We start from the raw sequence: 288,358 nt of genomic DNA on the forward strand, positions 1-288,358 counted from the left end.
CCAATTAAGTATAAACTTGGTATCTGCATTTCCCAACTCTGTAAACTGATTTCTTCTGGAACAGGGTGGAGGGTAATAAAAAATGTGGGCTTTGGAGTTGGATAGACTTGAATTTCAGGTTTAGCACGTACTAGTAAAGTGATCATGGGCTTAATTTACCAAACTTTTCCAAGCCTCAATTTCATCAGTCACAAAACAGTGAAAAAATTTAGCTTGAAGCATTGTTATGACAATTTAAAAAAAGATTGTATATTACAATGCATTGATGAGATAATCTATAATAAAACTTGAAATGAGATAAAGGATATATTAAAATATGTGCCAAGCACATATTAAGCACTCAACAAAGTTAGCTGTTATAATCATTAACCCTCAGGTCGCTATCTTTGGGGTATATAGTTGGCAATTCAACAATAAAATCCAAGGTAATAAGAGCATTGTATTGCTAGGCAACTACAATAGAGACAGTTACTAATCGGGTATCTTTTGTGCCTCCTGGGGCAGTGAGTCTCAAATTCAATACGCATAGGAATCACCTGGGGTTCTGGTTATAAGGGCACATTCTGATTCAGTGCATCTGCGATGAGGTCCAAGGACCTGCATCGCTAACGAGCTCTCACGGGATGTCAGCACTGTGTTCCAGGGACCACACTCTGAGTGGCAAGGCCCTAGATGATGGAATGGGCTGGCAAAGGTATCTACAGATGTTCATATTACAAATCTATAAGGCTGAATTTTTTCTTCTTTAAACAAGATAACAATGAATAGATGTATCTTGCTCTTTTATGTTCAGAAACTACGTTAGATGATAAATGCATACAGAGTAGAGGGATCTTCTATAAAAGGTCAGTGTGTCCACCAGCTCTTGTCACTCTGTACTCCCCATGGATCTGCCCTTGGATTGGCTGATGCAGTCACCATGTGAATGGATTGACACTGCTTGACCACCTGTGAGAGGTCACATGCCAGCGATGGAACAATCTCTCGTGCTAATTTATTCTGGACCTCTGCTGCCTCGGAAAATTGCGCGTTAGAGTATTTTCACAAGTGTTATTACGGTAAATCATTTGGGCTGACATTTTAAGTATTTCATGTTTACAACCCCTTTGCAAAGGGATTTAGCAACGTCCAAAAAGTAGATATGCACTTGCCCTTTGAACCATTTCCAGGTTCTCATTTCTAGGACTCTACCCTGAGGCTACCCTTTTGTGGGAGACAGAATAATGGTGCCCCAAAGATGTCCATGTCCTAATCCCCATAGCCTGTGAATATGTTAACCCTACTTGGCAGAAGGGACTTCACCGATGTGAGTAAATTAAGGATCTTGAGATAGGGAGATTATCCTGAATTAATTAGGTGGGTTCAATGTCATCCAAGGACCCTTAAAGTAGAAGAGAGAGATCAGAATAATGCGATGTTCTCCATCCACCATTGCTGGCTGTGAAGATGGAGGAAGGGAGACAGGAACAAAGGAATGTAGGTGGTCTCTAGAAGCTAGAGAAGCCAAGGAAGGGCATACCCCCTAGAGCCTCCAGAAGGAACACAGCCCTGCTAACACCTTGCTTCCAGCCAAGTGTGACCGACTGCAGACTTCCGACCTCCAGAGCTATAAGATAACAAATGTGTGTTGTTTTAAGCCATTAGGTTTGCTGTAATTTGTTACAGCAGTAATAGGAGACTAATACACCTTCCACAAATATGAAATAGCATAGGCATAGGACATCACTGTGGTTCTATTTGTAACAGCTAAAGATTGGAAACGACCCAAATATCCATAATTAGAGACTAGTTGAACAAATACAGTGGCATGCTCTGCACCTGTAAACAAGAATGAGGAAGCTCTCTATACCTAATATGAGCTGACCTTTAGGACATATTTTCAAGTAGGAAAAAACAAGATACAGAACACTATGGATTTTACCTTTCAAGTAGGAAAGAAAGAGAAATAAAAATATAGATATGTTCCTTTTTCATAAAGAGAAACACTACAGGGTAGGCCAGAAATAAATTAATAAAAATAATTACTTATGGGGTATGTGATGAAGAAGCTAGGGAAGGAAGCAAGATATCCCTGAGAATATATCTTTTAATATATCACTTTGACTTTTGGGCCAGGTACACGTTTTACATATTCAAAATATAAAATTATATTTAAAAATAATTTAAAATAAAATTAAAATATTCATATTTAATTTTAATAGTTTTCTGCCTACGATTTACATTCTAAAACCTTCCCTAGACTTACTCCGCTGCTAATGGAATTCTATCCCAATGCAAAATAAATACTCTAATCGAGAAACTGTTTCCTGACACAACTGGCAAAATCACAGATTGCTGGTGGGTTAAGATTGACCATTTCTGCTGATTTTGCTGTTTGTTAAACCATATTCTGACATTACGGACCTAACTGACAGGCTATGGGACACACGGTACACCACTTGCAAAGCAAATAGAGAAAACCAATTTCATAGAGCTAGCAACGGCGCCATCTGGTGGCAAAACCTAAAGCTATAACTTAAAATTGAAGTACAGATTCTTTTTGAAGTGGTATGCTCTTTTATACTGAAATTATACTATATGTGGGGAAAAAAAGCAACCAGAAATGGCTGGTAGTAAGACCTTATTAACTCCTGTGTGAAACTGAGGTGACTCTTAGTACACGATACTGATATATTACATTTAAAAATGCATTTAGCTTGCACAAAATCCTTATTGAAACTCAAGCAACAAGAAGCAATTTTGAAAAAAATTATTTTAGTGTCAATTATAGACATGCCAAATCTATTTTCATAGTTTTTAAGATCCATGTTATAAAAATGCAGCCAGTTTCAGTTTAAAAAACAAATAGCCAGGATGATTTACACAACGATTTCTGATTATCCAGGTTCCTAAAAGGGAGAGATAGAAACCAGTACCACATCCCAGAAGGGTCTAAAGTACTGAATAAAACACACCTCATTTGTTTTTCATTCTTCCTTTCCCAGTACTGGCCAATAATAAAATTATTTCCATGTTCAATTCTTATCAAAAATAGGAGATTTTCTCTTTCTTTTAAGATGACTGTTTACATATAAAATTACACTATAGAAGTGAGGCAATTAAGCAATTTGGAGTAAACATAACTTTGCTTTAAAAATCTTAAAATAATTGTCATAAAAACACTATTTGGATAATTGCTTCAATCGCGCCAACAACCAAGTTGCTGTGAGACGAATCAATTCGATTCAAAAGAAATTTGTGGAGCACCTACTGTGTGCCCTGCCTGACCCTGATTCAGGTACTGGAAGGGCTAGCGGAGGTGCCTAAGAGCCAGGGAAGCTTCTGTAAAGTTCACTGGAGAGTTGGCAGTTAGTGGTGTGAAGGGCGGGGCTTGCGGTTGAAGAGGGCAGAAACAGACAGACGTGTAAGACTGCGAGAACACAGAAAGGATGCTAATAAAAAGGGAGGAAGAATCGTTGGGATTGGGATTGACATATATACACCAATATGTATAAAATAGATAACCAATAGGAACCTGCTGTATAAAAAAATAAAATTCAAAGATTCAAAATAAAAAAGAAAGAAAAGTTGTGGAAATTCATGGGCAACTTTCTGATAAGCAAAAGCAGGGGTTGGCGTTATTTTACCTTACTCTTCAGCTAACAGTACTAGTTGTAAGCGAGGCTACAGTTCGGGAATTACCATCCCTCCTGGCATCTGCTATCACCCTTGCTGCGGACTTGCTCATCACGTGCACGACGCACAGAGGGCAGTTCACGGCGCCAGCTATGGTGACGGCTCTCAGCGTGGCCTCTGCCTCCACCGCTTCTGGGCGGCTCAGCTCATGGCCCTCGGGACCCGTTAGCCCCAAAGCCAACATCTTCTTCGCTCCCTAAAAAAGGCAGCAGGAACATGCACACCGGTGAGAAAGGTTTACTAACGACAACTCCCATAATTTTGTTGTGAAACGAATGCACTGCCAGGCTTTTATTTTAGATCTAATAGGTATAGGTGTGTGTGACTGTGGCATAGACAGTGTGTGTTTTGGGTAAAAATAATCTACTACTCTCAAAGCATGTGTTAATTTTTCATATACATATTTCACAATCAAAATATTTTGATTGAAAAGGTGACAAAGATAATGAGGTCTGTTCTAATTACAGTCTTTGAAAAGTAGTGTCCATATTTAAGACTTTTTATTGGTTCAGAACAAAATATAATAAAACAAAGTATTCTAGTCCCCCATATTATATCCTTGATGAAGCGACTCATGCTATTATGTAATTAGTTCTACGTTTTACTGATTCATTCTCTTCACTGCCTCCTCCCCCAATCCACGGAGTGATATTAGACCAGTATTTCCTCTCTCCAAAAGTGTTATTCCTTCCTTACAAAAAAGGCAGGAAGTCAAGACTCAGAGTGTCAAAATCACTCGCCTGGTGTCACACAGCTAGGACGCGGAGGAGTCCAGTTTAAACCTGGTGTGTTTGAGCTTACAGCTCATGCTTTCCTCTTATCAGCCCCCCTGCCCACCACACCCCCCCCATCCTGGCCATGGGGCCTCCATCTCACTGACTTTAATGGGAAGTGAGCCCAGGGAGAGAGAAAGATCAGCTAACATAAAGGGTAAGAGACAGCTCTTTAAATCTTGCAGATGGTGTACCCTTCGGGCATTAATAATGGAACTAACATGAGAAATATCATCTAGATTCCTCCACAGCACATTTTAATACCCAGTTTCTGAAAAGAATGGGGCTTTAAACAGCTACCTAATGCACTGCTTTAGTCATCAGATTTCACCGATGTCCACACTTTGGCATTCTGAACCAGCAGCTTGAGCTACCTAAAAAAAAAAAAATGCTAGGGACTCAAAGAAAAATATTTGTGTTTTTAGAATAAACCTTGTCTGAGATCTAATAACTGATTTGAAAAAGGGAACTCCTCATTCCAATACATATACCACCTGCAAAAAACTCAGAGCCAGGCAGCAAGTAATTCAAGTCACGTGTTTCCAAGCCACATAAAATTAGTTTCTGAATTTCCTTTCTTCCAATCCATTAAAAGAATTTACCTACATGGGGCCAGTCATCCTCACCTTAAGTTATGGCCATTTTCATTTCTGTGGAAGTTCTGGAAGGCAGTTACTTACCTCTGCAATTAGGTCTCCATTTTCTGCATGAACTTGAGCAATTGCTCCAATTTCCTTGCACCGAGAGAAGACCTTGTACAGCTCCCCATCTCTCAGCATGTACAGATCTTTATAGGCCATAAACATCTTGAAGGAGTTCACACCTTTATCTTGGGTAAGGATTTTCATTTCTTCTTTAACCTAAAAGGGCACAAAAACCACAACAAAATGTCACTCTTTAATTTAAAGATAATATCAGCATTCTCCAAAATCTTGCATTCAGAAGAAAATGAAGTAAAATAAGGACATCAGTTGAACTCCAGAAAAATGTAATTAAGGTCTTGATCTTTCCCCTAGGTTAGACCTCATTTCATGTGATGAATTGCTGTTGCTACGATACTTTTATTTTTTTATTTTTTTAAAATTATTTATTTATTTTGGCTGCACTGGGTCTTAGTTGCAGCAGGCGGGATCTTTAGTTGCGGCATGTGGGATCTAGTTCCCTGACCAGGGATCGAACCCAGGCCCCCTGCATTGGGAGTGCAGAGTCTTAGCCACTGGACCACCAGGGAAGTCCCTACGATACTTTTAAATCATGAAAGAGTTAATAGTATTTCCCCCAAATACTTCATTGTTATACTTGATGAAATTCTCAGCATCTATCTCCTGATGAGAAGAAATTATTCTAGAACATGAAAACAAAGCCACTGGCAGCAACAGAAGCAATTGTGTCTCTAGAAGGAATCAGAGCTAATGCGAAGTAAGGGTTTGGGGTCAAATCTGAAACCTACAGGATGAGTTCAGAGATGAAGGTAGTGGAAGATGCAGACTGAGCCACTGGCAGCTCCTGGGAGTTGAGCGACTCTGGACCTGTCAGAAGCCTCAGGAGCCTTCTGGGTTGCCAACTAAAAGGTTCTGATCACCGATTCCAATGTGTGGAGGTGGGGAGGTTCCCCACCCTCACCAAGCAGCTCTCCAGACACCAGCAGGGGGGTATCCTACAATTAAACTCAATTTTCACACTATCTACCTGCACCAGGTAGACTGCACTGGATTCCACAAGTTAAGCGTTCAGTGCTATGGGGTGTCCAGGTTGTTACCTGCACTTCTGACCAACTGGCTATAAGTCAGAGCTTCCCACAACCCCCTCCATGGGTTCGATTAATTTGCTAAAGCGGTTCACAGAACTCAGAGAAACATTTTACTTACTGGATCACCAGTTTATGATACAAGGAAACGATAAAGGATATAGATGAACATCTGGATGGAAGAGGTACGTCACAGGGCAAGGAATGGCGAAAGGGCACGGGGCTTGAATGCCCTCTCTGAGAGCGCCACTCTCCCCAAATCTCCATTTGCTCACCATCCTGGAAGCTCTCCAAATCCTATCCTTTTAGGTTGTTGCGGAGGCTCAATTACACAGGCATGATTGATTAAAGCATTGGCCATTGGCAACTGATCCAGACTCCAGCCCCTCTGCCCTCCCCGGAGGTCAGCTGGCTGGGACTGACATTTTCAACCCTCTAATAATACAGTTGGCTCCTGGGTCAATCAGCCCCCATCTTTAGGTGCGGTCTAAAAATCACCTCTTTAACATAATAAAAGACACTTTTGTTGTTCTCATCACTTAGGAAATTCCAGGGGTTTTAGGAGCTCTGTGCAGGAAATGGGAACGAAGACCAGACATGCATTTCTTATTATAAATCGTAACATCACACCAACGGTAAGGGACAAGTTCAGATCAAAACTAGCTTAGTAATTGCCCTTGCAGGTCCAATTCTAGTCTCATCAAAGACTAAAAACTTCAAAGGAAAAGTCAGAAGACTTGATCAAATAAAATTGCTTGAATTTCTACATGTTAAAACAAAAACCCACACACACATACAAATAAATATATATATATAACATAAAATATAAAACAAAAATATACAACAAAACATAAAAATGTATAACAGACATAGGATTATAGCTTTTAGTTAATAAAAAATTTAAAAAGAGTTATTGCTGTTTCTACTTGATAAGAAAAACCCTAACATTCTAGGTAAAAAATGTTACAGTTCAAACAGTATATACAAATGACTAATAAACATGGAAAAAATGTTAACCTTCCTACTGATTAAAAAGTACAAAATAGGGACTTCCCTGGTGGCACAGTGGTTAGGAATCCGCCTGCCAATGCAGGGGACATGGGTTCGATCCGGGAAGATCCCACGTGCCGCGGAGCAACTAAGCAGGTGCACCACAACTGCTGAGCCTGTGCTCTAGAGCTCGTGAGCCACAACTACTGAGCCTGCGTGCCACAACTACCGAAGCCCGCGTGCCTAGAGTCCGTGCTCCACAACAGGAGAAGCCACTGCAATGAGAAGCCCACAGACAGCAATGAAGAGTAGCCCCTGCTCGCCAGAAGTAGAGAAAGCCCGCGTGCAGCAACGAAGACCCGACGCAGCCATAAATAAATAAATTAATTTATTTTTTAAAACAACGCAACTTTTCCCTACTGAATCAGTAACGTTTTAAAAATGACAATATCACATATTAAGTTACTCACTTCCATCACTATTTATTCCTTTACTAATTTTCCTTACTTTCCTCCATGGCGCTTTATCACCTGGCATATAATATAGTTACTTGTTGATGGCCTGCCTCCTCCTCTAGAATTTCCACCCCATAAGAGCAGGGCCTTTGTACAGTTTGTCCCTTGCTATATCCTAGAAGAGTGCCTGGTCCATAGTGGCCACTCAATAGCTTTTTGTTGGATGAATAAATGCATGAAAAGGAACGGCAAACACCAAAATGTTGAGAGTGGTCATCACTGAAATGATGGAATGGGTTCCAAGGTACATTAAGTGACAACAGCAAAGGTAGGACTTGGGATAGTGTGCCTCATTTTTTTAAGCTTCAAGTTCATATTTTCTACCATGAGTCTATTATTTTTTATAGTCAGAAAAAAAATGCTTTAAACATTGTTGGAATATTCACACGATGGGGTTCCCAAAGGGAATTATAATCTGCATTGCTCAGATGAAATACCTATTACTCCCTGAGTAGAAGAGCCTTTCTGAAGGTGACCTCGTTAAACGTCCCTGTCATCCACATCCATACCCATGGGTAAGTCTCACTATACTGTATTGCTCTCGCACCATCAGCACCACCTGGGAGCTTGTTAGAAATGCAGAATCTCAGGCCCTGCCCCAGACCTACTGCTATGGGTTGACTGTGTCCCCCCAGATTCATATGTTGAAGTCCTAACCCCCAGTACCAAATGTGACCTCACTTGTGTAAAAAATTAATAAATAGAAACCTCAATTAAGCGGATGTCGGGAGACCAGAAGGGGGAGCTCTCACACCTGCATATCAACACAGGGGAAAAAAAAAAAAAAAAGACTCCTTTCTTAGCAAGGGCTCAGCCAATGAAAAGTCACGGGCTCTTTGTTTACTACAGCCCTCCCAGCTTCCTTTCCCCCTCTATGAAAGCCTGCTCCTTCCCTTGCCCTGCGGGGACTTGCACGTGGCTGGCCAAGCTTGCAGACCCTGAACTGCAATTCTCTGCTGATCCCAAATAAACCCATCTTTGCTGGAGAAATACCCAGCAGTCTATTTGTTTCAGGTCAACATTTGGAAATAGGGGCATTGCAGATGTAATTAATTAAGATGAGGTCAGGGCTTCTCTGGTGGCACAGTGGTTGAGAATCTGCCTGCCAATGCAGGGGACACGGGTTCGTGCCCTGGTCTGGGAAGATCCCACATGCCACGGAGCAACTGGGCCCGTGAGCCACAATTACTGAGCCTGTGCGTCTGGAGCCTGTGCCCCGCAACAAGAGAGGCCGCGACAGTGAGAGGCCCGCGCACCGCGATGAAGAGTGGCCCCCACTCGCCGCAACTAGAGAAAGTCCTCGCACAGAAACGGAGACCCAACACACCCAAAAATAAATAAAAATAAATAAATTAAAAAAAAAAAAAAAAAAAAGATGAGGTCAGCAGGGTGGACCACAATCCAATAAGATTGGTGTCTTTAGTAAAAGGGGAAATTTAGACACACACACACACACACACACACACACAACATCATGTAAAGATGATGGCAGAAATTCAGGTGATGCTCCTACAAATCAAACAATACCAGAGATTGTCAGGAAACCACCAGAAGCTGGTGAGAGGCATGAAAGAGATTCTTCCTCACAGCCCTCAGAAGGAACCAACACGGCCAACACCTTGATCTCAGACTTTTAGCCTCCGGAACTGTGAGACAGTACACTTCTGTTGTTTCAGCCACCCAATTTGTAGTTCTTTGTTACAGCGGCCCTAGCAAACTAATACACTTACTGAACATAATCTGTGCTTTAACAATATTCACCAGGTAATCATTTGCATATTAAAGTGTGAGAAACGCTGGTAAGGGCAAACATCTTCACCTTTGCTCTATCTTATAAAACAAGAGAGGGAGGAAAGGAGGAAGCGAGAAGGGAAAGAAGGAAGGGAGATAGAGAGGAAGGATGGGAGGGAGGGAGGGAAGAAGGAAGGTAGGAAGGTAGGAAGACCCTAAAAGCACGAAAGAGATAAGATGCCTCAGTTAGAATGGCGTTTCTGGGGAAAAATTAACTTTTTCTCTGGACTATAAACCTTGCTAGTATGTTTGCTGAACTATCTGTTAAAGACTGATTACTTGTTTTATATTAACTTGGTGTCTACAGTCCAAATTTGGGAAGGAAGGAGGGACATAAGTTACATGGTAACTTCAAATAAAGTCATCCCGTGAGCCCTTTCTGGCAAAACGAGTTCTGAATTAAGTTCAATGTGGAAAAACATGTTATTGATTTAAACCACAAGTAAAAGTTTCTTCCAAAGTACACATACATGTTTTCACGGGAAAAAAAATAAACATATTTTAACATCTCTCAAAACTGTCTTTTCTGTCTGAATCATGTTATCATTTCTGCCATGACCTAAATAATTAGCAGATACGGAAGGTTGTGTAAGCTCTGTTTTGAAATGCTTTGACCAGGTGTTGATGTTCGCAGAGCACCAGGTTAGTGCACAGCTGGGAGAAGGCCTTGAACACATTCCCAGTCTGTCGCTTCCTTGGTTTTTTCCCAGATATTAAAAACATTTCTAACTAAAGTTCTGATCTGTGGGAAAAGACTGCTTAAAAGCGTCCTGTATTGTTGAAGTTGAGAAGTCCAGTACTTTTAAAAATTACATTTAAAGTATTTACAATTCATGAGTTAAATATTAGGAAAGTCTTTTGTGAATGAGTATAAGGGATTTATCCTACCACCTTCATATGCTTTAAAATTTTTTTTAGTTTTCTAAATTGATAATACCTCACATGATTCAAAATTCAAACAGTACAAAAGAGTATGCAATGAAAAGTCTTCCCTCCAATTCTGACCTCCAGGAAGCAACCAACATCACCAGCTTCTTATGTTTTGACATTGCCTGTTCCTTGATCTTTGCACAGAGCAAGGACTAAAGGGCTAAATGGAAGAAACTGGACCCCCCAGTGGTTCACCTGCTCACTCCACCATGTCACCGCCACATGAAGGCTGTAGTCACAGCAGACTTTGGGATCAGCCCAGCTTCGCCAGGTCTCGAAGGCCTCGATGAGGGAGTGAGTGGCCTTTGTGAGGAATGGCGAAATCAAGGATCATGGTGGTGCCTCCTGCCAGGGCAGCCTGGAATCACAAGAGAGTTTCAACAGGTTAGCCAACAGTTTTCTAGTTGAGTCATTTATCTCCTTGAACAACATGCATTTGCAAGCACTCGGGCAAACTTGATGGGTCCAGGAAATTGCACAAAGATGCTGCCTGTTTAAAAGATCTAGAGAGACATGAATAGATGTCCCATAAATTAAAGTTTGAAGTATTCAAAGAGCTGGAATTGCTTCTGCAAAAAGAATGACACGTCTGATGAAATGAAAATGGCTTTGACCAAAGAAAATAGTGAAGGCTGTAAAGAAAAACCAAAATGGAAAAACAGAGACGATTCAAACATTTTTCTTCTCAAGAAAACATCATTGTACAATCCATTTCATTAGAATCAATCTTGGTGAACTGTATCTCTAACTACACTGTGTTCCACACAGAATCCTGGGAGACTCACGTGATTCCCACCTCGCCTTCATTCCCCACAACCAACTGGTGACTCCTTAATTCTCAGCTGTCCCCTCTAATCCATCTCCAATGCTCTGGTCTTAGTGTCACCCCTCAGCTTGATCTTTATGTCCCCAATTTTGCTCTTACTTCCTCCAATGCAAACCCCTTTTTGCAATTAGGGGGAAATTCCAAAGCACAGATGGGGCCCCTTGACTCCAAGACTTAAAACTGAATGCTTCTCACTGCCTCTGGAATAGCGTTTAATCTTTTTTTTTTTTTTTTTTTTTTTTTTTTTTTTTTTAATTTTTATTTATTTATTTATTATTTTTGGCTGTGTTGGGTCTTCGTTTCTGTGCAAGGGCTTTCTCTATTTGCGGCGAGTGGGGGCCACTCTTCATCGCGGTGCGCGGGCCTCTCACCGTCGCGGCCTCTCTTGTTGCGGAGCACAGGCTCCAGACACGCAGGCTCAGTAGGTGTGGCACACGGGTCTAGTTGCTCCGCGGCATGTGGGATCTTCCCAGACCAGGGCTCGAACCCGTGTCCCCTGCATTGGCAGGCAGACTCTCAACCACTGCACCACCAGGGAAGGCCGCGTTTAATCTTTTTAACATGATCTACAAGGCCCTGCGCGATCTGCCTCGAAGCTTCTATTTTCCCTGGCATGTTACACTATGTTACATTACAACTGGATTAAAAACTATTAAGTTATTAAATCACGTCTTTGACTAATTACTGGCTTTGATTTTATTTAAACTAAGATTAAAAGATGGTTAAATGTGGTTTTAACTGCTGTGTTCAGACAATGTAGGTGAAAAAAAAAAACATAGGCAGGGATATACTAGTGCACTGGTTAAGGGCACCGACCAAAGAGGCTTATTGGTTCCAGGGCACAGCTCAGATTCAGCACTTATCAGCTATGGTACTCTGAGCAATTCCTTAACCACTTCCTTCCCTCCTTCCTTCCTTCCTTCCTTCCGTCCTTCCTCCTTCCCTTCCTTCCTTAATTCGTTCCTTCCTTCTTTCCTTGTACAGTATTGTTCTGTACATTCTGCACATTTGATCCCCAGAACTTATTCACCTTATAACTGGAAGTCTGTGTCCTTTGATCAACAGCTCCCCATTCCCCCCATGCGCCCCGTCCCCAGCCCCTGGCAACCACCATTCTACTCTTGGTTTCTCTGAGTTTGGTTTTTTTAGATTTCACATATAAGTGAGATCATGTAATATTTGGGTTTCTCTGTCTGCCTTATTTCACTTAGCACAATGTCCTCAAGGTCCATCCACTTTGTCACAAATGGCAGGATTTCCCTCTTTCTGGATAATATTCCATTGTACACATACACCATATTTCCTTTATCCACTCATTCACAGATGGACACGTTAATTTATTTATATCTTGACTATTGTGAATAATCCTGCAATGAACGTGGGAGTGTAGACAGCAATTTCTTAACCTCTGTGTGCCTTTGATTCCTAACCTGTAAAGTGAGGACAATAATTGTACCTGAACCATAGGGTTGTTGGGAGGATTAAACTGGGGTGACGTATATAAAGTGCTTAATACCGTGTTTGACTCACGGTAAGTGCTTCATAAGCTTCAGCCCACAATGAGTGATGAGCCTTTGCACCACTGCTTTAGAATCAGGCATTTCCCCACTTTTCATACATTGACTCATCTCACCACCAGAAACATGGTCATGTTACAACAAAGAAGGGAGTGCCACCAGCTTCCCTCCCAGGTCTGCACCCCTGTCACCTTCCCCCCCACTCACAGGCCCCCAGACATGCCGAGTGCTCCCAAGGTCCCAGCTGCTACATGAGCTCTATTTTCTAGCTCCTTGTTCTTGCTTACTTCAATGGATTTTTATTTGTCCTTAAGTCACTTGGTCCCACTCCAACTCTTTTTGCTCTCAGAAATCTCACTATTTATACAGGATCCTGTACTTTATCTTTCGATAACAATTGCCTTATGCATGGCAAAACAATGCATATTTGCATTTCTTAAGAAATCCCTATTGGTATAATGACAATACCAGAAAAAATCCCTTAGGCTCTATATTTTTATTCGAATGCAGATTAACCTTCTCACCTTCTTCCTTCTAAAATGTCTTCTGACAGATATCCCTTGAGGCTGAAGGGCATTTTTCTAATAGAAAGTGCTGTTAATTAAAGTGTTGGAAGAAAGTACTTTTTTAGTGTCTACTGAACTAGAAAATCAAGCTTAAAGAGCAATTCTTTCCATATTAAATGTCTATCACATGCAGGATGTGGGGAAACTAGATACAGTGCTGGTAGAAATATAAATAAAATGATGCAGCCACTTTGGAAAAGAGTTTGGCAGTTCCTCAGAGAGTTACCATATGACCCATCAATTCCACTCCTAAGTATATACCCAAAAGAAATGAAAACATGTCCACACAAAAACTTGTACACAAATATTCAGAGCAGCATTATCCATAATAATCAAAAAGTGGAAACAACCCAAATGCCCATCTACTGATGAATGGATAAACAAAATGTGGTATATTCATACAATGGAATATTATTTGGCCATAAAAAGGAATGAGGTTCTGATTCACTTGCTACAACTTGAATGAACCTTGAAAATATGATGCTAAGTGAAAGAATCTAGTCACAAAAGATCACATATCATATGATTCCATTTATATGAAATGTCCAGAAGAGATAAATCCATAGACAGTAAGTAGAATAGTGGTTGCCTGGAGCCAGGGGGGTTGGGGAAAGTTGGGGTGATAGCTAAAGGGTATGGGCTTCTTTCTGGGGAGATAAAAATGTTCTAAAATTGATTGTGGTGATGGTTGCACAGCTCTGTGAATATACTAAAGAACATTAAACTGTACACTCTAAATGGCTAACTGGTATTGTATATCAATTACATCTTCATAAAATTATTACCAAAAAAATGTCTACCCAAGTAAGCCATTACAGGGAGTGAGTGGGCTGTTACACACAATGCAATGAAAAGTCTTCCCTCCAATTCTGACTTCCAGGAAGCAACCAACATCACCAGTTTCTTGTGTTTTGACACTGTCCATTTCTTGATCTGCCCATTTCTTGATCTTGTACAGAGCAAGGACTAAGGGACTAAATGGAAGAAACTGGACCCCCCAGTGGTTCACCTGGTCACTGCACCATGTGACACACTAATAATCAGACACACACAAATAATCAGACCGTCTAGAGGGGGAGACAGAAACATGCACAAACAATTATAATCAAATAATCAGATGGTAATAATAGGTAGCAAGTACACTTCCATAGTAAATGTGGTATAGGAATTGCTAAAGGGAAGTTAAAATTGCTAAGCTCCCTAGAAGAGGAAAAGACTCCTGGGAATTCAGAGGAAGGAAACAGATCAGAGGAAGCTGGGATTTGAATTAGCATTAGGACATAAATGTGCAGTTGCCGATAAGGATAATAGTATCTAACTTGTAGTGAGTGCTTATTATGTGCCAGGAACTATTCTGATGTCCTAAGTGTTTTAACCATCTCATCAGCTCTGCAGCAGGTCGTATTGTTAACCCCTTTTCAGGGTTGAGGAAACTGAGAACAGCACCATGAAATAACTCCCCACATCTCACAGCTAGAGAGTAACAAAGGCAAGATTGGACGCAGGTCATTGGGCTCCAGAGCCAGTGCTTTCAGTAACAGTTGACAGCAGGGGAGAAACTCTGAGAAAAGGGTCCGTGAGGAAGCATCAGCAGAAAAGTGGTAAAGGGCAGAATCTACATGCAAAAGAGAAACAGACTCACAGATAGAGAACACAAACTTGTGGTTATCAAAGGAGAGAAGGAAGATGGGGAGGGACAAATAAGAAGTATGGGATTAAGAGATACAAACAACTATGTATAGAACAGATAAGCAACAAGGATATACTGTACAGGACAGGGAATTATACCCATTATCTTGTAATAGCCTATAATGGCGTATAATCTGCAAAAACACTGACTCACTATGCTGTACACCTGAAACCAACATACTACTCTAAACCAACTGTACTTTAAAAAAAGATGACTGGGATGTGTGAAGCAATGGTTCCCAGAGGGCAAGGCAGTGGCTGGCTGGCTGCGGGGGTGACGGGAGTCCAGGAGCTGATTTTGGCTGGAGTGACTGAGAGGTGGCAGATGAGGGGACAGAGGAGGGCAGCCGATCTGGTCTTTGGAGGGAGCATGAATTCTGCGGAGAGCACCCTGAGCATGAGGTGCTCAGGCACATGTCCACTCTGTGTGTTTGCAGACAGAGAAACGCAGCCCCGAGCACAAGAGCACTCAAACGCAGGAGAAAGATGTGGCAGTCACCTTGCAGAGGAGGCCAGAGGGGTCCCAAGGTCAGGGGAAATAACCAGAGAGACAGAGACACCATGGCAACATGCTCCAGAACATACCAACCCTTAGCAAGAAAACAAAACAGGTCTGAGCCAGTGGCTGTTTCTGGGTGGAGTGACTACAGATCCTTTTAATTTTCCTCTAGTTCAATTTTATTTTCAGTAGTTGCTACATTTTCTATAACAAAGCCTAACTTTCAAAAGAAGAAAAAAATAAAGATTTTACATATATGTGATACAAATCCAGGTATGCATGCATATGCCATATAAATTAAGTAGTTCAACTTCGATGGGCCTCTTATGAGACTGAAGATGTGATGGTCAAATGGCCACTTTTTTTTTTTCTTTTTAAACTACAGCAAATTGAAATTCCTGGGGCTATCATTTAAAAGCCCATAAATAAGGATTTATCACAAATGCTCTATCTCCCTAATGAACAGTAAAGGAGCAACCACTTGTCTTCTTTGGTTTCTTCTTGTTCTGTTTCTCCTCCCTAATTTCCTCCTTCTCCTCACCCTCAAAATGGGAACAGATCTAGAAAAACTATAGTGCCTGGGACAGGACAGCCTGGGCCAATCCTAGGCAATGGATTGAAAACGGAACCTGTCTTTTTCCAAACCCCTGGGGCTTTATCCATCCACCTGCCGCAGGGATCCTGGCTGCTACCCTGGGACCTGGCAAACAGTGGCCGGACAGTCAGCGCCCCAGCCTCCTTGGAACCTCTTTCTTCCTCCTGCCTCTTCCGTTCTCTCTGGTTATCCAGGGTCCCTTGGCTGCCCAAAGTTATCTCAAATCCCTATTATTTCAAGATCTGAAACGTTGCCTTCTTTCCACTGGATCCAGGGAGCCACGTGCCAGAGCTGCAGTTCTATAATCCCAATTAGAGGGGACACCAGGAGCTGTGAAGGAGACCTGCCCCTCCCGGGAAGTATCTGCCTCTTGAAAGAAGAGCTTGTTCAAATGCCCAGTCCTGGGTTAAGCATCTTACACACGTTAGCTCATTGAACGAAGCCTTGCTACAGTCCTGAGAGGTAGAAATTGCTTTTCTTATTCTACAGTTGACGATAATGAGGCTCAGAGAGGTCAAATGACTCTCCAGGGTCTCACAGCTGGTAAATCCTCATTGGGAACATGGAGGAGGATACAGCTTTGAGCAGGAGGTCTTACATTCAGCCTACTCTGGGCCTCAACCCTATGCAGGCCATTCCCCCTTATCCCATCTTCCATTTAGTGTGATCTGACTTCCAGCCTGTTGCCCCAGGTCATCAGTGAATCATTACTTGGAGAAAGGCATAGGTTGGTAAAATGAATCAAGCATTTAGGAAACCCAAAGCCATACCAAAACAAAACAAGTCCCATCAAATTATAAATTGTAAATTCACAAATGAGACGCAACTTCATTAAGCTCATGTGATGTTCATCACTGCGACACCTGCCATTGAAATAATGCGCCCCTAGAAGAGTTACAAGGAAAGGCCCATATCAGTGCTTCTTGGCCTCCACACACTTGTTAGCCATGGGATAATTAACTTTATCCAGCAAACCAACTCAGCAGAACATCTCATTCCTAGCTCACCTTGGATATTTTCAGTATTCATTGAATTGCTTTTAACATCAGATGCGTCTAGATTCACTTCACAAAATGTTCACCAGGATCAACATTTGAAGAATGAAGAGAGTTTAGGGGAGGGAGAACCAGTAAAGGGTGAAAATTTCTTTCATATTTTTATATAAAACCTAATTGTTTCCTTTGTATTTATTGCTGATTGACTTCTCCTTTATTTGTCAGGTAGCCAAACAAAATGCCTTTGCCTTTTCTAATCTTGGCTCATAAATCAGTTCTTTCAGCTCCTAATTACTTTGGCTGTTCTCCCTTGAAAACCTTCCAATTTGTCTAAAACCTTGTCTTGAGGGGAAAAGAGCATGTGCTGTCTTACGTGAAAACGTGATAGAACATAAATTGGGATAAACTCTTAACCAACAGTGGGGTCATAATATGACAGAACACAAGACTTTATTTAAGACTGTATTAGGTTGTAAATCATTATTGAAAGCATCCCAAGGATTTTCTTTCCTTTTATGGGGTCACTGAATTTTCATTTCTAAGCTCATCCTAGAACAAGTGACTTTGTTTCCCTAAAATTTATCAGAGGACCTGCTCGACCCAAATAAAACAAAAAGAAATCCAACAGTACATTTGAGCCTTAGGGAGAAAAACACGTGGCTGAATTTTCAGACTTCTCATAGTCACTAAGACTTATGAGAACAAACTTCATGATCCCAGTTTACGTTCCAACTCTAGAAGCATATCCAGCTTTGTAAAGATGTCCTCCACAGTGCCTCTCCACACTCCTTGCCTCCCCAAATGTGAAATATTCATCACACCATCACCCATCCCACTGTGCAAACCACAGACTCAAGAGGCACCCTTGACGTCTACCTGTTCCCTTCCTTACATCCCCAAATCCAATCCATCAGCAACCTATCCCTTCCCCTACATACTCCATGAGTCTCCATACTTCCTGCGTCTGCACCTCCGTTGCCCTGTGCCACCCTCATCTTCTGACTAGACTAGACCAGTTAGTCTGGGCCACTTCCAATCTGTTATTGACTTCCCTCTGCTCTCACGATGAAGAAAACAATTATTACACAGCCCATAAAGCCCTGCATGATCTGAGTTCCTTTCCACCTCGGAGAGACAAGTCACCCATACTCTTCTCTCCCTGTCCCCTCTCTACCTAGTCCAGCGACTCTTAACCCTGGCTGCACACTGGCATGGTCTAGGGAACTTTTATCCTGCCCCCCAGAGATTCTGATTTAGCTGATGTAGTTTCATCTCCATAGGCCCTGTGCCTGTTACAGTGCCTAGTACATAAATACTCTTTAAATGTTTAAGGAAGAAAGGAAGAGAGGCCAATGAATGTCTCCCAGAAATTATGAGATGGAAGAATTAAGATGGTTCACTTTTCCAACAGCAAAGTGGGAAAGCTGCGCAAGTTGCATATTCATGTGAAATTTTGTTTCTCAAAAATATTGCTAGCCCTGGCTGTGCGGTTTCTGAAATCCTTCTATGAAAATGTTACTGTAGAATGTAGACTCTGAGCACACTTGAAAGCTGAATGCTCAGTTTTGTCCCAAGCCCATTACCTCATCAGCGTTAACGAGGACTTTTAACAAAACAGAATTATAGCCTATTTCTATATCTATGCCTCCAATAATTTCCTGTTTTTATAAAAAGATTATGGTTTGTTTTATTTTAAGCTTTTACGTGTGAACAGATCCTCAGGGCTCAGGAACGCATGACTCTCACTATAACATGAAATTCCTCTATTAGATGCAATGAAGCATAACAGAAAAATTGCAGTGTCCTCCCTCAACTGTCACTTGACATCTGAGAAAAAGCACAGAACGGTGTTGAGGAGAAGGCTCTGGGGAGTTGCTGAGGCTCACCTATTGGAAATGCAGCCCAGCGATGCCAGCAATTATAAATGGTTACTAAGCACAAGGGGAAATGCCAGATCAAAAATTGTTCACTCAAAAATAGTCACAAATTGTCCAAGTTAAGTCTACAAGTCCAAAAGTCCACTGTATATAATTTATTATTAAAGCCAATATAAATTAGAACCCCATATACCTCCAGTCTGTCTGCCATTGCAAGCAAAGACCACAGTTTTCATCTCTATAACCCCAACCATAATGCCTGGCTCGTAGTGGGTTCCCAAGAACTATTTGTTGACTGAATTCACGGAACATAACTATCAACTTGAAAATTCCTTAGCTTAAGGTTATTCCATATTAGACGGCAGTGACAAGGTCCAGAATGTGCCACCGCGGCATAAAAATCATTTTGAGCTGAAGGCATTTGAGAATAGGCTTTTTTTCCTGAACTCCCTTAGCTGCCTAAAAGCAGAGCTTTTCAAAAGAACTGAATTGTCATAAATGCCTTTCCAGGAAGATGACTCTTACCACCTGAGACTAGAAGCCTGCACTGCACCTAAATAGACCTCGTCATGAACTATCGTATCTCCATCTATTCCCCTAAGAACCCACTGGTCTTTCCTAAAAGTCATTTGCTTTTCCATAAGTGCCCTTCTTCCCCTCCCCTTCCCTTGTTAAGGTGATATAGAAGCACCAAATTCTAACTGCCTCCTTGAAGCACATTTTTCTGTGAACTTGCACTGCATGTACATGAATTTTAAAAATCTGTCTTTTCTCTTGTGAATCTGTCTTTTGTCAGTTTAATTTGTGGGCCCCCAAAAACTGAACATAAGAGGTTAGAGGAAAAATGTTTCTTTCCCGACAGCAACGTCAAGGAAACCTTGAATCCTGACTACCCCTGTCAGACACTGAAGGCATGCAGTCCAGATAAATGAGGGAGAAAACAAGCAGTGGAAGTGAAAAGCCTGCAAAACTCAAGTATGAAAACTGAAAGAAGGCAAGTCCCAGATTCTGTAAAATTCAGTGAAAGGATTCCTAACACACAATACCTTCAATAGGCCGAAAGCCCTATTTAATGTCAAGTGGTTGCAAATTAATCTTTGAGGTGGTTTTATTTTCTTCCTCTGATTAGTGCAAAGATTAACTTTGTAATCAGTAAATAGCCACTGAAGGAAATGACAGAATTATACACTCTTACAGCTGGAACATGGAAGTTATTAACACAAGAATGTTCAAAGCTCAGCCTTGCAAGCAATTAAAGAAATGCTTGTTTAAAAACATTACGAAATTCTATGTTTTTCCTATTAAATTAGCATAGATTTTTAAAAAGTCAATATCCACAATTAGCTAGGATGCAGTGAGATGGGAATTAGGATGTACTGCTGTGAGGGGGGCATAAATTGAAAGGCAATTTGGATGTATGTTAGACTCCTTTAGGATGGATCTAACACTCACTGGCCCAGGCATTTCACCCTGAGGGGTGATTTCTCCGTCAATCATCAGGAATCTGAGTGATGAATTACGTCACAACATTGTTATGCACAAGCCAAAAAAAGCTGGAAACCACCAAAATGTCCAACACGAACAAGATGAGAGTGGAGCTGTTAACAGTTGGGGAAACAGAGGATGAAAAATGGGTCGAGCACTTGAAGTTTGAGGCGCCTGTGGGACATTCATTGTCGATGGGCAGAAATGGAAGCCTGATGCGGAAGAGATACAAGACCAGAGAGAAAGATCTGGGACTTAGCCTCGGAGATGTCAACAGGCCACAGAAATCACGTTCTCTGACAACAGTGAAGGCCGTGGGGGAAAGGTTTAACGAACAAGGTTGATTCCAAAGTGTACGCACCAGTTAGTAGAAGGAAAAATGTTTATATGTGCCCCCAAAAAGAAAAATCTGAAAGGAAAATGTTAAAAGCAAAATGCTGAAATTATAGATGATTTATATATTATTTTTCTTTATACTCTTCTGTATTTTCCTTTTTTAAAAAAAAAAAAGCAGTGTCTTCATTCAACTATGTATGATCAGCGAATATAATGCTCCAGCATTTTCCTGAATGATAAATATATGTATTTTTCATTACTTAGAAAAAAAATTTAATCCGAGATGTTCTAACTATTGCCTTGTTTTACAGATTCGGAAATGCTGACAACACCAGTAGAGGAAGTGACTTGCCCAAGGTCATGCAGTCAGCATGCACAGCTTCTGAAAACCATCCTGGAGCGCCAGCAAGAAACAAAATAAGGGATTTGGTTTGTAACCAAGCTCTCTGAATCACAGCTCTTCTACCAGGTGAGGAAGCTCTATAAATACAACCATAAATATGTGCTTAATCATGTACCTTCCACTGCCTTATTATAAGTAATCACCTCCATGGCATTTTACCAAAATGTTCCAGAGCAAAGTATAATTTTCTCTCTTGATAATTTTGAGGACTTTTTGTCCTTTACAAAAAAAAGTGTTCTGCATTTTCTCAATTAAAAAAAAAAAAAAAAAAAAAAGATCCTTTTGCCAGCTACTGATGCTGCCAGGTTTTCAATGTGAGTCCACCCACGCCAAGCTGTATCTATGTCTGAATACAAATACGTATATTTGAAGACTGGCCAAGTCCTTTTAATTCATTCTCTTATCACAGGATGTAGTAAAAGCAAAGTCGTATTTCCTTCAAGTTTATCTAATTTTCAATACCCATTTGAATAAAAAAGTCCCACTGTCTTTCACGATGGATACTGAATTACTGCAAGACCACTGTACATCCAGTCTAGACCAACAAAATGAAATATGATTTCTTTAAAGCAGAACGCTATTTCCATTACTTATATCAGATGGAAAGCTTTTACCTGTAATTAACTAAATCAATTATAAGCTTTAAACCTACCTCTGACACGAATTAGATTTCCAAAATATGTAACCTTTGGTTGACCTATATTTCATTTTTAAAACTGGGGTCCATCACAATCTAGTGATCAATACATAGACCACCACAAATAGTATCCCTTCTGTTTGTCAGATATTATAAATGATTAGCATTATGCTTGCAGGAAGCACACAGCTATTGGTCTAACCTTTGGGGGCCCATCTCCTGAAAGCATGATATATCGTTCTTACTTTATGGCTTTCTGTACTTAAGGTACCCATTTCTGTAGCCTTAGGGATGATGTGGCTATAAATGCACGTATAAATGTCTCACAAACCCACACCATGACATGTGTATTTATTTTGACAACCTTAACTGCCTCCAGTGTCGGGAAGGTAAAGAAGGGCTAGTGTATTTCTGAAAGATGACTTTGCTCTGTCTTTGACAAAAGACTTCTCACAGTAACACACACCTTACATTTACAGCTTTTTCATCTACCTACTGCCATTCTGACGAATCTAAACATTAGACTTTTTTTCAATCATCATTTCAGAAAGGAAGAGAACCTAGTAGGTAAGAGCTCTAGGGATGGCAGGCAGTCCTGAATTTGAAGAGCCACTCTACCACTTACCAGGTGTGCGACCTTGGGCAAGTGACTTAAGTTTCAGTTTCTTCAATTGCGAAGAGTAGACAATGGCACCTGGGATTGTTGGAAGACAATGCACAGTTTAGCACAGTGTCTAGTACATAGCACGGACTTGATAAAGTAAATGTTACTTAACAGTATTCATAAGATGTTTTTCAAGTTTGGTATATAGTATGATGAGCATTTACAAAAGACTTCTTTGTCCCTGTTTCCCCAAACCAGAAACTCCATCAACATTGCCTTGGGAATTATCGTGAAGACTCTAGAAAAGAGGACAAAATAACTCCACAATGCCCTTCTTTCAGAACTCAGGCCAGTACTTTAATGCTCATGTTTATCTGTATTTACCTGGCTGGTTCCATTTTACGGAGCCTCATCTGTTTGGGGGATGGGGATGTCCTGGGATTCAACCAACCAATTTTGCAGTAGACTTTTGCAACTTGGCCCTTTTGTGAGTACTGTTTAATGTTCCACGTGAATTTAGTCTTTGCTAAATCTTTGACCTTATCTCGGACCATATCATTTTCCGCTTGTGATCCTAAGCTCATGAAAAACATGTTTTCCTTTAATGTTTTGACAACCTTTAAGTACAGAAACGCCTACAGAATCAACTGGTGAGTAAGTTCTTTCAAATGGTGAGAACAGACTATATATATATATATATATATATATATATATATATGCTACAAAAACCTGCCTTCTAAGTATGGAACCGTAAATCTCTCCACACTGGAATCCCAGAATGGCCAAGAACAGATAGAAAACTAAGAACCACCTCCCAGGGTCTTGGGGCATGCACAGATAAACTTGAGAATGAGAAGGAATGTCCTGCCCTGGCAACATTCTAACCCCTCTTCTTGGCTGCTTCATCTGGAACCCTGATCAGAGAAAGGGAAATAATGAGGGGGAATAACGCTAGTGGGTCTGGTGACTGATGGTCAGCCATAGCAGCAGGTCCCCACTTGGCAAACGGGGGTGTCAATGGAATGCCCTGCCATCAGCAATGCACTTAGTGAATGACGAGTCTGTGATAACAGAAAGTGCCTGTACTATAATTGAATACAACAGGTTACAAAACTTTTGTAATACAGGTACACACATTCATACACACATGCACAATACAACCTCAATTATGTAAAATAAAGCATATGAAAACCATAAAGACAATACACCAAAACATGGGTTGTCACTGACTGGGAGATTATGGGTAATACTTTTCCTCTTTCTACTTTCCTATTATTTTTTTCCAATTGTCTATAATCGTGTATTGCTTGGATATCTAAAAAAACGTATTTTAAATGTCAACATAAATTCAATGAAATTTAGCAAATTTCACGTTTTAGCAAGAGAGAAAAATAAATACTCTTCAAAACAGATAACGATCCTTCCTACAAACGACTTTGACCATTGGCCTAATGATAAAGGTTGATAATTAGTAAATAGGAGGACGCTTTGCAAATGTTGGCGTCAGCAGCCTGCCCCAGACCCCTCTCTCTGGGTCAGAGGGTTCTTTTTTCTGTGAAACATTCTGGTCTATCCTAGAGGGCTGGGGAACGTGGAGGGAGAGAGGTGTAAGGAGAGTAAAACGGTTAGAAATCGGTTGGGTAACGGATATATCCTCAAAACTGCTCTGAAAGTGTTTGCAGCCTGTACCTGCACTAAACAGCCCGATCTGTTTCACACACACCAGGGCGTGGCCCACGAGGAAAAACCCGCGCATCCGTGAGTGACATTTTAGACCTTAAGGGTATCGATACTTCCACTTTGCAAGGAGCCGTTGCTCCTTTGGCTTGGCCAAAGCCGGGCTGATGCCAACGAGGAGGGCCACCTAGAAGAAGGAAGCTCAGCGTGGGCGCCTTGACCCCGCTCGGGTCTCCGCGGCTCGCTCCCGCCCCCTCAGGCCCCCGCGGCTCGCTCCCGCCCCCTCAGGCCCCCGCGCCTCGCTCCCGCCCCCTCAGGCCCCCGCGCCTCGCTCCCGCCCCCTCAGGCCGCCGCGCCACGCTCCCGCCCCCTCAGGCCGCCGCGGCTCGCTCCCGCCCCCTCAGGCCTCCGCGCCTCGCTCCCGCCCCCTCAGGCCGCCGCGCCTCGCTCCCGCCGCCTCAGGCCGCCGCGGCTCGCTCCCGCCCCCTCAGGCCCCCGCGCCTCGCTCCCGCCCCCTCAGGCCGCCGCGCCTCGCTCCCGCCCCCTCAGGCCCCCGCGCCTCGCTCCCGCCCCCTCAGGCCGCCGCGGCTCGCTCCCGCCGCCTCAGGCCCCCGCGCCCCGCTCCCGCCGCCTCAGGCCGCCGCGCCCCGCTCCCGCCGCCTCAGGCCGCCGCGCCCCGCTCCCGCCCCCTCAGGCCGCCGCGCCCCGCTCCCGCCCCCTCAGGCCGCCGCGCCCCGCTCCCGCCCCCTCAGGCCGCCGCGCCCCGCTCCCGGCCCCTCAGGCCCCAGCGCCCCGCTCCCGCCCCCTCAGGCGCCCGCGCCCCGCTCCCGCCCCCTCAGGCCGCCGCGCCTCGCTCCCGCCCCTTCAGGCCGCCGCGCCTCGCTCCCGCCCCCTCAGGCCGCCGCGCCTCGCTCCCGCCCCTTCAGGCCGCCGCGCCTCGCTCCCGCCGCCTCAGGCCGCCGCGGCTCGCTCCCGCCCCCTCAGGCCGCCGGGCTCGCTCCCGCCCCCTCAGGCCCCCGCGCCTCGCTCCCGCCGCCTCAGGCCGCCGCGCCTCGCTCCCGCCGCCTCAGGCCGCCGCGGCTCGCTCCCGCCCCCTCAGGCCCCCGCGCCTCGCTCCCGCCCCCTCAGGCCGCCGCGCCTCGCTCCCGCCCCCTCAGGCCCCGGCGCCTCGCTCCCGCCCCCTCAGGCCGCCGCGCCTCGCTCCCGCCCCCTCAGGCCGCCGCGCAACGCCGGCGCGAGCCGGCCCGGCCAGACCCCGGGGGGCAGCCTCAGAGGCGGCTGAGGACTCGGCGGGCATCCCGGGGTGCAGGGCGCGGCGAGGCGGGTACCTTGGTGCCCTGGTAGAAGTCGTCCACGGACCGCGAGCCCATGAAGGGGAACTCCATGTGCGTGTCGATGCCGCCGGGCAAGACCAGCTTGCCGGCGGCGTCTAGGACCCGCAGCCCGGCCGGCGCGTCCCCGGGCGGCAGCAGGTCGCGCCCCAGCGCCCGCACCAGACCGTCCTCCACCAGCACGTCGGCCACCTGCGAGGAGTCGTCGTTGACCACGCGCCCACCGCGTATCAGGAGCCGCGACGGCGCCGCCATGGCGAGGGGCGCACACGCTGCGGAGCCGCCCTCCTTCCGGCGGCACGGGGCGGGCGCTCTGGCGGGGCTCCGGGTTTATCAAGGACCCGCTGCGAGGGGGTGGGGGAGGAGCGGCTCCACCCCCGGGGGGCTGGGCCTGCGCGAAAGGCTGGGGCGGGCGCAGAGGTCAGCGGGGGTCTGACCTGAAAGTTCCGCCGACCTGAATCCAGGTGTACGTCCAGACCCTGGATGTACACCGAGATTTTTTCCCTTCCAGTCATTGGAAGGGAAAAATCTTGGAGGCACTTTTAAAGACGAGGGACGTTTGTTTTCCTTTCTAAGAAAAGGCACTTTGGGGAAAGAAATCCACCTCATTTCTTCCCTTTATGAAGAGTGTGTCTGTACCAAAATGCAGAGAGACAGGCAGAGAGAGAGAGGAAGGGAGGGAGACAGACAGACACCACCAGCAGCAATGAAAATACCCACGCCCCGAAGAACCACTTGATCTGGATTTCCTTTTAAATATTCTTAACTATGTGAGGAACAAAGATAAATGACATTCTCGTCGTCAAGGAGCTAAGAGCCAACAGTGACACACATACATATTTCAATGGATAACAATAAAGAAACCAGAAAATTCTACCTTCGAGAGAGGCTAAAGATACGAGTTTAGAGGAAAGGGGGAGTTTATTTCTGCCTTGAAGGAAATTAGATATGGAAGATTCACAAAGAGGTATCTGAAGCAGGACGCAGAGGACGTGGACATGGAGAGAGGAGGGGTGAGAAGAGGGACGATGCTCTGGGTGAGGGAACAGCTGGATAAAGGCACCAAGAAGGTGATGGCAAGTTGAGTGTGACCTCCACGTGGTCAAGCTGAGGGGATAGGGTTGGACAGCTGTGGACCACCCCCTTCCTCCCAGGTGAGAAGGATGAAGAGAAGACAGAGGAGGAGCCGTGAGAGAGAAGGGAGCTCGGGGAGCCCTGCGTGGGGGAAGACGGCAGTGCGGGATTTCAAGAGCACCGAGATCGAATGCCGCAGGAAGCGTGGGGAGCGTGGTGGACGCATGCTGCTGCATCGTCTATTCTCTTCCTCGTTCTGCCAACAGTCACTGGAGTTTCTTTAGCAGGAAATCCTCCCCGTGCATTCTCAGAACACTCGCCTGGGTGGAACTGATGGGACCTCCGGCTCTGGGACTGATCTGCTTATCTAAGCACTTCCAATCACAGCAGGAAGTCCTCACGGCCACGGTGATGTGTTCGGGGATGACACGGGTCCCAAGAAGACTACCTGTGCTCAGTGAGAGCTGATCCTAACTTGTGTTAGGTTGAGCAGATGAGGGGCTTTCTCTTTCCTGCTGGACTTGAATCCTGGAGGGAGTAAAAGACAACAAGGGACTAGTCCTGTGAACAGAGCCAACACAGAGAACAGGAAGGAGAGATGGAGAGGAACTGGGTTCTCATGACACCGTTGGTGCTCCTGGAACCAGCCATGCCTGATGTCCCCTCTTTCAGACTCTCCAGTGTTTGCTTCAGCTGGTTTACTTTGGTTCTTTTGTCCTTTTCAACCATCAACTGACAGAGGATGGGAAGGTACTTTGAGTTTGGGGAGTAGGTGGTCGGTCACATGTGACCTCGGAGATGGCATTTTTAATAGTGGAATGCAAGGTGTTATTATTATCAAATTTCCTCAAGTCTCAGATCACACAAACCGCAAAATGATTAAAAATTAGGAAACATCAATAAAGTGCCATAGATTTGGCTGTCAAGCCAGGAATAAGAAGCCCAAGAAGGTTATGCAATTATTGTCCAAAGACCATTGTGTAAAGATGAAAAGAATAATAATAAATATGCAACTCTGCCAAGCTACACACATAACAGCACTCTAGGAAAGTAAGATTGGGTGTCAGGGTGGTTGTGACATCCTTTCTGAAGCTCAGATGATGATTTCAAAGGTTTCTTTATCTCAGACACTTTATATCACAAAATGCCCTGTAACACAATGCAGCATAAACTCTCCACATTTAATTAACTCAAACTTGATCAGAAGAGGGGATTTGTAGAATGTCACTGAGGCAGAAGGAAATAGCTCATTGAGATTCACTGACCGCACAGAAGAGAGTGTTGGGTAAGTTTAAGGAGAAAAGCCAGCTCGCAGAAAGAAGGTGTCTTCCCCCTTTCTGGCCACCACTGTCCAGACGCTGGGCATGTCTAGATGCCGGATGTCGTCCACCAGCTTGCCGGGTGGGAGGCGAGCAAACGTGCTCAGAGGGGAAGCTTGTCCTCAGAAACCCCTCACCTCCCTTTTCTCTGCCCTACTCAGCCACCTCTGCACCCAGACACACGGGCCCTCAGTGGGCATGAAACAAGTAATCCCAGACACGATGATCTTGGCACTGGAGGAAGGCGGGAAGCAAGCCTCCTGCTGTTTTGCCTTCTTCTTGCTGGAGAAAGAATCAGTTTGATTAACTAACACACCAAAGTGTGTCTGAGGACCCATGACTCCTTAGAGGACTCATTTTAAAGGAGGGTTACAAAGGCTGTGAAAGCTTAACCCACAGAAACATGTCTACTTTGAAGTGTAGGTGAGAGCAATTGGAAAGGAAGGCCTTCCCAGCCCTGACTGATGGTCTAAAGGGACAGAAAGGCAGAGCAGAAAAGGGTGACTTCCTTCACTGAGCAGCTCAGGGTTTTGGGGAAACAAAGCCACCAGGCCCAGGTGTATTTAAGTCCTCTGAAGCCCTGGAGTCACTGAGTTTGCTTTCCCTACTCTCCTAACCCACCCCCACTCCTACTCCAGGCCCCTGTGGCTCTGAGGGGATTTCAGGGTATTGTTTCCTCTGGAGGAAAAGCTGTCCGTGGGGCAGAAAGAGCAGACAACGAGGGTGTGTGAGCCAGAGTGAGCAAGGAGAGAGGGGGCAGAGCCGGGCGTCTCCAGTGCGCCCCAGCTGGGGGCTCTGGGCAGCCCCAGTCCCCTGACCCTCGCTGGGATCAAGGTCCCTGGCAGGGTGATGAGGTTATACCTGAATCAGCGATAGGAGAGGCAGGTAGGCAGCATGGATGGGAATTAGGCGTCTAATCCTGGCTCTGATGCAAGCTTCTGGTGTGAGTCTGGGCAACCCACTTACTCTTAGGGCCTCTCTCTCCTCAACTGAAAAATGAGGAGCTAAGTTGACAAGAGCTCGTAAGACCCAGCCTTTGCACTTTTAAAAGTCTTGTGATTCTGTGAACAGGGACAAGACGCCCATCCACGGAGTGCCTGGCATAGTCCTAGAGCTAAACTCTTCTCAGGTCTAGATAAGGGAAATGGAGACCAAGAAGGACTTGCCTTCTAGATTTGGGGCTCTTTTATTTCTGGTCCCTCCACTGAAGCAGAGGGGATGTGCTAGGAAAGGGTGCCAAGCACAGAGTGTAAATCCAGATGTAGGTCATGGGGGGACGATGCTTGGTGGGACCTTTCGGTCATGAGCAGGGACAACATCTTTCTCTCTGGCAGCCGGCAGTGGTCTCTGTAGGACCAGAGAGAGAAAGCTGGCCACTGCACAACTCCAGAGGGCACTCTTCCCTGAACCTCCCAGGCAGAAAGAGGAAATAATAGCCCTGAATAACAATACCAGCATCGGGAGCTAAGGTTTATTGAGTACCTGAATCAAGTCAGTACTGGGCCAAATGCTTCACATGCCTTATTTTACTTCGTCCTCCGCAACACCTCTTTGAGCTAAATACTATTTCCCTGTTTAACAGATGAGCCTTTTGAGGTAAAAGGACCTGCTCAAGGTTACCTAACAGTAAATGCTGGAGGTAAGCCTTTCATTCCGGAACCTGTCATTTACTCATTATGTGAGTCCAAACTCTAAAGCCAGGTTCAAATCCTGGCTGCATTTGGGCCTCAGGTTACGTACATGGATGAGCGTAATCCCGGAATGAACTCCTACATCCATCACTCTTTATACCTCGAGCACTTGTGACATGGGGCTGCAAAGCTGCTTCAGATTGTTATCTAAATATTGGGGAGCTGGTCTATGTTTTTGCTCAGATAACTAATGTCATGAGGGTTTAAAAAAAGTGCTCCATCCTGTAACAAACAAATTTAGTGAGTCCAGATCTAATATACCAATACTGACCTGCCTTGGGGGAAAATTTTCAGGACATGCCACCTAGATAATCCAGGATGATCTCTTCATTTCAATAAATCCTTAACTTTGCCACATCTGCAAAGTCCCTTTTGCCATGTAAGGTAACTTTCCCAGGTTCCAGGGACTAGAAAGATATCTGGGTATCTTCGCGCCCCGTAATTCAGCCTATGACAGTGCCTATCAGTGTCCCCCCTTGAACAAAAAGACGCTGCTTTCTCAAGGGATGGCCTAGGAGCACCAAGCTCGGCTCAAAGGTTTCTTCTGCCCTTTCTGCCAGCAGCACTAATGTATGCTTCCAGAAACTCTCTTGCCCCTTGACCTCATGCGTACTGTGCCACGGTTTCCAAGTTACTTTGAGCTTTCCTAGCAAACTATATTTCAGCAGTGAAATAATACTCAAGGAAATAGAGGAAGCGCCCCCTTGATTAGAAAAAATGTAATAAAGTAAAATTAAAAAGCTTGTACTTTGGAGCCAAATTGATCTAGATTTGAGTTCTGGTTTTATCACCTATCATCTGTGGATTCTTTGGGTTTTTTTTTTGGCTGTGTTAGGTCTTCGCTGCTGCGCACAGGCTTTCTCTAGTTGCGGCGAGTCGGGGCTACTCTTCGTTGCAGTGCACGGGCTTCTCATTGCAGTGGCTTCTCTTGTTGTGGAGCACGGGCTCTAGGTGCGTGGGCTTCAGTAGTTGCAGCATGCGGGCTCAGAAGTTGCGGCACGCAGGCCCTAGAGCACGCAGGCTTCAGTAGTTGTGGTGCACGGGCTCAGCAGTTGTGGCTTGTGGGCTTAGTTGCTCTGCGGCATGTGGGATCTTCCTGGCCCAGGGATTGAACCCATGTCCCCTGCATTGGCAGGCGGATTCTTAATCACTGCACCACCAGGGAAGTCCACATCTGTGGATTCTTGGTTGAGTTTCTTAATGGTCCTAAGCCTCTTGGTTTTTTTTTTTTTTTTGGGTTTGTTGTTTTCTTTTGTCTGTTTGTTTTGTTTTGTTTTGTTTGTTTTGTTCGTTTTTTGAATAGTGGTAGCAACCCATTAAGGGCTGTACACTTTAAATGAGATAATTCATGTAAAGCCCATAGCATAGTGCTTGTTAGATATTATTTTTAGCAAAACCAACTGTTTCATTTCTCTATTCTAGCATTTTCTTCTTATTAATAGTTTCACTTTTTAAAATGTGAGATCCACAAGCTTATGAAATTATTTTACTGATCTTGAGAAGAACTTTTTCCAGCTTTATGGAGATGTAATTGACACATAACACTGTGTAAGTGTAAGGGGTACATGTAATAATTTGATATATGCATATATTGTGAAACGTTTACCACAATAAGGTGAGTTAACACATCCATCACCTCACATAGTTACAACTTTGTGTACGTGTGTGTGGTGAGAATATTTAAAATTTACTCTTCCAGCAACTTTCAAGTACGCAACACAGTACTGTTAACTCTAGTCACCAAGCTGTATATTAAGTCCCCAGAACTTATTCATCTTATAATTGGAAGTTTGCACCTTTTGACCACCTTCACTCATTTACAGCCCTGCCCATGACAATCACTAATCTGTTCTCTGTTTCTATGAGTCTGGTTTTGTTAGATTCCACATATGAGTGAGATCATATGTGATCATATGTGGTATTTGTCTTTCTCTGATCTGTTTCACTATGAGCATAATATCCTCACCGTCCATCCACGTTGTTGCAAATGGCAGGATTTCCTTCTTTTTTTTCTGAATAATATTCCATTTGTTGACCTGAAACAAATAGACTGCCAGATATTTCTCCAGCAAAGATGGGTTTATTTGGGATCAGCAAAGGATTGCAATTTGGGGTCTCCAGCCATGGCAAGCCACTGGGCAAAGGAAGGAACAGGCTTTAAGAGAGGGAAAAAGAAGCAGGGAGGGCTACAGTGAACAAGGAGTGCATGGCTTTTCCTTGGCTGAGTCCTTGCCAGGAATGAGGAGGAGTCATTATTCCTGCGGGGCTCTGCTATAGGTGCAGGAGGTGAGAGCGCCCCCTCTGGTCTCCCAGCTGTATTTGATTGAGGTTTCTGTTTATTAATTTTACACACACACACACACAAAATATATATATATATATATATATATATATATATATATATATATATATATATATATATGCCACATTTTTATCCATTCATGTGTTAATGGACACTTTTATGTTTTGGCTATTGGAAACAATGCTGCAATGAACATGAGAGTGCAGAAACCACCATCTCTGAGATTTCATTTTGAGAAAGTTTTATTTTTTTAAGAGTCAAGAGTAAATCATTAAAAAAATTACTTGGACTTTGCTACACAGACCAAAGAGGGTTTGAATATGCATTTTATATATTTAATTTCTTAACAAAAATTAAAGTAAAGCACATAGAGCAAAATCCATCTTTTCAAGTGTACAGTACTATGAATTCTGACAGAAACACGCTGTCATGTAACCACCACCACAATCAAGATAGAAGATATTTCCATCACTCAGAAAAGTTTCCGGGTGCCCCTTTGCAGTCAATCCTCTTCCCCCAGCCCTGGCCCCTGGCAACCCCTGATCTACTTTCAGTCTTTTGTATTTTGTTGACTTGAGACATGGAAACAAAGTAAGTTGCTGGGTATCTTCTGGAGAGTTCAACTTCGGTTCTGCCACTTAGTAAAACTCTTCCTATGCCCTGCTGTTGATGCTGTCAAGGTCTAAAGCTGAAAAGATTCAAAGGCGGACCTTACTAGGATTTACCTCAACTTTTCCAGGAATCCTGGGAGGTCCTGAGCGTGACCACAGTTGGGGCTGAAGCAGGGACAGCAGGTGCCGTTCTGGAGCCCTCATGACACTGTTTACAGTTATGTAGACAGGACAGTGTCGAGACTGATGCCCCAGATGTTGGAGGCATCAGTGTAAAAGGAAGACCATAAGATAGAGAGAGACAGTAGTCAAGGTGCTGCCCCTTTTACCTGCACTTGTCCCACCGGGGCCCACACCCTCTGAATTAGAACCTTTCTGTCTCTGCACTGGCTGTGCCATCTCATTTTATACTTCATTTCTCTAATATAACTGGAAGGGACTAGATTTGTATATCTTCCTTCTTTATTAAAACTTTTGTTCATCTTAAACAAATACGTCTTGGGAGAAACTTACTGTTCTGCTTGCTGTGAGAGGTATTTAGTATTAGACAAGGCAAGCACAGTGAAAATGTGATTTAAGGTCAAGGATAATACCAACTACCCGTCTGTTGTGTAACTGTACTTAAGGGCACTAATCTGTGAGCTTCTGGAAAATGAAAACTGCATGGTATTTGTTTTTGTATTCAAAGACCTATCACAGACCATGGTGACGTCTAAGAAGAGTTCACTGTGTACCTGATGTACTTCATTTCTAATCCTCAGAACAAATCTGTGGGGTAGGGCTTATCCTCTCAAACATCAGCAGAAGCTTCAGGAAGTGCCTTTCTCATTGGGATTGGAAGCAATATGACTCTTTGCTGTATTATATTTTCACATTGCAAGGATGTGGAGAAATTGAAACCCTCATACATTGCTGGTAGGAATGAAATGTACAGTTACAGTGGGAAGTGGTTTGGCAGTGCCTCAAAAGTTAAAGAGAGTTACCCTATGACCCAGAAATTCTACTCCTAGGTATATACCCAAAAACTTGTACATGAATGTTTATAGTAGCATTATTCTTAATAGTCAGAAAGGAGAAATAACTCAAAAAAACATCATTTGATAAATGGGTAAACAAAGTGTGATATATCTAGTACTGTGGTTGGTTCTCAGGAAGTACTCTAAACATGGATGCTTATTTTCATTCCAAATCTAGGAAAAGGTTACGAAGAATTGCTTTGTGCACTTGGCTAACATCTCTAATGGCAACTCATGAGCTAGAGAAATGGAAATTATGTTGTATGGTGAAATCTCCATCGAAAACAGCAATAATGTAAGTTCCAACCCAAGGAAAGTAATAAGAACCCAGTGAAGTTGAAATTTACACAATGCACAATAACAAAGTCTATATTTAAGGTAAGTAAAAACTAAATCTAAAAGCCAAATTAGATAAGGAATTTCTATGCTCCTTGAAATCAGAGCTCAGCAGATGAGAGAAGTATAAATATTCAAGTGAAATTTGATACTGTAGTGAAATTGAGAAAAGTTTTTTTAATATTGTTTGTTACTATAATTTTTTAATAGAAATCACTTCTCTGTATGTCTTTTATTTATACTCGCTCAACATATGTTACGAAGTCCATAGCTTGTAGCCACATCTTTCTTGGTCTGGGGCTCTATGGAAGATCACCATTTTGGCCTTTTTATAATAAAATAAAGACGTCTGTGCCAAGATGCCACTCTACCTTTGTTTAGTGAATCTACTTTTCATTGAGATACAGCCATAAGTTGCCCTATAATCAAGAAAACAGGAGAATGATTACTGTAAGAAATATGCTCTTAAAGAAAGCTCTACTAATATACAAAATGCATAACACTCAGTGGAGGGGAGCTCGAAAAAAAGGTCCTTTTTATTTGAAAATGAGTCTGTAATAATCACAATTAAAATTTATTTCAACCTCTTATTTCTTTCTTTAGTTTAATCCTTACAGTAACCCTCAAGCCTGGATGTTAGCCCATTTTTCAGATGACACAACAAGGCTTACTGAGATCAAGTGATTTATTCGGTTATAAAACTCCTAAAGTAGCAGAGCCAGGAGTCAAACTGTTATGTGTCTGACTTCAGAGTCCATGCTTTCCCACCACACTCTATTATTTCTCCTTAGTAAAGCTTACATATCCCTTTTTTGGAGGATATTAAGCTTCCTTGGGCTTTAGCCTCCCTCCAGCACGTGGGAAAATCCACTCCAATTGACATCTCAGTATCGTTACTTGAAATCACTCTGTAAATTCTTTTCAAGGCACTTCATGATCAGTAAACCATATGTGCCCTAGATTAGCATACGGCAACTTAGTCTTGTCATGTTCTAGCACTGGTTTCTAAATTTTATTAACTCTCAAAACCCTTTGTTCAAATGAAATCTTATAGGAAAGCCCAAGACATAAACAGAGTTGCTTCTGGAAGAGAGCAGGGTGAGCAGTGCATTGATAACCTGACCATCATCAACTGTAGCCACATTTATCGTTTACCGAGCACTCACCTGACACTATTTTAACTCACTAATCCTCATTAACTCTCATTTAATCCTCCCAACCACTGTTGTTATTCCCAACTTAAGAACCCGCCCATGAGTTAGGCATGTCTTACTCCGTGGGTGACGGAGAAGCCTACCACCCTTGCTTCATGGAACCGGGAAGTTGAGGGAGCCAGGCCAAGCCTGGTGCAGTTGCTCAGAGACATCAGGCTTCTTTTATCCTTTCCCCAAACCCTTAAAATGAGGCTTCTCTCCCTCTGGATGTTGAGGATGCACATTTGCTACAATGGAAGAACTAAGTGGTCTAAAAATTAGCAGGTTCTAGGAGACCTGTGAAGACTTTTCTCCAGATTCAGTCACTGTGGTAATTTCCTCAGGCCCCAAGCGCAGCACGATCCTGTTTCCTGGGTCTTGGAGCTCCCTTCAACTCATCACAAGCGGGCTGCTACTGCTTTCTTCCCCCCCTTTTCTTGCTCCCCTTTTGACTTTGAGCTGCCGGTTCACTTCCACGATGATCCCAGGGGAAGCGGCTGCATTCAGAAGCACCTGGGAAGCACATCTTCACGACCTTTGGAAACCATGAATCATTTCGGACTTTTCACATACAAGATCTGATTTAATTCAAGCTTCAGAGATGTTCTCTGTTTAACATTCAGACAATGACAAAAATAGCAAAGATGTAGTCCTTACAATGAGCCAGGCACTGCTCCAAGAGCTTTACATACATTAATTGAATCTTCCAACAGCCCTATTATCCCCATTTACAGATGAAGAACTTAAGTACAGAGTGATTAAGGGACTTGTTGAAGATTGCACGATAGGAAGGAGCGGGACAGGCAATGTGGCTCCATTGTTTTCATCCACGATGTTGCCTCTAATAAATTTAAAAATATTTTACAGGTTATGATAACATGTTGAAATAAACTTAGCTGAAAAATAACTAATTGTTAACATTCATCAAATGCCTAAACATGCTTATCTAAATTTGCATCAATGCTATGATTTCTCATTCGAACATGCTAAAGCAAATTGTTACACTACTGTATTTCTAATCAACTAAGATATGCACAATTCATGTACGTGACGTGACAGAGGAGCTCATTTGATAACCTTTTGGCAAATGAGCTTCTTACTGGGACTGTAGCACTGTTTTTCTGCTTAAAATATTAATTCTGGCAACTTGGTGTTTCTTACGTATCAGGCACTGTCCTGGGGTCGATTACAGACGTCACAAATTCTTTGTTACATCTGCTATGGAGAGTGGAGTCTCTCTTTCTATGGAAGCTGGGTTGGCCTTAGTGATTCGTTTGACCAACAGAATGTGGCGTAAGTGACATTTTGGGCCTTCGGAGACTAGCTCATAAGAAGTTTCTGCAGAGATGTCTATCAATTTTTAAACAAGGGCCCACTTGAGTAAAATGAGTCCGATCAAGTTGCTGTCATCTTCTGCCTGGAATTCAGCAGGGTGAGAGGGAATGGCCAAGCAGCTTGAATGGAGAGCAGCAGCAGGCAGGTCACCGCTGTCAGCATTACTGGGTCTGTGGTAGGGACTCGACAAACACCTTTTGAAGTCAATCTGCTCGTTCTTCCTTTATTCTTTTAACCTGTCGTATGCATTTATTTCCAGCTTAACGGTGGATGCCGGTGGTAAGCAGTAGTAGCAGCCAAACCCCCAAGAGCTTGTTGGAAGACTGCCCTCATCACGTGCTTATGTTCTCAGTCCTAGTAAGTGACATGACCTGAGGCGGGGATCTTGCCCCGGGAGCTCGTCTGACACAGCCCCTTGGTTCCCCCTCTCTTCCTTTATACCAACACTGGAGCTCTGACAGACAGATGGATAAGACAAGACAAAGTACAGGAGGGAAGATCTAACTGATACATGATAAACCTGAGTAATATCTATTAAAATCTATATCCTGTAAACCGGGAATATACTTTTTTAAAGTGATCCTGGAATATTTTAAAATTAAGAAAAGACAATAAACTCTCCACAGTAAATAGAATACACATAACATTCTCTGATCCTGATGCCAAAACATGACAACTAATAAAAGAGTCAGAAAACAAAACCACTACCCACACCAAACTGCCATTATCTGGGGGAAAAAAACAGCAAAGAAAAAGGGAAAAAGCCTTCTTTTATACAACTTGTCGGTTAAGGAGGAAATAAAAACTGAAACTGCAGAACACCTAGAATATAATAGTAATGACAACACTAGTTCACCTAAGTGATTCAGCTTAAGCAGTACTCAAGTCCACACCTTAAATCTCATATTAATAATTAAGAAAAAATAAAAATGATTAAACTGAATGCTAACTCAAGGAGTTAGAAAAAAAAAAAACAACAAAATAAACTAAGGAAAGCAAAAAGTAGGACATTTAAGGAAATCAATTAATTGGAAAACAGAAAAATAACAGAAGAGACGTTCAAAGCATACCACTTGGGGGAAACAAGCAAACAAAAACAACAACAAAATAGGTCAACCATTAGCCATCTCAATTAAGACAACAAGGGAGCAAGCATAATACATAGTAAGGGGGACAGAGCCATATGCAGAAAAGAGGAGGGTAACTTTGCTCACCTCTAGGCAAATGAACTTGAAAACATGGACAAAATGGATGGTTGATGATCCTAGCTAAGACAGAAAAACTACACAGACCAATTACTGTAACAGATACTAAAAGAGCTGTCAAAGAGCTATTGCCGAACATCCACCAGCACCAGATAAATTCACTGAAATTTTAAGGAAGAGAAAATTCCAATGCTGTGCAAACTGTTCCAGAACTCAGGAAAAGGAAAAACATTTCCAATTTACCAGCATAAAATTAAAAACAAAACTTATTAAAGATAGCGTGCAACACACACACACACACACACACACACACACACACACAGGACTAACTGCACTGATGAATACAGATGCAAATATATTAAATAAAATATGAAACATAATCTGGAAATATATTAAAAGAATAATACATATGGTCAAGTAGTTTATTTCAGGAACGCAAGGATGGTCCAAAATGACAAAATATATTAAAAAGTCAAAGGAGAAAAATCGTATGATCATCTCCATAGAAAATGAAAAGGCATGTGATAAAATTCAACATGCATTCCTGACTAATTTATTTTAAAATAGGGATCAATGGATACTCCTTAACATGATTAAATGTATATATCTCAACCCAGTTCATTATAGCCAATATATTTTAACATTATTCTAGAAGTACTAGACAATGCAATCAAGACATAAAGAGGTATGCAAACTGGAAGACATGACTGTATAACTGGAAAACACAAAAGAATTAACTGAAGTACTATTACAAACCATAAGAAAATGAGAGTCTGGTAGCTGGGCAGAAAATTAACATAAATAAGTCATTAGCTTTCATATATACTAAAATCAGACTAAATTATAAACAGAAAGGACTTCCTTAATAATGGTAACAAAAATAATAAAATTTCTAAGAACTCTTGAAAAACATGTACAAGATCTCTGTAAAGTAAAATGCGAAGCATCTGTGAAGGAAACAACAAAAAAGACTTGAACAAATTGGGAACCATTTTTGGATAGAGCACCATGGTTTAGATAGAAGCTTTAACATGATAATGATGTCAAATTTCCCCAAGTTGACCTATAAAAGTAAAACTGTCCAAAAAAATAAATGTACAATGGATTTGTTTTGTGGAACACAAAGGGTTGATTCTAAAGTTCAAATGGAGAAATAAGCAAGAATATTTGAACATTTAAAAATTACTGTTATTAAAACAGTGTAGGACTGGTACAAAAAAAAAAAGGCAAGTCAATTGAAGAGAATGGAATTAGAGTCTAGAAATACATCCACATAATATGAAAATCTGCAATACGATAAAAGGGCCATTTCCAACAGCAAGGAAAGGACAGATTTAATAAACAGCCTTGCAGTAACTAGGTAGTTACCTAGGAAGAAAAACTGGAGCCTTAAATTCAGGATAGATCAAATTTTTAAATGTGAAAAGTCAAATAACAGAAATACCCAACTGTACTTTTAACATTCAACCAGTAGCAGATACACTTTTTCCCTTGAAAAAAGGTGCAGAAAAAGAATGCATAGTATGTTACAATTTGTATTACATCATATAGCATTTATACATATAGATACATTTATGTATCTATATGGTATTTCTGGAGGGTATACAAGAATTTGGTCTTGGTACCTATTTCTTTGAAAGGGAACTAGAAGATGGCTGTCAGGGATAGGAGAGAGACTTAATTTTTTTATTGTTTGAATCAAGAAGATGTATTAGTTAATTAAACAAAGAAATTAAAATATATGTCAGAAAACAAAAACAAAAAACTTATACATAATAGTATATAATTAGTAGGACCTAAACAAGGTTAATTTGGTAACCCAAATTCTGCCAGTAAAATATTGTATAGGGGTCTAAAATGTATCTGAAAATAATATAAAAAGAGAACTGATATAGTTACTGACTCTTATAAGACACATCAATTAAAGGCAAAATAATGTCCAGGTCCTTAGGGATTTTTTTACCCTTGAGAACTGGAGTAAGCTACTACTTTACTATAAGGGAGTTAAGAAAGACATCCCCTCTTTAATTTTTCTTCTAGACACACTGCATATTTCATGGCCTGAAATTGTATATGCACCAAATGAACAAAAATAAATAGAAACTTTGATTTAAAAAGTACCTCAAGGCAATACAAAAAAAAGAAGTCATTTTAATTTTTGATACATATTAAAACATTTCAGTCAGTTCTTCCTGACAGCATAACACGACAAATACACAAGACCTCAAACATGCTTTAAAATGACATTCAGCAAAGTATTTAAAATTTAATAAATAGCAATAATCATACACAAATACATTTTTCATACTCAAACATTAAGCTACTAAAACAGACAGCTAAAGAATAAATAAATGGGAATTGACAATAAAAAAATATGTGGGGTTTTGCAATTCATTTTACTTAAAAAAGGGAGGTGATCTGAATGATTTCTTAATTTGCTTTTCAACATGTAGCATGATCCTCCCCTTATGAATAAAATATATTGAAAAAATCACTTTCTTACTATAATGCAGTTTTTAAATACAACAAATAAATATGAAACTAGCAAAGCAACCTCAAGTTGTCATAAAAATGCCCCCTCACGCCCCCCCCCATAAGCTATGGAAATATATAGTCATTATGATAGCAAATAATAGTATTTAAAGTGATAGTGCTTCTGCACTAAACTCATCTGAGACCTTGATATGATTTTAGTGCAAATCCCTAGGGTCCAATACAAGCATAACCCTGTATCAGGGAAAGACATTACCAGTTGGAACTTATCTTGTACAATTTTTGTACATATTTTATAAAGTTCAAGATTTAATGCATAGTAGAATATCTTCATCCGCTTAATTCTGTCCTTAAATAGAGATAAAAAAAGAAATGATTTGGGCTTTTTACCATTTGGTTTGTACCATATTAGAGTATTAAAGTCAACATTAGAAAATTTATAAAAGAGTTTTGTTTTTGCCATTAATTTATCTAACTCTATCTAAATTTCACATCATTGCATGTTAAACATGAGAAAAAATTTTAGACAGTTTTTTTCCCTTTGACAAGCTCATATTATGAAATCTAATAATGTTTAGACAGATGTTATACAAATAAAAACAGGTGAGAATAAGGACTTTTTCTCTTTTTATATTAACCACCTTAACATCTAGTATATTAAGTTACAAGATGTATTGGCAAAAGCATAAAGGGTTCAATTAAAAGAAGGTATTATTTTGAACAAAGAAACGTTTTAACATAGGATAGATAGAAACTGACAGTCAAATGAGTTTCTGCAGCCATATCTCTACTGCGAACTACAGTACCAGGATGAAAACAATTAGAAACAAATGGAAGAACATTATTGAACAATCTGAATACATAATGCATTTTTAGCTGCTACAATAGTAAACTCTAAAGTTTATAGAGTTACAGGTGTTTAATTTAACCATGCAGGCTAACATATGATAGTGAGAAATCACCCTGCATCTTTTTTCTTTTTAAATTAAAACTAGTTTAATTGTAAAGTTCCAAAACAATGAATGGATATTGCTCCAACTTGTATCCAATCTCCCTGATGGGATTCGTGTACCTAACAAAGTAACAAAGCTTCATCATCACTCGTTTCATTTTTCAGCGTTGCTTCTAAGCAAGAGTCTGATATCTGCGCAGTGTGGACAATACCGCAGCGCTCACAGGGGCCATCGCGATTACTTGGTCTTACTCCAGGGTCTGCTGCACTATATGGTTGTCTGAACCTTTGCCCTTGATCGGAGGCAAGATCAAGAAGAGGTCTGGAACAGTCATTCGCGTCAAAGTCTGAAGCTCCTTCAGAAACTGGACTCAGCATTTCGACATCATCATCTTCTTCTCTTCCATTTACCCCATTATCAAGTTGTCTCAAAGGGCTCTGGTTCTGACTTATGGAGCTTGATCGCCCTAATGTAAAACGTACCCAACGTAGCCCCTGAGTCATACGACTTAGCGCACTTGTGAGCTGGTGACGCGCCGGACTCACACTTGGGGGTTCCGCACTTGTCACATCCCGTCCGGTTTCTGTGTGACCACCTCGGGTATTCTGAGTGGAGGAACTTCCACTTGCTCCCACTGTTGCTTCTACCGCTGTTGTGGGAGGGATTTTTTGAGGCAAAGGAGCTGCAACCCCGCCAGATGCTCCTACCGTATCTCTTCTCTCATTTTCTGTGTCTGTGTCGTCAGATTCCACAGAAAACAAACTTCTGTGAGTATGATTTCTTTCAGGTTCTCTGTTGGTACTCTGACTAGGGGCAACCTCATCCCCATCTGCTGAGACCAGAGCCAATGACCCTGAATGGAGTGATCTTGCAAAATTAAAAATACGATTCCAGATGTTGCTGGATCTGCCTGCCATAGGAAGTCTGATTGAAGTAAATCCAAGCTGAGACCATACAGCTAGCCTCAGGTTTTCCAAAACAGAAGCCTGCGGAAAGAAAGAAAAGAAAGAAAGAAAGAAAGAAAGAACGAAAGGAAGAAAGAAAGAAAGAAAGAAAGAAAGGAAGGAAGGAAGGAAGGAAGGAAGGAAGGAAGGAAGGAAGAAAGAAAAGATCTTAAAACAGCTAACAACGAGGTATTAAGATGGAAAACACCCTTCTATTCAGCATGTGTTGTGGATGAAAGTTCTATTACTCATTTTACGGTCTATGGAGGATGAATTAAATTCTCTCATCGATACAGGTTCACCTCACTCCAGAATCTAACCTATAACTTGAACCACTGTTCACTGTGTTTAAGATTTTCTCGATACTTCATTTTATATATGAACTTTAAAATGATGTTTAATGCCAATTACAACAGCAATTTTATTTCAAAACTTCACATAGTAATCCAATCCTAGAAATGCACCAAAGATGGAAAATAAAAGTATTTGATACTTCTTTAGCTACGAAGATAGAAGAGTCTCTACAATAATTCTCTAAATGACCTAAAGAAGTGTGAAAACTAGGCTGTTTGTTTTTTTGTTTTAACACAGCACAAGTTAGACTTGATTTACAAGGATGAAACCTTCCAAAACATGTAAAAATTATATCTCACAGTTGGTTCTCAAGGATTTGTTGAATGAGTGGATATTGAGGATATCCATAAATTGAGGATATCCATAAATATTTATTATAAATAAATACAAATTTATTTATATTGTCATAAACAAAGGAATTACTGTATTTGTAATGCAGCACAGGAAACAAAAAGCCAAAGAAATTAACTTGTTTATAGCCCTATTCAATGGTATCTGAGACATTTGGGTTCCTTCTCAATCTTAAAGATTTAAGTCTTGGGCTTCCCTGGTGACGCAGTGGTTGAGAATCTGCCTGCTAATGCAGGGGACACGGGTTCGAGCCCTGGTCTGGGAAGATCCCACATGCCAAGGAGCAACTGGGCCCGTGAGCCACAACTACTGAGCCTGCGCATCTGGAGCTTGTGCTCCGCAACAAGAGAGGCCGCAATAGTGAGAGGCCCGCGCACCGCGATGAAGAGTGGCCCCCGCTTGCCGCAACTAGAGAAAGCCCTCGCACAGAAACGAAGACCCAACACAGCCAAAAATGAATAAATAAATAAGTAAATAAATAATAAAAATAAAGGAATTCCTTTAAAAAAAAAGTCTTTAAAAAAAAAAGATTTATGTCTTATTTTCTACAGCTTCATGTTAAACATAAATTATAACCTTATTCTTTGAAAATTGGTGATTTTTAATTAGTGCATATGGGAGGTGACCATATTGCCCAACTGAAAGAAAAATCATCTAGATTTTCTTTTTTCTAGATGAATGACTATCGGAATTAAAAAAAAAAAAAAAAAAAACTACAGTATTTACAAAAACAGTCTTTAAGCTCCATCTAGTGGTTACAAAAAGGAGTAATCAAACTTGGAACAAACACAGCTTTCATCAATCTGGCATTTAGTATTTAAAATACAGTATTTCCAAGAAACAATGGTGAATTGATATACTCCCTTTCAAAAGGTGATACAGTTTCCCTCCGCCAAAATGAATGGCTCTTGCCTGTCCCCCCACAGAAAAAAGGAAGGGAAGAGAATAAGAAGATGTGATAACGTATGTTTTCCATCTCTGTTTGTGACTGGTATTGAAGTAAATCCAAGCTGATACCGTACAGCTAGCCTCAGGTTTTCCATATAGATTTGTGATTTCCATATACACCCTTTGAACATAATCCCTGGAATATAATTCACAGAAAGCTAAGAAGCTACTATCACAGGAATATTTCATAGTCTAGCCTTAGTAAATAACAGATTGCCAATAAGAAATCTGAATATCAGCACATAAAATTTACTATATAAATGAGTAAGAGTTTTCACCAATTGGGAATGTAACTATAAACTAACTGAAAAAAAAAAAAAAAGTGGCTCACATCCCTATGAACTCCATAGATTTGGTCCTCTTCATTTGGCATTCACGTTCTAAGGCTTTGTGTGAGCACTGTCATTAAATCCAGCAATGAATACAAGGCTCTTCAGATATCCTCCACTTTTATGCAGCTGCCACCCACAATGCCTTCAGCACACTTCAAAGCCGACTTTAACAGTATAGTCTGTCAGTGAGATGAAGCTCTCTACTGGCTTCAAAGTCTGTTTAATTAAATGATTGCCAATTTAACATTAGATTCTACAAGGGGATCTCATGATTGTTTTAGGAATAATTTTATATACTTCTTCCATTTATGAAGCAGAAGAAAAGGATTCTTCAGAAAGGATCGCTATTTTGAATGAGTTGGTAATCAGAAGATTATTTTTCTTTTTAAAAACAAATAAGGAAATTTGATAATTTATTACCAAAAGTTTCAAACATAAGAGTGTAATCTCATTAACTGAATAAAATCGAGTTTACCATTTGCAAACATATTTTATTTTAAAACTTTGTTGAAGCAGAATTCCCTCACAAGGGTAAATTATAACCCTACAAAAATGCTGTAGTAGGTAGTAAAGAATTGAAACCTTACCCAAAGTGAGGTCTGACCTTTGCCCTTTACTTCTGGGATGAGACCTCAGACCTTGGAATGTCAGCTTTGACAGGAGTGTCATTGCATGGAGACTTGGGCCAGCCAGAGAGTAGCATCGCGTTTTCGGTGGAGGCTCTGAGCCACACCAATGTGATGTAGCGTGGGAGAGTTGAGTCAGCAGAATCAGTCAACCTCTGGAGAGGCTAGAGACTGGGATCAGCCACGTGTGCAATTAATCATGCCTATGTGATGGAGCTCCAGTAAAAACCCTGGACACCGAGTTTGGGTGAGCTCCCCTAGTTGGCAATGTTTCGTGCATACTGTCACACACCTGTGTCGAGAGAATAACACTGTCCTGACTTTATGGGGAAAAGACAATTGGAAGGGTCGTGTTTGGTACCCTCCTGAACCCTGTCCTACGTGTCTCTTCCTTTGGCTGATTTAATCTGGATCCTTTCCCAGCAATAATAGTTACACCAGCTTACACTATTAAGTAAAACAGCTTTCAATGAGTTCTCAGTCCTTCTAGTGAATTATCAAACCTGAGGATGGTTTGGGAGCCCCGGAACTTAAAATTGGTTTTAGAAGTAAGGGCTGTCTTGTGTGGACTGTGCCCCCTCTAACTTCACAGTTGACTAACCTCTTGAAGGTAGCCTCAGGATATAGGGGTGGGGTGATACATGGTGGAGTGGGTGGATGGAATTAACCATCCTCTGAATTCCTACCTAAAAAGAACCCTTCCCCATGGCAGGGACAACAATATATAAAAGCCACAATGTAGGTTTTTCCTATGTTGCACACAAAATTCCAACCAGTGGAAGTTCTGAATTACTTACTTAGCAAATTACATCAAATTCTCACAAAGATTTCCTAAAAGACTCAAATAAGATGACCCACTGTAATTGGAAACCTATTTAACAAAAAGGAAACGGTCTTTCATTTTGAACAGAATTCAATTACTGGGAAAACAATGTTCATCAATTTTTCTTAATTCTGATACTGGGAACAACTTTTAGAAATGATTCTGGATGAATTTACATTTTAAATGTAGAAACCTTAATGCCCTTAAGAACCCTGGGCACAATTGTAAGCATTGAAAAAGAAATTAAAAAATAAATTGCAGGGAACTATATTTGATATCTTATAATAATCTATTATGGAAAAGAATCTGAAAAAGAATATATATATATATGTATAACTGGATCACTTTAATGTACACCCGAAGTAAAAAATCACTCACAAAAATTTAAAGAATTCAGAAACATTAATAAAGAATGAGTTACTATTTAAAGAAAATGATATGAATTTTTAAGCACTGTAAAATCCAGCTGTGAAGAAGTTTCCTCTCAAGTCAGGTAGAAATGTTAACTTAATTTCAACAACTTTTATTTTAATCTAGCATATTACTAATCTATTACTAAGCATATCAACTTTAGTATTTCTTTTTAAATCTTTGAAATAGTTCAAGTAGAAAATAAGCTGTCAAACTTTACTTTTGAATTTTAACGCACTAAATTATCCTAAACAGTAAAATGCTTAAGAATCACCTAACCAAATCAGAAGTAAAGAATGAAAAGTATACTTCTGAATTTGTTAAAATACAATGAAACAATTAGAGTTGACCCTTGAACAACATGGGCTTGAAATGCACGGGTCCACTTATATGTGGATTTTTTTCAATGGCAAATACTAGAGTACTACATGATACATGGTTGGTTGAATTTATGGATGTTGAGCCCCAGACACAGAGGTCTGACTATAAAGTTACATGTGAATTTTCACCTGCACGGAGGGTGGGTGTCCCTAGCCCCCTCGTTGTTCAGGGGTCAACTGTATTATCTCAAATCCTCCATATATTTAATTCTTAACTTGACTGCAAAAATTCTGACACAGTCAAGGATACTTTACCATTATATACAAGTATAGATTTCATTTTAAGAGGTACGGAAAGAGAAATAATAAGTTGCAACATACCTGATTAGGTGGACAAACAGGAAAATCTTCAACTGGTGGAATTAAACCCTGAGCAATCAATTGTCCATAAGAGGGAGGAGCTTCTCTTCTTAACAATTCTGCTTCCACTCTGGACAACTGTGTTTCAAATGATCTTTGAGAGAAACAGGGGGATGAAAAGGATTTAAAAAAAAGGCAAGCCAAAACAGTAATTTTTAAATTATCAACAATTAAAACAATCTGAATTTTAATATACTTGTTCATTTGTAAAGCTTACTTAGCCAACATTTGATGAGTATCTATACTACCCTACACTGAGAACACAAAGATGAAGCAGACAGTTTAGTCTCATGCGGTTTTACACTAGGGGTCTGGATCACTAAGTTTTAATAAATTAGATATCCCCGTAAAAGATAAAAGTACTAGATCTTTAAACCCCTAAGAACATAGGGGCTTGAGACTTGAGGTGAAAGTATTTGAAAATTCTTAGAAGACACTTTATTCATCAAGTCCAACACATTTACTTTTCAGATAAGGAAAAGAGTGAAATGAGTCACCAAAACCCTTTCTGGAATAACTTGTTCTTAAACTCAAGACCTCTGGTCTTCATTGTACTCTTATGTTGCAATGTAGTAAAACATTTTCTGGCCATTTATACTGAACCAAAGATAAGATGCACTTGGTTATTGTGATACTGTGCATCTATTCTTAGCTGTCTGGTATGTGACTTCTTTGTTGTATCTATCATTTGTAATTCTCCTGGGACTGACGGTCATGGTCTCCACAGGAGCTTTCTAGAAGGCCTCTCTGCCATCAACTTCTCCCAGGTCCAGTCTCTCCTCTACCACACAAAAGACAGCTCTCCCTGAAGGCCACCCTTTAACGCCGAACCACTTCTTAACTGAGATCTTCGACTTTTATACCACTTTATTTTATAGCTCTTACAACATTTATATTTTTTGTCATCTAATTCTACCCAACAGTTCCTTCCTTCTAACTGTAAACTGCCCATGAGATTACTCCTACGCATTTCTCTATTCACCTGTATAATGCTTTCAACACAGAAGGTTCTCAAATATCTGGAATTGTTGAATTAATATTTATAAAAACCGAGGTTAAAGAGCAACCACCGAGAATTACAGCTTGCAAAATTCCTGTAAGACAGATTAACCTGAAAACAGGAACTGATAAATACTGATTGGCTTTTCTCACCTCATAACTCTTAGTATTTATTTGTTTTTTAATGTTCTTATTAGGTTTTTGAGTCATAGGCTTTTCATAGTCATTTTATAAATCATAAGAAGTATTTATTTCTCAACAATATAACAAAAATATATTGCTAATCTCATTAAAAAAAATGTGTTGTAAATATTTGGGCCACGCTTTTACTGTAGAGAGCATAAGCACTATAGTTTTGTCTTGATACTGACCTTCGTTCAAACATTCTCAGAGAATAAAGCTTACAAGTACATCCCAAGGCAATGAGCAGTAACAGGCCACAGATATGGCTCCCTATGACGGCTGCAGTTATGACTCGGGTAGGCACGATTACCGGGCAATTCTCCTCGTCGCTGCCATCGCCACAGTCGTCCTGAGAGTCACACACCCAGCTTTCAAACACACAACGATTGTTTTTACAATGAAAATTTCCTGGCTGGCAAAAAAAGCAGTGTTTTTCATCGGAGCCATTTGGGCAATGATTCTGGTAGTTGCAGCGATCAGAACGAGGGTAACAGACGCCGTTCCGGGAACATGGGAACTCTTCCTTTTGGCACATGGTACAATTGATTTCATCCCTTCCGTTTGGGCAATGCCAATACCCATCACAGCGCTGCTGCGCCGTATAACACCCCCAGTTCCCTCCGCAGGGTATTTCCCATGGCAAACAGAAGCCGTCTACTTGGTAAGTAGCATTAAATCCCCTGGCAGCGTTGACTTTATCGGCACAGAAATGTACCCTTATCTGTCCAGAAGAAGACACGACAGTGAGAGGCGCATGAGAATCAAAAGCAGTTAACACACGCAAAAGCTTGTGTGGAGTCTCCTCTAATCCATCGTATATTTTGACATAATCACCATCACCAGTACCATCAAGTTTAAAGTCAGTGAAGCGTAAGATGACTTTGCAATGATCACCAGTGTCTATTAACCAGGTGCAATTGCTTCCAGGAGGATAAAAGTCTGGATAATTGGGAGAATTAAAAGTACCATAAAAATATTTTAACCACTGCCCGCAAGTTGGCACATCACACTCTATCTCATCTCCAAGGTCAAGGCAGTCAATGTTCCCATCACATTTTAAAGATTCGGGGAGGCAAGTGTAAACTTTGGTAAACCGAGATAGACACTGGAACTGGTTGTAAGCACAGGGTTGGAAAGCGGCCGATGTTGGAGGATTCACTTCTTTGGCACAGATCTCTTCATCAGAACTATCTCCACATTCGTCCATGTTATTGCATTTCCAGGCTGCTGGTATACACTTTCCATTACCACAACGAATCTGGTCACAGTTTGGTTCCTCAGATTTCCCTGGGAGGACATTGGGAGGAGGGAGATGGAGAGATAAGGAGGGAAAAACATACTCTTTAAAGGGTATGTAACAGCAAGTGGCATTTTTATCATAAATGTTGATTAGCCCAAATGATAGTTGGGCTTGATCAAAAATAGGTTAAACTCTAATGACAAATTAATATTGGCTTACTGATTACTCAACAATTTATTAAACACTTATGATTTGTTCCATGAAGATCTCTACAGCTGATCTAAAGAGAAAAGACCAATCCTGTTTTTGCAGAAGCTATTTTACTGCAGAACATTTAGTAAAGTGATGTAAGATATATAAGTTAGTAGGATGTATTGCCTAAGAATTTCAAATACTCTATTGTATAAACATTTTGCAATGAAGAAAAACTCCTCTATAATAATCACCTTTTCAAATCCAGTTTTAATATTCTTTTTGAGTTGTTTATATATATTATATATATATATATATATATATACACATACACACAATATTTTGCTTTGTGTATCATAGCATATTTTGCAAGCCCATTATTTAGACTCAAATTTTTGCTAAGATTATCATAAGTTAACTTTATTCTATTTCTAACATTTCATGTAACCACAACATGGTACTTCCATTTTATAATTTCTATTGTTTTAATACAACTGCAAAATATTTTATGAATCTGAGCTAAAGGTATAAATTTACTCAACAAAACAGTAGGGGGAAGAAGAGAGAAAAGAATTGAAATGTTTATAGAATTCTGATTATCTTAGTGGACTACCTTAAATATATAACAATAATGAGGTAGGGAAAGAAAACCAAACATTAGATTCCTACAGTCCACACTGATGATGTCGGCCAATGCTTACCTCTCCATTAACAACTTTTATTTACTGGCAAATAGGTGACAGAAAATGTGCTTCAGCACCTAAGTAAATATTACAAAGACTGTGCTTTTAATAAAAAAGAGAAAAAGCAGCATATGTTGCTAAAGGAGACCATGTAATTTCAGAAAGTGTAAAATGATTTTCAGCAAAAATTTACATAACTCTAATGCTCTGAGTTCTTCATATTTGTATGATCTGCTCACTCTTTTTGGATAAAGTTTAAGAATTAGCATAAGAAGACTTCTGATACTACAAACTACGAAAGTGAAATTGATTGTCTTTTCTTTGAAGGTGTAAAGACAAGGGTAATGCACACACAAAAATACATTCTGAAGTAACTTGCAGGATACTGGTAAACACTTGAGGGGAAAAAGTTCCTTTTAAAATAAACGTATTCAAAATATTTAAAAAGAAAACTGACCTTAGTTTGTAAAATTAATCATTTTATTAGGATTATACAAAATGCCTTTTGGAGACCCGGATCTACGGCACCTGAACCTTTAGCCTCTAATTTCTCAATCTCAGCTGCCTTGAGGATTGAGTCACAATTAAATGGACCTTGTTTAGAAGGCGAGTCCCAAAGTGACTGAGCAGTAAATACTATAGAATTCTGTTCCATATCTTTCTTCTTATTTAAAAACACACCTGAAAAGTATGCCAGTCTGAAACCCTTCCTAGAGATACTGTCATCGGAATGGAACCTGATCCAGACGTGGTCTTGTGAAGAAATATATGGTGGTGGGATTGTAGAACCACAGGCTCTGTAGCTTTCAATATTCTTGTATGTTTCTATCGTCAACCAGTCCAAACTGCATCTTCTGGACCCTTGAATATCAAAATCCTGAAAACTACAAATAAAAAGTCAGAAAAGGCTACTGAAAAGGAAATTTTGGAAAAAAATTTCATTAATAATACAAAGTAACTGAGGACTTTATTATAAGCCTCCATATATTCACTGATTATCCTGGCTCTTCTAGGCCCACGACTATATCATCAGCAAATAATAATACTGCTTCTGTGTTCCTAACATTTACATCTCTTTCCCAGATTCCAGAACAATACCTCTTCATAAGTAACACGAAATTCCAAAAAAACGCTAAAAAACAGGAGACAGTTGGCACGATGTTTCTTTGTCTTCTCCCTGTGTGTGTTTAGGAAGGACCACTTCTAATTCTTAGCACCCTAAATTGTTCTCTGTTTGAACCACTCCATAATTCGATGAACTGAAAGACACAGAGGAAGTCTGCCTTCTCTAGATTAGACTGGTTCATCTGCTTGCTTAACGAGTTTACAGCTTACATTTTCAGGACAGCAAATAGCAAACCTGAGCCAAGTAAAAAAGTTAAAAATGAACAAACAAAAAACTTCTTCAGTGAAAAGTCCCTGAGTTTGGGAATACTTTTCTACATAAATGATTTATAACCAAACGTTATCTTGTAGTTCATAAAATATGGGCATGAATAAAGGGCAGAAGAGTCAAATAAGGAGCACATACAAAATTAGCCAGTGCTATGAAAAAAGAAAAAACAAAATAGCATTTTCTACTAACATGTCTCACCGAAAAGTGAGATTCCTGCCTTAAGCCAAGTGATGATAAAGTTAATTATCCAAGGATTATTGTACCAGGATAGTTCCTCTTTAAATATTCTGGGGGCTTCCCTGGTGGCGCAGTGGTTGAGAATCTGCCTGCCAATGCAGGGGACACGGGTTCGAGCCCTGGTCTGGGAGGATCCCACATGCCGCGGAGCAACTAGGCCCGTGAGCCACAATTACTGAGCCTGCGCGTCTGGAGCCTGTGCTCCGCAACAAGAGAGGCCGCGATAGTGAGAGGCCCACGCACCGCGATGAAGAGTGGCCCCCGCTTGCCACAACTAGAGAAAGCCCTCGCGCAGAAATGAAGACCCAACACAGTCATAAATAAATAAATAAACAAATCCTTTAAATATTCTGAGTAACTATAACAAAGGCTGACAATTTGACTGCTTCCAGTTTTTCACTATTATGAACAATGCTGGAATCCTTATACATGTTCTCTCCACACACACATAAGCAAGTATTTCTCTAGGACAAATTTTTCTAGAAGTAGAATTGCTAGGTCAAAAGACACAATTCCACTTTAAATTTGATAGCAACACTGAGAAAAATGTTTATACCAACTCACAATTCCACCAAGTGCGTATGAAAAAGCACCTTATACCCCACAACTCTGGCAAAATGCAACATTTTATTTCTAAAGATTTGTTGCCAGTTAGGTGGATAAAAGAGATTTATCATTGTTCTAGTTTGCATTTCCTTATTTACTGAAATTGAAACACTTTTTCCTATGTTTATTAGCTATTTCTATTTCTTTTTCTGTGAATCACCTTGTTATATCCTTCGTACCTTACAATTTGTTCTTATTTAAGAGCTCTTTATATAGTATAAACGTGTATCTATTTGGGGCATGTATGTTATGCAAGATATATGTAGATCCACTCAAACCCTCATTCTCTCCAAAAGTTGGTGCTGTCAGTCTTTCTTAATGGTATCTTTTACTGAGAAGTTTTTTTTTTTTTTTTAAGTATAGTTGACTTACAATATTATATTAGTTTCAGGTGTACAACACACTGATTCGATGTTTTTATAGCTTATACACCATATAAAGTTATTATTGCATATTGGCTATATTCCCCTGTGCTGCACATTACATCCTTGTAACTTATTTATTTTATACATAGTAGTCTGTACCTCTTAATACCCCTCACCTATCTTGTCCCTCTCCTTGATCTCTGTATCTGTGAGTCTGTTTCTGTTTTGTTATGTTCGTTAATGTGTTTTATTTTTCAGATTCCATATAAACTGAAAACATACAGTATTTGTCTTTCTCTGTCTGACTTATTTCACTAAGCGTAACACCCTGTAGGGCCATCCATGTTGTTGCAAATGGCAAAGTTTCACTCTTCTTTTATAGCTGAGAAATATTCCATTATATCACATCTTCTTTATCCACTTATCTGTTGATGGATACTTAGGTTGCTTCCATGTCTTGGCTACTATAAGTAATGCTGCTATGAACACTGGGATGCATATATCTTTTCAAATTTTTTTTTTCATTTTCTTTGGATATGAAGAGTGGAACTGCTGGATCATCTGGTAATTCTATTTTTAATTTTTTGAGGAACCTGCGTACTGCTTTCCATAGTGGCTGTGCTGAATGGGAGAAGATATTTACAAATGATATGTCCAATAAGGGGTTAATAATCCAAAATATACAAAGAACTCATACAACTCAATATCAAAAAAAACAAACATCCCAATTAAAATATGCACAGAGGATCTGAACACACATTTTTCCAAAGAAGACACACAGATGCCAATAGGCACATGAAAAGATGCTCAACATTGCTAATCATCAGGGAAATACAACTCAAAACCACAATGAGATATCACCTCACATCTGTCAGAATGGTTACTATCAAAGCCATGTTGGCAAGGATGTGGAGAAAAGGGAACCTTTGTGCACTGTTGGTGGAGACGTAAACTGGTGTAGCCACTATGGAAAACAGTACAGAGATTCCTCAAAAAATTAAAAATAGAACTACCATATGATCCAGCAATTCCACTCCTAGGTATTTACTGGAAGAAAAAAACACTAATTAGAAAACATATATGCACCCCAATTTTCATTGCAGCATTATTTACAACAGACAAAATATGGAAGTAATCAAAGTGTCCTTTAATATACTTTTTTTTCACACACACACACTGTATTTTATTTTTACAAGAGATAAATAGACTGACACCAAGCATTGTACATGGATGACCACAACAAAAGCAACAATGATTGCAATTACCAAACATGAAACACACTCATACTATGTCATAATATTGACATTCAGTCCAGTAATCCTCCACTGTAACAGCTCCTTTGCTTTGCAGTGAAAATTGATTTGTATATTCTTTGCCTCTGAGTCCTTGTGGGATTTTTTTTTTTTAATTCAGACAGAAAGTCACAAAAATTATACTCATCCTCATCAGTTCACTCAGTCCCATGTAATTAATTTTTTTTTTCATCTTGATCTTTTGTTAGCACTTTTATGAGTTCATCAGTTTTTCATTAGAGTTCTGAAAATGCTTATTCATTCAGTTCAGCAGTACAGTCAGTTACCAGAAACCTGTACCTGTCAGAGTCTTTTCCATGAATTTCTTGAAGATGAAACCCTTTTATAGGAACATATTTGCAAAATCATCTGAGTACACCCAGAACTGTCTGTAAATGACAAAAGACTTAAAAATGACCACGGTTAAAGATTTGATGAGAGTTCATAATAATGCAGTTGACAAGAAAATTAGTTATTTCTGAGATATACATTTTAAAGTAATAACTAGGATTATTACTTATAACATTATACCAGAACATATAAGATTTTTAGAAATTTCATGTAATGTCTGAAACATTTATATTAACATATTTCCATACATATTTCCATACAAATACAAATATAAGATTTTTAGAAATTTCATGTAATGTCTGAAACATTTATATTAACATATTTCCATACATATTTCCATACAAATACAAATATAAGATTTTTAGACATTTCATGTAATGTCTGAAACATTTATATTAACATATTTCTATACAAATTACCCAATGAAAGTTTAGTATTAGTTGTTTTGTTTGTTTTTTTATACTGCAGGTTCTTATTAGGCATCAATTTTATACACATCAGTGGATACATGTCAATCCCAATCGCCCAATTCAGCACACCACCATCCCCACCTCACCGCAGTTTCCCCCCCTTGGCGTCCATATGTCCATTCTCTACATCTGTGTCTCAACTTCTGCCCTGCAAACTGGCTCATCTGTACCATTTTTCTAGGTTCCACATACATGCATTAATATACGATATTTGTTTTTCTCTTTCTGACTTACTTCACTCTGTATGACAGTCTCTAGATCCATCCACGTCTCAACAAATGACCCAATTTCGTTCCTTTTTATGGCTGAGTAATATTCCATTGTATATATGTACCACAACTTCTTTATCCATTCGTCTGTTGATGGGCATTTAGGTTGCTTCCATGACCTGGCTATTGTAAATAGTGCTGCAATGAACATTCGGGTGCATGTGTCTTTTTGAATTACGGTTTTCTCTGGGTATATGCCCAGTAGTGGGATTGCTGGGTCATATGGTAATTCTATTTTTAGTTTTTTAAGGAACCTCCATATTGTTCTCCATAGTGGCTGTATCAATTTACATTCCCATCAACAGTGCAAGAGGGTTCCCTTTTCTCCACACCCTCTCCAGCATTTGTTGTTTGTAGATTTTCTGATGATGCCCATTCTAACAGGAGTGAGGTGATACCTCATTGTAGTTTTGATTTGCATTTCTCTAATAATTAGTGATGTTGAGCATCTTTTCATATGCTTCGTGGCCATCTGTATGTCTTCTTTGGAGAAATGTCTATTTAGGTCTTCTGCTCATTTTTGGATTGGGGTGTTTGTTTCTTTGATATTGAGCTGAATGAGCTGTTTATATATTTTGGAGATTAATCCTTTGTCCGTTGATTCCTTTGCAAATATTTTCTCCCATTCTGAGGGTTGTCTTTTCGTCTTGTTTATGGTTTCCTTTGCTGTGCAAAAGCTTTGAAGTTTCATTAGGTCCCACTTGTTTATTTTTGTTTTTATTTCCAATACTCTAGGAGGTGGATCAAAAAGGATCTTGCTGTGATTTATGTCAAAGAGTGTTCTTCCTATGTTTTCCTCTAAGAGTTTTATAGTGTCCGGTCTTATATTTAGGTCTCTAATCCATTTTGAGTTTATTTTTGTGTATGGTGTTAGGGAGTATTCTAATTTCATTCTTTTACATGTAGCTGTCCAGTTTTCCCAGCACCACTTATTGAAGAGACTGTCTTTTCTCCATTGTCTATCTTTGCCTCCTTTGTCATAGATTAGTTGACCATAGGTGTGTGGGTTAATCTCTGGGCTTTCTATCTTGTTCCATTGATCTATGTTTCTGTTTTTGTGCCAGTACCATATTGTCTTGATTACTGTAGCTTTGTAGTATAGTTTGAAGTCAGGGAGTCTGATTCCTCCAGCTCCATTTTTTTGCCTCAAGTCTGCTTTGGCTATTCGGGGTCTTTTGTGTCTCCATACAAATTTTAAGATGATTTGTTCTAGCTCCGTAAAAAATGCCATTGGTAATTTGATAGGGATTGCATTGAATCTGTAGATTGCTTTGGGTAGTATACTCATTTTCACAATGTTGATTCTTCCAATCCAAGAACATGGTATATCTCTCCATCTGTTGGTATCATCTTTAATTTCTTTCATCAGTGTCTTATAGTTTTCTGCATACAGGTCTTTTGTCTCCCTAGGTAGGTTTATTCCTAGGTATTTTATTATTTTTGTTGCAATGGTAAATGGGAGTGTTTCCATAATTTCTCTTTCAGATTTTTCATCATTAGTGTATAGGAATGCAAGAGATTTCTGTGCATTAATTTTGTATCCTGCAACTTTACCATATTCATTAATTAGCTCTAGCAGTTTTCTGGTGGCAGTTTTAGGATTCTCTATGTATAGTATCATGTCATCCGCAAACAGTGACAGTTTTACTTCTTCTTTTCCAATTTGTATTCCTTTTATTTCTTTTTCTTCTCTGATTGCCGTGGCTAGGACTTCCAGAACTATGTTGAATAATAGTGGTGAGAGTGGACATCCTTGTCTCGTTCCTGATCTTAGAGGAAATGCTTTCAGTTTTTCACCATTGAGAATGATGTTTGCTGTGGGTTTGTCATATATGGCCTTTATTATGTTGAGGTAGGTTCCCTCTATGCCCACTTTCTGGAGAGTTTTTATCAGAAATGGGTGTTGAATTTTGTCAAAAGCTTTTTCTGCATCTATTGAGATGATCATATGGTTTTTATTCTTCAGTTTGTTAATATGGTGTATCACATTGATTGATTTGCGTATATTGAAGAATCCTTGCATCCCTGGGATAAATCCCACTTGATCGTGGTGTATGATCCTTTTAATGTGTTGTTGGATTCTGTTTGCTAGTATTTTGTTGAGGATTTTTGCATCTATATTCATCAGTGATATTGGTCTGTAATTTTCTTTTTTTGTAGTGTCTTTGTCTGGTTTTGGTATCAGGGTGATGGTGGCCTCATAGAATGAGTTTGGGAGTCTTCCTTCCTCTGCGATTTTTTGGAAGAGTTTGAGAAGGATAGGTGTTAGCTCTTCTCTAAATGTTTGATAGAATTCACCTGTGAAGCCATCTGGTCCTGGACTTTTGTTTCTTGGAAGATTTTTAATCACAGTTTCAATTTCATTACTTGTGATTGGTCTGTTCATATTTTCTGTTTCTTCCTGGTTCAGTCTTGGAAGGTTATACCTTTCTAAAAATGTGTCCATTTCTTCCAGGTTGTCCATTTTATTGGCATAAAGTTGCTTGTAGTAGTCTCTTAGGATGCTTTGTATTTCTGCGGTGTCTGTTGTAACTTCTCCTTTTTCATTTCTGATTTTATTGATTTGAGTCCTCTCCCTCTTTTTCTTGATGAGTCTGGTTAATGGCTTATCAATTTTGTTTATCTTCTCAAAGAACCAACTTTTAGTTTTATTGATCTTTTCTATTGTTTTCTTTGTTTCTATTTCATTTATTTCTGCTCTGATCTTTATGATTTCTTTCCTTCTGCTAACTTTGGGTTTTGTTTGTTCTTCTTTCTCTAGTTTCTTTAGGTGTAAGGTTAGATTGTTTACTTGAGATTTTTCTTGTTTCTTGAGATAGGCTTGTATAGCTATAAACTTCCCTCTTAGAACTGCTTTTGCTGCATCCCATAGGTTTTGGGTCGTCGTGTTTTCATTGTCGTTTGTCTCTAGGTATTTTTTGATTTCCTCTCTGATTTCTTCAGTAATCTCTTGGTTATTTAGTAACGTATTGTTTAGCCTCCATGTGTTTGTGCCTTTTACGTTTTTTTCCCTGTAATTCATTTCTAATCTCATAGCGTTGTGATCCAAAAAGATGCTTGATATGATTTCAATTTTCTTAATTTACTGAGGCTTGATTTGTGACCCAAGATGCGATCTATCCTGGAGAATGTTCCGTGCGCACTTGAGAAGAACGTGTAATCTGCTGTTTTTGGATGGAATGTCCTATATATATCAATTAAATCTAACTGGTCTATTGTGTCATTTAAAGCTTCTGTTTCCTTATTCATTTTCATTTTGGATGATCTGTCCATTGGTGTAAGTGAGGTGTTAAAGTCCCCCACTATTATTGTGTTACTGTCGATTTCCTCTTTTATAGCTGTTAGCAGTTGCCTTATGTATTGAGGTGTTCCTATGTTGGGTGCATATATATTTATAATTTTTATATCTTCTTCTTGGATTGATCCCTTGATCATTATGTAGTGTCCTTCCTTGTCTCTTGTAACATTCTTTATTTTAAAGTCTATTTTATCTGATATGAGTATAGCTACTCCAGCTTTCTTTTGATTTCCATTTGCATGGAATATCTTTTTCCATCCCCTCACTTTCAGTCTGTATGTGTCCCTAGGTCTAAAGTGGGTCTCTTGTAGACAGCATATATATGGGTCTTGTTTTTGTATCCATTCAGCCAGTCTATGTCTTTTGGTTGGGGCATTTAATCCATTCACGTTTAAGGTAATTATCGATATGTATGTTCCTATGACCATTTTCTTAATTGTTTTGGGTTTGTTTTTGTAGGTCCTTTTCTTCTCTTGTGTTTCCCACTTAGAGAAGTTCCTTTAGCATTTGTTGTAGAGCTGGTTTGGTGGTGCTGAATTCTCGTAGCTTTTGCTTGTCTGTAAAGCTTTTGATTTCTCCATCAAATCTAAGTGAGACCCTTGCCGGGTAGAGTAATCTTGGTTGTAGGTTCTTCCCTTTCATCACTTTAAGTATATCATGCCACTCCCTTCTGGCTTGTAGAGTTTCTGCTGAGAAATCAGCTGTTAACCTTATGGGAGTTCCCTTGTATGTTATTTGTCGTTTTTCCCTTGCTGCTTTCAATAATTTTTCTTTGTCTTTAATTTTTGCCACTTTGATTACTATGTGTCTCGGCGTGTTTCTCCTTGGGTTTATCCTGTAAGGGACTCTCTGCGCTTCCTGGACTTGGGTGGCTATTTCCTTTCCCATGTTAGGGAAGTTTTCGACTATAATCTCTGCAAATATTTTCTCTGGTCCTTTCTCTCTCTCTTCTCCTTCTGGGACCCCTATAATGCAAATGTTGTTGCGTTTAATGTTGTCCCAGAGGACTCTTAGGCTGTCTTCATTTCTTTTCATTCTTTTTTCTTTATTCTGTTCCGCAGCAGTGAATTCCACCATTCTGTCTTCCAGGTCACTTATCCGTTCTTCTGCCTCAGTTATTCTGCTATTGATTCCTTCTAGTGTAGTTTTCATTTCAGTTATTGTATTGGTCATCTCTGTTTGTTTGTTCTTTAATTCTTCTAGGTCTTTGTTAATCATTTCTTGCATCTTCTCAATCTTTGCCTCCATTCTTATTCCGAGGTCCTGGATCATCTTCACTATCGTTATTCGGAATTCTTTTTCTGGAAGGTTGCCTATCTCCACTTCATTTAGTTGTTTTTCTGGGGTTTTTTCTTGTTCCTTCATCTGGTACATAGCCCTCTGCCTTTTCATCTTGTCTATCTTTCTGTAACTGTGGTTTTTGGTCCACAGGCTGCAGGATTGTAGTTTTTCTTGCTTCTCCTGTCTGCCCTCTGGTGGTTGAGCCCCAATTCCTCTCTCTTTAAACATAAAGTGATTGGACTTAAAGCAGTGCTTAACGTTTACTGGTACTATAATCCTTGTTCAAAATTGCTCTGTGGCATAAGCCACAATGCAGTGAATTGTTGACACCTCCAAATCCCAGGGAGGCCCCTGAGTGCTCTCTCAGGAGGAAATTGAGGTCAGGTGTATCTGATGGCCTGTGTGCTCTCTGTGCTCCTGGTGATATGTGGGGGCTTTCAGGTGAGTGCAGTGGGTAGACTCATGGACTCTTAGTCTTGGCTGGGGGAGACAGCACTGTCGGGTTTATGTTTCCACATTTGCCTCCTTTTCTGTTGCCTTTCTCCCAGTTGCATTTAGCCTGATGAGAGGGAAGGAGGAGATGTCGGTAGCTGGGCAGGTGGTTCTCCAGGAGCAAATGTCAGGGATGGTTGTGTGGGCAAGATCCCTAGGCCCCGTCCTGGCAATCTTGCTGTGCACTGAGCAGTCCAGATGAATCGGGTCCTTGACCAGAAGTCCATGAAACTTTTGGCAATCTGGGCAAAATTTGGGATCTGAGGATGGGCTCAGAAATTTCAGCAAGGATTTGGCGGTATCTTACCCTCGGGCTGTTTAAGAGCCCCTGGTTTTGAATGGCATGAAGCACCAGAGAGCCTTTGATCACATTCTATACAGCTGTACTGTGTGTGGCCCTCCAGCAGCAAACCTTCTCTGCTGTTACCTCAGGGCAGGCCCCATTCCCCCGCCCCGAGGCTCCTGCCCTGTGCAACATGAGGGTGTAATGCAGACTGCTTGTCAGTGCTTGGCTCCTGGCTTGCCTGACGCAAAGGATGGAGCATCTGTTCACCTTGTGCTGGTGCCCTTCCCAGAATCAATGGGCTCACAGCCCAGACACTTATGCTGAGTCTGGGGGCAGCTGTGCCCTGAGAAGCCATGTCTTGTCACTTGGCCCAGGGAGCACCTACTCAACGGACCACACTTATCATACGGGCCTCCTGCTCTTGTGCCCTCTTGTTTTGTTCTGAGGCAGGTGGTTGTGATGGCCAATACTGTGGGGTCTTGTGATCTCAGAGCAGACACTGGAGGCTGACTGACCCCACAGAGGTGGACAAGGATGTGGGCTCAGGCGATGGGTCCTTTCTTGGGTTTCTGCCTCTCCTCCCTGACTCCTGACCCTTGCTCTCAAAAGCTCACCTTTCTGTTGTAGTTGCCTCACCAGGGGGCAGTGACGGGCTTTGCCCTGCTGAACTATACCCTCGAGGTAGGTGGCCACAGCCTGGCTTGTCACACACTGGGGAAATCCTACACTGGGGAAGTCAGGATTGTGCCTTGCTGGGCTTGGAACCCAGGTAGAAAGGTAGATGGTGTGGGTCTGAGGGACTGATGCCCCAGCCCCAGGGCAGGTGACTTCTCCTGGGAGAGGTTGCCCATGGCCCCCTTTGGCCCCTCGACCCTGCAGAGGTGCTGATACACGCCCCCTGCAGGCCACACCCTCTGTGCATAGGATCTGCCCCTGTATCACATGAGAAGCTGAGGGCAGGAGCCTCACTCTCTCTGAGAGCAGCTGGTCATCCCACACTGAGGGGCGTCTTCTCGGACACAGGGCACATAGCTGACCTGTAACTGACATATGGACTCTTCCCTGGGCTTTACCCCTGAATTTACCTCCATTCTTGTCTCCTGTCTCACAGCCCCTGCCTTTTCCCCCAGACACCGGAGATCTCCAGGCTTGGGTGGAGTATGGCATGTTGTCAAGCTCAGTGGTGTCCACCTCACCAGCCCACTGGAATCAAGCCCCAGGGAGCCTTTGAGAGAGCAAGACCAAGGACTTTAAGAAGACTACGGTTAATGTTAAGGAGCAGAGATTGTAAGATGAGGAATTTCACTAGTGTTTTTCAATCCGTAAGAAGAAGGAAATAGAAATTGCAGAATTGAAACTTGCACAGACATCAAGAAATAATAGTTTACAGGCCTCAAGAAATAATAGTTTAACAAATGCCCCATTCACAGAATCAAGGAAATGAGCACCATCCACAGGGTGTGCAAAGGAGGTGCCTAATCCCAGGAGCAGCATGGCCACGGCTCGGCTGAGAGCGAGGCATGTGCTGGGCAAGCTTTTGTATGTAATGTTCACCAAAGGGAACCTTGGCCAGTGATACCAGGGAAAGGCTATCATGGTGAAGGCCCACTCATCTCCACCACCCTCAACTTGAATCAAAGTATTGGCTGAAGAAACAGACTTGACAGAGACTTTGGCCACCTGGCCTGGGTTCTCCCTACAAAATGTCATGTTCCTCCAAGAACAGGGCAAGGAGTCACAGTTGTCCGAATCACAGACGGCATATCTTAACGGTACAGCTATTACAAATTTGCACCTTTGTTTGAAGGGAATTGTTAAGTGGTGGGTAGGGAGTGATGTGTTCCAGGGAGGATTTGGGCCCTCTGGCTTGCAGGTGACCCTCTTATCAGACAGGGCAATTCTGCCAATAACTCATCACTGCCTTCATTCCTCAGGTGGTAGGGATACAAAGGGATTAAAAGGGGTGCGGGCAGAGGACAGCCCTCACTGACAGCACAGAGCCATCACCTACTGTCTCCTCAACTCCTCTGCCCATATAGCCACCGAGGGTGCCAGCTGCTTGCATTCACAGCAGCTGTTGATAGCACACCATCATCCAAGGAGTTCTTGAGCACCAACTTTGCACTACTCAGCAGCATAATGGAGAAATCAAGGATGGTCCATGGAAATAGCTAAGGGTCTTGTTTTAGGGCAAACGAGCTTATTCTGCAATATGTGCTTCTTAGTTAATTGGGGTTCGAATGTCCTTTCTTGTATGAAATGATGTTGATAATGTTTGAAAAATAAAAGGTTGGCCACCCCATGAGAAACTATGCTTTTATCTGAGTGGGGTTGGGGAGCAAGAGGGAGTAATGAAAATTTTGGTTGTTGAAGTAGTGACAGGGCAGGGCTAACTTGTTCAAGACTGCCTCCCTGCAGGAGGAAGGCCGGCCTTCCTCAAGACTTCATGGACACTACCGATAGCCAGGGCTTACGGCTGTCATAGCTGGTGACTCAGCCATGGGCCTACTGAGCAATACAGCTGCAACCGCAGCTTGGCTCAGCCCTGACCAGCAGGAGAGAGGCTGGGCCTCCCTCAGCCTGACTGCTCGTTCCATGGAGAGGGACTGGACCTGGGTCCTGTGTGTCCCAGTGCTGGTCCTAGTTCCTGCCCACACGGGACCTGGGCTTCCCTGATTCTGCAATATAAACACCAGAACCCAAAGTTTGGGTCCCTCTCCTGGACCCTGGATCCCTACTGGATCCCTGTGTGCTGGCCCAGAACAAAGTGTGCAGTGGGGACCCACAAACTCCCCACTATTCCTGTGACTGTGAACTGCCCCTGATAAACATGGCTCCAGCAGCCAGGGTTACATATTTTTAGGGAACTCTCTTATGGTTACAAGTGCAAAAGACTGAGAACTACTATGTAAAACTAATATTTGAAAACTTCACTCCAGTGATATTTGAAGAACCTCTATAAAATAACTAAACAAACATAATTGCATTTTATTCCACTGTGTCCAAAGTCTAAGCTTTAAATTGTATAAAAATGAGAACGAGAAGTAGAATGCCTCCAAACATTTGGAAATTAAGATGCACACTTCTAAATAATCCATGGTTAAAGAGGAATTTCAACGAAAATTTTTAGGAGAAATAGAACTGAGTGAAAATGAAAATACAACACATAAAATGTGGAAGGATCCAGAGAAAACATTCTTAAGAGGGAAACGAATGGCACTAAATGCTTATAATAGAAAAGAGGGAAGGTCTCAGATCAATAATCTAAGCTTTCACACACGGAAACGGGAAAACAATTGCACAATAAAATCAACACATGAAGAAGGAAGCAAATAACAATACACTCTGATCAACTGGAGTCTATTCTCGCAACACAAGCTTGGTTTACTATTCAAAAATCATCAGCGTAATTTGCCATATTAATAGATTGAAGAAGAAAATCTACATGGCCACATCAATTAATGAAGAAAAAGCATTTGATGAACTTCAACACACATTCATGTCAGAAACTCTCAGGAATAGAAGGGCTCTACTTCAACCCAGTAAAGAATATCTACAAAAAACCGACAGTGAACATCATACTTAATGGTGAGAGAATGAATGTTTTCCTCCTAAATTCAAAAGAAGGCCAGAATGGCCTCTTTCATCTCTCCTTTTCAACTTAGTACTGTAGGTACTAGCCAGTGCAGCACGGCAAGAAAAAGAAAGAAAGACACACAGATTAGAAAGGAAGAAATACTACTGTCCATACTCATGGATAGCATGACTGTCTGCATAGAAAATCCCAGGAAATCTCTAAGAAGCAATTAATAAGTGGCAATTACTTTAACAAAGTCTCAGGATACAAGATCAACACAAAAACATTAGTCATATTTCCAAATATTAACAATGAACAACTGGAAACCAAAACTAAAAACACAATGCCGGGGCTTCCCTGGTGGCGCAGTGGTTGAGAATCTGCCTGCCAATGCAGGGGACACGGGTTTGAGCCCTGGTCTGGGAAGATCCCACATGCCGTGGAGCGACTAGGCCCGTGAGCCACAACTACTGAGCCTGCGCGTCTGGAGCCTGTGCTCCGCAACAAGAGAGGCCGCGATAGTGAGAGGCCCACGCACCGCGATGAAGAGTGGCCCCCGCTTGCCACAACTAGAGAAAGCCGTCGCGCAGAAATGAAGACCCAACACAGTCATAAATAAATAAATAAACAAATACTCTAAATATTCTGAGTAACTATAACAAAGGCTGACAATTTGACTGCTTCCAGTTTTTCATTATTATGAACAATGCTGGAATCCTTATACATGTTCTCTCCACACACACATAAGCAAGTATTTCTCTAGGACAAATTTTTCTAGAAGTAGAATTGCTGGGTCAAAAGACACAATTCCACTTTAAATTTGATAGCAACACTGAGAAAAATGTTTATACCAACTCACAATTCCACCAAGTGCGTATGAAAAAGCACCTTATACCCCACAACTCTGGCAAAATGCAACATTTTATTTCTAAAGATTTGTTGCCAGTTAGGTGGATAAAAGAGATTTATCATTGTTCTAGTTTGCATTTCCTTATTTACTGAAATTGAAACACTTTTTCCTATGTTTATTAGCTATTTCTATTTCTTTTTCTGTGAATCACCTTGTTATATCCTTCGTACCTTACAATTTGTTCTTATTTAAGAGCTCTTTATATAGTATAAACGTGTATCTATTTGGGGCATGTATGTTATGCAAGATATATATAGATCCACTCAAACCCTCATTCTCTCCAATAGTTGGTGCTGTCAGTCTTTCTTAATGGTATCTTTTACTGAGAAGTTTTTTTTTTTTTTTAAGTATAGTTGACTTACAATATTATATTAGTTTCAGGTGTACAACACACTGATTCGATGTTTTTACAGCTTATACACCATATACAGTTATTATTGCATATTGGCTATATTCCCCTGTGCTGCACATTACATCCTTGTAACTTATTTATTTTATACATAGTAGTCTGTACCTCTTAATACCCCTCACCTATCTTGTCCCTCTCCTTGATCTCTGTATCTGTGAGTCTGTTTCTGTTTTGTTATGTTCGTTAATGTGTTTTATTTTTCAGATTCCATATAAACTGAAAACATACAGTATTTGTCTTTCTCTGTCTGACTTATTTCACTAAGCGTAACACCCTGTAGGGCCATCCATGTTGTTGCAAATGGCAAAGTTTCACTCTTCTTTTATAGCTGAGAAATATTCCATTATATCACATCTTCTTTATCCACTTATCTGTTGATGGATACTTAGGTTGCTTCCATGTCTTGGCTACTATAAGTAATGCTGCTATGAACACTGGGATGCATATATCTTTTCAAATTTTTTTTTTCATTTTCTTTGGATATGAAGAGTGGAACTGCTGGATCATCTGGTAATTCTATTTTTAATTTTTTGAGGAACCTGCGTACTGCTTTCCATAGTGGCTGTGCTGAATGGGAGAAGATATTTACAAATGATATGTCCAATAAGGGGTTAATAATCCAAAATATACAAAGAACTCATACAACTCAATATCAAAAAAAACAAACATCCCAATTAAAATATGCACAGAGGATCTGAACACACATTTTTCCAAAGAAGACACACAGATGCCAATAGGCACATGAAAAGATGCTTAACATTGCTAATCATCAGGGAAATACAACTCAAAACCACAATGAGATATCACCTCACATCTGTCAGAATGGTTACTGTCAAAGCCATGTTGGCAAGGATGTGGAGAAAAGGGAACCTTTGTGCACTGTTGGTGGAGACGTAAACTGGTGTAGCCACTATGGAAAACAGTACAGAGATTCCTCAAAAAATTAAAAATAGAACTACCATATGATCCAGCAATTCCACTCCTAGGTGTTTACTGGAAGAAAAAAACACTAATTAGAAAACATATATGCACCCCAATTTTCATTGCAGCATTGTTTACAACAGACAAAATATGGAAGTAATCAAAGTGTCCTTTAATATACTTTTTTTTTTTTCACACACACACACTGTATTTTATTTTTACAAGAGATAAATAGACTGACACCAAGCATTGTACATGGATGACCACAACAAAAGCAACAATGATTGCAATTACCAAACATGAAACACACTCATACTATGTCATAATATTGACATTCAGTCCAGTAATCCTCCACTGTAACAGCTCCTTTACTTTGCAGTGAAAATTGATTTGTATATTCTTTGCCTCTGAGTCCTTGTGGGATTTTTTTCTTTTTTTAAATTCAGACAGAAAGTCTCAAAAATTATACTCATCCTCATCAGTTCACTCAGTCCCATGTAATTAATTTTTTTTTTCATCTTGATCTTTTGTTAGCACTTTTATGAGTTCATCAGTTTTTCATTAGAGTTCTGAAAATGCTTATTCATTCAGTTCAGCAGTACAGTCAGTTACCAGAAACCTGTACTTGTCAGAGTCTTTTCCATGAATTTCTTGAAGATGAAACCCTTTTATAGGAACATATTTGCAAAATCATCAGAGTACACCCAGAACTGTCTGTAAATGACAAAAGACTTAAAAATGACCACGGTTAAAGATTTGATGAAAGTTCATAATAATGCAGTTGACAAGAAAATTAGTTATTTCTGAGATATACATTTTAAAGTAATAACTAGGATTATTACTTATAACATTATACAGGAACATATAAGATTTTTAGAAATTTCATGTAATGTCTGAAACATTTATATTAACATATTTCCATACAAATACAAATATAAGATTTTTAGAAATTTCATGTAATGTCTGAAACATTTATATTAACATAGTTCCATACAAATACAAATATAAGATTTTTAGAAATTTCATGTAATGTCTGAAACATTTATATTAACATATTTCCATACAAATAACCCAATGAAAGTTTAGTATTAGTTGTTTTGTTTGTTTTTTTATACTGCAGGTTCTTATTAGGCATCAATTTTGTACACATCAGTGTATACATGTCAATCCCAATCGCCCAATTCAGCACACCACCATCCCCACCTCACCGCAGTTTTCCCCCCATGGTGTCCATATGTCCATTCTCTACATCTGTGTCTCAACTTCTGCCCTGCAAACTGGCTCATCTGTACCATTTTTCTAGGTTCCACATCCATGCATTAATATACGATATTTGTTTTTCTCTTTCTGACTTACTTCACTCTGTATGACAGTCTCTAGATCCATCCACGTCTCAACAAATGACTCAATTTCGTTCCTTTTTATGGCTGAGTAATATTCCATTGTATAGATGTACCATTTCTTCTTTATCCATTCGGCTGTTGATGGGCATTTAGGGTGCTTCCATGACCTGGCTATTGTAAATAGTGCTGCAATGAACATTCGGGTGCATGTGTCTTTTTGAATTACAGTTTTCTCTGGGTATATGCCCAGTAGTGGGATTGCTGGGTCATATGGTAATTCTATTTTTAGTTTTTTAAGGAACCTCCATATTGTTCTCCATAGTGGCTATATCAATTTACTTTCCCACCAACAGTGCAAGAGGGTTCCCTTTTCTCCACACCCTCTCCAGCATTTGTTGTTTGTAGATTTTCTGATGATGTCCATTCTAACAGGAGTGAGGTGATACCTCATTGTAGTTTTGATTTGCGTTTCTCTAATAATTAGTGATGTTGAGCATCTTTTCATGTGCTTCGTGGCCGTCTGTATGTCTTCTTTGGAGAAATGTCTATTTAGGTCTTCTGCCCATTTTTGGATTGGGGTGTTTGTTTCTTTGATATTGAGCTGAATGAGCTGTTTATATATTTTGGAGATTAATCCTTTGTCCGTTGATTCGTTTGCAAATATTTTCTCCCATTCTGAGGGTTGTCTTTTCGTCTTATTTATGGTTTCCTTTGCTGTGCAAAAGCTTTGAAGTTTCATTAGGTCCCACTTGTTTATTTTTGTTTTTATTTCCAATACTCTAGGAGGTGGATCAAAAAAGATCTTGCTGTGATTTATGTCAAAGAGTGTTCTTCCTATGTTTTGCTCTAAGAGTTTTATAGTGTCCAGTCTTATATTTAGGTCTTTAATGCATTTTGAGTTTATTTTTGTGTATGGTGTTAGGGAGTATTCTAATTTCATTCTTTTACATGTTGCTGTCCAGTTTTCCCAGCACCACTTATTGAAGAGACTGTCTTTTCTCCATTGTATATCTTTGCATCCTTTGTCATAGATTAGTTGACCATAGGTGCGTGGGTTAATCTCTGGGCTTTCTATCTTGTTCCATTGATCTATGTTTCTGTTTTTGTGCCAGTACCATATTGTCTTGATTACTGTAGCTTTGTAGTATAGTCTGAAGTCAGGGAGTCTGATTCCTCCAGCTCCATTTTTTTGCCTCAAGACTGCTTTGGCTATTCGGGGTCTTTTGTGTCTCCATACAAATTTTAAGATGATTTGTTCTAGCTCCGTAAAAAATGCCATTGGTAATTTGATAGGGATTGCATTGAATCTGTAGATTGCTTTGGGTAGTATACTCATTTTCACAATGTTGATTCTTCCAATCCAAGAACATGGTATATCTCTCCATCTGTTGGTATCATCTTTAATTTCTTTCATCAGTGTCTTATAGTTTTCTGCATACAGATATTTTGTCTCCCTAGGTAGGTTTATTCCTAGGTATTTTATTCTTTTTGTTGCAATGGTAAATGGGAGTGTTTCCATAATTTCTCTTTCAGATTTTTCATCATTAGTGTATAGGAATGCAAGAGATTTCTGTGCATTCATTCTGTATCCTGCAACTTTACCATATTCATTAATTAGCTCTAGCAGTTTTCTGGTGGCAGTTTTAGGATTCTCTATGTATAGTATCATGTCATCCGCAAACAGTGACAGTTTTACTTCTTCTTTTCCAATTTGTATTCCTTTTATTTCTTTTTCTTCTCTGATTGCCGTGGCTAGGACTTCCAGAACTATGTTGAATAACAGTGGTGAGAGTGGACATCCTTGCCTCGTTCCTGATCTTAGAGGAAATGCTTTCAGTTTTTCATCATTGAGAATGATGTTTGCTGTGGGTTTGTCATATATGGCCTTTATTATGTTGAGGTAGGTTCCCTCTATGCCCACTTTCTGGAGAGTTTTTATCAGAAATGGGTGTTGAATTTTGTCAAAAGCTTTTTCTGCATCTATTGAGATGATCATATGGTTTTTATTCTTCAATTTGTTAATATGGTGTATCACATTGATTGATTTGCGTATATTGAAGAATCCTTGCATCCCTGGGATAAATCCCACTTGATAGTGGTGTATGATCCTTTTAATGTGTTGTTGGATTCTGTTTGCTAGTATTTTGTTGAGGATTTTTGCATCTATATTCATCAGTGATATTGGTCTGTAATTTTCTTTTTTTGTAGTGTCTTTGTCTGGTTTTGGTATCAGGGTGATGGTGGCCTCATAGAATGAGTTTGGGAGTGTTCCTTCCTCTGCGATTTTTTGGAAGAGTTTGAGAAGGATAGGTGTTAGCTCTTCTCTAAATGTTTGATAGAATTCACCTGTGAAGCCATCTGGTCCTGGACTTTTGTTTGTTGGAAGATTTTTAATCACAGTTTCAATTTCATTACTTGTGATTGGTCTGTTCATATTTTCTGTTTCTTCCTGGTTCAGTCTTGGAAGGTTATACCTTTCTAAAAATGTGTCCATTTCTTCCAGGTTGTCCATTTTATTGGCGTAAAGTTGCTTGTAGTAGTCTCTCAGGATGCTTTGTATTTCTGCGGTGTCTGTTGTAACTTCTCCTTTTTCATTTCTGATTTTATTGATTTGAGTCCTCTCCCTCTTTTTCTTGATGAGTCTGGCTAATGGCTTATCAATTTTGTTTATCTTCTCAAAGAACCAACTTTTAGTTTTATTGATCTTTGCTATGGTTTTCTTTGTTTCTATTTCATTTATTTCTGCTCTGATCTTTATGATTTCTTTCCTTCTGCTAACTTTGGGTTTTGTTTGTTCTTCTTTCTCTAGTTTCCTTAGGTGTAAGGTTAGATTGTTTACTTGAGATTTTTCTTGTTTCTTGAGATAGGCTTGTATAGCTATAAACTTCCCTCTTAGAACTGCTTTTGCTGCATCCCATAGGTTTTGGGTCGTCGTGTTTTCATTGTCATTTGTCTCTAGGTATTTTTTGATTTCCTCTCTGATTTCTTCAGTAATCTCTTGGTTATTTAGTAACGTATTGTTTAGCCTCCATGTGTTTGTCTCTTTTACGTTTTTTTCCCTGTAATTCATTTCTAATCTCATAGCGTTGTGATCCGAAAAGATGCTTGATATGATTTCAATTTTCTTAAATTTACTGAGGCTTGATTTGTGACCCAAGATGTGATCTATCCTGGAGAATGTTCCGTGCACACTTGAGAGGAACGTGTAATCTGCTGTTTTTGGATGGAATGTCCTATATATATCAATTAAATCTAACTGGTCTATTGTGTCATTTAAAGCTTCTGTTTCCTTATTCATTTTCATTTTGGATGATCTGTCCATTGGTGTAAGTGAGGTGTTAAAGTCCCCCACTATTATTGTGTTACTGTCGATTTCCTCTTTTATAGCTGTTAGCAGTTGCCTTATGTATTGAGGTGTTCCTATGTTGGGTGCATATATATTTATAATTTTTATATCTTCTTCTTGGATTGATCCCTTGATCATTATGTAGTGTCCTTCCTTGTCTCTTGTAACATTCTTTATTTTAAAGTCTATTTTATCTGATATGAGTATAGCTACTCCAGCTTTCTTTTGATTTCCATTTTCATGGAATATCTTTTTCCATCCCTTCACTTTCAGTCTGTATGTGTCCCTAGGTCTAAAGTGGGTCTCTTGTAGACAGCATATATATGGGTCTTGTTTTTGTATCCATTCAGCCAGTCTATGTCTTTTGGTTGGGGCATTTAATCCATTCACGTTTAAGGTAATTATCGATATGTATGTTCCTATGACCATTTTCTTAATTGTTTTGGGTTTGTTTTTGTAGGTCCTTTTCTTCTCTTGTGCTTCCCACTTAGAGAAGTTCCTTTAGCATTTGTTGTAGAGCTGGTTTGGTGGTGCTGAATTCTCGTAGCTTTTGCTTGTCTGTAAAGCTTTTGATTTCGCCATCAAATCTAAGTGAGACCCTTGCCGGGTAGAGTAATCTTGGTTGTAGGTTCTTCCCTTTCATCACTTTAAGTATATCATGCCACTCCCTTCTGGCTTGTAGAGTTTCTGCTGAGAAATCAGTTGTTAACCTTATGGGAGTTCCCTTGTATGTTATTTGTCGTTTTTCCCTTGCTGCTTTCAATAATTTTTCTTTGTCTTTAATTTTTGCCACTTTGATTACTATGTGTCTCGGCGTGTTTCTCCTTGGGTTTATCCTGTATGGGACTCTCTGCGCTTCCTGGACTTGGGTGGCTATTTCCTTTCCCATGTTAGGGAAGTTTTCGACTATAATCTCTTCAAATATTTTCTCTGGTCCTTTCTCTCTCTCTTCTCCTTCTGGGACACCTATAATGCGAATGTTGTTGCGTTTAATGTTGTCCCAGAGGACTCTTAGGCTGTCTTCATTTCTTTTCATTCTTTTTTCTTTATTCTGTTCCGCAGCAGTGAATTCCACCATTCTGTCTTCCAGGTCACTTATCCGTTCTTCTGCCTCAGTTATTCTGCTATTGATTCCTTCTAGTGTAGTTTTCATTTCAGTTATTGTATTGGTCATCTCTGTTTGTTTGTTCTTTAATTCTTCTAGGTCTTTGTTAATCATTTCTTGCATCTTCTCAATCTTTGCCTCCATTCTTATTCCGAGGTCCTGGATCATCTTCACTATCATTATTCTGAATTCTTTTTCTGGAAGGTTGCCTATCTCCACTTCATTTAGTTGTTTTTCTGGGGTTTTTTTCTTGTTCCTTCATCTGGTACATAGCCCTCTGCCTTTTCAACTTGTCTATCTTTCTGTAACTGTGGTTTTTGGTCCACAGGCTGCAGGATTGTAGTTTTTCTTGCTTCTGCTGTCTGCCCTCTGGTGGTTGAGCCCCAATTCCTCTCTCTTTAAACATAAAGTGATTGGACTTAAAGCAGTGCTTAAAGTTTACTGGTACTATAATCCTTGTTCAAAATTGCTCTGTGGCATAAACCACAATGCAGTGACTTGCTGACACCTCCAAATCCCAGGGAGGCCCCTGAGTGCTCTCTCAGGAGGAAATTGAGGTCAGGTGTATCTGATGGCCTGTGTGCTCTCTGTGCTCCTGGTGATATGTGGGGGCTTTCATGTGAGTGCAGTGGGTAGACTCATGGACTCTTAGTCTTGGCTGTGGGAGACAGCACTGTCGGGTTTATGTTTCCACATTTGCCTCCTTTTCTGTTGCCTTTCTCCCAGTTGCATTTAGCCTGATGAGAGGGAAGGAGGAGATGTCGGTAGCTGGGCAGGTGGTTCTCCAGGAGCAAATGTCAGGGACGGTTGTGTGGGCAAGATCCCTAGGCCCCGTCCTGGCAATCTTGCTGTGCACTGAGTAGTCCAGATGAATCGGGTCCTTGACCAGAAGTCCATGAAACTTTTGGCAATCTGGGCAAAATTTGGGATCTGAGGATGGGCTCAGAAATTTCAGCAAGGATTTGGCGGTATCTTACCCTCGGGCTGTTTAAGAGCCCCTGGTTTTGAATGGCATGAAGCACCAGAGAGCCTTTGATCACATTCTATACAGCTGTCCTGTGTGTGGCCCTCCAGCAGCAAACCTTCTCTGCTGTGACCTCAGGGCAGGCCCCATCCCCCCCTCCCCGAGGCTCCTGCCCTGTGAAACATGAGGGTGTAACGCAGGCTGCTTGTCAGTGCTTGGCTCCTGGCTTGCCTGACGCAAAGGATGGAGCATCTGTTCACCTTGTGCTGGTGCCCTTCCCAGAATCAATGGGCTCACAGCCCAGACATTTATGCTGAGTCTGGGGGCAGCTGTGCCCTGAGAAGCCATGTCTTGTCACTTGGCCCAGGGAGCACCTCCTCAACGGACCACACTTATCATACGGGCCTCCTGCTCTTGTGCCCTCTTGTTTTGTTCTGAGGCAGGTGGTTGTGATGGCCAGTACTGTGGAGTCTTGTGATCTCAGAGCAGACACTGGAGGCTGACTGACCCCACAGAGGTGGACAAGGATGTGGGCTCAGGCGATGGGTCCTTTCTTGGGTTTCTGCCTCTCCTCCCTGACTCCTGACCCTTGCTCTCAAAAGCTCACCTTTCTGTTGTAGTTGCCTCACCAGGGGGCAGTGACGGGCTTTGCCCTGCTGAACTATACCCTCGGGGTAGGTGGCCACAGCCTGGCTTGTCACACACTGGGGAAATCCTACACTGGGGAAGTCAGGATTGTGCCTTGCTGGGCTTGGAACCCAGGTAGAAAGGTAGATGGTGTGGGTCTGAGGGACTGATGCCCCAGCCCCAGGGCAGGTGACTTCTCCTGGGAGAGGTTGCTCATGGCCCCCTTTGGCCCCTCGACCCTGCAGAGGTGCTGATACACGCCCCCTGCAGGCCACAGCCTCTGTGCATAGGATCTGCCCCAGTATCACATGAGAAGCCGGGGCCAGGAGCCTCGCTCTCTCTGAGAGCAGCTGGTCATCCCACACTGAGGGGTGTCTTCTCGGACACAGGGCACATAGCTGACCTGCAACTGCCATATGGACTCTTCCCTGGGCTTTACCCCTGAATTTACCTCCATTCTTGTCTCCTGTCTCATGGCCCCTGCCTTTTCCCCCAGACACCGGAGATCTCCAGGCTTGGGTGGAGTATGGCATGTTGTCAAGCTCAGTGGTGTCCACCTCACCAGCCCACTGGAATCAAGCCCCAGGGAGCCTTTGAGAGAGCAAGACCAAGGACTTTAAGAAGACTACGGTTAATGTTAAGGAGCAGAGATTGTAAGATGAGGAATTTCACTAGTGTTTTTCAATCCGTAAGAAGAAGGAAATAGAAATTGCAGAATTGAAACTTGCACAGACATCAAGAAATAATAGTTTACAGGTCTCAAGAAATAATAGTTTAACAAATGCCCCATTCACAGAATCAAGGAAATGAGCACCATCCACAGGGTGTGCAAAGGAGGTGCCTAATCCCAGGAGCAGCATGGCCACGGCTCATCTGAGAGCGAGGCATGTGCTGGGCAAGCTTTTGTATGTAATGTTCACCAAAGGGAACCTTGGCCAGTGATACCAGGGAAAGGCTATCATGGTGAAGGCCCACTCATCTCCACCACCCTCAACTTGAATTAAAGTATTGGCTGAAGAAACAGACTTGACAGAGACTTTGGCCACCTGGCCTGGGTTCTCCCTACAAAATGTCATGTTCCTCCAAGAACAGGACAAGGAGTCACAGTTGTCCGAATCACAGACGGCATATCTTAACGGTACAGCTATTACAAATTTGCACCTTTGTTTGAAGGGAATTGTTAAGTGGTGGGTAGGGAGTGATGTGTTTCAGGGAGGATTTGGGCCCTCTGGCTTGCAGGTGACTCTCTTATCAGACAGGGCAATTCTGCCAATAACTCATCACTGCCTTCATTCCTCAGGTGGTAGGGATACAAAGGGATTAAAAGGGGTGCGGGCAGAGGACAGCCCTCACTGACAGCACAGAGCCATCACCTACTGTCTCCTCAACTCCTCTGCCCATATAGCCACCGAGGGTGCCAGCTGCTTGCATTCACAGCAGCTGTTGATAGCACACCATCATCCAAGGAGTTCTTGAGCACCAACTTTGCACTACTCAGCAGCATAATGGAGAAATCAAGGATGGTCCATGGAAATAGCTAAGGGTCTTGTTTTAGGGCAAACGAGCTTATTCTGCAATATGTGCTTCTTAGTTAATTGGGGTTCGAATGTCCTTTCTTGTATGAAATGATGTTGATAATGTTTGAAAAATAAAATGTTGGCCACCCCATGAGAAACTATGCTTTTATCTGAGTGGGGTTGGGGAGCAAGAGGGAGTAATGAAAATTTTGGTTGTTGAAGTAGTGACAGGGCAGGGCTAACTTGTTCAAGACTGCCTCCCTGCATGAAGGCCGGCCTTCCTCAAGACTTCATGGACACTACCCATAGCCAGGGTTTACGGCTGTCATAGCTGGTGACTCAGCCATGGGCCTACTGAGCAATACAGCTGCAACTGCAGCTTGGCTCAGCCCTGACCAGCAGGAGAGAGGCTGGGCCTCCCTCAGCCTGACTGCTCGTTCCATGGAGAGGGACTGGACCTGGGTCCTGTGTGTCCCAGTGCTGTTCCTAGTTCCTGCCCACACGGGACCTGGGCTTCCCTGATTCTGCAATATAAACACCAGAGCCCAAAGTTTGGGTCCCTCTCCTGGACCCTGGATCCCTACTGGATCCCTGTGTGTTGGCCCAGAACAAAGTGTGCAGTGGGGACCCACAAACTCCCCACTATTCCTGTGACTGTGAACTGCCCCTGATAAACATGGCTCCAGCAGCCAGGGTTACATATTTTTAGGGAACTCTCTCATGGTTACAAGTGCAAAAGACTGAGAACTACTATGTAAAACTAATATTTGAAAACTTCACTCCAGTGATATTTGAAGAACCTCTATAAAATAACTAAACAAACATAATCGCATTTTATTCCACTGTGTCCACAGTCTAAGCTTTAAATTGTATAAAAATGAGAACGAGAAGTAGAATGCCTCCAAACATTTGGAAATTAAGATGCACACTTCTAAATAATCCATGGTTAAAGAGGAATTTCAAGGAAAATTTTTAAGATAAATAGAACTGAGTGAAAATGAAAATACAACACATAAAATGTGGAAGGATCCAGAGAAAACATTCTTAAGAGGGAAACGAATGGCACTAAATGCTTATAATAGAAAAGAGGGAAGGTCTCAGATCAATAATCTAAGCTTTCACACACGGAAACGGGAAAAAAATTGCACAATAAAATCAACACATGAAGAAGGAAGCAAATAACAATACATTCTGATCAACTGGAGTCTATTCTCGGAACACAAGCTTGGTTTACTATTCAAAAATACTCAGCGTAATTTGCCATATTAATAGATTGAAGAAGAAACTCTACATGGCCACATCAATTAATGAAGAAAAAGCATTTGATGAACTTCAACACACATTCATGTCAGAAACTCTCAGGAATAGAAGGGCTCTACTTCAACCCAGTAAAGAATATCTACAAAAAACCAACAGTGAACATCATACTTAATGGTGAGAGAATGAATGTTTTCCTCCTAAATTCAAAAGAAGGCCAGAATGTCCTCTTTCATCTCTCCTTTTCAACTTAGTACTGTAGGTACTAGCCAGTGCAGCACGGCAAGAAAAAGAAAGAAAGACACACAGATTAGAAAGGAAGAAATACTACTGTCCATACTCATGGATAGCATGACTGTCTGCATAGAAAATCCCAAGAAATCTCTAAAAAGCAATTAATAAGTGGCAATTACTTTAACAAAGTCTCAGGATACAAGATCAACACAAAAACATTAGTCATATTTCCAAATATTAACAATGAACAACTGGAAACCAAAACTAAAAACACAATGCCGGGGCTTCCCTGGTGGCGCAGTGGTTGAGAATCTGCCTGCCAATGCAGGGGACACGGGTTTGAGCCCTGGTCTGGGAAGATCCCACATGCCGTGGAGCGACTAGGCCCGTGAGCCACAACTACTGAGCCTGTGCGTCTGGAGCCTGTGCTCTGCAACAAGAGAGGACGCGACAGTGAGAGGCCCGCACACCGCGATGAAGAATGGCCCCCACTCGCCACAACTAGAGAAAGCCCTCGCACAGAAACGAAGACCCAACACAGACAAAAAGAAAAAAAGAAAAATTAAAAAAAAAAAACAACACAATGCTATACACAATGCTTCCAAAACATGAAATATTTGATTATAAATATTTTAATAGAGGATCTGTATGATACAACCAAACAAAACCTAAATCAATGGAGAGACATATCGCATTCATGGATTGGAAGACCCAACACAATAAAAGGTCAACTTCCAACAGAATTTTTTTGTCAACATGGACAAGCTTATTCTAAAATGTATGAACAAAAGGTAAAGGCAAAGGAACCAGAATAAGTAAAACAATTTTGAGAAAGCAGAATATAGTTAGAAGATATTAAGACCTACTGTAAAGCTATAAGTAAGACAGTGTGGTATTGGTGGAAGGATAGATACATGGTTCAATGAATAGGATAGAGAATACAGAAATAGACACATGCCAATACAACAAACTGTTTTTTTTTTTTTTTTTTTTTTAAAGAAGTTCTCTTTTTTTTTTTTTTTTAATTAATTAATTAATTTATTTATTTTTGACTGTGCTGGGTCTTCGTTTCTGTGCCAGGGCTTTCTCTAGTTGCGGCGAGCGGGGGCCACTCTTCATCGCGGTGCGCGGGCCTCTCACTATCGCAGCCTCTCTTGTTGCGGAGCACAGGCTCCAGACGCGCAGGCTCAGTAATTGTGGTTCACGGGCCCAGTTGTTCTGCGGCATGTGGGATCTTCCCAGACCAGGGCTCGAACCCGTGTCCCCTGCATTGGCAGGCGGACTCTCAACCACTGCACCACCAGGGAAGCCCACAAACTGTTTTTTTTTTACATAAGTTAAAAAGCGATATAAAAAGCAAAATCTCTAGTCCTTATAATAACCCTAAAAGGAACACAAATCTGTTAAATGACTAAGCAAGACCATACAGTTAGTGGCAGCACCAGAATCAGAACACAGGTCTACCTACTCTTGCTATGACTGAGCCTCTTCTTCTACATCTCCTAAATATCACTCTGAGTTGAAGAGGGGAAAGAAATGGGAGACCACCGTGATGCCACATCCCTGTGCTTTAACAAGTATGTTTCCTTTATATACTGGACCATCTATTTCAGATTTTATTTGAAGGAAGTTTTGGCTCGCTTCAGTATGTATTTCATGTTCTATTTATTACCCTCTTTCATTCATGGCAGACAGGCTCTAGAGGTCCTGAGAATGTCTGAAACAAAGAATGCTATAAAACACCTTAGTAACTCTCGAAAATGCTAAGTGGACCCTGAATCAAAACTTCAAGTTTCAGAGAACTTACAGTCACTAATGATCTGCAAAACAAACAAATAAACAAACAAACAACCCCACACCCTAGCAACTCTCAACCTTGGATCAAACTACAATATGTTGGAAGAGGTATTACTGAAAAGAGCTTGAAAGGGCAGCCTAAAAGGCAGAGGGTACAGAACATGGGCCATGTCCCTGTAAAGGGGACATGGTTCATAATATTGTGAATCAAGGGGCTGGTTCACAATACTGGTTATGATGTTCAAAACTGTCAATCAAAGAGAGGTGCATTATTATATATTTGCTTGTTGCTATTGCTTTTCTGATTAGAAGATACAGAGTCACTTTAGGTAACTTCCATTTAATTTAATATTTATTTTCATTTTATATCCAGGTCACATTTTCTACATTAAAATATAATCATGCTGACTCCCCCCACCCCCTATACCCTCAGAGAAAAAAAGTGAAGAACTTTACACAACTTGAAAGAAAGATGGAATGCACAGAGAAGTTGCTACTGCACCCAAGTAACAAAGAACACAGAGAGACCAAACAGTAGACATGTCAGAAGTGCACAGAAGACAGCTCAGGACGCGCAGCAGGAAGGAGGAGGAATTAAAAGACTAAAGCTTTTAAATGCTATCACTTGTGCCACAAGATTACCATGAAAAGGCAGATAGGTCAGAAAGCAGAACCAATTAGGGGATTTTCCAAAGGCTGCTATCTAACAGAGTTTAAAATATCCATAGATTATATATATATATAAAAGTTTCCATACACAGAAGAGCTTTCTCTTCCCCACCTTGCCTTTAGCATCCGGTCAACACTTCAGAAACTTAAAACCACTGTTAGCATGTCCGAATGTAGAACCGATATAGGTTTTTTCTTTCTTAAAAAATTGTATCCCAACTCTTTCCAACCAAGAATTCTATTAATTATTTTCATTATGATTCCTCTGCATGGAAACCCAGTAAGGGATCATCAAGACAGGGCATCTCACTACTATCAGATCAATGCCAGTTGGGCAAAAGCTGCATGATTCTGTGTTACTCAGAGGGAGGGAGAACAGTAAGACACAGGAGTTGAAACTTATCCGCACCAAAGAGGAAAAGGAAACTCCTTTTCTAACCTATTCATTAAATAGGAAACAGCAGGTGGACAGGAAAAGCCATCTGCTTAGAGCAGACCCAGAGGCACACCAAAGTCTAAAAACAAGCGCTCAGGAAAGCGTCTCGGCTCGGAGAGGAAGCGTCTTTCAGACCCTATCTTGTCCCTAGTTTGGAGATCAAAGCATTGTAACTTCAGATAGTGATACTCTGGAGGGGGTGGACAGGGAAGGTCTGAGAGACCCACATAATGAGGACACTAGGCAGCTAACTACACCACTACGTACAAATACACACATCAGTAAGAAAACCTCACCTCCAACCCTCAGCTACTTTAAACAAAGCACTGCAGTTCCAGGCTTTCGAAACAGGGGATATTTTAAAGTCTGTTAGCAATTTAAAACATTGCAACACTGGCACAATATGTTACCTATTCTTTGTTTTTAATTACAGGGTAACACAGTAAACTCCAACACAAAGGTGGGGATGGGGGAGTGCAAAAGGAATAAAGAAAACAGAACCAGTATTTCACAAGAGCATCGAGCCAGCGATGAAGTAGCAGCTAATGCTTTGCAGAGTCTCGAGGGTAGAATTCGCTCAAGGTGCTCTGAGGGATTCTCTTCAGCATTACTTTGGGGAAGATTCGGAGCAGTTGCCAGCCAATGTCCAAAGTCTCATAGACAGTGCGGTTTTCGTAAGGACCTTACAAAAAATTGAGATTAGATGAATAAAGGCCAAGTGCTTCCAACTTATCAGCGTTATTCAAAATTTATTGTTATGGGTCTAGCACTGTGAGCAGGAAGTATAAAAAAGAAACACAAAGCAGTCAGGCCTCCCAGGACTGGATGTGACCAAATGTGGAAATGAGGGTCTAGACAGTAAGTACCCCTGGGAATCAGAGAAAAGGGAGAAAGCTCGCAGGCGAGACGTTGGGCGCGTGCGTGCGTGCGTGCGTGTGTGTGTTTAACAACGGGTGGGATCTAAAAACACTCCACGGAGTAATGGCAACTAGACCCAGAGTTTTGTCCAGAGAGTAGTGAGAAAAGCAGTTTCCCAGCAACACAGGCTGACCTGAAGGAGGCTAGTACAGATACCTAGAAGGCCTTAAATGCCAATGAAGCACCTGAATAGGTCCACGTGAAAGTTTTCAAACTTGCTATTGCTATTATTATTTTTAATAGCAGCATCATTCTTATCCTGCAAATAAATCTCATTTTTTAACTAAGGAGTTAGAGTGGCTAGAGTTCTGCATTCTTTTCTCTACCAGAATAATTTTTATTTTTTTAAGATATTAAGGTTCTGCATAAATTTTTTTTTTTTTTTTTTTTTTAGAAAACCCAACAATCATATGTTCTGGGGATTTTAATAGTACTTAAAAAATGTATCACACAAATAGAAAAGTGCACAAATCCTAAGGGTGCAGCTGATGCATTATTCCAAAATAAACACATCGTTTGTAAGTATCACTGAGGTCAAAAATAGAGTTTACCAGCATTAGCAGGGGTGGCAGGGAAGAGACCAAACAAAACAGCTTGAAAGCCCTACACATGCTATGTAATAAAAACCATTATAGACTTTTTAACAGAAGGACAATCAATAAAATTAATACTAAATTTACCCCGGCAATGGCACATAGAGAGTCAGGGAGACTGGTGAAGATGCTCGCACTAACAGCCAAGGATGATGGGACAAAGGTCTGGACTAGGTCTTGGGACACAAAGAGTGGTCAGAGATCAGCAGCTTCAACATCGCCCAGGAACTTGTCAAAATACAGGCTCTCTGGCCCCACCCACACCTACCGAATCAGAATCTGCACTTCAACAAGATCCCTGGTAGATTCAAAAGCATATTCAACTTTGAGAAACACTGGCCTAAGTGTTTTTAATAGGAATGAAAAGAGAACAGGATAAGATGTTTCAAAGGAGAACAATGCAAATTAGCAAATATTTGATGACTGGAGAATAAATGAAGAGGCTTAAGAATGCCCAATTCCTGAGCTTGGGCTAACTAGGGTAATGGTCATGCCAGAGGTAGACAGAAATTGAAAAGGGAATTGCTAGGCAGGTGGTCAGTTGGGAAAAGACTTTGGTTCTCACCACGCTGAGCCAGAGAGGATGGTGGCATAAAGACAGGCTTCCTAGCTGGAGATGTGGGATTAGAGCTTCAGAAAGAGGGTCAAGGCTCATACATAGCAAGTTAGTCATCAGCATAGGGGAAAAAAGCACAGAAAGAACAGGTAATTAAGCCTTTGGGAACATTAACAATTAAGAAGCAGGAAGATAAGAAATCAGGAGGATGAAAACAGAGGGACTGGGAAAGTCCAAAACCCCCAAAGCCAGAGGAGAGCATTGCAGAGAGGTTAAGAGCGAGGAGAAGTGGCAATGGAGGTAGGAGAGCAGAAGGCCGGTTGTAAGGAAGATAAAAAATAAGACAGGAGCTAAATAAATGGATAAAGAAATTGAAGGTAGAGGGGAAGGAACCAGAGGGCTAAGAACGAAGACATGGCAGGCGCTGGAAGAACCTCTTCTCTAATCAGAAGGAGAATTGTATGGAGACCAATGTAAATTCTCTCAGACTAGGAAAGAAGTCCTCAAAACTGCATATGAGGGGATTAACCAAGATGGCGGAGTAGAAGGACGTGTTCTCACTCCCTCTTGCGAGAGCCCAAGAATCAAAACTGGCTGCTGGACAATCATTGACAGGAAGAACCTGGACTTCACCAAGGAGGATACCCCACATCCAAGGACAGAGGAGAAGCCACAGTGAGACGGTAGGAGGGGAGCAATCAGAGTAAAATCAAATCCCATAACTGCTGGGTGGGTGACTCACAGACTGGCGAACATTTATACCACAGAAGTCCACCCACTGGAGTGAAGGTTCTGAACCCCACGTCAGGCTTCCCAACCTGGGGGTCCGGCTACGGGAGAAGGAATTCCTAGAGAATCAGACTTTGGAGCCTAGTGGGAATTGATTGCAGGACTTTGACAGGACTGGGGGAAACAGAGACCCCACTCTTGGAGGGCACACACAAAGTAATGTGTGCATCGGGACCCAGGGGAAGGAGCAGTGACCCTGGGGGAGACTGAACCAGACCTACCTGCTGGTGTTGGGGGGTCTCCTGCAGAGGCGAGTGGTGGCTCTGTTTCACCGGGGGGATAAGGACACTGGCAGCCGAGGTTCTGGGAAGTTCTCCTTGCCGTGAGCCCTCCCAGAGTCTGCCATTAACCCCACCAAAGAGTACGGGTAGGCTCCAGTGTTGGGTTGCCTCAGGCAAAACAACCAACAGGGAGGGAACCCAGCCCCACCCATCAACAGTCAAGTGGATTAAGGTTTTACTGAGCTCTGACCGCCACAGCAACAGGGAGGGAACCCAGCCCCACCCATCAACAGTCAAGTGGATTAAGGTTTTACTGAGCTCTGACCGCCACAGCAACAGTCAGCTCTACCCACCACCAGAGCCTCCCATCAAGCCTCTTAGATAGCCTCAACCACCAGAGGGCAGAGAGCAGAAGCAAGAAAAACTACAATCCTGCAGCCTGCGGACCAAAAACCACAGTTACAGAAAGATAGAGAAGATGAAAAGGCAGAGGGCTATATACCAGATGAAGGAACAAGAAAAAACCCCAGAAAAACAACTAAATGAAGTGGAGATAGGCAACCTTCCAGAGAAAGAATTCAGAATAATGATAGTGAAGATGATCCAGGACCTCGGAATAAGAATGGAGGCAAAGATTGAGAAGATGCAAGAAATGATTAACAAAGACCTAGAAGAATTAAAGAACAAACAAACAGAGACGACCAATACAATAACTGAAATGAAAACTACACTAGAAGGAATCAATAGCAGAATAACTGAGGCAGAAGAACGGATAAGTGACCTGGAAGACAGAATGGTGGAATTCACTGCTGCGGAACAGACTAAAGAAAAAAGAATGAAAAGAAATGAAGACAGCCTAAGAGACCTCTGGGACAACATTAAACGCAACAACATTCGCATTATAGGGGTCCCAGAAGGAGAAGAGAGAGAGAAAGGACCAGAGAAAATATTTGAAGAGATTATAGTCGAAAACTTCCCTAACATGGGAAAGGAGATAGCCACCCAAGTCCAGGAAGCGCAGAGAGTCCCATACAGAATAAACCCAAGGAGAAACACGCCGAGACACATAGTAATCAAAGTGGCAAAAATTAAAGACAAAGAAAAATTATTGAAAGCAGCAAGGGAAAAACGACAAATAACATACAAGGGAACTCCCATAAGGTTAACAGCTGATTTCTCAGCAGAAACTCTGCAAGCCAGAAGGGAGTGGCATGATATACTTAAAGTGATGAAAGGGAAGAACCTACAACCAAGATTACTCTATCCGGCAAGGATCTCATTTAGATTTGATGGAGAAATCAAAAGCTTTACAGACAAGCAAAAGCTAAGAGAATTCAGCACCACCAAACCAGCTCTACAACAAATGCTAAAGGAACTTCTCTAAGTGGGAAACACAAGAGAAGAAAAGGACCTACAAAAACAAACCCAAAACAATTAAGAAAATGGTCATAGGAACATACATATCGATAATTACCTTAAACGTGAATGGATTAAACGCCCCAACCAAAAGACATAGACTGGCTGAATGGATACAAAAACAGGACCCATATATATGCTGTCTACAAGAGACCCACTTTAGACCTAGGGACACATACAGACTGAAAGTTAGGGGATGGAAAAAGATATTCCATGCAAATGGAAATCAAAAGAAAGCTGGAGTAGCTATACTCATATCAGATAAAATAGACTTTAAAATAAAGAATGTTACAAGAGGCAAGGAAGGACACTACATAATGATCCAGGGATCAATCCAAGAAGAAGATATAACAATTATAAATATATATGCACCCAACATAGGAGCACCTCAATACATAAGGCAACTGCTAACAGCTATAAAAGAGGAAATCGACAGTAACACAATAATAGTGGGGGACTTTAACACTTCACTTACACCAATGGACAGATCATCCAAAATGAAAATAAATAAGGAAACAGAAGCTTTAAATGACACAATAGACCAGATAGATTTAATTGATATATATAGGACATTCCATCCAAAAACAGCAGATTACACATTCTTCTCAAGTGCGCACGGAACATTCTCCAGGATAGATCACATCTTGGGTCACAAATCAAGCCTCAGTAAATTTAAGAAAATTGAAATCATACCAAGCATCTTTTCTGACCACAACGCTATGAGATTAGAAATGAATTACAGGGAAAAAAACGTAAAAAAGACAAACACATGGAGGCTAAACAATACGTTACTAAATAACCAGAAGATCACTGAAGAAATCAAAGAGGAAATAAAAAAATACCTAGAGACAAATGACAATGAAAACACGACGACCCAAAACCTATGGGATGCAGCAAAAGCGGTTCTAAGAGGGAAGTTTATAGCTATACAAGCCTACCTAAAGAAACAAGAAAAATCTCAAGTAAACAATCTAACCTTACACCTAAAGAAACTAGAGAAAGAAGAACAAACAAAACCCAAAGTTAGCAGAAGGAAAGAAATCATAAAGATCAGAGCAGAAATAAATGAGATAGAAACAAAGAAAACAATAGCAAAGATCAATAAAACTAAAAGTTGGTTCTTTGAGAAGATAAACAAAATTGATAAGCCATTAGCCAGACTCATCAAGAAAAAGAGGGAGAGGACTCAAATCAATAAAATCAGAAATGAAAAAGGAGAAGTTACAACAGACACTGCAGAAATACAAAACATCCTAAGAGACTACTATAAGCAACTTTATGCCAATAAAATGGACAACCTGGAAGAAATGGACAAATTCTTAGAAAGGTATAACCTTCCAAGACTGAATCAGGAAGAAACAGAAAATATGAACAGACCAATCACAAGTAATGAAATTGAAACTGTGATTAAAAATCTTCCAACAAACAAAAGTCCAGGACCAGATGGCTTCACAGGTGAATTCTATCAAACATTTAGAGAAGAGCTAACACCCATCCTTCTAAAACTCTTCCAAAAAATTGCAGAGGAAGGAACACTCCCAAACTCATTCTATGAGGCCACCATCACCCTGATACCAAAACCAGACAAAGACACTACAAAAAAAGAAAATTACAGACCAATATCACTGATGAATATAGATGCAAAAATCCTCAACAAAATACTAGCAAACAGAATCCAACAACACATTAAAAGGATCATACACCACGATCAAGTGGGATTTATCCCAGGGATGCAAGGATTCTTCAATATACGCAAATCAATCAATGTGATACACCATATTAACAAACTGAAGAATAAAAACCATATGATCATCTCAATAGATGCAGAAAAAGCTTTTGACAAAATTCAACACCCATTTCTGATAAAAACTCTCCAGAAAGTGGGCATAGAGGGAACCTACCTCAACATAATAAAGGCCATATATGACAAACCCACAGCAAACATCATTCTCAATGGTGAAAAACTGAAAGCATTTCCTCTAAGATCAGGAACGAGACAAGGATGTCCACTCTCACCACTATTATTCAACATAGTTCTGGAAGTCCTAGCCACGGCAATCAGAGAAGAAAAAGAAATAAAAGGAATACAAATTGGAAAAGAGGAAGTAAAACTGTCACTGTTTGCGGATGACATGATACTATACATAGAGAATCCTAAAACTGCCACCAGAAAACTGCTAGAGCTAATTAATGAATATGGTAAAGTTGCAGGATACAAAATTAATGCACAGAAATCTCTTGCATTCCTATACACTAATGATGAAAAATCTGAAAGAGAAATTATGGAAACACTCCCATTTACCATTGCAACAAAAATAATAAAATACCTAGGAATAAACCTACCTAGGGAGACAAAAGACCTGTATGCAGAAAACTATAAGACACTGATGAAAGAAATTAAAGATGATACCAACAGATGGAGAGATATACCATGTTCTTGGATTGGAAGAATCAACATTGTGAAAATGAGTATACTACCCAAAGCAATCTACAGATTCAATGCAATCCCTATCAAATTACCAATGGCATTTTTTACGGAGCTAGAACAAATCATCTTAAAATTTGTATGGAGACACAAAAGACCCCGAATAGCCAAAGCAGTCTTGAGGCAAAAAAATGGAGCTGGAGGAATCAGACTCCCTGACTTCAGACTATACTACAAAGCTACAGTAATCAAGACAATATGGTACTGGCACAGAAACAGAAACATAGATCAATGGAACAAGATAGAAAGCCCAGAGATTAACCCACGCACCTATGGTCAACTAATCTATGACAAAGGAGGCAAAGATATACAATGGAGAAAAGACAGTCTCTTCAATAAGTGGTGCTGGGAAAACTGGACAGCTACATGTAAAAGAATGAAATTAGAATACTCCCTAACACCATACACAAAAATAAACTCAAAATGGATTAGAGACCTAAATATAAGACTGGACACTATAAATCTCTTAGAGGAAAACATAGGAAGAATACTCTTTGACATAAATCACAGCAAGATCTTTTTTGATCCACCTCCTAGAGTAATGGAAATAAAAACAAAAATAAACAAGTGGGACCTAATGAAACTTCAAAGCTTTTGCACAGCAAAGGAAACCATAAACAAGACGAAAAGACAACCCTCAGAATGGGAGAAAATATTTGCAAATGAATCAACGGACAAAGGATTAATCTCCAAAATATATAAACAGCTCATTCAGCTCAATATCAAAGAAACAAACACCCCAATCCAAAAATGGGCAGAAGACCTAAATAGACATTTCTCCAAAGAAGACATACAGACGGCCACGAAGCACATGAAAAGCTGCTCAACATCACTAATTATTAGAGAAATGCAAATCAAAACTACAATGAGGTATCACCTCACTCCTGTTAAAATGAGGATCATCAGAAAATCTACAAACAACAAATGCTGGAGAGGGTGTGGAGAAAAGGGAACCCTCTTGCACTGTTGGTGGGAATGTAAATTGATACAGCCACTCTGGAGAACAATATGGAGGTTCCTTAAAAAACTAAAAATAGAATTACCATATGACCCAGCAATCCCACTACTGGGCATATACCCAGAGAAAACCGTAATTCAAAAAGACACATGCACCCGAATGTTCATTGCAGCACTATTTACAATAGCCAGGTCATGGAAGCAACCTAAATGCCCATCAACAGACGAATGGTTAAAGAAGATGTGGTACATATATACAATGGAATATTACTCAGCCATAAAAAGGAACGAAATTGAGTCATTTGTTGAGACGTGGATGGATCTAGAGACTGTCATACAGAGTGAAGTAAGTCAGAAAGAGAAAAACAAATATCATATATTAATGCATGTATGTGGAACCTAGAAAAATGGTACAGATGAGCCAGTTTGCAGGGCAGAAGTTGAGACACAGATGTAGAGAATGGACATATGGACACCATGGGGGGAAAACTGCGGTGAGGTGGGGATGGTGGTGTGCTGAATTGGGCGATTGGGATTGACATGTATACACTGATGTGTACAAAATTGATGCCTAATAAGAACCTGCAGTATAAAAAAACAAACAAAACAACTAATACTAAACTTTCATTGGGTTATTTGTATGGAAATATGTTAATATAAATGTTTCAGACATTACATGAAATTCCTAAAAATCTTATATTTGTATGGAAATATGTATGGAAATATGTTAATATAAATGTTTCAGACATTACATGAAATTTCTAAAAATCTTGTATTTGTATTTGTATGGAAATATGTATGGAAATATGTTAATATAAATGTTTCAGACATTACATGAAAAAAAAAAAAAAAAACTGCATATGATGCTGTTTCTATTCATAGGAAAATAGTAATCTTACCCTGAGCAATGAAGTTCCTCTCAAACTTCTGCAGAAATTCCAAGTAAAGCACATCATATGAGGTAAGGGCTTCTTCTCCAACTACGGCTTTCACGGCCTGCACATCCTTACCAATAGCATAGCATGCATACTAAAGAGGAAAAAAGGTTTACATGAACCTTTATAAATGGTAACGGTACTCTGGGCATTATAAGTGTATTGCTGTAGCTATCTTCACAGTATTTCACATTATTTCCAAACATAATTCACATATGCAAGTATTGGAAAGACTTTATTATACAGCAGTCTCACTAAGGAAGGAGTCTTCAGGCATGCAATACGTAGACATTACTAACACTCTACAAAAAATACACTCCCTCAATATATCAATGAGCTTCCATTTTGTAGAGCATTTAAAAATCACAACTTACGCAATAGGAGAAATCCATCTCTAAATTCTATTCAAAAAAAAAATCTGGGTTATCAGTAGGTTTATTTATCATTTCTACTTTAAGGTCAAATGTAGTTTTCTTTAATTATGCTTGGTATACAATCTCAGGACTATAGAAACCAAGGATTTCATAGAATATACACAGCTGTATCCCTTAGCGTTCTGGTGATTGCCTAATATGTTAAACAAAAAATTAGTTAGAATAGTCTTTCAGAAATACTCTATGATAAAGGTTACTAATAAAAACTTAATCGTCTTATGCCTTTTTTATTTAAAAACTACCTCATACAGCATTAGAGGTGGGTTTCAAGCATGTGATCTTTAATCTTTGTCATGAGCAGTTATCCTTATGAAAAAGACTGTTTGGCTCTAATGAATGTTTCTGTATTCCAGTATTCTATATTATATATTCTATATTAAAATTCTACTTTGATGGGGGGAGAAGAAAAGTGATATGGAAGAAAGACAAGAGGTATAAGACAGCAGCATGAACTGAGAAAGTATTCATTTCTTTAAACACAATCCTGGAGAAAACATACGTACCAGCTGATTAGATACATCGGCGTGATCCTTTCTGGTCATACCTTCTCCAGTAGCAGACTTCATTCACCGAGACAACGAGGGCAGCACATTAATAGGCGGGTAAATCTTGGGTAAAAGGGGAAAGGGGAAAATATTATATTTAAGTACAAAATTCAAGCTTTACTGGTAGTAAAGGAGGATTTTGAAACTCATTTTTATTGCTTAAATTGCATAAAACTGCTACATTTGTTTCCTAGATGATTCCTAATATCTCTTCCTGGTAAGAAAAGGAAGTAAGAAACATTTTACAGGTTAAGATTTCTTTTTGAGAATCAAATCCAAAAAGTAAAATCTACAAAACAGTACAAGATTCTATTAAAAAACTGAATTTTCAACATCTGCCTACAATAGCAAATCCAAATGGTCTTCTGAACTCTGACTCATAAAATCACACATAAAAAGATTAACAATAATTTCATCTAAAAGCTGATATCAGAAGCTGGCATCTACTAAAGAACCGATAAAAAATCTGTTTTTGATTATTCAGTCATAAAAAAGAATGAAACCTTGCTGTTTGCAACATCATGGATGGACCTTTACGGCACTATGCTAAGTGAAATAAGCCAGACAGAAAAAGATAAATACCATATAATCTCACATATATGGGACCTTAAAAAACAAACAAAAAAATGTCAAGCTCACAGATAGAGAACAGACTGGTGGCTGCCTGAGGCAGGGGATGAGTGAGCCAAATGGGTGAGGGAGGTTAAAAGGTACAAACTTCCAGTTATCAAATGAGTAAGTCATGGGGATGGAACTTTCACAGCATGGTGACTATGTACGTTAATAATACTGTATTGCATATTTAAAGGTAGCTAGAAGAGTGGCTCTTCAAAATTCTCATCACAAGAAAAAAAGTGCTGTAACTATGTGAGGTGGTGGATGTTAAGTGGACTTATTGTGGTGATCACTCTGCAACATATACAAACATCAAATCATGACATTGTACACCTGCGACCAATGTAATGTTACCTCAATTATACCTCAATTAAAAAAATTTTAACAATAAAAGACAAAGAAAAAACTCTGAAAAGTCTGTTCTTGTATTAATAACAAAAGTGTGTGTGTTTAACAACGGGTGGGATCTAAAAACACTCCACGGAATAATGGCAACTAGACCCAGAGTTTTGTCCAGAGAGTAGTGAGAAAAGAAGTTTCCCAGCAACACAGGCTGACCTGAAGGAGGCTAGTACAGATACTTAGAAGGCCTTAAATGCCAATGAAGCACCTGAATAGGTCCACGTGAAAGTTTTCAAACTTGCTATTGCTATTATTATTTTTAATAGCAGCATCATTCTTATCCTGCAAATAAATCTCATTTTTTAACTAAGGAGTTAGAGTGGCTAGAGTTCTGCATTCTTTTCTCTACCAGAATAATTTTTATTATTATATATATTATTAGTATATGTGACCTGGAGGGAGTCACTCACTCTTTGAGACTTTGTTACAGGGAAGAACCAAATCTGACTACACGTTGCATCTGTTTCTTTGACTTTAACCTTTGCCTTCCGCTGCTTTTGTTCACTAAAAGGATACTGTCTGTACATAATGGCCTGCCTCGGGGAACCCTGTTCCTCTGCCTGAATGTTAAACCAAAGTGCCTTTGTTCAGGGAAACATACAGACTCTGTCCACCTGTGGATGGCTGCAATTAAAAAGAAATTAACACATCCCCTCCCTGAGGCTGGCCATTCCAGGGGATATTCGCAAAACTTATGGCCCTTTTACTTTACCTCCTCATCTCCTCCCCATCTCTGTGCTATAAAACAAACTGGCATCCAAACCCCGATAAGATGGTTATTTTGAGACTTTAGTCCGCCGTCTTCTCGGTCTGCTGGCTTTCCGAATAAAGTCGTATTCTTTCCCTCAATGCGTCATCTCTGATTTATTGGCCTGTCGTGCGGCAAGCACAGCAAGCTTGGACTCGGTAACAACCTTAGTTTATCCGGATGCGGGTGCTTTGTACCAGGTGAACTCTAAAGTTTTCCCTTCTGTAGATAAGTTTACCTCAACACGTTCCAGAAGGTAAAAGAATAATCTCTCCTTCTGCTTGATTAAAGTAAGCAAACATCTACCTAAAGTGCACTTAAAATATTTGCTTTCCAGACATTTATGTAATATATTCCGCCATGAAAATCTCAAGTTGTGGTCAATGTGTTGGAAAAAGTATGCACTTAATCAGTATTTCCAGTTTGGGTTTATGGCCTCTTGGTGGAAGCAACTCAGGAAAGTCAAAAGCAGAAAGAGATAACCATCTCCGTGTGTCCCACCACCTTCTCCTACAGCAAGAGGGAACCCACCTGCCCCATGGCTGAGCACAACTACACCACACAGGAACTCACAGCGCCTGGCCCTGAAATCATCCGAAACCCAGGGCCAATGCAGATCTGTGAAACTGGGTCCTAAATGCTGCTTTTAATTGACATGCTTTTGTTATCTGTCTTGTTTAGACAGCTGCAACGTAAGCATGATAGAAACATTGTTGAAATCAAGTATTTTTCAAACACATTGCTAAAGTTATAAGCTTTTACTTTTTTTTTTCCCTCCTGCTTGAAATATTATTAATCTAGGATGGAACACAGGTCACCCTTCCTGTGCAGCAAAAGTACAGCTCAAGTTTCTCAATACTCTTTCTTTCCCAATCTTTCTAAATGATCAGGAAGAAAACATTTTAGAAGACATCTGGGAACATATCTTTTGCTGGCAAAGATGTTGAAAACAGAGAAAAAGTCAGAAAAAAATTACTTCCAATGACATCAAGACCGTATTTTGAAATTGTTACCGACCAGGGTTCTTGGCGTCCTTAAACAATAAAAATTGATCAAAGGCCAGACAAGAAATTCAGTCAAGGCTTTATTGGGGCCCCTGCTGCAGCAGGGGGGAGCGAGAACAAACAACAGGGAGCGAGAACAAACAACAGGTTCCTTTGCTTGCGTGCTCCCTAAGCGGGGGCGAGCTTGCTGCTTATAACCTTATAACCTTTTTGGCACCAGGGACCGGTTTCATGGAAGACCATTTTTCCACGGACCGGCAGGGGGTGGGGTGGGGGGATGTTTCAGGCAGTAATGTGAGCGATGGGGAGCAGGAGATGAAGCTTTACTCGCTCCCCTGCCACTCACCTCCTGCTGTGCAGCCTGATTCCTACCAGGCTGCGGCCTGGGGGTTGGGGACCCCTGTTATATGGCGTGAGGGCAGGGGTGTGTCCAGGGGTCGGGCCAGAAGGGTGGCTTAGGTGGTTTGCCCACCGCTTAGGTGGTGTTGTGTGCAGGGGGCACGTGCAGTACCCTGCTTTTGCTCTGGGATCTTCAAAAGTGGCAGTTGGGTTTTTTGGTCTCTTTGTATCTTTTGTCCAGAATTTGCCCCAACTGGGCGTGCACGTCGTTATTTTTAGTCCCATACAGTTTCTTTGTTATTTTGTTGCTCGAGGAGAGGTGTGTCGAGGTGCAAGCACTGCAACACTGCAGCAAAGGGCCCCAGGTCCCAGCAAAGGGTCCCAGGTCCCAGCCTGTCTCAAAATCAATCTATGGCTGTTGAAAACAATACTAGAACACTGCAAATAAAAGTATGTTATTTGATACATGGCACAAATTTAGTTCTGACAAATGAATTGGCTTCTAAACTTCAAGAGTAACACAAAAGAAGAAAATGAAGTATGGTCAGTGTTATTAAGGAATGCCTCAAAGGAGTGCTGGGTAGTGGGCATATTCTATTAGCAGCTTCAAGGAATGAAATAAATTAATGAAATTAAAGGAATTAAAGTATTTAACTGTGAGTCTAGACTGTTTCAGGACTACTGGGAGAATAGCACTAACCCAGTGGCCTCCTGTATATGTTGAAAATAGTAATATGCAAATTGGGTCATTTGTACAAAATTTAGGAAGATTTCTCATTAAGAAGTTCCATTGACTTAAAGTGATCCCAATATGTGTTTAGTTCAACATTAAACTACTTCAAATGGTAGGGAATTCCTTTAACCTACTGTTATGTTGAAGCCCTAACCCCCAGTACCTCAGAATGTGACTGTATTTGGAGAAAGGGTCTTGAAAGAGGTGATTAAGGTAAAAGGAGGCCATTAGGGTGGGTCCTAATCCAATCTGACTGGTGTCCTTACTAGAAGAGGAAATCTGGACACAGAGAAGCACCAGGGAAGTGTGCACACGGAGGAAAGGCCATGTGAGGACACAGCAAGAAGACAGTCATCTGTCAGCCAGGGAGAGAGGCCTCAGAAGAAACCAACCCTGCCAACACCTCGATCTGGGACTTCTAGCTACCAGAACTGTGAGAAAAGAAATTTCTGTTGTTTAACCATCTGAATGTGGCATTTTGTTACTGCAGCCCGAGGAAAATAATACTCTTAGCTTCTGGATTGGCCTGTGGTGGCCTTGCTGAGTGACTTGGATCAGTGAGTCCCTTACGGCTCAGCCACAATCCGTTATACTCATGACCCTCAGGGTCTCACAAGGTTTGTATGCTAGGTGGGTGCCACGTTCGCTACCACTCTCTAAGTCTGCCTTATTTCCAAAGTAGTTTAAGTTTCTCCTCAGACCATCACTGACCAGTCTAGTTCTGGCAAGCAGAAGGCACTCGGTGGCATTGTGGAAATTCAGGAAGTTTTCAAGTTTAATTGTGTCTGCCAGTTGAATTCCCGGAAGAGTATGTGTCTGAGAAGGACCACGATGGTACCTCCTAGCTAGCTCAGACCATCCTTAACCACATTCCACACCGTCCGTGCCTAACAGACACTTGTTCACTGACTCAATTTTCAGGGCCAATTGGTCATTTCTAGGCCTTTCCATTCTTTCTAGCGCAGGCTCCTTGTTCTCTCCTATAGAGAGGGCCAGTCCAGAGGGGTCCTCTATGAGCCATCGCTCTTAAGGACTCAGGGAAATTACCCTGAGTCCTTAGTTTTGAAATGTGGCATCATTTATTTTTGAAATGTGACGGATTAAGCGCCTTACTAGGGAATGACCATTTCTTTTTTTTTTTTTTTTTTTTTTTTAAATTGATTAATTAACTTATTTTTGGCTGTGTTGGGTCTTCGTTTCTGTGCGAGGGCTTTCTCTAGTTGTGGCAAGCGGGGGCCACTCTTCATCGCGGTGCGCGGGCCTCTCACTATCGCGGCCTCTCTTGTTGCGGAGCACAGGCTCCAGACGCGCAGGCTCAGTAGTTGTGGCTCACGGGCCTAGTTGCTCCGCGGCATGTGGGATCTTCCCAGACCAGGGCTCGAACCCGTGTCCCCTGCATTAGCAGGCAGATTCTCAACCACTGTGCCACCAGGGAAGCCCTGACCATTTCTTAGGTAATGAATGAAGGGCCTTAGTCGTGCCCTCCTCGGGAGCAGAGCCTCCAGAGCTTCAGAAGGATTTGGTGTGTTCTGTCCACCTTAGCGCAGGACCATGCTGGTATTTTCATGTAAGAAACTAAGGGTGTTAAATCAGATCATCTTATTAAAATAATAGAATATAAGATTGAAGGTAAGAAAGACTGAAGGAAAGGAAGAAAAAAAATCAGAACCAAAAGAGATAACAGTGATAACATCGCAGGCCTGAGTCACCATCCTGAGAAAGGCTTGCTGGTGTCTAGGCACCTGAAATTTGGGAGGGCTTTCACCACTCCCAGAATTGATAAGAGTGGCTCACTGCTGCCTAAGATGTTTATGCAAACAATGTGGTTGGTGCTGAACACTTGCTTTCCTTCTGGAATCTGGGATTTTGATATGTACCAGGGAGAGGGTGCCTACATGACCATCCCCCATAAAAGCCTGGGCTCCTAGGCTGAGGCTAAGCTCCCCTGGTTGGCAACATTTCACACATGTTGTCCTCATGGCTGGAGGACTTAAGCGTGTCCTCTGTGGTTTCACTGGCAGAGGACTCGAGGGAGCTTGCCTCTGGTTTCCTCCAGACTTTGGTCCACTTGCCTTTTCCTTTGTTGACTGTACTTTGTGTCCTGCTGCTGTAATAAATCACAGCTGTGAATATAACCCTAGGCTGATTCCTATGAGTCCTTCCAGTGAATCATGGAGCCTGGGAGTGGCGTGGGGGACCCCAATACAGGAGTGATCACGGAGAACTGCCAGAGGCAAAGAACCCAGAGTGGAATGCAGCCTGGAGACATTCCCTATAGGACACAAGTCACCTCCATGAGAACTGCACAGAACAAGCTCTTAACATAGCGTCCTCCTTTCCACCTGTCACAGATGGGCCTTTCATAATAACAGGAGATCTGTTCTGCATTTCCACACTTTCAAGTAACAATCACAGGTCACAGGAAGACGCGTGACACAACATACTTATATATTCCAAGCGCTTTATCTAGTAACAGGGCAACTCTACGAGGCTTTCTCAAGATTTGGCTCTTTCGGTGATTTCATTGCTTCTGAGAATGAGATTATTATCTTGTGCTCAATAAAACATACAAACAGATAAATGTGTTAATGTCTGTACTAACTGTTGGATTTGGGTAGACTAGTATAGGCTATGTGTGGTAGGATTAATTCTTAGATTTGCCAAAGTCCAAAAGAAGAGAACCAGGTAAGCATCAAACTTCACACTTGTCATCACAAGAAAAAGAATGTGTAACAATGTGAAGTGATGTTTGTTAACGAAACTTATTGTGGTAATCATTTCACAATATATACATACATCAGATCATTACGTTGTACACTTTAAACTTACACAATGTCATGTGTCAATTACGTCTCAATAAAACTGGAAAATAAATTTCACGCTAATGGTAGACATCTTGAACAAAAATTCCATTTTTAAATAATTTGTGAGGAAGAGTGAAAGCCACTGAGCAACTAAACCCTTCTGAGACATTCCGTATGGATTTTTAACCTCTTTCAAGAGGCTAACTGTCCATTTTAATATTAGGGAAAAGTAGACAATCCTGCAACAGTGGAATGAAAAATTCCTCCATTCGAAATTTTCTTCTCAAATCAGAATATTTAGATTTATCCTACACTATGTTTGTAAGGGAAACATACTTACTACCACAAGATTTTGCTGTCATTTATGCAAAAAATAGTAGCTCTCTTACAGTGTTTGTCACAATTCCGATTTCAGAGGAAGTGTTAACCTAAATAGGATTTAGCCAAATATGTTTAAAAATAGGTCAAGATCGGGACTTCCCCGGTGGTCCAGTGATTAAGACTTTGCCTTCCAATGAAGGGGGTGCAGGTTCAATCCCTGGTCAGGGAGCTAAGATCCCACATGCCTCAGGGCCAGAAAAGCAAAACATAAAACAGAAGCAATATTGTAACAAGTTCAATAAAGACTTTAAAAATGGTCCACATCAAAAAGCTCTTTAAAAAAAATATATCAAGATCACACAGCTGTTTTTAAACTAATTGTGTATTTAAAGCTGTTTTGGTAGTTTTAGTGACAAAATAGAGATGCTTTTTTCTCAGCATTTTAAATTTGAGTTAGCAATACTGTTAAACCAAAATGATTAGGGTCATACGGTTCACACTGTAATTTCAAAATTAACTCTTACACAAGAGAAGTTAATCTTAGAATAGGACAAAGAAATATATATTTGAAAACTAAGTTTAAGTAAATGTGAAATAAGTCCTTTGCAACATATAATTGCCATTTCCTAAGAAAAGTAAAAGGCTGTGTGTTAGTCAGAGCAGAGGTAAGACAATTCTCCATGGGTTTCTCACATTTCTGCACATCTTACAAACAGAAGCACCGACAGCCCTTTATTCTCAGCTATCTTTCCAAGGATGTTTAGATAGAAAACAGCCTTGTAAGATAATGTCTTCTTCCAGAGGTAAGGGCAAGCATGCTTAGCTCCCAAAAGACTCTGATTCCCTGAACTCTTGTATTATAACCCACTGTGTGTGCAGGCATCCATCTGGGCCTGTCCACACAGTCCCTGTGTGACTCAGGGTCAAGGAGAACCAAGGCAAATATTCGGATGCCCATGCTGGCTGCAGTGGTTTACGAGTAACCAAGTAAGTAATAGAGTCCTTTGTTTCTGACCCATAAGTCTTCTGTCTTCTACCTGCATCCATGGAAAACGGCAGCTTAACTTGTTGCAAATAGGGCAAAATCTCAGATACTCCAAAGTTCTGGATGGAAAGATTAAAGTTCATCTCTCAGAAGACTTACTATAGAATGCATATGAAAAGGTCTATGACTAAATAATCTATTTATTTCAGGTCACTATGCAAACATTTATATATTTTAACATATTGATCTGCTCAATATGTTCAAATATATATGTATGTTTGTGCTCTTTTGTTTTTTATTGATGCATGATTAGAAATTCTTCTTTGTTTCCTTTTAAAAAATGGTATGTATTGCATTGTTTTTTGATGGAAAATAACAGTGAAAAAAAATGTAGTCTGTGGTCTCACTAGTCAGAAAATCCCTGGTGACATAAAAAATAAATAATAGACAGAGGCACACTTGGCTAGAAAATTCAAATAGTACAGAAAAGCTTAAAGAACACAGAAGCCACTCTTTCCAACCCAGCACCAACTTAACCATTTTTATGGTTTATTAAAATTGTCTGGGCTTCCCTGGTGGCGCAGTGGTTGAGAGTCTGCCTGCTGATGCAGGGGACACGGGTTCCAGCCCTGGTCTGGGAAGATCCCACATGCCGCGGAGCAACTAGGCCCGTGAGCCACAACTACTGAGCCTGCGCGTCTGGAGCCTGTGCTCCGCAACAAGAGAGGCCGCGATAGTGAGAGGCCCGCGCACCGCGATGAAGAGTGGCCCCCGCTCGCCGCAACTGGAGAAAGCCCTCGCACAGAAACGAAGACCCAACACAGCCAAAAATAAATAAATAAATAAATAAATAAATAATTAAAAATGAATATCTGCTTAAAAAAAAATTGTCTTTTACTTCTGCGTTTACTGCTTCCCATAAATCCTTTCTTTTCAGATTTTCTGGTAGGAAACTCCACAATCTAAGACAGAGAAGGCATCAGGTTCCTGGTTTAGGCACGGCGGCCACCATCCCTCTGCCATGAGATCCTTCTCATCATTAACAATGTTCTAGGGAAGCTGCAGCTTAGGTTCCAGGCACTGGGGGAAATGTAAGCAAATACTTCCTCCTTCCTCTTCCCAACAGGGAAGTGTGCTGGGCCCACAAGACTCCAGTCCCTGTCACCTGGGGACACCCTCCCCTTTTCTCTTCCAAAAGGGAAAGAGAAAAAGATCTACCATGGCCATAGTTAATCTTCTGAAGAGCAGATCAGGAGCTTATTTTTGCTTTAACCATTTAGAAGCAGGATCAACTGAAGTCACTATTGTGAACTGATTACCATTCATTTTTAATTAAAATGAGACATAATAAAAAGCATGCATCTCGTTAACTATATGTCACATTTGCTCAGCTCTAAATTTTGCTACACCATATTCTATTCATGTAAGTTCAGTCTTTGAGTTTGTTTCTGCAGTAAAATTTCCACCTACATAAAATTTTACAGAATTGAAGAAACATGTTATGTGTACAGCCAGATCTTTATCATTTCGAAATGTTTATATCCATACTTCAGTATGCTTTGATGATCTTATTTTTAACCTCAGAGTACAGGTTGGACTCTTTAGATATGCAGATTAATCTATGATCTTGTGATTTCAGAGTCACAGGCAATGATGGTATCATTCACCAACCAATTGCTAGTGTCAGGAAGCAGACTTTTCTTCTGCCCTATTAGGTTTAGTAATTAGGGGCCTGCAAATTAAAATGACAAAAGATAGTTTAACAGGAGAAGAAGTTTATTCACATATATGGGAGCTAACAAGAGAAGTAACTATCTCACTAAATGTTTAAAGTTAGAGGTTTATATATCTAACTTAGCAGAGAAAAGGAAAGTGGAAGAAAGGACTTCTATTCTTTTAGAAGAATAAATGAACGATAAGTAATTTTGTGATTATTTTGTGTCTGCACGTTCAAGGGGTCTTTCCTTCTTCTATGCGAATCTCCCCAGAGAGGGGATTTGTGGTAGGTTTACTCTTGATTTCTCTCCTGGGAGTAGACCTGTCTTGAAGAGGGAATCATAGAAGCCTCATTTCTCAGAAATGTCTGCTTTTAGTCAAATAAGGAAAGCTCTTTCTGCATCTGTTGATTCCCAAATGTTTTGAGATTAAAATAATCTCCATACAAACTCTGAGGGTCCAACTGGGTCTCTAGGCATTCCTCCCTATATGTCCTCACTTGTAATGCTGTGAGGCAGTGCCTACTCTACCTTGTACAGATAAGGAAACTGGCTCAGAAGGACTCAGTTACCTGCCCCCGGTGAACAACTAGCCAGTTTCAGAGCTGGATTATTACAAGGGACATCTGAATCCATAGCCCAGCCTCTTAGCCCTTTGAGACATGATCACTCAAGAGATCTTAGAGGGCTTCCCTGGTGGTGCAGTGGTTAAGAATCCACCTGTCAAGGCAGGGGACACGGGTTTGAGCCCTGGTCCGGGAAGATCCCACATGCCGCAGAGCAACTAAGCCCGTGGGCCACAGCTACTGAGCCTGTGGGCCACAACTACTGAAGCCCACATGCCTAGAGCCCGTGCTCCGCAACAAGAGAAGCCACTGCAATGAGAAGCCCGTGCATTGCAACGAGTAGTCCCCGCTGGGTGCAACTAAAGAAAGCCCATGAGTGGCAACACAGACCCAACACAGCCAAAAATAAAATAGAACAACAACAACAAACGTTTAAAAAAAATAAGAGAGATCTTAGAGCTCATGTGATCCAACCCTCTTTATGCTATTGAAGAAATTTGTTTACGTCACTGTCAATCACTAAATGGGGGGTGTTGGACAATTTTCTCAGCCCATTTGTGTCCCGGTTTTTCCATCTGTAAAATGATTACAGTATTCACTTCAGAAGCATGCTTTGAGGAACAGTTCCAGGCACATAGTAAGTGCTAAGTATCTGCTCTTATTATTATTTACTTTATAGACATCAACACATTCTTATAAAATATTCCAAGACTAAGTGTACAGAGTAAAACATGTAAATCATCTCTTACCCACCTGCCCACCCTCTTCCCAGGGGTCACCATCAGTGGATGTGTTTCTAGTCCTTTACCATCATAGTCATACATATTTTTAATCTGTGCACTCATGAGCTGTCTTCATGCATTTTAACAGAAATGGAATCATATTTTGCAAATTATTCTCCAACCTCCTGTTTCCATTTAAACCACTCAAGTCTTATAGATCTTTCCATGTCAGAACATCTCAGTGTTGCTCATTCTTTTTTAACAGCTGCATGGTGTTATACTGAATGGACTTAAAATGATGTACCCTTCTGATACTGATAAGCTTCTAGGCAGTTGTGGGGCTTTTGGTTTTGTTTTTCTCATGTAGCTAGACAAGCTCTTAGTGATTAGACATGTGGAAAAGCTAAAGAGAGCATGTTGTTCTAGAAAAGTTCACATTAATATACAGCAGAGACTCTTCTCTCATGATCAGCTTCGTGTCTCTCCAGCTCTGATGGATAATATCATCTAAACAAACATTTGGGTTTTTTTTTTACCCATTTCTAGTGGGGCTGCACTTTTGGTTCCCTAACAACTTGCAGCTTCTGATCTGGGCAGAGTGAAGAACAAAAATAAAGGTGATGGTGGAGCTTGTGCCTAGGACGACACCCACTGGACTGAGATAATGAAACAGCCACTGAATGAGGCACGTTTGACCCTGGGGATGTCAGAGGTTTCTAAGGGAGCTTTTAATGGGCTAGTATCACAGGGTCACTTTTTAAAAACAGGTTCTACTTAAGTTGGACTGCATCTTTCTGCATATTTCTTTCTACCATCCTAGTTTCCTTCCAAACCAACGGGATGACAGACCATGCTACAATAACATGAACATGTCGGTTTACATGAGGGAGTAGGGAGTTTACCCTTATCTGGGGAATTCTGAAATAGAGACTCCTGGAGGCACTATTTCTACCTGAATGTTTTGCACATTGCTAACTAATCACTTCTTAACTGCATGAGAGAGGAGTTTTTCTATGTACCATTTCAAATCAGAATCCGATGGTATTTTACCATTAGGCAACAAAAGATCATCAGTTTCCAAAATTTAGTGAAATTTACAATAATTGAAAAAAAATTTTGTGCTAGCAAAAGTATCCAAGAGAGAAGAATCCAAGCCAGGAGCAAATATGTTATCAAATTATTCATGAAATAATAATGATAATGATGTTGTGTGTTTGTGGAGAGTTTCCCATAAATGACGCCCTGAGCCAAGCACTTGGCTTAGATCACCTCACTTAATTGTCTCGACAGCGTAATCACTCTCACCTAAATATGAATTCAATCAGTCTGACTGGTTGAAATGCAAGGAAGAGTTCACTGATGTTCCCTGGTTTATAAAGAAGACTGCTTGTTATTACTTCTCTTCTGGATTATTTCACAGACATTAGATCGAAGTTTGAGAAGAAAATTCCCCATTTTAGTTTAGCAGATCTTCCCATGTTTTTATCATATCTTAGCTATAAAAATTTCAGAAATGCAAATATATAATGTAATATAATATACTCTTTACAAATAAGTAAAAGCAAAGATTTATCTCATTCACAAAAATGCTAAAAAAGCAAGATAGCAGAATTAATGCTTTAAACTTAACACCTGACTACTACAGGCTACTACAGATGAATAAACGTCTATAGAAGACAAAGTACAGGGACTCCCCTGGGGGCGCAGTGGTTAGGAGTCCGCCTGCCAATGCAGGGGACACGGGTTTGAGCCCTGATCCACGAAGATCCCATGTGCTGCAGAGCAACTAAGCCCGTGCGCCACAACTACTGAGCCTGTGCTCTAGAGCCCGCAAGCTCTGCAACATGAGAAAGCCACCGCAATGAGAAGCCCGCGCACTGCAACGAAGAGTAGCCCCCGCTCGCCTCACTATAAAGAAGGACTATATGTTGAACAGCATCAAATTTATAATCACTGGGCAAACCATGAGGTACGATTTGAAATATACTAGAAATGGTCAGTGTCTTTCAAAATATCCCTTCTAGTCTTCCCCATAGTGTCTAAGGGGCCACCATGGCATTGAAATATTGATTTACTGTGAATCTCAAAGACTTTTCAATCTTAAGAAGTGTCTTTCTGAAATGGAACTACCCTTTGTGGCATTCTTTTTTTAAAAAAAGTAATTAATTATTTTTTAAAATAGATCTTTATTGGAGTATAATTGCTTCACAATACTGTGTTAGTTTCTGTTGTACAACAAAGTGACTCTTTTAAGTCAGGGTCTCTCATCCGTTTATTCATCCAACAATATTACTTGAACCACAATTGCCAGCAGGCGCCGTGTAAGGCTCTGAAGAGGATGGGAGACAGAGGCAGAGCTTTCCTAGGAAAGCTCACATTTTCACCTCCTTTATTCTCACCTGAGAGCAGCTGACACAGAAAGAGCAGGAGAAAATGTTGATGTCTGAGTAGGTAAGAGGGAAAGGACAGAACACTCTCTTTGACCGCCTTACTATGAGCTGCCATGGGCTGGCTCTGTGGACAGAACATAAAACATGTGGCAAGATTGTGCTGGGGTAAGTGGTTTCTACATGGACTATTTCTAAGACAGTGTTATGCTCTTACAATTTCTCACTTTCATTGTATAACTGTCTCTGCTCTGAGTACATTTCAGAGAAAAATCTTAGGCGAGCATTCAAGTAAAGCAATGAAAATGTACTGCAGTGTGATCAAGCGGGTATTTTAGCGATTTATAATTATGCCTCTAACATATAAAATGCTCTACACTTCACAAGTTGGACTTGTTAGGAGGCAGATAAATTCATGAATGTGTGCAGTCTCTATTATATTTCTATCCTGGACTATTTTTCTTAAAGATTTTTATAGCTGCATAGGAGGTGATTTTAAGAAAAATACTTTGACTACTTTTTTCATGTTAAATACTCACTACAAATATTGTAGGAATATTCAAAGATAGAATTCTCCTGTTCACCTCCTGTCTTGAAGAAGCTTTTACTTTGTGTTTTTGAGTGACATAAAGTCTCTTTGACTTTGTGTTTGAAAGTGACATAAGTGTGGTAGGTGTCCTGATACAAGGATGGCATTTTCGGTTCCGTGCCTGTCTCTCAAAGGTTCAATGAAGCACAGAGGAGCAGGTGACTTCCTTACTGTTTCTGTGTGGGCTTTGCCTGTCCCATCACTGAGTCTGCCTGTCATCCTCGTGCAGATGGGCAGGCAGTTTACAGGCCCCATGGGGTCTGTGTCCTGGCTTCAATGTTGGACCCATTAGGAGAGCCCTGGGGGACCACATGAGTTGCCCGCAGGGTCCTACCTGAGCTCAGGGGAGCAAAGGGGGAGATTGAGGGCAGTGAGAGCTCTCAGCACCGCTGCCCCTGGGCTCCCTCTCTGGAGGTAGTGATGAATGCCCAGACCTAAGAGCCTTCTGTCCATGTTTGCTGCACATATAAACTTAGTGAGGCAGTGATGAATTTGTGGAGAAAACAATATTTTTTTAAGTCCAAAGAACTAAATTAGAGTCCCTGACCTGTTGTGATTCCAACTTTGTATACATCTCTTAATCTCCATGAACCTCCATTTTTCTGTGCAAAAGAGAGGTAACAGTGATTGCCCTGACTACCTCCACGATGGAAGATGTATTGGTGTTTTACGTACAATGAAAAACTATACAGGGGTTCCATGGCCGATGGTTTGTAGAATGAGGCAAGGTAGAATAAAAACAGTGACAGAAGGAACAAAAACAGAAAGACGGGGTGTTCTTTTCTTTTAAACAATAATGAATTCACTGAGGAGTCTGAAAAGTTCCAGGAGCTGGGTGCTGCAGAGCCCAGCGGACACCATGGAAACCTCAGCGGGATGTCCAGCGTTTCAATGTTGCATCACCGTTAACTAATAGGAAGCCAGTTTCCTCTCCCTAACTTTCGGAGAACTAAGGCTTGTATATTTTGGAAAATAAGGTTGAAAATGAGAATAAAGAGTGAAGATGATTGGATTGTAAATTTTTTTTTTAATTTCCTATTTTCCTGCTGCCTCAACACCCAGGGGACCAGGTGCGTGGGTGTGCCCAGGCTGGTTCCTGCCGCAAGATTCCCTTTTTGCCCTCTCCGACTGTGACTTAGACATTCCAAGAAACAATGAAATCTCCTCAAGCCTTGTTTCTGCTCCACCCAGACTTGCCCAAGGTCCTCACTCTCTCTCGACTCCCCACCTGCTAGGTGGCTGCTGAATGGTGAGGTGCGCCCTGTCTTCTCCTCTAGGACCTGTGAGTATAATAAACCCTGTAATTTCTTCTGCAGAAATATTGCAGTGGCCCTTAAAGACCCTACAAGGGGGACTTACTCCCCCATTTACAATGATACTGGCAGCAAATGGAATTTTAATTCCAAATGTATGTAGTTTGGGAAAGCTAGATGATTTCCTATACAGACTATCTAGAAGGTTCTGTTGGCTCCTAGACACCCAATAAGCTATTAGAGAGTCTGCTTCCTGGACCTTGGCTCACAATAGCTCAGTTTCTCAGGCCCCATCTTTATTTTCATTCTCCCCATTTACACTGGCGCTTATGACTGTCAGCCATGGTTTATGACTAATAAAACCCTATTGTGTAAAATGCACTAGAGTGAGGACCTTGCACAACAGGTGATTTAGGCATAAGAAGCTATCCTTCTGCTATATTCTTTTAAAATACTGAATCATTTTTTAAAACATGAATTACAAGCTGTCAGGGATGTCAGTCATGTACACGCAGATATGCAACTAAAACTGTGCAGGTGTATCCCTCAGATTGTTTAGTGCTTACAATTTATTTTTGAAAGATATTTTGTGCTAAGTGAATGTAATCTAACATATAATTTTGGTATGTTTTACGAAAGGGACAATCATACTTCTCATTATTATCATTTAATTAATACGAAAAGAGTTAGTTTGGCTTTTGCTCAATTTTGAATGTGATTTTTAAATCTCATTTTATTAATTTAGATGAACTATAGAACTATGGGGGCTTCCCTGGTGGCACAGTGGTTGAGAATCTGCCTGCCAATGCAGGGGACACGGGTTCGAGCCCTGGTCCGGGAAGATCCCACATGCCGCGGAGCAACTGGGCCCGTGAGCCACAACTACTGAGCCTGCGTGTCTGGAGCCTGTGCTCCGCAACAAGAGAGGCCGTGATAGTGAGAGGCCCACGCACCGTGATGAAGAGTGGCCCCCGCTTGCCGCAACTAGAGAAAGCCCTTGCACAGAAATGAAGACCCAACACAGCCATAAATAAATAAATAAATAATAAATAAAATTAAAAAAAAAAAAAGAACTATGGTATATCATAGTATCAGCAATTCAGAAATCCTCAATGCAGTTTAACTTTCAACCTGTTCCAAGAGGATTTAAGGGCATCATAATGTCCCAGGGCTGTAAAAATTTGCTTGTGGATGTAGTAACCATACGCTTATCTCACATACAACTTTTCAGTCTTAGAATTAATGGTTTTTGTGAATTAAAAATTATTCTGCAAAAATTAGCATAACTGTCCTTGCCTTTAAGCATCACTCTGGTGAGCTGGTATTAGGAATAATGAGAAGAAACTTGTATCAACCCTGCCCCCCACCACTGGTTAAACTACAATATGCTCTATACACCGTGAATCACTTCTTTTAAGAAAGTTATCTTATGAGATGGCAGGTGCTTATACCTGGAAATGTAGAAAATACTTCACTCACAACGTTTACGGAGAATAACTGATGAGGAAACACCCAAGGCAGAGACAAATGAGACGGAGCTGTGCGCTCAGGGATGCACGGGCTGGGATGCAGGAACCGAAACTAGCACCAAGTGGCCCCTGACCTGACCTGGTTCTGCAGGGAATTGCAGCAGATACGTTTGCTGGGAAATCAGGCAACGCTCAAGGAGGAGGAGGCTGCAGATTTGTAATTTAATAACGAGGAATTTAAACTGTTGCCCCAAGAGGAGGGGCATCTCTGGTAGAGCAAACCTCCTTGCAGAGGCCTGGACTTGGAAGAAGGCGGTACACTCTCTGGACAAGCAGGATGCTGGGCGGAACTTGGCTGAAGTTTAGGAAACAGGATGGTGAGAAGAGTCTGGGGAGTCAGGTCAGGGCCACTCTGTGAGGGGCCCTGAGTGTGAGAGTAAGGAAGGGAGACCGCAGTCCCCAGGCAAGGGGGTGCCCAGGGAGGCACGGGGGAGAGGGGGGAATATGCCCACCTTCTCTGGGGGAAGATGCCTCCCCCCTCCCCAGGCCCCACAGGGGTGGGAGGCGAGGCTGGGGGATTTGCTTCAGAACACAGACAGAATTCTATTGTTATAGACTGTATCTGAAATGAAGAAAATTAGTAATCAGTAATGAGTTAAAATAGAGATCATTTCATTTGGAATTAGACAAATCCTTAAAAGGTGCTACATACACATGGAAGTTCATTTATCTTCTGGTGCTGAGTCAGGTTTTGGTTTTAGTTTTGTTTGTTTTCCCTTTTTTCTAACCAGCCACAATGAAATCAGGGCTGGGGTAGAGTTCTCAGTAGCAGTGACTGCATTCCGGAGGGAGGGGCAGTGAGCAGGGTCTCACCTCCTCGCCTGGATGCAGCTCACCGAGCTCTCAGGGAGGAGGGCGAGCTCCCTGCCGTCTTCCACGGTCCCGAGCCCTCGTCCTTCTCCAGCCCGAGGTCAGAGAGGTGAGCGGTCCCTCCTTCCTCAAGGGCACAGCCCTGCCTTCCCCTCCTCAGGAGTGTCTCCTGGGATGAGCCCTGGGTGTGGGGCCCTGAGAGGCTGCCCCCGGCAGCTCCCTGCAGTACTAAGGGCTCCTCCCAGCGTTTGCCAGCAGCTTCCGTGCTGGTGCTTGTTAGGGCCGCTGGGCTGGGAGGACGTGACCCACAGAAATGTGTCATTTAGTGAATCCACAAAGTGGCGTCACTCAGCCCGGGTTGTTAGGATCACATCCAGATGGCCCTCAGGAAACATCTGATAGAAATTGGTAAGTGTAGGTCACCTGAAATGCACCTAGAGAGAGGAGATCCTGGGGCAGGGAAGGGCTTAGGGGACCGGCAGAGCCAATGATAGCCAGACACAGGATAAGATAAGGCCTGGGTGGGTCAACAGGGAGACATTAGATGAAGTCATTAAGGGAGCTCAGGGTCAGGTCTGGTTTCTAACTGTGATACTAATTTTTTATCAAATCAAATCCTGGCCACGTACTTCCTATGTGGAGTGAAGGCTGCCTTAGAAACTGGCATGTTTTTATATCTACAGTATTTCTCTCACTTCCTGAACAAGTATTGGCCTGGGAGCACGTCAGTACCCTTTATTTTTGTGGGGTGTCCAGGCATGCAGTGTTCAATTTCCAGCAGCATTGGGAGAGACTGACACCACCCTCAGCAGAGGGAGCAGAGCTGTGTTTGAGGGGAAGCATCTCCAGTTATACAAGGTCAATTGGTTCTCTGTAAAAAGTGACAGTGTCCACGTGCAGTCCTAAGGGCCCTTTTATCCATCACACGTGACAGGTTGGCAGAGTAAAGACTCTTTTCTTCCAGCAGTGCCGAGAATATGTTCCTGTTTTGATTTACGTACATAATCAGAAACAGACTAAAAAGGCATTATAGAAACTATAGAAATGAGTCAAAGATCTACAACAACCAAGCGAACGCACCATCAAAAAAATGTCACATTTAAAAGGGTAGGAAACCTGTGGCATTTTTTAGTCACTTTTTAGTGCAGCTTGAGGAAAGTGGCAGCCAGATCCCCAGCCCCCTTTTGCAAACCTGAGAGAGAGCAGACTGATCTGCAATGTTCTAAACTGTCTGTGGGCTGCCTAAGGATTGGTCTTTTGACACCTAACTCAGAGTTCAGACAAACAAAAATGGCTCAGATCTCAGAATAAGGGAGCCATGGGAAGCAGCGGGTATGATTTGTAAAAACGGTTGCAAAGGTAACTATAGACCCACAGACACCAAGGACAAGAGATTACTGATTGAGGAGTACAATAGGACAGCTAAGGCCCCAAGAGTAAGCAAGAGTGAGACTCTTAGAAAAGCAAGACATTTAAAAGCAGATGTATCAATAGGAGAACTGGGGAAAAAAAACACACGCACTGGTCCAGAGACAACACAGGTCTGAAAAGACCCTAAGACATCACATTAGGCTGATTACAAAGGTCTTCCCCTGTGTAGAGCAAGTATAAGAAGACTGGGAGAGGTGGCTGTTTTTTAAAATGCCCAGTTTTCAACAAAAGATCACCAGGCAGACAAAGAAACAGTAAAACTAGGCTCATTCAAAGGAACAAAATAAATATCCAGACACCATACCTCAAGAAAGTGGTTTTGGACTTACTGGAAAAAGATTTTAGAACAACTATCTTATGTATGCTCAAAACGTTAAAGGAATACACCAACAAAGAACTAAAGGAAATCAAGAAAACAATGAAATGAAAATGAAAATGAAAGCACAACTTACCAAAACTCATGGGATGCAGGGAAAGCAGTACTTAGAGGAAAATATAATGTAAAAGCTTACATTGAAAAAGAAGAAACATATCACAATCAACCACCTAACCTTACACCTTAAGGGACTAGAAAAAGAAGAACAAATTAAATTGAAAGCTCAAAGAAGGAAGGAAATAATAAAGATTAGAGCAGAGATAAACAAAGAGAGACTAGAAAAACAATAGAAAAAATCCATGAAACCAAGAGTCCGTTCTCTGAAAATCAACAAAATTGACAAATCTTTAGCTAGATTGACTAAGGAAAATAAAAAAAAGACTCAAATAATTGAAATCAGAAATAAAGACAAAGACATGGCTACATATTTAACAGAAATAAAAGGATTATAAGAGATTACTATGAACTGTACACTAAAAAACTGGATAATCCAGGTGAAATGGATGAATTCCTAGAAACACATAACTTACCAAAACTAAATCAAAAAGAAACAGAAAATTTGAATAGACCTAGTAAGGAGATTTAATTGGTAACCAAAAGTTTCCTGGCAAAGAAAAGCCTTGGACCAGATGACTTCATGGATGAATTCTACCAAATATTTAGAAGAACTAAGAAGAACCAACACCAATCCTCTCAAACTCTTACAAAACTTAAAGGAGAAGGAACACTCTCTAACTCATTCTGAGGCCAGCATTTCTCTGATACCAAAGCCACATAGACACTACAAGAAAAGACAACTGTAACCAACATCCCTTATAAACAATGCTGCAAAAATCCTCAACAAAATACTGGTAAATCAAATTTAGCAGCATATTAAAAGGATTATGCACCATGACCAAGTGGGATTTATTTCTGGAATGCAAGGGTGGTTCAATGTATAGAAAACCAGCAATGTCATATACAGTATTAATGAAATGAAGGGGAAAAGCACAGGATCATCTCAACTGATACAGAAAGAGCACTTGACAAAAGTCAGCACACTTACATGATAAAAGCACTCAAGAGACTAAGAATAGAAGAAACTACCTCCACATAATAAAAAGCCATATATGAAAAACCCACACTGAACATGATAATTTTTGGTGAAGGTTGAAAGCTTTTCCTCTAAGATCAGGAACAAGACAAGGATGCTAGATTTTGTCACTTCTGTTCAACATAATACTGGAAGTCTTAGCCAGAGAAATTAGGCATGAAAGACATCCAAATTGTAAAGTAAGAAGTAAAATTATCTCTGCAGACAACATGATTTTATATGTAGAAAACCCTAAAGGTCCACCCCCCCCCCCAAATTGTTAGAACTAATCAGGGAACGATGTTTCGGGATACAAAATCAATACACAAAAATCAGTTGCAATTCAATACACTAGTAAGGAACAATACAAACATAAAATTAAGAAAGCAATTCCATTTACAACATTATCAAAAAGAATAAAATACTTTGGAATAAGCTTAGTCAAGGAGGCAAAAGACTTGTACTCTGAAAACTACAAAACATTGCTAAAAGAAATTAAGGACACAAATAAATGGAAAACCATTCTGTGTTCATGGATTGGAAAACTTAATATTTTTAAGATGTCAATGTTTCACAAAGTGATCTACAAATCATTTTCAACAAGGGTACCATGTATTCAGAAAGGACAGTCTTTTCAACAATTGGTGCTGGGAAAATTGGATATTCACATGTAAAGGAATAAAATTGGACCCTTACCTTACACCATATACAAAAATTAACTCAAAATGGATCAAAGTCCTAAACATAAGACCTAAAACTATAAAACACTTAGAAGAAAACATAGTATAAAAATTTCATCACATTGGATTTGGCAATGATTTCTTGGATATGAAACCAAAAGTACAGACCACATAAGCCAAAATAGATAACAATAGAACATAGAGCTATAAATGCTTACATTGAAAAAGAAGAAATATCAAAACATAACAACAGAATTTAAAACTTGGATACATCAAAGAACATTATCAACAGAGTGAAAAAGGCAACCAATGGAACAACAGAAAATATTTGCAAATCATATATATGATAAGGGGTTCATATCCAGAATATATAAAGAACTTTGTACATCTCAAGAACAAAAAAATCAATCTGATTTTAAAATGCACAAAGTACTGCAATAAACATTTATCTAAAGAAGATACACAAATGCCCAATAAGCACAGAAAAAGATGTTTGTTAGGGAAATACAAATCAAAACCGTAGTAAGATACTACTTCACTCCCTTTAGATTGGCTATTTTTTTTTTTTAATGGAAAATAAGATGTGTCGGCAAGGATATATAGGAAACTTCGTGCACTGCTGGTAGGAATGTAAAACAGTGCAGCCACTTGCAAGACCGTTATGGCAGTTCTTCAAAAAATTAAAAATAGAATTACCATATGATCCAGCAATTTCACTTCTGGGTATATATCCAAAAAAGTTGAAAGAAGGGTCTCAAGGAGATATCTGTACACTCATGTTCACAGCAACATTATCCATCATAGCCAAAAGGTGGAAACAATCCAAATATCTACCAACAGATGAATGGATTAAAAATATCTGGGATATACATACAGTGGAATATTATTCAGCCTTAAAATGAAGGAAATTCTGACACATGCCACAGAATGGATGACCCTTGAAAACATTAAGTGAAATAAGCTAGTTACAAAAGAACAAAAATTATATGATTCCACTTATATGAGGTATCTATTCAAATTTATAAAGCCAGTAAAATGGTGATTGCCAGCGCCTGGAGAAAGAAAGGAAATGGGGAGTTAGTTTTTAATGGGTAGCAAGTTTCAGTTTGGGATGATGAAAGAAGTTCTGATGGATGCACTTGGAGGGCATTGTGCTGAATGAAAGAAGTCAGACAGAGAAAGACAAACACTGTATGATATTACTTACACGTGGAATCTAAAACCTATAACAAACTAGTGAATATAACAAAAAAGAAGCAGACTCACAGATATAGAGAACAAACTAGTGGTTACCGGGGGGAGGGGGGCAAAAAAAGGGTGGGGAGTGGGAGGTACAAGCTATTGGGTGTAAGAGAGGCTACAAGGTAGCATTGTACGACACGAAGAATAGAGCCAATATTTTGTAATAACTGAAAATGGAGTGTAACCTTTAAAAATTGTACAAAAAATATACACAGTAAATATTAGTTGTTTTACCTCTCAAAAAAATTCTGAAGATGAATAGTGGGGTGATAGTGACACAACAATGTGAGTGTACTTAATGCCACTTAAAATACTTAAAAGGGTAAATTATATGTTATGTATATTTTACCACAAGAAAAATTTCAACAAAGTAAAAGTGCATTTTCATTTAGGTGAAATGTTAGCAATGAGACCCAGACTGATACAATGAGAAACAGAAAATTTCCTGCCTATGAACTCCCTGTGGTAATGGGAAACTCTACTCGTCCCAGCCACTGCTGCAGATTTCCTGGGCACTCTGGGTGGGTGCCACCACGCCCACCCTCAATTTCATGTCAGTGACACAAAGCCCATTGTGACTGTACCTTGTTTGGTGTCACGCGGTGGCAGGACAGGACAGAATTTCTCAGTTCTTACCAGGGAATATAGTCATCATCAACTTCACACAGTGAGAGTCTCAAACTGCCCACAATCTTATCTAGCTCTTGCCAGCAGGAACACCTTTTTTATCTTAAGGTAATGAACTCTGAATCATTAATACAAATCAAGAGCTGAACGACAGAAAGTTACACACCCATGATTCAATCAAGATAAACGCCGAGAGGCCACGTGCTCCCACCCCCTGTGATTTGGATGCTTATATTACCCAGCTATGATGAGGGAGCCAGTTCTGACTGAAACTGCTTCCCACTGAAAACGGGTAGCGGAAAGTCTCCCAGGAGATTGTCTGTTAGGCAGCTTCCCCACTGTTTCTTGGGGAACACAGTGCAGTAAACAGATCATCTCAGGGGGCTGTCAAATAAACAAAACAGGAGTGAAGGTAACAAAATCAGCCCTTAGCAAATAACGTAAACTGGCATTAAGAAGAAGAAAATGGTGATTGAAAGAAAAGTGTTACTTGAAAGTAATAAAGCCAAAATCAGGAGAAAAAAGCAGAAAGCAAAACCAAAGTAAGTGTAAATGAGAAAATAAATTAAAATGAAATTTGAAAATGACCTAACAACTTTCTAATAGAGAGAAGTGAATCCAGTCAAGCTCTTCAGGCTCCAACCTGGAGGCAGGTAAAGTGAGGTGTGAACAATCAAGGCCACTTGCTTCTGTTCTGCAGGTGACAGCTGAGCTAGGACCCTTACCTGTGCACCTCTCCCCTGCATCCTCCTTTCATCCTTTCTCCCCTTCCCTGGTTGATTCTTGGCCTAAGGTAGTTCTTGAGGACCAGGCATTGGGTTCAGATCGATTTAGGGAATAATAAACATCTTGATGCATCTTGAGGGCTTCCTGTGACTGAGGAAAGGACCAGTAAAGGACAAAGACTCAGGAAAAACTGATGCTCAGAGAGGCTGTGTCCAGATAAGAGGGCAGAAAAACAAAGCCTGGCCTGGAACTGCTCTGTCTCTCATTTCCCTGAACCAAGACGCCCCAGGTCCTGAGCTGAGCAAGTCCACACCCCTTTATGAAGCAGGGAATGCGTTTTGTCCAACGCTGAACTCCTCATCGCTGGCTTCCAAACCTGGCAGGAACATCTGTGTCTATTCTACATCTCACTCCCAGTAGGGAGACAGAATTCACAAAGGCACCAAACAATCCAGCATCTTTGTTTCTATGTGGAACCTTGAGCAAAGATGGCAGATCCCTAAGAACAGAGCCACAGCCTGGGCTGGGACAACAGCAAAACCACAGCACATAGGTGTCCATTCAGGATCCTGAGGTCAGCAGTTCTCCAGGTCATTTCTGACCACTGCCCTTGGGTGCACCCTCACCTCCTAAACCCAGCCCTGAGGTGACCCAGACTTGCCTCTGCCCCACCAAGAACACGATTGCGTTGTACAGTCTTCCTCCCTCTCATCCCCTCTTTCTTCTGTGTGCTCTGGGAATCTATCTCACTGCACGTAATTAATCATAATAATAAACAGGAAAATAAAGGGCTACTTCAATCATACCTTAGAATATTCCAGAGTAACACAGAAATTGACCATTGTGTAACTCTGAGCCTCAGTTTCTTCGTCTGTAAAATGAAGACACTCATGGAGAAAGATTAAATGATATGATGCACCTGAAATGCTTAAAACCATGCCTGGCTCACAATAAACACTCAGTAAATGTCAGACACCAACCACGGTTCTTCACCTTGACACAAACTCCAGCCTCCCTTTCTAGATGCCACTCCTTGTAGTACTCAGGGGTGTTGTTTGCTCATTTTCTCACATTCCATTTGCCATGGTGTCCAGAGCATTTCTTATCAATTTCTCATCAATTCCAGATTAATCTTCTTCTTCCCTTACAAAAAGTGGGCACAACAAACAAAATGAGAAAGTGCCTCTTTTCCTTTACGATAAGCATCGTTTGACTATAGCCACCTCTGTCCTTCCAGGCCACTGTCATGTTCACGTTGAGATATATTGGAGTTCTTACTCCGGAACCTGTGAATGTGAACTTATTTGGAAATCTGGTCTTTGCAGAAGTCATCAAGTTAAGATGAGGTCATGACAGTGGACCCTAATCCAATATGACCTGGGTCCTTACAAGAAGAGAAGAGACATGCACAGAGGGAAGATGAAATAAAGACACAGAGGGAGAACACCCCATGACAGTGGAGGCAGAGATTGGAGTGATGATCTACAAGCCAAAGAACTCCAAGAATTACTGACAACATCATAAACTAAGAGAATGACCTGGAAGAGATTCTCCCGAGACCCTTGCCCTGCCCATGCCCTGCCAAGACACTGATTTTGGACTTCCAGCCTCCAGAATTATGAGAGAATAAATTTCTGTTGTTTTAAGCCCCTCAATTTCCAGTACTTTGTTACAGCAGCCCTAGGAAACTCATCCAGGGAGAGATTTAATTCCTTTCAGTTTAAAGGTGCCCTGTACTGTTTGACAGGGGAGGGTTTTCAAAAGACCCTAGATATCACAGTCAGGTTCCTTTAATAAGTGACTCATGTATTTATTATTTATTTCATCTAAGGATAGAAAACTTATTGGCGATGTAATTCACTGACCATTTCACTTATTATGACTTGGGTATATATGGATGAAAAAGTGTTGCCACAGTAATTTTGCTTTCCATTCTGACGATATTTTTTGGTAACTCTCAAATTTTCTTCCAATATGTAGGAGCTTTTCCTATGTCTGAATTTTCCATCAGTGGGAACTTTAGCTAATAAAGCATTTGCTGCAGCATACACAAGAGCTCCCCAGGGAGCTCTTTCCACTGCTCAAGTGAGTTTTCTCTTCTCTCTCTTCTAAAAAAGAAGGATACTGAATCATTAAAATGTTCAAAGCTCTGAGAGGAAGATAAGCCATTCAGGTTGAATGATTAAGAACATTAAAAAACACAAAAGAGAAGACAGGAGTTCAAATCCAAATAAACTTCATTTGTCTAATGCACATCAAATATTATTTATTTTGAACTTCTCTCCCTTGGCCATACCTGTAGTGTGAGGCTAAGTTCTGGTATTTCCACCACCTGCCCTTCTTCTTTCTTATGCACAGCTCCTTCTAGAAAAATGCCCTGACCTTCGACTCTTATTCAAAACTGCTCTTCCTTAGCTCTTAACTGATCTCTCCTCACGGACAAAGTGAAAGGTAGAGTATGCCAATAAAATAAGCAGAGGTTTTCAAGCATACCACAGGGTAATTGGGAAAATGACTGGAAGATGAGTCACGTGCTTCAGGTCCGGAGCTCACCCTATAGGTATTTAGGGTGCATGGCAGACAGATGCACTCCTGTCCATGCATCCAAACCAATGTAATATCATCTCAGAGACAGCTTATCCTTTTATTTTTTTTTATTTTATTTTTTTTTTAATTGAACTGATTGATTTTATCCTTTTTTTTAAAAATAAATTTATTTATTTATTTTTGGCTGTGTTGGGTCTTCGTTTCTGTGCGAGGGCTCTCTCCAGTTGCGGTGAGCTGGGGCCACTCTTCATCGCGGTGCGTGGGCCTCTCACCATCGCGGAGCACAGGCTCCAGACGCACAGGCTCAGTAGTTGTGGCTCACGGGCCCAGTTGCTCCGCAGCATGTGGGATCCTCCCAGACCAGGGCTCGAACCCGTGTCCCCTGCATTGGCAGGCAGATTCTCAACCACTGCGCCACCAGGGAAGCCCTAGCTTACCCTTATATATGCCAGAAGAAAGCCACCTCACCATAAAACTCTTAGAAGAGAACATAGGCAAAACATTCTCTGACGTAAATAGTACCAATGTTTTCTTAGGTCAGTGTCCCAAGGCAATAGAAATAAAAGCAAAAATAAACAAATGGGACCTAATCAAACACACAAGCTTTTGTACAGTAAAGGAAACTATAAACAAAATGAAAAGACAACATACGGACTGGGACAAAATATTTGCAAATGATGCAACCAACAAGGGCTTGATTTCCAAAATATACAAACAGCTCATACAACTCAATAACAACAACAACAACAAAACCCAATTGAAAAATGGGCAGAAAACCTAAATAGACATTTCTCCAAAGAAGACAAACAAATGGCCAACATGCACATGAAAAGATGTTCAACACTGCTAATTGTTAGAGAAATGCAAATCAAAACTACAATGAGGTACCACCTCACACCAGTCAGAATGGCCATCATTAAAAAGTCTACAAATAACAAATTCTGGAGAGGGTATGGAGAAAAGGGAACCCTCCTACACTGTTGCTGGGAATGTAAACTGGTGCAGCCACTCTGGAAAGCAGTATGGAGGTTCCTCAAAAAACTAAAAATAGAGTTGTCATATGATCCTGCAATCCCCCTCCTGGGCATATATCAAGAGAAAACTATAATTAGACAAGATACATGCACCCCAATGTTCATTACAGCTCTATTTACAATAGTCAAGACATGGAAACAACCTAAATGTCTATCGACAGATGAATGGATAAAGAAGATGTGGTACACAAATGCAATGGAATACTACTCAGCCATAAAAAGCATGAAATAATGCCATTTGCAGCAACACAGATGGACCTAGAGATTATCATATTAAGTGAAGTAAGTCAGATAGAGAAAAAGAAATATCAGATGCTATCACTTCTATGTGGAATCTAAAATACAACACAAATGAATTTATCTAGGAAACAGAAACAGACTCACAGACATAGAGAACAGACTTGAAGTTGCCAAGAGTGAGGAGGGCTGGGGGAGAGATGGATTGGGAGTTTGGGATTAGCAGATGCAAACTGTTATATATAGAATGGATAGACAACAAGGTCCTACTGTATAGCACAGGGAACTATATTCAATATCCTGTGATAAAACATAATGGAAAAGAATATGAAAAAGAATGTGTATATATACATAACTGAATCACTTTGCTGCATGGCAGAAATGAACACAACATTGTAAATCAACTATATTTCAATAAAATTAATTTTTAAAAAGGAAGAAAGTCACCCAAAAAGGTTTTTCTTAACTTGAAATAGTACTTACTCTTATCTATATCATCTAAAAGCCTGTATTAGGAATATATTCACTGTGGAAATGACTTAGAATCTACTTACATGAAGGAAACTTAAGTCTAAATCCCAATTTGAGCTGAAAATCTCAAGTAAGTAATGAGCATATTTTTATATTTTTTATGTTTAATAAAAAGGCCATATAAACGGTTTGACTTCTAACAGTTAGTACACAGATCTCATATTTGACATAATTTAGGTCGAGTGTATAATTTGGGAAACAAGATCAGCACAAAAGCACCATGAAAGAGAAAAGACGATAACTGAAAGCATTCCAAACACCAGCACAGAGAGACTGAGCGTCGTATAGTTCATGGTCATCCAGAAAGACATCTGAGAAATGGCACCATTTTGGAAGCTGTTCACGTGGCAGAGACACGGCTTAGTGAATACTGCCTCGGTTTCCCATGAACCTCCCTATGTGCTACAGGTAATGCAAAGCGTCCAGGACAGATGATGCTGCAGGCAGTGGGCTGCCTTAGAGGATCAAGCACCACGCTCGGGGGATTCACTGCTCTTGTAATGAGAAGATGCAGACCTGCTCCTTGCCTGGGGGAGGCTGGCCTCTCATCTCTCAGGACTGCTGTTTCTCTAGCACACCCTGAGAATGGCCTGGATAAAATGCAGCTAGAGCCTTCACTCTTAGCCTATCTAGAAAGAGCACACAAGCACTCAGGGTCCATGTGGATTGCATCTCCCCACATATCTTGAGGCTATTTCAGTGGGTAAGGGAACCAAATAAAAACACTATTTAGGGGAGGATGCAGAGAAATTGGAACCCTTGTGGAAATGCAAAATGGTGCAGCCACTATAAAAAACAATATGCAGAGTCCTCAAAAAAAGTAAAAATAGAATTAGCATAATAAACTCCAGCAATTCCTCTGCCGGGTATATGTCCAAAACAACTGAAATCTGGATCTTGAAGGGATATTTGTATACCCATGTTTATCACAGCATTATTCGCAATAGCCAACAGGTGCAAACAACCCAATTGCCCGTAGATGGATGAATAGATCTCTTAGTCCATTCAAGTTGATATAACAAAATACCACAGACTGGGTGGTTTACAAACAATAGAAATTTATTGCTCACAGTTCTAGAGGCTGACAGTCTGAGGTCAGGGTGCCAGTAAGTTTGGGTGAGGGCCCTCTTCTGGGTCTCAGACTTTTTTTTTTTTTTTTAATTTTATTTTATTTATTTATTTATTTATGGCTGTGTTGGGTCTTCGTTTCTGTGCGAGGGCTTTCTCTAGTTGCGGCAATTGGGGCCACTCTTCATCACGGTGCGCGGGCCTCTCACTATCGCGGGCTCTCTTGTTGCGGAGCACAGGCTCCAGACGCGCAGGCTCAGCAATTGTGGCTCACGGGCCTAGTCACTCCGCGGCATGTGGGATCTTCCCAGACCAGGGCTCGAACCCGTGTCTCCTGCATTGGCAGGCAGACTCTCATCCACTGCGCCACCAGGGAAGCCCTGGGTCTCAGACTTTTGTTGCATTCTCTCATGTTGGAATCAGGTAGGGATCTCTCTGGAGCCTCTTTATGAGTCACTAAGCCCTTTCTTAGTGGAAGACTTAGTCACTTCCCCAAACCCCCTACCTACTAATACTATCACCTTAAGGGGTTAGGATTTCAACGTATGAATTCTGGTGGGATACAAACATTCAGACCATAGCAACTGATAAACAAAATCTGGGATATACATACAATAGAATATTATGCAGCCCTAAAAAGAAGGAAATTCTGTCATGTGCTATAATATGGATACTCAAGGACATTATGCTACTTGAAATAAACCATCACGAAAGGACAAATACTGTATGATTTCACTAATATGAAGAATCTAAGGTAGTCAAAATCATTGAAACAGATAGTAGAGAGATGCTTGCCAAGGGCTGAGGGGATGGGGAGGGAAATTTGTGTTTAGTGGGTTTAAGTTTGCTTTACAAGATGAGAAAGATCTAGAGATCTATTCCACAACAATGTGAATATACTTAACACCACTCAACCGTACACTTAAAAATGGTAAGGATGGTAAATTTAATGTTATGTTTTTTTTACCACAATTAAAAAACTATTTTGTATTTCCTTTGCTTTTTTCCTCTAATCCTTTCAAAACCTGGTATTGAATTGAATAGCAATATACGCATGTAGTTGAAAAATACCATTCATCGCGTACTCATGGCATATCTTTACCCAGAATGAGAAATGCTATTAATAATTTATCTTGTATGCTTCCAGAAATAGTCTAATTATATTTACATGCACATATACGTATATGTTAATCTTGGAAATTTCTAATGGAAGCACAATAAATACATCCCTTTTCCTAGATGTAAAAAAAAAATGTTTCTTAAATCTCATTATGAATAAATGTATTTGATAATCTTGTACACATGAAACTTATATAATGTTTTAAACCAACGTTACCTCAAATAAATAAACAGATCAATTAATTAAATAACCTCATTGTTTTCAAAGGAATGAATTCCATATAATACTATATTATTCCATAAAATGGAGTATCGTAATTTCTTTGTGTTCACCTATTGACAGAAAACTGGATCTTGACTGTAAACAATGCACTTAGTTTTCTTACAGGCACTTTCTGTGCACCTCTGAGTGTTCCTGTGGGACTAACTCCTAGAAGTGGAATTGTTACTTGGTGTAGACGATATATTGACAGGACTTAAAAGCATTACTCCTTTTGGGCTGTCATCTTCAGCGCTCTAAATAGCGGGTGCTATTGAACACTTTTTATAGAAATTGTCCTCCAAGGACGTGCATAATGCTGTGATGAACATGGGTGTACAAACATCTCTTCAAGATCCCGCTTTGGGTATATGCTTTGGGCATATCCCCATCTTATGCCATTTTATGCTCCTACCAGCACTGTCTGAGAGTGCTTGCTTCCCACGCCCTGAGGAAGAGGATCCCCATCCTGTATCATCACTTTATTCACCTCCAACATGAATCCTCTGTACTGTGCTAAGGTGGTTTGAGTGTGGGCCCTGCAGCCAGACAGCTAGGGTTCAAATCCTTGTTACATCACTAACTAGTTCTGTGATTTGAGGATAGTGAACTTGAACTTTTCATGCCTCAGTGTCCTTTTCTGTAAACTGGGCATAAGAGGGCTGTTGTGAGGATGTGTTTAATAAATATGTATAAAGCGCATGAAGCAGTGTCAGGCACTCACTAAGTACTCAGTATAACACTTCTTATTGGTTTAATAGTTTTCTTTAAATTGATTCTCTTTTTAATCTTAGTTTTATGCTAAATGCTATGTAATAATATCATAGATCAGATGTATACTATCTATATCTTATTCTGAAAGACATCAAATTACATGCATACATTTAAAATGAAAAGAAAGTTTTTCTAGGACACAGTTTGAAAAGGACTGTCCTAAGCAGGAGTATTAGCAAAGGTTTTGTGGAGTTCAAGTGGGAGAGGTTACATTGTGTCACACTGATGTTGTAATTTTCATTTCTTCCTACTGAATCCATACATCATACCTTAAATAGATACAAAGTGGACTACACCAGGGGTAAGCAACCTAAATCCAAAACCAGCTGGCTGTGTGGCTTTTTAAATAAAGTTTTATTGGAACACTGCCACGCTCGTTCATTTACATATTGCTTCTGGCTACTTTCACACAGCAGCAGAGTTGAGAGTCACAACAGAGACTGCATGGTCTACAAAACCAAAAATATTTATTATCTGTCCCTTTATAGAGAAAGTTGGCTGGCCCCTGGTCTAAACCAATATTTCTCTCTGTCTGAGACCCTTAAACATGCTTGAACAGCATCCAGCTTCTCAACTGCTGCCCTAATCTTAGCCACTCTGAAAGTCTGAGGTTTGCTGATCAGAAATTCTCAACATCTCAGAGTTTTGAGACTGTGATATTAATATTAAAAAAAGTACTCAAGGGCTTCCCTGGTGGCGCAGTGGTTGAGAATCTGCCTGCTAATGCAGGGGACACGTGTTCGAGCCCTGGTCTGGGAAGATCCCATATGCCACGGAGCAGTTGGGCCCGTGAGCCACAACTACTGAGCCTGCGTGTCTGGAGCCTGTGCCCCGCAACGGGAGGGGCCGTGATAGTGAAAGGCCCACGCACCGCGATGAAGAGCGGTCCCCGCACCGCGATGAAGAGTGGCCCCCGCTTGCCGCAACTACAGAAAGCCCTTGCACGAACCGAAGACCCAACACAGCCAAAAATAAAAATAAAATAAATAAATAAATAAAGTAAAAAAAAAAAAAGTAAGTTAACAAACGTGACGTTTAAGAAAAAAAAAAAAAGTACTCAAAGCCTGTCTTCCTGTTTTGCAAAATTTTAAAATTTCATCATTGCTTTTGTCTATACAAATATATAAAATGTGGTCTGCATCAAAGGCAGAAAATTGTTCTAACTGTTAAGTGGCATAGGACTGCAGAGTGCAGAAACCATAGGAGTTATCAAGGGCTGTGAACACAGCAGTGCTCTAAACACTCCACCTCTGCTGTGGGCCATTTTCGCAAGATCCCAGTTAGTTTGGTACCAAACCACTTGAGTCTTTTATGTCAAAACAACAGACCCAGGAAATCACCCATGAATAGCCTGAAGTACATACCATAATCTGTGCCTTCTGTACATTTACATTATGTGTGCAAATTGTAGAATTTGTAGACTTTACCTGTCATTCCCTATGAGACCCACTATTAGTACAACATCCTATGAAGCTAAGCTGCCAGAACTGCAGTCACGAGGAAGAATTTCCATGAAACCCTGGTGAGATGCTCCCTGGGCTGTCCTGCCTTCCACCTTCCCAAAACTTGGCTCTGCAGCACTTCCTTTCAATGAGTCTGCTGCCGGAGCACCTTTTTTGGTAAAAATTCACTTTTTCCATCATTTACTTTTCTTGATCAAAAACAATACTTTTGCCATCTCCCAAATGAATAAAAAAGTCTACTTATAAAGCTATTTCCCCCACAACTCTGCCATACTCTGTTCATATTACTGTTTAAGATTTACCTTTTTCATAAAATATATCCTAATTTCCATATATCTCTAATAACACCACTTCTGGAACTACTTCATTCCAGGAAAAGTAAAACTGTAATTTGTAAGATGTCTCAAGAGTTGCTATTTATCCTGCTGCATATTTAAAATTCTACTCACCACCACACCCCTCTCTCCCAACCTGATAACACCTGGCAATTCAAATGAGCAAAATCGTTACTTTTGCAAAGCAATAAAGTAGGTACAAAGGATATCGGGATAAACAAGCTGTAGTCCCTGATGCCAGAATTGATGTGAAATAAGCACGAGGTGAATAAATATGGCAAAAGAAAAGTAATACTTGAGAAATAAAAATGAAAAATCCTAGGAGTAGAAAAAGAAGGGCGTGTCTACACAATTTTAGTACAGAGTAAAAGGGATTCGAGTGAAGGTTTTCAAGTTGGGAAGGATTGTAATCGACAAATGGAAGGAAGGACGCTCCACACCCACCGAATGCAGCTGGCCCTGGCAAGAGGCAGTTGTTACTGGATCCTGGCTTTCCAGGGACCCATCAGCTACTTTGTGGTAGCAGCTCAGGTGTCTCATTCACTTCTCTGCCTCAACCTTTTCAGCTGCTCTGAGAGTTTTCGACAGACCAAATCCAGCTTTTATCTCTATTGTCACTGAGACCTGCAATGAAGGGCAAATGGAACCACCTCTCTCTCAGGTTCAGTAGGGCATCGTCCTTGTACAACTTTGTGGGGAAGAAGTGTTAAGCCTCTTGTTACACTTAGGCTTGGCACCGAAAGGCTCCCATCACACAAGCAGCATCACACAGTTGGCTAAGTTTTAACTTAACTAACCATCTGGGTTGAGGTCTGTTTGAGAACAGCAACTTTTCCTTAACTCAATCTAACAACTCCTTATTGAGAATCTGTTATAGGCCTGGCCCTCTGAGGAGATTAATCCCTGACCTAATGGCTCTCAGAGCCCAGAAGGGGGAGACATGTACAGAAAATTCAACTGTGGTCCACAATGGTAAGTGCAATCAACAAGACTGTCCATGGTACAAAGTCACTGCCTCGGGGATCAATGCGCTTGACGTAATGAGGTGAATGGTTAGGAAGGAGAGGGCCGTGTCCCTGACAAGGTCAAGTACATGGAAGAGATCGATACACAATCATTGAAATGCTGCTCCTATTCTGCCCAAAACCACCCAGTCTCAGAGCCAAACTTGAAATCGGCAAGCCTGGAGCTGGCACAAGCCTCAGACAGCCAAGGCACACTCTGCAGACCCTTCTTTGCAACCTCCTACCTGATGTGGGGCTTGGCTCTGTTGAGTCATCAACTCATTAGCAATAAATGTATTAACCTAGACCTGAAATAAACCAACATATATTTAAATGACTGAATTAGCAGGAATCTCTGTCAAGAGAATTTCCGCTCCTTCTACCAATAGAGCTTCACACTTAGCAGAGTGTCTGCTTCCTTACATACAAACCCTCCTTATCTCTGAGTCCAGTTTTTCTTATTATGATTTGACACTGTTCTTATCCCTCTTTATTCTGAAACTACACAGTCATATGATCTTTCTATTTATACCAAGTAAACGTAATTCTTTTAAACCTGAATCCAATATTCTTTATTAATTTGATTATGCAATATTTCAAACATCCCCCCAAAACAGATATGCATGTACTGATAATCTAGATTTATTTTAACAAGGTAAATATTTTGCCATATGTGCATCAGCTCTTTCTCTTAAATAAATGAAGTGGTGCAGGTATAACAAACAGTCCCCATCCCAACCCCCATGCTTCCAGTATTTCCGTGTCTTTTTCTGCCCTGCAAATTTGGGGTCACCTTTGTTGCTCTCTTAGAGCACTGTGAGATTGTTGTGAATCTTTCAATACAATATTAATTAGCCTTATTAATTACTCTACTTGGTGTTCTAGGTTGGAAATGATCTAAAGAAGAACAAAGGTTCAAACGATTTGCTACGTCTATTTTATATTCATTTAAGGACCTACTGCTACCTATTTTTTCAAGGCGAAAGAAATCTATTAAATAGAATTATTTATACTAGAACTTATGTTTATTTCAAGTAATTTCTTTTCTTATTTTTCTCAAATATATTTTGCCAGTCCTTTCCTAGAAGATTGCCTTATTCACACAAAGGGCCTGCATAGGAAGAAAAATGCACTTAAATTCTAAGTTTAATTCAATGCATTTTGAATAACAATTTCCATCTTAAATTCATAAAGGATATAACTTCTGAATTAGAGTTCTGACGAGTTTTTAATACGAAGAATAAACTCCTAATGAATGCAGAGTATAGCGATTCAGGAAATATTATAGTTCTCAAAGATAGGACTAACTTTAACCACTTGATTTTTATTCACTGATAACAATGAGAAAATACCTGGGCTCCGCCCCCCTAGGTTGGTGACCATCAGGGAGAAAGAGGGTGTCTTGCAGTCAGAGGGCACTGGAGCAAGCTTCCTGAGGCCCTGTTACAGAGAGCATCACCTGTTCAGGCTAACACGTGTGTGGGATAAGCTGCATCCTAGAGCAGGCGGCACAGTCTCCTCTGATCCAGGCAGCTGGAGGATAGTTAAGGGGCAAAACAATTTCCCCCACAGATGGGACTTGGTTCATCCCAGTCAGTGCTTCTCACAATCTAGCTTGTACTGGAATCCCCTGCTCATCTTGTTAAAATGCAGATTCTATTCAATAGGTTGGGGTGGGGGCTGAGATTCCATATTTGTATCAAGATCCCGGGTGATGCTGCTGGTCCGTAGGTTACATGTTGAGCAGCAGGACTCATAGCAATCTAGGTCCTTTAATTCATAAAGAAAAAGGGAAGGCGAGGAGTAGAAAGATAAGATGTATAAGAAGAGGAAAGCAGAGAAATAGAAAAGAAAGCAAAAGGTCATGGAGAGAGAGTGAAAGAGAGAGAGAGAGAGACAAAGAACAGGAAATTTGATAATATGGCCCTCCCAGCATCCCTCCATTCTAAGTGCCCCCATTAGGGTGGACATCAAGTCTTTACATGGCCCCACCCCCCAATCCAGGGGCTTCGGTGCTAAGTGTAGGGTGGCCTGGGAGCCGTCCTGAGCAGATCAGCTCTTCACAGGTGGTGAGATCTGAGACTCCCCTCAGCCAGAGCCAAGTAAATCCGAGCATTTCCTCAGATTTTTGAACCAATATAGGAAAATAAATGCCAGAAGCTAATCCACAGAAGGCACAGGACAGGGCTGCCTCTTAGTTACAGCCATTCCAGAGACCCAGCTAAATCCTCCCCTTCTCCGTGTGGTCGGATTCCCAAATTACCTAGACTGATTCAAGTTGATTTTCTAGAATTTGTAACAATACAGATAGAAGAGGGATATAGGGAAAAATGGAGAGAGAAGAGAGAAATAAGGAGAAAAGTATTTAATGATAGGTGAAAAAAATACATAAGGAAAGAATAGAAGGATAGAGGAGAAGAGGGAGAAATAGTAAGGAGATGAGAATGAAGACAAAGTATTGATAAAATAGAAGAAAAAACACCCAGGAATTGCAGGAGGAAAGGTCCCCATGGCCAATAGGGACCCAGTGGTCCCTGGGCCAGATAAGCCTCAACAGAGGACACCATTGCAGTGGACACCATTAGGCACGGTCTCCCGAGAGGAGAGGTGGGTATTGGCCTAGCTCTCATTGAGTCAGCCCATTGTTCCCAAACAACTGGAACGGGGAGGGAGAAGAGACAGAGTCAGGGCAGGCAGGTGGTCTGGGAAGGACAAGGCTTGCTATAGGGTCCCAAGAAGACCAAATAGGTGCCCAGGAGGGTGGTGATGGAGCTGCCCCAACACCCCTCTAGAATACTGCCAGCGCTCTAGGCTGCCCACTCACAGACCTCTCCTGCCCACCAGGGATGCTCACAGACCCAGACTCAGAGCAGGACAGTGGTTGGCGCCCACACCTCTCCCCAGCCTGGTCCAGAGGCCCCCAGGGAGCTCAGAGCTCACATTAGCTTGCAGGTAAGAATCCTGGTTCGCAAGGGCTGCCCCACAAAATTCTTGTAATGAATCTAAGAGTCACAGTAGATTGATGTAAGTGTTGGCTGACATATTCTCAGGGAAACAGTAGAAAATAAACATTAGTGAGCTCTGTCAGTAATCACTGATCTGCTGCACTGCTCACTGCAATGCTGTTCTATGATCCTCAGCGTCCTAAGACTCTGGCCACTTCCTGATTTAGTTGGGCTGAAGCTGCAAACTCATCTTCTAAGTCCTATGGACGTTTAGCACCAAGCTTGGTCAAGCCACCTGGTTTACTAAATGACCGATATAAACCATGATTGTTCACATCGTATAGGAAATGCACCCCTTCTAAACTTGTTCAAACAGTGATACTTCTTCCACTACATTTCAAGTGAGGACATTTACTCTGCACATCAAAAGAGTTTGTATGTCCTGAGATGTAGTGCATCCCTTGGTGAGAGATGGTGATGCCTTTTCTGTCATGTAAGACACATGCCTATATTTCCATTTAAATAAAACCCTTTTGGAATGTATTTCACAGATCTGAGTATTTGTTTAATTTTTTGGGTTATTTTCACATAGAAATCCAGTTCAGCCATGGAAGCAGTCACTCATTAAGAAAAAATATTAAAGTGGAACATATCACCAGTGAAGAACATAATTTCTTTTTTTAAGAAAGTCAATTTGGATAACTAACCTTCAGTAACTGGACCTGCAGTCCTCAAATCTTTTAGTCAAAGACTTTGTGGCCAGCCATGTCTCAATTTTATAATTTTGAGAATTTAGAGAGGTATACATTGCATTTCACATATTCATTAATATTCCATGGCAGACATGTGGCAAAGCATATGGACAACTTGCCCAAAGTAACATAAGTAAAGACCTTTTGTCTTATTATCATCTCATGTCCATTTCCAGTAAGCAGTTAGGATAGACCTTTTTCTCAGAGTTTTCGGAATTTGGAAAGAGTTAACATGTATTAGCGGACAGAGTTAGCACAGACAGCAGATAGACCCAGAAGAACAAGAAAAGTCACTTAAAAAAATTATGGAGGCGCTCGCGCTCCGTGAGCATCGTGACCATGAGGCGCTCCAGTTCGCCGCCCGCCTCGTCCGGGCCCAGCGCCGAACCCCGCCGGCCATCCTCGCTGATGGTGGGCATCACCTCGCACATCACGGCGGCGGTGCTGGCCTGCGGGTACGTACGGGGAGGGGGCAGGGAACCGAGAGGGGCTTCGTCAAAGCACACCAGCGAAACTTGAGGCATGGTCACTGGGATACTACATAGTGAAAACTGAGGCAGGACAACCCAAGCGCTGCACAGAAGAAACTGAGGCCCATCCATTCCGATCATGGCACAAGATAAACGGAAACCCATTGCTCCCAGGAAACCAGGCCTGGCTACCTGGGTGAGAGCATGTGGAGAAACAGGTCAGACTCCATCAGACACTGGCAGCAAATCTAGGCCCAGCCTAGTCAGAGAAGCCAAAGCCGGGGGCCCCATTGCCTGAGTGAATGTGGAAAGTTTGCAGGCCCCTCCGCTCTGGTCCAAGTCCCGCCCCTTCAAGCAACTCAGGCCCCGCCCATCACTATCTATTCTGGCCCTGCTGAGAATCCCCTTCAACCTACTGCATGAGCTAGAAAACTCAGGCCCAGGCGAGGGAGACCATGTCTTCAGGAGGCCACAAAACTGGGGTCACAGAATTAGGTCACTGGTACGTAGTCACCTGTATAATGTCACAGGGATGGTCCTCACCTGCTATTCAGCCCAATTCCTGCCTCCTTCGACTTCCCAGATATCTAGATATCTAGCTCCAGGAGAATCTAAAGACCCACTCCAGTTGGGAAAAACAAAAATGGTGGGGACAATGCTAGCCATCTCCCACTACGCAGGAGTCCAAGATCCAGCTGCCTCTTCTCTCAGGTCACAGGAATCTAGGTCCCCTATCCCTCCCTTCCCCCAGACTGAGGAGTCTGAGCCTCCAGCCTTCTCCTCCCCAGTCCCAGGAGTCAGAGACCACATCCCCTTCCTCCCAGGACACAAGAGTCTGGGCTTTCAACCTCCAACCGTAGACCTAGAAATCTCAGCCTTCAGACTTCTCCCCCCTCAGAACTCAGAAGTCAAGGCCCCCAGGACCCAGGAGTCCAGGTGCATGAGCCACGGGTGGAGATGAAGGGAGGTCTCCTGAGCCACTCCCTCCACACACATCAGGTCAGACGGGTCCATCTAGCTGAGCCGAAAGCAGGAGGGACTTTCACTCTTTCCCTCCTTTCTTTCTCTCCCTTCAGGCAGACGCATAACCGGTTCTCAGAGTAGATAATTTCCAGCTCCACCCAATATTCGGACTATGTCTGAAGCCTGGGACTGGGGCCTTGGACTCCTGGGAGGACAGGAGGGGACTGAGGGACCTGGGACCTGGGAGAGGAGGCAGCTGGGTGCCTGTAACCTTGGGTCTTTGAAGAGGTGCGTCTGGGAATCTAGACACCTGAATCCCAACACTCAGAGATCAGATTCAAGAAAATGTTTATAAGAGGGCAGGCCAGACTTAGACCAAAACCCAACATGGTATCTAAAACCCAGAATCTTTTCATGAGATGCAACTAAGGATGTTTTAGGGAGGCTGCTCTAGAACTTCAAATTCCCTGAGAAGGAAACAAAATTCAGCTAGGCTGGGTGTAGAATCTAGAAGGCCACGTGCAAGAAGACACAGTACAGAGTGCAGAGAGGACATACACTTCCACATTTACAATGTGCTTGGGGTAGGATCCATACATGGGGCCAAATAGAAGGGCATACTCTAGAACCCAGGTCTGGAACTTTGAACAAGCCAAGAGCAATCCAATAACTTCAAAGAGTGCCTGGGTCACCCCAGAACCCCAAACACAGAGGGGAGGATAATGATATCTAAGAACAGACCTAATGCAGTACATAACAAACCTAAGTCAGGAGACATAATCTAGACATAATCTAGAACTCAGAACATACCAGGGATGAAGGTATAAAGGTATATTTTATCTTTACAGAATAAAGCAGAGATCGCATGCTTGGTTTTCTCATGCATCTAGATAATGTTAGAACTCAGAGGGCAGAATATATGCTCTAGAATTCAGAACATGCCCTGGAGGCAAAGGAAAACCTAGAAAATAGCAAGGAGTTTGCCTGGAACTTAGAATCGCCTGGGGGAAGATGCAGAAAGATGCATTCTGGCAATTGAGAATTTCCTGGCATAAGGACTGAGCTGGCAAAGGGGGTGGGGATGGGGGTGGTGTGTTCTAGAAATGAGGACATTTCTAGGCTGAAGACTCCAAAAGAGGAGAGAGCCTACAGCATGTTTAGAATGCTGAAGTGGCAGATGGAGGAAGCCCCCAATCCACCAGGGGACAAGTTCTAAGCCAAGGTCACACCAGGGAAAAGATGGACAGAGAAGGTGGGAATGGATGAGCCGAGAACATAGAACCTGAGGAAGGAAGATGCAATGTACAACACTTCAGTGGGAATCCTCGAGATTTAAGACTGTAGAGTTGGATGGAATCTAAAATAGGGAAGTGCAGGGACTTCCCTGGCAGTCCAGTGGTTAAGACTCGGCGCTTCCACTGCAGGGGATGTGGGTTCGATCCCTGATCACGGAACTAAGATCCTGCATGCCACACAGTGCAGCCAAAATAAATAAATAAAAATTTAAAATATAATAAAATAAAATAGGAAGTGCATTCTAGAATGGATAGCACAGTTTGGAGAAAGGCTAGAGCACATAAATGGAACACACATATTCTAGCACTTAGAATGCCCCTGGGAAGGGAATGGAATCTAGAACAATGCCAAGGATGTGGCTAGAACCTAGAACACACCCAAAATGAAATTTTAGAAGAAAATAAGCAAGGACTGGCTTCTTAAAAATTGGAACATGTAGGGAATTCTCTGGTGGTCCAGGGATTAGGACTCCGTGCTGTCACTGCTGAGGGCCCGGGTTCAATCCCAGGTCGGGGATCCAGCAAGCAGCATGGTGCAGCAAAAAAAAAAAAAAAAAGGAACTTGTCAAAGGGGAGGAGGGTGAGATCAGAATTTGGCTTGGGAGCATTAGCTAGATATTTCAATTTACCTGGGGAAAGTCGTGCCTTGAATTTAGCATCTAGCCTAGACTTTAGAACAGTACCTTGGGTGAAAAAGGAACAAAGATGTTGACTGGGAGTGTTCTAGGATTTAGGAAGAATCTAGAACACGAAGCATTGCCAGGGCTTATGTTTAGGTGGAAATGTGGAAGACAATTCTAGATCACAGAATGAACCTAGGCCATAGAACACATCTGGAGGAAGGGATGTATGTTTGGCTCACCAGTCTGACAGTGTACTCGAAGGATGTGACATCACGATATGAAAAAATCGTGATGGAGTGCTGGAAGCATCTCAAGAAGCTGGGTCTCAGGGGAGAATGTTGGAAACCCCAGGGAGCCCAGAAACTGAGATGATATGGAGATGAAGCAGGGTATTTCAAGGCCACCAGAGATGTCAAATTGATGGGAAATTGTGAGGCTGTAGGGACTTGGGTTCAAAAGAGTAACAGCTGAGTGGCTAGATACTTGGGGTGGCGGGTGGCAGAGTTGGGGAACTGGACTCCTGAGTCGTTGTGGAGGCCAAAGCCAGGAGATGGAAGTTTGGAGCCTGAGTCCTTGCTGGATGGAGGGCAGGGGTAGATGGCTTTGGTGGGCAGAATAGAAGGTGGGGTCTGAACTCCTGGGTCCCTGAGGGGAGGCAGGATCAGGGACAAGGCATCTAGGTCTCCAGGGGGCAGCGTGGGTAAAAGCCAGAGAATTGCATTAAGAATTGCATTCTGAGTCCCTGAAAGGGAGAGAGTCATGGCGCCTGAATCCCTAAGGGGGCAGATGCTGGGGTGCCAGGTGGATGGGTATATTTGTCTGAGGGGCACAGGGGCTGTTGAACTGCCTCTGAAGGGAGCAAAAGCTGGAAAACTGGATTCCTAGATCCTGAGGGGGTGAGGACTACCAGCTGGGGCCTTTAGCCAGAGGAAGTGAGGACTGACAGGGCTCCCAGAGCCCGGTGGGATCTGAGTCTTCAGATGCCAAGATCCCTAAGGTGCACCAGGCAGGAACATTCAGAAGCCCTGACTCCTCAAGTAGAAGCTGGGGTCTCCGAAACCTGGGTTGTTGAGGGTGGAGCTGAGAGCCTGACCAGCGGAACCCTGAGGCCCGGGCGCCCAGGTCGGGGAGGGCCTGGGTATCCCCAGGTCAAAGGCGCGGCAGGGGAGATCCCCGCGCCGCCGGCGCCGCCTCCCCGGCGGCAGCAGCAGGAGATGGGGGACGCGAGGCTGCCGAGAACGGTGACCATGGACAGCTCCAGAGCGGGCCTGTGTCCAGGGCGGCCGCCGAGCCGGCTGGGACTGAGGGACTCGGCCGGCTGTTCAAGCCGGAGGACCAGAGATGGGCAGACTGGGTGCGCGAATGGGGGACTATGCGGACGCGACGGGGGGGGGGGGCGGCCGGCCCTAGCTGGGGGAGTCTGACACAGCCGCGGCCGGTGTCTGGAGCTCCCAGGACTGGGCCGAGGAGGAGGATCTAGGTCCAGAGGGGCTTTCTGGGGCTGACCTGGGAAATCCAGCCTCCTGGGCCCCGGAGGAGGCGCAGGCGGCAGTACGCCTGGGATTCCAGGGTTCGGTTGGGGACTCAGAGCCGGGAGGGGCACGCCTGAGTCTCTGGGGTCTGGCTGTGAAATCTGGGCTCTGAGGTCCCAGGGGATGAAGAAGGGAATCCAGGATCTCAGGGAGGCGGGGGAAGCTCGGCGACGGGTCCCCGGGATGGGCGCTGCCAGGCGGGCCGGGCTGGGCTCTTACCTACCTGGTCCGCGGCGGCTGCGGGCGGAGCTGGGCTGCAGGAGGGACGTGGGGTGGGGTGGGGGGACCGGGCGGGGCCCCTGGCGGCGGCCGGGGCCCGGATCTGTGGCTCCGGAGCCCTGTCTCCGCCGCTCGCGCGGGCTCCGCGTCTCTTGCTCCGGCTTGGTCGCTGGGGACCCCCCCCTCCCCTTGACGGTCTCACAGCCCTCTACCCCCTAAAAGAGCCCCCTGCCCCTTTCACCGTTCAGCCTCCCCCCGCGAGGCCGCAGCCGTCAGATCCAGGGGTGCTCACCAGCGCCCCCCAAATCCCACCTGCCCCCGCCAAAAAATTCCTCTTCCCTCCTCCCCCCACCCCCCGCAAACCAGCTCCGGGGCGGTCGTGGCCCCTTTAACAGAAGACTGACAGACGGGGCCGCATGGCCAATGGGAGGCGGGGTCTGCGCCGGCCGGCGGCTAAACCCCGCCTCCGCACTGCCTGGGAGGGGTCTCGCGGGCGGAGAGCGGGAGGTGGGGCTCAAAGTGGGACTGCCAATAGGCAAGCGGCGTGCGGAAAAAAAAAAGAAAAAAAAAAATTATGACAGGGAGAACATCCACAAAACTTTTAAGGCCAGAGAAGGAGTGCTTGATTTGGACTTATAAAAGTAGAAGGAGGCTTCCTGAGAAGAAAGCCAATACACAGTCTTTCTTGCTGGGGGTCAAGGTTACATCAGCGAGACCACAAGCTGGGGACACTGCTGTGGGTGAGAGCTACACTAGTGATGGCGGGGCAGCAGCCTCTCAGGGGGGACACCTGTGACACACCAACTGCGAGCAGGTGCTCAGATACCCCTGCAACATGACTTCATATGACTCTGGAAAACATCTTCAGATCCAATGAGAAATGTGTTTGCTAGGAAAGGATACCAAATGCAGAAAGAAAAAAAAATCAGAGATGTATAAATACAGTGGGGTGGGCAGAAAGGCCTCAAAGATGTCCAGGCCCTAAAGAAAGGAACTGTGAATATGTTACTTTGCATGGCAAAAGGGACTCTGCAGATGGGATTATGGTTAGGAAGACTGTCCTGGATTACCCAAGTCGATCCAGTCTAACCACATGAGCCCTTAAAGTAGAGGACTTTCTCCAGCTAGAAGAAGAGGAAATCAGAGAGGTGCAGCAGAAGGAGAACAAGAACAAAGAGCAATTTAAAGATGAAAGGGACTTGACCCCCTGCTGCAAGAACAGGCCACACAGAAAGCATAAGGGATGTGGGAAACCTCTAGGAGCAAAGACCAGCCCCCAGCTGGCAACCTACAGGAGATCAGTGTCTCAGTCCTACACCCACAAGGAAGTGAGTGAGTGTGTATGCAGAAGCATCAGGAGGGCAGTCCTGACTGCTGCCCTCTGAAAGGCCTGCTTGCAAGGCTGGCCCATTCCCAAGACTCTAATGATAAAGGTGGCTTACTGTGCCTAATGTTTGTTCAAACACTGTGGTTCATACTCAATACCTGCCTTCCTTCTGGGAGTCTGGGATTTTGTTACATGCAAGGCAGAGGGTGCCTACATGACCAGCCCCCAGTATATGAGCTCAGCTGGTTGGTAATATTCCATGTGGGTTTCTATAACTCACTGCTGGGGGATTAAGCTAGTCCCATATGACTTCCCTGGGAGAGGACTGTAGAAACCTGGGCCTGATTTCCTCTGGGCTTCACCCCAAGCACCCTCTTCCTTTGCTCATTTTGCTCTGTGTCCTTTCACTGTGCTAAATCATAGCTGTATGACTACACACTGGTCCTGTGAATCCTCCCAGCAAATCATGGAACCTGGGGAAGGTTCTGGGAATCTCCAGACACCTTGAAGGACAAGTCTTCCCCAGAGCCTCCAGGAAAAATGCCTTAAGCAGAGAACCCAGCCAGGTCTACTGTACTTTAGACCTACAGAACTATGACATAATAACTCTGTCTGTATTAGGTCACTAAATCCATGAAAATGTGTTAAAGCAGTGATAGGAAATTAAGTAAATGGCACCATGAATAAACATATTACTTTCACTAATGAAGAGTATAATATCTCAAGGACATTTTTTTAAAATTTAAATTCATTCTCAAGTTAACATCAGCAATTCATATCTAAAACAACCACGTGAAGAAGGGGTAGAACCTCTGGTAAGGTGTATGGTTGATTTTTAAGAGCAGCTGACATTTTGTGAGAGGTCTGGAAAGCAGCCAAACCAGCCCAATTTTTAAAGAAACTGTGAGTATAATGTCAGAATCATCAACTAGTGTGATTTACTGCTGTCAATGCCAGTTGTGTATAGTTGGGCCCAGATTAGGAGATGAATTCACTTAACCCACGGTGGTGCACGCAGAAGATGTGAGGATGAGCCCTTTTCCTAAAGGAGCTCAAAATGTAAGAGAGGAGAAACACCTCCACTGGAGCTTCAAGGATCACTAAGTTGAGACCAAGGGCTACAGAGAAGCACAGAGCAGGGAGCTAAGGAAGGCATCCTGCCAGAACGTAGATTCCACTCATTCGTTTTAATTCAGCAAACATTTACCAACGTGCTCGGCCCCAGGCACCATGAAGTGCTGGGGACACAGGGAGGGATGCAAGCTCAGCAGGAGTGTAAGGCAGGCCACTTTACCCATGTTTATTGTGTGATAGGATGGATAGGATTGAGGGGTCCACTTCTGTCCTCACCTGCATGATCTAGGGTTAATAATGCCACTATATTCTTGACCCTACCTCCCCAAGGGTGCCTGACCTTTAAAGAAATCAGCAGAGGGTGATGCTTACATATGATTCCTCTCCAACCTGCTTAACTAAAAACAAGAATTGTTAGAGTTGCTCAATCAAATGGGATTGGAGCCGGGCGAAAATATGAACCTTAATTAATACAATGAAGAATAAGTAGGCATTAACTATTAGTTAACTAATTTTGAAAAATAATATTTAATTTTGAACAAAAGTTCTCTATGTAAGTAGATGTTTCATTAAGCTTTAACTTACTTAAGCAATATTGACCTTAACCCTGCTTTGGACTTGGTGTTCTTAGAATAAGCACAACATTAATATCTGCTTCGGATCATACACATGGCAATTACTTGTTTGGAAACCTTAGGTCAGCCAGCCCTAAAAACACTCACATAGCCCTTCCCACTTTGTTCTTTTATCTAGTATTAGACAACTAACTAGTTTTTCTTGATTCAATTTGCATCAACATTTATTGACTAACTAATAAAAGCTCCAGGGATAAGAAATTAAGTAGACCACAATCTATTAAGTTATAATAAGTTACAGAGTTCTAAGGAAATTCAAATGAGGGCAGTTTGTTACACAACGAATATTATCATTTTGTTGCCTGTTACTTTTATAGATAAGCTATGTGCTAAGACATAACGGCTTTTTAGCTGACAATTTTCTTCTTACTCTGACAATTAAGAAAAAAAAATTCTTAAGTTATACAACATTCTTAGCCTAAATTAAATGGAAGATACACTGTGTCTTTTTTATTGTGGTAAGATATACATAACAAAAAGTTTAGCATTTTAGCCACTTTTAAGTGTACAGTTCTGGACATTAACATTCACATTGTTGTGCAAACATCACCACCTTCCATCTCAAGAACTTTTTCATCTTCTCAAACTGAAACTTTGTCTCCATTAAAACACTTGCAGTCCATTACTCCCTTCCCCTGGCTCTTGGCAACCATCTAAATTATATTTTTAAGAAGAAGAAAACAGTAATTTCTTCTCCACCTGATGAATCTTCTTCAGGCCACACCCCATCAGCCAATTGCAAACCTGCTGCAGACCTTTACAACACTCTACTTTTAGAGCTTCTCATTCAGAGCAGACTGTGATTTAAAGATATGAAATGCTAAATATAGAATAAATTACATAAATTTTAATATTCAAAAAGTTAAGCAAACAAAATTTAATTCTTCTAAAAGAAGCATGGATATGTAATCAGAAGTAGAAACTATGTCACTGATGTAAAATAGTTATGATTCCAAAGAATGCTAGGGATCTATTGTCCATAAATTACAAGGGGCCACATGGTGCCCAAGTTCCTGTTGGAGCAGGAACTCAACATATCCCTCAACAAGTCCTCCACAGAGAGACTCTCCATTACATCTATTTTTACATGTTCAGGGTCTTTCAGAAATTTCAGTTTATCAGAGGGCACAGAGAAAATGAATTTGCTTTATTTAAAAATGCTGAGGCAATATAAACTATTGTGTTTGTTATCAAACAAAAATAAAATCAGTCGTATGTGACTTATTTATTCCTTAGACTTCACACTATTTAAAGGAATAATGGGAAGACATTTTCAATATTTCGCTACATTAAAAATTGTTTTACTTATTTCATAAATTAGCCATGGACGGTGTATTCTGGAACGTCACATGTGGCTTACATTCAGTGGAAACATTTTCAAGTAATTTAGGAGGCTCTGTTTCTATACTTGATCTGACAGATGGGCAGCAACATGCAGTAACTGGCATAATTCATACTCCGACAGACTGCTTTTCAATAAAGCACATACCCAGATGCTTTCCTCTCGTCGATATTGCTTCCAGGTCCTCCCGCCATCGCTGAACATCAGGAGGTAGCTGGTCACCCAGGCGGAGCTCCCGTATCCTCCCTGGGTGGCCACAGCTGTGACCTCCATTCTTTCTCCAAGGTCAATCTGCAGCCACTGGTATTTATTTGACACAAGGGGAGACCAGCCACCAGCTCCTTTTTGTGGGAATAAAATAAAAAAACCGGTAAAGACAGAGAAATCTTTGAAATCTATATTAACCTGTAAGAATGGGGTCATAAATAAGATGTATGAAAATCATAGTTTCAAATTCTGCATTATATAATGCCTCAGAATTATACAAACACACTCACATACACACACACAAACACAAAATAAAAACACAGGTTAAATCTAAATGGATGAAGCCTATATTAATTGTTTTGTTTCTTAGTTCATAACCCCTGACTCTCTGGTATTGGGGTGTCCCGCTAAGTGAAATTGCTTAATGTAATAGGTGGACAACTAAACACCATGCCATTACATCAGTGCTTGGAACTAGTGTCGTTACTGGCTTCAATGCATGACTTGCCCTTTGTTGGACATAAACAAAGGGCAAACTTTCCTTTGTTGGAAAATAACAAACTTTCCTTTGTTGGAAAATAAAGCTAGAAAACCTTAATTCTGGATTCCCAGCATGAGGAAGTACAATGTTGAATGTTGGGATAACAAAGATGGCTATGGCATAGTCCTACACTCATGGTGCTTACAGACTCATAGGAGAAGCAGACATTTCAAAGAACAATTTGAAATGCAATATGGGAGGGGTGGAGGTGAAAGTGATTTCTGTGCAGGGAGGGAGAGTTCTAAAAAGTCAGCAAGGAGGGTGAGCGAGAACCCAGAGGAAGTGAATGGGGAGGAGTTTCTCAGGTATTCAAGACAATAGGCGCAGAGTGGAAATTACTGTGCTTTGTTTTCTCCAGTGCCTGTGAGACACCGAAGAATTAGGGATACCTGTGAATGTATTATTGATATATTTTGTTCTTCTAGTTTAACAGAAACATGAGTTTTGAATTTGGATTTAGATGTCATATTAAATTTTCTGAATTTAAATTATTATGCAATATAAAAATTGGGAAACAGGTTTGAAATGCATTCTGGAACTGATATTTTGCTAATTATCCATGTCTAGAAAACACAGTGTCATGTAAACAGTCCTTAACACAAAAAAACTAGCTTTAAAAAAAATTTTCCCCATTGTCCTGACATCTAATTTGAGGCTCTCATAATAAGGTCTGACACTTTAGACAACATTTATTATCTCTTTTATTAGGGGCTATTATTAACATCCATGTCCTGTTTACAAAAGCTGTTACGACCAAGTACATGTCAGGAGGTGTGTGACATGGTTACAAGACAGCTCAAAGGAAAATGGAAGTGGAGCGCTTACATCAGGGTGTGGAGGTGAAACTAGCAAGTGGGCACATCTGTTGCTTCACTATGTCCTCTGCTAACGGCACTACGTGTATAACCCTTAGCAAAATTTAAAGCTCACAAATTCTTTAAAACTCAAATTCTTTCTAAGATTTCCTCATTTCCTGCAATCTTTATTCCAAAATTCCAAAATTTCCTCTCAACCAAAAGCACAATGTCTTTTCCTTTGATCCACATCTTAAGCATGCCACAACTCTGGCTGTTCTGTAATGCATTATTAAACTTTTTATTTTGAAATAATTTCAGATTTACAAACGAGTTGCAAAGATGGGATAGGGAGTTCCTGTCTACTTTTTACTCAGTGTGTCCTAATGTTAATATCTGACATCACCATGGTATTTTGATCAAAACTAAGCTATTAACACTGGTACAATGGTAACAAAACGACAAACTTTCTTTTGATGTCTCCAGTTTTTCCACTAACTAACTCCCTTTTTCTGTTCCAGAACCCCACATTGCATTTAGTCACCTTGTCTCCTTAGTGTCTTCCAACCTGTGATAGTTTTCAGTCTTTCTTTGTCTTTAATAACAAGATTGATCACCACCCAACACCTCCCTGCTACTTCTACTGATTTGTGCAAAGGTCCCATCTAATGTTTGATGAATGATAAGTCCTTCTGGGTTCTAGCTGAGGGTTAACTAACAGTCCCAAGTAACATTACTCTGCAACTGCCTGTAATTTTATAATAATTGCCAAAAGAAGTCAGAAATTAGGTGTTGGCATTTAGCTGATCATTTTAACTTAAAGGTTCTACATTTGAAGTTTTATATGAATCAGTTTCAATCTCTGCGAAACTGCTAAATGTCCTGTATTCTTTGTATCAAGGTTGTAAAGAATGTACTGAAGATACTTCTTCTTTTTGCATTTCACAATCTTTCTCTGTCATCTTTAATCTCTCTTGAAGCAGGAAGTACCATCAACACGGGCACCACATGTACAGAAACGCAACAGAGTAAAAAGCGTCAGCATGCTTCCAGCATCTGCCCTGGGACCAGCCTCTCCCACAGATGCAGCCACGTCTCTGTCAACCACTCTTCACCATCTGCAGGTAATCAACCTTGAACATTTCATATTCCTTACCTGTGGTGAGAAGGTGCTACTGGTATGCAAATTAAGCTATCTGATTAAGTAGGTACTCTGATAAAGTAATGAAACTGCAGAATTCCTTGTGCTGCAAAGCAATTCATTTCAGCTGGGTAACACAGCCACGGCGTAATCCCCAGACCCCTGTAGGGTGATGATGTTGAATTACTGTGCATTCGCCCATGCACACAGTCCACCGGGGTAGATGCCCTTTTTTCTAATGACTGGAAAAAGTGGGAAATGCACAAATGTAACCTGAGGACTGTTAGGGAGCCCCGAACAGTTTTACTGACGGGTAAGGGAGATCACTGCTCTGTAATGGAAAACAAAACAAAATACACTGAAACAACATTAAAGTGGGTACGCTTGAGCACAGCCGCCCCACCAGCTCTTAGCTGCAGAGCAGTGGTTCTGAAACTGATCAGCCTGCATTATTCAATGTTGCAAATCTTCAGTAAATTCCCCCTGGGAACCAACACCCCCTGAAACAGAGCCCAGGGATTTGCAATTACTGTTTTGGAGTCACCAGTGCTGAACCCACAAGAAAGGCACTTGCCCTCCCACCCAGCTCTTCCCCTGACCACACCACAGACTGTCTTTTTCCATTGTCACCGTCCTGTCTCCTACCTCAGCCCCTTAGTTGAATGAAGTGTCACAATTCATACAAAGGAAAACATGTCCAGAGGGTCTAACTTGCACAGAACAAGGTTCCACAGCTTAGGACACTGAACACAAAACATCCCTCCCAGCAAAGTGTGATAGGTATGCTTTAGGGCTGCAATGAGAATTCAACAAGAAGCTGTGTTAGAGCATCTAGCACAATACTTTCTCTCCCATACATGATCGCAAGACGGGAGACAGTCATGGTGAAAGAGGGGTGACATCCAGAGTGTGGGGCATTGCAGTCTTTTCATTACTGAATGGCCCGTTACCTGCCACTTTATACTAGATAAAGGAGAGAAAATGAGGAAAGCCAAAACTTGTCACAAGCATGTGATGTGTTCAGGACCCTTCCAGATGCTCTAAGTGCTACCTCACAACTCCTCCATGCACCCGGCAAGTGGGACGGGTGTTACAGTCTCTGCTTTGCAGACAAGCAAAAAACAATCATTTTAGGTTCGGGTGAGGGTATTTTATAAAAGCTTAGCTCCCTTTTCATTCTCTACCCCTTCTAAGAACATATCCCTGTGATTTGTCAGTTATTCAGTATTGTTTGCTTATCAATACCAGACTGTCTTTTATAGTGATATACTGGCAGATATATTGGAAGGTTTCTGTCTCTAGTTATCCCTGTGTGACTGTTTCCCCCACCTTTCGTTGGCTCAGACACAGGCAGTGACTTGTGTCTTTGGGGAGAGGAAAGGCTGAACAGGAAACTCTCAGCTAGGGCCTTAATTATTCTGGTCACTGATCAAGATGAAAATGACCCCTGCCCCTGGTGGCCACGGGGCATGCACTGTCATAATGAGTGTCAGCTTTGTGTAGAGGGGGAAATTACCCAGAGGTGGAAATTACCCAGAGGTGAAAAGGAGAATAGCTCATGCCTTCTTCAAGTTGGAACAAGGTCCAGAGCAGAAAGATACCGAAGGGAGCAAAGTCAAGTGGGATAATCTGAAGTGAACAGACTAACCTATCTCCAGGGCATCTAAATGTCAAGCAAGTAAATGGCTAAATTGAAATTGTAACCAAGGGAAGTTTCCCTCCAAGATCTTCATTACATTGTCTCAAATGGGAGCTCATCAAGCTCTGTGTATTTCTTTCCTCACTTAAATGCATCTTAATTCACAGAAAACTCATTCCAGATTCCAGGCGGGGCTGGGTGAGTGGGGAGAGGGTGAGATAAGCAGGAGTAACAGATGTTCCCAGGAAAAAGGGGCCATAGGGCGGCAGGCCCTGGGGATGCTCCCTGACCATCCCACTCAGAGATCTCTGGGATTTATATATTGGTGTTTTTGTCACAACCCTGCCTACATTGCTGAGGGAAATTTAAGCATTTGCTCCAGCTCTGATTTCTTAAGGAGCAATTCCAACTATCTACATATACCATTTCTGGCTATCAGGATGTAAAAAATGCAGAAATCCTCCCTCTGGACCTGTCTAGGTAACCTCTGATTCCCTTTCTGCTGTGCTTCCTGCAGTCTGCTAGCAGCCTGAGCAGGAGACAACAGGTAGCTTTCCAAAAAGTGCATCCATAATGAAAAAATCACACAGAGCTGCCTAATTGTAAAACAGATTCCTGTACTAAATGCAGACATACCCTATAATGGTTTTGTAAACAGACAATTTAAAATTAAAAAAAAAATAAGTGTATACTTGTTAATTTGTGATTCAAATTAAATGCCAGTGATATTAAAGAAAAAAAGTACAGTGTGACTGTTCACACGTGACTCCCTTAAGTTCTGTGTGCAGTGTCCCGAGGGACAACTTTCAATGCCCTTGGCAATTAACATTCATCGCTGCAGCTCTTTCTGCATAAAATAAACAAAAATCCATTGCTACTGTGTGTTTTGTTTTGCTTCTCTCATAGACACTCCTGACCAAGTTTTAAAGAAACACACAGTAGCGAGGCATTCAGATCTGAGTTGATCTCAGGCTTTGCAGTTCTTATGTGTTTGAAGTTCTGTATTGACAAGACTATAAGATGATTTTGCTAATTTCTCACCTTAGAAGTAAAATACGAATTGCCCAGCAAGCCTATAAACCATCCGAACATGTACTAAGTACCTCATTCATGACTGAATAAAATGTATGACCAAGTTTATTTGTGCATCTCCCGTGAAATCTTCATGTTTATGAGAGATGCAGCTCTGAGATCTGGTCTAATTCTATAAAAGCATCATTGTGCATCTTTCAGAGGCCCCCTGAGTTATTCAGAACAGATATGATTCCAGATCATTCTTGAGGCCACTCAGAATAGCTGCATCTCCCTCTGATATGTAGAGAACAGTGGGGAATCCAGGATGCCCAGAAGGGCAGGAGGCCAGGCGTTCTGCTCCAAGGCCCCCACCACTTCCCAGGAACACACCGTTACTCTTCTTAAGGCAAGAGCTCCTTTTTCTTTTTAATTAAATTCAGTGTAGGATCATGTCAGGAAATGCAAGGGTGAGATGCTTAGAAATAAAACCATGAGTACTAAAATTATCCATCCATACTTGACTGCTCAGTTAACCAGAAGCCTTTGGAAAAAAAGTCCATTAATGGTAAAACTTACATTTTCTTTAGTGATGTTATGTAGCTGAATTCATTACAATTTGTAAGCACACTGTGAAAGCCTTGGATAAAAAGAGATATGTACAGACGAGCTGCTATACAAAATAGAGTAGTAAAATGAGAATGCAAAAAGGATGAGGTCTGAGCATCACAAAATGTAAATACTACTGACAAAGGTGCATTTTTCTGGGGTGTAGGCATTCATCCCCAGCAAAGTATGGCATTATTTTGTGTCGGAGAAAAGCCTGCTCCACTGGATTTCCTTGGAGGAAACATGGCAACAAGGGAAGAGTCTACTGCAAGGATCACAGGACAGAGAGAACAGGGAACCCCTGAAATACCATCTTCCAGTCAGCCCCTAGTCCAGAAGCTCCTCATTAATGTTCAGAGCAAAGGTGGGAGTAGCTGACCACAGGGTCCACTGAGATATTCCATTAGCCTTTGCCACTGGCTGTGGCCTTCCTGGACCAGTCTCTGTGCCACAAGTTAAACCAGAAGTTCAAGACTCCTGTGTGCTTTGATCATTAGTGATCCCAGATGCCTCATGAAAGGTTGCTAATTGAACCTCACCCCTTTGGCAGGATTGAAGGTCACCTCACTTGGTACGTCTTTCATCAGTGACTCCAAACAAGAAAAAGGGAATATCCCTACAAGAGGCAATGTAATTGCATTGGATGAGTAAAGCAATATGTGATGGGACAAAATATATCTCCATAGGGATGCCAATAATATTTATTAAAAGTGGAGTAAACAAAGACATCATGGTGTATGTCAAGGATACATACTGTTAAATAAATAACTTTCATGAACATTTCTGTATATTATACATGATACAAAAGTGAATTATTTTGGAAAAGAACAGAGTAGAATTTGCTAGACAACTATTTTTGAATTTGGATAGTGCTTAGAAGGGCTTCCACATATCTTTTGGGAAGTTGCCAAGTACGTCATAGGCAGTACTTACTTTTGGAAAAATACTATGGCAAAATTGTGGCCACCATAAGATACTTACTGGGCAGATAATAAACACAGACATAATTTTGCAAGGATAAACTGTTGTGTTTTTCATTCCTCTCCGGTAAATCCTGTTAGCCGGTGATCATTATCCCATGAAGCCCTAGCGAAGCCAGGGAGGGCAAAGACCAACTAAGAAAATAGGAAACAGGACGTGTGATGTCTCCCTCTTTGGCAGGAAGAAGAGACGGGAACCCAGACGATCGTGGGAAAGAGAGGAAATGGAGGAAGGGTAAAAGGTGGTGGGAGGGTGATTCAGACACCTTGCTCAGGAGCGAAGTCCCAGGGGGATCAGAAAAGTGAGAGGAATAAGCAAGCTGTGGAAAGGCTTTGTCTTGGCTTCCATTTGGAATTTTGGGAGATCACCTTGTAGGGGACTGTGTAGTCATTACTAACGGTTGCCAACTATTTCCCTTCTTCTACCTTCCAGGCACTTGGAGGATTGCGATTTCCACGCCCCCTGGTGGTTGGGTGGGGCTATGTGACCAGCTCTGGCCAACAAGCTCTGAGTGGAAGTGATAGGTTACCTCTGGACTAAACTGCCAGGACAAAACCATTTGACGATCTTTTTCCCCTTGGTACGGTGAACCAGACTGCCCACAGGCCATCAAAAGGGGGCACAGAAGTGAGATGAGAGTCTGACTGGATCTGAACAGAAGGTCAACTTGGTAAAGGCAGATTAAACCTGTAACCAAGGCTGCTCAGGCTGGAAACCAAATGAGACTCATGGTCAGGCTTCAGGGAGGCAAGAAGTGACATCGCAAAGATCCCTTCCAGGAGGGACAATGATCTGTTCCCTGGGAACACGGTCTTACCAAGAGGTAAATCCGCCACAGGTTTCAGGAGCAGGTGCCAAGTAACCCTCAGCGTTAAAAGCAGACAAACTCCCTTCAGCAGATAGCAATGAGCTGAGCCGCAACGTGAGAAGCCCCACCATCCAGCTCCATGAGGGCACCAGCCCTTCTGTAAACCCAAACACTGTCTTGGAAAGAAGCAGGAACAAAGAAATCTGAGCATCCCTGGAAGATGTTCACCCATTCAAAAGAGTCCACTGAATCCAAAAGAGACTGAAGATTGCCTTATTCTGGGGGTAGTGCTATAATTTGGGCTACTTGGTAGAGAGAAATGACAACATTGCCTCCCTGAAGGTTGTTGACAACGCTGAAAAACACGTTTGGTTTGTTCTGGTTTGTCTCATCTAGCATCTTAGGTTCTATGGAGGTAACCTGGAGACTCCAGACCTTGAAAAGGACCATGGGAAAATCTGAGCAGATGAGTTCTGTGTGACAACTGTACGGCAGGGTCTGCACGAACCCTGGGATTTGGGGGCTTCTCCTCTCACATGCTACCATCATGCCGTGATTTAATAAAGTTGCCTGGTCACCAAGACAGTGCTCTGTGCTTTAGAACATGGGTGTATTTTACATGGATGCTATTACATTTGGCCTGTCCACTGCACTCAATACCCACAGTTGCATCTGCAGGATCATTTGTTAAGAAAAATCGGAAAAAGAATGTGTCTTGGCCCTAATAGGTCTAAAAACTTTTAGGAAGCACAGATAAACAGAATGAAAAATCTGACATCCAGAGGCAAAAAGTCCCCAGTACATTCATATGCCTTTATAAAAATCTGGTTTGCAAGCCCTTTTATTGCCATCTGAATTGCTCAGACTAGTATTTGGGAATACTGACCAGTTCTACCAGGCACCTAGCCTGTGAATAAAAGATAGAAATACTGGAGAACTACGATTTTATGAAAAAATATGAGGGACAAGTTTATTATTATAAGATTTGCATCAAACATTTTTGATGTATTCAGTAATATTCTGATTTATATCGGGAGTTGATATACGTCTAGATATTTTAAATTATTATTCACTCTTTCCATTTTCTAACATTTCTTTGTAAAAAACAGTGAATTTTACATCACAGCTTATTTGGGATATTGCAGAGTCCAAATAATCAGACGTTCCAGGTTATAAGAAAATATTTAGTGTCTGATGCCCAGGCCTAAGCATTTTCTGCTAATCGAATCATGTGTATTTATTTCCTGCTAAAACCTGGAGTATTAACTTGTACTAGTAAATGTACTTCCTAAAGTGAGAAATAAATATCTTAACGCTGAGAATTGTTGCTAATATGCTCAGCCATCAATTGTATTGGGAGCATTAGACAAAATCTTTCCTGGCTCCACCAACACATAAGTCTGTTGTGAGGAAATATGATCAATGTCTCGGTACGGGAAAGGTGAAGAATTACAAAGAGAAAAGAAAACATCCAGTCAGTTCAGCTTGTCTCCATCTACTTTCTGTTTGCAATACACAATATAGTAATCTGATATGCCATTTTTGATCAAGTTAAATTTAAAGCAGTCTCATTTGCACTGTCAGTGATGAGTGGCTTGCCGCATTAGAGGGCGTGATTTTCAGCATCTGGGCCATGCATGGAGTTGTCCCTCTTTCTGGGGATGATTGTTTATGCAAGCACTTTGGGGGAACAAAAAAGGAGAACAAAATGTGTGTACACTTCCTCCTAATCAATCTCAATCAGCTCTGGCCAGACCACTCATCTCACCACCACACCTGCGGTGACTAAAGAGGACACGTCACGTGGCTAAAAAGAACATGTTATCCGGAGTTGGAAAGCAGCATCTGAAATGCTAAAGCCAGTTTCATGAAGGGTCACCTACAGTAACAATAATTGTAAAAACAAAAGGTTATTTTCACATGCAAGATCTAGAATGAAAGTCCAGCGTGGTTTACTCTAAGGTAGTTTTTTTACTTTTGGTTTTGGTTTTTTAACTTTTGTTTTGAATAAACTTGGATAAACTGCATAAAGTTCCTTTAGGAGATTTTTGAGAAGAAAAAAATGAAGTCAATATTATAGCATGTTCTTATTTAGAATACACAGATTTCAGCAATCTTGATTTTATATGAGAAATATTAGGTCACTTGTAATTCTAGGAAATATCAATTTAATATTGATGGAAACAAATTCAGCTAATATGAATAGTCAAACCCAATTTGACTGTAAAGATGTAAAGTTTCAAGAACTTTACATTTTTATGTAATGGCATCAATTTTCTTGAATAGGTATATGAATACATGTACGTGTCTGTGGTTTACCCCTTAAAAAAAATCCATCAGTTCTGAAAAATTATACATTCAGGCATTTCCAGTAATTTGTGTTTCTCTGTATAAAAAGGTAAGGTGTATGACCTCAGAGGGGATACTTTGTTAAATGTATTATCTGGAACCCAATCCCAGACTTCAAAATGGGAATGCTAGAGGAACCAGACTAGAAATTTCAAAAGTAAACTCCAGGAGCACTTAGTCCAATGTTGAGTGATGATACTAGCCCATTACTATCTCTACAATAACCAACACTTCCATTAGGGAGCTCACAGAAAACACTGGCAAACAGGTGGTAACATGCTCAGGAATCATGGTTTTCAAAGATGCAAGGTCTGCATCTCTCTGCTTTGGCCCACCTGTCCCTAGAAACGCCTGGATCCCTCCTAACTTCTCTGCTCATTCCTCTTAATATCCTTCATAGACTTCTTTCTTCTATTTATTGCAAAGTCTTTTCTAAGAAATATTTTACTACTTTTCATAAATTAATAGAAAACAAAATAAATACATAAACTGCATAAGTAAAAAATATGTAAAAGAGAAAACATGAAATGTGCAATAAGTTCTAGTCAATTAATTAATATTTGTTATGTGTTGAATCAGTGAAGTACTTTAAAATCATAAAATGCCTTAAAGTTTGAATTATTTGGCTTTGGGGGGTTATACAGTGGGTCAGATTTATATATATGCACACACATACAATCAAAAATTATGTATAGACTATTCTCTTACTACCTTTATGTATCAGGTAGATGAATTGATCAGCTGCTATGTATAAAGTTCTTGGTGGAAGCTGTGATATTTGAGACATTTCTAATTCTTAATGAACATTCTAGAAGCGCAATGACTTATGGGCAAAATAAGAAACTAGGGGTGTAAGACAGACCACCTTCTTTAAAACTTCCAAATACCACAACACAGACCAAGGAAATTTTAACCATACAATCAGGGAGTCTAACATGATTTTCCTCACTAGATCACACACAAAATATTCCAAAAAGCTAAAACTACTATATATGAAGAATCATCGCCCTCATTATATTCATCCACATTTCATACTATCCACATTTTACATCATAATCATCTAAACTAAAGTGAACTAATATGTTCTCCAGCATTTACCAAGGCAAAGGAAACGTCAATAAAGACTCTGGGATGCTGGCTTTTAACAGAAAACACATATAGATAATCCTTCAGAAGGAATATTGATAAATTGTGCTGTCTAAAGCATGCTTTAGAAATGGGTCTGAAATCAGGTGGTAATATCTAGGGATATTTAGTGAAATGTACACTATATGCAATCAGAGTAGCAACAACCATGAAAAAAAAACCCTCATCAGTTGATTGCCACTCTTAAAATAATTAATTTAAATTTGCAAAGAGAGTAGTTTAAATATAAAAGATAAGTTTTGTACTTACCATTTTATAATGATGGCTTATAATATTCTGAGTTATTAGTTTTTTAATTAAATATAATGGAAATAAGTTCATCTTAAGCTTCAGGATTTTCCCTTCTAATGTTTCTAAACTTCCCAGTGCCACCATATTGATAGCACTGGAGGCCTGAATCATAAAGATACTCTACACATGCAAATTAGAAACACAACACACAAGCCCCTCGGGCCTCTTTAAACTAATTAAATATGGCTTATTTAGTTTTTACAATTTTAGGGAAACCACTGGAAAGTTTAGATGTTAAGCTGATATTAGAATAACCACCAGACCGAAAATGGGTAATTTGATAACTGATCTCATTGAAATCTGGTTTCAATGAGAATATATTTTTACTGGGGTGCTAAAAATGATTATGAATGATGCTTTGAGGAGTAAATATCTGGCCACAAAATGCTTTTTCCTGGGAAAAGACCATGAAGGTGGACAATTAATGGACATGCCTTCCCATCCTGAGCTCACTGAATTTCTTCACCTGTGTTCTTACTCTTCCCTGCCAATCGATTTGATCACTTACTAGGTTCCCAAATTTGATCCTTAAGGACACAGTAAAGTTCAAGCTAGACTTTAACTCTGATCTTAGAAATGTCAAAGAAAGGGAGGAAAACACTCAATTCCTTAGTAGTATCTCCAGAATTTACAGCAGTGCGTTTACATGGGACACAGTTAATTTTCACTTTTACTTTCTGAATTCATCTTTCATTTAAAAAATCTATCCCTTAAAACAGTAGCAAAACAAAAGCAGAAATAGAGACACAGACGTAGAGAACAAATGTATGGATACCAAGGGGGAAAGGGGTGGGGTGGGAGGAATTAGGAGACTGGGATTGACATATATACATTATTGATACTATGTATAAAATAGACAAGTGATGGGAACATACTGTATAGCACAGGGAGCTCTACCTAATGCACTGTGGTGACCGAAGTGGGAGGGAAGTCCAGAAGGGAGGGGCTATCTGTACGGGTGTGGCTGATTCATTTTGTTGTGCAGTGGAGGCTAACACAACATTGTCAAGCAACCATACTCCAATAAAAGTTAATCCAAAAAAGTAGCAAAGCATTTGAATTTGAAGTGTATGTATTCACTTATTTAATCCACTGAATTAGTATTTGTGCAATAGAAGAGGTAATTCACTCGACAACATTCAAGTAGCAAAAATGGACCTTTCCAAAAAGTAAGTCATTAACTCCCTTCCCACTAATAGGAAGGGAATCTTTATTTTCAGTAGCAGCCTTCACCTGGTCTCCTCCCAGGCCAAGTCCTGGGAATGGAGTCATTTTCCCATGACATCCTTTGGCAGCTTCACATCTTGCAAACATCAGGCTTCCCCAGTGGCCGCAGCACTGGCTCCTTCTTGTGTTGTTTTAGTTATTCATGACCAGCGCACTTGACTAGTCACCCTTCTGTCGCCGGTCCTAAAACTAAAAAGGGATGATAACCCTGGAAAAAATCTAGACTCCAATAATTCCCTTCTCATAAATCTTATTGCTGATCATTTGCTGGCAATCAATAGGGAAGGAAGATATCAAAACAAACCAAACAATGGATCATAAGCAAGAAGAAAGCTAGCAGAGGAATACTAGCAGATATGATGAACCTGCTGCTTTCTTCAGTTTCATTAAACTCAATATAATTAAGTTTTGACCTATAAGAAGGAATATGAACTAAAAATGAAAATAATTCTCTCTGGGAAAGAATCAGCGTGGATTGACAAGAAGACAGCTGCAGACTCACCGTCTCTGCGATTAAGGCTTGCGAAGCCAGGGCCGTGGCTGCTGGACCGCTCTGAGGAGCTGCTGAAGGAAGCCCGGGGCAGGGCAGACGCCAGAGGAGCGTCACAGCTATCTGGGGGGAAACACCACGTGCGGGTTAATACACTGATTAAAGCTTTCCTGTCCTCTCTTCCTCTCTTCTTCCTTCCCTCTTACTTTCCTTTCCTTCCTATTTCTCTGCCACCCTCCCTTCTCTTCTTCCTTAATTTCCTTTCTTTTTAGTTAACAGGCTAGGAAAATGCTAGAGCCTGTGACAAACATGGTACTCGTACCATGGCCAATTCAAAGCTATCAACGTGATGTCACTGACCAGGAAGTTGGAAAAAGAATCATTATATAGTATTTTCACCACGCCGACACAAGGTATGTAAATAACCTCAAGAGCACTGATAACAGCAAGATGACATAAAGTAGGAAGTGGTGAGTTTTCAGAATGTATTACTTTTGTTTTAATATGATTTAATTAATTATGTTTATGTCATTTAATTTTTAATAATGATTGTATTTTCATGCAAAATTCATGAAAAGTTAATGATTGGCTCTTGCTAGCTGCTAAAAATTGGTTCCAGCACGTCACTCCTAAATGGGAAAATATTAAAAGTATTTCCTTGAAAATCAGAAAGAACACTTTCACAGACACCACCGTTCCTATTGAACATTGCACTGAAAGTCCTATCAGTACGTAAGAGAAAATTTAAAAATTAAAAGCACAAAGTTGGATAAAAAAGAGCAACCGTTATCGTTTCCAGATGATACGATTATGGAGGTAGAAATTCTGAAAGTCATTGGCTAGCTTAACAATTCATTATACAAAAGCTGATAGTATTTCTAAACTTATCCATAGTTAGAAATTAAATTAAATAGAATAGCAAATACTAACAAAACATATAAAGTATCTAAGAATGAATCTTACAGAATTTGCAGGACATTTATGGAGATTATTATAAAAATTGTATTGAAAGACATTAAAGAAAAACTACATAAATTCAGACTACAATGATTGCAAATAGGAAGACTACTTTTAAGGTACTGGTTTTCCCTAGCTTGATCTAAAGATTCATTAGAAGTTCAATCAAAGCTCAGGAGGGTTTTTCACAGAACTTGAAGCAGTGAACCACACAGCTCAGGGGTTCTTAACGTGTGGTACAAATATGATATAGGGGGTCTGTTGAGATGAATAGAAAAAAATTACATCTTTATTTTCACTAACCTCTAGCTAAAATTTAGCATATTCTTCAGTCACAAATGTAGACAAACCAGACTATATTCACCAGTGCCCGTGCATATGTTACCAACATAAGTTACAGATATTTTAATAGCAATCGTTGTCACAGACATATAGAAATATTGTTTATGGTCCCCTTTACTTCAAAATAACAGTATTTGTTAAAGTCACCACTAGATCTTGTTTTTGAATGCGCTAATAACTAAGAAGACACTATGTTACAATTTCTAGTACATTGATATCAGCATTTCAATATAACTATTTACTTTGTAACCCTATGTATACATTTTATGCATTTACAAGCATTGCTGTGAGAAGGGGTCAGGCTTCAGCAAAGTGCCCGAAGGGTCCTTGGCACAAGGAAGAGCAAAGAAACACCCGTTGTGAGTGTGTGCACTGCAAGTACAAAGCTGTTGAGACATTACTGGGGTATTATTAGCCATTCAGAAAATTCCAGAAGATTGGGATCATCCACAATCCACAGTCAGCTGTGCTAACTCGAATGTTAACGTGACAATTTCTCAGGGGACAATTTCTCTGCCTGTTGAGCAGACCAGGCCTGCATCATTCCCCCTTTAGGTAAAGGGGTCCCAGGGATCTAAGTAACCTGCTCAAAGTCACAGAGATGGTTGAGGGTAAGTGAAGATTATCTCCATCAACTGTTTAGCTTGGGAAGCCTGCTCCTTTCCCAGCCTCCCCCACCCCCCCCCCAGCATGGCTTCCTTTCTGAGTCTCCCCAGACGCTCCCCACTCAGTCCCCTCTGCTCACATCTTTCTCATCTCACCGTATTGGGGTCTCTCCTTTCTGGGTTGGAAACAGTGAGGACCAAGTGTAGATTCTGGAGCCAGACAGGGTGTGGGCATGACATTTACCAAGCTGCCTACTCTTGGGAAGTCACTGGCCCTCCCTAAGCCTCAGTTACCTCATCTGTACAATGAGGATGTCACACAACTGAATCACACAACTGGACAAAGGGGAATCACACAATTCATAGGGTTTCTATGAGGATTAATAGTGTTTGCTTTTATTATTCTCAGTATGGTAAGACAAGTCATCACATAAGCTTCTTCCAAATATTCTATAAGGACGTTTTCCCTATAGAGAGATATAGAAGGCAGCATGCAACGTTCCAAGCCATATTCTCATTTTTTATTCTTTCCTCAAAAGAAGGCATATGAATCTTAGTCTTTAAAAAAAAAAAAAAAGAGTAAGATGTACTCGCTCTTATGAAGTCATCTTTGCCTTTGAGAAACAATTTTAAAAGTGATCATTTTCTTTACAACCCTAATTGGTTGTTCCAATTCACTTCCACACAGTCAAATTTGAGAATGCACGTGATCAAAAAACGTGACCATGTCCAATAAGGTACTTGGAAAAGAGCGGCTCTGTGTTTGGACAGTGTTTTCAGTACATTCACTGTGTTTTTAACTAAATTACATTCAAGTAAGGTGAAGTCTCAGATGCCACCCAAAAATCTCCTTAACCATTGTTTTCAATCTGAAATGTCTATATTTTATACTACGATTCCTGGAGCCAAAATTGTTAAGACACAATTTAATTTTCTTTTTCTGGAATCATGAAAAAATATTTGATTTCCACTGAATATTATTCTTATCAATAGTCTGATACATACTATTTCTATCCAAAAAAAAAAAAAGATGAATCCTGAAATGCTTCAAAGCTACAACAATTATTCATAAATAATTGTTTTTAACAAACGAGATGGCAAAACAACTGAAAAGTACAACTATTTACCACTTAGGGGGAAAATGAGGTGAGTACAAGTAATAATCTTGTAAGAATTAACAAATGAAAATAGACAGATAATATTACAGTTCAATAGGCTAAAGCAAGTTTATTTCTCTTCATAATAACACTCATATTAAGAAGAAATTATTCTATGAAATAATCTCAGTTTTGAAATGCACTTATTCCTTCAAAAGTTCAAATGTACTCAGAAGCTCAAATGTTCTCAGAAAAGCTTAGGAACTCTAAAGGGAAACTGATGAGCCATTGTAACGTGTCTTATAGAAAATACAGACACACCTTAATTGTTCATGATTTATGTGTGATTCAGATCAGAGTGCTCGGAACAGCCTTGTGTGCATGCTTCTAGAATAAGTTCTTATGTATTAAATGAGCAAACATTGTCTCAGTAGTTGTACCTATTGTAACATCATTTTAATCAATGGCCTATTGTTTGTCCTGCCAACAGAACAGCTTTATACTGAAATTATTAAACAATATTTCAGCTTCTGTTTTTAAAAATTATATATATATTCTTTTCTCCAGGTAAAATCTTAGAAATTTGGAACTTCCCATAGCTGGGGAAAACATAGTTGCCTTAATCCTCTCAATCTAAGTGACACTATCTGAGTGTTTTCCAGACCCTTGACCTCCTCCTAAAACTACTTAAATCTACCCCCTCCATAAATAAAAAGCAGTCCCAGACAAACCTCTTTGGATTACTACAGCTCCTTGGTGATGCATGCTCTTAGTTTCTTCAGAACTTTCAAATCCAGTTTATACACAACTGTATATAAATGGCATCTTTTCAATATGCATTATGTTCTAAAGTAGACTAAAAATTCCTCAGCAAAGAAAATGTCACTTTACTGAATTCATTGAGGAGCTCTAGTAGTTATCTGGTAGCACCTTTAGGATTTTCTATGTCTACTATCATATCATCTGGAAACAGTGACAGTTTTACTTCTTTCTTTTCCAATTTAGATTCCTTTTCTTTTTCTTCTCTGTTTGCCACAGCTAGGACTTCCAAAACTATGTTGAATAAAAGTGGTGAGAGTGGACATCCTTGTCTTGCTCCTGATCTTAGAGGACATGCTTTTAGATTTTCACTGTTGAGTATGATGTTAGCTGTAGGTTAGTTGTATATGGTCTATATTATTTTGAAATATGTTCCCTCTAGGACCCTTTCTGGAGAGTCTTTAATCATAAATAGGTGTTGAATTTTGTCAAAAGCTTTTTCTGCATCTATTGAGATGATCATATGGTTTTTATTCTTTAACTTGTGGTGGTGTATCACAGCCATTGATTTGCAAATACTGAAAAATCCTTGCATCCCTAGGATAAATCCCACTTGATCATAGTGTATGATCCTTTTAATGTATTGTTGGATTTGGATTGCTAGTATTTTGTTGAGGACAGATGAATGGATAAAGAAGATGTGCTACATATATACAATGGGATATTACTCAGCCATTAAAAAGAATGAAATAATGCCATTTGCAGCAACATGGATGGACCTGGAGATTATCATACTAAGTGAAATAAGTCAGACGGAGAAAGACAAATATCTATTAAAAAATTTAAAACAATAATTCAAATAATTATTTTAATAATATAATAATAACCTTCCAAAACAGAAAGCACAAAGTCCAGAGGGCTTCCCTGGTGAATTCTGCCAAACATTTAAGAAAGAAATCATGCCATGTCTCCATAATCCCTTTTAGAAGATAGAAACAGAGGAATACTTTTTAACTTATTCTATGAGGCTAATAGTACCATAATACCAAAACCAATCACAGATATTAAAAGAAATGAAACCTACAGACCAATATTTCTCATGAACACAGATGCAAAATCCTCAACAAAATATTAGCCATCAAATCCAACAATGTATAAGAAGAATTACAGGGAATTCCCTGGCAGTCCAGTGGTTAGGACTCCATGCTTCCACTGCAGGGGGCCCGGGTTCAATCCCTGGTGAGGGAACTAGGATCCCACAAGCCACACGGTGTGGCCAAAAACAAAATAATAAAGTAAAATAAAATAAAAATTTTAACAGATTTTTAAAAAATAGAAGAAGAATTACATACTGAAACAAGTGGAATTTGTCCGAGGTATTCAGGGCTGGTTCAACATTCAAAAATCAGTTTATGTAATCCATCACATCCACAAGCTAACAAAGAAAAATCACATGGTGCTATCGATAGATGAAGAAAAGCATCTGACAAAATCCAACACCCATCCATTGTAAAAACTCTTGGTAAACTAGGAATAGAGTTGAACTTTCACAAATTGATAAAGAATATCTATCGAAAACTTACAGCTAACACCACACTTAATGGTGAGAAACTGGAAAGTTTCCCCACTAAGATCAAGACTAGGCAAAGATTTTCCCTCTCACCACTCCTTTTCCACATCCTACTACAAGTCTTAGTTAATGCAATTAGACAAGAAAAGGAAATAGAAGGGATACAGATTAGGAAAGAAATGTCTTTGTTATGGATGACAAGATCATCTATGCAAAAACTCCTGGAACTAATAAGTGGTTATAGCAAGGTCACAGGATACAAGGTTAAAATACAAAAGTCAATTGTTTTTCTATATACCAGTAATGATCAAGTGGAATTAGGAATCTGAAACACTATGCTATTTACATTAGCACCTAAAAAATATAAAATACTTAGGTATAAATCTAACAAAATATGCATGAGATCTATATGAGGAAAACTACAAAACTCTGAGCAATTAATCGAGGAAGAACTAAATAAATGGAGAGATACTCCATGTTCATGGACAATACACAATATTGTCAAGATTTCAGTTTTTCCCAATTGATCTATAGATTCAAGGCAATCTCAATCAAAATTCAAGCAAGTTATTTTGTGGATATCAACAAACTGATTCTAAATTTTATGTGGTGAAGCAAAAGACCCAGAATAGCCAAAACAATATTGAAGAAGAACAGAGTGGTAGGAATGACACTACCAGATTTCAAGACTTACCATAAAGGTACCGTAACTAAGACAGTGTATTGGCAAAAGAACTGACAAATAGATCAGTGAAACAGAACAGAGAGCCCTGAAGTAGACCTACACAAATATAATCAATTGACCTTTGACAAAGTAGCGAAGGCAATACAATAGAGCAAAGATAGTCTTTTCAATAAGTGGTAATGGAACAAATGGACTTCCATAAGCAAAAACATGAATCTAGACACAGACTTTTTACCCTTCACAAAAATTAATTCAAAATGGTTCACAGATCTAACTGTAAAGCACAAAACTATAAAACTCCTTGAAGATAACATAGGAGAAAATCTAGATGAACTTGTGTTCTGCAAAGACTTTGTAGATACAAAGCCACGATCCATGAAGAAAAGAACTGATAAGATGGACTTTATTAAAATTAAAAATTTCTGCCCTGCAAAAGACAGTCAAGAGAATGAAAACACAAGCCATAGGATGGGAGAAAATATTTGCAAAATACACATCGAACAAATGACTTTTATCCAAAATATGCAAAGAACTCAAACTTACCAATAAGAAAACAAACAACTCCAATTAAAAAATGGTCCTAAGCTGACTTTAACAGACACTTCACCGAAGAAGATACACAGATGAGAAAGAAGCATATGAAAAGATGCTCCACATCATATGTCTTCAGAGAAATGCACATTAAAACAACAATGAGATACCACTACACTCCTATGAAAATGGTCAAAATCTGGAACACTAATGACACCAAATGCTGGCAAGGATGTAGAGCAACAGGAACTCTCATTGGTGGTGGGAATGCAAAATGGTGCAGCCTTTTTGGAAGACTGTTTGGCCGGTTCTTACAAAACTAAACATATTCCTACATGCAATCCAAAGTCTGTTCCTTGGTATTTACCCAAAGGGGTTGAAAACTTATGTCTACACAAAAACAGGCACAAAAATGTTTATAGCAGCTTTAGTCATTAAACGCCAACACTTGGAAGCAACCAAGACACTTTTAGTAGGGAATGGATAAACAAACTGTGGTACATCCATATAGTGGAACATTAGTCATAAAAAGAAATGATCCATCAAGCCATGAAAAGACACAGAAGAAACCCAAATGCATATTACTAAGTGAAAGAAGCCAGTCTTTAAAGGCTACATACCATACGATTCTAGCTAGATGATATTCTGGAAAAAACAGAAGTGTGAAGCCAGTAAAATGATCAGTGGTTGCCAGTGTTTAGATGGGAGAGAGGAATGAATAAGAGGAACACAAGGGATTTTAAGAGCAGTGAAACTATTCTGTACAATAATATAATGCTGGATACATGTCATTATACATTTGTCCAAACCCACAGAATGTACAACACCGAGAGTGAAACATCAACTATGGACTTGGGGTGACTATCATGTGTCAGCACAGGTTCACCAATTGTAAAATAAAAAAAGTATCAACACCACTCTGGAGAAGGATGCTGGTAATGGCAGAGGCTAAGCATGTGTGAGGGAAGGGGGTATATGGAAAATCTCTGTACTTTCTGCTCAATTTTACATAAACCTAAAACTGCTCAAAAAATAAAGTTTATTTTTAAAAAAGGGCAGGGGGGCTTTCTCTTTATCAACTACCCTGAGTATTCACTTAAAAATAAGTGCTATGATTTAAATAACTTACTGAGAAAGAAGAGAAACTTTCAGGGTTTTTTTCCCCCAGTTATACATCCTGGAGCCCATTTATAAAACTTAGTTCTATCCCTTCATGGTTTTAAAATTGTGCAAGGGTGTGTGACTCTACCAGCCTTCAGAGGAATCAAGTATCTGGAGGGAGAATGGCTGTAGTTTCTCATGGATTGTCCTGCTTCAGCACCCTAAGCAGACAAGGATTTAGATCTGTTTTAAAGGTCAATTTTAATTATCCCAATTATTATTCACTCATGACTGCTGAAAAATTATATTCGACAAAAGGAACAGATTCCCAGTGGTGGGAGTGTTTCTAAAATTATAACTTGTGCCAGTTTAATGAATCATACTGCTTCTCATACAGGAACAGCACTTTTTTTTTTTTAAAGAACCACTATTTATCTTTATTTCTTCAGCTTCCATCACAGTGCCTGGCACATGGTAAGCATTTGATAAATGTTTGCTGAATTAAATTGATCACAAGTCCGAGAGCAACTTTCTTAAATCTCCATATCTAAGTTATATTTCAACCCTGACATATATTGAGCTTAAAACATTGAAACAGCCAAGTTCATCCTAACAGAAAACTCATGCGGTCTTAATTTCCAGGCTGGGTGTGGGGTAGGTATGTGATAGTGGGACCCAGGAAAATATAGATAGAGAAGAGGGGTTCTCACTAATAGGAAGGGACTGCCAATGAAGTATTCACTTCAGAAGGCATTCTCATTCCTGCTTAAACAGGGCATGTCAGTAAAACTCAGCAATCCAACACACTCAGATATTTTTCAAAAATAATTCACAAATGGAAAGATGAGAACATGTCTGTGTTAGAAGTAACATCTCTAGATTTATCAAGATTGTATAATTTTGTGCAATGAAATTCAGGGGAGAAATAGACACAGCAGTTTTTCAGACACTGATACCCAAGGGGCAATTCCCCATCTCTGCCCCTGAAATTCTGATTTAGTGAGAGGATTTATTTATGTACTTAAGGCAGACACATTCTGTTCTTCAGAGAAGGAAATGTACAACACTCGGGACAGGAGCTGAGAGATCTCTGCAGCGGATGAAAACTTCAACTGTGCCAGGAGAGACCCTCAACGTGGCCACCAGGAGTGTGCACTAAATTGCAGTTTTCATATGAGTAGCCCTGGTATCTGTATTATGTTCTGTGGTTATTAAACCAGAATTGGAGAGTTGGGCAGTGTAAAAGACATACTTTCAAAAATCTGAAGCCCTATCACGCTAGTGCCCAGAAAGATGCACTTGGGAAACTCAGCTGTTGACTCATATTAGTATTGATATTACTTTAAATATTTAGTTTAAAAAGACTTTCACTATCCATAGCTCATTAACTGGAAAACTTCCTTGCTTGTATATAAATCTGAAATATCCATTTAAGGGGCAAAGTCTAATATTCCACACAACTTACTCAAATTGTTGAAATAGTCACAGAGCAATGAAATATGCAGTTTTGGGGTGACGTCAGTATCATGATAGTGTGAATCGTTCCTTTTTTCTCTCTCTCCTTTGATTTACAACTATTAGGACGTCCATAACCAGAAAAAAAAAAAAAAAAGCACCTATCCACAGCATACAACGACATCCAAGGGATCCATCCACCTGTGCATCCAAAGTGGGTGGACTGGACCATGGAGTAGGTAGCAGGGATTGAGGTAAGTGGCTGCAGAGCTGGTGGCAGGAGGCTGTGACAGCACAGAAGGCGGCTGCTGTTCTGGCAGCGAGCCAGCACCACCTTTCTGGCAGAGGAGCTGGAGGATGAAGGCAGTGACTGGAAGTCTGCCCAGCCACGTGTGTTACAGCTGGCGGGACCAGTTGCTCTCTCTGAGGAGAGACTGCAGTGAATGGGCAGAGGGAAAGGAAAGGTAAGTAGACAAAGAGAACTGAAGTCAAATGTCTCCTGCTGTCTGCCCCTGGAGGCAAGGGGACCGACACCCCAAGGACCCCTGGGACACCGCCCCCATCCCAACTTGAGGATACCTCTACAAGGCCATGGACACCCACAAAGCCCCAAGTGCTAAGTACACACACCTCCCCCCTGCGCCCACATTCTGCCACCACGCGTTGTTTTTGTTGTTGTTGTTTTTGTTTTGTTTTGTTTTAACTGTGTGGGTTCCCAATCTTAGAAGCCGCTAGTTAACGCTGGTAAGAGAAACCAAAAACTTGTGCCATAGCGCCACCTTCTGGAAAGGAAGGCTCCTAGCTACGAACCTGTTGCATTCTTAGGATCAAAGTAAACAAAGTCTTACCTAAATAAAAATGGTGTTCCATTTTTTATTTAGGGAATCATGGTAATACGGTATCGCAAAAAAAAGAAAGACAATTTTCCAGTAGCCAAACCCAAAGGTATGGAATATTGTGATCTAACTGATAAAGAGTTTTAAATAGCTGTTACGAAGAAATTCAATAGAAAACTCATAAAGGCAATGCAATGATATTAGGAATGAAAATAACAAGCAGAAGGAATACTTTACCAAAGAGATTAAAATTCTAAAAAAGAATCAGACAGATTTCTGGAGCTGAAGAACTCAATAAATGAGATAAAGAATGCATTACAATGCACTGGAAATAGAGCTAATCAGGTAGAAGAGGAATTAGCAAGCTCAAGGATAGAAATATAGAAATAATTCAGGTGGAAGAAAAGAGAGAGCTAAGATTTTTAAAAAGTGAAGCCTATGAGAAATATCTGATTCTACTGGAAAGGGAAACGTAAGAATAATGGGCATCCCAGAAGGAGAAGAGAGTGGGAAGGGGACAGAGTTTATTTAAAGCAATAATAGCTGAGAAATTCCCAAATCTGGGGAAGGGATGAATATACAGATCCACGAAGCTAACAGAATATCTTGTTATCTCATCACAGAAAGACCTCCACGACACATTTTAATGAAGCTGTCAAAATTCAATTATAAAGAAGCAATTTTAAAGGCAGCCAGGGGGGAAAAAAAAAAAAAAAAGACAGCAACCTACAGAGGTAGCCCCTTTAGGCTACAGTAGATTTCTCAGCAGAAACTTTGAAGATCAGGAGATAGATAGTGGAATGACATATTCAAAATATTGAAAGATAAAAATTTCCATCTAAGAATATGTGGCAGTTATCCTTCAGATATAAAGGAGAATTAAAGCCTTTCCCAGACAAACTAAAGCTGACGGAGTTTACCACCACTAGACCTGCCTTATGAGAAATGTTGAAAGGAGCTCTTCAAGCTGAAACAAAAAGACAAAAGTACACAAAACTCTGATTAAGATGATAAATACTCATAATTAGAATACTGTAAATCTTTTCTAGAACACTATATTAAATTCTTAACTATAATATAATGGTTAAAGGAAAAGAGCATTAAAAATAGCTATAGATACTACAACTTGGTAATGAAATCACAGCATAGAGATAATTTCTAACATTAACAATATAAAAGGGGAAGAGTAAGCAGATGAAACCTTTATAGGTGAATGAAGATAAACTGGCATCAGCAGGAAAGGGGCTATTTTACCTGTAGGATGTTTCATGTAAACTTCATGGTAACCACAAGCAAAAATCTAGAGCAGAAACATAAACATAAAAAAGGGGAGAGTGAGCAAATCACCATGGAAAACCACCAACTTATAAGGGCAGACAGAAAGAGAAGAAAAAAGGAACAACAGAGAGACAAAATAAGCAGAAGGCAAAAGATAAAATGGCAATAGTAAATTCTTACATATCAATAATCACCCCTAAATGTAAGCAGATTGAACTCACCGATCAAAAGGCACATAGTGGGTGGATGGCTGAAAAAACAAGGTCCAACTCTATGCTCTCTACAGAAGACTCATTTCAGCTCTAAAGGCACATAGGCTCAAAGTGAAAGGATGGAAGATGATATTCCAAGCAAATAGAAATGAAAAGAAGGTGGGTATAGCCATCCTTGTATCAGACAAAACACACTTCAAGCCAAAAAAGGTAAGAAGAGACAAAGAAGGTCAGTAAAGGGGTCACTACATCAAGAAGATATAACAATAATAAATATGTACGTTCCCAAAACCTGATCACTGAAATATACAAGTATGTAATCATAGATATTAAGGAACAAATAGACAACAATGCAGTAATTGCAGGAATTTCAATACCCCACTATCAGCAATGGATAGATTGTCTTGACAGAAAATCAACAAAGAAACGTTGGACTTGAACCACACCTTAGAACAAATGGATTTAATAGACACATATAGAATATTCCATCCAACAGTAGCAGAACACACATTCTTCTCAAGTGCACATAGAACATTCAGGCTGGATCATATGATAGGTCACAAAACAAATCTTAGCAAACTTAAGAAGACTGAAATCATATCAGCTATCTTCTGTGACCACAATTGGTATGAAACTAGAAGTCCACAACAAGAGGAAGATGAGAAGATCTACAAACATGTGGAAAGTAAACCCACGTCTAAACAACCATTGTGTCAAAGAAGAAATAAAAAAGGAAATAAAAAATATCTCAAAACAAATGAAAATGAAAACACAACCTATCAAATATCATGGCATGCAGCAAAAGCAGATCTGGGTGGAAAGTTTATAGCAATAAATACATTAAGATGTTAGAAAAATCTCAAGTAAACAACCTAACTTTATACCTCAAGGAACTAGAAAAAGAAGAAAAAATTAAGCCCAAAGTTAGCAGAACTAAGGAAATAGTAAGTATCAGAATGCAAATAAATGAAATAGAAACCAGAAAAACAATAGAAAGGATCAAGGAAACTACAAAATGTTTCTTCAAAAAGATAAACAACATTGACAAACCTTTAGTTAGACTCAGGAAAAAAAAGAAGAGTCAAATAAATAAAATTAGAGATGAAAAGAGAAGACATTACAACTGATACTACAGAAATACATAGAATCATAAGAGACTACTATGAACAATTATATGCCAATGGATTATACAACCTAAAAGAAATGGATACATTTCTAGAAACACACAACCTACCATGACTGAATCAGGAAGAAATAGAAAGTAGGAACAGACCAATAATGAGTAAAGACACTGTATCAGTAATTTAACAATTCCCAACACAGAAAACTCCAGGACCAGAAAACTCCCCTGGATAATTCTATCAAACATTTAAAGAAGTAATACCAATCCTCCTCAAACTCTTTCAAAATATTGAGGGGGAGAAAACACTTCCAAACTTGTTCTATGAGGCCAGCATTACCTTGATACCAAAGCCAGATAAAGATACCACAAGAAAAGCAAACTATAGACCAATATCCCTGATGAACATAGGTGCAAAAATTCTCAACAAAATATTAGCAAACCAAATTCAAGAACACATTAATAGAAGTATATACGATGACCAAGCGGAATTTACTCCTAGGATGAAAGGATGGGTCAACATATGCAAATCAATAAATCCAACACATCACATCAATAAAAGAAAAAATAAAAATCACATGATCTTTTCAATAGAGAAAGAAAAAGCATTTGACATAAAACAACATCCTTTCATAATAAAAACCCTTAACAGACTGAGGATAGAAGGAACATACTTCAACATAAAGGCCATGTATAACAAACACAAGGGTAACATTATACCTGATGGAGAGAAATGGAAAGTGTTTCCTCTGAGACCAGGAACAAGGCAAGGATGCCCAGTCTCACTATTCTTATTCAATATAGTACTGGAAGTCCTAGCTAGAGCAATTATGCAAGACAAAGAAATAAAATATATCCAAATCAGAAATGAAAAAGTAAAACTGTCATTATTTGCTGATGATATGATTGAATATATAGAAAATCCCAAAGAATCAGCCAAAAAACTATTGAAATTAATCAACAATTTCAGTAAATTGGCAGGATACAAAGTCAACGTACAGAACTCAATTTCATTCCTCTACACTAATGATAAAGCATCTGAGAAAGAAATAAAGAAAACCATCCCTTTCACAATAGCATCCAAAACAATAAAATACTTAGGAATAAATTTAACCAAGGAAGTGGAAGATCTGTACAATTAGAACTGCAAAACTGCTGAAAGAAATCAAGGACACCAACAAATGGAAAGACACAAACAAAATCAAAGAAATTGAAGACACAAACAAATGTTCATGGATCCAAAGAGTTCATATTGTTAAAATATCAATAGTTCTAAAGCCATCAACAAATTGAACATAGTCCTCACCAAAATACCAAAGGCATTCTTCACAGAAAGAGAAGAAACAATCCTAAAATGTGTGTGGAACCACAGAAGACCTCAAACAGCCAAAGCAATCTTGAGAGAAAAGAGCAAAGCCAGAGATACCACACTTCTGGATTTCAAGCTATACCACAAAACCATAGTAGAAAAACAGTATTGTACTTGGGGGGAAAAAAGACAAATTGACCAACGGAACAGAATAGAGAGCCCAGAATTAAACCCTGGCATATACGGTCAACTAGTATTCAACAAGGAAGCCAAGAATACCCGGTGGAGAAAGGATAGCCTCTTCAACAAATGGTGCTGCAAAAATTGGAGAAACATATGCAGAACACTGAAAGTAGACCCCTATCTCACACCACTCACAATAATTAACTCAAAATGGCTCAAAGACTTAAACATAAGACCTGATGCCATAAGAATCCTAAAAGACGGTGCACAGGCCTCTCACTATCGTGGCCTCTCTTGTTGCGGAGCACAGGCTCCAGACGCGCAGGCTCAGTAGTTGTGGCTCACAGGCTTTGTTGCTCCGCGGCATGTGGGATCCTCCCAGACCAGGGCTCGAACCCGTGTCCCCTGCATTGGCAGGCAGATTCTCAACCACTGCGCCACCAGGGAAGCCCCCTAATAAATATTTTTTGAGTGAATAATTTATTTTGAAACTTTAGAGATTTTTTTTATCCTTCAATTTTCTCCACTAAAAATTGGAGACAAAATTATGTATTTCTTTCTGTATTATATGATTGTAGAAGAGTTAAAAACTGCTGCACAAATTTTTTAAAAACCTGTGATGAACATGAAAGGGTTAGATGTTCCTTTATATTTACAGGAGTGCTTCTTCTACAAGTCCATGTAACTTTAAAAACTTACAAAATTTAACAAAAAAATAACACCTATACTATAATATTTGATCCATAAATACTATAACAATTGTTAAAATTTTAGGACAAGATTTAAGTTACACAAGAAATTTTTACACTATGTTTGGTAATTTGGGCATTTTCATTGGAAAAAATTTAAAATAAAATAACCAACATATTCCAAAGCTAAAGATTCACTGCTTTGTGGTAGAATGAGAAAAGAGAATACACATTATTGCAAAGAAATGTGTATTTGGTGCTTTAAATAATCAACTGGGAGTTTCAAAAAGCTTGTCTAACTAGGATAAAACTCCATTCATACGCTGTCTTGCAATTTGGAAATACTTTCCTTTTGTCCATCCATCTCTCCTCCTCCCACCCTCTCCTTCTTCCTTGTCTTCCTCCTTTCCTCTCTTCCTTCTTTTCTCCAAGATATTCAACAGGGGACAGTTGTCAAAAAGATGTTCATAGCTAAAGGCAGCAAGTACAATCAATCCATTCAAAGCACAAGTACCAGTTAATGATCCCTCCATAAAATACCGCTTTTCTCATTTTGCCAGAGGGGAAAAAAAACAAGACAGTAACTTCTTTGTAGAGTTCCAAGAATATACACAAAATATATAGGGGAAAAAGGAAAATTTTATATTTTAGAAGTTGGATCCAAGTGACACCTAAAGTTTTAAAACAATTAATTCCTGGTAAATATTTTCAGGTTTAATCTACTGAGGTACACTATTATAATATAGCATTGCTGTTTAATGTAATGTTTACCTAAAAATTATTTAATTATTAATAGCAACAGTTCACTGAAAACTTGGGTCTCTGACCAAAAAATTTCCATAAAACAATCATTATGTTTAATTGTTCATGCTTATTCAAAAATACAGGCCACTGCTGTTACAAGAGTAGAAAACCCAATCATTTTAGGAAGTGTGTGTGTGTGTGTGCGCATGCACACGCATGCGTGCACGCACATATTTAACAAGTAAATAAAAAATTAGATTACTATTGAATAAAGCAGTGCATTCTCAGGTATCTCATTAGATACATATATAAAGATAAAATAACTATTTGGACGTGAAAACAAAGACTATTACAAGAGACAAAGAAGGACACTACATAATGATCAAGGAATCAATCCAAGAAAAAGATATAAAAATTGTAAATATTTATGCACCCAACATAGGAGCACCTCAATACATAAGGCAAATGCTAACAGCCATAAAAGGGGAAATCAACAGTAACACAATCATAGTAGCGGACTTTAACACCCCTCTTTCACCAACGGACAGACCATCCAAAATGAAAATAAATAAGGAAACACAAGCTTTAAATGATACACTAAACAAGATGGACTTAATTGATATTTATAGGACATTCCATCCAAACACAACAGAATACACTTTCTTCTCAAGTGTTCATGGAACATTCTCCAGGATAGATCATATCTTGGGTCACAAATCAAGCCTCAGTAAATTTAGAGAAAATTGAAATCACATCAAGTATCTTTTCCGACCACAACGCTATGAGACTAGATATCAATTACAGGAAAAAATCTGTAAGAAATACAAACACATGGAAGCTAAACAATACACAACTTAATAACCAAGAGATCACTGAAGAAATCAAGGAAGAAATCAAAAAATACCTAGAAACAAATGACAATGAAAACACAATCACCAAAAACCTATGGGATGCAGCAAAAGCAGTCCTAGAGGGAAGTTTATAGCAATACAATGCTACCTCAAGAAACAAGAAACATCTCAAATAAAAAACCTAACCTTACACCTAAAGCAATTACAGAAAGAAAAACAAAAAAAACCCCAAAGTTAGCAGAAGGAAAGAAATCATAAAGATCAGATCAGAAATAAATGAAAAAGAAATGAAGGAAACAATAGCAAAGATCAATAAAACTAAAAGCTGGCTCTTTGAGAAGATAAACAAAATTGATAAACCATTAGCCAGACTCATCAAGAAAAAAAGGGAGAAGACTCAAACCAACAGAATTAGGAATGAAAAAGGACAAGTAACAACTGACAATGCAGAAATACAAAGGATCATGAGAGATTACTGCAAGCAACTCTATGCCAATAAAATGGACAACCTGGAAGAAATGGACAAACTCTTATTAAAGCACAACCTTCCAAGGCTGAACCAGGAAGAAATAGAAGATATAAACAAACCAAACACAAGCATTGAAATTGACACTGTGATTAAAAATCTTCCAACAAACAAAAGCCCAGGACCAGATGGCTTCACAGGGGAATTCCATCAAACATTTAGAGAAGAGCTAACACCTATCCTTCTAAAACTCTTCCAAAATATAGCAGAGGGAGGAACACTCCCAAACTCATTCTACGAGGCCACCATCATCCTGATACCAAAACGAGACAACGATGTCACAAAGAAAGAAAACTACAGGCCAATATCACTGATGAACATAGATGCAAAAATCCTCAACAAAATACTAGCAAACAGAATCCAACAGCACATTAAAAGGATCATAAACCACGATCAAGTGGGGTTAATCCCAGGAATGAAAGGATTCTTCAATATACGCAAATCAAACAATGTGATACACCATACTAACAAATTGAAGGATAAAAACCATATAATCATCTCAATAGATGCAGAAAAAGCTTTCAACAAAATTCAACACCCATTTATGATTAAAAACCCTCCAGAAAGTAGGCATAGAGGGAACCTACCTCAACATAATAAAGGTCATATATGACAAACCCACAGCCAACATCTTTCTCAATGATGAAAAACTGAAACCATTCCCTCTAAGATCAGGAACAAGACAAGGGTGCCCACTCTCACCACTATTATTCAACATAGCTTTGGAAGTTACAGCCAGAGCAATCAGAGAAGAAAAAGAAATAAAACGAATCCGAATCGGAAAAGAATAAGTAAAGCTGTCCCTGTTTGCAGGTAACATGATACTATACATAGAGAATCCTAAAGATGCTCCCAGAAAACTAGAGCTATTCAATGAATTTGGTAAAGTAGCACAATACAAAATTAATGCACAGAAATCTCTTGCATTCCTATACACTAATGAGGAAAAATCTGAAAAAGAAATTAAGGAAACACTCCCATTTACCACTGCAACAAAAAGAATAAAATACCTAGCAATAAACCTACCTAGGGAGACAAAAGACCTATATGCAGAAAACTATAAGACACTGTTGAAAGAAATTAAAGATGATACAAATAGATGGAGAGATATACTATGCTCTTGGATTGGAAGAATCAACATTGTGAAAATGATTATACTACCCAAAGCAGTCTACAGATTCAATGCAATCCCTATCAAACTACCACTGGCATTTTTCACAGATGTAGAACAAAAATTTTCACAATTTGTATGGAAACACAAAAGACCCCAAATAGCCAAAGCAATCTCGAGAAAGAAAAACGGAGGTAGAGGAATCAGGCTCCCTGACTTCAGACTATACTACAAAGCTACAGTAATCAAGACAGTATGGTACTGGCACAAAAACAGAAATATAGATCAATGGAACAGGATAGAAAGCCTAGAGATAAACCCAAGCACATATGGTCACCTTATTTTTGATAAAGGTGGCAAGAATATACAATAGAGAAAAGACAGCCTCTTCAATAAGTGGTGCCGGGAAAACTGGACAGCTACGTGGAAAAGAATGAAATTAGAACACTCCCTAACACCATACACAAAAGTAAACTCAAAATGGATTAAAGACCTAAATGTAAGGCCAGACACTATCAAACTCTTAGAGGAAAACATAGGCAGAACACTCTATGACATAAATCACAGCAAGATCCCTTTTGACCCACCTCCTAGAGAAATGGAAATAAAACAAAAATAAACAAGTGGGACCTAATGAAACATAAAAGCTTTTGCACAGCACAGGAAACCATAAGCAAGACGAAAAGACAACCCTCAGAATGGGAGAAAGTATTTGCAAATGAAGCAACTGACAAAGGATTAATCTCCACATTTTACAAGCAGTTCATGCAGCTCAATATCAAAAAAACAAACAACCCAATCCAAAAATCGGCAGAAGACCTAAACAGACATTTCTCCAAAGAAGATATACAGATGGCCAACAAACACATGAAAGAATGCTCAACATCATTAATCATTAGAGAAATGCAAATCAAAACTACAATGAGATATCATCTCACACCAGTCAGAATGGCCATCATAAAAAAATCTACAAACAATAAATGCTGGAGAGGGTGTGGAGAAAAGGGAACACTCTTGCAATGTAAATTGATACAGCCACTACGGAGAATAGTATGGAGGTTCCTTAAAAAACGAAAAACAGATCTACCATATGACCCAGCAATCCCACTACTGGACATATACCCTGAGAAAACCATAATTCAAAAAGAGTCATGTATCACAATGTTCATTGCAGCTCTATTTACAATAGCCAGGACATGGAAGCAACCTAAGTGTCCATCGACAGATGAATGGATAAAGAAGATGTGGCACATATATACAATGGAATATTACTTAGCCTAAAAACGAAACGAAACTGAGGTATTTGTAGTGAGGTGGATGGACCTAGAGTCTGTCATACAGAGTGAAGTAAGTCAGAAAAAGAAAAACAAATACCGTATGCTAACACATTTATATGGAATCTTAAAAAAAAAGAATGTTCACGAAGAACCTAGGGGCAAGACGGGAAAAAAGACGCAGACCGACTAGAGACTAGACTGGAGGATACGGGGAGGGGGAGGGGTAAGCTGGGACAATGTGAGAGAGTGGCATGGACATATATACACTACCAAATGTAAAACCGATAGCTGGTGGGAAGCAGCCGCATAGCACAGGGAGATCAGCTCAGTGCTTTGTGACCACCTAGAGGAGTAGGATAGGGAGGGTGGGAGGGAGGGAGACGCAAGAGGGAAAGATATGGGGGATATGAGGATATATGTATACGTATAGCTGATTCACTTTGTTATAAAGCAGAAGCTAACACACCATTGTAAAGCAATTATACTCCAAAAAAGATGATAAAAAAAATGTCCATATTTCCCAAAAAAAAAAAAGATAAAATAACTATATGGTATTATTTTCACAAGGTACAACTAAACATTTCTTTAAAAATTTTTCTGAAGAGGGTGTTTTTTTCCCTTTCTGTACAAAACTTCCAAACTGTGCTGGTGTACAGCACTCATGTCAAATAGAAGGTGAAACATTTTAATTCCGCAGCAAGTGGAAATTAAAAATTCACAGAATTTGTTGAATTATACCAGGTATGGAAATGGTCTTCTCTTTCGTAAACCTGACTATATGTATATTATACATAAGACTACATATAAGCATTGTATAAGATTATAGAACTTAAAATTAGTTTATAAAAGATACAAATCTGTTAACCTAAAAGGAACTCCAGATTTTTATAGAAAATGCATCATAAGATCCAATTTCATTCTATTTAAAAATCTGAGAAATCGACAAATATTTTAATCACTTACAGGAAAATGTTTCAGTTATTTCTCAGCAACAATAATTGGTGAAAGTTTCTACGTATAATAATAGTAAGATGTTAAGGACGTGAATTATATTGTGTCACCCAAATCCACCCAGTGGTGCTACTCATCATTCTTAACAGTTTTCACAGGTCTGCTTCCACAAGCCAACAGTAGTCTATAAAAAAAATAGATTGGGTAAAAAAATCCACATGCTTAAATGGCCTCATACACCTATTCTAAAGTACAAACAAACTTTCACTGTTTAACCAAGAATATTCTCACTATCAGATGAAAGAACAATGAATGAAAAAACATGCAATCATATTAAAACATGAAACAGAAAACAGGACTTTTTCTGAGGAGGAAAATCAGTTTCATGATTTTGAAAAGCACACAAAATATCACATTTAATTTATTTTCTACTGATCATCCTTCTATTTATAACGCAATACTTTATCTCAATTTTTAAACAATGTCCATGGTTAAATTCTATTTATTTCTCAAAGAATATTAGCAAGATTTTAGTCTCCCTCTTCATCCTCCCCACTCATGTTTTACGATGGTTTAAATAATAGTTTCTAGTAAAAAAGTTATTTTCCTTCAGAACTTATACTTATTTCTATATTTCTTTTTGCTTCTTGTATTACAGCTCTGCTGAAGTTAAATTAGCTCTCATTCCATTAGAGCAAATAAGTTTATATCATTATTTTTGGTGGTTTAAAATGTGACCATGTTTCTAGGTATTTTTTTTTAAATTATTGTTTTCCATTCATCTAACTCAGCACAATATGAGCTTTTGTAAGTGAGATACATTATTGCTTTTCAGTTTTAAGAAATTTTATTTTTATGTTACTAATTCTTTTAAATTTATTGAAACTGGTTTTATGGTTAAGTAAAAATGTAAATACTGCACATGTAATTGAAAAGCCTGCATAATATTTTCTAACTGTTATATATATATATCCTTAAAATCAAAGTTAGAAATAATTTATTCAAATCTCTATATCCTTATCACTTCATTTTATTCTATTTTATGCTTATTTGTCTCTTTTTCTCAGTTATTTTCTCCTCCCCTCTCTTCTTGCTTTCTGTTGAACAGACTGAAATCTACCCCCATCCCATTCCATTTTTCCTACTGGTTTGAAATGTGTATGTCTTATTACTCTTCTTTAAGTGGTCATCCTTAAAATTTTACACTGCATTCTGCTTAACAATTTAACAAAGCCTAAAATTAAACAAAATAATGCAGGGACCTTAGAATGCTTTAGGTCTGGTAAGCCTTTTCCAACTATATTTTCAATTGTTCACTTAGATTTATCTTGTCTTCTTCCTTTGAATTCCATCAACTTCATAAAGATGTTGTTGTACAAACAGCTTTATTACTGTTCAAATATGTGATTATACCTGAGGACCTGCCATTTGTTTCTAGCTACTAGATTATAAGTACTCATAACTGCCCTCTGTAATAATTTTCTTTCTTGCTAAGTATATCCATTAACACTTCTTTAGTGAAGGTTAATTGGCCTTAAATGCTCTTTGATTTTCTATTTCTGTGAATGGCTTTATCTTACCTTCATTCTTGAAAGAGAAAGAAAGAGAAAGTCAATGAGTCTACAATTCTTGGTTGGTAATTATTCCCTCTCAGAACTTTAACAGTTCTTGTCTCTGATTTTGTTTGTTTATTTGTTATACTTATCTTTTATCTGCTTTTAACACCTCTTGATTCTGGTGTTCTACAGTTCCAATATAAAGTGTTGTTTTGGGTGGGAATTTATTTTCCTTTGTATTACTAGGGATTTGAGAGGTTTCCTGAATCTAAACATTGGTGATTGTCTTCAATTCTGGGCAATTCCCATAGATTATCTCTTAAGTATTTCTTTTTCCCACATGCTCTTCCTTCTAGAACTTAGATCAGATACAAAAATCAATCGCATTACCCCACCCCCTAACCTGGCTTTCATATTTTCCATCTCTTCATATCTCTGTGGTGCATGCTGGTTATTTATTTCAAATGTGTCTTCTAATTTGTTGAGTCTCTCTTCACCTGTGTCTAATCTGCTGTTTCAGCATTCACTAAATTCTTTATTTCAGTGATTACATTTTTCATTTCTCAATACTACTCTTTTTCAATTCTACTTGATCATTTTGATAGTCCCTTATTCTTTTCATTCTTCTAATCTTTCATTTCTTTATACATATAAAATAAATTTTATATCCTAAATCTATTTCAATATATACATTTATTTTGGTCTAATTCTGTAGTTTATTATTTCTGATGATTCTTCCTCTTGCATTTTATGTTTTTATTTTTATTGTGAGCATATGTTTCCTGGAAATGGATCTGTAAGAGCCTAGATGACTATATTCAACAGGAAGACAAGACATGGAGAGAAAGTGCCAGAAGTAGAGGGAGGGGTAACTGAAAGTCCTGATGGAAGAATGCCAGTGTAGCTAGATGGTGGTTGTAGTTTAGGTTCAGTTAAAGGAGGGACTAGGAACAGTAAGTGAAGGGAAGGGACCTTTCAAGGAATAAATGTGTGTGTGTGTGTGTGTGTGTGTGTGTGTGTGTGTGTGTGTGTGATGTGAGGGAAGATTCGAAAATCTTTACCCAGAAAAGCAAGATCATCAGGTAAGTGGTCTTTAGAAAGATTATTCTGGCAGCAGGATAGCAAATGGATCAGAAGGAGGTGAGGTAGAGACAGGAAAATCATGAAGACAACAACAGTAAATGCCAGAGATTTAGAGGCTTTGAATAAGTCAGTGATGGGATGACTGAAGAAAAGGGGACATGAGAAAATTCAAGAGATGGGGCTAAACCTAACCTTTCACAATCAAGCAGTAATGCTCTCTTTCCAAGGATCCACACCAAAGTTTTCATACCCATTCTAAGTGAGATGACATTCCAAAGCATACAAAATATGTTTGACTTGGACACTAACACTCATTTCACTATCATAAATGTCAAACAACCCATATTGATGGTCAGATACTATATGTCTTAGAAGACTTCATAAAAAACAGCCAGATAACAAGCAGTATATGTTTCAGCAGCATATTGTCTTAATCTGGGGAGTCCTTTTCAGCTAACGGAAAAATATATAAAACCGAAAGAAGTCAAAGTTGCTAGTGACAATTTAATCCAAATAGCTTAATCTGAAAAGCTTTATTGCTTAGAGAGATATAATATTACAGAAAGCTGAAACATATCAATGTACTGTTAGAGTTTCTAATTCTATGACATAAACTTATTTTTAAATATTCTTCTTTTGTAATATTGTCTTAATCTTGCAGTATTAGTGATACTACTTTGAATAATGGAAATACCCAGTATAAATGCCTTTCCCTAAAATTGCTTATCTGATTATTCTACCCAAAGTCATGGACCAAAGTCACATTTCTGATTTTACACTTGAGATCAACAGGAGCAAGAGTAATGGCTAAAATTCACTGAGGACTTACTATGTTCCAGGCATTATTTATATATATTAATTAATTTAATCTTCATAACAAGTCTATGAGATGGGTTATAATTATTACTTATATTTTTGGAGACAAGGAAGCTGAGACACAGAAAGGATAAGCACATTACCCAGGGTCACACAGCTGGCATTCATCAGTGGAAGCAGAAACCTAATCCAAACATTCCTTTCATAACCACTCCACTCCACTGCCTATCTGAAAGTGTGACTCATTATGTTAGTACATCTTGTTGAATTTTATAGTTTTATGCTGTTTGAAGGAGTGCTGCTGGAATCATCTTCATTTCTATACCTCCACTGGGCCCTTCTATGTAATTCTGAAAATACGAACGATCTTTGTTTGAAAAGAGAGGTAGTCTTTAAGTGATAGCATGTGCATTTTGTCATGCCTTTGAGCTAGCTAGTCATAAAACTTCTCAAAGATAGTAACAGGTTTTGTTGACAATAATGGCCAGCCATAAACAGACTCAGAAATGCCTCACCCTAGACCAGGGGGTCAAGTCTGCAAGCACAATGGGAGCTTCCACTTGATGTTGCAGGTTACTGGACACAGAGTCCATGGTTCGCACTCCCAGAGGCAGCTGTGACCCAAATGAATTTAGCCTCATGGGTGTCAAGGAGACAACTGGACACCTACACTGAAGTGCAATGGCCACCTGTGCACCTGCAGGCCCTCTGCCCTGATGTGCAGTGAGCCTTTCCCACCTGGATTAGATGCTGCTTCAAGTATCAGGTAGACACTATGAACCAGGCTTGTGGAGAATGCCAATTACACACTGCCCCCAGGCACCTCTGTTTCAGGCTCCTCCTGAATATGGAGCCTTGCTGAGATCAGACTTGATCAAGATCTCCCTAGATAACAGTCATCTTGCCTAATAATACCTGCCAGAAGGCCTCCTCTTTGCTGCTTGTTGGTCTTTGGTAGTTCCCCTGACACCTGGCCTTTTCAAGCTCTCCCTCAGGGCTTCCCAGCAACTTTTAGAACAGGCACCATGCTTTTTATCAAAGCCTTGGGTCAGAAGTTATGTCAGGCATTTTCCTACTGGAAGAAAACAAAACACTCAAAATCAGCCAATGGATCCTTCCATGAACAAATCAGTTGGCTAGTAGAGAGCTCAGGGATAGTCACATAAAAATTCATTTTGATTAGGCCACCTAAAAAATGATTATAAAATACACAGGGGGATTCTGCAGATATTCTATATACTTTCAAGGTAGCATATTTAAAGTAGATTAATTTCTCCATTTATTTGGTACTTACTGAGTACCATCAGCAAAGCACTGCAGGAACAAAGAAGCGTGATTCTGTTTTCAGGAAGTTTAAAATCTGATTAAGGAGGGAGACATGTAACCAAGCATCTGTTCTATGAAGCCAGTAAGAGCCTGAAAGCTAGTGCTTTTCATAATAGATGTTAAACTAATTACCTAAATGGATTGTGCATTTTGCTTTCTTGTCAAAGTGATGCAGTCAAAGCACCTGGTCAAGGATCAAGTTGCAATCACTTCCTGGCTCCACCACTGGTCATGAGGGCCAACCTTTCCTGTCACAGTAGCTGGATAAGAGCAGTCACAACACAGACAAAACAGTGGAAGTCAGATCTGGGGATCTTGCTGGTTGTTTGGGGAAAGAGAACCATTCACCTTTTTACTTATCCAACAAATATGTATTGAGAACCCACTGTCTTCCAGGACCATCCCTGTGCTCTGGGGATTAGGAAGTAGGAATAACAACAAAAAGAAAGAGGAAGTGTCTGCTTTCCTGGAGCTTGAGTTGAGGGAATAAACAAATAAATACATGCTTAGTGCTTCAGGGTAATAAGGACCAAAGTCCAAATAGAGGAAAGCATTCTCTCTACCACTGTGATCAGGAAGGTCGACCTTGGACATGGAGCTACCAAGCAGATTCCTGCCTGAGCATCAAGCTGACACTGGGAAGACAGAGCGGAAACATGAAGAGAGGCTGATCCTGATGGCACAGCCTCATCTGGATCTAACCTTGCCTGAAATGCAATGATGTGAACCAACAATTCCCCGTTTTGTTGAAGTCACTTGCCAATACCCCAGTCCTTCACACTCCCATTTCTTATTACTCCACATAGAATCAAACAACCATTAAGTCCTGAAAGTGTTCTTTGTGTGCAGTGTCACGTTCTCATTCTCACTGCCATCCTCCCACTTCAGTCCCTCTTACACCTGGGAAATGGAATAACAGTGGAAGACCTCAGGGGGATGGATCCCACAGGAAGTAGTGAAGGAGGAAGGACACCTCTTTGGCTGGCCAAATCCACGCAAGTCAACCCAGGAAGTCATTCGGCATCACCTCCATCTAAGAAAATGGAAGAAGATGCTCATGAAGGCTCTGGGCATGTTGATGCTGGGGGTTGGGAAGGAGGCCTTGGGAGGGTGGGTAAGCCTGTCTCATCCCTAGGGAACTGGGATGGTGATTAAGATACAACATATGTCCTTTTCATGCTCAAATGCGCAATAGCCTGCAGGATGTATCTCCCCACTCCTGCTTCACCTTGCAGCAATATTCATGAGGAAAAGGAACTTTCCCTAGGCAAACATGCAGCCTATCTTCCAACAAATGAATCCTATCACTTAGAAGAAGAACAAGTGAAATCAGTCCATAGTGATGCAAATCTCCCAAAGATCAGGTTTTCAGGTTTCTTAAAATAGATCAGTAGTTCATCATGACAAAAGAATAGTAAATAATTATGATCCAAAATTTATTCTTATAAACGGAAAAATCAATATTATGTTTGTTAACCTTGTACCATAGTTCAAAATAGATCATTTGACTTACCTCTAATAGGTAATTGACTCTGAGATCTGTCAATTCTACTGTGTTCTATGCCAGAAAAAATATTTTTCAGAAATGTTCCTTGTCACTTTAAGAAAGCAAAAAGTAATTTGGCGTTTGCTCCCTTAAACTCCCTTATACTTACCTTAACTAAACTCTAGTCAACATATCCTCTTTCAGTCCCCCAGTTTTTTTAACCCCTCGCAATGACGGCATGGTTCACACCATAGAAAAGGATGTGCTCTGAAATGTCGAGGCTCACAGGTTTTCTTATCAGAACTTCCGTGAATCGAGACTTCCCTGGTGGAGCAGTGGTTAAGAGTCCGCCTGACAATACAGGGAACACGGGTTCGATCCCTAGTCCAGGAAGATCCCACATGCCGCGGAGCAACTAAGCCCACGCACCACAACTACTGAAGCCCTTGCGCCTAGAGCCCATGCTCCGAAACAAGAGAAGGCACCTCAATGAGAAGTCCGCGCACCACAACAAAGAGTAACCCACGCTGGTGGCAACTAGAGAAAGCCCGTAGCCTCAGTGCCGCAATGAAGACCCAACACAGCCAAAAATTAATTAATTAATTAAAAAAAGAAAACTTCCATGAATTAACACAACGTTGCAGAGAAGCCTAAGAATCACAGACACACAGCAGCTAGCCAGCTTGATGACATTACACAGCTATATTTTTCTTTTTATGTTGTATTATTATACTTTTAGTGTATAGCAATGTCCTTATTCTCAAGTTTCTAATCATCAAAGACACAGCAAACGTAAAGCTATATGACAAATCCTTAATTTTGATAATCTCCAAACATTTGAACAGATGTCTATAGAAACATATTATTTTTCTTACATCAGCCAAATCTGAGACATTAAAATAGTTAACAGTTCTTAAAATATTTTCTTCCATAATAGAAGTTTATATTAAAATTACTTTCTTTGACCTGAATCAAATTACTGAATTATTTTCGCATGCTAATCAGATTCCCTTTATTATATCTACTCGCCTTTAAATCAAAATCCTACCAGCCATTCCTTAGAACTGTAGTAACAGGAACCAGGACCTGGGAAGGCCTCAGAGGCAGGTTAAGTGCTGCTGGTTCTAACGGTGGCTGCATAGCAATATCCTAGAACACAAAACACCTCCGACACGTGAAGGCAATAGTTTCAACTGGGGCTCAACTGGGTCAGGGCAGATGTCTTTGTATTTCCTGATTGCTCACATGCTCAGAAATCCAAAGTGGAGAATATCCGTTCTGCATGGTAACAAGTAAGAAATAGCTCAATCCCACGTAACTGGATCGTCACCTAATCCAATCTGAGCCTCGCTTACAACTATTGACAGTGGTTTTTAATTCCTTCAGCAGGTCTCTCTACCCAACCAGCCTCCCTTAAGACACACAAACATACGTACACACACATGGTTCATTCTGCCACTTCTCCCACCAATTCACCACTCCGAGGAAGAGTGTATTTAGCTTAACTTTATCAAGCTCTTTGGCTGCCTGAGGATTTATAAATGTTAAAATAAAAACTAATTACAACCTTGAGAACTGCAGGTGGCACCTGGTCTTATGTCTCAAGGCAGCAGGTCGCTCCTGCATCATCCAAGCAGCAATGTCACTGCTTGCTCCTAAGCTCCAGAGAAACCCTCTGTTGGGTCTCGAACACCCCAAGTAATGAGATGCTACTGAAACGATCATGTGGGGACCCTAGGTCTATGCCACAGCGTTCAGTGGCTTCTGAGGTTATCGAAACTGCCACTGATTCCAAACAAGGTTCACCAGCCCCTTCCTCCCACAGTGGTCCAGTGAACACGTGGCATAAAAATTCCTTCTCCACAGGTGACAGCCACTAAGGCCAGAGATGGAACCACAGGTGATACAACTTAGGAACACATAAATTTAAATATCTGATACACCATTTACCATATCCCTAAAATGACTCATCCGAAAGGATCATATTTGCCAGTTTCAAAAACAAACTTTTTTCAAGTTTCTCTCCATGAGTTAGCTATAACTAGCACATCCTCCATGAGTATCTTTTCCTGATGTACTACCGAGTAAAAACCTAATAAAAGCCATAGCCTAGATAAAATATATCATTTTTTCATTTGTGATTAACAGCCTTGGAGGGAGGTTTTTTTTTAAACTGGTCCATTAAACGGGCATATATTTAAATAAAAATTATATAGTTTCTAACTTTAAACTACTCAAAATTTCAAGTACTTTATGTTTCAATTCTATTTCAAATCAGTACACTGAAAATACCCATTACCTGGAAACTAAGGAGAATATTTTTATTTTTTATGGCGAGCCAGACTCCCTATATTATTATTGAAAAGTAAAGTTTCTAATGAACCAGAAAGGAAATTTATTGTAAAGCAACACTCAAACTAAGCACATGTATTATCACACAAGGTTATGTGTACACCTACCAGACATGTGCAATCTCTATGTCAAAGCTTTATTTTCAAAAAGTTAAAAACACAACACGTACAAATATAGAACAAATGCATGCCAAAGAATCATAAACTCATTAATGACTAATCCAGTAAAAGAGCATTTTGAGAAACTAGGAATTTACAGGCATTTATAGAAGAACATTAGAATGAGATTGCTAGGTTACAAAAAAACTGATCAATGTCCTACAGGGCAATAAAACCTTTGTAGTTACCATATGTACCTGAAAAAAAAAAAAAAAGAAATCATCAATTTCAGCGTCTAAACTCCAATCAAATGGTAAATGACCAAGTCAGACATGGGTGCATTCTACTAGGTAATTAAACAATCATGTGGGCCTATTAAACAATGTCCCTGCATAATGTCAAAAGGTCACTCTATCATACCCTCTCTTTTTTTAACTTTTTATTTTACATTGGAGTATAGTTGATCTACAATGTTGTGTTAGTTTTTACAGTATTTACAAGTTGTGTATAACTTTAATTAGCACACAGATTTTAACCTTACGCCATAGAACTCAAACTGGAAAAAACAAGTATGATATTTTGAAGGAACGTATTACATGTGGCTTCCTGCCTCTCAGAAATAGGTAGACATAAATAATTCAGTTTTTAAAAGTTATTCAATACGATGCAACAGAGCCTATAGCAATCAGCACCGCAACGGGCCCCAGGTAGGCAGATTGAGTGGGGACACTTTGGAAGTTACTCTGAAGAACTTTGTATGTTGAAGCCAAGCCTTTAAAGGCTCTGAAAAGTTAAGTGGGGAGAAGATCCAGAGGTTAATTTCATATTTGTTTGTCAGGATTAGAATTAGAATTGCAGGTCAACCCTGGATCTATTCATTCCAAATTGTTTGAACTCTTTTATACTTTTATAAGTATACTTTTATATTCAAATTCTGATTTTGATTTAAAGGGAAAAATTCAAATTCAAATTTGCTCAGTTAATTGAGATTTTTGTCAGTGAATATGTCCTTTATTTAGTACTCTTGAATGATTTGGGGTTTTTTTTCCAAATCAACTCAAAGGAGCAGACATTCTTGAGCTCCAGTCTTCTCCCCAGAACAGGCTTTCAGGCGTGGGAGGGTCACTGATAATGTGTCTTTAGGGTCATTTTGTTTGTTTGCTTAAAGAGTGTCCCCCAGTTGCATAAGCTTCAGGACCCTCACAGCTCTAGCCTTGCCTGTCACTCTGTGTTGATAGTCACATAGACTTTGTAAGTTTTTTTGGAGAAAAAAATGTTGTTGTTTTCCCGAAGTTTTCAAAAATATTCTGACCTCAGTATTTCTGGGAAGTTTATTCAAATATGATTTTTTTTTAAAAACGGTCCGTTTACCAGTTTGTTGAAGACTCTTTCCAACAAGTCCAAGCTCCAGTGCTTACTAAATACCTCTCTCCATATTCTATGCTCATTTTCCCCAACATGTTTCACTGAATCACGAATGGATTCCCCATTCACCTGCTCCAGGGGCACATCCTCTGATAGGCTCCCTCCCTAAACCAAGGAACATATTACATACGGTCTAATGCCTTTCAGAAATAGGTAGACATAAGTAATTCAATCTAAATATCAACCAAAATACTGACATTTTCTTATTCAGATTATATCTCTTCTTCCTCCCCAAAGATCTGAAAATTCATAAAGAAACAGTAGATTCACAGGGATAATCCTGATTAACTTGGAGGATTCGACTCACTCTAGAAAACCACTAAGCACACTATTGAGACAAAAAGAAGCCTGCACCAATTAAAACAGTAGCAGGATTTTAGTCCATATTACCCAAGGTGAAAACTTCTTTATGGACTGTATTGTCTTAGCACACATGGCATTACTTGAGAGTGACTGTGCTCACATAGCAATAGAATATGTTGATGACACTTAGCAAATAATTACAAAGAATCTGTGCCCATTGAAATGACAGGAGTTCTGACAAACAATACCCTTGAGAAGAGACATTTGATAAACACACTATTAGACATTCACTTAAATCAATTCTCACGATTTTATATTTCTTAGCAGTTGTAGCATTATGTTCAGTTCCTCCATTCTGCAATTCCTGTATTTTTATACCAAATTCTTAAGGTTAATCATGTTATTGGGTTAGGATAATTTATACAACAAGTGTCTCACTATTATACTGTGTTATGTTATTTTTCTTTTAAAAGAATAATATTGTATGATAATATCTATTAGAGGATCATATTAATAAACTTTCATTAAAGATGATACAGTAACACTTTAGCACATAAGGAGCCATTGCTCCAGTGAAGAAAGGATTCAAATCTGATACAAATCTTCAAATTGAGGTGCTAATATATTTGCCTAGATCAAGCACTAGGTATTACATGAAGAGCACATGTTTGTCTCCCATGCTGGCCAACAAAATGGGCTTGATCTGCTCCCCCAACCAAGGGCAGAGACCTCTCATACATATGCAGGACATAACAGGGAGGAGACATTCTTGGATAAAAACAAATCCTGATTACCACTCCTAGAACAGTGATTCAAGTTGTGTGCCCCACCTGTAGTGGGCCAGAAATACATCTTTTATTCTCACAACAAGAAGGGCACTTTTGACAGGGGAAGGAAACAAAAGAAGACTTCTAGAGAAAATTACAAGTACTGAGATTTAACAAGGTGCGGATGAGTGTGTAACACTCACTAAATTGAACCCCTGGATCTATAAATATCATCATTTACGTCAAATAATCACCATCAACAGCGGCTGAAATGTCTAACACTGGCTTCAGTCCTTTTCAGAGACTTCAGTCCTTTTTCTTTTCACTGGGGAGTAGAGTTACGGAGGACAGCAGCTACTAGCTATAGCTGGTACTTTACTTATATGGGGAAAATAATTCAGCTGTAAATTAACTTCCAATTGTGTTGTTCCTTAATCGGGAAAGAGTGAACATTACTCCTCAAAGTGACATGCGATCCAGGAGACAGATTTACAATACTAAATATGCAATCAAAACACTGACATTTTCTTATTCAGATTATATCTCTTCTTCCTCCCCCTCCCAAAAAGATCTGAAAGTTCATAAACAAATAGTAGATTCACAGGGATAATCCTAAAACAGAGAGCTACTGCCCTCTTCCACTTGTGGCTCACGGTAGGAAGTGAGCAAACCAACCACTGTCTGCACAACAACTTCTGGAAAACAGGGCTCTAACTTGGAATCTATATTCTAACTTTCCTCTTGCATTCCATTTAAGAGGATAACTCCATTAGAATAACACTTTCATCTTGACAAAATACAAAGAGTTCTAGAAGGCAGACCAAGTAGAGATGCACAATTTTTAAATATCAGGTCCTAGAGGATGCTGTCCATTCAACTTGTTTTATCTTCAAAAAGACAGAGAATAAGAGAAAAAAAAAAAAAAGCCCATGTTTTTGGCTATTTAGAAACATTACTCTCGCCCTGTGTAGACTCCTCCTGACTTAAAATTTCCAATTAATTATAAAGATTCATGTCAAAACATGGATAATTTCTGAGATGTCAAATGTTTCAACCAAGTCCTGTATGAGAGTATGTCTTATGCCAGAACCTCACCCAGGTTGACACCCCCCCCACCCCCCCCCCCACCCCCGTCTCACTAATTTACTACTGAGAACCAGTTGTAAATAGAGGAAAAATGTCACTGTATCCTTTTGGGGAGAAGATCTTTACCTTTTTAAAAATTTACATACAGTTCTCATTATTTTATCAGGGCTTAAGAATATTTCATTTTTGTTAGTTTTAAAGTCTTGTCTGAAAAGATTACTTGAGTTCTTAAAACACTTCTTAGGAATAAAAGGTTAGCGATCAAAAGACTTGAGCAAATGCTGGTGTTCCTGATTTCTTGTTGGTAGCCTAAATCCCATCCTGCTGGCAAACTCCTCTTTAGAATTTCTCAAATGATGGGACAGGACTAAAAGAACCCTCTACCTTGATTTATGTAGTAACAAATTTCAAATATGGGTTTGAAATACCTTGCTTGTATATACATCTACACATACAAACAAACACCTCCCAAATATTCGAGAGTTAAGGAAAAATCCAATTGGTCAAATTAGCTAATCTAGACTATAATAAGATTCATTCACCATTACTTCTACTGCTACAAAGGATACTGTCAAATGAGATTAGCAAGCAATGATCAAACACAGTTTGTGTACCCTCTATGAATCTTTAAGTCTGCAAAGACATTTAAATATATACTTGACACTTGAACAACTATAGTAGCCATCTTTGCAGTGATCAAGGACTCTATAGTATCTAAAATGTTCTTAGCCATGCAAATTTACATCGGTACTTTTAACTTACTGAACTTTTAATCAGAGTACTAAGCACATCTAAATAAAACAGAGGCTGAAAAGTGAAAACTAGCATTGACATTTGAAGAGTCAGCCAGAGACCCAGACGAACTGAGCTTAGAGATATATTCAATTCAGAAAAGGCTATCTGCCTGGATATTCAGACATGGAGCACCTCAGAGCATGTGACTCTTAAAAAAGATGCTCAGTATGAAGAACATGATACCTCTGTGGATTTCAGGGAATAAAATACAAACAGAAAACAAAGAAATATCAAAATAACTGATCTTGCAATATCCTGTAATCACAACTAAGGAGACAAGAAAGGCAGCACAGCACTCTGCTTCTCTTCTAAGGGAAGGATTTTTGAAGCCATGTTTCCTTTAAGTAAGAGTGACCTCTGGTGACTTTTTAATTGCACCTCAGTGTACTATGTTAAATTATTCTACAATTCTTTTATACTAGCAATTCATTTAGTACTACATTTTTAATTTCTTAGCAAAGTGATAAATGCTTTACTGCAGGACCTAAGGATTTCATGTAAATGCCTCCATTTTAATTAATTCATGGAAATTGTGCCCAAAGCTAAATTAAAATTCTGTCTGAAACAGGGGGCAGTATTTTCTTAAAGGAGACTAAGGCTCATTTTCAGGAGTGACTCATATAATATGGCATTAAATGAGCTGATACTAAATGATGACAACACAAACTTATCACAGCCTCGGGGCATATATGGATGAGTGCTGGAAGGGTAACTATTTGTACAATATGCTTTTCACTTTAGCACAAACTTCCTGGTAAGGGCGGAGTTCCCCAGCCCACCCCACCCCCAGATAAAACTGGATACCCAGCAGCAAGATCGGTTTCTAACATGCCTACTAGCACTTTCTTGAAATGCATAATAGCTTGCCTTACTCCCTACAACCTGATTTAAAAAAAATTCTTGAGGGGGATGGGGTGTGGATGTAGGACTAAGGGGGCTTTCTTCCAATCGCTCAAGGAAAGAAAAGCGCTATGATGGAAATTTCAATCTGAATAACACTTCGAAAACTTTTTCCGATTTCCAGATTAAAATGCCTTGAGGTCGGCTGAATCAATTTGGCCTGCATCTTTAGATCAGACTCACATTGCCAGTCCAGAACTGAGAGGTTAATACATCTTCACTGAACCAACAAAATGAGAAACACAGCACATCACAATATACAAGCATGTGCACTTGCAAATGAACCTGAATGGCAGGTTATGTTTTTCCTTTAAGCAAAAGCCTTCTAATTCTGAGGGGTCTCTCCTTCTCGTAATTCTGGGGACTAACCAGGTTTGCCGCCTGGGCTCTGCTGCGGAGCCTACCCGCCGCTGCAGCGCCCGAGTTCTTGGTACCCGATTCCGCAGGGCGCCAACTGCAAACATCTACGCTAATGCAGGACCCGGCCAGGTCGGCCAACGATTTCCTTTCTGACATAAATCCTGCAAAATGTATTCATGGTAAAAAGAAATAAATGACATATTGGCATGCTCTTCTCTCCTCATCTCCTGCTATTCTCTCAGGTCTCTCTCCGCCTCAATATTCTCATGCTAATTTTAGGTTTTACTAGAACTTGAGCTTTCTCAATGAATATTCAAAACAACAGCACACAGACAAAATTCAGCTCACAGACAAGTCAAAAACAGGCTTTGTGTATTACAGACTTGACAAGTGGAAAAACCATTGTAAACCATCCTATCCAAGCGTTGGGACTTTGCGATGTTTTTTAAATGCCTCATTTTCAGAAGCAGACCAGTGATTCCATTTGTAAAATTCAATTATTTTTTTAAAAAACACGAATTCTCAGTTGTCAGTATAAGTTTTAAAAGATTTGCTGTACTCACAAGTATTCCCTGCTGCTAATGTACTCCAGGGCTGGGCAGACAAAAGAAAGAGCATCCTGAGACAGGCTCCCGCGGCGGAGTCCATGTTCACAGTCGCCGGGGCTCCCCACCCCAAACCCCAAGGTGTCCAGACAGCTGCTCTGAGCCGGAGTCTGCAAGCTCCCTCCCGCTCGGGGTAGCTAGCGCTCCCTCCTCCGGGCTCGGCGAACCCGCGCAGCCGGCGGGGCGGGAGCCCCAACCTGCAGCCACACCCCCACCCCCACCCCCACCCCCACCCGCTCCCGCCGCGCTGCGAGCTCCACGCGTCCCGGGCGCTCCTGGCGGTGGCGGGAGGAAGTGCGAGTCAAGTCGGTGAAGGTCTTCAACCTGTGCTCGCTCCGAAGCCGAATCCGAATCCGCGGTCCTAGCTCCTTCACCGGCAGGTTTCCCACTCTGAACAGCTGAGCAGTTCAGTGGACTTCAGTCTGAGACCGAGCTTCACCACGCTGATGATGCTTGAGCATTAACACCGATGCTAGGAAAAAGGTGAGTTTCTTTTTTTTTGGTTGAAAAGAAGTTAGGACAAGTAACTAACCCGGTTTGAAGAAAATATTTACATGTACTGAGAACTGTTGTAAAAAAGACTGCTTTTGTTTTCCCAACTCATTTAATGATTCATATTTAAAAATAAAAACCTAAAGAACCTTATTATGGTAATCATTTCGAAATATATACGGTTATATATACAGTGTTATGTGTCAAAATACATCTCAAGAAAGCTGGAAAAAATTAAAATTTAAAAATAATTAATTAAAACACCGACCCGACTTCTACTATAATGTCAGCATTTTATTATGTATATTCCTACTTGGAGATTTGAGAATTGTGGTCAGCAGATATATAAAACTAAAAACTGGCATCCTGGGAGAAGGAATCTTACTCCAAATATCATCAGGGAAGTGACCTTATGTTAAGTAGGTAAACTGAATACACTTAATTGAAGAATGAAGAGTTTTGAATCAACTTCTATATACTGTATGTGTATTCCTTTCCATTCAAATTCTTTAATACAATTACCCAAAAGTTCATATTGAAAAATGATGGAATAGAAAAGGCATCTTAAATAAATAAATAAATGGATAGATAAATAAATGGATAGATAGGCAGATAAATAGATAAATTGTTTCAGAGTATACAGATAGAGGCCTGATGGCCCATGGAGGAAGAAGGATTTCAAGATCCATGACCTTGAGGTAAGTCACATGGCCTCCTCTACTTCCTAAAGAGGCTGCCAGCAGATGTAAATGAAGGAGGTATGAGCATGGCATCACTAGGATCAATACTCTCCTAAAACTGTGACCAGACTCATGACAAATGTGCTGAGACTTAGGAACAGTGTCCAGGCATGCTTGCACCATCCAAAGTGATCAGAATATGAAAGTAACTTTAACCTTGAGTAGGGCATTGTATGCCTGAGAACAAAGCAGAAAAGCTGTTTTTATTATTTCTATTCTGCAACCTGGGTAAAAAACAAAAACAGGAATAGAAAATGTAAATAGCTTGGCAAGGCCACAGAATTTACAAGTAGAATTTGACCCAAATATGTAGATTCTGATCCCAACTTTCCAGCTTTCTCCACTCCTACTCAGGGCCCCTGGGAATCAGGAACTCTTCCCACCCACCCCATCAATCAGCAGTCCCGGGAAACACTGAGCAAAGCTTGCTCGGAGGGTGCATTTAGAACCTTGAAAAAAGCCACAAGTGGTAGAGTGACCTTCATTTATTAGTCAGACATTTTCCTAGTGCCTAATACATGTCCCAGAACCTGAATATGGTATTTCTCATTTTTAAAGCAAATATAAATTAATGATTTACATTAAGTGTCTAATATTTTTTAAAGCCTATACAACAGACAGTCTGTGTGTGTGTGTGTGTGTGTGTGTGTAATCTAAATAAATGGTCACAGCATTCCTTTGAAGTAAATGTTACTCTGCCCATTTAATGGATAGACAGACTAACCTCAGAGAGTTTAATGGATGTGTCACAAAGCAAGCCAGACTTGGACCAGGTCAGCTGAGCTCTGAAACCCCTTCTCACTGGCCCTCAGGTCTCTGAAACAGAAAAGTTGTCACCTGTGAAAACTCTATTCAGTTGTTCATGGGAAATCCATTTAAAAGGGGTTAGAAGGCGCCTCAATAATTGATGTCAATTAAAACCAAAAAGGACAATGCTGGTAAATTACTTGAGCAGACATTCAGGAGGGATTTTCCAAGTCAGAGATGAAACAGCCCACGAGGGATTGAGATTTGCAGGCAGATGTCCTTGTGCAGTGCACAGCACTGTCCACTGGACAGCACTGGGGCTGTTACATGATCTTCCAAGACAAGGGCAGCCCCAGGTGAGGAGGCTTGAAGAGACCAGGCAAAGCAGGGCCCAAAGCAGGGACTTGCTAGCAGACAGCTGATGTGACTCCTGGTTTGACCCCTTTCCAGCTGCCTTCTTTCGCTGGAGACTTCGTGGCTTTGTGCTTCACTTTTCTTGTTTGTAGAACGGTGATGATAGCCAGTCATAGAGCCATTATGAAATTACAGGTCTGAAACCCCCACAAAGGGATGGAAACTGCTGAGCATTCCACGTACCAGCCCCAGAGCTGCCCTGGGAGTTGGTACCCACCCGTGAGACCCCCGGCAGCTGCTCAGCATCTGTGATCCTCAGCTTCGTTGTCTGTTTCATAAGATAATAGAAGTCTTACCAGCAGAGAACTGATCCAAGGGTTACAGGAGAAAATGAATGTCAAGTACTTAACACCATGCTCATCCACAGGGCGCTGGATCAGGTAGGCTGATGCTAGAGCTCCAGGCTCAGAGGAGAAAGGATGCCTAACGGGACCGCCAAGGCCTCCAAGCTAAATCCCTGCAGGTCAGGGGCAGTCCGCTGCATTCTGTGACCTGTTTCCACAGCCCTTTGCTCTTTTATGTAAGAAAGATGACAGATAATCAACAAGGACCTACTGTATAGCACAGGGAACTCTACTCAACATTCTGTCATAATCTATATGGGAAAAGAATCTGTAAAAGAATGGATACATGTATATGTATAACTGAATCACTTTGCTGTACAACTGAAACTAACACAATATTGTAAATCAGCTATACTCCAATATAAAATTCAATTAAATTTTAAAAAATCAAAACAAAGGAAAGGTGAAGAAAATGTGTAGATCTAATCTTGCACATTTCTATAAGTGATGATTCAAACCCCACAAATCACGCACGCGCATATATGTATGTGTCTGCAGAGTTCACACCAAACACAAAAGAGAACTTGAAATCAGCACACGTCACAAATAAAAGACAAGAAATCAACTTCCGATGTTCAGAAGTGTGTGGACTCTCATATGTGTAAGTGCAGACAGGCTGCCTAGGAAAGTAGATTCTAAGTGAAACTACACCCTTGGCAGTTCCTGACCAAAGTCATCTGTTTTCCTGCTCACCTGGGAGCAGACTGTGCACTCAGGATTCCCCACCGAGAAGAGGAAGGATCAACTCACCCCACCCGAATGAAATCCTTTCTCAATGCTCTCCATAGATCAAAACATGACTCCATTCATTTTTCTTCTTTATTCAGCAGTTTTCTCCCTGTAAATTATTTCTGCGTGTTTTATCTAAATCTGGGAATACATTTAACTTTACTCTTGTAATGGGAACAGATTTATCATTAAATCCTCTGAAAGAATACTGTGAATCAAATAGAATAGTATTTCTATTAGGAGTCATTTTTCCCATAAGCCCCCAGGCAACAAATCCTGAAGAACAGTTATGGAGAGACAGACTGCAGGGAGAAGAGCTGTCACATGTGTGATAAAAAACACACTGTACGGTGTCTTCGCAGGTTATCTCTGATGAGCTATGTTCCCTATAACTAGCCCTTGGAAGCCCTGGTTTTAACAACCAAAGGATTATGCATCTAATTACATAAAATCTCAGCTAGAGAATAGTCAGCCTCATATTGTTACCCGAAAAACTAGGTTCGCCTCTTGGTGGGTGTCGAGCCAAAAGACACAACCAAGACAAAGAGTGAGAGAAGGAAGGATTTGTTACTTGCAGCAAGTAAGTAGAACACCAGGGATCTTTCCCAAAGCAGTGTCTCCCCAAACAGCAAAACTGGGGAAGTTTGAAGCTAAGGGTACATGGATATTCATGAAAGGACTTGGGAGGTAGGCAGAGCCCAGGCTTTAGTTGATTGAAATCCGGAGGATCAGAAAAGGTCAAGGCCATCATCCCTTAGGTTCCGTTTGACCTGGTGCTTGAGTGCTTCAGGCTAATCCCTACCATGGAAACAGAACTGGAAGTCTTTACAACTGATACATTATTACTAGTGCTACTTCTCTTGCCAGATAACAGTCAGCATTCTTGTTTTCCCTTAAGATCCTTAATTACTGAGACCTGTTCAAGGGCAAGCACTCTGGCCAGGCTTAGATCACACAAAATGGCTTGTACTAAATGAATAGGTGTTCTCTTATGGCCAGAAAGCCATGCCTGGTTTTCTTTCTCCATAGACCCCCTACCTTATCTGCTTATAATATTTCTTTCCAATTCAGCCCATTTCAACCCAGGAGGACTTTTGGGGACTAACAAACACTGGTATCTAAGATAGAACGAACCACAACTAAGAACTTGAAGTATAAAAGCAATACTGCATGGTATTTCCAAAAGTGCTTAATAAACATTTCACAGGATTGCGCATAAACAACACACTTTTCCTGACATTCTGGCACAAGTAGAATCAGAGAGGCTTAACGTTAAAATGAAGTGCAGAGTCAGCTGTCCAGCATTCTACCCAATTCAAGCACCACAGTCTCCAATATCATCTTGCACACATGTCCACTGATGGCAGCAGCTGAGGTGCATACATATAGAGAAAAGGGAGATTCAAGAACTTCCTTCTATCATATCACAAAGAAGGATAAATTCACAGAATCAACTACATGAGTGTCCAGGAAAAAAAAATTCTTTTTTTTTTTTTTAAACTTTTTAAATTGAGATATATTATACCCTTTAAACAAAATTTCTAATTTTATGAAAGGCATAAAAGGTCACAAGTTTTCTTTACTTCTTTGGGGTAGGAAGAGGGAGGCAGAGTTGAGTGTATCCTTGAAAGTCCTTTTCTAATTTAAAATTAAAATCAACATCTGATCTTGACCTAAGAATTTTTCTATTGAGGTATAATTGACATAGAACACTATATTAGTTTCAGGTATACAATTCAATGATTTGACATTTGTGTGTATTGCAAAATGAACGTCACAGTAAGTCTGGTTACCATCAATCACCATACACAGTCACAGATTTTTTTCTTTCTTCTTGTGATGACAACTTTTAAGATTTACTTGCAGCAACTTGTAAATATGCAATACAGTATTAATAACTATATTCACCATGCTATACATTACATCCCTGTGGCTTATTTATTTTATAACTGGAAATTTGTACCTTTTGAACCCCCTTCACTCATGTCACCTATTTCCCACCCCCATCCCCATCCCCCCAGTCTGGCAACCAACTATCTCTTCTCTGTATTTGTGAGATCCTTTTTTTTCTTTTTAAGATTACTCATATAAGTGAGACCATAGGTTATCTTTCTCTAACTTATTTCACTTAGCATAATGCTCTCGAAGTCCCTCCATGTTGTCACAAATGGCAAAATTTCCTTTTTCTTAATGGCTCAATAGTATTCCAGTGTGTGTATCACATTTTTTTAGCCATTCACCCATCAATGAACACTGAAGTTGTTTCCATGTCTCAACTCTTGTAAATAATTCTGTAATAAACATGGGTGTGCATATATCTTTTGGAGTTAGTGTTTTCATTTTCTTTGTACAAATACACAGAAGTGAAATTGCTGGATCATATGGTAGTCCCAGTTTTGATCTTTTGAGGAAACTCCATGCTATTTTCCATACTGTCTGTAACAATTTACTTTCCCACCAAGAGTGCACAAGTGTCTCCTTCTCTCCACATCCTTGCCAACACTTGTTATTTCTTATCTTTTGATGCTAATCATACAAACAGGTGTGAAGTGATAGCTCATTGTGGTTTCGATTTGCATTTCCCTGATGATTAGTGACGTTGAGCATCTTTTCCTATACCTGTTGGTCAACTGTATGTGTTCTTTGGAAAAATGTCTATTCAGATCCTTTGCCCATTTTTAATTAGATTGTTTGTTTGCTATTGAGTTGTGCGAGATCTTTATATATATTAGCTATTAGCCCATTATCAGATACATGATTTGCAAATATTTCTCCCATTCAATTGGTTGCCTTTTCATTTTGTTGATGGTTTCCTTTACTGTACAAAAGCTTTTTAGTTTGATGTAGTCTCACTTGTTTATTTTTACTTTTATTGCCTTTGCTTTTGGTGTCATATCCAAAAAATCATGGCCATGACCAATGTCCAGGAGCTTACCGTATATGTTTTCTTCTAGGAGTTTTATGATTTCAGGTCTTAAATTCAAGTCTTTATTCCATTTTGAGTTAATTTTTGGATGGTGTAAGGTAGTAGTCTAGTTTTATTCTTTTGCATGTGGCTGTCCAGTTTTGCCAACACCATTTGTTGAACAGACTGTCCTTTCCCCATTGTATATTCTTGGCTCCTTTGTGATCAATTAAGTGACCATATATGTTTGCGTTTATTTCTGAGCTCTCTATTCTGCTCCATTCATCCATGTGCCTGTTTTTATACCAATACCATACCATAGTTTTGTAATATAACTTAAAATCAGGAAGCATGATGCTTCCAGCTTTGTTCTCTCTGAAGATTGCTTTGGTTATTCAGGGTGTTTTGTGGCTCCTTACACATTTTAGGATTTTTTTGCTCTGTTTCTGTGTAAAATGCCATGGAAATTTTGATAGGGATTGAATTGAATCTGTAGATTGCTTCTGGTAGTATGGACAGTTTAACAATATTAATTCTTCTAATCTATGAGCCACAGAGTATCTTTCCATTTATTTGTGTCTTCTTCAGTTACTTTCATCAGTGTCTTATAGTTTTCAATGTACAGGTCTTTCACCTCCATGGTTAAATTTATTCATAGGTATTTTATTCTTTTGATGCAATTGTAAGTGGTATTGTTTTATTACTAGCATATAGAAATGCAACCGATTTTGTATTCTGCAACAGTACTAAAGTTGTTTATTAGTTCTAACAGTGTTTTTTTGGTGGAGTCTTTAGAGTTTTCTATATATAATATCATGTCATCTGCAAATATTGACAATTTTACTTCTTCCTTTCCAGCTGGGTGCTGCTGATTTCTTTTTTTTTTTTTTTTGCCTAATTACTCTGACTAGGACTTCTAATACTATGTTGAATAAAGGTGGCGAGAGTGGGCATCTTTCTCTTATTCCTGATCTTAGAGGAAAAGCGCAGAGTATGACATCAGCTATGGGCTTCTCATATACGGCCTTTATTGTGTTATAACCAATTTGATTTTATTGCACAGAATTGAATCTAAATTCAACCATAAGCATTTTAATGATTATCATTAAAAGTCTTTTTAAATTGAAAACAAGACTGAGAACTTGTAATAGTGCTGGATAATTAAAAAAATACACCCTTAACGATTAAGTTTATTCCATAATTCCAGTGATATTTTTTTAGGCTGAAGTACAGATGAATGAAGAACTCCAATGTACAGGAATCTTGAAAATACTCTGAGTGAAATTAGTCAGTCATAAGGAACCATATATTTATATGAGCCCATTGATATGAAATGTCAGAAAGGACAAACCTATAGAGACAGAAAGTAGATGAGTGTTTGCTTGGGGCTGTGGGAGATGGGAGACTTGTAGGCTAGAAAAAGAAAGATTTCTTGTTTTGGAAATTGATAAAATTTCCAAAAATTTTTTTATCAATAAAATGGATAAAATAGATTGTGGAGATGAATGCACAACTCTGTGAATATACAAAAAAACAATTGAATTGGACACTTTAAGTAGGTGAATTGCACAGTAGGTGAATTATATCTCAAAGCTGTTTTTAAAAAGGAATACAGAAACTCTAGAAAAACATTGAATCCATTGACATCTACTTTACCACACTATTCCAAATAGAAATGTAACTGAAAAATGGGAGTTAAAAAACATAAGCAGTAGGGCTTCCCTGGCGGCGCAGTGGTTGAGAATCTGCCTGCCAATGCAGGGGACACGGGTTCGAGCCCTGGTCTGGGAAGATCCCACATGCCGCGGAGCAACTGGGCCCGTGAGCCACAACTACTGAGCCTGCGCGTCTGGAGCCTGTGCTCCGCAACAAGAGAGGCCACGATAATAAGAGGCCCGCGCACCGCGATGAAGAGTGGCCCCCATTTGCCACAAGTGGAGAAAGCCCTCGCACAGAAACGAAGACCCAACACAGCCAAAAATAAATAAATTAAAAAAAAAAAAATGCCACCTCAAAAAATGCCACTTTGGCATAAATATGGTTTTGAGCTGAAAGCAATTGAAAATCAGCAGATGCAGGAAGAAATCTTCCCTCCCTTTTTCTCCCTAAAAGCAGGGCATGAATTTTCCCTGAGACCGGGGCCCCCTCTCCCGAACCAGGAAGAAGAGAGTGACTCTTGTCACCAAAGGTGGAGAATGGGCACTGAGGTGAGTCTACATAAACAAACCTTATGAAAATAGCGCTTATCTCCCATCAGTTTCCCCATATATTTCCTACTCACTTTCCTCCAAACCCCCTTTCCTTTCTTTAAAATGGAATATAAGCCCCCAAGTCTAACTACTTCTTTGAGTTTCACTTCCTTCCTGTTGGACTCTTTCACACAGAAAATATTAATTAAAATAATTTATGTTTTTTCTTCCATTATTCTGTCGTTTGTCAGTTTACTTTGCAGGCCCCTACGAATAAACCTAAGAGCGTAGAGGAAAGAAATTTCCTCTCAGACATTAGCAATGAAGGGGAAAAAAATGTTTTAGTGGTGACATGGGAATGAACTTTGGAGTTGGTCAAATCATCACAATGGTCACATCAGTCATCTATGCTGAGCAACCCTCCCTTGGTATTCTTGTCCTGCCTCTATTTCTCATGATATCTGGTAGCACTGCGGTGCCCAGGAATGTAATGAGCTCTCTCCAAGGTGAGGCCTATATGCAGATATTATTTTATAAACTATTTCCAGAATCTTGTTCAAGGTAAAACCGTACAATTCATGTTCTAAGTTCGAAGGCAGCTCAGCTCACAGAGAAGACCTTTGAGAAAGCACAACATGCTTACGGGTCTCTGGCATGGTATCAATGTCAGCCTCTAGACTGTGTCAAAAGCAATTCTGCACTCCCTCGTATTGACCAAACATGGGTAAAATACCTCTTCTGGTGCTTCCTTCTCTCTGATGATGTAGCTACCTGGGAGCCTGTAAGAACTCACTAATACTATGCTTTCTAAGAGCAGTTTCTGCTCTCACTCAAAATTGTATAGTTTATCTTTAATCATGTGGATAGCTTCAAGATTAGTGTTTTGGTTTTTCGTATTTTTTACAATGGGATAACTTGATAATATATCTGAGAATACCCTTCCCAGTAATTCTAGTCTCCTTGACATCAGTAAGATACGGAAGAGAAAAACCTTTGTAAAATGGTGTTAAGGAAAATTATCCAAAAGCCTGAAAAAAACTAAAGGGACGTTTGCCTGTGCTTTCTTAGTTATGCTAGGGTTTGATTATCAGGCCTGCCTGCGGATTATCTGAATCTCTAGGCATATACCTTTGCATCTTTGTTTAACTTGTTATTTACTATTGATAAAGGTATGGTGTAATTCTGAAGGGGTTGATGTTGATTTGTACCTTGATTTCTGTCAGATAGCAATACAAATAATGTCTGTTCAGTAGGGATGCAAATGATTCCTTTCTGATGGAAAATACAATTTCCAAAATTCATAATGTTAGCTGATTTTCCCTACAGAACATGAGCTATTTTTTTATCTAAAATCAGTAATCTTATTTAGGAATTCTTCCAGCTACTATAAAAGCTTCTACCCCATTTAGTTCTTTTGAATCAGCACTACCATCATGCCAGTTCTCTTATTAATGGGTTCATTAAATCTGTGCCATATACTCATTTTACATTTGCATGAGAGTCATGAGTTTAATTTATGAAAATGATACTTCGACAAGGAGCAATTGTGAGTAGCACAATGTGCACCAGTCAACAAACCATGGGCACACAAAGTAAGGGCTACCTGCATGGACATACACACCAAAAAAACTGGTCACTTTCAAACAGTATCTCTGCTATCTTTTCCCTGCTTTTATTTGGGTTCATAAGAGCTCAGATTTCCCAATATCTAGTAGATATGTTAAGTTTCTCTGTTAAAAATATGTAGGCTTATATTTGTTTTAAGCTCATATATAATTTTTAATCAAAATTTTGGACTCTGCCCTTTTCCATAGGATAGTTAGTGCCTAGTGATTTGAGGGTGGGTCTGATAACAGGCTCCTATCCAAAGCTGAGATTTATTCTGGAAAGTTTAAGCCTGCAGCTCCATACTGTAGGTGTCCTTACACCTACAACACTGAGGTGTCCTTACTCACCACCTCCCTGCCCTGCTTGTTCCCGCTGTCTGCCTGGAGAGAACCCTGGGGAGAACCTCCACCACTGCCCCACTCTTCCTTCTTTTTGGTCTTCCCCCTTACTTGGGGAGATTGCTTGTACACTTCTGCTTTTCCTTCTCCCTTCCCTTTGCCCCTCTTTTACCAAGTCTAATCATACTCCTTGGATGGGACTATTTCCCTTGCAATCAACTTCATTGCAATTGTTTTGATTAATGGTTATTGGCACCATTCCCCTATCAAAAAGAACTAATCAAACACCTGACCTGGTGGGTGGGGATCAATTCCACTACGATGAGCAAAGGAGAGCTGAGAGGACACTGATTTCATAAATGGACTCGTGAATGTTTTAGTTATAAAGAGTTTTGTGTCCCTATACCATTTAGTAATTGTAGGCCTGTGAAACTGAATTTTAAATTAACAAAAACTCTTCATTGTTCAATTCAAAGGATATGTTCTACTTACTATTTTGTACCAGAACAAATGTTGAACTGGCACCAAAGATGAATGACACATCCTACCAGCCCTCAACGAGGTCACAGTCCAATGGAGTTGATAGGCATGTACATATAACATGCAAGATTTCTTTTATAAATATTGCAGAGGTATAAACCAGGTGAAATTAAGGCATAATTAGGGAGAAACACAAGATTGAAGAATCTAAAAAGGCTTACCGGGGGCATTACATTTTATTTTATTATTATTTTATTTTAATGAAGTCCTGTTGCATTTTATATTGAGTTCTATGATCCATTTAATCTATATGAAAAGTGTAAGGTCTTTGTCTACATTCATTTTTTTTTTTTTTTGCATGTAGCTGTCCAGTTGTTCCAGCACCAAAATTACACACGGAGAAACAGACAATCTCAATAGGCCTATATCTATTAAAGGATTTGAAACTATAATTAATAACCTGCCAAAAAGAAAGCACTAGGGCCAGATTGGTTCACTGGTGAATTTTAACAAATATTTTAGGGAAAATGTATGCTTATTCTCTAAAAATAGAACTAGAATGAATACTTTCTAACTCATTCTAGGAAACCAGCATTATCCTAACACCAAAAGCATACAAAGCATTACAAAAAAAAGGAAAAATTCAGACAAATGAATACAGTTGCAAAAATCCTGAACAGAATATTAGTCATTCAAATCCAACTATGTATGAACAGAATTATACACCATGGGCAAATGGGATTTATTCTAGGTATACAAGGCTGGTTCAACATAAGAAAACCAACTAGTGTAATTCATCATATAAACAGGTTAAAGAAGAAAAACTATATGGTCCTATTAATAGATCCAGAAAAAGCATTTGACAAATCCAGCATTCATTCATGACAAAAACGTTCAGTAAACTAGAAATAGAAGGGAACTATTGCAACTTAATAATGAGAATTTACAAAACACCTACAGCTAATATAATATTTATTAGTGAGAAACAAGATGCATTCTCACTAAGATTAAGAACAAGGCAAGGGGGCTTCCCTGGTGGCGCAGTGGTTGAGAATCTGCCTGCTAATGCAGGGGATACGGGTTTGAGCCCTGGTCTGGGAAGATCCCACATGCCACGGAGCAGCTAGGCCCGTGAGCCACAACTACTGAGCCTGCGCGCCTGGAGCCTGTGCTCCGCAACAAGAGAGGCAACGATAGTGAGGGGCCCACGCACCGCGATGAAGAGTGGCCCCCGCTTGCCGCAACCAGAGAAAGCCCTCACAGAAACGAAGACCCAACACAGCCAAAAATAAATAAATAAATAAATAAAAAAGAACAAGGCAAGGATATCGCCTCAACACATTTTTTCAACATTGTCCTAGAATTCACAGCTAATATAATTAGACAAAAAAAGGAAATTAAAAGTATATAAATTGGAAAGGAAGAAATAAAACTGTTTTTATAGATGACACGATCATCTATGTAGGCAATCTCACAGAATCAACAAAAAACTTTGAGAACTAATAAGCAATTATAGCAAGGTTGCAGGATACATTTTTCACATATACAAATTAATTGCTTCCCTGTACACCAGCAATGTACAACTGGGTTTTGAAATTAAAAAACACAATATCATTTACATTAACACCCAAAAATGAAATACTTAGGTATAAAACTAAGAAAATATGTGTCATATCTATATGAGGAAAGACTACAAACCTGTGATGAAAGAAATCAAATAATTTAAACAAATGGAGGGACACTACATGGTCATGTATAGGATGATCAAAATTGTTAAGATGTCAGTTCTTCCCAACTTGATCTACAGATTTAATTAATCCCAATCAAAATCCCAAGTGATCTTGTGGATATTGACAAACTGATTCTAAAGTTTATAAAAACCCAGAATGGCTGACACAGTATTGAAGGGAGAGAACAAAGTTGGAGGATTAACATTACCCAAAATCAAGACTTACTATAAAGTTAACAGTAATCAAGACAGTGTGGTATGGGCAAAAGAATAGACAAATAGATCAATGGACCTGAATAGGAAGCCCAGAAACAGACCAAGACAAATACAGTCAACTGATTTTGACAAAAGAACAGAGGCAATATGATGAACAAAGATAGTCTTTTCAACAAACAATGTTGGAATAACTAGACATCCACATGCAAAAAAAAAAAAAAAAAGTGAATTTAGAAACAAACCTTACACCTTTCACGAACATTAAGTTAAAATAGAGCACAGACCTAAATATAAAACACGAAGCTATAAAACTTCTGGAAGATAACATGGAAGAAAATCTTCCAACTCTACAACACTCTGGAAAAGGCAAAATTATGGAGACACTAAAAAGATTAGGGGTTGCCAGGAATTAGGGACAAGAGAAGGAATGATGAACAGGTAGATTACAAGAATTTTTAGGGCAGTGAAACTATTATGTATGAGATTGTAATGGTCAATACATGTCATTATACATTTATCCAAACCTATAGAACGTACAACACAAATAGTGAACTCTAATGTAAAACTTAATTAACAACAATCTATCAGTATTGGTTCATCAATTGTAAAAATGTACCACTAATGCAAAATGTTAATAATTGGGGAAAAGGGAATGGGGCGTTGGCAGGAGAATAGAATAAATGGAGTCTCTATATCTGCTTAATATTTCTGTAAACCTAACACTGCTCAAAAAAACGTTTCTAATTAAAGAAAGAGTGGCAGAGAGAGTTGTAGATTTGTAGCAAAGTGCTGATTCATGAAGGTTTTAGAGATTTAACAAAAATGCAGTAAGTGATTGCTTAGGGCTAGGAGGCTTGAGGGGATAGTAGGGTGATAGGTATGGGATTTCTTCTTGAGGTGGCAAAAATGTTTTAAAATTAACCGTCGTGATCACTGCACCTAGCTGTGAATATACTAAAAACGACTGAATTTTACACTCTAAATGGATGAGTTATAATCATATGTGAATTATATCTTAATAAATCTGGCTAAAAAATTAAATGGCCTAGATCTGTGTTATTAAATTAAATAAACAGCACTTAATAGTTTTTCTATAGCTGAAGTGTATGCTGTAAGGTTCTAACATATGACTTCTTCCCAGGAAGTCAATAATGTTTAAAAGTATAAAATTTCAGAGTTAATATCAGTTTTTTACAGATTTCAATGACAAGAGAATCACAGATGCAAGGGCCAAGAGCCATTAAAATAGTTTCCTTCCAGATCACAGACTAATGAATAAGATTTCCAAATGTCAATATTGACGACACGGAAAAGTATACACTATTAATTTGGAGTGAAGCTGTCAGCATTTCTTTCTGAATGAAAACGATTACAAAACCCTCTTCCCCAAACACACACGTACAAATGCCGAAGAGTGCATCCTCCTTAGTGAAGCTACCAACTCAGCAGCCTTCAATGAAGGGCATACAAAAGATGGAGCGCACTACAAATATCCGTTGTTGCCACCACCTCAGTAACAGAGGAGTGGCTTTATCATCGGAAGTAATCGAAAGAAAGAAAGAACAGATGGACGTCTGGTTTCTGGGGACTCACACAGTAAGCGTCACCCGAGGTGGAGGGCTTGCCACGAATAGAAATTAGGTGTTAGAAAGAGGGAACATGAGCGCAACAGAGAGGAAGACGGTCTGGAGAAGGGATGCTCCATTATTTTATTCGGTTGTTTTCTTTTGTGATATATGTCTGACAAACTGATTGCACAGAATCGCATTCTCTTACTGAGTGAAACTAATGAGTGTAATTATTTTCAATTGAGGCTATCTTATAAAAAAGCTGAAGAACTCGGGGGCTTCCCTGGTGGCACAGTGGTTTACATCCTGCCTGCTAATGCAGGGAACATGGGTTCGAGCCCTGGTCTGGGAAGATCCCACATGCCGCGGAGCAACTGGGCCCGTGAGCCACAATTAGTGAGCCTGCGCGTCTGGAGCCTATGCTCCGCAACAAGAGAGGCCACGATAGTGAGAGGCCCGCGCACCGCGATGAAGAGGGGCCCCGGCTCGCCGCAACTAGAGTAAGCCCTCGCAGAGAAACGAAGAACCAACACAGCCAAAAATAAATACATTAATTAATTAATTAAAAAAAAAAAAAAAGAAAACCGCAAACATGATAAATATCAATACAAAGAAAACCAAGCCTGGGCACATCATACTCAGATTACTGATGAGTAAAGATAAGGAGAAAATCTTTAAAATATCCAGAAAATAAAAGACACAACACATACAGAGGAACCAAAAAAAAAAAAAAAAAATGCTGAAGAACTAAAACCAAAAAAAATGATTTCTTTTGATTCTTTTAAAATATCCTATGAAAAGCTAGCTTTTAATAGGGACTTTAGATCGCTGTTATTTGGGGTATTTTGTACACTCTCTTCTATAGTTTCTAATTCACCTCTGTTTCATCAAGTGAAAAATCACATTTCATTGTACTTGTGCTCCATTTGTTCTCCATATAACATCTTCCCACCCTTGTTTTAGTATTATCTAAGATCTTGGGAGATTTCAATCAAAAACATGTGGATGATTTTGGACTCTAAGCTTGGAGCATCCACCAATTATGTTTGAATTCATGAGACTGAAATAGCTATTGGCAATAGTGTAACCAAGAGAGGAGATCCCTTCTTACACCTCACACATGTACATTTCACATGAGTGCCTTTACTGTAGCTTTATGACAAAGATGTTTAACCACATGGCAATTAAAAAAAAAAAACAAAAACACTTTGGTGCTCTAAATTCTTGTCATATTCTTCAAACTTATTGTCCTAAAAATATTTGTATAAACAACTGAATTTCAAAGGCATATTGTTAAAAGCTTTCTTATTATATATGCATATAGATCAACTTCTTAAACACTGTAAGCTGTAAGATGGAAGAATTTCTGCATCTAAGTGCATGCTTCTTTTCTTAGACATATTTGCCCAATCATTGCAGGCTAAAATTGATGGTGCTCCTGAATGCAAGTTCCCTATAAGGTAAAATTCAGTTTCCTGTACTTCATTCCTATAATCTATAAATATTGAAATGAGGTAACTAGAAGGTAAGTTCATTTAAAAATTTAACTAAATTATTTTTGTAGCACATTGATTATTGTTTATTAGCATATATATTTTAAGGCACTGACTTACATAGGAATGATTCCCAGGGTGAAAACATGTATGTGATGTTTTAGAGAATAAAACAAAATTATTTTTATAACATATGTATATATATAAATGCATATATTAGCCAATATCCATTTGGAAACCTTTATTCTATTCAAACTTAATACTCCACTTCCAAAACGATATGTCCATGTAAAGTTGATAAAGTTCACCTCTTAAAATATGTCTATGTTTAAAAGAAATAAAGGTGCACTATACACCAAATTCTGTTATTTAAATTTGTATTTCATATATAAATTGGACTACACTGCATTACGTAATACTCCATAGGTACTGAATAAGTAATAAAAACTAAACATAGTATTTATCTAGATGATATGATTGACCAGAAGGTATGTCCTGGATTATTATAAATATTTCAAGAGGAGGAGGATTATCTATAAAACCTTTTTCATCTGAAGTCCTGGGTCTTATGATATAGATAGAACTTTATCGAAACATGTAGAGTTTCCTGATTTCCTTTGAAGAAATCAGTAAGAAACTCTTTGAAAAGAAGAACAAAACAAAAGAAAACAACAAAAGCAAGGGGCAAGTTAAAACAGTTTATGTTGCTCTTTGTTTTACTAGATCTTATTTAATTTAAAATGAACTTGAAATCTCTAGTAATATGTAATGTTTACTTAAGTAGAAGCAATTAGACAAATAGTGTTTTAAGTACAGATGTACCCAGCCACTCTGATAATTCATTTTAAAGACACCTTAAGATAATAGGCTGAGATTTCCAAATAGATTTAGTTACAGGAGGGCTGGCTAACAAAGTCACTTCTAAAAGTTTGTGCCCTGATATTACAAACACCAATAGAAAATATTGCCTATTATCTTTAGATCTCAATTTTGCATTAAGTTTGGGATGTATAACTGTAAAAAGCAACTTTATAATTCAGTGGTATTTGGGGGCAAACTTAATAATATTTTTTCCAGAAAAAAATATAATGGAAGCAAAAAATCTCTATTCAATTGGAATTTTTAAATTTTAGTCACAAAATTAATAGAGGCACATAGTTTAAAAAAGTCAAATAGCACTAAAATGTTTACTTTGAAAATTAGCTTTTCACAGAAGCTGTGGAACTTGGGCAAGTTCCATTTAAGAGGATAACTCCATTAGAATAACACTTTCATCTTGACTAAATACAAAGAGCTCTAGAAGGCAGACCAAGTAGAGATGCACAATTTTTAAATATCAGGTCCTAGAGGATGCTGTCCATTCAACTTGTTTTATCTTCAAAAAGACAGAGAATAAGAGAAAAAAAAAAAAAAGCCCACGTTTTTGGCTATTTAGAAACATTACTCTCGCCCTGTGTAGACTCCTCCTGACTTAAAATTTCCCATTAATTATAAAGATTCATGTCAAAACATGGATAATTTCTGAGATGTCAAATGTTTCAACCAAGTCCTGTATGAGAGTATGTCTTATGCCAGAACCTCACCCAGGTTGACCCCCCCCCCGCCCCTCCCCCCCGTCTGACTAACTTACTACTGAGAACCAGTTGTAAATAGAGGAAAAATGTCACTGTATCCTTTTGGGGAGAAGATCTTTACCTTTTTAAAAATTTACATACAGTTCTCATTATTTTATCAGGGCTTAAGAATATTTCATTTTTGTTAGTTTTAAAGTCTTGTCTGAAAAGAGTACTTGAGTTCTTAAAACACTTCTTAGGAATAAAAGGTTAGCGATCAAAAGACTTGAGCAAATGCTGGTGTTCGTGATTTCTTGTTGGTAGCCTAAATCCCATCCTGCTGGCAAACTCCTCTTTAGAATTTCTCAAATGATGGGACAGGACTAAAAGAACCCTCTACCTTGATTTTCGTACTAACAAATTTCAAATATGGGTTTGAAATACCTTGCTTGTATATACATCTACACATACAAACAAACACCTCCCAAATATTCGAGAGTTAAGGAAAAATCCAATTGGTCAAATTAGCTAATCTAGACTATAATAAGATTCATTCACCATTACTTCTACTGCTACAAAGGATACTGTCAAATGAGATTAGCAAGCAATGATCAAACACAGTTTGTGTACCCTCTATGAATCTTTAAGTCTGCAAAGACATTTAAATATATACTTGACACTTGAACAACTATAGTAGCCATCTTTGCAGTGATCAAGGACTCTATAGTATCTAAAATGTTCTTAGCCATGCAAATTTACATAGGTACTTTAAACTTACTGAACTTTTAATCAGAGTACTAAGCACATCTAAATAAAACAGAGGCTGAAAAGTGAAAACTAGCATTGACATTTGAAGAGTCAGCCAGAGACCCAGACGAACTGAGCTTAGAGATATATTCAATTCAGAAAAGGCTATCTGCCTGGATATTCAGACATGGAGCACCTCAGAGCATGTGACTCTTAAAAAAGATGCTCAGTATGAAGAACATGATACCTCTGTGGATTTCAGGGAATAAAATACAAACAGAAAATAAAGAAATATCAAAATAACTGATCTTGCAATATCCTGTAATCACAACTAAGGAGACAAGAAAGGCAGCACAGCACTCTGCTTCTCTTCTAAGGGAAGGATTTTTGAAGCCATGTTTCCTTTAAGTAAGAGTGACCTCTGGTGACTTTTTAATTGCACCTCAGTGTACTATGTTAAATTATTCTACAATTCTTTTATACTAGCAAATCATTTAGTACTACATTTTTAATTTCTTAGCAAAGTGATAAATGCTTTACTGCAGGACCTAAGGATTTCATGTAAATGCCCCCATTTTAATTAATTCATGGAAATTGTGCCCAAAGCTAAATTAAAATTCCGTCTGAAACACGGGGCAGTATTTTCTTAAAGGAGACTAAGGCTCATTTTCAGGAGTGACTCATATAATATGGCATTAAATGAGCTGATACTAAATGATGACAACACAAACTTATCACAGCCTCGGGGCATATCTGGATGAATGCTGGAAGGGTAACTATTTGTACAATATGCTTTTCACTTTAGCACAAACTTCTGGTAAGGGCAGGGTTCCCCAGCCCACCCCACCCCCAGCAGCAAGGTCGGTTTCTAACATGCCTACTAGCACTTTCTTGAAATGCATAAGAGCTTGCCTTACTCCCTACAACCTGATTTTTAAAAAATTCTTGAGGGGGATGGGGTGATTGTCTGTTTCAGGCTAATCCCTACCATGGAAACAGAACTGGAAGTCTTTACAACTGATACATTATTACTAGTGCTACTTCTCTTGCCTGATAACAGTCAGCATTCTTGTTTTCCCTTAAGATCCTTAATTACTGAGACCTGTTCAAGGGCAAGCACTCTGGCCAGGCTTAGATCACAAAATGGCTTGTACTAAATGAATAGGTGTTCTCTTATGTCCAGAAAGCCATGCCTGGTTTTCTTTCTCCATAGACCCCCTACCTTATCTGCTTATAATATTTCTTTCCAATTCAGCCCATTTCAACCCAGGAGGACTTTTGGGGACTAACAAACACTGGTATCTAAGACAGAACAAACCACAACTAAGAACTTGAAGTATAAAAGCAATACTGCATGGTATTTCCAAAAGTGCTTAATAAACATTTCACAGGATTGCGCATAAACAACACACTTTTCCTGACATTCTGGCACAAGTAGAATCAGAGAGGCTTAACGTTAAAATGAAGTGCAGAGTCAGCTGTCCAGCATTCTACCCAATTCAAGCACCACAGTCTCCAATATCATCTTGCACACATGTCCACTGATGGCAGCAGCTGAGGTGCATACATATAGAGAAAAGGGAGATTCTAGAACTTCCTTCTATCATATCACAAAGAAGGATAAATTCACAGAATCAACTACATGAGTGTCCAGGAAAAAAAATTCTTTTTTTTTTTTAAACTTTTTAAATTGAGATATATTATACCCTTTAAACAAAATTTCTAATTTTATGAAAGGCATAAAAGGTCACAATTTTTCTTTACTTCTTTGGGGTAGGAAGAGGGAGGCAGAGTTGAGTGTATCCTTAAAAGTCCTTTTCTAATTTAAAATTAAAATCAACATCTGATCTTGACCTAAGAATTTTTCTATTGAGGTATAATTGACATAGAACACTATATTAGTTTCAGGTGTACAATTCAATGATTTGACATTTGTGTGTATTGCAAAATGAACATCACAGTAAGTCTGGTTACCATCAATCACCATACACAGTCACAGATTTTTTTCTTTCTTCTTGTGATGACAACTTTTAAGATTTACTTGCAGCAACTTGTAAATATGCAATACAGTATTAATAACTATATTCACCATGCTATACATTACATCCCTGTGGCTTATTTATTTTATAACTGGAAATTTGTACCTTTTGAACCCCCTTCACTCATGTCACCTACTTCCCACCCCCATCCCCACCCCCCCAGTCTGGCAACCAACTATCTCTTCTCTGTATTTATGAGCTCCTTTTTTCTCTTTTTAAGATTACTCATATAAGTGAGACCATAGGTTATCTTTCTCTAACTTATTTCACTTAGCATAATGCTCTCGAAGTCCCTCCATGTTGTCACAAATGGCAAAATTTCCTTTTTCTTAATGGCTCAATAGTATTCCAGTGTGTGTATCACATTTTTTTAGCCATTCACCCATCAATGAACACTGAAGTTGTTCCCATGTCTCAACTCTTGTAAATAATTCTGTAATAAACATGGGTGTGCATATATCTTTTGGAGTTAGTGTTTTCATTTTCTTTGTACAAATACACAGAAGTGAAATTGCTGGATCATATGGTAGTCCCAGTTTTGATCTTTTGAGGAAACTCCATGCTATTTTCCATACTGTCTGTACCAATTTACATTCCCACCAAGAGTGCACAAGTGTCTCCTTCTCTCCACATCCTTGCCAACACTTGTTATTTGTTATCTTTTGATGCTAATCATACAAACAGGTGTGAAGTGATAGCTCATTGTGGTTTCGATTTGCATTCCCCTGATGATTAGTGACGTTGAGCATCTTTTCCTATACCTGTTGGTCAACTGTATGTGTTCTTTGGAAAAATGTCTATTCAGATCCTTTGCCCATTTTTAATTAGATTGTTTGTTTGCTATGGAGTTGTGCGAGATCTTTATATATATTAGATATTAGCCCATTATCAGATACATGATTTGCAAATATTTCTCCCATTCAATTGGTTGCCTTTTCATTTTGTTGATGGTTTCCTTTACTGTACAAAAGCTTTTTAGTTTCATGTAGTCTCACTTGTTTATTTTTACTTTTATTGCCTTTGCTTTTGGTGTCATATCCAAAAAATCATGGCCGTGACCAATGTCCAGGAGCTTACCGTATATGTTTTCTTCTAGGAGTTTTATGATTTCAGGTCTTAAATTCAAGTCTTTATTCCATTTTGAGTTAATTTCTGTATGGTGTAAGGTAGTAGTCTAGTTTTATTCTTTTGCATGTGGCTGTCCAGTTTTGCCAACACCATGTGTTGAACAGACTGTCCTTTCCCCATTGTATATTCTTGGCTCCTTTGTGATCAATTAAGTGACCATATATGTTTGCGTTTATTTCTGAGCTCTCTATTCTGCTCCATTCATCCATGTGCCTGTTTTTATACCAATACCATACCATAGTTTTGTAATATAACTTAAAATCAGGAAGCATGATGCTTCCAGCTTTGTTCTCTCTGAAGATTGCTTTGGTTATTCAGGGTGTTTTGTGGGTCCTTAACACATTTTAGGATTTTTTTGCTCTGTTTCTGTGTAAAATGCCATTGGAATTTTGATAGGGATTGAATTGAATCTGTAGATTGCTTCTGGTAGTATGGACAGTTTAACAATATTAATTCTTCTAACCTATGAGCCACAGAATATCTTTCCATTTATTTGTGTCTTCTTCAGTTACTTTCATCAGTGTCTTATAGTTTTCAATGTACAGGTCTTTCACCTCCATGGTTAAATTTATTCATAGGTATTTTATTCTTTTGATGCAATTGTAAGTGGTATTGTTTTATTACTAGCATATAGAAATGCAACCAATTTTTGTATATTGATTTTGTATTCTGCAACAGTACTAAAGTTGTTTATTAGTTCTAACAGTGTTCTTTTGGTGGAGTCTTTAGAGTTTTCTATATATAATATCATGTCATCTGCAAATATTGACAATTTTACTTCTTCCTTTCCAGCTGGGTGCTGCTGATTTCTTTTTTCTTTTTTTTTGCCTAATTACTCTGACTAGGACTTCTAATACTATGTTGAATAAGAGTGGCGAGAGTGGGCATCTTTCTCTTATTCCTGATCTTAGAGGAAAAGCGCAGAGTATGACATCAGCTACGGGCTTCTCATATACGGCCTTTATTGTGTTATAACCAATTTGATTTTATTGCACAGAATTGAATCTAAATTCAACCATAAGCATTTTAATGATTATCATTAAAAGTCTTTTTAAATTGAAAACAAGACTGAGAACTTGTAATAGTGCTGGTTAATTAAAAAAAATACACCCTTAAGGATTAAGTTTATTCCATAATTCCAGTGATTTTTTTTTAGGCTGAAGTACTGATGAATGAAGTACTCCAACGTACAGGAATCTTGAAAATACTCTGAGTGAAATTAGTCAGTCATAAGGAACCATATATTATATGAGCCCATTGATATGAAATGTCAGAAAGGACAAACCTATAGAGACAGAAAGTAGATGAGTGTTTGCTCGGGGCTGTGGGAGATGGGAGACTTGTAGGCTAGGAAAAGAAAGATTTCTTGTTTTGGAAATTGATAAAATTTCCAAAATTTTTTTTATCAATAAAATGGATAAAATAGATTGTGGAGATGAATGCACAACTCTGTGAATATACAAAAAAACAATTGAATTGGACACTTTAAGTAGGTGAATTGTACAGTAGGTGAATTATATCTCAAAGCTGTTTTTAAAAAGGAATACAGAAACTCTAGAAAAACATTGAATCCATTGACATCTACTTTACCACACTATTCCAAATAGAAATGTAACTGAAAAATGGGAGTTCAAAAACATAAGCAGTAGGGCTTCCCTGGTGGCGCAGTGGTTGAGAATCTGCCTGCCAGTGCAGGGGACACGGGTTCGAGCCCTGGTCTGGGAAGATCCCACATGCTGCCGAGCAACTAGGCCCGTGAGCCACAACTACTGAGCCTGCGCGTCTGGAGCCTGTGCTCCGCAACAAGAGAGGCCAAGATAACAAGAGGCCCGCGCACCGCGATGAAGAGTGGCCCCCACTTGCCGCAACTGGAGAAAGCCCTCGCACAGAAACGAAGACCCAACACAGCCAAAAATAAATAAATTTTTTAAAAAAATGCCACCGCAAAAAATGCCACTTTGGCATACATATGGTTTTGAGCGGAAAGCAATTGAAAATCAGAAGATGCAGGAAGAAATCTTCCCTCCCCTTTTCTCCCTAAAAGCAGGGCATGAATTTTCCCTGAGACCGGGGCCCCCTCTCCCGAACCAGGAAGAAGAGAGTGACTCTTGTCACCAAAGGTGGAGAATGGGCACTGAGGTGAGTCTACATAAACAAACCTTATGAAAATAGCGCTTCTCTCCCATCAGTTTCCCCATATATTTCCTACTCACTTTCCTCCAAACCCCCTTTCCTTTCTTAAAAATGGAATATAAGCCCCCAAGTCTAACTACTTCTTTGAGTTTCACTTCCTTCCTCTTGGACTCTTTCACACAGAAAATATTAATTAAAATAATCTATGTTTTTTCTTCCATCATTCTGTCGTTTGTCAGTTTACTTTGCAGGCCCCTACGAATAAACCTAAGAGGGTAGAGGAAAGAAATTTCCTCTCAGACATTAGCAATGAAGGGGAAAAAAATGTTTTAGTGGTGACATGGGAATGAACTTTGGAGTTGGTCAAATCATCACAATGGTCACATCAGTCATCTATGCTGAGCAACCCTCCCTTGGTATTCTTGTCCTGCCTCTATTTCTCATGATATCTGGTAGCACTGCAGTGCCCAGGAATGTAATGAGCTCTCTCCAAGGTGAGGCCTATATGCAGATATTATTTTATAAACTATTTCCAGAATCTTGTTCAAGGTAAAACCGTACAATTCATGTTCTAAGTTCGAAGGCAGCTCAGCTCACAGAGAAGACCTTTGAGAAAGCACAACATGCTTACGGGTCTCTGGCATGGTATCAATGTCAGCCTCTAGACTGTGTCAAAAGCAATTCTGCACTCCCTCGTATTGACCAAACATGGGTAAAATACCTCTTCTGGTGCTTCCTTCTCTCTGATGATGTAGCTACCTGGGAGCCTGTAAGAACTCACTAATACTATGCTTTCTAAGAGCAGTTTCTGCTCTCACTCAAAATTGTATAGTTTTTCTTTAATCCTGTGGATAGCTTCAAGATTAGTGTTTTGGTTTTTCGTATTTTTTACAATGGGATAACTTGATAATATATCTGAGAATACCCTTCCCAGTAATTCTAGTCTCCTTGACATCAGTAAGATACGGAAGAGAAAAACCTTTGTAAAATGGTGTTAAGGAAAATTATCCAAAAGCCTGAAAAAATCTAAAGGGACGTTTGCCTGTTCTTTCTTAGTTATGCTAGGGTTTGATTATCAGGCCTGCCTGCGGATTATCTGAATCTCTAGGCATGTACCTTTGCATCTTTGTTTAACTTGTTATTTACTATTGATAAAGGTATGGTGTAATTCTGAAGGGGTTGATGTTGATTTGTACCTTGATTTCTGTCAGATAGCAATACAAATAATGTCTGTTCAGTAGGGATGCAAATGATTCCTTTCTGATGGAAAATACAATTTCCAAAATTCAGAATGTTAGCTGATTTTCCCTACAGAACATGAGCTATTTTTTTATCTAAAATCAGTAATCCTATTTAGGAATTCTTCCAGCTACTATAAAAGCTTCTACCCCATTTAGTTCTTTTGAATCAGCACTACCATCATGCCAGTTCTCTTATTAATGGGTTCATTAAATCTGTGCCATATACTCATTTTACATTTGCATGAGAGTCATGAGTTTAATTTATGAAAATGATACTTTGACAAGGAGCAATTGTGAGAAGCACAATGTGCACCAGTCAACAAACCATGGGCACACAAAGTAAGGGCTACCTGCATGGACATACACACCAAAAAAACTGGTCACTTTCAAACAGTATCTCTGCTATCTTTTCCCTGCTTTTATTTGGGTTCATAAGAGCTCAGATTTCCCAATATCCAGTAGATATGTTAAGTTTCTCTGTTAAAAATATGTAGGCTTATATTTGTTTTAAGCTCATATATAATTTTTAATCAAAATTTTGGACTCTGCCCTTTTCCATAGGATAGTTAGTGCCTAGTGATTTGAGGGTGGGTCTGATAACAGGCTCCTATCCAAAGCTGAGATTTATTCTGGAAAGTTTAAGCCTGCAGCTCCATACTGTAGGTGTCCTTACACCTACAACACTGAGGTGTCCTTACTCACCACCACCTCCCTGCCCTGCTTGTTCCCGCTGTCTGCCTGGAGAGAACCCTGGGGAGAACCTCCACCACTGCCCCACTCTTCCTTCTTTTTGGTCTTCCCCCTTACTTGGGGAGATTGCTTGTACACTTCTGCTTTTCCTTCTCCCTTCACTTTGCCCCTCTTTTACCAAGTCTAATCATACTCCTTGGATGGGACTATTTCCCTTGCAATCAACTTCATTGTAATTGTTTAGATTAGTGGTTATTGGCACCATTCCCCTATCAAAAAGAACTAATCAAACACCTGACCTGGTGGGTGGGGATGAATTCCACTACGATGAGCAAAGGAGAGCTGAGAGGACACTGATTTCATAAATGGACTCGTGAATGTTTTAGTTATAAAGAGTTTTGTGTCCCTATACCATTTAGTAATTGTAGGCCTGTGAAACTGAATTTTAAATTAACAAAAACTCTGCATTGTTCAATTCAAAGGATATGTTCTACTTACTATTTTGCACCAGAACAAACGTTGAACTGGCACCAAAGATGAATGACACATCCTACCAGCCCTCAACGAGGTCACAGTCCAATGGAGTTGATAGGCATGTACATATAACTTGCAAGATTTCTTTTATAAATATTGCAGAGGTATAAACCAGGTGAAATTAAGGCATAATTAAGGAGAAACACATGACTGAAGAATCTACAAAGGCTTACCGGGGGCATTACATTTTATTTTATTATTATTTTATTTTAATAAAGTCCTATTGCATTATATATTGAGTTCTATGATCCATTTAATGTATATGAAAAGTGTAAGGTCTTTGTCTAGATTCATTTTTTTTTTTTTTGCATGTAGCTGTCCAGTTGTTCCAGCACCAAAATTACACACGGAGAAACAGACAATCTCAGTAGGCCTATATCTATTAAAGGATTTGAAACTATAATTAATAACCTGCCAAAAAGAAAGCACTAGGGCCAGATTGGTTCACCGGTGAATTTTAACAAATATTTTAGGGAAAATGTATGCTTATTCTCTAAAAATAGAACTAGAATGAATACTTTCTAACTCATTCTAGGAAACCAGCATTATCCTAACACCAAAAGCATACAAAGCATTACAAAAAAAAGGAAAAATTCAGACAAATGAATACAGTTGCAAAAATCCTGAACAGAATATTAGTCAATCAAATCCAACTATGTATGAACAGAATTATACACCATGGGCAAGTGGGATTTATTCCAGGTATACAAGGCTGGTTCAACATAAGAAAACCAACTAGTGTAAGTCATCATATAAACAGGTTAAAGAAGAAAAACTATATGGTCCTATTAATAGATCCAGAAAAAGCATTTGACAAATCCAGCATTCATTCATGACAAAAACGTTCAGTAAACTAGAAATAGAAGGGAACTATTGCAACTTAATAATGAGAATTTACAAAACACCTACAGCTAATATAATATTTATTAGTGAGAAACAAGATGCTTTCTCACTAAGATTAAGAACAAGGCAAGGGGGCTTCCCTGGTGGCGCAGTGGTTGAGAATCCGCCTGCTAATGCAGGGGATACGAGTTCGAGCCCTGGTCTGGGAAGATCCCACATGCCACGGAGCAGCTAGGCCCGAGAGCCACAACTACTGAGCCTGCGCGCCTGGAGCCTGTGCTCCGCAACAAGAGAGGCAACGATAGTGAGGGGCCCACGCACCGCGATGAAGAGTGGCCCCCGCTTGCCGCAACCAGAGAAAGCCCTCACAGAATCGAAGACCCAACACAGCCAAAAATAAATAAATAAATAAATAAATAAAAAAGAACAAGGCAAGGATATCGCCTCAACACATTTTTTCAACATTGTCCTAGAATTCACAGCTAATCTAATTAGACAAAAAAAGGAAATTAAAAGTATATAAATTGGAAAGGAAGAAATAAAACTGTTTTTGTAGATGACATGATCATCTATGTAGGATATCTCACAGAATCAACAAAAAACTTTGAGAACTAATAAGCAATTATAGCAAGGTTGCAGGATACATTTTTCACATATACAAATTAATTGCTTCCCTGTACACCAGCAATGTACAACTGGGTTTTGAAATTAGAAAACACAATATCATTTACATTAACACCCAAAAATGAAATACTTAGGTATAAGTCTAAGAAAATATGTGTAATATCTATATGAAGAAAAACTACAAACCTGTGATGAAAGAAATCAAATAATTTAAACAAATGGAGAGATACTACATGGTCATGTATAGGATGATCAAAATTGTTAAGATGTCAGTTCTTCCCAACTTGATCTACAGATTTAATTAATCCCAATCAAAATCCCAAGTGATCTTGTGGATAGTGACAAACTGATTCTAAAGTTTATAAAAACCCAGAATGGCTGACACAGTATTGAAGGGAGAGAACAAAGTTGGAGGATTAACATTACCCAAAATCAAGACTTACTATAAAAGTTAACAGTAATCAAGACAGTGTGGTATGGGCAAAAGAACAGACAAATAGATCAGTGGAACTGAATAGAAAGCCCAGAAACAGACCAAGACAAATACAGTCAACTGATTTTGACAAAAGAACAGAGGCAATATGATGAACAAAGATAGTCTTTTCAACAAACAATGTTGGAATAACTAGACATCCACATACAAAAAAGAGTGAATTTAGAAACAAACCTTACACCTTTCACAAACATTAAGTTAAAATAGAGCACAGACCTAAATATAAAACACGAAGCTATAAAACTTCTGGAAGATAACATGGAAGAAAATCTTCCAACTCTACAACACTCTGGAAAAGGCAAAATTATGGAGACACTAAAAAGATTAGGGGTTGCCAGGAATTAGGGACAAGAGAGGAATGATGAACAGGTAGATTACAAGAATTTTTAGGGCAGTGAAACTATTATGTATGAGATTGTAATGGTCAATACATGTCATTATACATTTATCCAAACCTATAGAACGTACAACACAAATAGTGAACTCTAATGTAAAACTTAATTAACAACAATCTATCAGTATTGGTTCATCAATTGTAAAAATGTACCACTAATGCAAGATGTTAATAATTGGGGAAAAGGGAATGGGGCGTTGGCAGGAGAATAGAATAAATGGAATCTCTATATCTGCTTAATATTTCTGTAAACCTAACACTGCTCAAAAAAACGTTTCTAATTAAAGAAAGAGTGGCAGAGAGAGTTGTAGATTTGTAGCAAAGTGCTGATTCATGAAGGTTTTAGAGATTTAACAAAAGTGCAGTAAGTGATTGCTTAGGGCTAGGAGGCTTGTGGGGATAGTAGGGTGATAGGTATGAGATTTCTTCTTGAGGTGACAAAAATGTTTTAAAATTAACCGTCGTGATCACTGCACCTATCTGTGAATATACTAAAAACGACTGAATTTTACACTCTAAATGGATGAGTTATAATCATATGTGAATTATATCTTAATAAATCTGGCTAAAAAATTAAATGGCCTAGATCTGTGTTATTAAATTAAATAAACAGCACTTAATAGTTTTTCTATAGCTGAAGTGTATGCTGTAAGGTTCTAACATATGACTTCTTCCCAGGAAGTCAATAATGTTTAAAAGTATAAAATTTCAGAGTTAATATCAGTGTTTTACAGATTTCAATGACAAGAGAATCACAGATGCAAGGGCCAAGAGCCATTAAAATAGTTTCCTTCCAGATCACAGACTAATGAATAAGATTTCCAAATGTCAATATTGACGACACGGAAAAGTATACACTATTAATTTGGAGTGAAGCTGTCAGCATTTCTTTCTGAATGAAAACGATTACAAAACCCTCTTCCCCAAACACACACGTACAAATGCCGAAGAGTGCATCCTCCTTCGTGAAGCTACCAACTCAGCAGCCTTCAATGAAGGGCATACAAAAGATGGAGCGCACTACAAATATCCGTTGTTGCCACCACCTCAGTAACAGAGGAGTGGCTTTATCATCGGAAGTAATCGAAAGAAAGAAAGAACAGATGGACGTCTGGTTTCTGGGGACTCACACAGTAAGCGTCACCCGAGGTGGAGGGCTTGCCACGAATAGAAATTAGGTGTTAGAAAGAGGGAACATGAGCGCAACAGAGAGGAAGACGGTTTGGAGAAGGGATGCTCCATTATTTTATTTGGTTGTTTTCTTTTGTGATATATGTCTGACAAACTGATTGCCCAGAATCGCATTCTCTTACTGAATGAAACTAATGAGTGTAATTATTTTCAATTGAGGCTATCTTATAAAAAAGCTGAAGAACACGGGGGCTTCCCTGGTGGCACCGTGGTTTACATCCTGCCTGCTAATGCAGGGAACATGGGTTCGAGCCCTGGTCTGGGAAGATCCCACATGCCGCGGAGCAACTGGGCCCGTGAGCCACAATTACTGAGCCTGCGCGTCTGGAGCCTGTGCTCCGCAACAAGAGAGGCCACGATGATGAGAGGCCCGCGCACCGCGATGAAGAGGGGCCCCGGCTCGCCGCAACTAGAGTAAGCCCTCGCACAGAAACGAAGAACCAACACAGCCAAAAATAAATACATTAATGAAAAAAAAAAAAAAGAAAACCCCAAACATGATAAATATCAATACAAAGAAAACCAAGCCTGGGCACATCATACTCAGATTACTGATGAGTAAAGATAAGGAGAAAATCTTTAAAATATCCAGAAAATAAAAGACACAACACATACAGAGGAACAAATAAAAAAAAAAAAAAAATGCTGAAGAACTAAAACCAAAAAAAAATGATTTCTTTTGATTCTTTTAAAATATCCTATGAAAAGCTAGCTTTTAATAGGGACTTTAGATCGCTGTTATTTGGGGTATTTTGTACACTCTCTTCTATAGTTTCTAATTCACCTCTGTTTCATCAAGTGAAAAATCACATTTCATTGTACTTGTGCTCCCTTTGTTCTCCATATAACATCTTCCCACCCTTGTTTTAGTATTATCTAAGATCTTGGGAGATTTCAATCAAAAACATGTGGATGATTTTGGACTCTAAGCTTGGAGCATCCACCAATTATGTTTGAATTCACGAGACTGAAATAGCTATTGGCAATAGTGTAACCAAGAGAGGAGATCCCTTCTTACACCTCACACATGTACATTTCACATGAGTGCCTTTACTGTAGCTTTATGACAAAGATGTTTAACCACATGGCAATTAAAAAAAAAAAACAAAAACACTTTGGTGCTCTAAATTCTTGTCATATTCTTCAAACTTATTGTCCTAAAAATATTTGTATAAACAACTGAATTTCAAAGGCATATTGTTAAAAGCTTATTATATATGCATATAGATCAACTTCTTAAACACTGTAAGCTGTAAGATGGAAGAATTTCTGCATCTAAGTGCATGCTTCTTTTCTTAGACATATTTGCACAATCATTGCAGGCTAAAATTGATGGTGCTCCTGAATGCAAGTTCCCTATAAGGTAAAATTCAGTTTCCTGTACTTCATTCCTATAATCTATAAATATTGAAATGAGGTCACTAGAAGGTAAGTTCATTTAAAAATTTAACTAAATTATTTTTGTAGCACATTGAATATTGTTTATTAGCATATATATTTTAAGGCACTGACTTACACAGGAATGATTCCCAGGGTGAAAACATGTATGTGATGTTTTAGAGAATAAAACAAAATTATTTTTATAACATATGTATATATATAAATGCATATATTAGCCAATATCCATTTGGAAACCTTTATTCTATTCAAACTTAATACTCCACTTCCAAAACGATATGTCCATGTAAAGTTGATAAAGTTCACCTCTTAAAACATGTCTATGTTTAAAAGAAATAAAGGTGCACTATACACCAAATTCTGTTATTTAAATTTGTATTTCATATATAAATTGGACTACACTGCATTACGTAATACTCCATAGGTACTGAATAAGTAATAAAAACTAAAAATAGTATTTATCTAGATGATATGATTGACCGGAAGGTATGTCCTGGATTATTATAAATATTTCAAGAGGAGGAGGATTATCTATAAAACCTTTTTCATCTGAAGTCCTGGGTCTTATGCTATAGATAGAACTTTATCGAAACATGTAGAGTTTCCTGATTTCCTTTGAAGAAATCAGTAAGAAACTCTTTGAAAAGAAGAAGAAAACAAAACAAAACAACAAAAGCAAGCGGCAAGTTAAAACAGTTTATGTTGCTCTTTGTTTTACTAGATCTTATTTAATTTAAAATCAATTTGAAATCTCTAGTAATATGTAATGTTTACTTAAGTAGAAGCAATTAGACAAATAGTGTTTTAAGTACAGATGTACCCAGCCACTCCGATAATTCATTTTAACGACACCTTAAGATAATAGGCTGAGATTTCCAAATAGATTTAGTTACAGGAGGGCTGGCTAACAAAGTCACTTCTAAAAGTTTGTGCCCTGATATTACAAACACCAATAGAAAATATTGCCTATTATCTTTAGATCTCAATTTTGCATTAAGTTTTGGATGTATAACTGTAAAAAGCAACTTTATAATTCAGTGGTATTTGGGGGCAAACTTAATAATATTTTTTCCAGAAAAAAATATAATGGAAGCAAAAAATCTCTATTCAATTGGAATTTTTAAATTTTAGTCACAAAATTAATAGAGGCACATAGTTTAAAAAGTCAAATAGCACTAAAATGTTTACTTTGAAAATTAGCTTTTCACAGAAGCTGTGGAACTTGGGCAAGTTCCATTTAAGAGGATAACTCCATTAGAATAACACTTTCATCTTGACTAAATACAAAGAGCTCTAGAAGGCAGACCAAGTAGAGATGCACAATTTTTAAATATCAGGTCCTAGAGGATGCTGTCCATTCAACTTGTTTTATCTTCAAAAAGACAGAGAATAAGAGAAAAAAAAAAAAAAGCCCATGTTTTTGGCTATTTAGAAACATTACTCTCGCCCTGTGTAGACTCCTCCTGACTTAAAATTTCCCATTAATTATAAAGATTCATGTCAAAACATGGACAATTTCTGAGATGTCAAATGTTTCAACCAAGTCCTGTATGAGAGTATGTCTTATGCCAGAACCTCACCCAGGTTGACACCCCCCCCGCCCCTCCCCCCCGTCTGACTAACTTACTACTGAGAACCAGTTGTAAATAGAGGAAAAATGTCACTGTATCCTTTTGGGGAGAAGATCTTTACCTTTTTAAAAATTTACATACAGTTCTCATTATTTTATCAGGGCTTAAGAATATTTCATTTTTGTTAGTTTTAAAGTCTTGTCTGAAAAGATTACTTGAGTTCTTAAAACACTTCTTAGGAATAAAAGGTTAGCGATCAAAAGACTTGAGCAAATGCTGGTGTTCGTGATTTCTTGTTGGTAGCCTAAATCCCATCCTGCTGGCAAACTCCTCTTTAGAATTTCTCAAATGATGGGACAGGACTAAAAGAACCCTCTACCTTGATTTACGTACTAACAAATTTCAAATATGGGTTTGAAATACCTTGCTTCTATATACATCTACACATACAAACAAACACCTCCCAAATATTCGAGAGTTAAGGAAAAATCCAATTGGTCAAATTAGCTAATCTAGACTATAATAAGATTCATTCACCATTACTTCTACTGCTACAAAGGATACTGTCAAATGAGATTAGCAAGCAATGATCAAACACAGTTTGTGTACCCTCTATGAATCTTTAAGTCTGCAAAGACATTTAAATATATACTTGACACTTGAATAACTATAGTAGCCATCTTTGCAGTGATCAAGGACTCTATAGTATCTAAAATGTTCTTAGCCATGCAAATTTACATAGGTACTTTAAACTTACTGAACTTTTAATCAGAGTACTAAGCACATCTAAATAAAACAGAGGCTGAAAAGTGAAAACTAGCATTGACATTTGAAGAGTCAGCCAGAGACCCAGACGAACTGAGCTTAGAGATATATTCAATTCAGAAAAGGCTATCTGCCTGGATATTCAGACATGGAGCACCTCAGAGCATGTGACTCTTAAAAAAGATGTTCAGTATGAAGAACATGATACCTCTGTGGATTTCAGGGAATAAAATACAAACAGAAAATAAAGAAATATCAAAATAACTGATCTTGCAATATCCTGTAATCACAACTAAGGAGACAAGAAAGGCAGCACAGCACTCTGCTTCTCTTCTAAGGGAAGGATTTTTGAAGCCATGTTTCCTTTAAGTAAGAGTGACCTCTGGTGACTTTTTAATTGCACCTCAGTGTACTATGTTAAATTATTCTACAATTCTTTTATACTAGCAAATCATTTAGTACTACATTTTTAATTTCTTAGCAAAGTGATAAATGCTTTACTGCAGGACCTAAGGATTTCATGTAAATGCCCCCATTTTAATTAATTCATGGAAATTGTGCCCAAAGTTAAATTAAAATTCCGTCTGAAACACGGGGCAGTATTTTCTTAAAGGAGACTAAGGCTCATTTTCAGGAGTGACTCATATAATATGGCATTAAATGAGCTGACACTAAATGATGACAACACAAACTTATCACAGCCTCGGGGCATATCTGGATGAATGCTGGAAGGGTAACTATTTGTACAATATGCTTTTCACTTTAGCACAAACTTCTGGTAAGGGCAGAGTTCCCCAGCCCACCCCACCCCCAGCAGCAAGGTCGGTTTCTAACATGCCTACTAGCACTTTCTTGAAATGCATAAGAGCTTGCCTTACTCCCTACAACCTGATTTTTAAAAAATTCTTGAGGGGGATGGGGTGATTGTCTGTTTCAGGCTAATCCCTACCATGGAAACAGAACTGGAAGTCTTTACAACTGATACATTATTACTAGTGCTACTTCTCTTGCCTGATAACAGTCAGCATTCTTGTTTTCCCTTAAGATCCTTAATTACTGAGACCTGTTCAAGGGCAAGCGCTCTGGCCAGGCTTAGATCACGAAATGGCTTGTACTAAATGAATAGGTGTTCTCTTATGGCCAGAAAGCCATGCCTGGTTTTCTTTCTCCATAGACCCCCTACCTTATCTGCTTATAATATTTCTTTCCAATTCAGCCCATTTCAACCCAGGAGGACTTTTGGGGACTAACAAACACTGGTATCTAAGACAGAACAAACCACAACTAAGAACTTGAAGTATAAAAGCAATACTGCATGGTATTTCCAAAAGTGCTTAATAAACATTTCACAGGATTGCGCATAAACAACACACTTTTCCTGACATTCTGGCACAAGTAGAATCAGAGAGGCTTAACGTTAAAATGAAGTGCAGAGTCAGCTGTCCAGCATTCTACCCAATTCAAGCACCACAGTCTCCAATATCATCTTGCACACATGTCCACTGATGGCAGCAGCTGAGGTGCATACATATAGAGAAAAGGGAGATTCGAGAACTTCCTTCTATCATATCACAAAGAAGGATAAATTCACAGAATCAACTACATGAGTGTCCAGGAAAAAAAATTCTTTTTTTTTTTTTAACTTTTTAAATTGAGATATATTATACCCTTTAAACAAAATTTCTAATTTTATGAAAGGCATAAAAGGTCACAATTTTTCTTTACTTCTTTGGGGTAGGAAGAGGGAGGCAGAGTTGAGTGTATCCTTAAAAGTCCTTTTCTAATTTAAAATTAAAATCAACATCTGATCTTGACCTAAGAATTTTTCTATTGAGGTATAATTGACATAGAACACTATATTAGTTTCAGGTGTACAATTCAATGATTTGACATTTGTGTGTATTGCAAAATGAACATCACAGTAAGTCTGGTTACCATCAATCACCATACACAGTCACAGATTTTTTTCTTTCTTCTTGTGATGAGAACTTTTAAGATTTACTTGCAGCAACTTGTAAATATGCAATACAGTATTAATAACTATATTCACCATGCTATACATTACATCCCTGTGGCTTATTTATTTTATAACTGGAAATTTGTACCTTTTGAACCCCCTTCACTCATGTCACCTACTTCCCACCCCCATCCCCATCCCCGCAGTCTGGCAACCAACTATCTCTTCTCTGTATTTATGAGCTCCTTTTTTCTCTTTTTAAGATTACTCATATAAGTGAGACCATAGGTTATCTTTCTCTAACTTATTTCACTTAGCATAATGCTCTCGAAGTCCCTCCATGTTGTCACAAATGGCAAAATTTCCTTTTTCTTAATGGCTCAATAGTATTCCAGTGTGTGTATCACATTTTTTTAGCCATTCACCCATCAATGAACACTGAAGTTGTTCCCATGTCTCAACTCTTGTAAATAATTCTGTAATAAACATGGGTGTGCATATATCTTTTGGAGTTAGTGTTTTCATTTTCTTTGTACAAATACACAGAAGTGAAATTGCTGGATCATATGGTAGTCCCAGTTTTGATCTTTTGAGGAAACTCCATGCTATTTTCCATACTGTCTGTACCAATTTACATTCCCACCAAGAGTGCACAAGTGTCTCCTTCTCTCCACATCCTTGCCAACACTTGTTATTTCTTATCTTTTGATGCTAATCATACAAACAGGTGTGAAGTGATAGCTCATTGTGGTTTCGATTTGCATTCCCCTGATGATTAGTGACGTTGAGCATCTTTTCCTATACCTGTTGGTCAACTGTATGTGTTCTTTGGAAAAATGTCTATTCAGATCCTTTGCCCATTTTTAATTAGATCGTTTGTTTGCTATTGAGTTGTGCGAGATCTTTATATATATTAGCTATTAGCCCATTATCAGATACATGATTTGCAAATATTTCTCCCATTCAATTGGTTGCCTTTTCATTTTGTGGATGGTTTCCTTTACTGTACAAAAGCTTTTTAGTTTGATGTAGTCTCACTTGTTTATTTTTACTTTTATTGCCTTTGCTTTTGGTGTCATATCCAAAAAATCATGGCCATGACCAATGTCCAGGAGCTTACCGTATATGTTTTCTTCTAGGAGTTTTATGATTTCAGGTCTTAAATTCAAGTCTTTATTCCATTTTGAGTTAATTTCTGTATGGTGTAAGGTAGTAGTCTAGTTTTATTCTTTTGCATGTGGCTGTCCAGTTTTGCCAACACCATGTGTTGAACAGACTGTCCTTTCCCCATTGTATATTCTTGGCTCCTTTGTGATCAATTAAGTGACCATATATGTGTGCGTTTATTTCTGAGCTCTCTATTCTGCTCCATTCATCCATGTGCCTGTTTTTATACCAATACCATACCATAGTTTTGTAATATAACTTAAAATCAGGAAGCATGATGCTTCCAGCTTTGTTCTCTCTGAAGATTGCTTTGGTTACTCAGGGTGTTTTGTGGTTCCTTACACATTTTAGGATTTTTTTGCTCTGTTTCTGTGTAAAATGCCATTGGAATTTTGATAGGGATTGAATTGAATCTGTAGATTGCTTCTGGTAGTATGGACAGTTTAACAATATTAATTCTTCTAACCTATGAGCCACAGAATATCTTTCCATTTATTTGTGTCTTCTTCAGTTACTTTCATCAGTGTCTTACAGTTTTCAATGTACAGGTCTTTCACCTCCATGGTTAAATTTATTCATAGGTATTTTATTCTTTTGATGCAATTGTAAGTGGTATTGTTTTATTACTAGCATATAGAAATGCAACCAATGTTTGTATATTGATTTTGTATTCTGCAACAGTACTAAAGTTGTTTATTAGTTCTAACAGTGTTTTTTTGGTGGAGTCTTTAGGGTTTTCTATATATAATATCATGTCATCTGCAAATATTGACAATTTTACTTCTTCCTTTCCAGCTGGGTGCTGCTGATTTCTTTTTTTTTTTTTTTTTTTTGCCTAATTACTCTGACTAGGACTTCTAATACTACGTTGAATAAAAGTGGCGAGAGTGGGCATCTTTCTCTTATTCCTGATCTTAGAGGAAAAGCGCAGAGTATGACATCAGCTATGGGCTTCTCATATACGGCCTTTATTGTGTTATAACCAATTTGATTTTATTGCACAGAATTGAATCTAAATTCAACCATAAGCATTTTAATGATTATCATTAAAAGTCTTTTTAAATTGAAAACAAGACTGAGAACTTGTAATAGTGCTGGATAATTAAAAAAATACACCCGTAAGGATTAAGTTTATTCCATAATTCCAGTGATATTTTTTTAGGCTGAAGTACTGATGAATGAAGTACTCCAATGTACAGGAATCTTGAAAATACTCTGAGTGAAATTAGTCAGTCATAAGGAACCATATATTATATGAGCCCATTGATATGAAATGTCAGAAAGGACAAACCTATAGAGACAGAAAGTAGATGAGTGTTTGCTTGGGGCTGTGGGAGATGGGAGCCTTGTAGGCTAGGAAAAGAAAGATTTCTTGTTTTGGAAATTGATAAAATTTCCAAAATTTTTTTTATCAATAAAATGGATAAAATAGATTGTGGAGATGAATGCACAACTCTGTGAATATACAAAAAAACAATTGAATTGGACACTTTAAGTAGGTGAATTGTACAGTAGGTGAATTATATCTCAAAGCTGTTTTTAAAAAGGAATACAGAAACTCTAGAAAAACATTGAATCCATTGACATCTACTTTACCACACTATTCCAAATAGAAATGTAACTGAAAAATGGGAGTTCAAAAACATAAGCAGTAGGGCTTCCCTGGTGGCGCAGTGGTTGAGAATCTGCCTGCCAATGCAGGGGACACGGGTTCGAGCCCTGGTCTGGGAAGATCCCACATGCCGCGGAGCAACTGGGCCCGTGAGCCACAACTACTGAGCCTGCGCGTCTGGAGCCTGTGCTCCGCAACAAGAGAGGCCACGATAATAAGAGGCCCGCGCACTGCGATGAAGAGTGGCCCCCACTTGCCGCAACTGGAGAAAGCCCTCGCACAGAAACGAAGACCCAACACAGCCAAAAATAAATAAATTAAAAAAAAAAAATGCCACCTCAAAAAATGCCACTTTGGCATAAATATGGTTTTGAGCTGAAAGCAGTTGAAAATCAGCAGATGCAGGAAGAAATCTTCCCTCCCCTTTTCTCCCTAAAAGCAGGGCATGAATTTTCCCTGAGACCGGGGCCCCCTCTCCCGAACCAGGAAGAAGAGAGTGACTCTTGTCACCAAAGGTGGAGAATGGGCACTGAGGTGAGTCTACATAAACAAACCTTATGAAAATAGCGCTTCTCTCCCATCAGTTTCCCCATATATTTCCTACTCACTTTCCTCCAAACCCCCTTTCCTTTCTTAAAAATGGAATATAAGCCCCCAAGTCTAACTACTTCTTTGAGTTTCACTTCCTTCCTCTTGGACTCTTTCACACAGAAAATATTAATTAAAATAATTTATGTTTTTTCTTCCATCATTCTGTCGTTTGTCAGTTTACTTTGCAGGCCCCTACGAATAAACCTAAGAGGGTAGAGGAAAGAAATTTCCTCTCAGACATTAGCAATGAAGGGGAAAAAAATGTTTTAGTGGTGACATGGGAATGAACTTTGGAGTTGGTCAAATCATCACAATGGTCACATCAGTCATCTATGCTGAGCAACCCTCCCTTGGTATTCTTGTCCTGCCTCTATTTCTCATGATATCTGGTAGCACTGCAGTGCCCAGGAATGTAATGAGCTCTCTCCAAGGTGAAGCCTATATGCAGATATTATTTTATAAACTATTTCCAGAATCTTGTTCAAGGTAAAACCATACAATTCATGTTCTAAGTTCGAAGGCAGCTCAGCTCACAGAGAAGACCTTTGAGAAAGCACAACATGCTTACGGGTCTCTGGCATGGTATCAATGTCAGCCTCTAGACTGTGTCAAAAGCAATTCTGCACTCCCTCGTATTGACCAAACATGGGTAAAATACCTCTTCTGGTGCTTCCTTCTCTCTGATGATGTAGCTACCTGGGAGCCTGTAAGAACTCACTAATACTATGCTTTCTAAGAGCAGTTTCTGCTCTCACTCAAAATTGTATAGTTTTTCTTTAATCCTGTGGATAGCTTCAAGATGAGTTTTTTGGTTTTTGGTATTTTTTACAATGGGATAACTTGATAATATATCTGAGAATACCCTTCCCAGTAATTCTAGTCTCCTTGACATCAGTAAGATACGGAAGAGAAAAACCTTTGTAAAATGGCGTTAAGGAAAATTATCCAAAAGCCTGAAAAAATCTAAAGGGACGTTTGCCTGTTCTTTCTTAGTTATGCTAGGGTTTGATTATCAGGCCTGCCTGCGGATTATCTGAATCTCTAGGCATGTACCTTTGCATCTTTGTTTAACTTGTTATTTACTATTGATAAAGGTATGGTGTAATTCTGAAGGGGTTGATGTTGATTTGTACCTTGATTTCTGTCAGATAGCAAGACAAATAATGTCTGTTCAGTAGGGATGCAAATGATTCCTTTCTGATGGAAAATACAATTTCCAAAATTCAGAATGTTAGCTGATTTTCCCTACAGAACATGAGCTATTTTTTTATCTAAAATCAGTAATCCTATTTAGGAATTCTTCCAGCTACTATAAAATCTTCTACCCCATTTAGTTCTTTTGAATCAGCACTACCATCATGCCAGTTCTCTTATTAATGGGTTCATTAAATCTGTGCCATATACTCATTTAACATTTGCATGAGAGTCATGAGTTTAATTTATGAAAATGATACTTTGACAAGGAGCAATTGTGAGTAGCACAATGTGCACCAGTCAACAAACCATGGGCACACAAAGTAAGGGCTACCTGCATGGACATACACACCAAAAAAACTGGTCACTTTCAAACAGTATCTCTGCTATCTTTTCCCTGCTTTTATTTGGGTTCATAAGAGCTCAGATTTCCCAATATCTAGTAGATATCTTAAGTTTCTCTGTTAAAAATATGTAGGCTTATATTTGTTTTAAGCTCATATATTATTTTTAATCAAAATTTTGGACTCTGCCCTTTTCCATAGGATAGTTAGTGCCTAGTGATTTGAGGGTGGGTCTGATAACAGGCTCCTATCCAAAGCTGAGATTTATTCTGGAAAGTTTAAGCCTGCAGCTCCATACTGTAGGTGTCCTTACACCTCCAACACTGAGGTGTCCTTACTCACCACCACCTCCCTGCCCTGCTTGTTCCCGCTGTCTGCCTGGAGAGAACCCTGGGGAGAACCTCCACCACTGCCCCACTCTTCCTTCTTTTTGGTCTTCCCCCTTACTTGGGGAGATTGCTTGTACACTTCTGCTTTTCCTTCTCCCTTCCCTTTGCCCCTCTTTTACCAAGTCTAATCATACTCCTTGGATGGGACTATTTCCCTTGCAATCAACTTCATTGCAATTGTTTAGATTAGTGGTGATTGGCACCATTCCCCTATCAAAAAGAACTAATCAAACACCTGACCTGGTGGGTGGGGATCAATTCCACTACGATGAGCAAAGGAGAGCTGAGAGGACACTGATTTCATAAATGGACTCGTGAATGTTTTAGTTATAAAGAGTTTTGTGTCCCTATACCATTTAGTAATTGTAGGCCTGTGAAACTGAATTTTAAATTAACCAAAACTCTGCATTGTTCAATTCAAAGGATATGTTCTACTTACTATTTTGTACCAGAACAAATGTTGAACTGGCACCAAAGATGAATGACACATCCTACCAGCCCTCAACGAGGTCACAGTCCAATGGAGTTGATAGGCATGTACATATAACATGCAAGATTTCTTTTATAAATACTGCAGAGGTATAAACCAGGTGAAATTAAGGCATAATTAGGAAGAAACACATGATTGAAGAATCTAAAAAGGCTTACCGGGGGCATCACATTTTATTTTATTACTATTTTATTTTAATGAAGTCCTGTTGCATTTTATATTGAGTTCTATGATCCATTTAATGTATATGAAAAGTGTAAGGTCTTTGTCTAGATTCATTTTTTTTTTTTTTGCATGTAGCTGTCCAGTTGTTCCAGCGCCAAAATTACACACGGAGAAACAGACAATCTCAATAGGCCTATATCTATTAAAGGATTTGAAACTATAATTAATAACCTGCCAAAAAGAAAGCACTAGGGCCAGATTGGTTCACTGGTGAATTTTAACAAATATTTTAGGGAAAATGTATGCTTATTCTCTAAAAATAGAACTAGAATGAATACTTTCTAACTCATTCTAGGAAACCAGCATTATCCTAACACCAAAAGCATACAAAGCATTACAAAAAAAAGGAAAAATTCAGACAAATGAATATAGTTGCAAAAATCCTGAACAGAATATTAGTCAATCAAATCCAACTATGTATGAACAGAATTATACACCATGGGCAAGTGGGATTTCTTCCAGGTATACAAGGCTGGTTCAACATAAGAAAACCAACTAGTGTAATTCATCATATAAACAGGTTAAAGAAGAAAAACTATATGGTCCTATTAATAGATCCAGAAAAAGCATTTGACAAATCCAGCATTCATTCATGACAAAAACGTTCAGTAAACTAGAAATAGAAGGGAACTATTGCAACTTAATAATGAGAATTTACAAAACACCTACAGCTAATATAATATTTATTAGTGAGAAACTAGATGCTTTCTCACTAAGATTAAGAACAAGGCAAGGGGGCTTCCCTGGTGGCGCGGTCGTTGAGAATCTGCCTGCTAATGCAGGGGATACGGGATCGAGCCCTGGTCTGGGAAGATCCCACATGCCACGGAGCAGCTAGGCCCGTGAGCCACAACTACTGAGCCTGCGCGCCTGGAGCCTGTGCTCCGCAACAAGAGAGGCAACGATAGTGAGGGGCCCACGCACCGCGATGAAGAGTGGCCCCCGCTTGCCGCAACTAGAGAAAGCCCTCACAGAAACGAAGACCCAACACAGCCAAAAATAAATAAATAAATAAATAAATAAAAAAGAACAAGGCAAGGATATCGCCTCAACACATTTTTTCAACATTGTCCTAGAATTCACAGCTAATCTAATTAGACAAAAAAAGGAAATTAAAAGTATATAAATTGGAAAGGAAGAAATAAAACTGTTTTTGTAGATGACACGATCATCTATGTAGGCAATCTCACAGAATCAACAAAAAACTTTGAGAACTAATAAGCAATTATAGCAAGGTTGCAGGATACATTTTTCACATATACAAATTAATTGCTTCCCTGTACACCAGCAATGTACAACTGGGTTTTGAAATTAAAAAACACAATATCATTTACATTAACACCCAAAAATGAAATACTTAGGTATAAAACTAAGAAAATATGTGTCATATCTATATAAGGAAAGACTACAAACCTGTGATGAAAGAAATCAAATAATTTTAAAAAATGGAGGGACACTACATGGTCATGTATAGGATGATCAAAATTGTTAAGATGTCAGTTCTTCCCAACTTGATCTACAGATTTAATTAATCCCAATCAAAATCCCAAGTGATCTTGTGGATATTGACAAACTGATTCTAAAGTTTATAAAAACCCAGAATGGCTGACACAGTATTGAAGGGAGAGAACAAAGTTGGAGGATTAACATTACCCAAAATCAAGACTTACTATAAAGTTAACAGTAATCAAGACAGTGTGGTATGGGCAAAAGAATAGACAAATAGATCAATGGAACTGAATAGGAAGCCCAGAAACAGACCAAGACAAATACAGTCAACTGATTTTGACAAAAGAACAGAGGCAATATGATGAACAAAGATAGTCTTTTCAACAAACAATGTTGGAATAACTAGACATCCACATGCAAAAAAAAAAAAAAAAAGTGAATTTAGAAACAAACCTTACACCTTTCACGAACATTAAGTTAAAATAGAGCACAGACCTAAATATAAAACACAAAGCTATAAAACTTCTGGAAGATAACATGGAAGAAAATCTTCCAACTCTACAACACTCTGGAAAAGGCAAAATTATGGAGACACTAAAAAGATTAGGGGTTGCCAGGAATTAGGGACAAGAGAAGGAATGATGAACAGGTAGATTACAAGAATTTTTAGGGCAGTGAAACTATTATGTATGAGATTGTAATGGTCAATACATGTCATTATACATTTATCCAAACCTATAGAACGTACAACACAAATAGTGAACTCTAATGTAAAACTTAATTAACAACAATCTATCAGTATTGGTTCATCAATTGTAAAAATGTACCACTAATGCAAAATGTTAATAATTGGGGAAAAGGGAATGGGGCGTTGGCAGGAGAATAGAATAAATGGAGTCTCTATATCTGCTTAATATTTCTGTAAACCTAACACTGCTCAAAAAAACGTTTCTAATTAAAGAAAGGGTGGCAGAGAGAGTTGTAGATTTGTAGCAAAGTGCTGATTCATGAAGGTTTTAGAGATTTAACAAAAATGCAGTAAGTGATTGCTTAGGGCTAGGAGGCTTGAGGGGATAGTAGGGTGATAGGTATGGGATTTCTTCTTGAGGTGACAAAAATGTTTTAAAATTAACCGTCGTGATCACTGCACCTATCTGTGAATATACTAAAAACGACTGAATTTTACACTCTAAATGGATGAGTTATAATCATATGTGAATTATATCTTAATAAATCTGGCTAAAAAATTAAATGGCCTAGATCTGTGTTATTAAATTAAATAAACAGCACTTAATAGTTTTTCTATAGCTGAAGTGTATGCTGTAAGGTTCTAACATATGACTTCTTCCCAGGAAGTCAATAATGTTTAAAAGTATAAAATTTCAGAGTTAATATCAGTTTTTTACAGATTTCAATGACAAGAGAATCACAGATGCAAGGGCCAAGAGCCATTAAAATAGTTTCCTTCCAGATCACAGACTAATGAATAAGATTTCCAAATGTCAATATTGACGACACGGAAAAGTATACACTATTAATTTGGAGTGAAGCTGTCAGCATTTCTTTCTGAATGAAAACGATTACAAAACCCTCTTCCCCAAACACACACGTACAAATGCCGAAGAGTGCATCCTCCTTCGTGAAGCTACCAACTCAGCAGCCTTCAATGAAGGGCATACAAAAGATGGAGCGCACTACAAATATCCGTTGTTGCCACCACCTCAGTAACAGAGGAGTGGCTTTATCATCGGAAGTAATCGAAAGAAAGAAAGAACAGATGGACGTCTGGTTTCTGGGGACTCACACAGTAAGCGTCACCCGAGGTGGAGGGCTTGCCACGAATAGAAATTAGGTGTTAGAAAGAGGGAACATGAGCGCAACAGAGAGGAAGACGGTTTGGAGAAGGGATGCTCCATTATTTTATTCGGTTGTTTTCTTTTGTGATATATGTCTGACAAACTGATTGCACAGAATCGCATTCTCTTACTGAGTGAAACTAATGAGTGTAATTATTTTCAATTGAGGCTATCTTATAAAAAAGCTGAAGAACTCGGGGGCTTCCCTGGTGGCACCGTGGTTTACATCCTGCCTGCTAATGCAGGGAACATGGGTTCGAGCCCTGGTCTGGGAAGATCCCACATGCCGCGGAGCAACTGGGCCCGTGAGCCACAATTACTGAGCCTGCGCGTCTGGAGCCTGTGCTCCGCAACAAGAGAGGCCACGATAGTGAGAGGCCCGCGCACCGCGATGAAGAGGGGCCCCGGCTCGCCGCAACTAGAGTAAGCCATCGCACAGAAACGAAGAACCAACACAGCCAAAAATAAATACATTAATTAATTAATTAAAAAAAAAAAAAAAAGAAAACCCCAAACATGATAAATATCAATACAAAGAAAACCAAGCCTGGGCACATCATACTCAGATTACTGATGAGTAAAGATAAGGAGAAAATCTTTAAAATATCCAGAAAATAAAAGACACAACACATACAGAGGAACAAATAAAAAAAAAAAAAATGCTGAAGAACTAAAACCAAAAAAAAATGATTTCTTTTGATTCTTTTAAAATATCCTATGAAAAGCTAGCTTTTAATAGGGACTTTAGATCGCTGTTATTTGGGGTATTTTGTACACTCTCTTCTATAGTTTCTAATTCACCTCTGTTTCATCAAGTGAAAAATCACATTTCATTGTACTTGTGCTCCATTTGTTCTCCATATAACATCTTCCCACCCTTGTTTTAGTATTATCTAAGATCTTGGGAGATTTCAATCAAAAACATGTGGATGATTTTGGACTCTAAGCTTGGAGCATCCACCAATTATGTTTGAATTCACGAGACTGAAATAGCTATTGGCAATAGTGTAACCAAGAGAGGAGATCCCTTCTTACACCTCACACATGTACATTTCACATGAGTGCCTTTACTGTAGCTTTATGACAAAGATGTTTAACCACATGGCAATTAAAAAAAAAAAACAAAAACACTTTGGTGCTCTAAATTCTTGTCATATTCTTCAAACTTATTGTCCTAAAAATATTTGTATAAACAACTGAATTTCAAAGGCATATTGTTAAAAGCTTATTATATATGCATATAGATCAACTTCTTAAACACTGTAAGCTGTAAGATGGAAGAATTTCTGCATCTAAGTGCATGCTTCTTTTCTTAGACATATTTGCACAATCATTGCAGGCTAAAATTGATGGTGCTCCTGAATGCAAGTTCCCTATAAGGTAAAATTCAGTTTCCTGTACTTCATTCCTATAATCTATAAATATTGAAATGAGGTCACTAGAAGGTAAGTTCATTTAAAAATTTAACTAAATTATTTTTGTAGCACATTGAATATTGTTTATTAGCATATATATTTTAAGGCACTGACTTACACAGGAATGATTCCCAGGGTGAAAACATGTATGTGATGTTTTAGAGAATAAAACAAAATTATTTTTATAACATATGTATATATATAAATGCATATATTAGCCAATATCCATTTGGAAACCTTTATTCTATTCAAACTTAATACTCCACTTCCAAAACGATATGTCCATGTAAAGTTGATAAAGTTCACCTCTTAAAACATGTCTATGTTTAAAAGAAATAAAGGTGCACTATACACCAAATTCTGTTATTTAAATTTGTATTTCATATATAAATTGGACTACACTGCATTACGTAATACTCCATAGGTACTGAATAAGTAATAAAAACTAAAAATAGTATTTATCTAGATGATATGATTGACCGGAAGGTATGTCCTGGATTATTATAAATATTTCAAGAGGAGGAGGATTATCTATAAAACCTTTTTCATCTGAAGTCCTGGGTCTTATGCTATAGATAGAACTTTATCGAAACATGTAGAGTTTCCTGATTTCCTTTGAAGAAATCAGTAAGAAACTCTTTGAAAAGAAGAAGAAAACAAAACAAAACAACAAAAGCAAGCGGCAAGTTAAAACAGTTTATGTTGCTCTTTGTTTTACTAGATCTTATTTAATTTAAAATCAATTTGAAATCTCTAGTAATATGTAATGTTTACTTAAGTAGAAGCAATTAGACAAATAGTGTTTTAAGTACAGATGTACCCAGCCACTCCGATAATTCATTTTAACGACACCTTAAGATAATAGGCTGAGATTTCCAAATAGATTTAGTTACAGGAGGGCTGGCTAACAAAGTCACTTCTAAAAGTTTGTGCCCTGATATTACAAACACCAATAGAAAATATTGCCTATTATCTTTAGATCTCAATTTTGCATTAAGTTTTGGATGTATAACTGTAAAAAGCAACTTTATAATTCAGTGGTATTTGGGGGCAAACTTAATAATATTTTTTCCAGAAAAAAATATAATGGAAGCAAAAAATCTCTATTCAATTGGAATTTTTAAATTTTAGTCACAAAATTAATAGAGGCACATAGTTTAAAAAGTCAAATAGCACTAAAATGTTTACTTTGAAAATTAGCTTTTCACAGAAGCTGTGGAACTTGGGCAAGTTCCATTTAAGAGGATAACTCCATTAGAATAACACTTTCATCTTGACTAAATACAAAGAGCTCTAGAAGGCAGACCAAGTAGAGATGCACAATTTTTAAATATCAGGTCCTAGAGGATGCTGTCCATTCAACTTGTTTTATCTTCAAAAAGACAGAGAATAAGAGAAAAAAAAAAAAAAGCCCATGTTTTTGGCTATTTAGAAACATTACTCTCGCCCTGTGTAGACTCCTCCTGACTTAAAATTTCCCATTAATTATAAAGATTCATGTCAAAACATGGACAATTTCTGAGATGTCAAATGTTTCAACCAAGTCCTGTATGAGAGTATGTCTTATGCCAGAACCTCACCCAGGTTGACCACCCCACCCCCCACCCCCCCCACCCCCCCCCCCCCCGTCTGACTACTTTACTACTGAGAACCAGTTGTAAATAGAGGAAAAATGTCACTGTATCCTTTTGGGGAGAAGATCTTTACCTTTTTAAAAATTTACATACAGTTCTCATTATTTTATCAGGGCTTAAGAATATTTCATTTTTGTTAGTTTTAAAGTCTTGTCTGAAAAGATTACTTGAGTTCTTAAAACACTTCTTAGGAATAAAAGGTTAGCGATCAAAAGACTTGAGCAAATGCTGGTGTTCGTGATTTCTTGTTGGTAGCCTAAATCCCATCCTGCTGGCAAACTCCTCTTTAGAATTTCTCAAATGATGGGACAGGACTAAAAGAACCCTCTACCTTGATTTACGTACTAACAAATTTCAAATATGGGTTTGAAATACCTTGCTTCTATATACATCTACACATACAAACAAACACCTCCCAAATATTCGAGAGTTAAGGAAAAATCCAATTGGTCAAATTAGCTAATCTAGACTATAATAAGATTCATTCACCATTACTTCTACTGCTACAAAGGATACTGTCAAATGAGATTAGCAAGCAATGATCAAACACAGTTTGTGTACCCTCTATGAATCTTTAAGTCTGCAAAGACATTTAAATATATACTTGACACTTGAATAACTATAGTAGCCATCTTTGCAGTGATCAAGGACTCTATAGTATCTAAAATGTTCTTAGCCATGCAAATTTACATAGGTACTTTAAACTTACTGAACTTTTAATCAGAGTACTAAGCACATCTAAATAAAACAGAGGCTGAAAAGTGAAAACTAGCATTGACATTTGAAGAGTCAGCCAGAGACCCAGACGAACTGAGCTTAGAGATATATTCAATTCAGAAAAGGCTATCTGCCTGGATATTCAGACATGGAGCACCTCAGAGCATGTGACTCTTAAAAAAGATGTTCAGTATGAAGAACATGATACCTCTGTGGATTTCAGGGAATAAAATACAAACAGAAAATAAAGAAATATCAAAATAACTGATCTTGCAATATCCTGTAATCACAACTAAGGAGACAAGAAAGGCAGCACAGCACTCTGCTTCTCTTCTAAGGGAAGGATTTTTGAAGCCATGTTTCCTTTAAGTAAGAGTGACCTCTGGTGACTTTTTAATTGCACCTCAGTGTACTATGTTAAATTATTCTACAATTCTTTTATACTAGCAAATCATTTAGTACTACATTTTTAATTTCTTAGCAAAGTGATAAATGCTTTACTGCAGGACCTAAGGATTTCATGTAAATGCCCCCATTTTAATTAATTCATGGAAATTGTGCCCAAAGTTAAATTAAAATTCCGTCTGAAACACGGGGCAGTATTTTCTTAAAGGAGACTAAGGCTCATTTTCAGGAGTGACTCATATAATATGGCATTAAATGAGCTGACACTAAATGATGACAACACAAACTTATCACAGCCTCGGGGCATATCTGGATGAATGCTGGAAGGGTAACTATTTGTACAATATGCTTTTCACTTTAGCACAAACTTCTGGTAAGGGCAGAGTTCCCCAGCCCACCCCACCCCCAGCAGCAAGGTCGGTTTCTAACATGCCTACTAGCACTTTCTTGAAATGCATAAGAGCTTGCCTTACTCCCTACAACCTGATTTTTAAAAAATTCTTGAGGGGGATGGGGTGATTGTCTGTTTCAGGCTAATCCCTACCATGGAAACAGAACTGGAAGTCTTTACAACTGATACATTATTACTAGTGCTACTTCTCTTGCCTGATAACAGTCAGCATTCTTGTTTTCCCTTAAGATCCTTAATTACTGAGACCTGTTCAAGGGCAAGCGCTCTGGCCAGGCTTAGATCACGAAATGGCTTGTACTAAATGAATAGGTGTTCTCTTATGGCCAGAAAGCCATGCCTGGTTTTCTTTCTCCATAGACCCCCTACCTTATCTGCTTATAATATTTCTTTCCAATTCAGCCCATTTCAACCCAGGAGGACTTTTGGGGACTAACAAACACTGGTATCTAAGACAGAACAAACCACAACTAAGAACTTGAAGTATAAAAGCAATACTGCATGGTATTTCCAAAAGTGCTTAATAAACATTTCACAGGATTGCGCATAAACAACACACTTTTCCTGACATTCTGGCACAAGTAGAATCAGAGAGGCTTAACGTTAAAATGAAGTGCAGAGTCAGCTGTCCAGCATTCTACCCAATTCAAGCACCACAGTCTCCAATATCATCTTGCACACATGTCCACTGATGGCAGCAGCTGAGGTGCATACATATAGAGAAAAGGGAGATTCGAGAACTTCCTTCTATCATATCACAAAGAAGGATAAATTCACAGAATCAACTACATGAGTGTCCAGGAAAAAAAATTCTTTTTTTTTTTTTAACTTTTTAAATTGAGATATATTATACCCTTTAAACAAAATTTCTAATTTTATGAAAGGCATAAAAGGTCACAGTTTTTCTTTACTTCTTTGGGGTAGGAAGAGGGAGGCAGAGTTGAGTGTATCCTTAAAAGTCCTTTTCTAATTTAAAATTAAAATCAACATCTGATCTTGACCTAAGAATTTTTCTATTGAGGTATAATTGACATAGAACACTATATTAGTTTCAGGTGTACAATTCAATGATTTGACATTTGTGTGTATTGCAAAATGAACATCACAGTAAGTCTGGTTACCATCAATCACCATACACAGTCACAGATTTTTTTCTTTCTTCTTGTGATGAGAACTTTTAAGATTTACTTGCAGCAACTTGTAAATATGCAATACAGTATTAATAACTATATTCACCATGCTATACATTACATCCCTGTGGCTTATTTATTTTATAACTGGAAATTTGTACCTTTTGAACCCCCTTCACTCATGTCACCTACTTCCCACCCCCATCCCCATCCCCGCAGTCTGGCAACCAACTATCTCTTCTCTGTATTTATGAGCTCCTTTTTTCTCTTTTTAAGATTACTCATATAAGTGAGACCATAGGTTATCTTTCTCTAACTTATTTCACTTAGCATAATGCTCTCGAAGTCCCTCCATGTTGTCACAAATGGCAAAATTTCCTTTTTCTTAATGGCTCAATAGTATTCCAGTGTGTGTATCACATTTTTTTAGCCATTCACCCATCAATGAACACTGAAGTTGTTCCCATGTCTCAACTCTTGTAAATAATTCTGTAATAAACATGGGTGTGCATATATCTTTTGGAGTTAGTGTTTTCATTTTCTTTGTACAAATACACAGAAGTGAAATTGCTGGATCATATGGTAGTCCCAGTTTTGATCTTTTGAGGAAACTCCATGCTATTTTCCATACTGTCTGTACCAATTTACATTCCCACCAAGAGTGCACAAGTGTCTCCTTCTCTCCACATCCTTGCCAACACTTGTTATTTCTTATCTTTTGATGCTAATCATACAAACAGGTGTGAAGTGATAGCTCATTGTGGTTTCGATTTGCATTCCCCTGATGATTAGTGACGTTGAGCATCTTTTCCTATACCTGTTGGTCAACTGTATGTGTTCTTTGGAAAAATGTCTATTCAGATCCTTTGCCCATTTTTAATTAGATCGTTTGTTTGCTATTGAGTTGTGCGAGATCTTTATATATATTAGCTATTAGCCCATTATCAGATACATGATTTGCAAATATTTCTCCCATTCAATTGGTTGCCTTTTCATTTTGTGGATGGTTTCCTTTACTGTACAAAAGCTTTTTAGTTTGATGTAGTCTCACTTGTTTATTTTTACTTTTATTGCCTTTGCTTTTGGTGTCATATCCAAAAAATCATGGCCATGACCAATGTCCAGGAGCTTACCGTATATGTTTTCTTCTAGGAGTTTTATGATTTCAGGTCTTAAATTCAAGTCTTTATTCCATTTTGAGTTAATTTCTGTATGGTGTAAGGTAGTAGTCTAGTTTTATTCTTTTGCATGTGGCTGTCCAGTTTTGCCAACACCATGTGTTGAACAGACTGTCCTTTCCCCATTGTATATTCTTGGCTCCTTTGTGATCAATTAAGTGACCATATATGTGTGCGTTTATTTCTGAGCTCTCTATTCTGCTCCATTCATCCATGTGCCTGTTTTTATACCAATACCATACCATAGTTTTGTAATATAACTTAAAATCAGGAAGCATGATGCTTCCAGCTTTGTTCTCTCTGAAGATTGCTTTGGTTACTCAGGGTGTTTTGTGGTTCCTTACACATTTTAGGATTTTTTTGCTCTGTTTCTGTGTAAAATGCCATTGGAATTTTGATAGGGATTGAATTGAATCTGTAGATTGCTTCTGGTAGTATGGACAGTTTAACAATATTAATTCTTCTAACCTATGAGCCACAGAATATCTTTCCATTTATTTGTGTCTTCTTCAGTTACTTTCATCAGTGTCTTACAGTTTTCAATGTACAGGTCTTTCACCTCCATGGTTAAATTTATTCATAGGTATTTTATTCTTTTGATGCAATTGTAAGTGGTATTGTTTTATTACTAGCATATAGAAATGCAACCAATGTTTGTATATTGATTTTGTATTCTGCAACAGTACTAAAGTTGTTTATTAGTTCTAACAGTGTTTTTTTGGTGGAGTCTTTAGGGTTTTCTATATATAATATCATGTCATCTGCAAATATTGACAATTTTACTTCTTCCTTTCCAGCTGGGTGCTGCTGATTTCTTTTTTTTTTTTTTTTTTTTGCCTAATTACTCTGACTAGGACTTCTAATACTACGTTGAATAAAAGTGGCGAGAGTGGGCATCTTTCTCTTATTCCTGATCTTAGAGGAAAAGCGCAGAGTATGACATCAGCTATGGGCTTCTCATATACGGCCTTTATTGTGTTATAACCAATTTGATTTTATTGCACAGAATTGAATCTAAATTCAACCATAAGCATTTTAATGATTATCATTAAAAGTCTTTTTAAATTGAAAACAAGACTGAGAACTTGTAATAGTGCTGGATAATTAAAAAAATACACCCGTAAGGATTAAGTTTATTCCATAATTCCAGTGATATTTTTTTAGGCTGAAGTACTGATGAATGAAGTACTCCAATGTACAGGAATCTTGAAAATACTCTGAGTGAAATTAGTCAGTCATAAGGAACCATATATTATATGAGCCCATTGATATGAAATGTCAGAAAGGACAAACCTATAGAGACAGAAAGTAGATGAGTGTTTGCTTGGGGCTGTGGGAGATGGGAGCCTTGTAGGCTAGGAAAAGAAAGATTTCTTGTTTTGGAAATTGATAAAATTTCCAAAATTTTTTTTATCAATAAAATGGATAAAATAGATTGTGGAGATGAATGCACAACTCTGTGAATATACAAAAAAACAATTGAATTGGACACTTTAAGTAGGTGAATTGTACAGTAGGTGAATTATATCTCAAAGCTGTTTTTAAAAAGGAATACAGAAACTCTAGAAAAACATTGAATCCATTGACATCTACTTTACCACACTATTCCAAATAGAAATGTAACTGAAAAATGGGAGTTCAAAAACATAAGCAGTAGGGCTTCCCTGGTGGCGCAGTGGTTGAGAATCTGCCTGCCAATGCAGGGGACACGGGTTCGAGCCCTGGTCTGGGAAGATCCCACATGCCGCGGAGCAACTGGGCCCGTGAGCCACAACTACTGAGCCTGCGCGTCTGGAGCCTGTGCTCCGCAACAAGAGAGGCCACGATAATAAGAGGCCCGCGCACTGCGATGAAGAGTGGCCCCCACTTGCCGCAACTGGAGAAAGCCCTCGCACAGAAACGAAGACCCAACACAGCCAAAAATAAATAAATTAAAAAAAAAAAATGCCACCTCAAAAAATGCCACTTTGGCATAAATATGGTTTTGAGCTGAAAGCAGTTGAAAATCAGCAGATGCAGGAAGAAATCTTCCCTCCCCTTTTCTCCCTAAAAGCAGGGCATGAATTTTCCCTGAGACCGGGGCCCCCTCTCCCGAACCAGGAAGAAGAGAGTGACTCTTGTCACCAAAGGTGGAGAATGGGCACTGAGGTGAGTCTACATAAACAAACCTTATGAAAATAGCGCTTCTCTCCCATCAGTTTCCCCATATATTTCCTACTCACTTTCCTCCAAACCCCCTTTCCTTTCTTAAAAATGGAATATAAGCCCCCAAGTCTAACTACTTCTTTGAGTTTCACTTCCTTCCTCTTGGACTCTTTCACACAGAAAATATTAATTAAAATAATTTATGTTTTTTCTTCCATCATTCTGTCGTTTGTCAGTTTACTTTGCAGGCCCCTACGAATAAACCTAAGAGGGTAGAGGAAAGAAATTTCCTCTCAGACATTAGCAATGAAGGGGAAAAAAATGTTTTAGTGGTGACATGGGAATGAACTTTGGAGTTGGTCAAATCATCACAATGGTCACATCAGTCATCTATGCTGAGCAACCCTCCCTTGGTATTCTTGTCCTGCCTCTATTTCTCATGATATCTGGTAGCACTGCAGTGCCCAGGAATGTAATGAGCTCTCTCCAAGGTGAGGCCTATATGCAGATATTATTTTATAAACTATTTCCAGAATCTTGTTCAAGGTAAAACCATACAATTCATGTTCTAAGTTCGAAGGCAGCTCAGCTCACAGAGAAGACCTTTGAGAAAGCACAACATGCTTACGGGTCTCTGGCATGGTATCAATGTCAGCCTCTAGACTGTGTCAAAAGCAATTCTGCACTCCCTCGTATTGACCAAACATGGGTAAAATACCTCTTCTGGTGCTTCCTTCTCTCTGATGATGTAGCTACCTGGGAGCCTGTAAGAACTCACTAATACTATGCTTTCTAAGAGCAGTTTCTGCTCTCACTCAAAATTGTATAGTTTTTCTTTAATCCTGTGGATAGCTTCAAGATGAGTTTTTTGGTTTTTGGTATTTTTTACAATGGGATAACTTGATAATATATCTGAGAATACCCTTCCCAGTAATTCTAGTCTCCTTGACATCAGTAAGATACGGAAGAGAAAAACCTTTGTAAAATGGCGTTAAGGAAAATTATCCAAAAGCCTGAAAAAATCTAAAGGGACGTTTGCCTGTTCTTTCTTAGTTATGCTAGGGTTTGATTATCAGGCCTGCCTGCGGATTATCTGAATCTCTAGGCATGTACCTTTGCATCTTTGTTTAACTTGTTATTTACTATTGATAAAGGTATGGTGTAATTCTGAAGGGGTTGATGTTGATTTGTACCTTGATTTCTGTCAGATAGCAAGACAAATAATGTCTGTTCAGTAGGGATGCAAATGATTCCTTTCTGATGGAAAATACAATTTCCAAAATTCAGAATGTTAGCTGATTTTCCCTACAGAACATGAGCTATTTTTTTATCTAAAATCAGTAATCCTATTTAGGAATTCTTCCAGCTACTATAAAATCTTCTACCCCATTTAGTTCTTTTGAATCAGCACTACCATCATGCCAGTTCTCTTATTAATGGGTTCATTAAATCTGTGCCATATACTCATTTAACATTTGCATGAGAGTCATGAGTTTAATTTATGAAAATGATACTTTGACAAGGAGCAATTGTGAGTAGCACAATGTGCACCAGTCAACAAACCATGGGCACACAAAGTAAGGGCTACCTGCATGGACATACACACCAAAAAAACTGGTCACTTTCAAACAGTATCTCTGCTATCTTTTCCCTGCTTTTATTTGGGTTCATAAGAGCTCAGATTTCCCAATATCTAGTAGATATCTTAAGTTTCTCTGTTAAAAATATGTAGGCTTATATTTGTTTTAAGCTCATATATTATTTTTAATCAAAATTTTGGACTCTGCCCTTTTCCATAGGATAGTTAGTGCCTAGTGATTTGAGGGTGGGTCTGATAACAGGCTCCTATCCAAAGCTGAGATTTATTCTGGAAAGTTTAAGCCTGCAGCTCCATACTGTAGGTGTCCTTACACCTCCAACACTGAGGTGTCCTTACTCACCACCACCTCCCTGCCCTGCTTGTTCCCGCTGTCTGCCTGGAGAGAACCCTGGGGAGAACCTCCACCACTGCCCCACTCTTCCTTCTTTTTGGTCTTCCCCCTTACTTGGGGAGATTGCTTGTACACTTCTGCTTTTCCTTCTCCCTTCCCTTTGCCCCTCTTTTACCAAGTCTAATCATACTCCTTGGATGGGACTATTTCCCTTGCAATCAACTTCATTGCAATTGTTTAGATTAGTGGTGATTGGCACCATTCCCCTATCAAAAAGAACTAATCAAACACCTGACCTGGTGGGTGGGGATCAATTCCACTACGATGAGCAAAGGAGAGCTGAGAGGACACTGATTTCATAAATGGACTCGTGAAGGTTTTAGTTATAAAGAGTTTTGTGTCCCTATACCATTTAGTAATTGTAGGCCTGTGAAACTGAATTTTAAATTAACCAAAACTCTGCATTGTTCAATTCAAAGGATATGTTCTACTTACTATTTTGTACCAGAACAAATGTTGAACTGGCACCAAAGATGAATGACACATCCTACCAGCCCTCAACGAGGTCACAGTCCAATGGAGTTGATAGGCATGTACATATAACATGCAAGATTTCTTTTATAAATACTGCAGAGGTATAAACCAGGTGAAATTAAGGCATAATTAGGAAGAAACACATGATTGAAGAATCTAAAAAGGCTTACCGGGGGCATCACATTTTATTTTATTACTATTTTATTTTAATGAAGTCCTGTTGCATTTTATATTGAGTTCTATGATCCATTTAATCTATATGAAAAGTGTAAGGTCTTTGTCTAGATTCATTTTTTTTTTTTTTGCATGTAGCTGTCCAGTTGTTCCAGCGCCAAAATTACACACGGAGAAACAGACAATCTCAATAGGCCTATATCTATTAAAGGATTTGAAACTATAATTAATAACCTGCCAAAAAGAAAGCACTAGGGCCAGATTGGTTCACTGGTGAATTTTAACAAATATTTTAGGGAAAATGTATGCTTATTCTCTAAAAATAGAACTAGAATGAATACTTTCTAACTCATTCTAGGAAACCAGCATTATCCTAACACCAAAAGCATACAAAGCATTACAAAAAAAAGGAAAAATTCAGACAAATGAATATAGTTGCAAAAATCCTGAACAGAATATTAGTCAATCAAATCCAACTATGTATGAACAGAATTATACACCATGGGCAAGTGGGATTTCTTCCAGGTATACAAGGCTGGTTCAACATAAGAAAACCAACTAGTGTAATTCATCATATAAACAGGTTAAAGAAGAAAAACTATATGGTCCTATTAATAGATCCAGAAAAAGCATTTGACAAATCCAGCATTCATTCATGACAAAAACGTTCAGTAAACTAGAAATAGAAGGGAACTATTGCAACTTAATAATGAGAATTTACAAAACACCTACAGCTAATATAATATTTATTAGTGAGAAACTAGATGCTTTCTCACTAAGATTAAGAACAAGGCAAGGGGGCTTCCCTGGTGGCGCGGTCGTTGAGAATCTGCCTGCTAATGCAGGGGCACGGAGCAGCTAGGCCCGTGAGCCACAACTACTGAGCCTGCGCGCCTGGAGCCTGTGCTCCGCAACAAGAGAGGCAACGATAGTGAGGGGCCCACGCACCGCGATGAAGAGTGGCCCCCGCTTGCCGCAACTAGAGAAAGCCCTCACAGAAACGAAGACCCAACACAGCCAAAAATAAATAAATAAATAAATAAATAAAAAAGAACAAGGCAAGGATATCGCCTCAACACATTTTTTCAACATTGTCCTAGAATTCACAGCTAATCTAATTAGACAAAAAAAGGAAATTAAAAGTATATAAATTGGAAAGGAAGAAATAAAACTGTTTTTGTAGATGACACGATCATCTATGTAGGCAATCTCACAGAATCAACAAAAAACTTTGAGAACTAATAAGCAATTATAGCAAGGTTGCAGGATACATTTTTCACATATACAAATTAATTGCTTCCCTGTACACCAGCAATGTACAACTGGGTTTTGAAATTAAAAAACACAATATCATTTACATTAACACCCAAAAATGAAATACTTAGGTATAAAACTAAGAAAATATGTGTCATATCTATATAAGGAAAGACTACAAACCTGTGATGAAAGAAATCAAATAATTTTAAAAAATGGAGGGACACTACATGGTCATGTATAGGATGATCAAAATTGTTAAGATGTCAGTTCTTCCCAACTTGATCTACAGATTTAATTAATCCCAATCAAAATCCCAAGTGATCTTGTGGATATTGACAAACTGATTCTAAAGTTTATAAAAACCCAGAATGGCTGACACAGTATTGAAGGGAGAGAACAAAGTTGGAGGATTAACATTACCCAAAATCAAGACTTACTATAAAGTTAACAGTAATCAAGACAGTGTGGTATGGGCAAAAGAATAGACAAATAGATCAATGGAACTGAATAGGAAGCCCAGAAACAGACCAAGACAAATACAGTCAACTGATTTTGACAAAAGAACAGAGGCAATATGATGAACAAAGATAGTCTTTTCAACAAACAATGTTGGAATAACTAGACATCCACATGCAAAAAAAAAAAAAAAAAGTGAATTTAGAAACAAACCTTACACCTTTCACGAACATTAAGTTAAAATAGAGCACAGACCTAAATATAAAACACAAAGCTATAAAACTTCTGGAAGATAACATGGAAGAAAATCTTCCAACTCTACAACACTCTGGAAAAGGCAAAATTATGGAGACACTAAAAAGATTAGGGGTTGCCAGGAATTAGGGACAAGAGAAGGAATGATGAACAGGTAGATTACAAGAATTTTTAGGGCAGTGAAACTATTATGTATGAGATTGTAATGGTCAATACATGTCATTATACATTTATCCAAACCTATAGAACGTACAACACAAATAGTGAACTCTAATGTAAAACTTAATTAACAACAATCTATCAGTATTGGTTCATCAATTGTAAAAATGTACCACTAATGCAAAATGTTAATAATTGGGGAAAAGGGAATGGGGCGTTGGCAGGAGAATAGAATAAATGGAGTCTCTATATCTGCTTAATATTTCTGTAAACCTAACACTGCTCAAAAAAACGTTTCTAATTAAAGAAAGGGTGGCAGAGAGAGTTGTAGATTTGTAGCAAAGTGCTGATTCATGAAGGTTTTAGAGATTTAACAAAAATGCAGTAAGTGATTGCTTAGGGCTAGGAGGCTTGAGGGGATAGTAGGGTGATAGGTATGGGATTTCTTCTTGAGGTGACAAAAATGTTTTAAAATTAACCGTCGTGATCACTGCACCTATCTGTGAATATACTAAAAACGACTGAATTTTACACTCTAAATGGATGAGTTATAATCATATGTGAATTATATCTTAATAAATCTGGCTAAAAAATTAAATGGCCTAGATCTGTGTTATTAAATTAAATAAACAGCACTTAATAGTTTTTCTATAGCTGAAGTGTATGCTGTAAGGTTCTAACATATGACTTCTTCCCAGGAAGTCAATAATGTTTAAAAGTATAAAATTTCAGAGTTAATATCAGTTTTTTACAGATTTCAATGACAAGAGAATCACAGATGCAAGGGCCAAGAGCCATTAAAATAGTTTCCTTCCAGATCACAGACTAATGAATAAGATTTCCAAATGTCAATATTGACGACACGGAAAAGTATACACTATTAATTTGGAGTGAAGCTGTCAGCATTTCTTTCTGAATGAAAACGATTACAAAACCCTCTTCCCCAAACACACACGTACAAATGCCGAAGAGTGCATCCTCCTTCGTGAAGCTACCAACTCAGCAGCCTTCAATGAAGGGCATACAAAAGATGGAGCGCACTACAAATATCCGTTGTTGCCACCACCTCAGTAACAGAGGAGTGGCTTTATCATCGGAAGTAATCGAAAGAAAGAAAGAACAGATGGACGTCTGGTTTCTGGGGACTCACACAGTAAGCGTCACCCGAGGTGGAGGGCTTGCCACGAATAGAAATTAGGTGTTAGAAAGAGGGAACATGAGCGCAACAGAGAGGAAGACGGTTTGGAGAAGGGATGCTCCATTATTTTATTCGGTTGTTTTCTTTTGTGATATATGTCTGACAAACTGATTGCACAGAATCGCATTCTCTTACTGAGTGAAACTAATGAGTGTAATTATTTTCAATTGAGGCTATCTTATAAAAAAGCTGAAGAACTCGGGGGCTTCCCTGGTGGCACCGTGGTTTACATCCTGCCTGCTAATGCAGGGAACATGGGTTCGAGCCCTGGTCTGGGAAGATCCCACATGCCGCGGAGCAACTGGGCCCGTGAGCCACAATTACTGAGCCTGCGCGTCTGGAGCCTGTGCTCCGCAACAAGAGAGGCCACGATAGTGAGAGGCCCGCGCACCGCGATGAAGAGGGGCCCCGGCTCGCCGCAACTAGAGTAAGCCATCGCACAGAAACGAAGAACCAACACAGCCAAAAATAAATACATTAATTAATTAATTAAAAAAAAAAAAAAAAGAAAACCCCAAACATGATAAATATCAATACAAAGAAAACCAAGCCTGGGCACATCATACTCAGATTACTGATGAGTAAAGATAAGGAGAAAATCTTTAAAATATCCAGAAAATAAAAGACACAACACATACAGAGGAACAAATAAAAAAAAAAAAAAATGCTGAAGAACTAAAACCAAAAAAAAATGATTTCTTTTGATTCTTTTAAAATATCCTATGAAAAGCTAGCTTTTAATAGGGACTTTAGATCGCTGTTATTTGGGGTATTTTGTACACTCTCTTCTATAGTTTCTAATTCACCTCTGTTTCATCAAGTGAAAAATCACATTTCATTGTACTTGTGCTCCATTTGTTCTCCATATAACATCTTCCCACCCTTGTTTTAGTATTATCTAAGATCTTGGGAGATTTCAATCAAAAACATGTGGATGATTTTGGACTCTAAGCTTGGAGCATCCACCAATTATGTTTGAATTCACGAGACTGAAATAGCTATTGGCAATAGTGTAACCAAGAGAGGAGATCCCTTCTTACACCTCACACATGTACATTTCACATGAGTGCCTTTACTGTAGCTTTATGACAAAGATGTTTAACCACATGGCAATTAAAAAAAAAAAACAAAAACACTTTGGTGCTCTAAATTCTTGTCATATTCTTCAAACTTATTGTCCTAAAAATATTTGTATAAACAACTGAATTTCAAAGGCATATTGTTAAAAGCTTATTATATATGCATATAGATCAACTTCTTAAACACTGTAAGCTGTAAGATGGAAGAATTTCTGCATCTAAGTGCATGCTTCTTTTCTTAGACATATTTGCACAATCATTGCAGGCTAAAATTGATGGTGCTCCTGAGTGCAAGTTCCCTATAAGGTAAAATTCAGTTTCCTGTACTTCATTCCTATAATCTATAAATATTGAAATGAGGTCACTAGAAGGTAAGTTCATTTAAAAATTTAACTAAATTATTTTTGTAGCACATTGAATATTGTTTATTAGCATATATATTTTAAGGCACTGACTTACACAGGAATGATTCCCAGGGTGAAAACATGTATGTGATGTTTTAGAGAATAAAACAAAATTATTTTTATAACATATGTATATATATAAATGCATATATTAGCCAATATCCATTTGGAAACCTTTATTCTATTCAAACTTAATACTCCACTTCCAAAACGATATGTCCATGTAAAGTTGATAAAGTTCACCTCTTAAAACATGTCTATGTTTAAAAGAAATAAAGGTGCACTATACACCAAATTCTGTTATTTAAATTTGTATTTCATATATAAATTGGACTACACTGCATTACGTAATACTCCATAGGTACTGAATAAGTAATAAAAACTAAAAATAGTATTTATCTAGATGATATGATTGACCGGAAGGTATGTCCTGGATTATTATAAATATTTCAAGAGGAGGAGGATTATCTATAAAACCTTTTTCATCTGAAGTCCTGGGTCTTATGCTATAGATAGAACTTTATCGAAACATGTAGAGTTTCCTGATTTCCTTTGAAGAAATCAGTAAGAAACTCTTTGAAAAGAAGAAGAAAACAAAACAAAACAACAAAAGCAAGCGGCAAGTTAAAACAGTTTATGTTGCTCTTTGTTTTACTAGATCTTATTTAATTTAAAATCAATTTGAAATCTCTAGTAATATGTAATGTTTACTTAAGTAGAAGCAATTAGACAAATAGTGTTTTAAGTACAGATGTACCCAGCCACTCCGATAATTCATTTTAACGACACCTTAAGATAATAGGCTGAGATTTCCAAATAGATTTAGTTACAGGAGGGCTGGCTAACAAAGTCACTTCTAAAAGTTTGTGCCCTGATATTACAAACACCAATAGAAAATATTGCCTATTATCTTTAGATCTCAATTTTGCATTAAGTTTTGGATGTATAACTGTAAAAAGCAACTTTATAATTCAGTGGTATTTGGGGGCAAACTTAATAATATTTTTTCCAGAAAAAAATATAATGGAAGCAAAAAATCTCTATTCAATTGGAATTTTTAAATTTTAGTCACAAAATTAATAGAGGCACATAGTTTAAAAAGTCAAATAGCACTAAAATGTTTACTTTGAAAATTAGCTTTTCACAGAAGCTGTGGAACTTGGGCAAGTTCCATTTAAGAGGATAACTCCATTAGAATAACACTTTCATCTTGACTAAATACAAAGAGCTCTAGAAGGCAGACCAAGTAGAGATGCACAATTTTTAAATATCAGGTCCTAGAGGATGCTGTCCATTCAACTTGTTTTATCTTCAAAAAGACAGAGAATAAGAGAAAAAAAAAAAAAAGCCCATGTTTTTGGCTATTTAGAAACATTACTCTCGCCCTGTGTAGACTCCTCCTGACTTAAAATTTCCCATTAATTATAAAGATTCATGTCAAAACATGGACAATTTCTGAGATGTCAAATGTTTCAACCAAGTCCTGTATGAGAGTATGTCTTATGCCAGAACCTCACCCAGGTTGACACCCCCCCCGCCCCTCCCCCCCGTCTGACTAACTTACTACTGAGAACCAGTTGTAAATAGAGGAAAAATGTCACTGTATCCTTTTGGGGAGAAGATCTTTACCTTTTTAAAAATTTACATACAGTTCTCATTATTTTATCAGGGCTTAAGAATATTTCATTTTTGTTAGTTTTAAAGTCTTGTCTGAAAAGATTACTTGAGTTCTTAAAACACTTCTTAGGAATAAAAGGTTAGCGATCAAAAGACTTGAGCAAATGCTGGTGTTCGTGATTTCTTGTTGGTAGCCTAAATCCCATCCTGCTGGCAAACTCCTCTTTAGAATTTCTCAAATGATGGGACAGGACTAAAAGAACCCTCTACCTTGATTTACGTACTAACAAATTTCAAATATGGGTTTGAAATACCTTGCTTCTATATACATCTACACATACAAACAAACACCTCCCAAATATTCGAGAGTTAAGGAAAAATCCAATTGGTCAAATTAGCTAATCTAGACTATAATAAGATTCATTCACCATTACTTCTACTGCTACAAAGGATACTGTCAAATGAGATTAGCAAGCAATGATCAAACACAGTTTGTGTACCCTCTATGAATCTTTAAGTCTGCAAAGACATTTAAATATATACTTGACACTTGAACAACTATAGTAGCCATCTTTGCAGTGATCAAGGACTCTATAGTATCTAAAATGTTCTTAGCCATGCAAATTTACATAGGTACTTTAAACTTACTGAACTTTTAATCAGAGTACTAAGCACATCTAAATAAAACAGAGGCTGAAAAGTGAAAACTAGCATTGACATTTGAAGAGTCAGCCAGAGACCCAGACGAACTGAGCTTAGAGATATATTCAATTCAGAAAAGGCTATCTGCCTGGATATTCAGACATGGAGCACCTCAGAGCATGTGACTCTTAAAAAAGATGTTCAGTATGAAGAACATGATACCTCTGTGGATTTCAGGGAATAAAATACAAACAGAAAATAAAGAAATATCAAAATAACTGATCTTGCAATATCCTGTAATCACAACTAAGGAGACAAGAAAGGCAGCACAGCACTCTGCTTCTCTTCTAAGGGAAGGATTTTTGAAGCCATGTTTCCTTTAAGTAAGAGTGACCTCTGGTGACTTTTTAATTGCACCTCAGTGTACTATGTTAAATTATTCTACAATTCTTTTATACTAGCAAATCATTTAGTACTACATTTTTAATTTCTTAGCAAAGTGATAAATGCTTTACTGCAGGACCTAAGGATTTCATGTAAATGCCCCCATTTTAATTAATTCATGGAAATTGTGCCCAAAGTTAAATTAAAATTCCGTCTGAAACACGGGGCAGTATTTTCTTAAAGGAGACTAAGGCTCATTTTCAGGAGTGACTCATATAATATGGCATTAAATGAGCTGACACTAAATGATGACAACACAAACTTATCACAGCCTCGGGGCATATCTGGATGAATGCTGGAAGGGTAACTATTTGTACAATATGCTTTTCACTTTAGCACAAACTTCTGGTAAGGGCAGAGTTCCCCAGCCCACCCCACCCCCAGCAGCAAGGTCGGTTTCTAACATGCCTACTAGCACTTTCTTGAAATGCATAAGAGCTTGCCTTACTCCCTACAACCTGATTTTTAAAAAATTCTTGAGGGGGATGGGGTGATTGTCTGTTTCAGGCTAATCCCTACCATGGAAACAGAACTGGAAGTCTTTACAACTGATACATTATTACTAGTGCTACTTCTCTTGCCTGATAACAGTCAGCATTCTTGTTTTCCCTTAAGATCCTTAATTACTGAGACCTGTTCAAGGGCAAGCGCTCTGGCCAGGCTTAGATCACGAAATGGCTTGTACTAAATGAATAGGTGTTCTCTTATGGCCAGAAAGCCATGCCTGGTTTTCTTTCTCCATAGACCCCCTACCTTATCTGCTTATAATATTTCTTTCCAATTCAGCCCATTTCAACCCAGGAGGACTTTTGGGGACTAACAAACACTGGTATCTAAGACAGAACAAACCACAACTAAGAACTTGAAGTATAAAAGCAATACTGCATGGTATTTCCAAAAGTGCTTAATAAACATTTCACAGGATTGCGCATAAACAACACACTTTTCCTGACATTCTGGCACAAGTAGAATCAGAGAGGCTTAACGTTAAAATGAAGTGCAGAGTCAGCTGTCCAGCATTCTACCCAATTCAAGCACCACAGTCTCCAATATCATCTTGCACACATGTCCACTGATGGCAGCAGCTGAGGTGCATACATATAGAGAAAAGGGAGATTCGAGAACTTCCTTCTATCATATCACAAAGAAGGATAAATTCACAGAATCAACTACATGAGTGTCCAGGAAAAAAAATTCTTTTTTTTTTTTTTAACTTTTTAAATTGAGATATATTATACCCTTTAAACAAAATTTCTAATTTTATGAAAGGCATAAAAGGTCACAATTTTTCTTTACTTCTTTGGGGTAGGAAGAGGGAGGCAGAGTTGAGTGTATCCTTAAAAGTCCTTTTCTAATTTAAAATTAAAATCAACATCTGATCTTGACCTAAGAATTTTTCTATTGAGGTATAATTGACATAGAACACTATATTAGTTTCAGGTGTACAATTCAATGATTTGACATTTGTGTGTATTGCAAAATGAACATCACAGTAAGTCTGGTTACCATCAATCACCATACACAGTCACAGATTTTTTTCTTTCTTCTTGTGATGAGAACTTTTAAGATTTACTTGCAGCAACTTGTAAATATGCAATACAGTATTAATAACTATATTCACCATGCTATACATTACATCCCTGTGGCTTATTTATTTTATAACTGGAAATTTGTACCTTTTGAACCCCCTTCACTCATGTCACCTACTTCCCACCCCCATCCCCATCCCCGCAGTCTGGCAACCAACTATCTCTTCTCTGTATTTATGAGCTCCTTTTTTCTCTTTTTAAGATTACTCATATAAGTGAGACCATAGGTTATCTTTCTCTAACTTATTTCACTTAGCATAATGCTCTCGAAGTCCCTCCATGTTGTCACAAATGGCAAAATTTCCTTTTTCTTAATGGCTCAATAGTATTCCAGTGTGTGTATCACATTTTTTTAGCCATTCACCCATCAATGAACACTGAAGTTGTTCCCATGTCTCAACTCTTGTAAATAATTCTGTAATAAACATGGGTGTGCATATATCTTTTGGAGTTAGTGTTTTCATTTTCTTTGTACAAATACACAGAAGTGAAATTGCTGGATCATATGGTAGTCCCAGTTTTGATCTTTTGAGGAAACTCCATGCTATTTTCCATACTGTCTGTACCAATTTACATTCCCACCAAGAGTGCACAAGTGTCTCCTTCTCTCCACATCCTTGCCAACACTTGTTATTTCTTATCTTTTGATGCTAATCATACAAACAGGTGTGAAGTGATAGCTCATTGTGGTTTCGATTTGCATTCCCCTGATGATTAGTGACGTTGAGCATCTTTTCCTATACCTGTTGGTCAACTGTATGTGTTCTTTGGAAAAATGTCTATTCAGATCCTTTGCCCATTTTTAATTAGATCGTTTGTTTGCTATTGAGTTGTGCGAGATCTTTATATATATTAGCTATTAGCCCATTATCAGATACATGATTTGCAAATATTTCTCCCATTCAATTGGTTGCCTTTTCATTTTGTGGATGGTTTCCTTTACTGTACAAAAGCTTTTTAGTTTGATGTAGTCTCACTTGTTTATTTTTACTTTTATTGCCTTTGCTTTTGGTGTCATATCCAAAAAATCATGGCCATGACCAATGTCCAGGAGCTTACCGTATATGTTTTCTTCTAGGAGTTTTATGATTTCAGGTCTTAAATTCAAGTCTTTATTCCATTTTGAGTTAATTTCTGTATGGTGTAAGGTAGTAGTCTAGTTTTATTCTTTTGCATGTGGCTGTCTAGTTTTGCCAACACCATGTGTTGAACAGACTGTCCTTTCCCCATTGTATATTCTTGGCTCCTTTGTGATCAATTAAGTGACCATATATGTGTGCGTTTATTTCTGAGCTCTCTATTCTGCTCCATTCATCCATGTGCCTGTTTTTATACCAATACCATACCATAGTTTTGTAATATAACTTAAAATCAGGAAGCATGATGCTTCCAGCTTTGTTCTCTCTGAAGATTGCTTTGGTTACTCAGGGTGTTTTGTGGTTCCTTACACATTTTAGGATTTTTTTGCTCTGTTTCTGTGTAAAATGCCATTGGAATTTTGATAGGGATTGAATTGAATCTGTAGATTGCTTCTGGTAGTATGGACAGTTTAACAATATTAATTCTTCTAACCTATGAGCCACAGAATATCTTTCCATTTATTTGTGTCTTCTTCAGTTACTTTCATCAGTGTCTTACAGTTTTCAATGTACAGGTCTTTCACCTCCATGGTTAAATTTATTCATAGGTATTTTATTCTTTTGATGCAATTGTAAGTGGTATTGTTTTATTACTAGCATATAGAAATGCAACCAATGTTTGTATATTGATTTTGTATTCTGCAACAGTACTAAAGTTGTTTATTAGTTCTAACAGTGTTTTTTTGGTGGAGTCTTTAGGGTTTTCTATATATAATATCATGTCATCTGCAAATATTGACAATTTTACTTCTTCCTTTCCAGCTGGGTGCTGCTGATTTCTTTCTTTTTTTTTTTTTTTTGCCTAATTACTCTGACTAGGACTTCTAATACTACGTTGAATAAAAGTGGCGAGAGTGGGCATCTTTCTCTTATTCCTGATCTTAGAGGAAAAGCGCAGAGTATGACATCAGCTATGGGCTTCTCATATACGGCCTTTATTGTGTTATAACCAATTTGATTTTATTGCACAGAATTGAATCTAAATTCAACCATAAGCATTTTAATGATTATCATTAAAAGTCTTTTTAAATTGAAAACAAGACTGAGAACTTGTAATAGTGCTGGATAATTAAAAAAATACACCCGTAAGGATTAAGTTTATTCCATAATTCCAGTGATATTTTTTTAGGCTGAAGTACTGATGAATGAAGTACTCCAATGTACAGGAATCTTGAAAATACTCTGAGTGAAATTAGTCAGTCATAAGGAACCATATATTATATGAGCCCATTGATATGAAATGTCAGAAAGGACAAACCTATAGAGACAGAAAGTAGATGAGTGTTTGCTTGGGGCTGTGGGAGATGGGAGCCTTGTAGGCTAGGAAAAGAAAGATTTCTTGTTTTGGAAATTGATAAAATTTCCAAAATTTTTTTTATCAATAAAATGGATAAAATAGATTGTGGAGATGAATGCACAACTCTGTGAATATACAAAAAAACAATTGAATTGGACACTTTAAGTAGGTGAATTGTACAGTAGGTGAATTATATCTCAAAGCTGTTTTTAAAAAGGAATACAGAAACTCTAGAAAAACATTGAATCCATTGACATCTACTTTACCACACTATTCCAAATAGAAATGTAACTGAAAAATGGGAGTTCAAAAACATAAGCAGTAGGGCTTCCCTGGTGGCGCAGTGGTTGAGAATCTGCCTGCCAATGCAGGGGACACGGGTTCGAGCCCTGGTCTGGGAAGATCCCACATGCCGCGGAGCAACTGGGCCCGTGAGCCACAACTACTGAGCCTGCGCGTCTGGAGCCTGTGCTCCGCAACAAGAGAGGCCACGATAATAAGAGGCCCGCGCACTGCGATGAAGAGTGGCCCCCACTTGCCGCAACTGGAGAAAGCCCTCGCACAGAAACGAAGACCCAACACAGCCAAAAATAAATAAATTAAAAAAAAAAAATGCCACCTCAAAAAATGCCACTTTGGCATAAATATGGTTTTGAGCTGAAAGCAGTTGAAAATCAGCAGATGCAGGAAGAAATCTTCCCTCCCCTTTTCTCCCTAAAAGCAGGGCATGAATTTTCCCTGAGACCGGGGCCCCCTCTCCCGAACCAGGAAGAAGAGAGTGACTCTTGTCACCAAAGGTGGAGAATGGGCACTGAGGTGAGTCTACATAAACAAACCTTATGAAAATAGCGCTTCTCTCCCATCAGTTTCCCCATATATTTCCTACTCACTTTCCTCCAAACCCCCTTTCCTTTCTTAAAAATGGAATATAAGCCCCCAAGTCTAACTACTTCTTTGAGTTTCACTTCCTTCCTCTTGGACTCTTTCACACAGAAAATATTAATTAAAATAATTTATGTTTTTTCTTCCATCATTCTGTCGTTTGTCAGTTTACTTTGCAGGCCCCTACGAATAAACCTAAGAGGGTAGAGGAAAGAAATTTCCTCTCAGACATTAGCAATGAAGGGGAAAAAAATGTTTTAGTGGTGACATGGGAATGAACTTTGGAGTTGGTCAAATCATCACAATGGTCACATCAGTCATCTATGCTGAGCAACCCTCCCTTGGTATTCTTGTCCTGCCTCTATTTCTCATGATATCTGGTAGCACTGCAGTGCCCAGGAATGTAATGAGCTCTCTCCAAGGTGAGGCCTATATGCAGATATTATTTTATAAACTATTTCCAGAATCTTGTTCAAGGTAAAACCATACAATTCATGTTCTAAGTTCGAAGGCAGCTCAGCTCACAGAGAAGACCTTTGAGAAAGCACAACATGCTTACGGGTCTCTGGCATGGTATCAATGTCAGCCTCTAGACTGTGTCAAAAGCAATTCTGCACTCCCTCGTATTGACCAAACATGGGTAAAATACCTCTTCTGGTGCTTCCTTCTCTCTGATGATGTAGCTACCTGGGAGCCTGTAAGAACTCACTAATACTATGCTTTCTAAGAGCAGTTTCTGCTCTCACTCAAAATTGTATAGTTTTTCTTTAATCCTGTGGATAGCTTCAAGATGAGTTTTTTGGTTTTTGGTATTTTTTACAATGGGATAACTTGATAATATATCTGAGAATACCCTTCCCAGTAATTCTAGTCTCCTTGACATCAGTAAGATACGGAAGAGAAAAACCTTTGTAAAATGGCGTTAAGGAAAATTATCCAAAAGCCTGAAAAAATCTAAAGGGACGTTTGCCTGTTCTTTCTTAGTTATGCTAGGGTTTGATTATCAGGCCTGCCTGCGGATTATCTGAATCTCTAGGCATGTACCTTTGCATCTTTGTTTAACTTGTTATTTACTATTGATAAAGGTATGGTGTAATTCTGAAGGGGTTGATGTTGATTTGTACCTTGATTTCTGTCAGATAGCAATACAAATAATGTCTGTTCAGTAGGGATGCAAATGATTCCTTTCTGATGGAAAATACAATTTCCAAAATTCAGAATGTTAGCTGATTTTCCCTACAGAACATGAGCTATTTTTTTATCTAAAATCAGTAATCCTATTTAGGAATTCTTCCAGCTACTATAAAATCTTCTACCCCATTTAGTTCTTTTGAATCAGCACTACCATCATGCCAGTTCTCTTATTAATGGGTTCATTAAATCTGTGCCATATACTCATTTAACATTTGCATGAGAGTCATGAGTTTAATTTATGAAAATGATACTTTGACAAGGAGCAATTGTGAGTAGCACAATGTGCACCAGTCAACAAACCATGGGCACACAAAGTAAGGGCTACCTGCATGGACATACACACCAAAAAAACTGGTCACTTTCAAACAGTATCTCTGCTATCTTTTCCCTGCTTTTATTTGGGTTCATAAGAGCTCAGATTTCCCAATATCTAGTAGATATGTTAAGTTTCTCTGTTAAAAATATGTAGGCTTATATTTGTTTTAAGCTCATATATTATTTTTAATCAAAATTTTGGACTCTGCCCTTTTCCATAGGATAGTTAGTGCCTAGTGATTTGAGGGTGGGTCTGATAACAGGCTCCTATCCAAAGCTGAGATTTATTCTGGAAAGTTTAAGCCTGCAGCTCCATACTGTAGGTGTCCTTACACCTCCAACACTGAGGTGTCCTTACTCACCACCACCTCCCTGCCCTGCTTGTTCCCGCTGTCTGCCTGGAGAGAACCCTGGGGAGAACCTCCACCACTGCCCCACTCTTCCTTCTTTTTGGTCTTCCCCCTTACTTGGGGAGATTGCTTGTACACTTCTGCTTTTCCTTCTCCCTTCCCTTTGCCCCTCTTTTACCAAGTCTAATCATACTCCTTGGATGGGACTATTTCCCTTGCAATCAACTTCATTGCAATTGTTTAGATTAGTGGTGATTGGCACCATTCCCCTATCAAAAAGAACTAATCAAACACCTGACCTGGTGGGTGGGGATCAATTCCACTACGATGAGCAAAGGAGAGCTGAGAGGACACTGATTTCATAAATGGACTCGTGAATGTTTTAGTTATAAAGAGTTTTGTGTCCCTATACCATTTAGTAATTGTAGGCCTGTGAAACTGAATTTTAAATTAACCAAAACTCTGCATTGTTCAATTCAAAGGATATGTTCTACTTACTATTTTGTACCAGAACAAATGTTGAACTGGCACCAAAGATGAATGACACATCCTACCAGCCCTCAACGAGGTCACAGTCCAATGGAGTTGATAGGCATGTACATATAACATGCAAGATTTCTTTTATAAATACTGCAGAGGTATAAACCAGGTGAAATTAAGGCATAATTAGGAAGAAACACATGATTGAAGAATCTAAAAAGGCTTACCGGGGGCATCACATTTTATTTTATTACTATTTTATTTTAATGAAGTCCTGTTGCATTTTATATTGAGTTCTATGATCCATTTAATGTATATGAAAAGTGTAAGGTCTTTGTCTAGATTCATTTTTTTTTTTTTTGCATGTAGCTGTCCAGTTGTTCCAGCGCCAAAATTACACACGGAGAAACAGACAATCTCAATAGGCCTATATCTATTAAAGGATTTGAAACTATAATTAATAACCTGCCAAAAAGAAAGCACTAGGGCCAGATTGGTTCACTGGTGAATTTTAACAAATATTTTAGGGAAAATGTATGCTTATTCTCTAAAAATAGAACTAGAATGAATACTTTCTAACTCATTCTAGGAAACCAGCATTATCCTAACACCAAAAGCATACAAAGCATTACAAAAAAAAGGAAAAATTCAGACAAATGAATATAGTTGCAAAAATCCTGAACAGAATATTAGTCAATCAAATCCAACTATGTATGAACAGAATTATACACCATGGGCAAGTGGGATTTCTTCCAGGTATACAAGGCTGGTTCAACATAAGAAAACCAACTAGTGTAATTCATCATATAAACAGGTTAAAGAAGAAAAACTATATGGTCCTATTAATAGATCCAGAAAAAGCATTTGACAAATCCAGCATTCATTCATGACAAAAACGTTCAGTAAACTAGAAATAGAAGGGAACTATTGCAACTTAATAATGAGAATTTACAAAACACCTACAGCTAATATAATATTTATTAGTGAGAAACTAGATGCTTTCTCACTAAGATTAAGAACAAGGCAAGGGGGCTTCCCTGGTGGCGCGGTCGTTGAGAATCTGCCTGCTAATGCAGGGGATACGGGATCGAGCCCTGGTCTGGGAAGATCCCACATGCCACGGAGCAGCTAGGCCCGAGAGCCACAACTACTGAGCCTGCGCGCCTGGAGCCTGTGCTCCGCAACAAGAGAGGCAACGATAGTGAGGGGCCCACGCACCGCGATGAAGAGTGGCCCCCGCTTGCCGCAACTAGAGAAAGCCCTCACAGAAACGAAGACCCAACACAGCCAAAAATAAATAAATAAATAAATAAATAAAAAAGAGCAAGGCAAGGATATCGCCTCAACACATTTTTTCAACATTGTCCTAGAATTCACAGCTAATCTAATTAGACAAAAAAAGGAAATTAAAAGTATATAAATTGGAAAGGAAGAAATAAAACTGTTTTTGTAGATGACACGATCATCTATGTAGGCAATCTCACAGAATCAACAAAAAACTTTGAGAACTAATAAGCAATTATAGCAAGGTTGCAGGATACATTTTTCACATATACAAATTAATTGCTTCCCTGTACACCAGCAATGTACAACTGGGTTTTGAAATTAAAAAACACAATATCATTTACATTAACACCCAAAAATGAAATACTTAGGTATAAAACTAAGAAAATATGTGTCATATCTATATAAGGAAAGACTACAAACCTGTGATGAAAGAAATCAAATAATTTTAAAAAATGGAGGGACACTACATGGTCATGTATAGGATGATCAAAATTGTTAAGATGTCAGTTCTTCCCAACTTGATCTACAGATTTAATTAATCCCAATCAAAATCCCAAGTGATCTTGTGGATATTGACAAACTGATTCTAAAGTTTATAAAAACCCAGAATGGCTGACACAGTATTGAAGGGAGAGAACAAAGTTGGAGGATTAACATTACCCAAAATCAAGACTTACTATAAAGTTAACAGTAATCAAGACAGTGTGGTATGGGCAAAAGAATAGACAAATAGATCAATGGAACTGAATAGGAAGCCCAGAAACAGACCAAGACAAATACAGTCAACTGATTTTGACAAAAGAACAGAGGCAATATGATGAACAAAGATAGTCTTTTCAACAAACAATGTTGGAATAACTAGACATCCACATGCAAAAAAAAAAAAAAAAAGTGAATTTAGAAACAAACCTTACACCTTTCACGAACATTAAGTTAAAATAGAGCACAGACCTAAATATAAAACACAAAGCTATAAAACTTCTGGAAGATAACATGGAAGAAAATCTTCCAACTCTACAACACTCTGGAAAAGGCAAAATTATGGAGACACTAAAAAGATTAGGGGTTGCCAGGAATTAGGGACAAGAGAAGGAATGATGAACAGGTAGATTACAAGAATTTTTAGGGCAGTGAAACTATTATGTATGAGATTGTAATGGTCAATACATGTCATTATACATTTATCCAAACCTATAGAACGTACAACACAAATAGTGAACTCTAATGTAAAACTTAATTAACAACAATCTATCAGTATTGGTTCATCAATTGTAAAAATGTACCACTAATGCAAAATGTTAATAATTGGGGAAAAGGGAATGGGGCGTTGGCAGGAGAATAGAATAAATGGAGTCTCTATATCTGCTTAATATTTCTGTAAACCTAACACTGCTCAAAAAAACGTTTCTAATTAAAGAAAGGGTGGCAGAGAGAGTTGTAGATTTGTAGCAAAGTGCTGATTCATGAAGGTTTTAGAGATTTAACAAAAATGCAGTAAGTGATTGCTTAGGGCTAGGAGGCTTGAGGGGATAGTAGGGTGATAGGTATGGGATTTCTTCTTGAGGTGACAAAAATGTTTTAAAATTAACCGTCGTGATCACTGCACCTATCTGTGAATATACTAAAAACGACTGAATTTTACACTCTAAATGGATGAGTTATAATCATATGTGAATTATATCTTAATAAATCTGGCTAAAAAATTAAATGGCCTAGATCTGTGTTATTAAATTAAATAAACAGCACTTAATAGTTTTTCTATAGCTGAAGTGTATGCTGTAAGGTTCTAACATATGACTTCTTCCCAGGAAGTCAATAATGTTTAAAAGTATAAAATTTCAGAGTTAATATCAGTTTTTTACAGATTTCAATGACAAGAGAATCACAGATGCAAGGGCCAAGAGCCATTAAAATAGTTTCCTTCCAGATCACAGACTAATGAATAAGATTTCCAAATGTCAATATTGACGACACGGAAAAGTATACACTATTAATTTGGAGTGAAGCTGTCAGCATTTCTTTCTGAATGAAAACGATTACAAAACCCTCTTCCCCAAACACACACGTACAAATGCCGAAGAGTGCATCCTCCTTCGTGAAGCTACCAACTCAGCAGCCTTCAATGAAGGGCATACAAAAGATGGAGCGCACTACAAATATCCGTTGTTGCCACCACCTCAGTAACAGAGGAGTGGCTTTATCATCGGAAGTAATCGAAAGAAAGAAAGAACAGATGGACGTCTGGTTTCTGGGGACTCACACAGTAAGCGTCACCCGAGGTGGAGGGCTTGCCACGAATAGAAATTAGGTGTTAGAAAGAGGGAACATGAGCGCAACAGAGAGGAAGACGGTTTGGAGAAGGGATGCTCCATTATTTTATTCGGTTGTTTTCTTTTGTGATATATGTCTGACAAACTGATTGCACAGAATCGCATTCTCTTACTGAGTGAAACTAATGAGTGTAATTATTTTCAATTGAGGCTATCTTATAAAAAAGCTGAAGAACTCGGGGGCTTCCCTGGTGGCACCGTGGTTTACATCCTGCCTGCTAATGCAGGGAACATGGGTTCGAGCCCTGGTCTGGGAAGATCCCACATGCCGCGGAGCAACTGGGCCCGTGAGCCACAATTACTGAGCCTGCGCGTCTGGAGCCTGTGCTCCGCAACAAGAGAGGCCACGATAGTGAGAGGCCCGCGCACCGCGATGAAGAGGGGCCCCGGCTCGCCGCAACTAGAGTAAGCCATCGCACAGAAACGAAGAACCAACACAGCCAAAAATAAATACATTAATTAATTAATTAAAAAAAAAAAAAAAAGAAAACCCCAAACATGATAAATATCAATACAAAGAAAACCAAGCCTGGGCACATCATACTCAGATTACTGATGAGTAAAGATAAGGAGAAAATCTTTAAAATATCCAGAAAATAAAAGACACAACACATACAGAGGAACAAATAAAAAAAAAAAAAATGCTGAAGAACTAAAACCAAAAAAAATGATTTTTTTGATTCTTTTAAAATATCCTATGAAAAGCTAGCTTTTAATAGGGACTTTAGATCGCTGTTATTTGGGGTATTTTGTACACTCTCTTCTATAGTTTCTAATTCACCTCTGTTTCATCAAGTGAAAAATCACATTTCATGGTACTTGTGCTCCATTTGTTCTCCATATAACATCTTCCCACCCTTGTTTTAGTATTATCTAAGATCTTGGGAGATTTCAATCAAAAACCTGTGGATGATTTTGGACTCTAAGCTTGGAGCATCCACCAATTATGTTTGAATTCACGAGACTGAAATAGCTATTGGCAATAGTGTAACCAAGAGAGGAGATCCCTTCTTACACCTCACACATGTACATTTCACATGAGTGCCTTTACTGTAGCTTTATGACAAAGATGTTTAACCACATGGCAATTAAAAAAAAAAAACAAAAACACTTTGGTGCTCTAAATTCTTGTCATATTCTTCAAACTTCTTGTCCTAAAAATATTTGTATAAACAACTGAATTTCAAAGGCGTATTGTTAAAAGCTTTCTTATTATATATGCATATAGATCAACTTCTTAAACACTGTAAGCTGTAAGATGGAAGAATTTCTGCATCTAAGTGCATGCTTCTTTTCTTAGACATATTTGCACAATCATTGCAGGCTAAAATTGATGGTGCTCCTGAATGCAAGTTCCCTATAAGGTAAAATTCAGTTTCCTGTACTTCATTCCTATAATCTATAAATATTGAAATGAGGTCACTAGAAGGTAAGTTCATTTAAAAATTTAACTAAATTATTTTTGTAGCACATTGAATATTGTTTATTAGCATATATATTTTAAGGCACTGACTTACATAGGAATGATTCCCAGGGTGAAAACATGTATGTGATGTTTTAGAGAATAAAACAAAATTATTTTTATAACATATATATATATATAAATGCATATATTAGCCAATATCCATTTGGAAACCTTTATTCTATTCAAACTTAATACTCCACTTCCAAAACGATATGTCCATGTAAAGTTGATAAAGTTCACCTCTTAAAACATGTCTATGTTTAAAAGAAATAAAGGTGCACTATACACCAAATTCTGTTATTTAAATTTGTATTTTATATATAAATTGGACTACACTGCATTACGTACTACTCCATAGGTACTGAATAAGTAATAAAAACTAAACATAGTATTTATCTAGATGATATGATTGACCGGAAGGTATGTCCTGGATTATTATAAATATTTCAAGACGAGGAGGATTATCTATAAAACCTTTTTCATCTGAAGTCCTGGGTCTTATGATATAGATAGAACTTTATCTAAACATGTAGAGTTTCCTGATTTCCTTTGAAGAAATCAGTAAGAAACTCTTTGAGAAGAAGAACAAAACAAAACAAAACAACAAAAGCAAGCGGCAAGTTAAAACAGTTTATGTTGCTCTTTGTTTTACTAGATCTTATTTAATTTAAAATCAACTTGAAATCTCTAGTAATACGTAATGTTTACTTAAGTAGAAGCAATTAGACAAATAGTGTTTTAAGTACAGATGTACCCAGCCACTCTGATAATTCATTTTAAAGACACCTTAAGATAATAGGCTGAGATTTCCAAATAGATTTAGTTACAGGAGGGCTGGCTAACAAAGTCACTTCTAAAAGTTTGTGCCCTGATATTACAAACACCAATAGAAAATATTGCCTATTATCTTTAGATCTCAATTTTGCATTAAGTTTGGGATGTATAACTGTAAAAAACAACTTTATAATTCAGTGGTATTTGGGGGCAAACTTAATAATATCTTTTCCAGAAAAAAATATAATGGAAGCAAAAAATCTCTATTCAATTGGAATTTTAAAATTTTAGTCACAAAATTAATAGAGGCACATAGTTTAAAAAGTCAAATAGCACTAAAATGTTTACTTTGAAAATTAGCTTTTCACAGAAGCTGTGGAACTTGGGCAAGTTCCATTTAAGAGGATAACTCCATTAGAATAACACTTTCATCTTGACTAAATACAAAGAGTTCTAGAAGGCAGACCAAGTAGAGATGCACAATTTTTAAATATCAGGTCCTAGAGGATGTTGTCCATTCAACTTCTTTTATCTTCAAAAAGACAGAAAATAAGAGAAAAAAAAAAAAAAGCCCTCGTTTTTGGCTATTTACAAACATTACTCTCGCCCTGCGTAGACTCCTCCTGACTTAAAATTTCCCATTAATTATAAAGATTCATGTCAAAACATGGATAATTTCTGAGATGTCAAATGTTTCAACCAAGTCCTGTATGAGAGTATGTCTTATGCCAGAACCTCACCCAGGTTGACCACCCCACCCCCCCCACCCCCCCCCCACCCCCCCCCCCCCCCGTCTGACTACTTTACTACTGAGAACCAGTTGTAAATAGAGGAAAAATGTCACTGTATCCTTTTGGGGAGAAGATCTTTACCTTTTTAAAAATTTACATACAGTTCTCATTATTTTATCAGGGCTTAAGAATATTTCATTTTTGTTAGTTTTAAAGTCTTGTCTGAAAAGATTACTTGAGTTCTTAAAACACTTCTTAGGAATAAAAGGTTAGCGATCAAAAGACTTGAGCAAATGCTGGTGTTCGTGATTTCTTGTTGGTAGCCTAAATCCCATCCTGCTGGCAAACTCCTCTTTAGAATTTCTCAAATGATGGGACAGCACTAAAAGAACCCTCTACCTTGATTTATGTAGTAACAAATTTCAAATATGGGTTTGAAATACCTTGCTTCTATATACATCTACACATACAAACAAACACCTCCCAAATATTCGAGAGTTAAGGAAAAATCCAATTGGTCAAATTAGCTAATCTAGACTATAATAAGATTCATTCACCATTACTTCTACTGCTACAAAGGATACTGTCAAATGAGATTAGCAAGCAATGATCAAACACAGTTTGTGTACCCTCTATGAATCTTTAAGTCTGCAAAGACATTTAAATATATACTTGACACTTGAACAACTATAGTAGCCATCTTTGCAGTGATCAAGGACTCTATAGTATCTAAAATGTTCTTAGCCATGCAAATTTACATAGGTACTTTGAACTTACTGAACTTTTAATCAGAGTACTAAGCACATCTAAATAAAACAGAGGCTGAAAAGTGAAAACTAGCATTGACATTTGAAGAGTCAGCCAGAGACCCAGACGAACTGAGCTTAGAGATATATTCAATTCAGAAAAGGCTATCTGCCTGGATATTCAGACATGGAGCACCTCAGAGCATGTGACTCTTAAAAAAGATGCTCAGTATGAAGAACATGACACCTCTGTGGATTTCAGGGAATAAAATACAAACAGAAAATAAAGAAATATCAAAATAACTGATCTTGCAATATCCTGTAATCACAACTAAGGAGACAAGAAAGGCAGCACAGCACTCTGCTTCTCTTCTAAGGGAAGGATTTTTGAAGCCATGTTTCCTTTAAGTAAGAGTGACCTCTGGTGACGTTTTAATTGCACCTCAGTGTACTATGTTAAATTATTCTACAATTCTTTTATACTAGCAATTCATTTAGTACTACATTTTTAATTTCTTAGCAAAGTGATAAATGCTTTACTGCAGGACCTAAGGATTTCATGTAAATGCCTCCATTTTAATTAATTCATGGAAATTGTGCCCAAAGCTAAATTAAAATTCTGTCTGAAACAGGGGGCAGTATTTTCTTAAAGGAGACTAAGGCTCATTTTCAGGAGTGACTCATATAATATGGCATTAAATGAGCTGATACTAAATGATGACAACACAAACTTATCACAGCCTCGGGGCATATATGGATGAGTGCTGGAAGGGTAACTATTTGTACAATATGCTTTTCACTTTAGCACAAACTTCCTGGTAAGGGCGGAGTTCCCCAGCCCACCCCACCCCCAGATAAAACTGGATACCCAGCAGCAAGGTCGGTTTCTAACATGCCTACTAGCACTTTCTTGAAATGCATAATAGCTTGCCTTACTCCCTACAACCTGATTTAAAAAAAATTCTTGAGGGGGATGGGGTGTGGATGTAGGACTAAGGGGGCTTTCTTCCAATCGCTCAAGGAAAGAAAAGCGCTATGATGGAAATTTCAATCTGAATAACACTTCGAAAACTTTTTCCGATTTCCAGATTAAAATGCCTTGAGGTCGGCTGAATCAATTTGGCTAGCATCTTTAGATCAGACTCACATTGCCAGTCCAGAACTGAGAGGTTAATACATCTTCACTGAACCAACAAAATGAGAAACACAGCACATCACGATATACAAGCATGTGCACTTGCAAATGAACCTGAATGGCAGGTTATGTTTTTCCTTTAAGCAACAGCCTTCTAATTCTGAGGGGTCTCTCCTTCTCGTAATTCTGGGGACTAACCAGGTTTGCCGCCTGGGCTCTGCTGCGGAGCCTGCCCGCCGCTGCAGCGCCCGAGTTCTTGGTACCCGATTCCGCAGGGCGCCAACTGCAAACATCTACGCTAATGCAGGACCCGGCCAGGTCGGCCAACGATTTCCTTTCTGACATAAATCCTGCAAAATGTATTCATGGTAAAAAGAAATAAATGACATATTGGCATGCTCTTCTCTCCTCATCTCCTGCTATTCTCTCAGGTCTCTCTCCGCCTCAATATTCTCATGCTAATTTTAGGTTTTACTAGAACTTGAGCTTTCTCAATGAATATTCAAAACAACAGCACACAGACAAAATTCAGCTCACAGACAAGTCAAAAACAGGCTTTGTGTATTACAGACTTGACAAGTGGAAAAACCATTGTAAACCATCCTATCCAAGCGTTGGGACTTTGCGATGTTTTTTAAATGCCTCATTTTCAGAAGCAGACCAGTGATTCCATTTGTAAAATTCAATTATTTTTTTAAAAAACACGAATTCTCAGTTGTCAGTATAAGTTTTAAAAGATTTGCTGTACTCACAAGTATTCCCTGCTGCTAATGTACTCCAGGGCTGGGCAGACAAAAGAAAGAGCATCCTGAGACAGGCTCCCGCGGCGGAGTCCATGTTCACAGTCGCCGGGGCTCCCCACCCCAAAACCCAAGGTGTCCAGACAGCTGCTCTGAGCCGGAGTCTGCAAGCTCCCTCCCGCTCGGGGTAGCTAGCGCTCCCTCCTCCGGGCTCGGCGAACCCGCGCAGCCGGCGGGGCGGGAGCCCCAACCTGCAGCCACACCCCCACCCCCACCCCCACCCCCACCCGCTCCCGCCGCGCTGCGAGCTCCACGCGTCCCGGGCGCTCCTGGCGGTGGCGGGAGGAAGTGCGAGTCAAGTCGGTGAAGGTCTTCAACCTGCGCTCGCTCCGAAGCCGAATCCGAATCCGCGGTCCTAGCTCCTTCACCGGCAGGTTTCCCACTCTGAACAGCTGAGCAGTTCAGTGGACTTCAGTCTGAGACCGAGCTTCACCACGCTGATGATGCTTGAGCATTAACACCGATGCTAGGAAAAAGGTGAGTTTCTTTTTTTTTGGTTGAAAAGAAGTTAGGACAAGTAACTAACCCGGTTTGAAGAAAATATTTACATGTACTGAGAACTGTTGTAAAAAAGACTGCTTTTGTTTTCCCAACTCATTTAATGATTCATATTTAAAAATAAAAACCTAAAGAACCTTATTATGGTAATCATTTCGAAATATATACGGTTATATATACAGTGTTATGTGTCAAAATACATCTCAAGAAAGCTGGAAAAAATTAAAATTTAAAAATAATTAATTAAAACACCGACCCGACTTCTACTATAATGTCAGCATTTTATTATGTATATTCCTACTTGGAGATTTGAGAATTGTGGTCAGCAGATATATAAAACTAAAAACTGGCATCCTGGGAGAAGGAATCTTACTCCAAATATCATCAGGGAAGTGACCTTATGTTAAGTAGGTAAACTGAATACACTTAATTGAAGAATGAAGAGTTTTGAATCAACTTCTATATACTGTATGTGTATTCCTTTCCATTCAAATTCTTTAATACAATTACCCAAAAGTTCATATTGAAAAATGATGGAATAGAAAAGGCATCTTAAATAAATAAATAAATGGATAGATAAATAAATGGATAGATAGGCAGATAAATAGATAAACTGTTTCAGAGTATACAGATAGAGGCCTGATGGCCCATGGAGGAAGAAGGATTTCAAGATCCATGACCTTGAGGTAAGTCACATGGCCTCCTCTACTTCCTAAAGAGGCTGCCAGCAGATGTAAATGAAGGAGGTATGAGCATGGCATCACTAGGATCAATACTCTCCTAAAACTGTGACCAGACTCATGACAAATGTGCTGAGACTTAGGAACAGTGTCCAGGCATGCTTGCACCATCCAAAGTGATCAGAATATGAAAGTAACTTTAACCTTGAATAGGGCATTGTATGCCTGAGAACAAAGCAGAAAAGCTGTTTTTATTATTTCTATTCTGCAACCTGGGTAAAAAACAAAAACAGGAATAGAAAATGTAAATAGCTTGGCAAGGCCACAGAATTTACAAGTAGAATTTGACCCAAATATGTAGATTCTGATCCCAACTTTCCAGCTTTCTCCACTCCTACTCAGGGCCCCTGGGAATCAGGAACTCTTCCCACCCACCCCATCAATCAGCAGTCCCGGGAAACACTGAGCAAAGCTTGCTCGGAGGGTGCATTTAGAACCTTGAAAAAAGCCACAAGCGGTAGAGTGACCTTCATTTATTAGTCAGACATTTTCCTAGTGCCTAATACATGTCCCAGAACCTGAATATGGTATTTCTCATTTTTAAAGCAAATATAAATTAATGATTTACATTAAGTGTCTAATATTTTTTAAAGCCTATACAGCAGACAGTCTGTGTGTGTGTGTGTGTGTAATCTAAATAAATGGTCACAGCATTCCTTTGAAGTAAATGTTACTCTGCCCATTTAATGGATAGACAGACTAACCTCAGAGAGTTTAATGGATGTGTCACAAAGCAAGCCAGACTTGGACCAGGTCAGCTGAGCTCTGAAACCCCTTCTCACTGGCCCTCAGGTCTCTGAAACAGAAAAGTTGTCACCTGTGAAAACTCTATTCAGTTGTTCATGGGAAATCCATTTAAAATGGGTTAGAAGGCGCCTCAATAATTGATGTCAATTAAAACCAAAAAGGACAATGCTGGTAAATTACTTGAGCAGACATTCAGGAGGGATTTTCCAAGTCAGAGATGAAACAGCCCACGAGGGATTGAGATTTGCAGGCAGATGTCCTTGTGCAGTGCACAGCATTGACCACTGGACAGCACTGAGGCTGTTACATGATCTTCCAAGACAAGGGCAGCCCCAGGTGAGGAGGCTTGAAGAGACCAGGCAAAGCAGGGCCCAAAGCAGGGACTTGCTAGCAGACAGCTGATGTGACTCCTGCTTTGACCCCTTTCCAGCTGCCTTCTTTCGCTGGAGACTTCGTGGCTTTGTGCTTCACTTTTCTTGTTTGTAGAACGGTGATGATAGCCAGTCATAGAGCCATTATGAAATTACAGGTCTGAAACACCCACAAAGGGATGGAAACTGCTGAGCATTCCACGTACCAGCCCCAGAGCTGCCCTGGGAGTTGGTACCCACCCGTGAGACCCCCGGCAGCTGCTCAGCATCTGTGATCCTCAGCTTCGTTGTCTGTTTCATAAGATAATAGAAGTCTTACCAGCAGAGAACTGATCCAAGGGTTACAGGAGAAAATGAATGTCAAGTACTTAACACCATGCTCATCCACAGGGCGCTGGATCAGGTAGGCTGATGCTAGAGCTCCAGGCTCAGAGGAGAAAGGATGCCTAACGGGACCGCCAAGGCCTCCAAGCTAAATCCCTGCAGGTCAGGGGCAGTCCGCTGCATTCTGTGACCTGTTTCCACAGCCCTTTGCTCTTTTATGTAAGAAAGATGACAGATAATCAACAAGGACCTACTGTATAGCACAGGGAACTCTACTCAACATTCTGTCATAATCTATATGGGAAAAGAATCTGTAAAAGAATGGATACATGTATATGTATAACTGAATCACTTTGCTGTACAACTGAAACTAACACAATATTGTAAATCAGCTATACTCCAATATAAAATTAAATTAAATTTTAAAAAATCAAAACAAAGGAAAGGTGAAGAAAATGTGTAGATCTAATCTTGCACATTTCTATAAGTGATGATTCAAACCCCACAAATCACGCACGCGCATATATGTATGTGTCTGCAGAGTTCACACCAAACACAAAAGAGAACTTGAAATCAGCACACGTCACAAATAAAAGACAAGAAATCAACTTCCGATGTTCAGAAGTGTGTGGACCCTCATATGTGTAAGTGCAGACAGGCTGCCTAGGAAAGTATATTCTAAGTGAAACTACACCCTTGGCATTTCCTGACCAAAGTCATCTGTTTTCCTGCTCACCTGGGAGCAGACTGTGCACTCAGGATTCCCCACCGAGAAGAGGAAGGATCAACTCACCCCACCCGAATGAAATCCTTTCTCAATGCTCTCCATAGATCAAAACATGACTCCATTCATTTTTCTTCTTTATTCAGCAGTTTTCTCCCTGTAAATTATTTCTGCGTGTTTTATCTAAATCTGGGAATACATTTAACTTTACTCTTGTAATGGGAACAGATTTATCATTAAATCCTCTGAAAGAATACTGTGAATCAAATAGAATAGTATTTCTATTAGGAGTCATTTTTCCCATAAGCCCCCAGGCAACAAATCCTGAAGAACAGTTATGGAGAGACAGACTGCAGGGAGAAGAGCTGTCACATGTGTGATAAAAAACACACTGTACGGTGTCTTCGCAGGTTATCTCTGATGAGCTATGTTCCCTATAACTAGCCCTTGGAAGCCCTGGTTTTAACAACCAAAGGATTATGCATCTAATTACATAAAATCTCAGCTAGAGAATAGTCAGCCTCATATTGTTACCCGAAAAACTAGGTTCGCCTCTTGGTGGGTGTCGAGCCAAAAGACACAACCAAGACAAAGAGTGAGAGAAGGAAGGATTTGTTACTTGCAGCAAGTAAGTAGAACACCAGGGATCTTTCCCAAAGCAGTGTCTCCCCAAACAGCAAAACTGGGGAAGTTTGAAGCTAAGGGTACATGTATATTCATGAAAGGACTTGGGAGGTAGGCAGAGCCCAGGCTTTAGTTGATTGAAATCCGGAGGATCAGAAAAGGTCAAGGCCATCATCCCTTAGGTTCCGTTTGACCTGGTGCTTGAGTGCTTCAGGCTAATCCCTACCATGGAAACAGAACTGGAAGTCTTTACAACTGATACATTATTACTAGTGCTACTTCTCTTGCCAGATAACAGTCAGCATTCTTGTTTTCCCTTAAGATCCTTAATTACTGAGACCTGTTCAAGGGCAAGCACTCTGGCCAGGCTTAGATCACACAAAATGGCTTGTACTAAATGAATAGGTGTTCTCTTATGGCCAGAAAGCCATGCCTGGTTTTCTTTCTCCATAGACCCCCTACCTTATCTGCTTATAATATTTCTTTCCAATTCAGCCCATTTCAACCCAGGAGGACTTTTGGGGACTAACAAACACTGGTATCTAAGATAGAACGAACCACAACTAAGAACTTGAAGTATAAAAGCAATACTGCGTGGTATTTCCAAAAGTGCTTAATAAACATTTCACAGGATTGCGCATAAACAACACACTTTTCCTGACATTCTGGCACAAGTAGAATCAGAGAGGCTTAACGTTAAAATGAAGTGCAGAGTCAGCTGTCTAGCATTCTACCCAATTCAAGCACCACAGTCTCCAATATCATCTTGCACACATGTCCACTGATGGCAGCAGCTGAGGTGCATACATATAGAGAAAAGGGAGATTCGAGAACTTCCTTCTATCATATCACAAAGAAGGATAAATTCACAGAATCAACTACATGAGTGTCCAGGAAAAAAAAATTCTTTTTTTTTTTTTTAAACTTTTTAAATTGAGATATATTATACCCTTTAAACAAAATTTCTAATTTTATGAAAGGCATAAAAGGTCACAAGTTTTCTTTACTTCTTTGGGGTAGGAAGAGGGAGGCAGAGTTGAGTGTATCCTTGAAAGTCCTTTTCTAATTTAAAATTAAAATCAACATCTGATCTTGACCTAAGAATTTTTCTATTGAGGTATAATTGACATAGAACACTATATTAGTTTCAGGTGTACAATTCAATGATTTGACATTTGTGTGTATTGCAAAATGAACGTCACAGTAAGTCTGGTTACCATCAATCACCATACACAGTCACAGATTTTTTTTCTTTCTTCTTGTGATGAGAACTTTTAAGATTTACTTGCAGCAACTTGTAAATATGCAATACAGTATTAATAACTATATTCACCATGCTATACATTACATCCCTGTGGCTTATTTATTTTATAACTGGAAATTTGTACCTTTTGAACCCCCTTCACTCATGTCACCTATTTCCCACCCCCATCCCCATCCCCCCAGTCTGGCAACCAACTATCTATTCTCTGTATTTGTGAGCTCCTTTTTTTTCTTTTTAAGATTACTCATATAAGTGAGACCATAGGTTATCTTTCTCTAACTTATTTCACTTAGCATAATGCTCTCGAAGTCCCTCCATGTTGTCACAAATGGCAAAATTTCCTTTTTCTTAATGGCTCAATAGTATTCCAGTGTGTGTATCACATTTTTTTAGCCATTCACCCATCAATGAACACTGAAGTTGTTCCCATGTCTCAACTCTTGTAAATAATTCTGTAATAAACATGGGTGTGCATATATCTCTTGGAGTTAGTGTTTTCATTTTCTTTGTACAAATACACAGAAGTGAAATTGCTGGATCATATGGCAGTCCCAGTTTTGATCTTTTGAGGAAACTCCATGCTATTTTCCATACTGTCTGTACCAATTTACTTTCCCACCAAGAGTGCACAAGTGTCTCCTTCTCTCCACATCCTTGCCAACACTTGTTATTTCTTATCTTTTGATGCTAATCATACAAACAGGTGTGAAGTGATAGCTCATTGTGGTTTCGATTTGCATTTCCCTGATGATTAGTGACATTGAGCATCTTTTCCTATACCTGTTGGTCAACTGTATGTGTTCTTTGGAAAAATGTCTATTCAGATCCTTTGCCCATTTTTAATTAGATTGTTTGTTTGCTATTGAGTTGTGCGAGATCTTTATATATATTAGCTATTAGCCCATTATCAGATACATGATTTGCAAATATTTCTCCCATTCAATTGGTTGCCTTTTCATTTTGTGGATGGTTTCCTTTACTGTACAAAAGCTTTTTAGTTTGATGTAGTCTCACTTGTTTATTTTTACTTTTATTGCCTTTGCTTTTGGTGTCATATCCAAAAAATCATGGCCATGACCAATGTCCAGGAGCTTACCGTATATGTTTTCTTCTAGGAGTTTTATGATTTCAGGTCTTAAATTCAAGTCTTTATTCCATTTTGAGTTAATTTTTGGATGGTGTAAGGTAGTAGTCTAGTTTTATTCTTTTGCATGTGGCTGTCCAGTTTTGCCAACACCATTTGTTGAACAAACTGTCCTTTCCCCATTGTATATTCTTGGCTCCTTTGTGATCAATTAAGTGACCATATATGTGTGCGTTTATTTCTGAGCTCTCTATTCTGCTCCATTCATCCATGTGCCTGTTTTTATACCAATACCATACCATAGTTTTGTAATATAACTTACAATCAGGAAGCATGATGTTTCCAGCTTTGTTCTCTCTGAAGATTGCTTTGGTTATTCAGGGTGTTTTGTGGCTCCTTACACATTTTAGGATTTTTTTGCTCTGTTTCTGTGTAAAATGCCATTGGAATTTTGATAGGGATTGAATTGAATCTGTAGATTGCTTCTGGTAGTATGGACAGTTTAACAATATTAATTCTTCTAATCTATGAGCCACAGAGTATCTTTCCATTTATTTGTGTCTTCTTCAGTTACTTTCATCAGTGTCTTATAGTTTTCAATGTACAGGTCTTTCACCTCCATGGTTAAATTTATTCATAGGTATTTTATTCTTTTGATGCAATTGTAAGTGGTATTGTTTTATTACTAGCATATAGAAATGCAACCGATTTTGTATTCTGCAACAGTACTAAAGTTGTTTATTAGTTCTAACAGTGTTTTTTTGGTGGAGTCTTTAGAGTTTTCTATATATAATATCATGTCATCTGCAAATATTGACAATTTTACTTCTTCCTTTCCAGCTGGGTGCTGCTGATTTCTTTTTTTTTTTTTTTTGCCTAATTACTCTGACTAGGACTTCTAATATTATGTTGAATAAAGGTGGCGAGAGTGGGCATCTTTCTCTTATTCCTGATCTTAGAGGAAAAGCGCAGAGTATGACATCAGCTATGGGCTTCTCATATACGGCCTTTATTGTGTTATAACCAATTTGATTTTATTGCACAGAATTGAATCTAAATTCAACCATAAGCATTTTAATGATTATCATTAAAAGTCTTTTTAAATTGAAAACAAGACTGAGAACTTGTAATAGTGCTGGATAATTAAAAAAATACACCCTTAAGGATTAAGTTTATTCCATAATTCCAGTGATATTTTTTTAGGCTGAAGTACAGATGAATGAAGAACTCCAATGTACAGGAATCTTGAAAATACTCTGAGTGAAATTAGTCAGTCATAAGGAACCATATATTTATATGAGCCCATTGATATGAAATGTCAGAAAGGACAAACCTATAGAGACAGAAAGTAGATGAGTGTTTGCTTGGGGCTGTGGGAGATGGGAGACTTGTAGGCTAGAAAAAGAAAGATTTCTTGTTTTGGAAATTGATAAAATTTCCAAAATTTTTTTTATCAATAAAATGGATAAAATAGATTGTGGAGATGAATGCACAACTCTGTGAATATACAAAAAAACAATTGAATTGGACACTTTAAGTAGGTGAATTGCACAGTAGGTGAATTATATCTCAAAGCTGTTTTTAAAAAGGAATACAGAAACTCTAGAAAAACATTGAATCCATTGACATCTACATTACCACACTATTCCAAATAGAAATGTAACTGAAAAATGGGAGTTCAAAAACATAAGCAGTAGGGCTTCCCTGGTGGCGCAGTGGTTGAGAATCTGCCTGCCAGTGCAGGGGACACGGGTTCGAGCCCTGGTCTGGGAAGATCCCACATGCCGCGGAGCAACTGGGCCCGTGAGCCACAACTACTGAGCCTGCGCGTCTGGAGCCTGTGCTCCGCAACAAGAGAGGCCACGATAATAAGAGGCCCGCGCACCGCGATGAAGTGTGGCCCCCACTTGCCGCAACTGGAGAAAGCCCTCGCACAGAAACGAAGACCCAACACAGCCAAAAATAAATAAATTAAAAAAAAAAAATGCCACCTCAAAAAATGCCACTTTGGCATAAATATGGTTTTGAGCTGAAAGCAATTGAAAATCAGCAGATGCAGGAAGAAATCTTCCCTCCCCTTTTCTCCCTAAAAGCAGGGCATGAATTTTCCCTGAGACCGGGGCCCCCTCTCCCGAACCAGGAAGAATAGAGTGACTCTTGTCACCAAAGGTGGAGAATGGGCACTGAGGTGAGTCTACATAAACAAACCTTATGAAAATAGCACTTATCTCCCATCAGTTTCCCCATATATTTCCTACTCACTTTCCTCCAAACCCCCTTTCCTTTCTTAAAAATGGAATATAAGCCTCCAAGTCTAACTACTTCTTTGAGTTTCACTTCCTTCCTGTTGGACTCTTTCACACAGAAAATATTAATTAAAATAATTTATGTTTTTTCTTCCATTATTCTGTCGTTTGTCAGTTTACTTTGCAGGCCCCTACGAATAAACCTAAGAGGGTGGAGGAAAGAAATTTCCTCTCAGACATTAGCAATGAAGGGGAAAAAATGTTTTAGTGGTGACATGGGAATGAACTTTGGAGTTGGTCAAATCATCACAATGGTCACATCAGTCATCTATGCTGAGCAACCCTCCCTTGGTATTCTTGTCCTGCCTCTATTTCTCATGATATCTGGTAGCACTGCGGTGCCCAGGAATGTAATGAGCTCTCTCCAAGGTGAGGCCTATATGCAGATATTATTTTATAAACTATTTCCAGAATCTTGTTCAAGGTAAAACCATACAATTCATGTTCTAAGTTCGAAGGCAGCTCAGCTCACAGAGAAGACCTTTGAGAAAGCACAACATGCTTACGGGTCTCTGGCATGGTATCAATGTCAGCCTCTAGACTGTGTCAAAAGCAATTCTGCACTCCCTCGTATTGACCAAACATGGGTAAAATACCTCTTCTGGTGCTTCCTTCTCTCTGATGATGTAGCTACCTGGGAGCCTGTAAGAACTCACTAATACTATGCTTTCTAAGAGCAGTTTCTGCTCTCACTCAAAATTGTATAGTTTTTCTTTAATCATGTGGATAGCTTCAAGATTAGTGTTTTGGTTTTTCGTATTTTTTACAATGGGATAACTTGATAATATATCTGAGAATACCCTTCCCAGTAATTCTAGTCTCCTTGACATCAGTAAGATACGGAAGAGAAAAACCTTTGTAAAATGGTGTTAAGGAAAATTATCCAGAAGCCTGAAAAAATCTAAAGGGACGTTTGCCTGTTCTTTCTTAGTTATGCTAGGGTTTGATTATCAGGCCTGCCTGCGGATTATCTGAATCTCTAGGCATGTACCTTTGCATCTTTGTTTAACTTGTTATTTACTATTGATAAAGGTATGGTGTAATTCTGAAGGGGTTGATGTTGATTTGTACCTTGATTTCTGTCAGATAGCAAGACAAATAATGTCTGTTCAGTAGGGATGCAAATGATTCCTTTCTGATGGAAAATACAATTTCCAAAATTCAGAATGTTAGCTGATTTTCCCTACAGAACATGAGCTATTTTTTTATCTAAAATCAGTAATCCTATTTAGGAATTCTTCCAGCTACTATAAAAGCTTCTACCCCATTTAGTTCTTTTGAATCAGCACTACCATCATGCCAGTTCTCTTATTAATGGGTTCATTAAATCTGTGCCATATACTCATTTTACATTTGCATGAGAGTCATGAGTTTAATTTATGAAAATGATACTTTGACAAGGAGCAATTGTGAGAAGCACAATGTGCACCAGTCAACAAACCATGGGCACACAAAGTAAGGGCTACCTGCATGGACATACACACCAAAAAAACTGGTCACTTTCAAACAGTATCTCTGCTATCTTTTCCCTGCTTTTATTTGGGTTCATAAGAGCTCAGATTTCCCAATATCCAGTAGATATGTTAAGTTTCTCTGTTAAAAATATGTAGGCTTATATTTGTTTTAAGCTCATATATAATTTTTAATCAAAATTTTGGACTCTGCCCTTTTCCATAGGATAGTTAGTGCCTAGTGATTTGAGGGTGGGTCTGATAACAGGCTCCTATCCAAAGCTGAGATTTATTCTGGAAAGTTTAAGCCTGCAGCTCCATACTGTAGGTGTCCTTACACCTACAACACTGAGGTGTCCTTACTCACCACCACCTCCCTGCCCTGCTTGTTCCCGCTGTCTGCCTGGAGAGAACCCTGGGGAGAACCTCCACCACTGCCCCACTCTTCCTTCTTTTTGGTCTTCCCCCTTACTTGGGGAGATTGCTTGTACACTTCTGCTTTTCCTTCTCCCTTCACTTTGCCCCTCTTTTACCAAGTCTAATCATACTCCTTGGATGGGACTATTTCCCTTGCAATCAACTTCATTGTAATTGTTTAGATTAGTGGTTATTGGCACCATTCCCCTATCAAAAAGAACTAATCAAACACCTGACCTGGTGGGTGGGGATCAATTCCACTACGATGAGCAAAGGAGAGCTGAGAGGACACTGATTTCATAAATGGACTCGTGAATGTTTTAGTTATAAAGAGTTTTGTGTCCCTATACCATTTAGTAATTGTAGGCCTGTGAAACTGAATTTTAAATTAACAAAAACTCTGCATTGTTCAATTCAAAGGATATGTTCTACTTACTATTTTGCACCAGAACAAACGTTGAACTGGCACCAAAGATGAATGACACATCCTACCAGCCCTCAACGAGGTCACAGTCCAATGGAGTTGATAGGCATGTACATATAACTTGCAAGATTTCTTTTATAAATATTGCAGAGGTATAAACCAGGTGAAATTAAGGCATAATTAGGGAGAAACACATGACTGAAGAATCTACAAAGGCTTACCGGGGGCATTACATTTTATTTTATTATTATTTTATTTTAATAAAGTCCTATTGCATTATATATTGAGTTCTATGATCCATTTAATGTATATGAAAAGTGTAAGGTCTTTGTCTAGATTCATTTTTTTTTTTTTTGCATGTAGCTGTCCAGTTGTTCCAGCACCAAAATTACACACGGAGAAACAGACAATCTCAGTAGGCCTATATCTATTAAAGGATTTGAAACTATAATTAATAACCTGCCAAAAAGAAAGCACTAGGGCCAGATTGGTTCACCGGTGAATTTTAACAAATATTTTAGGGAAAAGGTATGCTTATTCTCTAAAAATAGAACTAGAATGAATACTTTCTAACTCATTCTAGGAAACCAGCATTATCCTAACACCAAAAGCATACAAAGCATTACAAAAAAAAGGAAAAATTCAGACAAATGAATACAGTTGCAAAAATCCTGAACAGAATATTAGTCAATCAAATCCAACTATGTATGAACAGAATTATACACCATGGGCAAGTGGGATTTATTCCAGGTATACAAGGCTGGTTCAACATAAGAAAACCAACTAGTGTAAGTCATCATATAAACAGGTTAAAGAAGAAAAACTATATGGTCCTATTAATAGATCCAGAAAAAGCATTTGACAAATCCAGCATTCATTCATGACAAAAACGTTCAGTAAACTAGAAATAGAAGGGAACTATTGCAACTTAATAATGAGAATTTACAAAACACCTACAGCTAATATAATATTTATTAGTGAGAAACAAGATGCTTTCTCACTAAGATTAAGAACAAGGCAAGGGGGCTTCCCTGGTGGCTCAGTGGTTGAGAATCCGCCTGCTAATGCAGGGGATACGAGTTCGAGCCCTGGTCTGGGAAGATCCCACATGCCACGGAGCAGCTAGGCCCGAGAGCCACAACTACTGAGCCTGCGCGCCTGGAGCCTGTGCTCCGCAACAAGAGAGGCAACGATAGTGAGGGGCCCACGCACCGCGATGAAGAGTGGCCCCCGCTTGCCGCAACCAGAGAAAGCCCTCACAGAATCGAAGACCCAACACAGCCAAAAATAAATAAATAAATAAATAAATAAAAAAGAACAAGGCAAGGATATCGCCTCAACACATTTTTTCAACATTGTCCTAGAATTCACAGCTAATCTAATTAGACAAAAAAAGGAAATTAAAAGTATATAAATTGGAAAGGAAGAAATAAAACTGTTTTTGTAGATGACATGATCATCTATGTAGGATATCTCACAGAATCAACAAAAAACTTTGAGAACTAATAAGCAATTATAGCAAGGTTGCAGGATACATTTTTCACATATACAAATTAATTGCTTCCCTGTACACCAGCAATGTACAACTGGGTTTTGAAATTAAAAAACACAATATCATTTACATTAACACCCAAAAATGAAATACTTAGGTATAAGTCTAAGAAAATATGTGTAATATCTATATGAAGAAAAACTACAAACCTGTGATGAAAGAAATCAAATAATTTAAACAAATGGAGAGATACTACATGGTCATGTATAGGATGATCAAAATTGTTAAGATGTCAGTTCTTCCCAACTTGATCTACAGATTTAATTAATCCCAATCAAAATCCCAAGTGATCTTGTGGATAGTGACAAACTGATTCTAAAGTTTATAAAAACCCAGAATGGCTGACACAGTATTGAAGGGAGAGAACAAAGTTGGAGGATTAACATTACCCAAAATCAAGACTTACTATAAAAGTTAACAGTAATCAAGACAGTGTGGTATGGGCAAAAGAACAGACAAATAGATCAGTGGAACTGAATAGAAAGCCCAGAAACAGACCAAGACAAATACAGTCAACTGATTTTGACAAAAGAACAGAGGCAATATGATGAACAAAGATAGTCTTTTCAACAAACAATGTTGGAATAACTAGACATCCACATACAAAAAAGAGTGAATTTAGAAACAAACCTTACACCTTTCACAAACATTAAGTTAAAATAGAGCACAGACCTAAATATAAAACACAAAGCTATAAAACTTCTGGAAGATAACATGGAAGAAAATCTTCCAACTCTACAACACTCTGGAAAAGGCAAAATTATGGAGACACTAAAAAGATTAGGGGTTGCCAGGAATTAGGGACAAGAGAGGAATGATGAACAGGTAGATTACAAGAATTTTTAGGGCAGTGAAACTATTATGTATGAGATTGTAATGGTCAATACATGTCATTATACATTTATCCAAACCTATAGAACGTACAACACAAATAGTGAACTCTAATGTAAAACTTAATTAACAACAATCTATCAGTATTGGTTCATCAATTGTAAAAATGTACCACTAATGCAAGATGTTAATAATTGGGGAAAAGGGAATGGGGCGTTGGCAGGAGAATAGAATAAATGGAATCTCTATATCTGCTTAATATTTCTGTAAACCTAACACTGCTCAAAAAAACGTTTCTAATTAAAGAAAGAGTGGCAGAGAGAGTTGTAGATTTGTAGCAAAGTGCTGATTCATGAAGGTTTTAGAGATTTAACAAAAGTGCAGTAAGTGATTGCTTAGGGCTAGGAGGCTTGTGGGGATAGTAGGGTGATAGGTATGAGATTTCTTCTTGAGGTGACAAAAATGTTTTAAAATTAACCGTCGTGATCACTGCACCTATCTGTGAATATACTAAAAACGACTGAATTTTACACTCTAAATGGATGAGTTATAATCATATGTGAATTATATCTTAATAAATCTGGCTAAAAAATTAAATGGCCTAGATCTGTGTTATTAAATTAAATAAACAGCACTTAATAGTTTTTCTATAGCTGAAGTGTATGCTGTAAGGTTCTAACATATGACTTCTTCCCAGGAAGTCAATAATGTTTAAAAGTATAAAATTTCAGAGTTAATATCAGTGTTTTACAGATTTCAATGACAAGAGAATCACAGATGCAAGGGCCAAGAGCCATTAAAATAGTTTCCTTCCAGATCACAGACTAATGAATAAGATTTCCAAATGTCAATATTGATGACATGGAAAAGTATACACTATTAATTTGGAGTGAAGCTGTCAGCATTTCTTTCTGAATGAAAACGATTACAAAACCCTCTTCCCCAAACACACACGTACAAATGCCGAAGAGTGCATCCTCCTTCGTGAAGCTACCAACTCAGCAGCCTTCAATGAAGGGCATACAAAAGATGGAGCGCACTACAAATATCCGTTGTTGCCACCACCTCAGTAACAGAGGAGTGGCTTTATCATCGGAAGTAATCGAAAGAAAGAAAGAACAGATGGACGTCTGGTTTCTGGGGACTCACACAGTAAGCGTCACCCGAGGTGGAGGGCTTGCCACGAATAGAAATTAGGTGTTAGAAAGAGGGAACATGAGCGCAACAGAGAGGAAGACGGTTTGGAGAAGGGATGCTCCATTATTTTATTTGGTTGTTTTCTTTTGTGATATATGTCTGACAAACTGATTGCCCAGAATCGCATTCTCTTACTGAATGAAACTAATGAGTGTAATTATTTTCAATTGAGGCTATCTTATAAAAAAGCTGAAGAACACGGGGGCTTCCCTGGTGGCACCGTGGTTTACATCCTGCCTGCTAATGCAGGGAACATGGGTTCGAGCCCTGGTCTGGGAAGATCCCACATGCCGCGGAGCAACTGGGCCCGTGAGCCACAATTACTGAGCCTGCGCGTCTGGAGCCTGTGCTCCGCAACAAGAGAGGCCACGATGATGAGAGGCCCGCGCACCGCGATGAAGAGGGGCCCCGGCTCGCCGCAACTAGAGTAAGCCCTCGCACAGAAACGAAGAACCAACACAGCCAAAAATAAATACATTAATGAAAAAAAAAAAAAAGAAAACCCCAAACATGATAAATATCAATACAAAGAAAACCAAGCCTGGGCACATCATACTCAGATTACTGATGAGTAAAGATAAGGAGAAAATCTTTAAAATATCCAGAAAATAAAAGACACAACACATACAGAGGAACAAATAAAAAAAAAAAAAAATGCTGAAGAACTAAAACCAAAAAAAAATGATTTCTTTTGATTCTTTTAAAATATCCTATGAAAAGCTAGCTTTTAATAGGGACTTTAGATCGCTGTTATTTGGGGTATTTTGTACACTCTCTTCTATAGTTTCTAATTCACCTCTGTTTCATCAAGTGAAAAATCACATTTCATTGTACTTGTGCTCCATTTGTTCTCCATATAACATCTTCCCACCCTTGTTTTAGTATTATCTAAGATCTTGGGAGATTTCAATCAAAAACATGTGGATGATTTTGGACTCTAAGCTTGGAGCATCCACCAATTATGTTTGAATTCACGAGACTGAAATAGCTATTGGCAATAGTGTAACCAAGAGAGGAGATCCCTTCTTACACCTCACACATGTACATTTCACATGAGTGCCTTTACTGTAGCTTTATGACAAAGATGTTTAACCACATGGCAATTAAAAAAAAAAAACAAAAACACTTTGGTGCTCTAAATTCTTGTCATATTCTTCAAACTTATTGTCCTAAAAATATTTGTATGAACAACTGAATTTCAAAGGCATATTGTTAAAAGCTTATTATATATGCATATAGATCAACTTCTTAAACACTGTAAGCTGTAAGATGGAAGAATTTCTGCATCTAAGTGCATGCTTCTTTTCTTAGACATATTTGCACAATCATTGCAGGCTAAAATTGATGGTGCTCCTGAATGCAAGTTCCCTATAAGGTAAAATTCAGTTTCCTGTACTTCATTCCTATAATCTATAAATATTGAAATGAGGTCACTAGAAGGTAAGTTCATTTAAAAATTTAACTAAATTATTTTTGTAGCACATTGAATATTGTTTATTAGCATATATATTTTAAGGCACTGACTTACACAGGAATGATTCCCAGGGTGAAAACATGTATGTGATGTTTTAGAGAATAAAACAAAATTATTTTTATAACATATGTATATATATAAATGCATATATTAGCCAATATCCATTTGGAAACCTTTATTCTATTCAAACTTAATACTCCACTTCCAAAACGATATGTCCATGTAAAGTTGATAAAGTTCACCTCTTAAAACATGTCTATGTTTAAAAGAAATAAAGGTGCACTATACACCAAATTCTGTTATTTAAATTTGTATTTCATATATAAATTGGACTACACTGCATTACGTAATACTCCATAGGTACTGAATAAGTAATAAAAACTAAAAATAGTATTTATCTAGATGATATGATTGACCGGAAGGTATGTCCTGGATTATTATAAATATTTCAAGAGGAGGAGGATTATCTATAAAACCTTTTTCATCTGAAGTCCTGGGTCTTATGCTATAGATAGAACTTTATCGAAACGTAGAGTTTCCTGATTTCCTTTGAAGAAATCAGTAAGAAACTCTTTGAAAAGAAGAAGAAAACAAAACAAAACAACAAAAGCAAGCGGCAAGTTAAAACAGTTTATGTTGCTCTTTGTTTTACTAGATCTTATTTAATTTAAAATCAATTTGAAATCTCTAGTAATATGTAATGTTTACTTAAGTAGAAGCAATTAGACAAATAGTGTTTTAAGTACAGATGTACCCAGCCACTCCGATAATTCATTTTAACGACACCTTAAGATAATAGGCTGAGATTTCCAAATAGATTTAGTTACAGGAGGGCTGGCTAACAAAGTCACTTCTAAAAGTTTGTGCCCTGATATTACAAACACCAATAGAAAATATTGCCTATTATCTTTAGATCTCAATTTTGCATTAAGTTTTGGATGTATAACTGTAAAAAGCAACTTTATAATTCAGTGGTATTTGGGGGCAAACTTAATAATATTTTTTCCAGAAAAAAATATAATGGAAGCAAAAAATCTCTATTCAATTGGAATTTTTAAATTTTAGTCACAAAATTAATAGAGGCACATAGTTTAAAAAGTCAAATAGCACTAAAATGTTTACTTTGAAAATTAGCTTTTCACAGAAGCTGTGGAACTTGGGCAAGTTCCATTTAAGAGGATAACTCCATTAGAATAACACTTTCATCTTGACTAAATACAAAGAGCTCTAGAAGGCAGACCAAGTAGAGATGCACAATTTTTAAATATCAGGTCCTAGAGGATGCTGTCCATTCAACTTGTTTTATCTTCAAAAAGACAGAGAATAAGAGAAAAAAAAAAAAAAGCCCATGTTTTTGGCTATTTAGAAACATTACTCTCGCCCGGTGTAGACTCCTCCTGACTTAAAATTTCCCATTAATTATAAAGATTCATGTCAAAACATGGACAATTTCTGAGATGTCAAATGTTTCAACCAAGTCCTGTATGAGAGTATGTCTTATGCCAGAACCTCACCCAGGTTGACACCCCCCCCGCCCCTCCCCCCCGTCTGACTAACTTACTACTGAGAACCAGTTGTAAATAGAGGAAAAATGTCACTGTATCCTTTTGGGGAGAAGATCTTTACCTTTTTAAAAATTTACATACAGTTCTCATTATTTTATCAGGGCTTAAGAATATTTCATTTTTGTTAGTTTTAAAGTCTTGTCTGAAAAGATTACTTGAGTTCTTAAAACACTTCTTAGGAATAAAAGGTTAGCGATCAAAAGACTTGAGCAAATGCTGGTGTTCGTGATTTCTTGTTGGTAGCCTAAATCCCATCCTGCTGGCAAACTCCTCTTTAGAATTTCTCAAATGATGGGACAGGACTAAAAGAACCCTCTACCTTGATTTACGTACTAACAAATTTCAAATATGGGTTTGAAATACCTTGCTTCTATATACATCTACACATACAAACAAACACCTCCCAAATATTCGAGAGTTAAGGAAAAATCCAATTGGTCAAATTAGCTAATCTAGACTATAATAAGATTCATTCACCATTACTTCTACTGCTACAAAGGATACTGTCAAATGAGATTAGCAAGCAATGATCAAACACAGTTTGTGTACCCTCTATGAATCTTTAAGTCTGCAAAGACATTTAAATATATACTTGACACTTGAACAACTATAGTAGCCATCTTTGCAGTGATCAAGGACTCTATAGTATCTAAAATGTTCTTAGCCATGCAAATTTACATAGGTACTTTAAACTTACTGAACTTTTAATCAGAGTACTAAGCACATCTAAATAAAACAGAGGCTGAAAAGTGAAAACTAGCATTGACATTTGAAGAGTCAGCCAGAGACCCAGACGAACTGAGCTTAGAGATATATTCAATTCAGAAAAGGCTATCTGCCTGGATATTCAGACATGGAGCACCTCAGAGCATGTGACTCTTAAAAAAGATGTTCAGTATGAAGAACATGATACCTCTGTGGATTTCAGGGAATAAAATACAAACAGAAAATAAAGAAATATCAAAATAACTGATCTTGCAATATCCTGTAATCACAACTAAGGAGACAAGAAAGGCAGCACAGCACTCTGCTTCTCTTCTAAGGGAAGGATTTTTGAAGCCATGTTTCCTTTAAGTAAGAGTGACCTCTGGTGACTTTTTAATTGCACCTCAGTGTACTATGTTAAATTATTCTACAATTCTTTTATACTAGCAAATCATTTAGTACTACATTTTTAATTTCTTAGCAAAGTGATAAATGCTTTACTGCAGGACCTAAGGATTTCATGTAAATGCCCCCATTTTAATTAATTCATGGAAATTGTGCCCAAAGTTAAATTAAAATTCCGTCTGAAACACGGGGCAGTATTTTCTTAAAGGAGACTAAGGCTCATTTTCAGGAGTGACTCATATAATATGGCATTAAATGAGCTGACACTAAATGATGACAACACAAACTTATCACAGCCTCGGGGCATATCTGGATGAATGCTGGAAGGGTAACTATTTGTACAATATGCTTTTCACTTTAGCACAAACTTCTGGTAAGGGCAGAGTTCCCCAGCCCACCCCACCCCCAGCAGCAAGGTCGGTTTCTAACATGCCTACTAGCACTTTCTTGAAATGCATAAGAGCTTGCCTTACTCCCTACAACCTGATTTTTAAAAAATTCTTGAGGGGGATGGGGTGATTGTCTGTTTCAGGCTAATCCCTACCATGGAAACAGAACTGGAAGTCTTTACAACTGATACATTATTACTAGTGCTACTTCTCTTGCCTGATAACAGTCAGCATTCTTGTTTTCCCTTAAGATCCTTAATTACTGAGACCTGTTCAAGGGCAAGCGCTCTGGCCAGGCTTAGATCACGAAATGGCTTGTACTAAATGAATAGGTGTTCTCTTATGGCCAGAAAGCCATGCCTGGTTTTCTTTCTCCATAGACCCCCTACCTTATCTGCTTATAATATTTCTTTCCAATTCAGCCCATTTCAACCCAGGAGGACTTTTGGGGACTAACAAACACTGGTATCTAAGACAGAACAAACCACAACTAAGAACTTGAAGTATAAAAGCAATACTGCATGGTATTTCCAAAAGTGCTTAATAAACATTTCACAGGATTGCGCATAAACAACACACTTTTCCTGACATTCTGGCACAAGTAGAATCAGAGAGGCTTAACGTTAAAATGAAGTGCAGAGTCAGCTGTCCAGCATTCTACCCAATTCAAGCACCACAGTCTCCAATATCATCTTGCACACATGTCCACTGATGGCAGCAGCTGAGGTGCATACATATAGAGAAAAGGGAGATTCGAGAACTTCCTTCTATCATATCACAAAGAAGGATAAATTCACAGAATCAACTACATGAGTGTCCAGGAAAAAAAATTCTTTTTTTTTTTTTAACTTTTTAAATTGAGATATATTATACCCTTTAAACAAAATTTCTAATTTTATGAAAGGCATAAAAGGTCACAGTTTTTCTTTACTTCTTTGGGGTAGGAAGAGGGAGGCAGAGTTGAGTGTATCCTTAAAAGTCCTTTTCTAATTTAAAATTAAAATCAACATCTGATCTTGACCTAAGAATTTTTCTATTGAGGTATAATTGACATAGAACACTATATTAGTTTCAGGTGTACAATTCAATGATTTGACATTTGTGTGTATTGCAAAATGAACATCACAGTAAGTCTGGTTACCATCAATCACCATACACAGTCACAGATTTTTTTCTTTCTTCTTGTGATGAGAACTTTTAAGATTTACTTGCAGCAACTTGTAAATATGCAATACAGTATTAATAACTATATTCACCATGCTATACATTACATCCCTGTGGCTTATTTATTTTATAACTGGAAATTTGTACCTTTTGAACCCCCTTCACTCATGTCACCTACTTCCCACCCCCATCCCCATCCCCGCAGTCTGGCAACCAACTATCTCTTCTCTGTATTTATGAGCTCCTTTTTTCTCTTTTTAAGATTACTCATATAAGTGAGACCATAGGTTATCTTTCTCTAACTTATTTCACTTAGCATAATGCTCTCGAAGTCCCTCCATGTTGTCACAAATGGCAAAATTTCCTTTTTCTTAATGGCTCAATAGTATTCCAGTGTGTGTATCACATTTTTTTAGCCATTCACCCATCAATGAACACTGAAGTTGTTCCCATGTCTCAACTCTTGTAAATAATTCTGTAATAAACATGGGTGTGCATATATCTTTTGGAGTTAGTGTTTTCATTTTCTTTGTACAAATACACAGAAGTGAAATTGCTGGATCATATGGTAGTCCCAGTTTTGATCTTTTGAGGAAACTCCATGCTATTTTCCATACTGTCTGTACCAATTTACATTCCCACCAAGAGTGCACAAGTGTCTCCTTCTCTCCACATCCTTGCCAACACTTGTTATTTCTTATCTTTTGATGCTAATCATACAAACAGGTGTGAAGTGATAGCTCATTGTGGTTTCGATTTGCATTCCCCTGATGATTAGTGACGTTGAGCATCTTTTCCTATACCTGTTGGTCAACTGTATGTGTTCTTTGGAAAAATGTCTATTCAGATCCTTTGCCCATTTTTAATTAGATCGTTTGTTTGCTATTGAGTTGTGCGAGATCTTTATATATATTAGCTATTAGCCCATTATCAGATACATGATTTGCAAATATTTCTCCCATTCAATTGGTTGCCTTTTCATTTTGTGGATGGTTTCCTTTACTGTACAAAAGCTTTTTAGTTTGATGTAGTCTCACTTGTTTATTTTTACTTTTATTGCCTTTGCTTTTGGTGTCATATCCAAAAAATCATGGCCATGACCAATGTCCAGGAGCTTACCGTATATGTTTTCTTCTAGGAGTTTTATGATTTCAGGTCTTAAATTCAAGTCTTTATTCCATTTTGAGTTAATTTCTGTATGGTGTAAGGTAGTAGTCTAGTTTTATTCTTTTGCATGTGGCTGTCCAGTTTTGCCAACACCATGTGTTGAACAGACTGTCCTTTCCCCATTGTATATTCTTGGCTCCTTTGTGATCAATTAAGTGACCATATATGTGTGCGTTTATTTCTGAGCTCTCTATTCTGCTCCATTCATCCATGTGCCTGTTTTTATACCAATACCATACCATAGTTTTGTAATATAACTTAAAATCAGGAAGCATGATGCTTCCAGCTTTGTTCTCTCTGAAGATTGCTTTGGTTACTCAGGGTGTTTTGTGGTTCCTTACACATTTTAGGATTTTTTTGCTCTGTTTCTGTGTAAAATGCCATTGGAATTTTGATAGGGATTGAATTGAATCTGTAGATTGCTTCTGGTAGTATGGACAGTTTAACAATATTAATTCTTCTAACCTATGAGCCACAGAATATCTTTCCATTTATTTGTGTCTTCTTCAGTTACTTTCATCAGTGTCTTACAGTTTTCAATGTACAGGTCTTTCACCTCCATGGTTAAATTTATTCATAGGTATTTTATTCTTTTGATGCAATTGTAAGTGGTATTGTTTTATTACTAGCATATAGAAATGCAACCAATGTTTGTATATTGATTTTGTATTCTGCAACAGTACTAAAGTTGTTTATTAGTTCTAACAGTGTTTTTTTGGTGGAGTCTTTAGGGTTTTCTATATATAATATCATGTCATCTGCAAATATTGACAATTTTACTTCTTCCTTTCCAGCTGGGTGCTGCTGATTTCTTTTTTTTTTTTTTTTTTTGCCTAATTACTCTGACTAGGACTTCTAATACTACGTTGAATAAAAGTGGCGAGAGTGGGCATCTTTCTCTTATTCCTGATCTTAGAGGAAAAGCGCAGAGTATGACATCAGCTATGGGCTTCTCATATACGGCCTTTATTGTGTTATAACCAATTTGATTTTATTGCACAGAATTGAATCTAAATTCAACCATAAGCATTTTAATGATTATCATTAAAAGTCTTTTTAAATTGAAAACAAGACTGAGAACTTGTAATAGTGCTGGATAATTAAAAAAATACACCCGTAAGGATTAAGTTTATTCCATAATTCCAGTGATATTGTTTTAGGCTGAAGTACTGATGAATGAAGTACTCCAATGTACAGGAATCTTGAAAATACTCTGAGTGAAATTAGTCAGTCATAAGGAACCATATATTATATGAGCCCATTGATATGAAATGTCAGAAAGGACAAACCTATAGAGACAGAAAGTAGATGAGTGTTTGCTTGGGGCTGTGGGAGATGGGAGCCTTGTAGGCTAGGAAAAGAAAGATTTCTTGTTTTGGAAATTGATAAAATTTCCAAAATTTTTTTTATCAATAAAATGGATAAAATAGATTGTGGAGATGAATGCACAACTCTGTGAATATACAAAAAAACAATTGAATTGGACACTTTAAGTAGGTGAATTGTACAGTAGGTGAATTATATCTCAAAGCTGTTTTTAAAAAGGAATACAGAAACTCTAGAAAAACATTGAATCCATTGACATCTACTTTACCACACTATTCCAAATAGAAATGTAACTGAAAAATGGGAGTTCAAAAACATAAGCAGTAGGGCTTCCCTGGTGGCGCAGTGGTTGAGAATCTGCCTGCCAATGCAGGGGACACGGGTTCGAGCCCTGGTCTGGGAAGATCCCACATGCCGCGGAGCAACTGGGCCCATGAGCCACAACTACTGAGCCTGCGCGTCTGGAGCCTGTGCTCCGCAACAAGAGAGGCCACGATAATAAGAGGCCCGCGCACTGCGATGAAGAGTGGCCCCCACTTGCCGCAACTGGAGAAAGCCCTCGCACAGAAACGAAGACCCAA

At 39.1% G+C, this 288,358-nt stretch overlaps 2 protein-coding genes and 1 pseudogene across 9 annotated transcripts; all 3 read right to left on the reverse strand.

Annotated features, from left to right (window-relative positions):
• Positions 1-3,404: 3,404 nt before the first annotated feature.
• On the reverse strand, positions 3,405-26,682 carry LOC309653624 (dihydropyrimidinase-like; annotated as a pseudogene). The gene is made up of 4 exons: positions 25,456-26,682; positions 10,617-10,779; positions 5,129-5,308; positions 3,405-3,871 (listed from the first exon to the last, which is right to left on the reverse strand). The product of its transcript is annotated as a dihydropyrimidinase-like (transcript).
• Positions 26,683-39,671: 12,989 nt separating this feature from the next.
• Positions 39,672-186,772, reverse strand: LOC309653623 (low-density lipoprotein receptor-related protein 12-like). Of its 6 annotated transcripts, none has more exons than XM_082478501.1 (7): positions 186,678-186,772; positions 149,587-149,697; positions 136,488-136,681; positions 50,494-50,696; positions 47,886-48,984; positions 46,477-46,609; positions 39,672-41,972 (listed from the first exon to the last, which is right to left on the reverse strand). In XM_082478501.1, the coding sequence occupies exons 3-7, from the start codon at positions 136,532-136,534 to the stop codon at positions 41,106-41,108; spliced, it is 2,349 nt and encodes a 782-aa protein (XP_082334627.1). In that variant the 5' UTR covers positions 136,535-136,681; positions 149,587-149,697; positions 186,678-186,772; the 3' UTR covers positions 39,672-41,105. The 6 variants fall into 6 exon arrangements, with proteins under 6 accessions (XP_082334627.1, XP_082334626.1, XP_082334630.1 ...); XM_082478500.1 differs by lacking the exon at positions 186,678-186,772 and adding an exon at positions 184,680-184,923; XM_082478504.1 differs by lacking the exon at positions 136,488-136,681.
• LOC309653625 (V-type proton ATPase subunit B, brain isoform-like) lies at positions 79,667-97,319 on the reverse strand. 2 transcript variants are annotated; one of them, XM_082478506.1, is made up of 4 exons: positions 97,098-97,319; positions 89,075-89,179; positions 88,102-88,231; positions 79,667-79,949 (listed from the first exon to the last, which is right to left on the reverse strand). In XM_082478506.1, the coding sequence occupies exons 2-4, from the start codon at positions 89,135-89,137 to the stop codon at positions 79,810-79,812; spliced, it is 333 nt and encodes a 110-aa protein (XP_082334632.1). In that variant the 5' UTR covers positions 89,138-89,179; positions 97,098-97,319; the 3' UTR covers positions 79,667-79,809. The 2 variants fall into 2 exon arrangements, with proteins under 2 accessions (XP_082334632.1, XP_082334631.1); XM_082478505.1 differs by lacking the exon at positions 97,098-97,319 and adding an exon at positions 90,897-91,326.
• Positions 186,773-288,358: the final 101,586 nt, after the last annotated feature.

Source organism: Balaenoptera physalus (genome assembly GCF_965194825.1).
Source record: "Balaenoptera physalus genome assembly, contig: HAP1_SCAFFOLD_706, whole genome shotgun sequence".
In the NCBI taxonomy this organism is placed as follows: Eukaryota; Metazoa; Chordata; class Mammalia; order Artiodactyla; family Balaenopteridae; genus Balaenoptera; species Balaenoptera physalus.

What these genes read in the sequence shown, in the direction of transcription:
- LOC309653623 (XM_082478501.1), bottom strand. Translation starts at nt 136,534, where the DNA reads ATGGCGGGAGGACCTGGAAGCAATATCGACGAGAGGAAAGCATCTGG. An exon ending in CAGACTGGCATACTTTTCAG is followed by an intron (nt 48,985 to 50,493) that starts GTGTGTTTTTAA and finishes ATGTCCTCCCAG; the next exon opens with GGAAATCTGAGGAACCAAAC. An exon ending in CTGAGAATGTTTGAACGAAG is followed by an intron (nt 46,610 to 47,885) that starts GTCAGTATCAAG and finishes TTTCTCTCAAAG; the next exon opens with ATCATTTGAAACACAGTTGT.
- LOC309653625 (XM_082478506.1), bottom strand. Translation starts at nt 89,137, where the DNA reads ATGAAGTCTGCTACTGGAGAAGGTATGACCAGAAAGGATCACGCCGAT. An exon ending in CCGATGTATCTAATCAGCTG is followed by an intron (nt 88,232 to 89,074) that starts GTACGTATGTTT and finishes TTTCCTCTTTAG; the next exon opens with TATGCATGCTATGCTATTGG. An exon ending in GAGGAACTTCATTGCTCAGG is followed by an intron (nt 79,950 to 88,101) that starts GTAAGATTACTA and finishes ATTTTTTGTAAG; the next exon opens with GTCCTTACGAAAACCGCACT.